The sequence below is a fragment of the Vulpes lagopus genome, chromosome X, assembly GCF_018345385.1.
Source record: "Vulpes lagopus strain Blue_001 chromosome X, ASM1834538v1, whole genome shotgun sequence".
In the NCBI taxonomy this organism is placed as follows: domain Eukaryota; kingdom Metazoa; phylum Chordata; class Mammalia; order Carnivora; family Canidae; genus Vulpes; species Vulpes lagopus.
The window spans coordinates 38,255,724-38,540,288 of record NC_054848.1 but is presented as its reverse complement, the minus strand read 5'-3'; the positions used below and the strand labels follow the sequence as shown (position 1 = coordinate 38,540,288).

General features: G+C 40.9%; 3 protein-coding genes and 1 pseudogene across 3 annotated transcripts; 2 read left to right on the top strand and 2 right to left on the bottom strand.

Annotated features, from left to right (window-relative positions):
• Positions 1-23,499: 23,499 nt before the first annotated feature.
• LOC121482487 (ragulator complex protein LAMTOR5-like) lies at positions 23,500-39,412 on the top strand. The gene is made up of 2 exons (XM_041740395.1): positions 23,500-23,673; positions 39,131-39,412. The coding sequence occupies exons 1-2, from the start codon at positions 23,500-23,502 to the stop codon at positions 39,410-39,412; spliced, it is 456 nt and encodes a 151-aa protein (XP_041596329.1).
• A 22,095-nt stretch (positions 39,413-61,507) lies between these two features.
• On the top strand, positions 61,508-266,174 carry EFHC2 (EF-hand domain containing 2). Its single transcript, XM_041741319.1, has 15 exons — positions 61,508-61,611; positions 94,172-94,360; positions 138,083-138,233; positions 149,317-149,540; positions 153,818-154,069; positions 156,982-157,095; positions 157,464-157,602; positions 164,215-164,380; positions 172,922-173,064; positions 175,696-175,892; positions 179,023-179,153; positions 227,492-227,689; positions 229,599-229,691; positions 242,554-242,659; positions 265,148-266,174. Exons 1-15 carry the CDS (start codon positions 61,570-61,572, stop codon positions 265,247-265,249), a joined length of 2,247 nt encoding a protein of 748 aa, XP_041597253.1. The 5' UTR covers positions 61,508-61,569; the 3' UTR covers positions 265,250-266,174.
• On the bottom strand, positions 123,717-125,564 carry LOC121483020 (putative deoxyribonuclease TATDN2). Its single transcript, XM_041741238.1, has one exon. It carries the CDS (start codon positions 125,562-125,564, stop codon positions 123,717-123,719), a length of 1,848 nt encoding a protein of 615 aa, XP_041597172.1.
• LOC121483695 lies at positions 165,609-165,702 on the bottom strand (annotated as a pseudogene).
• Positions 266,175-284,565: the final 18,391 nt, after the last annotated feature.

Sequence of the window (284,565 nt, the reverse complement as noted above, 5' to 3'; positions counted from 1 at the left end):
CGCAAAAATTCTCAACAAGATACTAGCCAATAGGATCCTACAGTATATGAAGAAGATTTTTCACCGTGACCAAGTGGGATTTATCCCCTGGATGCAAGGCTGATTCAACACTCGTAAAGCAATCGACGTGATAGATCACATCGACAAGAGAAAAAACAAGAACCAATATGATGCTCTCAATAGATGCAGAGAAAGCTTTTGAAAAAATAAAAACATCCATTCCTGATCAAAACTCTTCAGAGTGTAGGGATAGAGGGAACATTCCTCACATCTTAAAAGCCATCTACGAAAAGCCCACAGCAAATATTATTCTTAATGGGGAAACACTGGGAGCCTTTACCCTAAGATCAGGAACACGACAGGGATGTCCACTCTCACCACTGCTATTCAACATAGTACTAGAAGTCCTCGCCTCAGCAATCAGGCAACAAAAAGAAATAAAAGGCGTTCAAATGGGCAAAGAAGTCAAACTCTCCCTCTTTGCAGATGACATGCTACTGTACATAGAAAACCCAAAAGACTCCACCCCAAGATTGCTAGAACTCATACAGCAATTCGGCAGTGTGGCAGGATACAAAATCAATGCCCAGAAACCAGTGGCATTTCTATACACTAACAATGAGACTGAGGAAAGAGAAATTAAGGAGTCAATCCCATTTATAATTGCACCCAAAAGCTTAAGATACCTAGGAATAAACCTAACCAAAGAGGTAAGGATCTGTACCCTAAAAACTACAGAAGACTTCTGAAAGAAATTGAGGAAGACACAGAGATGGAAAAATATTCCATGCTCATGGATGGGAAGAATTAATATTGTGGAAATGTCAATGTTACCCAGGGAAATTTACACATTTAATGCAATCCCTATCAAAATACCATGGGCTTTCTTCAGAGAGATAGAACAATCATCTTAAGATTTGTGTGGAATCAGAAAAAACCGTGAACAGCCAGGGGAATATTGAAAAAGAAAACCAGAGCCAGGGGCATCATAATGCCGGATTTCAAGTTGTACTACAAAGCTGTGATCATCAAGACAGTGTGGTACTGGCACAAAAACAGACACATAGATCAATGGAACAGAATAGAGAACCCAGAAATGGGCCCTCAACTCTATGGTCAACTAATATTCGACGAAGCAGGAAAGAATATCCACTGGAAAAAGTACAGTCTCTTCAATAAATGGTGCTGGGAAAATTGGACAGCCATGTGCAGAAGAATGAAACTAGACCATTCTCTTACACCATACATAAAGATAAACTCAAAATGGATGAAAGATCTAAATGTAAGACAACAATCTATCAAAATCCTAGAGAAGAACACAGGCAACACCCTTTTTGAACTTGGCCACAGCAACTTCTTGTAAGATACGTCTATCAAGGCAAGGGAAACAAAAGCAAAAATGAACTATTGGGACTTAATCAAGATAAAAAAGCTTCTGCACAACAAAAGAAACAGTCAACAAAACTCAAAGAGAACCTACAGAATGGAAGAAGATATTTACAAATGATATATCAGATAAAGGGCTAGTGTCCAAGATCATAAAGAACTTATTAAACTCAACAGCAAAGATACAAACAATCCAATCATGAAATGGGCAAAAGACATGAAGAGAAATCTCACAGAGGAAGACATGGACATGGCCAACATGCACATGAGAAAATGCTCCGCATCACTTGCCATCAGGGAAATACAAATCAAAACCACAATGAGATACCACCTCACACCAGTGAGAATGGGGAAAATTAACAAGACAGGAAACAATAAATGTTGGAGAGGATGTGAAGAAAAGGGAACCCTCTTGCACTGTTGGTGGGAATGTGAACTGGTGCAGCCACTCTGGAAAACTGTGTGGAGGTTCCTCAACGAGTTAAAAATAGATCTGCCCTACAACCCAGCAATTTCACTGCTGGGGATTTATCCCAAAGATACAGATGAAGTGAAACGCCAGGACACCTGTACCCTGATGTTTATGGCAGCAATGTCCACAATAGCCAAACTGTAGAAAGAGCCTCGGTGTCCATCGAAAGATGAATGAAAAGAGAAGATGTGGTCTATATATACAATGGAATATTCCTCAGCCATTAAAAACGACGAATACTCACCATTTGCTTCGACATGGATGGAACTGGAGGGTATTATGCTGAGTGAAGTAAGTCAATCGGGGAAGGACAAACATTATATGGTCTCATTCATTTGGGGAATATAAAAAATAGTGAAAGGGAATAAAGGGGAAAGGAGTGAAAATGAGTGGGAAATATCAGAGAGGGAGACAGAACATGAGAGACTCCTAACTCTAGGAGACAAACAAGGGGTAGTCGAAGGGGAGGTGGGCAGGGGGGTGGGGTGACTGGGTGATGGGCACTGAGGGGGGCACTTGACGGGATGAGCACTGGGTGTTATGCTATATGTTAGCAAATTGAACGCCAATAAAAAATATACAAAAAAATAAAATAAATAAAAAATAAAATAAATCTAACCAATGATGCCAATTATTCATTTATTTATTCACTCATTCAACAATTATCTATTGAACATATAAAATGTCATAACATTGTGTTAGCTCCTGAATGAGATGAAAAAGCCATTTAAATTCTAGCTATTTGGGATGCCTGGGTGGCTCAGTGGTTAAGTGTCTATCTTTTGCTCAGAGTGTGATCCCGGAGTCCTGGGATCAAGTTCCATATTGGGCTCCCTGCAGGGAGCCCGCTTCTCCTTATGCCTCTCTCTCTGTGTCGCTCATGAATAAATAAATAAAATCTTTAAAAAAAATTCTAGCTATTTAAGAACCTCTCAGTGAACATACACACTAATAAAAACTTTTAAGCAATGACAAAATGCCACTTGTCCATTCAAATGGGTAGTATGGACCAGACTTGTCTCAACAAGTTAGAGAACACAGGAGAGAAATTGGAAAAAGAAAAGATCCCTGAGGACTGGAGTCTTAGAGGAAGATTTGAGGGAGGAGCCTTGAACTGGAAAAAAGCAGTGGAATTTCAAGAAGCAGAAGAGATAGAAGCTTAAATCTTTCAGATAGAATATTTGGTGAGAAAGAACAATGTTAATGATGTTAATGATGCCTGGAGTGGGAGTGAAGAGGGCAGAAAAATTGAGGGGACAGTGGAAAATGAGAGGACAGCAAATGCTCAACTGAGTAGTCTGTGATCTGGGGGAGGACCCTTCAGTAGTGTGAGCTTGACTGATCTGGTTTAGTGGCATATCAAGTAGTTAGGGGCATTGGGTCTTGAGAGCAAGCAGTAAGTGGATACATTGGCAATAGAGATTTTTTTTAAGATTGTATTTATTTATTCATGAGACACAGAGAGAGAGAGAGAGAGAGAGAGAGAGAGAGAGAGAGGCAGAGACACAGGCAGAGGGAGAAGCAGGTTCCATGCAGGGAGCCCCACATGGGACTCCATCCTGGGACTCCAGGACCAGGCCCTGGACTGAAGGCGGCGCTAAACCGCTGAGCCACCCGGGCTGCCCGGCAATAGAAAATTTTAAAACAATATTAAAGCTGACAAGAATTCATTCTGCTTTTTATTTTCACCTTGCACTGACAATTCTAAACAATGTCAGTGGTAAAATACCCTCCCCACTCTCCTGAAATCTTTTCTGGGTCTGGGAGCAGTGGTGTCCAAAAGAAATATAATCCAAGCCTCATACGTTATTTTAAATTTCCCAGTAGGCACATTAAAAAAGTAAAAAGAAAAGGGCAAAATTAATTTTTTAAAAGATTTTATTTGAGAGAGAGAGACCATGAGACAGAGCAAAAGCTGTAGGGAGGGGCAGAGGGAAAGAGAGAAGCAGACTCCCCACTGAGCAGGGAGCCTGATGCAGGGCTCAACCCCAGGATCCCAGGTTCATGACCTGAGTCAAAGGCAGACGCTTAACTGAGCCATCCAGGTGCCCTGGTAAAATGAATTTTATTTTATTTTTTTTTTTAAATGAATTTTAATAATATATCTAATCCAGTATATCCAAATACTACCATTCCAACATGTAATCAATATAAAAATTGTTAAATGTTTTGTATAATTTTTTCATGAATTTGGTGTATATTTTCCACTTACAGCACATCTCCATTTGGACTAGCTACATTGCAACTGCTCATTAGTCACATATGGTTAATGGCTACTATGTTGAATAGAGCTTGCTTAAGGTCTAAACAGAAACTGTGGTTATGGTTATGTTGTAATAATAAGTCAAAAGCCTCAAATCAGCACAGTTTTATTACTTGCCATCTAATAAATATTGTCTTCTACATGGAAGTCAGTTTGGAGAACTCCCAGTTACATGGTCAGCCCCCAAAACCTATGGATTCAGGTAGTATATGCATTTGTATGGAGAGTAAGTTTTTTTTCCTCCTACTAATAATGTGTATTAGAAAAAAATAAAGTTACATGAGAAGTATAAACTTTAACAATAATTATCTGTTAACATAACAATTAAGAATAAGAGTAAGCTTATCCTGACCTATCATGCATGTATGTCATCTTTATATTCATATGAAACATTTTGTATCTTGCTGTTCCTTTTGATTTGCTATCCTTTTTCAGTAATTTCTGCTCCTCCCTTGTAAAGTTTATTTTTTTCCCTACTTGTTTTTTTCTAACTTCTTGAATTACTTTTAGCCTTTCATCTTTTCTTTTTTTTTCCAGGTTTATTGAGATATAACTTACACATAACATTGTGTAAGTTTAAGATGTACAGCATTTTGCAAATCAATCAACGTGATACACCACATTAACAAAATAAAAGGGGGCAGCCCCAGTGGCTTAGCGGTTTAGCTCTGCCTGCGGCCTGGGGGTGTGATCCTGGAGACCAGGGATTGAGTCCTACATCTGGCTCCCTGCATGGAACCTGCTTCTCCCTCTGCCTCTCTCTCTCTCTCTCCCTCTGTGTGTGTGTGTGTGTGTGTGTGTGTGTCTCATGAATAAATAAATTAAATCTTTAAAAAAAAAGAAAGAATAAGAACCATACCATCCTCTCAATATAAGCAGAAAGATCATTTGACAAAATACAGCATCCATTCTTAATAGAAACCCTCAATAAAGTAGGAATAGATGGAACGAACATACCTCAACTTCATAAAGGCCATATATGAAGAACCCACAGCTAATATCGTCCTCAATGGGGAAAAACTGAGAGCTTTTCCTCTATGATCAGGAACAAGACAGGGATGCCCATTCTCACCATTACTATTTAACGTAGTACTAGAAGTCTTAGCCTCAGCAATCAGACAACAAAAAGAAATAAAAGGCATCTAAGTTGGCAAGGAAAAAGTCAAGCTTTCAATGTTTGCAGACAACATGATACTCTATGTAGAAAACCCAACAGTCTCCACCAAAAAATTGCTAGAACTAATATATGAATTCAGCAAAGTTGCAAGATATAAAATCAATGTACAGAAATCTGTTGCATTTCTCTACACCAATAATGAAGCAATGGAAAAAGAAATCAAGGAATTGATCCCATTTACAATTGCACCCAAACCCATGAGATACCTAGAAGTAAACTTAACCAAAGAGGTAAAAGATCTGTACTCTGAAAACTAGAACACTTATGAAGAAAATTGAAGATGACACAAAGAAATGGAAAAATATTCCATGGTCATGGATTGGAAGAACAAACATTGTTAAAATGTTTGTGCTACCCAAAGTAATCTACATATTTAATGCAATCCCTATCAAAATACCACCAGAATTTTTCATAGAGCTAAAATAAACAATCCTAAAATGTGTATGGAACCACAAAAGACCCTGAATAGCCAAAGCAATCCTGAAAAAGAAAAGAAAAGCTGGAGGCATCATGATTCCGGATTACAAGCTATATTACGAAGCTATAGTGATCAAGATAGTACGTTACTGGCACAAAAACAGACACATAGATCAATGGAATAGAATAGAGAACCCAGGAATGGGGCCCTCAACTCTATGGTCAACTAATCTTCAACAAAGCAAGAAAGAATATCCAATGGAAAAAAAAGACTGTCTCTTCAATAAATGGTGTTGGGAAAACTGGACAGCAACATGCAGAAGAATGTAGCTGGACCATTTGCTTGCACCATACACAAAAATATATTCAAAATGGATAAAAGACCCAAATGTGAGACAGGAATCCATTAAAATCCTAGAGGAGAATACAGGCAGCAACCTCTTTGATCTTAGCCAGAGTAACTTCTTACTAGACACTATGCTGGAGGCAAGGGAAACAAAAGCAAAAATGAGCAACTGGTACTTCAGCAAGATAAAAAGCTTCTGCACTGCAAAGGAAAAAATCAACAAAATTAAAAGGCAGCCTATGGAATGGGAGAAGATATTTGCAAATGACATATGTGATAAAAGGTTAGTATCCAAAATTTATGAAGAACTTATCAAACTTAACACCCAAAAAACAAATAATCCAGTTAAGAAATGGGCAGAAGACATGAATAGACATTTTTCTAAAGAAGAAATCCAGCCAACAAACACATGAAAAGATGCTCAGCATCACTCATCATCAGAGAAATGCAGATCAAAACCACAATGAGATACCACCTCACACCGGTCAGAACAGCTAAGATTAACAACACAAGAAACAATAGCTATTGGTGCAAATGTGGGGAAAGGGGAACCCTCTTGCACAGTTGGTGGGAATGCAAACTGGTGCAGCCACTCTGGAAAACAGTATGGAGGTTCCTCAAAAAAGTTAAAAACAGAAGTACCCTACAACCCAGCAATTGCACTACTAGGTATTTACCCAAAGGATACAAAAATGCAGATTCAAAGGGGCACATGCACCCCAATGTTTAAAAGCAGCATTATCAACAATAGCCAAACTATGGAAAGAGCGCAAATGTCCATCGAGTAATGAATGGATAAAGAAGATGTGAAATATATATATATACAACGGAATAGTACTCAGTCATCAAAAAGAATGAAATCTTGCCATTTTCAATGACATGGATGGAACTACAGGGTATTATGCTAAGCGGAATAAGTCAGAGAAAGACAAATACAATATGATTTAGGCACAGTTTTTGTCTCTAATTACTATGATAATGCATATTCCTGAGATTAAATAGTTGATTAGCAATAAGCAATGGGGGGCACCTGGGTGGCTCAGTGGTTGAACATCCGCCTTTGGCTCAGGTCATGATCCCAGAGTCCTGGGATCGAGTTGCTCATCGGGCTTCCTGTGGGGAGCCTGCTTCTCCCTCTGCCTATGTCTCTGCCTCTCTCTCTCTGTCTCTTGTGAACAAATAAATAAAATCTTCAAAACAAAAAAGAAATAAATGATAGGCACATCAATAATAGGCACTCACAACCTGAGTGGCACAGTTGGTTAGGTGTCCAACTCTTGGTTTTGGCTCAGGTCATGATCTCAGGCTCATGAGATCAAGGTCTGTGTGGTGCTCAGTGTTCAGCATAGAGTCTTGCTTACGTTTCTCTCTCCTTCTCCCTCTGCCCCCCTCCCCACCCTCTCACTATCTCTCTCTAAGTTTTTCAAAACAGGAAAAAAAAAGAGACATAAGCAATGATAGCACAGTAATTATGAACCAGAAGATGAGATGGTTCAATTTGATCCTTCTGGGTTTATCACTTGGAGTCTGTATTTGTTTTTAAAGTTTAAAACAAAAAAATAAAATAAAATTTAAATTTTTTTTAATTTTATTTATTTATGATAGGCACACAGTGAGAGAGAGAGAGAGGCAGAGACATAGGCAGAGGGAGAAGCAGGCTCCATGCACCGGGAGCCCGACGTGGGATTCGATCCCGGGTCTCCAGGATCGCGCCCTGGGCCAAAGGCAGGCGCCAAACCGCTGCGCCACCCAGGGATCCCCCAATAAAATAAAATTTAAAACAGTGAAGCAAAGTGCAAACTGTGGTATTTAACATTTTGCTAGTAAGTGAAAATATTAATTCCTACATGAAATATTTTAGTTAATTGAATCATGCTGTTAAAGTCGAACTGTATTTTATTTATTTATTTTTAAAAGATTTTATTTATTTATTCATGAAAGACACAGAGAAAGAGAGAGAGAGAGAGAGAGAGAGAGAGGCAGGGACACAGGCAGAGGGAGAAGCAGGCTCCCTGCAAGGAGCCTGACGTGGGACTTGATTCTGGGTTTCTAGGATCATATCCTGGGCTGAAGGCGGTGCTAAACCGATGAGCCACCCAGGCTGCCCGAACTGTATTCTTTTTAATCATTAGTTAAAATGAAAGAAAGACTCAAGTAAATCATGACATATTTTCTCAGAGACAGATGGGTATGCTAAAAAATGATGTACTCTAGCTGTCAGGTTCAGCACGTAGGTGACTTCATCTGGGTTCCCCAGAGAAACAAAAATAGGATATACATTTTATTATAAGGAATTGTATTATGTGATTATGGAGCTTAAGAAGTCCCAAGACCTGCAGTTGGCCAGCTGGAGACCCAGAAGTACCAGTGGTATAGTTCCAGGCTGTCTTGAGGCCTAAGAACCAGGAGAGCTGATGGTGTGTTCCAGTCTGAGTCTGAGTTTGAAGATGGGAGAAGACTGACATCCCAGCTTAAAAATAGGCAGAGAAAAAATTCTCCTTACTCAGCCTTTTGTTCTATTCACACCTTCAATGGATTAGATATGGCCCACCCACATTAGGAAGAGCAGTCTGCTTTACTCAGTCTACCAACTGAAATGCTAATCTCATCCAGAAATACCGTCACAGATACCCAAAAGAATATTTAACCGGGTATCTGGGCACCCAGTCAAATTAATACATAAAATTAGCCACCAGAAGTGTAGGTTACTGGTTTGACCAGAGAACATTTCTTTATGCATCCCTTCTCTCTGCTCCATACATATTCCTTTTTTATGATTATTATTAACAAAACTCTGGCCTCCACCCACATACTTTAAAGTAGTTCAAATCATCGGCTGTGTCCAAGTTAGCACGGAAAATTTCTCATTATTGCCTCCTAAAGCAAAACGCCCACAGCCTCTGAGAACATTACTCTTGATGAACTCATCCTTAGCCACCGCAATTGTGAAAACACTCATTCATACATAAAGAGAAGACTTAATCAGAGCAAAAGCATGTACTTCGGTGCCCTACGAAAAACGTACTGTCTCAGTGCAAATGTGTTCAAGTAAATAATTGTAGCCTAGAGAACCCTTGTATTGAAGCTAAGAAATTGAGAAATAAATCAGACCATGTGTAAATTCTGTGACTTGAAGGACAAATATCATTTTTAGAATCAGAAGTTTGACATAAGACATTCTAATTATGTGACCTTGGCTATTTTATAGGATAAATCCTTCAGCCTAAAACCAGAGTATATAAAACTGGTATAACATGATTAGTTTATAGGATGGATGTCACAGTTATCCTGTATCTATATTAATACGGAGAAGGTCCTACTGTATGCCCGGCTGAATAAGCATATTCCCTCTGGAGCATACAGAGTGAAGCCCATATGCTTCCTTGGGGAATTTCCTTTCCATTTATGAATGTTTCTTGGCTCTCAATAAACAACACAGGCTACATTTTGTGTGTGTATGTGTCTGACCTTACTAGCTTCTTTTTCTCTTTTTTTCATTTAGTTTTCTTGCTCTATCATTTATTGTAGTAGTATATGTTTACTTCAGTGGCATTTATTATATTCTCTAACTTATAGATCTTTATATAGATCTTTCTCAAAGTCGTTGAAACCATAAAAAGCATCAGACTGTAGGTACTCATATCAAACCATAAATCTTTATTTTTTATTCCTAGGCAGATAGACTTCCAAACGATTCTAGATGACAGGTTGGTCTCTGAAATGATTAATCTACCCATTCTTTCACACATAGCTATTTGTATGAAACATAGTCTTTAAATAGACATGTTATCAATAGGTGCAACCTTTAAATGCATGAAGAAGCCATTACAACGTGACTCTCTTTTTTGGATCTGTGATCTTATGATCTTTCAGACACCACTCTCCTCATCCAGAAAAGAATTGTTCACTTGCAAGAGGCCCTTGGGCATAACATGACATTTACGATACATAGCGTGTGCATTTTATGTTTATTTCTCATGTATTTCCTTTGGTTAAAAACTAATATGCAATCTACAACATCCAAATAAGTGATTTGACATATTTTATACAGCACATGTTCAAGTAATTAATTTTCTCATGGAAATGTCATACCATTTAACTCATAGTTATGAGCCAAATATTTGTGCAGTAGTTTGTAATGAATATATGCATAATCACAGATTGCCCTATTTTCTTTGTACTCAAATGTAATTTAAAGGGACAGAATCAGGGTGTAGCAGACTTCTCATTACTTAATGCTTGATGCATATTAGGTTCTCAATAATTCCTTGTTGGATGAGTAAATAAATGACTGACCATTTTGGCAGATTTTATCAAGCCCTATGAGTTTACAATCTTGGTTAGACTTATTGGAGCTTTATTACTAATGACTGACACAATTAACTGCGCGTGATGGATTTTGAAAATACTTGGTTGCCAAAGAGTGCAGCCAAGGTAATTATTGATCTATATGAGCAAAAAAAAATGCCGTAGAAACCAACATATACTCCTCAAGTAGGGAAAACCTGTATCAGATTATTTCCTGTTGCAGGTAACAGAAATAAGGCTTAAACCGGCTTAAAAATGTCAAAATGCCCAATGGTAATGCAAGCTCAAGGCACCATTTGAGCAGCATTCTGCTTTCCTTCTTTCAGTTCTCTTAGCTCTGCCTTCCTTCATGTGTTTTTTGTTTGTTTTCTTTGTTGTTCTCAGTCTGACCTCTTTCATGGTTGCAAAGTGGCTGCCAGTACCAGCATGCTCATCATGTTCAGTGGGAGATAACAAGAAAGCATCTCCCCAAACCATGGCCAAAAAGTCCTTTCCTACAGTGTGATCAGGTGGGTTAAGGTCACATGGGTGCAGTTGCTTGGGGAAGGCCATCCACTGATTGCCTTTAAACTTGGATTTCTGGACCAATCACTGGCTAATGTAGTACAATTGCCTTGAATAGCTGAGAGCAATCAAGACCTATTCCTGGAGCTAAGGAAGGGGTCTTGGGTCAGTTGGGCTCTGTGGAGGTGAGGAGGATGCTTGAACAGAATTGGGTTCTGTTCAGAAGGACAGAGGGAAACAGATACTGTGTATGTAAATAACAGTGTCTACCCCAATACAGCACTTATTTTAGAAATTACTATTACTATATTTCTTTATAGGTTTTTCTTTTATTAAAGACTTTATTTTTCTACAGCTGTTTTAGGTTCACAGCAAAATTGAGAAGAAGGTGCAGAGATTCCCCATATACCAACTGCCCCCACACCTGCCTAGTCACTTCCACTATCAACATTCCCCACCAGAGGGGTACATTTGTTACAATTGAGGAACCTACATTGACATGTCATTATCACCCAAAGTTCATAGTTTACATTAGAGTTCACTCTTGGTGCTCCACATTCTATGGATTTGGACAAATATATCATGACATGTATCCATCATGATAGTATCATACAGAAGATCTTCACTGCCCTAAAAATTCTCTGTGCTCTACTTATTCATTTCAACCCCCGGAACACCCCTTTCTCAAAGAGGAATTAAAGTAGTCAATCAAAGACAAGCATTCCTCTATCTCCACAAAAATGAGGATTGATTCTCTCCTAAAGATATACTCATCAGTGAATTAAGGAATAAGGACAGAATGAGAAAATGTAGTTTGTCCTTCTCAAGTGTTTATGCTTTTTTTAATTCATTTTCTTCTTGATTGGTATGTATCAAAGACCCCATTGTGCTTTAGTTCTTTTCACCTGTGACCTATTCTCTTTCTTTTTTTTTTTTTTTTTTTTTTTTTTAAATTTTTCATTTATTTATGATAGTCACACAGAGAGAGAGAGGCAGAGACATAGGCAGAGGGAGAAACAGGCTCCATGCACCGGGAGCCCGACGTGGGATTCGATCCCGGGTCTCCAGGATCGCGCCCTGGGCCAAAGGCAGGCGCCAAACCGCTGCGCCACCCAGGGATCCCTATTCTCTTTCTTTTTAAGAGTGATCAGCTTCTTTGTATCCTCTCTGGGGGGGAAAAAAAAAACTTCTAAGAATCACCAAAATAAACCCTTTATCACTTCCTGTAGGTTTTGCACCTTCTTCTGCTAAACTCTATCTGGGGGGGGGGGGAGAAGAAGAAGCCCCACCACCCCCATCAGTGCTTATTGAAAATACTGTGGGCTTGTCAGTTGCATTTTGCAGGAATCTTAGTTCTCCCATGGTTATTTCACTTTTTCTGAAATTACTTAGATTAGTGAAGGTTAGAAAACCCTGTGCCTGTGGCCTGGATATCATGGTTGACCACATCTGGTTTAAGAAGCAACCAGTGGTGGGGCTCCTGGGTGGCTCAGCCAGTTGAGCATTGGACTCTTGGTTTTTGGCTCAGATCATGATCTCATGGTTGCGGGATGAGCTCTTTGTCAGGCTCTATGCTCAGCAAGAATCTGCTTGGGATTTATTCCCTCTTCCTCTCCCTCCCTCTTTGCTCTCCCCCTATCCCCACTATCACGTGCTCTTGCTCTCTCTCTCTCTCTCTCTCTCTCTCTCTAAAATAAATAAATAAATCTTAAAAAAAAAAAAAGGAAGGAAGGGAGTTATGGGTCATCAGCCCACTGGAGGGCAGGCTAACAGGGTTCTGGTCACTTGGACAAAGGAATAGAAAGCAAGTGAGAGATTTGCTAAACCAAACAGAGGGACTTTGGGAAGAAAACAAAGCAGACTTCCAGGATCCATTCACTTTCCAGGCAAGGCCGTACAACCCTTTGGGTGACCATAGTAGACAAAAAGCTACAGCCTGTGGTTCTCTGGAAGAATTATTGCCTTTTCTTCATGGTCCTGCTCTGTGTAACTGTCAGAATCAAACATTTAGGAAGGCAGAACTTCTTATATGGAAAGAAGAGGAGTGCTTTCATTTTAAATCATTTTTAACTCCTCCATTTTTTCCAGGCATATGCTGTAGGAAACATTCCCTATGAAAAACTGAGCCATTCTTATGTAGGATTTTGCATCCTGCCCCTTTCACATTTAAGAACTTTCCCACAGTATTGGTCTTCAGAAAAATGATTTTTTACAAAGGTTTTATTTGGGATGCCTGGGTGGCTCAGTGGTTGAGCATCTGTCTTTGGTTTAGGCCCTGATCCCAGGGTCAAGTCCCACGTCGGGCTCCTTGTGGGGAGCCTGCTTCTCCCTCTGCCTGTGTCTCTGCCTCTCTCTCTCTCTCTCTCTCTCTCTCTCTCTCTCTCTCTGTGTGTGTGTCTCTCATGAATAAATAAATAAAATCTTTAAAAATAAATAAATTAAAATAAAAGGTTATATTTATTTATTTAACAGAGACAGAGAGAGAGCACAAGCAGGGGGAGTGGCAGGCAGAGGGAGAAGCAGGCTCCCCACCGAGCAGAGAGCCCTCTGTGCGGCTCAGTCCCAGGACCCCAGGATCATGACCTGAGCTGAAGGGAGATGCTCAGCCAACCGAGCCACCCAGGTGCCCCAGAAAAATTATTTTAAATAGTATTTTAAATAGTGATGTTATAAGCCACATAATGTAAGTGCCACAGTTAATAATTACCTCCTTTTAAAAATTCTTTAAAACATATCTCTTAAAATGGAGACATCATTTAGACTGTGAAATGCATAGATCTGAAGCATGCAGTTTGATGAGTTTTGACAAATGTAAAACACACCCTTGTCAAGGTAAGGAATACTTCCATCACCCCCAAAAGTGCCCTTAGGCCTCTTTCTGTTCAATAATCTATCTCCCCACAAGGCTATTCTGATGGCCCTCACCACAGATTCGTTTTGCCTATTCCGAACTTCATCTAAATGGAATTATACAGTACATACTCCGTTCTGTGTGGCTTCTTTTTTGTTCAATTATTTTGAGATTCACCCATGTTGTATTTATCAGTAGTTGTTTCTTCATTATTGCTAGTCATACTCCATTGTATGGATAGATAACAATTTGTTTATTCTCCGTTCATGGATATTTGCCTTGTTTCCTATTTGGGTCTACTATGAATCCTACCACTCTAAACACTTTTTTTTCAAGTCAATTTTAGAGGGGGTGAGAAATGGTAAGAAATGACAAATCAGTCAGTGATTCTTTTTCTTAGAATAGAAAGAGAAGCAAGGAATGCAGTTAAAAGATTGGGAAGGGTAATAAAAACTGGAACAAAAGAATCTTTTGAGAAAGATAGTGTGTGGGAGGATTATTTTAAAAAGAAAAAAGAGAAGAATTAAAGTGGACAAGGATAGGAAAAAGCAATACATAAACAAACAAATGAAGGAGGGAATGATTTTTTTTTTTTTGTAAGAAATGCCTGTAAGAATTAGAATAAGTAAAAAGAGTTAGAACCACGGACCTTCTGTTTTTAATCATGGCCTTCGAGAACTCCCAAAACCAAGACAAACTTATGAGCTTCTTCCACACGGACTTTGGCCCCTCCCATGTTTCTGATGCTCTAATGTTTTACATGAACAGTTTCTACAGGCAACCTCCTTTCCCTTGCCTGCCAGACAGAGGAGTGTTCAAAGCGGCTTTGATCAGGGCAGCACACTCAGGGCAGTCTGTAAGGGAGGAAGCCGGGAGGTTTTTTAATTTAAAAATAAGTGCTGCTTTGTCTCCCATGTTTCCTTAATTGAGGCAGAAGCTGAATCTAGGACACAGCCTGGTGGGAGATTGGCTATGGCACGGTCACGTGGAGACCAGACTCGCAGTGAGAATGGGATGGTGAGGTGCAGAGAGGCAGAACGACACGTATGTGCGTGAGTATGTGTGTGTGTGTGTGTGTGTGTGTACAGTTACAGGGAAGTCTGCTCAGCCGTCAGGCCTGTCAGATTAAGATGTCTGAATGGACTACAAGGAATAGAAATGCTAAATCCACATTAGCTGTGTTCTTTGATTTTTGTGGACATGTTGCAAAGGATTGCAATGCCTTCAACCAGGAATGGAGGAGAGAGACAGTCCAGGACGGCTGGAGTTCTTTCTTAGATTTTACAGGCCCGAGAGTTGAAAATTTCTTTTGTACTGTTGTGTTGCTGACATTTTGACCTAGAATATTTGTTTTCTCTTGAAACCAGAGAAGGGGCACAAAAATGTTGATAAGAAATCGGAGGAAAGACGGATGAGGAAATGTAGAAATCTATATGAAGACACTGCCGATGGAGTTTTATGGTGCTTTATGGCGCTTTTACCGAGTTCCCCAACCCTGATTTTCAAATCAGTTTGAGGTGAATTTGATGGATAAAAGAACAAAAGGAGGGAAGGGAACAGGCCATGGCTGTGGTCTGCAGATATTGAAAGGTGTTAATATGGGGGAGGGATTTATTTGGTTTATAAATCCCAGAGGGACATAACCAGGAGAAGTGTGGATCAGCTTACAAAAATTCTGATTGAGAAAGAGGACCAATTTCTGCATGTGAGAACTTTTGGAATACAAAATAAAATAAGATACCATGTATTGACACACTTGGAGGAATACAAGTACAGTGCAAATTCAAAGCATCCTTATGATTCAGCCCTTAAGGGAGATGAGGATATCCTCACCATTAAAACACACCAAAGCAGTAATAAACATAATTGATTTCACAATGGGTGTGAATCTCAAAATACAAGCCCCAAGTACCCCCCAGGGATTGGATGAGATCACAGTGGACACTGGGGTCCCTTGGGGATGAGAGATATTCTTCACACTTCCCCCACATTCCCCAAAGCTTACCACTTCTATGTGATGGGCTTATTGTTCCCCCCATGTACATTTACATGTGGAAAAAAAAATCCTACATGATCTGTGTGACTGAGGATTATCGGCTTGATTTCAGGTGATGAGTTAGAGCAGACATTAACCTCTCAAGAAACTTGGTGAATTTTCATCTCTTAGATGTTAAAGGATATTGTTTGCAGGAATCAGGCCGGAGTAGGGGGTGTTTCCACGTTGAGTGTTTGGGAGAAATTGGAACAATGCCCTTAAGTGTGAAAAAATATTCTCTTTGGGAAGCTATTTACTATGTAAAGTATAGCTTTATGTTTCATCCCATAGCCTGGGGCGCAGGCCTTGGGGGGGTTTCAGTCATTATAATCTCATCCACTTCCAAATTCATCCCATATTCCGAGCCCTTTACACCTGTTATCTTGTCAAATACAACAGCCCAAGGGGGAGAACATTACCAGTGAGTAAACTGAGACTCTGAGATAATATATAAACCTGGGCAGAGTCACAGAATTCAGATATAGACAGCTCAGGATTGGAATCCGGCCATGTCAGACTCCAAAGGCCATGCTTGTCTTCCCCCCTCTTTATGACCCAAGACCCAAGGGGATATTGGTTGCTTTCCTTCCTGCACTTGATCACTGTGTTTTCATTTGGGATCTCCCAGAAGTGATCCTGAAATAAGGATTTGGAAGCAGGTAGTTTATTCAGGAGGTGATCCCAGGGAAGTGGGAAAGGAGGACAGAGAACAGAAAGCAGCAGAAAGCATGGTCCATCATTTGGGCGAGTTGTTACTATGGGTCATTGTCCTAGCCCTGTGGGGGAACTTTGGAAAATGAATTATTCTGCCTGGGGGGGAGGGGACGGACAAAAAAGTTGATATATTTTTTTTAACTGACGTATCACTGACATATAAACTGATATTAGTTTTAGGCGCATAACATAATGATTCGATATTTGTATACGTTGCAAAACGATCACCACAATAAGTCTAATTAACATCTGTTACCTCACATAGTTACATTTTTTTTCCTGTGATGAGAACTTTTAAGATCTACTCTCTTAAAAAAAAAAAAAAGATCTACTCTCTTAAAGTTGTATTTATATGTGGTCAACTCCTGTCCATCATTTTTTGAGGTTGCTAGGAGGGGATGCATTAATTCCTGGCAGGCAAAGCTGGCTCTGGTGGTCAGAGCATGCCTTCAGCCTAAGAAATGAAGGTGCTGGAAGTAGAGGTCAGGCTGGTGTGCACTGAAGTGCCAAGGGTGAGGGCAAATGAAGTATAGATGCTTGGGGACCATGGACCTCTCCAGTGCCCAAGGCGCCAGCTAACTTGGTGTTTAGCACTAAGCTTTAAATGGGGCCAGTGTGGCTCTGCAGGGCTCGAGTACCTACCCCTGCACCCCTATATGAGAGCTGCAGGCAACCCAGACACCATTTTGCCAGAGGGTAAAGCTACTGTGTCATGCACAGAAGGAACAATGGCATTATTATTTTTTAACCAGAGGAGCTTCTCTTAGACTCAAGACTGCCCAATAACGCAGCAATGTGCTCACCATTTATAGGGAGATACAGAAGCAAAATATATGAAAGTTACTGGAAAGGATGGGGGTACGAGAGGATGCTTTGATTCTCTTAGTGGCTGTGTTCTAGCCATTTATTCTGGATGCTGCATAATACTCTACGGGGCCCTCCCAGGTCTCTTAGCAATTAACATGTGCCATTAAAATCTTATCTACAATTATATTCTCCAGTCTAAATTCTAGCTTCGAGTTTTGCCTGATATTTTCTTCCCCGAACACATGAGTTCAGAGGCCTGTGAAACAGACAAACCCCATAGGGGATTTGATATCCCAAAGCACAGTGAATATTTTACCAAGAGGTGAAACTTTAAAATGAATTCCTGAAACATAGCGCTCCTTTTATATTGAAGCTCAAACTTAGAGGCTGGTACACCGTTGCTCTTAAATAGTTTGGCCAACACTTCTATTTTCGTAACAAAGAAGTTGCCCTGAAAGAACCCAAGGAAGTAACAGGGCTCAGTGACACGATGAAAGGGTCTGCCTGAAGCCATGGGAGCCACCGTTGAGACATAGAACATAAGGACACTTTCAGAGAAAATGAACCGTCCCTATTTTTCTTGGACTATTTAAAAAAAAAAAATCTGGAGGTTCTAGTATTTGAATATGTGAATCCAAATGTAGCATTGTCTTCAGATAGCATTGTATGACTTGTCCAAAATGAGAAATTAAGGTGTGCCACTTAAAGAACTGATTTTCGGGCACCTGGGTCGCTCAGTGATTGAGCACCTGCCTTTGGCTTAGGTCATGATCCCGTGGTCCTGGGATTGAGTCCCACATGGGGCTCCCTGCATGGAGCCTGCATCTCCCTCTGCCTGTGTCTCTTGACTCTGTCTCTCATGAATAAATAAAATCTTTTAAAAAAAAGAACTGATTTTCTTCCTAATAAAACTTCAAATTCATCATATAGGGCATACTCATATAGGCAAACACTCTCTGGGACTAAAGCATACAATTGTAAACGAAGCATTTTGATGATTTTTTAAATTTTTCCAGGACATTTAGGAAAAGTATTGAGTCCTTTCCTCAGGGAACAAAGTCAACTTTTGGTCTCCCAATGCTGCAAGTTTTATATAAACAGGAAGTCGAGGCCTTAGGAGATCTCTGATATGTGAAAATGATGTTTCCTCTTATACATTTTCACCCCTATGTGTATAATTTTATATAACAGGGATCATATGTTATGTGTTGTCCTATTGACTTGTTATATTTGATGAACAATGTGGTAGATTTTTTATTGCCAATCACGACCAGTTGTCATCTTAATGGCTACATACCATTCCAGTTGGATGGATGGAATGCTATAGACTAACTGTTTATGTCTGTTGAAACCTAATCCTAATATGATGGTATTTGGATGTGGGGGTCTTTGGGAGGTGATATTAGATCACAAAAGTGGAACCCTCACGATTGAGATTAATAAAGAGATCCCAGAGAGCTCCCTGTTCCCTTCTGCCATGTGAGGACTGTTGTGCCCAAGACTGCGAATCCGAGAAACCTCCAAGGAGCCGACACCGATGCAAACACACGAGGGTTTATTTATTTACAAGCTTGAGCTTGGATCCAAGTGTACCCCACACAGCCGAGCAGGTACTTGGACCCCGAGCTGGGTTTCAGCTTAGTTTCTAGGGGATCTTCAGAAGGAGGGGGCAGGAATTTCTCAAGTTCTGTTTACATTCTGACGGGGCTTTCAAGGGCATTGAGCTCTGTTCTCATTCTAATAGGGGCTTCCTGCCCTTGGCTTGGGCTCTGTTTTTATTCTAATAGGGGCTGTAATTTAAGCTGTAAGCTGTTTTCTTCCTGTAACTGAAGCAAGGTAAAGTTCAGCTCTTATTCACAGGGGCCTGGGATGGCTGTACTTGTGCGAACGCTGAACTTAAAGTGGAAAGGCCTTAATTTTCTCGGCCTCCACATTTCCCCCTCTCAGAGGAACCTAAGGAAGGACCCAATCATGGGTCCAGGTTGCTCTCAGAGTGAGCCAGGGGGAATGATTAAACCAGGATTCTAACCAACCTTGTTGCTATTCTTGTCCCCATTTACATTCCAGGGAAGAAGCAACATCTTACGTTTAAGGCAGCACATAACCATCCCCACCCCACCCTTTGTTGTAAGAAGACTAAGTCTAATAATCCCCTTCTATTTTGAAAGACAACCTCAGACTAGGGAGTCTTGGAGGTGGGAAATAAGTGAGAACGGCGCAGTCTTAGCTTTAGGGGATTGTCCTTGTCCGGTTGGCTTTTCCATTCTGGAACAAAGTCCTTGAGAACGGCGTGTGGGTCAGCTGGCCGGACGTGGGTGTAGTGGACCCAGGGAGTAATCCCATCCACCTTGAGAGCGGTGGGAGTGGTCAGGATCACGATGTAGGTTCCCTTCCAACGAGGTTGAAGGGTCTGGTGTTGGTATCTCCGCACGTACACCCAGTCACCTGGCAGATATCGATGGGGGTCCGGGGGTGGCCCAGTCTCGTAGAGGGCCCTCAGCTTAGGCCACACCTGCACATGGGTTCGTTGTAACATTTGGAGGGAGAAAAGAAGTTGGTGATCATCAAATTCAGCAAGCACCTCAGGTTTTAAATTGGGGATAACAGATGGAGGAAGACCGAACATGATCTCGTAGGGAGTCAGTCCCATCTTATATGGGAGTTCCTCACCCTATATAGGGTGAAGGGGAGGAGTCACCCAGTCCCCGCCAGTCTCCAGGGCTAATTTAGTTAAGGTCTCCTTTAATGTTCTGTTCATCCTCTCTACCTGTCCTGGGCTCTGGGGCCTATATGCACAATGTAATTTCCAATCTGCCCCAAGTACTAGTGCCTCTCCCCGTGTTACCTTAGAGACGAATCCTGGGCCGTTGTCTGACCCAATCCTAACAGGAAAACCATACCTCAGTACGATGTCTTCCAGCAGTTTCTTGGTCACGGTCTGTGCCGTTTCATGTTTGGTGGGAAATGCCTCTGTCCATCCTGAAAAAGTATCTATAAACACTAGGAAATACCTGTATCCGTATTTTCCAGGTTTTACCTCAGTGAAGTCCACTTCCCAGTAGGCTCCTGGGCGGCCCCCCCTGGAGCCGGGTGCCCGGGTTAGATCCATGGGCGGTGGCATTAGTTAACTGGCATGTGCGGCAGCTCGCCACAATCTGCTCCATCTTTGCTCCAGAGTCTTTAATAGTGATCTTTGCATGTCGCGTGAGGTCTTCCATCTTCCTTGTCCCCATGGGAGTATCCGATGCATTCTGGATAGGACTCGCCGTCCTAGTTCCTCTGACAGGATGATGCTGGAGTCTGCGGCCCTCCACCAGCCAAGCAAGCACTGGGTCATGGGCAAGCGTTTGATCCAGTGTAAATCAGCATCAGTATAGTTGGGGGTGTCCGGCAGGGTCCGTGCCCCCGGATCAGGTCGCGTGGTTGCTAAGACCTGGGTCACCAAAAGGGCCGCCTCCTTTGCTTTTAAATCAGCTCGCCGGTTTCCCCTGGCTACTGGCGTGTCTGCCTTTCGGTGCCCCGGTCAATGGATGATGGCTAGGGCCTTGGGCAGCCAGAGGGCCTTTAGGAGTTCAAGAATCTCCGTTTTGCTTTTAACAGTCTTTCCCTCTGCTGTCAGAGCCCTCTCCCTGTAAAGGGCTCCGTGCATGTGAGCGGTGGCGAAGGCGGACCTGCTGTGGTGTAGATGTTTCTTCGTTTACCTTCCCCCATGGTTAGCACCTTGGCCAGTGCGGTCAGTTCTGCCCGTTGAGCAGTTGTTCCGGCTGCCAGTGGCTCTGCCCAGTCTCCGTCTCCGTGGTTACGACTGCCCCAGCATATCTGACTCCTTCTCGGACAAAACTGCTGCCGTCCGTGTACCAGGTGACGTCCGCATTCGGCAGTGGCTGGTCCTGGAGATCAGCTGATTCCGTGCACCTGTGCCAAAATTTCTTGACAGTCATGCAGAGGAGGGGTCCCAGTCTGGGTTAGGGAGTAGTGTTGCTGGATTCAGGGTTGTCGGTGGCTTAAATGAAATTCTGGTGGGGTTTAGCCGCAGGCTCTGATAATGGGTCAGACGGGCATTGCTGATCCAGGGGTCTGGGGGCTGTTTGAGTACCCCTTCAATAGCATGTGGGGTGGTAACATGCAGTTCTTGCCCCATGGCCAGTTTGTCTGCATCCTTGACCATAGTGGCCACCGCAGCAATAATTTTTAAGCATGGGGGTCATCCAGCAGCCACTGTGTCCAGCTTTTTGGAGAGATAGGCTATGGGTCTCTTCCAGGGACCTAAGTACTGGACAAGGACCCCTTTTGCCACCCCATCTTTCTCATCCACATACAGGTAGAAGGGCTTGGCTAGATCGAGCAACCCAAGAGCCAGGGCAGACGGTAAGGCCTGTTTAAGGTCATTAAAGGCTCTGTTCATGGCCTCTGTCCATTCAAAATTTTGCTGGTGCCTGGTGGCCCCTTGCACCCATGAAGTTTTGTTTGCCAATTTCCCTTGGGGTTGTAATAAAACCGAATGTTGTGCCCCAGTGTCCACTAGGAATTCAACAGGTTGCCCCTCCACTTTAAGAGTTACCCTGGGCTCAGGGAGGGGTGCCGAACCCCGACTCCCCTAATTGTCCAGGTCCTCTATTTCCAAGATCTTGGCAGGGGCCTTAGACCTTTTGTTAGGGCAGCTTTTTACCCAATGGCCCTCCTCTTTGCAATAGGCGCTTTGGTTTTTGTTCATCTTACAGTGCTCCCGAGGGGGACCAGGGCCATCCTCCTTACCTGTCCCTGAAGCCAGCTTCTTGAGGTGCCTCCGTCTTTCCTGTGGGTCGTCCATGGTTGTGGCCAGCAGGATCTTGGCCAGGTTTCGGGTCTGCCAGTCACTTAGTTTGGTTTGTTGTTCTTCCGGACTTTCTCTATTATTATAGACTCGTTCTGCCACTATCACTAAGTCCTGCAAGCTCTTCTCTCCCAGTCTCTCTACTCTTTGCAATTTCTTTTTAATGTCTGGGGCGGCCTGGTTAACAAAAGCCATGATAATTGCGGCCTTTGTTTCCGGGGCTTCTGGGTTCATAGGGGTGTACTGCCTAAAAGCCTCTATGACTCTCTCTAAGAAGGCTGCTGGACTCTCATCCTTACCCTGTCTCACATCCTAGACCTTGGCCAGATTGGTAGGCTTGCGAGTGGCCGCCTGGAGACCTGCCCCTAGAGTCTGGCGGTGGACCCGGGGTCTCTCCTTACCTTCAGCTGAGTTATAGTCCCAGGTAGGGCGGGATAAAGGGAAGGCAGCATTTATGAGGTCTGGGGTTTGAGTCGGTTGTCTGGACAGACTTCCGGGCTCCCACCTGAATTCATTCTCTCTCCTCGGTGGTGAAGAGAACCTGCAAGAGCTGTCGGCAGTCATCCCAAGTAGGCTGGTGGCTAAAGAGAACAGTATCTAAAAGCCCGATTAGATCTCTCGGATTATCAGAGAACCTTGCACTTTGGGTTTTCCAGTTATATAAATCACTGGTGGAGAACGGCCAATATAACATTAGCTGTTCGCCCGTCTCATTGGGGGCCCCATGGCGCGGAGAGGAAGGGCGGTGGAGTCGGCCGGCCCCTCATTCAGAGGTGGGGCCATCCGGTGGGTCCGACCGCGTGTCCCCGCTGCTCGCCCTCGTACAGGGACTCCCTTGTCAGGGAGGGGTGGCGCCCCTTCTGCAGCCCCCGGTGTCTCCAATAGAGGGGCGGAAGGGGGAGGGGGTGCCCGGTAGGGCGGCGGGAGAATCAGGTCCTTCGGGGAGGAATCCTGGAAGACCGGATAAAGGGGCGCTTGGGGCGTAGAGTCGGTCTCCTTCTCGGCTTTCCGCAGGGCTAGAATATCGGTGGGTCCTGCTTTGGGGGGTAAAAATGGTCTTAGCCTAGGAGGGGGATTTTCGGTCATGTCCTTCCAGGCCAGGAGGTTGGGCACCTGGTCAGGGTGGCCGTCAGGTTTGTCCCTGAAGATCACGGCCTTAACCTGTAAGATAATAGGTGGAAAGTTCCTTCTCGGGGCCATCCCACGCCAAAGGTTGGCCATTCTGATATGCGATAGATTTGAAGTCTCCGTCTCCTTGTGTAAACAGTTATGACACTTAACAAGGACACAGTAACACAGACAAATGCACAGTTAACAAGGACACAGTAACACAGACAAACGTTCCAGTGCCGGCCGCAGAGACAAAACAGAAAGCCACCCGAAGGGCTAGCAGCCGGCCCTAACAGATGAGGACCTCCGTCCTCCTTACAGTGGGGACCCCGTCCTCCCGGTGGGGGCAAGGGACGTCTCCTCAAGACCCCCGGTCGCCGGCCCGCCAGCGCGTCCGCCTAAGCCAATGCCGACCCAATACAGATTGGAATTCCTTCAGGTTAGGGCTCTCAGAAATATGCGCGCAAAAGGTGGAAAAAGTTGAGTGCACTCACCACGCGTGAACCCCTCCGGATGGGGTCCTAGAGGTTTCTTGGATCCCGGACGAGGCCCCAAATGTTGTGCCCAAGATTGCAAATCCGAGAAACCACCAAGGAGCCGACACCGATGCAAACACACGAGGGTTTATTTACAAGCTCGAGCTTGGGTGCAAGTGTACCCGACACAGCGGAGCAGGGACTTGGACCCCGAGGTGGGTTTCAGCTTAGTTTTTATAGGCTGGTCTAGGGGACCTCCAGAAGGGGTGGAGCAATTCCTCAAGTTCTGTTTACATTTTGATATGGGGCCTTCAAGGGCATTGAGCTCTGTTCTCATTCTAATAGGGGCTTCCTGCCCTTGGCTTGGGCTCTGTTCTTATTCTAATATGGGGCTTTCTAGGATGTTAAGCTGTAAACTCTTTTCATCCTGTAACTGAAGTAAGGTAAAGTTCAGCTCTTATTCACAGGGGCCTGGGATGGCTGTACTTGTGCTAACGCTGAACTTAAAGTGGAATGGCCTTAATTTTCTCGGCCTCCACAAGGACAAAGGAAGAAGATAGCTGTCAGTGAACCAGAAAGCAGGCTCTCTGGACACCAGATCTGCACACCAGATCTGCTGGTGCCTTGATCTTGGACTTCCCAGCCTCCAGCACTGTGAGAAATAAATTTCTGCTGTTTATAAGCCACCTGATCTATGGCATTCTGTTATAGTGGACTAAGACAGATTTATTTAGCCAACAGATACAGGAGGAGATGCTCAACAGCACTAATCGGGGAAGTGCAAATCAAAACCACAATGAGATATGGCCTTACACCTAATCTGAATGGCTAAAATCAAAAAGACAAGAAATGGCAAGTGCTGGTGAGAATGTGGAGAAAAATGAACCCTCCTGCACACAAAGGAAAATCTCTGAAAACTGAGTAGAAGTTAACCTTCCGAAAAAGACTTTTACATATATAAGGGAAATCTCCATTTGCAAGGGTGTCTCCCTCTCTTTAATAGGAAGAGGAGAATGACTAAACCTCTAGAAACTCTTAACAATGAAGAAAGCAATGACCTAAATCTGCATAACAACCTTACCTTTATTTACTATGTTTTTCCTAATAACTTCACATAAAGTGTTCCTTCTATTTAAGAGGGACCACAGTGGTGGTGGTGGGGGTGGTGTGGATAACAGAAAAAAGAGATTAGGCTCAACTCTGAATACAAAGGACAAGTGGAGATGATGGCCAAGGAGCAGGGTAGGGGTAAGTGGACAGAAAATTACTAGAAGGAGTAACATCAGGGGTAAGGAACATTCTGGCTAAACTGATTGGACAGGATTCCTGCCTTCAGGCAGGCCAGAATAATAAGATATGGAGGGTGAGGGATAAGGAATTTGACCTGATATTGAGAGTGGGGATTTTTGCTAAATTGACCTAGCAGGGTTCTTATTAAAACAAATCTCAGTGGACCAAGGGAAAAAAAAAACAAAAACAAATTTCGGGCCTAGTTGAGAAGAGTGCCCAGAGGAGCCTGACTCACGTTTGGTCAAGGAGCGAGCCTTTGTCAGAAGTAGGGGGATCCCTGGGTGGCTCAGTGGTTTAGTGCCTGCCTTTGGCCTGGGGTGTGATCCTGGAGTCCCAGGATGGAGTCCCACGTCAGGCTCCCTGCATGGAGCCTGCTTCTCCCTCTGCCTGTGTCTCTGCCTCTCTCTCTCTCTCTCTCTCTCTCTCTCTCCTTGTGTGTCTCTCATGAATAAATAATAAAATCTTAAAAAAAAAAAAAAAAGAAATGCAGTAAATCTGCCTTCATGTGTCATTCAAATCTATGTCTAAGGGACTCATTCATGGTGAAAACAGAGCAGCTATTGATCATCCTCTATACTGTTGTATTTCCTGTGCTTGAAAACTTTTTTTTTTAATATCCCCACCTTCCATTTTTCTTTCTTCTTAACTAATCATGTTATTGATCTATCACAGCCACTAACTCAGGAAACGAACAGTGCCACTAACTCAGTGGCACTGCCATTGCCACCTGCTTCATTCTGGGGATCCCCAGGGGGCTGGACACATCAAAAGCCCAGCTCCTGGCTGATTTGCCAACACTGTTGCCGGAACAAACTCAGATAAATTCATTGCAAGAGAAGCCAATAATTCAAGAAACTCGGGTTTGGAAAAGAGAACAGGAGAAATTTATTTTGGGTTCCAACAGCCGGGGGAGGTGGCAGGCTCAAATCTTAACAACCGCCTCTCTACCAGCAAGATGGACATCTAGAGTTTTATAGAGAGAGGCTCAGGGGGCATGTGCAAGAGAGTGTGCAGAGAACACATGACCATGGGTCAGGGTGTTATATATTCAGCCCATGATCATGGACAGAGAAGGGGACATGTGAAGTGTGGTTTCTAGGCATTCTGTTGCTATCAGGGTTTTTCTGTTCTGGTGGTTGGAATGTTCCAGTCATTGCAAAATTGTCAATGCCTCAAGAAAGTGTGATAATAAATAAGCACAAAGGGTTTCAGTAAGACCACGAGGTAAGCAGTCTTGTCTATTTCTGTTTTGCTTTTTTTAAAGATTTTATTTGTTTATTTATTTTAGAGAGAGGGCGGGAGAGTGAGTGGGGAAGAGAGTCAGAGGGAGAGGGAGAGAGAGAATCCCAAGCAGACTCTGTGCTGAGCAGGGAGCCCCGTGAGGGGCTTCATCGCAACACCCTGAGATCATGACCTGAGCCAAAATCAAGAGTCAGAGGCTTAATGTACTGAGTCACCCGGGCCCCTTTTTCTGGTTTTAATTGTTGGGGTCTATGACAGAGCAAGAGGGCTCACCAATAACTAAGCAGTTCTTAAAGCTTAGTCCTTTCTTTTAAATCTTGGGCCTTTGAATTTTAGTAAAGTGTGTTGCCCCTTTAGGTTAAAGTTTCTTTTTCAGAGAAGTTACAGAAAGATGAAATTGTCCATCTGCAAGTCGTTGAGAGAGCTAACAATCTTTTTGCCTTTTATGTTCAATTCTCGGTTTCTATATTGCTGAGAGCAATCATTACTGTTTTCTCTATTTACTTTTTTTGTTTTCCCAAAAAAATCAACATCCTTACTGATGAGTGTTCCAGAAAGTTGCCCAGAGTATGTGGTCAGGACAAAAGTGAGGCAAGTGAGGCCTTTTGGCTGTAAGTACTTAAATATGGTTTTGACCGGAGGCCTGCTCTGGGGACCATCACTGACCTATTCTTTTGAACAGGGAGATGTTCACAGTAAATGATGTTGACTCCAGGGAAAAAAGAGTTGCTTCTGGAAGCATACAGGGTTCACAAATATTAAAGGAACACTTTCTCTTGCAGGGATTGTGGCCAACAATTCTCTCCGGTGGGAAGGGAATTAACTCACAGCATCAATCCCCTAATTAGAGCAGCCATAGCAATGGTCCTCAAGAGAGGAAGGCATGGCGGAAAATCACCTAGGGAACTATACACATCATTTCTCCCCCTTTCCCTACTTACCAGTCTGCTGGGCGTGAGCGTGTCTGGATGGCCCAGGGGAAGTGGGCACAGGTGGTTTTGACAAATTTCCCAGGCAACACAGAGAGGCAGGTCTCTCTCACTCCACTGGGAAACACTAGGCTAAAGAAAGACCCAAGGTTATTTATGAAAGTTTGAAATATATACTGTTGACTCTACTTCTAGGAATCTATAATGCAGAAATACTTGTACACTCATTCAAAGATAAATGCACAAAGATGGCAATTATAGTACTTTGTAATAATAATAAAAATAATAATAGTAATGACAATCTTAAAGTCCATCAGTAGGAGATTGTTTAAATGTACAGTTTAGCCATACTATGGAATTCTATACCTTGGTTAAAAGAACAAATTAATTTAAAAAAAATTAAAAAAAAAAAAAGAACAAATTAACTCGTCATGTACTAACAAGAACGATCTCCAAGGGATATATTTGGGTGGAAAAAGTGTATTGCACAACAGTATGTATAATGTGATATTTTTGTAAAACCAAACAACCAAATTGTGCGTATATGTGTTTTGGTATATAAAAGAATTCTGGAAAGAGATACACAAATTCTTAGCACTGGTTATTCATGAAGATGGGAGTAGAATAGGGTGGAATTTTCAATTTTTTAAATGGACTTTGGCATTGGTCCTTTTTTACAACTCACATTTTTTTTTTTCAAATGCAAAAATTAGTTGGAAAAAAATGCCCCATAAAGAGGTTTTTGTTTGGTTGGTTGGTTGCTTTGGTTTTTGCCTCATATGGTCTTCAGTCTCCTTTCCATCAAAGCTTCTTTAGTTGTCCTCATCATCACTAGCTCCTCACATTCACACCCACACCCACACTGCCATCATGAGCAGCCTGCGGCACATGAGTAAGGGGAAGGAAACAAAAGTTCAAGGTATTCTTTTTAATATTTTATTTATTTATGGGCCAGCCCCGGTGGCTCAGCGGTTTAGCGCTGCCTTCAGTTAGTCCAGGGCCTGATCCTAGGGACCCGGGATCGAGTCCCACGTTGTGCTCCCTGCATGGAGCCTGCTTCTCCCTCTGCCTGTGTCTCTGCCTCTCTCTCTCTCTCTCTCTCTCTCTCTCTCTGTGTGTGCGTGTGTCTCTCTCTCATGAATAAATAAATAAAAATCTTAAAAAAAAAAGATTTTATTTGTTTATTCATGGGAGACACAGAGAGGGTCAGAGACATAGGCAGAGGGAGAAGCAGGGTCCCTGCAGGGAGCCCGATGTGGGACTCGATCCCAGGACTCTGGGATCACACCCTGAGCCAAAGGCAGATGCTCAACCACTGAGCCACCCAGGTGCCCCGAGTTCAAGGTGTGTTCTATAGGGGATGGTGAAAGGGAAGTGACACAAAGCATATATTGTGTGACTGGCCACTCTTTGCTAGACACTATGTATGTTACTCAAGATGATCCCAAGAGATAGCATTTTATATATGTTGTCCAAACCAATCATAGTCTCTATGTTTTGAATACAGCTTAAAATGTGGACTTGAATTAGGAGTAATTCTATCCTTTGGTGAGGCCCTCCTAATCCCCCATTGGGATTAGCTAACATTGTCCTAATCAAGACCCAAAGGACTCAGGAAGAGTTTTTTAGCTCCCTCCTAACTGCCTCTAACAATTTAGAGAGAGGGCTTGGTCCAGGAAGAGAGCTATTGCCAGAGATAGCTACAAAGAGTCTGGGCTAGGTGTGGTAAGCTGGGGGGGCGGGGGGGGGGGGTGCTCACCAGGGTCTGTTTGTTCAAAGTCCTCTCTGTGTCCTATTGCATCTACCTGGCATGACAAATATTTGTTTACCAAACATTTGCTCATCTCATCTTCCTATGAATTTACTTCCTCTGCTTTGAAGCCCCAGACCCTGCTCCCTTCTCCTTAGCTCAGGATGACATATAAATCTCAATTGCCTGACTATCTTTGGGCCTCTCATGTACTTGTGGGGATCCCATAAGTACAAAATTAAGTTTGCTTTTCTTCTGTTCATCTCTCTATGTCAATTTAATTAATAGACCAGCCAAAAGAACCTAGAATGGTAGAATAAAAATTTTTCCTCTTCTACACTTGTATACCAGATGTTTTCTAGATATTTGTAAGGTTTAAAATTTGTTTGACTTTCCTATTAGACTTTCAATTCCTTGAAGGTTGTGACCTTGTTTTCTTTATTATTTGTGTACTTGACACCTAGAAGGCATATGATGTACATTAAATAAATGTTTATTCCAAGAATAAATAAAAAATAAATACATAATCAATCAAAATAAGTTTTGGGGGAAACAAGATCTGAAGAAGAGCATATATAGGAAGTTTCATTATTTGAAATAATCTCCCAGGAGTAAAAGTTGAAGGTAATTGATTTGTAAGGTTTGGGCATCAGATAATATAGAAGAATTATCAGGAAGTGAAACTTTCATTTGAATAAAATGTGATTATCACTGATTTCAAATACTTACCTGCCTGAGAAGCTTTGATTTTGCTTTTATATAGGATTATGTGTTACATACACAAAAAGCACACAGCAAACCAAGAAAGAAAAGTAAAAATCAGAGCCACAAGCAAACTAAAAATGTAGTTACTGTTCCACATGTGACAGATGAGATGTTGACTTTAAAGAAACAAATGTGACTGGAGTAAAGAAGAAATGTTGTTCCGCGGTGTGTTTTACTGTTCTCGCCCTAAGTACTCGCATATAGAAAACCAATGTTAGGAGCCAGCGAAGAAAATTTAATGGCTGAGGAATGATTTTAAAATAGAACATTGACACTAGGCCATAATACTTTCTTGTAATTACTCATCTGGTTAAGGACTTCAAAAGTATTAGCCATGGAAAGCCCCCAGACAAATATTTGCAACTAAAATGTCCTAAAATGTTTAGGCCATGTTCGGTACTATGTTTAAAACACACACACACACACACACACACACACACACACACACCCTCAAGCCCAAATATGTAAAGAGTATGCATACTCATAGGCCATTGCTTCAGATCTTAAAAGACTGGACTAATGAATGACACAACCTGTGGGGAGGAAAAATACGAGAAAAATATTGCCCCTACTACAGAAAAGAATTAACACAGATGTGATGCCTAACTGCTTATCCTTAGAAAGGTCTGCTTTTAAGGTTGGCCCATGGTTGGAGTCTGGGAACTTGAATTTCGGGAGAGTTCCCACCATTTCCAGAACTGATAAGAGTGGCTCGCTGGGCCTAAACAGTTTGTGCAAACATTAAGGTTTATGCTTGAACACCTGCTTTCCTTCTGAGAGGCTGGAATTTGGGTACGTGCCAGGCCAGGGGTGCCTACGTGACCACCCTCAAATAAAAACCCTGGGGGCTCAGTCTCTAATGAGCTTTCAGGGTTGGGAACATTTCACACGTGTTGTTGTAACTTGTTTGTGACTCCACTGGGAAAGGACTTTTGGAAAATTGCACCTGGTCTCCCTGTGTGTTTTTTCTCTTTGCTGACTGTGCTTCATGTCCTTTCATTATGATAAATCTTAGCCCAGACTACATGCTGAGTCCTACGAGTCCTCTCAGTGAATTATCAAACATATTGGTGGTCTTGGGGATCCCTGACACACCCTCAGACACCAGATGCAGACGCTTTTATGATCTCATATGAAAATATTCTCAGACCCTGTTGTAGCCTATCTTCCTTCCTCTTTTGGTGCACTGCAAAGATCCAGTTAAAATAGAACCCGCTTTTTTCTTTTTAATATTTCATTGTTAGGCACATAGTGCTACAAAACAAAATATAGTTAAAAGTTGAAATTTCCTTCCAGGGCAGCCCAGGTGGCTCAGCGGCTTAGCCTCTGCCTTGGGCCTAGGGCATGATCCTGGAGACTGGGGATAGGGTTCCACATCGGACTCCCTGCATGGAGCCGGCTTCTCCCTCTGCCTGTGTCTCTGCCTCTCTCTGTGTCTCTCATGAATCAATCAATAAAAAAATTTTTAAAAATTTCCTTCCAAGGAGGTGGGCAGGGGTTGGGGGTGACTGGGTGACGGGCACTGAGGGGGGCACTTGATGGGATGAGCACTGGGTGTTATTCTATATGTTGGCAAATTGAACACCAATAAAAAATAAATTTAAAAAAATTTCCTTCCAAATAAGCCAGCTGGTTCTTTTTTTTTTTTTTTTTTTTTTAAGATTTTATTTATTTATTCATGAGAGACAGAGAGGCAGAGACACAGGCAGAGGGAGAAGCAGGCTCCATGCAGGAAGCCTGATGTGGGACTTGATCCGGACACTCCAGGATCACACCCTAGATTGAAGGTCGCGCTAAACCGCTGAGCCACTTGGCTGCCCAGGCCATCTGGTTCTGTGGAAACTTAAAGTATCTGAATATTGTAATTGTCTTAGCAAGAAAGTCTGTAGGTTTGCACAACCCTTTAGGGATATTTTGTTTTGATGTCAAAATACCTGACTACTTTCTAAAAAGCAAGGTTTCCTTTTCTCTCTTTTTCACCCAGCAAATCTCTACTCAGCCTCCAAGATTCAGTTCAAATGTTACCTCTTCAGTTCAACCTTCTAAACTCCCCCAGGCTAAGTGGGTCCTTTATCTATCAGTTTCCACATTGTATTTTATGTCTTGCTCTTCCACAGAGTGATCACATTACATTAAGGTTGGTTATCTCTTTTTCTTCTGAACTTTGAGGTCAGGACTAGGTCTTTCCATCCATCAGTTCCCAGATTATTACCTTAGCATGTGGCAAAAAGCGTGTACCCAGAAAGTTTGTCACATAATATTAAATGAATTACTAGGCATCTTTTTGGTTCATTGCTTAATTGAAATATGTTTGTGGAACCTTATATTCATTGTGGTACTCTGAGATGTAATTCAATGGGATCATGGTTTTGCAAATTTCTTGAAAAACTATGCGGTGCTAAATTGCTCTTGATTATTATTAGTCATCATCATGGTAGAGAGTTTGTATTATTATTATAAAAACTATATGTCTTGGCATCTTGAAAATGCGAACTTGAGAATCATTGCTCTAGCTCTTGCTATAGAGCCAGACAGTATGTGGTTACACAATATTTTACCTTTTTAGAAAGCGACCAAATATGATCATGGAGGAAGCAGATAAAGGGGAGCAGAACATGCCACCCCAAAATATGCCTTTATGGCATAAAGATTATTTTAGGCTGGTTATTTTTAAGAAACTGTAGATACAGAAGAAGCTCTGAAATGGGAGCAAAAGCTTCCCTTTTGTGAGAGATGTTTACATGTATAAGGGAAATCTCCATTTGTAAGGGTGTCTCCCTCTCAGTACCAGGAAGAGGAAGAGGACTCTAAATCTCTAGAAACTGATTCAGTGGGGAAGGCAGGGACTTAAATCTGCACAAGAACCCTACCCTTGTTTACTGTCACCTACTATAACTGGCTCCCCCACCCCAAAACATTTCTTTTATCTTAGCTGAAGGTGATATTTTAAGATGGTGGCTTGGACTATTTTAGGGAGTTACTCGGTTTGCCTGGGTTTCTACCATGTGTACAGGTGGTATATAGTTATTAAATGTATCTTTGTTTTCTCCTGTTAATTTGTCTTTTTATCATGAGCAGGAGGAGGTCTCAACTAAGAACCTAGAAGGGTAGAGGAAAAACTCCCTACCCTCCCCCCCCCCCCCCCCCCGCCCCCGCTCCAGCAAAGGGCTAACAGTTATACTATTTCAAAAGCAAACCACATAACAAGAAAGGAATATTGACTAGTGGTGCTGACCTGTTAATGTTCAGCAAGAACCTCCTACATACAGTGGTCTTTTCCTTCTTAAACTGTCTACAGTGTCTGAAGCTGTTGCCTTCCTGTTTCCTGAGATTTCCTCTTTCCCTACTTTCTAGGACACCACCCTGTTACCCATCTTCCAGTTTCACTGCCCCTTCTCTACTTTCTTCTCTGGCTTGCCTTCTTGCCTCCCCCTCTCCCATCATTCCCCCCACACACACACACACACTCCCACCTCTTTTTTTTTTTTTATGATAGTCACACACAGAGAGAGAGAGAGAGAGGCAGAGAGACACAGGCAGAGGGAGAAGCAGGCTCCATGCACCGGGAGCCTGACGTGGGATTCGATCCGGGGTCTCCAGGATCGCACCGTGGGCCAAAGGCAGGCGCCAAACCGCTGCGCCACCCAGGGATCCCCACACTCCCACCTCTTAAGTGTGTTCATTTAACTCCTATTCTATCCATGGCCCTTTTCTCTCTCCATTCCCTCCCTTGGAAAATAAGATAGTTAAAAATTACCAAGCATTTACTATTGATTTTAACCTTCGGACAATTATATACTATTGGGGAGTAAAAATTTTCTTCTACTCATCAAAGATTCTTTCAGCTGGTCTAAGAATCAAACTGACTCGAGACAGATTAACAGGAGAAAATCAAACACAAGTTTAACAACATGTATGCCTCCTGTGTTTATGGGAGAGACCCAGGAAAACTGAGTAACTCCCACAAATGACTGAAGCCATCACCTTAAAAACCATCTTGAGCTAAAAACAAAAGAGATGGGAGTCAGTTATAAGGGTACGAGGAAAAACTCAGTAATGAAGGGTAAGGTTGTTATGCAGATTTAACTCCCTCCCTTCTCCACAGAGTTTCTAGAGATTTGTAGATATCCTCCTCTTCCTGCTACAGAGAGGGAGACACCATTACAAATGGAGATTTCCCTTATACACGTAAATGTCTCTTACAAAAGGGTGTCCATGGTCTCTTAAAAATAACCAGCTTGAAATAAGCAATAGAGCTTGGGATACCAAAGTTTGCTCCCTTACAATAGATAGTAGTATTTTCCCCATTATAAAGATGAGAAAATGGAAGCAGAAAGATGTGGAGTAGTCCAAAATCACAGAGCTCTTAAGGGGGAGAGGCTGAGATTGAAACTCTGATAGCTTGGCTCCAGAGTCCAGACTCTTAACTGTTTGATTACTCTGTAGAAAGCACCTACAAAGCAGAACCCTTTGGTTCGGAGTCGAGAAACCAATTGCCATAGGGTGCTGGATTTGGAAGGATGGAGGACTAGCTATTTTCTTGTGAATTCCTCAAAGGGATTCCCGATCAATTTACTTAAAACAGAAACTGCCATTTGCTTGAAGTTGTGAGACCAGGCAACTGAAAAAAGTCTTGGCAATACTGACTCAACCTAGTTCCTCTTATGATTTTCCTGTCTCTGGTACTGATGCTGCCATAAAGGTGAAAATGAGATATTTGAGCTATGTAACTATATAGTAGTGACCCGTTGAGTCTCTATTTACTGTTGGTGCTACAGAAACATCACAACTACTGTGTACTGCCCAGTGCCAGACTCATTATCACCTTTTGTGAAAAATATTTACAGAACAAAAGAACATGTTTGTCCCAGAATGTAAGCTCCTGAGAAGCAGGGAAGGTGGTTCTCCTACATTATATTCTGTAATGTTCCCCCTAAGTAATCCTTCAGTTAGGAGCATCTCTTAAATTCTATTGATTGCAATCAAACTTTTTGGATGGGCACATCTGAATGCAGTAGAAAGCTTATTTCAGGATTTAGGAAATATTTGCATCGCTTTTAAGGAGCTTATTAAATTCTAAAAAGAGCCAATTTAAAAGCCTTTTTATTGAACCAAGAGTGAAAGTAATGAAAACCAATTTTGCACAGTTAAAAAAAAAACAGTGAAGCTCTTAATAATAATTGTTTTTGAACTCCCCATTGCTTAACTCAACACATTTTGTTTCTGAGTAAAACTTTCCTTTCCTCCTGGGAACACCTTAACCAATCCCAAAGTTACACAGTAATTGAAGTTGTTAACTACTCTACCAAATGCAGATCATTTGCTTGGGAGTTTGAATCACTTTTAAAAGCTCACTAATGTTGCTCATGGTGTGGAAACATCCATGGATGGTTCAGAATATTCCTGCAGATTCACTCCAGTTTTGTTTATTTTCCTCAAGTTGCAGTACAGTGTCATTTCAGTTCACATACCCTATTAGATCTAACATATCTAATCCAACTGTATTCTTAGGAAATTATTTCAGGGTGCCTGGATTGTTATATTCTCTGTTTCCGTCATTGGATCTGTTGCTGCTGGCTCTTTCCAAATGTTGGGACTCTGGGGAATTTACCACTTTCTTCTTCATACTTTGATGTATTCCTTGAAAAAGGTTTTTTTTTTTTTTTCTTAAAGAGCATTTCTCATTTTTATAAGATCAATATGTCATTACCTGATTTACGTATATTTACTTTCTGTGTTTCAGTTCCAGTTCAGACAGTAAACATGTATTGAGTGTCTATTATATGCTAAGATGCCACATTAAGCAAGATGGGGGTCTCCTCCCTTAAGGAGCTTTCAGCTCAGTTGGAGAGAAAAACATACAGGGACAAAAATGTTTATGCTGGTGGTATGCATAGGGGACCATGGTAACAGGACGTGTTCTCTTGGAAGAGAGGGCCTGGGCGTGACGAGGAGGACAAATAACAACTGACCAGGAGGCTGGAGGCAGGAAAGGCAGAGGGGACAGCATGAACAAAGGCCTAGAGATAATAAACAGCACGCTGTGCGTGGCTTGCTGCAAGCCGCACTGGAACTGCTGGTGAAGAACGTGCTGGGCACAGTTGGTATGGAAAGATACTAGACAGCTGTCCAAAGACCAGCTCACGAAGGGCTTTTTTGCTATTCCAAGCCAGCTATGCCATGCTCTACAGCTTGGCAGGAAATGAGGCAGTGTGCAAGGGTTTTAAAAAAGAAAGTGACAGTGGGAATATAAATTGATTCAGCCACTACAGAAAACAGTATGGAGGTTCCTGAAAAAATTAAAAATATAATTACCGTGTGATCCAGCAATCCCACTTCTGGGTATATATCCAAAAGATAGGAAAACAGATGGAGAATATATCTGGGCTCCCAGGTTTATTGCAGCATTATTCATGATAGCCAAGACACAGACAGAACCTAAGTGTCCATCAGTGAATGAATGCATACGAAAGGTGTGGTATATATACACCATTGTATATATACACTATTTTCCAAGATTGAAAAGTGTGGCATGTATATACAATCTTTTTCGGCCACAAGAAAGAAGGAAATTTTACCATTTGCAACAACAGGGATGGACATCAAGGGCATTACGCTTATTGAGATAAGCCAGACAGAGAAAGACAGTATTTCGAGGTATTAACTATACATGGAATCTAAAAAAGCTGAATTTACAGAAACAGAGAGTAAAGTAGTAGTTACTGGGGCTGGCGGATGGAGCAATTGGAGACATAGTGATCAAAGGGTACAAACTTGTAACTAGGGGCTGAATAAGTTCTGGAGATCTAATGCATATAATAGTGATTATAGTCAACAATATTATATGCTTCAGACACTAGCGAAGAGACTAGTTTTTGTTTTTGTTTTTGTTTTCCAAAGAGGCTGGATATTAAATGCACTCACTACAAAAAAGAAATGATAATTATGTCATATGATAGAGGTATTAGCTAAAGCCATGGTGGTAGCCATATTGTGATACTTAAATGTATCAAAGCAACACACAATGTTATAGGTCACTTATGTCTCAAAAACTATTTTAAAAATTAAAATTAAATAAATAAATAAATAAAATTAAAATAAAAAATAAAAATACTTTTCAAAAATAGAAAACAGGAGTGCCTGGGTGGCTCAGCAGTCAGCTCAGGGAGTGATCCCTGGGTCCCAGGATCGAATCCCACATCGGGGCCCCCCACAGGGAGCCTGGTTCTCCCTCTGCCTATGTCTCTGCCTCTCTCTGTCTCTCATGAATAAATAAATAAAATCTTAAAAATGAATAAAAATAGAAAACAAATTTAACAATGTCAGATTTACCATTTAGGTAAGTCATTCAGGTGGCACTGGGTATGGATGTGAAGTCGGCATGAGTAGAAGCTAAAACCCAGTTGGGAGATTTTTGCAACGATCCATAGAAAAAGATGGCTTGAATTGAAGCAGTGGTAGCAGGGCTGGGGAAATGGGTGATGGGTTTGAGGTATATTTAGTAAGTGGAACTACCAGGGCTCAGTGTTTGGATGGCGAGAGGAGAATTCTAGTATAATCCTTAGGGTTCTAGCTCTGTGTCCTTTGGCAGATGAAAGATAGAGAACATTTTAGGGGAAAGACTGATGAGCTTTGTTTTGGACTTTTGGGGTTATATGTATCTGGGGAACATCCAAGAGAGCTTGCACAGCAGGAATTTGGATAAAGTACTCTAAAGTTCTGGGCAAGGATGCAGATTAGAAAGGGGTGTGATTAAATCTATGAGATCATGTAAGATCAATCAGAAAGCAATATGCAGTGGGGCACCTGGCTTGCTCAGTTGGTAGAGCATGAGACTCTTGATTTGGGGATTGTGAGTTCGAGCCTTACATAGGGTGTAGAGGTTACTTTACAATTTTTTTTTAATTTTTATTTATTTATGATAATCACAGAGAGAAAGAGAGGCAGAGACATAGGCAGAGGGAGAAGCAGGCTCCATGCACCGGGAGCCTGATGTGGGATTCGATCCTGGGTCTCTAGGATCGCGCCCTGGGCCAAAGGCAGGCGCCAAACCGCTGCGCCACCCAGGGATCCCATACAATTTTTTTTAATATTAAAAATTAGGGCAGCCCTGGTGGCTCAGTGGCTTAGCGCCGCCTTCAGCCCAGGGTGTGATCCTGGAGACCTGGGATCGAGTCCCACGTCAGGCTCCCTGCATGGAGCCTGCTTCTCCCTCTGCCTGTGTCTCTGCCTCTAACTCTCTCTCTGTGTCTCTTGTGAATACATAAATAAAAACCTAAAAATAAATAAATAAATATTATAAATTAAAAAAGGAAAGCCATATGTGATAAGTTATGGGCTGAGGGTGGCACCCTAGAAAGAATCCAGTAGATCAGGGGAGGAACATTAAGGTGACAGAGGAACATTATCCCCGGGGAGTGAAAAGAGGACCGAGAGAGGGCAATGCTATTGAAGTGAGGACACCAGAGACTTTCTAGAAAGAACTGATGGACAACAGTGTCAAATGCCTCAGGACAATCCACAAGGGGAAGGAGGGAAAAATGTCCATTATGTCTGGCAGTTGGAGAGTCACTTGTAGCTTCTGTCAGTGCAGGGGGAAAGCAGATATTCCAGCCCTGGTCTGTGAGAGGGAGCGCCTGTAACTAAGGGGAGATTTTTTTCTCACTCTAAGTGAGTCCAAGTCTATCAAACTGTTTAGTATTTCCATTGCTGGTAGGAGGATTGTTTCCTGCCATTTCACTGAGTGGGTAGCCCCGGAAGGATTCCAGACTTGTTTGGGCCTCAGGCCTCTTTCTTGGTCCTGCTGGTGATAGACTTCCATAGACTCCTGGTTCATCACATATCACTTTCCCTTTTTTAAAAAAACACTTTTAATTTTTTTAAGATTTATTTTTATTTATTTTAGGGAGTCGGTGGTGGGGGGCGGAGGGAGAGAGAGAATCTGAAGCAGACTCCCTGCTAAGTGTGGAGCCAGACTCGGGGCTCAATCTCATGACCCTGAGATCACAACCTGAGCCCAAACCAAGAATTGGATGCTTAACAGACTGCACCACCCAGGATCCCCAGTTTTTAATGTTGTTTTGGTTTGGTTTGGTTTGTGTTTTGTTTTGTTTTTTAGTAAACTCTGCCCAGTAGTCTCCTGGTTACCAAGGTCCAAAAATGATTCAATCTGGGCAGGGCAGCCAGCCCCATCATCATCTGCTCATCACTCTGGTTCACAGCATCCTCTCCACCTTTGGACCCCTGGAATTCTTTACTGCCTTCAAATCCAGCTGTATATTTTAAAGGAGTTTGTTTCAGTAAATAGACAGATGGACAGACAGAAGGAATTTGTTGTATTTTCATCCAGGCTTTATGTATGTCCCCTAGTTGGGGGTTTTGAAGAATATCTACCATTTAGTATTGCCAGAAATGGAAACACAGATCTGTTTCTGAACATTGAAATACATGGCATGGGGGATCCCGAGCCAGGTAGTCGACAGGCGGGGTGGAGGCCCCCTTGGAGCAGCACCTGAAGGATACACTGAAGAATCCATTGTTGAGTCTTGTGTACAGATTCACAAGGATTAATCTGGGCAGCTGGGGGACCCTGTCAGATGAGCATGCTGGGGTGATATCTGTTCTAGCCCAGCAAACAACTAAGCTGACCTCAGCCCCCACTGATATTCCTGTGGTGTGTCTAGAATCAGATAATGGGAACAATATGATCCAGGAACATGAAGGCATTGCAGTGGCAGTGCACGAAATGGCTTCTTGATGTCTGATATCAGTTCTCCAGCAGCGTGTCATAGGGGCTTGATCCTACCAATATCAATTATCTTGTACAACTACCAAAGTAGTCAGGCCATTTATTTAGTGCATTGGGCACTTTTCTATTAATTTTAGAGTAAGCTGATTTTTGACAGTCAATGGACTGACTTATCAAAATATTAGTAAGAAGGGATCATGGTTTGGGGCAACTGGGTGGTTCAGATGGTTAAACATCTGCCTTTGGCTCAGGTCATGATCCCAGGGTCCTGGTCCTGGGAATGAGCCCCATGTCCTGGTCTCTGCTTAGGGGGGAGCCTCCTTCTCCCTCTCACTCTGCCTGCTGCTACCCCTGTTTGTGCTCTCTCCCTGTCAAATAAACAAAATCTTAAAAAAAAAAAAAAAAGATCATGTTTTGAAGCAGCAGGTCCAGGTCACTTTGTACATAGAATTTTCTTATGTTCAATAAATCTGGTCAGAGGAAAAAAATACACTGCATGTAACAGACTATTTCCTTAGCTCCAAAGCTTTCTTATTTTGTTATTGTATTGCCTTATCTTTTTTTTTTTAAATATTTATTTATTTATTTATTTATTTATTCAGAGAGAGCGAGAGAGAGGCAGAGACACAGGCAGAGGGAGAAGCAGGCCCCATGCAGGAAGCCCGATGGGGGACTCGATCCCGGGTCTCCAGGATCACACCACGGGCCGCAGGCGGCACTAAACTGCTGCGCCACCGGGGCTGCCCCTGCCTTATCTTTTTTAAAAATAAATTTTAATTTTAACTCCAGTTACTTAACATACGGTGTTATATTAGTTTCAGGTTTATCACCTTATCTCGAGCTTTTTGTTTTATAAAGCTCTTCTAAAACACTCTTTGGGGGAGTGTGTGTTTCTCATGAATAAATAAATAAAATCTTTAAAAAACAAAAATAAAAAAATAAAGCAGTCTTTGGGACTTCTCTCCTATTCCTTGTCATGTATCATTTATTCACTGTGATGCTAAGTTCGATTTTCTAATATTTCATTTAAGATTTTAGCATCTATGTTCATATGTAAGATTGACCTGTAATTGATTCTTATTCTCTTTTCCTTTCTCTTTCTCACTCCCTGCTTCCCTTCTTTGTTTCATAGCGCTCATTTGGTCTGGTCTTGTCAGTTTTAGGTTATACTAGTTAGCATTACAGAAAGAAAACTGGCAATTTTTTTTTTTAAGATTTTAAGGATTTATTCATTTGCAGAGAGAGGGAGAGAATCCTCAAGCAGACATCCTGTTGATCTCGGAGCCTGATGTGGGGCTCAGTTTCAGGACCCCGAGATCATGACCTGAGCTGAAATCAAGAGTCAGACACTCAACTGACCGAACTTCCCAGGCACCCCAAGAGTTGGCAACTTATTAAGTTCATTAACAGTATAACAAGGAGGGGCACCTGCGTGGCTCAGGGGTTGAGCGTCTGCCTTCGGCTGCAAGCTTGATCCCAGGGTCCTGGGAACATCTGTTCTTTGAAAGTTTATCTCTTTGGGCAGCCCTGGTGGCACAGCGGTTTAGTGCCGCCTGCAGCCTGGGGTGTGATCCTGGGGACCCTGGATCAAGTTCCACATCGGGCTCCCTGCATGGAGCCTGCTTCTCCCTCTGCCTGTTCCTCTGCCCCTCTCTCTCTGTGTCTCTATGAATAAATAAATAAATAAATTTTTTTAAAAAAGAAAGTTTATCTCCTTGAAGAGATATCTTTTTTTTTAAGAGATATCTTTTATTAAACTCTTGGGACTTGGTGACTTTTGAGCAGTAGATCTTGATTATTTTTTACATTTCTTCAGTGGTAGTTCGTTTATTCAGGTTTTCCACTTTTTAATTTTATAATTATCATCAAGCAAAATTGACTGTTTTTCTTTTGATGTATGGTTCTAGGAATTTTAATACGTGTAGATTTGTGTTAGTCTTACCATAATCAGCATACAAAACACTTGTAACACCCTCAACCTTTCTTATACTCGCTTTTACAGTCACACACTGCCCCCACCTCTAACACACACACACACACACACACACACACACACACACACACACCCGGCAGAACATAACTACTGTTCTGTCTTTTCAAAAATGTCATAAAAGGACACCTGGGTGGCTCAGCAGTTGAGCGTCTGCCTTTGGCTGAGGGCGTGATCCTGGGATCTGGGGATGAAGTCCTGTATCGGGCTCCCTGTGGGGAGCCTGCTTCTCCCTCTGCCTATGTCTCTGCCTCTCTCTCTCTGCGTCTCTCATGAATAAATAAAATCTTTTTTTAAAATGTCATATAAATGTCATCATACAGTATAGAACCTTAAATCAGGCTTTCTCCACTTAGCACAATGCTTTTAAGGAACACCCAAGGTGTTGCATGGGTTGGTAGTTCATTTTTATAGGTGAGAAGTATTCAATTTTATGAATATAACACCATTAATTTATCCATTCACTCGTTGCAGAACATTTCTGTTGATTTCAGATTTTAGCTATCCTGGCTAAAGCTGTTACGGATATTTGTACACAGGTTTTTAGCCATGTAAGTGTTCATTTCTTTAAGGTAAATGCCCAGGAATGGAGTTTCAGGGTCATATTATATGTTTAATTTTACAAGTAACTTTATAAGACATTTTCCAGAACAGCTATACCATTTTGCAGAGAGGGAGGACAAATGAAAGGGCACCTCTCTTTAGGAAGAAAATCAAAGTAAAGAGCAAAGTGATCCATAATTTGGTAGCTGGGAGCCAAGGGAGGGATTAGCTTGCCAGTCTGCTCCTTACCATTTTCTCTCCTGGAGCTTGCCAGTAATCATAGGTGAAATTGTTTTCTAATTGCATGTACCAAACCTTGGCTCTCTTTTTCCTTTTTCTTTTCTTTTTTTCTCAGATGATGCCAAAGTTGGTAGAGCATTGGAAATGGAGAACTTTTAGAAAAATATTAGGACAAAGAACATTTCTTTATTGTTTTAAAACATATGGTTATGTATCCAAATATTACTCTCTCAGCCTCTGATCTTTCTGTTTGTAATACAAAAATTTAAGAATAAAGTGTCATTTTCCAGCAACAGTTATGTGCCTGCTACAATACTAAGCACTTTATGTATATATCTCCTGTACTGCTCATGGCGATCTTGTTTACAGGTGAAAAACTAGAGCACAGAGAGGTTAGGTGGTTTCCCCAAGATCACCCAGCTAGTAATACTAGTAGCGGAGCTGGGGTTTGAACATATGTCGTTCTCTAAATCTTGCCATTTATATCAAGTCATTTGTCTTTATAAGATAGTAGCACTAGTAAAAGGGGCTGTTTTACAAGATTTATTCCTCACTTCTCTGCTTTGCATCATTATTTCCCATCAGAGAATTCGTTTTCCATTTTAATAGTCATCTCCATGTAGCTTACTCCTAAACATTCTGTCTTCAATCCTAACATCTGCTTTAAATTTCTTTAAAAGTTAATATCAAAGATCTGGAACCGGATGTTGCTAATAGATATCATCAGGCAGGGTTGCATAGTAGCCAAATGTAAAGGCCTTGGATGTGGACTGCCAGGATTTAAATGCTGTTTCTACCACTTGCCAGCTGAGTAACTGAGGTAAGCTACTCAAACTCTCTGTGCCTGTATTCTCCTATATAAAAAGAGAGTAAGATAAGTTTGCTTTTATGTCTCAAGTACTTCATTTCTAAAACTTTTCTTTTAAGCCCATCTTCCCTCTTTTTAACCCCCCCCCCCATAAAAATTAGATCTGGGCTCTTTCTTGTTTCATCAGCCTCTAGAGCTCTTCCATGATGTGTTTTGAATCTATCCCTTTGTTTCCAATTTCTCTGCCACCACACTTTACCCTGTGTCTGAATGACTTCAAGAACCTTTGTTTTTTTCTCTTCTTTCAGATTTTTCTCTTTTAATCCAGCCAGTCTTTTATTAATTAGCACACTTTGACTATTTCCCGCTTATCTGTGATTTTTTATTAAACGTTTTTTCTGATGATAAATTATCAAAAATCCGACTTCTATACAACAGAAAAAATTAAAGACTCCCAAACTTCCTCTAGGACATGTTCATGATTTGATGCACATGTTATTTATTTATTTATCTATTTATTTATTTTTGAATGCAAATTTTAAATGCAATTTTTAAAAAAGATTTTATTTATTCATTCATGACACAGAGAGAGAGAGACAGGCAGAAGGAGAAGCAGGCTTTGTGCAGGGAGCCTGACGTGGGACTCGATCCCGGGTCTCCAGGATCACACCCTGGGCTGAAGGCGGCTGAAGGCGGCGCTAAACCGCTGGACCACCGGGGCTGCCCAAATTTTTTTTTTTTAACTCATGAAAGACACAGAGAAAGAGAGAGAGACAGAGAGAGAGGCAGAGACATAGGCAGAGGGAGAAGCAGGCTCCATGCAGGGAGCGTGATGTGGGGACTCCATCCAGGGTCTTCAGGATCATGACCTGGGCCGAAGGCGGCGCTAAACTGCTGAGCCACCCGGGCTGCCCAATGCACATGTTACTTAATACTGTACAGAACCATTATTAAAATTAGGGGCATATTTTCTTTACTATTATACATAACCACCGGTAACATTTTGGTGCATATTTCCACTGTTAACAATTTGTGCATATTGCATGTAGTATTTTCCATAATCGGTATTACTGTTTTGGTGCATATCCTATTTAATATGACACAGAAAGCTTTTCTTTTTTTTTTTTTTTTTTTTAGACTTAAGTCTAGCTGGTCCTTTTTTTTTTTAATAAATTAATTTTTATTGGTGTTCAATTTACCAACATACAAAAAAACACCCAGTGCTCATCCCGTCAAGTGTCCCCCTCAGTGCCCGTCACCCATTCCCCCCCCACCCCCGGCCCTCCTCCCCTTCCACCACCCCTAGTTCGTTTCCCAGAGTTAGGAGTCTTTATGTTCTGTCTCCCTTCCTGATATTTCCCACATATTTCTTCTCCCTTCCGTTATATTCCCTTTCACTATTATTTATATTCCCCAAATGAATGAGAACATATAATGTTTGTCCTTCTCCAATTGACTTACTTCACTCAGCATAATACCCTCCAGTTCCATCCACGTTGAAGCAAATGGTGGGTATTTGTCATTTCTAATGGCTGAGTAATATTCCATTGTATACATAAACCACAGCTTCTTTATCCATTCATCTTTCCATGGACACCGAGGCTCCTTCCACAGTTTGGCTATTGTGGCCATTGCTGCTAGAAACATCGGGGTGCAGGTGTCCCGGCGTTTCACTGCATCTGTATCTTTGGGGTAAATCCCCAGCAGTGCAATTGCTGGGTCGTAGGGCAGCTCTATTTTTCACTCTTTGAGGAACCTCCACACAGTTTTCCAGAGTGGCTGCACCAGTTCACATTCCCACCAACAGTGTAAGAGGGTTCCCTTTTCTCCGCATCCTCTCCAACATTTGTTGTTTCCTGCCTTGTTAATTTTCCCCATTCTCACTGGTGTGAGGTGGGATCTCATTGTGGTTTTGATTTGTATTTCCCTGATGGCAAGTGATGCAGAGCATTTTCTCATGTGCATGTTGGCCATGTCCATGTCTTCCTCTGTGAGATTTCTCTTCATGTCTTTTGCCCATTTCATGATTGGATTGTTTGTTTCATTGCTGTTGAGTTTAATAAGTTCTTTATAGATCTTGGAAACTAGCCCTTTATCTGATACGTCATTTGCAAATATCTTCTCCCATTCTGTAGGTTGTCTTTTAGTTTTGTTGACTGTATCCTTTGCTGTGCAAAAGCTTCTTATCTTGATGAAGTCCCAATAGTTCATTTTTGCTTTTGTTTCTTTTGCCTTCGTGGATGTATCTTGCGAGAAGTTACTGTGGCCAAGTTCAAAAAGGGTGTTGCCTGTGTTCTCCTCTAGGATTTTGATGGACTCTTGTCTCACATTTAGATCTCTCATCCATTTTGAGTTTATCTTTGTGTCTGGTGAAAGAGAGTGGTCCAGTTTCATTCTTCTGCATGTGGCTGTCCAATTTTCCCAACGCCATTTATTGAAGAGACTGTCTTTCTTCCAAAGGATAGTCTTTCCTCCTTTGTCGAATATTAGTTGACCATACATTTCAGGGTCCACTTCTGGGTTCTCTATTCTGTTCCATTGATCTATGTGTCTGTTTTTGTGCCAGTACCACACTGTCTTGATGACCACAGCTTTGTAGTACAGCCTGAAATCTGGCATTGTGATGCCCCCAGATATGGTTTTCTTTTTTAAAATTCCCCTGGCTATTCCGGGTCTTTTCTGATTCCACACAGATCTTAAAATAATTTGTTCTAACTCTCGATACAGAAAGCTTTTCGACATTATCTCTTAACCAAATGCATTGTTGATATATTTCCATGGTAGCGATATAGATGAGTATCATTGTTTTTAAAAAACAGATTTTAGGGGATACATGGGTGGCGCAGCGGTTTGGCGCCTGCCTTTGGCCCAGGGCACGATCCTGGAGACCCGGGATCGAATCCCACGTCGGGCTCCCGGTGCATGGAGCCTGATTCTCCCTCTGCCTGTATCTCTGCCTTTCTCTCTCTCTCACTGTGTGTCTATCATAAATAAAAATTAAAAATTTTAAAAAACGGATTTTAGGGCAGCCCCGGTGGCGCAGTGGTTTGGCGCCGCCTGCAGCCTGGGGGTGATCCTGGAGACCCTGGATCGAGTCCCATGTCAGGCTCTCTGCATGGAGCCTGCTTCTCCCTCTGCCTGCGTCTCTGCCTCTCGTTCTCTCTCTGTGTGTCTATAAATAAATAAATAAAATATTTTTAAAAAATGGATTTTATTAAATATTGTTTGAACACAAAATATTTATGAAGCACGTGTAAGGTGTAAAGAATTTTCATACAGTGAATACTCATATTTATACCACCCTGTTTATGAAATATTCTCATTACCTTTGAATTCCTGTTGCCTTCCTTCTCAAATGTAAACCTTATTATATATTTCCATTTATCATATTCTTGCTTTTCATTTTATAGTGCATATATGTTTGTGTAGCTAAACAATATGTTTGCTTTTGTATGGTTTTGAAATTTATATAAACCACTCAGCATACTGTCTTCTGCAACTTGATTACCCCTCCCCCACCTACCTTCACTCTATGTCTCTTTTGGGATCCTGTGAATGACAGTAAGGAGAATTGATATCTTCATGATATTGAGTCTTCCAGCCTATGAATGTAATGTATATCCCCATTTATTTGGGTCTTAAGGAATGCCTTCCAGTGTCATTTATCATTTTCTCCTTAAATGTCTTGCTCATCTTTTGTTAGATTTATTCCTAGATATAGATTATTTTTTGGTGTTATTCTAAATGGCTTTAAAAGTTAGTTTTCTAACTGTTTGCTATTGGTAGATAGAATAGCAATTAATTTTTTAAAAATGAAACTGCTTATTTAAAATCTGGAAATAAAAAAACTTGGAAACAGGAAAGCAATACATTTATTGTTTATGTGACATAACTGTAGTGAAATTCCATAAATTTGGTTGGGAATGATGGACACAAACTTCAGGATAGTATTATTTGGGGAAGCAGAAAGAATAGGATCAGGAGAGGCATAAAGAGGACATTAGTGGTATTTATAACATTTTATTTTTTTGGAGCAAATATGGCTAAATATTAAGATTCGTTTAGGCTGCATAGCAAGTATATGAGTGATTGTTTTATTTTCCTCTGTGCCTTTTTGAAATATGTTATAATTTTAAAAATAAAATGTACAATGTTGACTATATGCTTGAGATAAATCACTTTTATGACAGATGACCTCAGAATATATTACTTCCATTGATTATTCTAAATAGGACGTTGTAAAGTGGAGGCTGTGTGCTGAGTCCAACCTCCAGATGTGATTGTTTTTTGTGCTGAATGATCAAACTAATGAACCAGCCATGAAACACCAAAGATTTTACATTAGAATCTGGACTTCAGAATTCCCATAAAAAGTTAGAAAATCTGACAATGCTATATTTCCATGTGGCAAGAGTCAATTAGATATGAATAAGTAGTGGTTGTCTGTTTATTGACTGTTATGAAAAATTTCAAACATTCTCAAAGAGAGAGGAGCATAATGTGCTCCCAGACACCCATTGTTGAAATTTAATCATTATTGACTCATGGCCAATTTTGTTATATCTGTTTTCCTTGATCTTCTGACCCCTGGATTATATTGAAACCAATCCCAGACACTTTATTATTTCATGTATTTCATGTGTAAGAATTTTAGTATTTATTTCTAAACCGGAAATAATTTTAAAAAACATAACCACACTGTTATTGTCATACTTGTAAATATGTAACAGTAATTCCTTAATATAATCAAATATCCAGTTAACTTTCAAATTTTCCCCATTTTGTCAACTTTATTTCACAGTTTGTTCACCTGAGAACTCAATTCTTATAAATACATTGCATGTGCTTGAAATTTTGTTTTTTTAGAGAGAGAGAAAGAGAGAGCAGCAGCAGAGGGAGAAAGAGAGAGAATCTTAAGCAGACTCCATGCCCAGTGTGGAGCCAGATGTGGAGCTCAACCTCACAACCTTGAGATCATGACCTGCACTGAAATCAAGAGTCAGATGCTTACCGAATGACCCACCCGAGTGCCCCATGCTTAACATATTTCTTAGATCTCTGTGATCTGGTAGTGAGATCTAGACCAGCATTGTCCAATAAAATCTTCTGCGATGACCAAATGTTCTACATCTGTGCTATCCAATGTGATAGTTACTAGTGATATTATGGCTATTGAGCACTTGAAATGTGACTAGTGCAACTAAGGAAACACATTTTTAATTTTATTTAATTTTAATAGTTAAAAATGTTTGCTAACAGCTTCATTGAGAAAAAATTTACGTACCTTAAAGTTCACCTTTTTTAAAAAAAAAAAAAAAAGATTTTTTTTATTTATTCATGAGAGACACACACAGAGAGAGGCAGAGACATGAACAGAGGGAGAGGCAGGCTCCCTGCACGGAGCCTGATGTGGGACTCAATCCCAGGACCTCAGAGATCAAGACCTGACCCAAAGGCAGACAGTCAACCACTGAGCCACCCAGATGCCCCAAAGTTCACCTTTTAAAGTGTATAATTCAGTGACTTTTAATATATTCATAAGTTGTACATTGATCACCATTTATTCCAAAGCATTTACATGACCACTCAAAGAAACTCATTAGCATTCACTTCCCATTCTTCTTGCCTCCAACTCTCGGCACCCACTAATCTACTATTTTTTTCTGTGGATTTGTATATTTTAGATATTTCACATGAGGAAATCATACAATACATAGCCTTTTGTGTCTCATATTTTTCACTTCACATAATGTTTTCAAGGTTCATCAACTGATACATTAATAATATGTATCAGTTGATTCATTCAATTTTATGGCTGAATAACGCTTCATTGTATGCATATGCCATAGTTTGGTTATCCACTCATCCATTAATAGACATTTGGGTTCTTGCTACTTTTTTTTTCTTTTTAAAAAATATTTTATTTATTTATTTGAGACAGAGAAAGTAGAGGGAGGAGGAGAAGGAGAGAGGGAGAGAGAAAATCAAGTGACTTCATGCTGAGCACAGAGCCCACACTGGGCTCAGTCTCACGATCTTGAGATAATGACCTGGGCCAAAACCAGTTACTATGAACATCCATGTTTAAGTTTCTTTGTGGACATATGTTTTCTGTTCTCTTGAGTTTATATCCAGGGATAGAATTTCTGGGTTATATGGTAACTCTGTGTTTAGCTTCTTGAGAAACTGCCAAATGGCTTTCCAGAGCAGATGTAATATTTTACATTCCCCTTAGCAGCATATGCAGGTTCCAGATTTTCCACATCCTCACCGACACTTCTTATCATCCATCTTTTTAGTGTAACTCATCTAGTGGGCATGAAGTGCTATCCCCTTATGGTTTTCATGTGCATTTCCTTTTTTTTTTTTTTAAAGATTTTATTTATTCATTCATGACAGACAGACAGAGAGAGAGAGAGGCAGAGACACAGGCAGAGGGAGAAGCAGGCTCCACGCAGGGAGCCTGACATGGGACTCGATCCCTGGTCTCCAGGATCACACCCCGGGCTGAAGGCGTTGCTAAACCGCTGAGCCACTGGGGTTGCCCTCATGTGCATTTCCTTAATGACTAATAATACTGAACATCCTTTCATATGTTTACTGGCCAGCTTCTTTGGATAAATATCTATTCAAATCCTTTGCCCATGTAAAAATTAGGTTATTCTTTTTTGTTGAATTGTAAGCATTCTTTATGTGTTCTCGATGCAAGTCTCCTATCAGATATATGGTTTGCAAATATCTTCTCCATTCCTTTGAGTTGCCTTTTCACTTTCTTGATGATGTCCTCTGAAGCACAAAAGTGTTTAATTGTCCAATTTATCTATTTTTCTTTCTTTTGTTGGTCATGCTTTAGATCTCATAGCAAAAAACAAAAACAAAGACAGAAAGGAAGAAAAGGAAAAAAAACCCGAAAGCTGAAAAATATTGCTTAAACTAAGTTGAAGATTTGCTTCTATATTTCCTTCCAAAAGTTTCATAGTTTTAGCTCTTACATGCAGGTCTCTGGTCCATTTCAAATTAATTTTTGTATATAATACAATGTCCATATATTGTACAGAGTATGATGTGTGGCATGTGTACAAATTCATTCTTGTGCACATGGATATCCAGTTATTTCAGCATGATTTGGTGAAAAGATTATTCTTTCCCCCATTTAATTATCCTGACCCCCTTGTCAAAAATCAGTTGGTCATAAGTGTAAGAATTTACTTCTGGACTCTCAGTTTTACTTTGTTGATCTGTTGTATAACTTTATACCAGTACCACACTGTCTTGATCATTGTAGCTTTGCAGTAAGTTTTGAAATTGGGAAGTCTGAGTTCTCCAACTTTGTTCTTCTTTTCTTTTTTTTTTTAAGATTTTATTGAAAAAAATAAAGATTTTATTGATTTATTCATGAGAGACAGAGAGAGAGAGAGAGAGGCAGAGACACAGGCAGAGGGAGAAGCAGGCTCCATGCAGGGAGCCCGATATGGGACTTGATCCAGGATCCCCAGGATCACACTCTGAGCCAAAGACAGACACTCAACTGCTGAGCCACCGAGGCATCCCTGTTCTTCTTTTTCAAGATGGTTTTGGCTATTCTACGTCCCTAGCATTTCCATATGAATTTTCAAATCAGCTTGCCCATTTCCACAAACACAAAAATGGAATTATGATAGCAATTGCATTGAATTTTTTGATGAATTTGGAGACTATTGCAATCTTTACAATATTAAGCCTTGCAGTCCTTGAAGTATGTAACTTTCCATTTATTCAGGTTCTCTTTACTTTGTTTCAGTGATGTTTTATAGTTTCCAGTGTACAAATCTTGCATTCATTTTGTTAAATTTATTCCTAAATATTTTAGTCTTTTGGATGCTATTACATATGGAATTGTTTTCTTAACTTCATTTTGAAATTAGTCATTATTAATGTATGAAAATATAATTGATTTCTTTTTTTTTAAGATTTTAAAAAAATTTATTCATTCATGAGAGATACAGACAGAGAGGCAGAAACATAGGCAGAAGGAGAAGTAAGCTCCCTGCAGGGAACCTGATATGGGACTCAATCAAGAGACCCGGGATCATGACCTGAGCTGCAGGTAGACGTTCAACCACTGAGCTACCCAGGCGCCTCATTATTTCTATAATGTTGATCATATATTCTGTAACCTGACTAAACATGTTTGTTATTTCTAATAGTTGTGTATTCCTCTAATGTGTTTTCTAATGTGTTGTGTATTCCTTGTGATTTTTCTGTACACAAGATCACATCTATGAGTAAGGATAATTTAATTTTTCATTTCCAATCTGGATGACGTTTATTTTATTTTATTTTATTTATTTTATTTTATTTTTACCTAAATGCCTTGGTTAAAAACTCCAGAACAATGTTGAATAAAAGTGGAAAGAGTGAACATCCTTTTCTTATTTCTGATCTTAAGGAGAGAGCATCTAATATTTCACTATCAGTTGTGATGTTAACTGTGGTTTTTAATATATGACTTTTGTTAGGTTGAGGAAGTTCCCTTCTTTTCCTAGTTTGTTGAATGCTTTTTATCAAAAAAGGGTGCTGGATTTTGTCAAATGTTTTTTCTGCGTCTATTGAGATGATCATATGGTTTTTGTCCTTCATTCTATTAATATGGTATATTACATTGATTGGTTTTCAGATGCTAAGCCAACATTGCATTCGTGGAATAAATCCCATTTGGTCATGTGTATAATCCTTTTTATAGATTGCTGGATTTGGTTTTGTTAAGGATTTCTGTGTGTCTATTTGTAAGATATTCCTAAGTTTCTTTTCTTATGATGCCTTTGTCTGATTTTGGTATTAGGGTAATACTGACCTAATAGAATGGGTTAGGAAGTGTCTCCTTTCCCCCTATTTTTTGGAAGAGTTTGTGGATTGGTGCTAATTCTCCTTTAAATGCTCAGGACGAGGACCTGAAATGTGGAAGTAACCCAAGTAAGCACAAAATAATAAAGAGTGTCAGCTTTCAGGAGCTCAGAAGAATGGGGCAGTGCTATTTATGAGGACATCAGGACAAGGGACACCTGAGAGGCAAGGCTTCAATGAGGAGAAAAGGAAGTTCCCGCAGAAATACTGTAAAAGGCACTCCCTCCTGCTGCCAAGGGCTCTTGCATCTTGTAGAAAGGCTCTAGATTGCAGGGTGACCTCATTCCTCAAAAGAACTTCTCCAACTGGGCAACTATTTCCTTGTTCATAGACCAGTTTGAGCTTGCTCAGAAATGTTAGCTCTGCTGGCCTCCCCTGTGCTTTCTTCATCCACGGGTGTGTGTAACACAGATTCTTTGAACATCAGTAACAGTTGCTGCCCAGCGCTGGTCCTGACATGCCCCAAAGTGTCTTAGGTTATTTCGGGGGGTATCTTGCAATTCTAGGAACTAATTTACTTTCAATTTATTTTAAAAAGTGATATCTGCCATTTCAGATGTTACTTTGTGGTAGATGTGTCAGGGGAGGCAGAATGGGAAGATAAATGTCATGGAAAGAAAACAAAGCAAAAAGAAAAAAAAGTTGCAAGACATAAAAGATCGAGGCTATCAGGACTGGGGTGTTTAGAAGTGTTCACTTTGTCCTAACCACTGAGTTATACCAGTGTTTGGGAGAAGTTTTGCTACCTTGGAATAGATGCTCAACAAATATTTTTATTTTTTTAAGGGTTTTATTTATTTATTCATGAGAGACGCAGAGAGACAGGAAGGCAGAAACATAGGCAGAGGGAGAAGCAGGCTCCCCCTGGGGAGCCCAATACAGAACTCAATCCCAGGACCCCGGGATCACGACCTGAGCTGAAGGCAGATGCTCAACCATCCAGGTGGCCCTCAATAAATATTTTTTAATGAAAAACTATTGAATCAATGAATGTAAGACTCAATGGGTATATGGGAGTGAAGGCAGTATTTGTGGAGTATCTAGAGAAATACAAAGGTGCAGGTATCAGTATGTCCCAAAGAAGAGGCATGTGTGAATGGCAGGGCAACAGATGGATGTGTGTGACAGACTCAGGAGTTAGATTTTTCAGACAGCTTTAATTTAACATATTTTGTTCTGTTACTCCCTTGAGAAGTCATTCATATTGGAGCTACTTTTCTGTTTGGAAAATATCCTCCTTGTCGAAGGCAGACACCTCTAGTGTGTGGAATGTGCTGTGACCCGGCAGTGGTCAGTGTGTGAGCTGTGCCATAATATAAGGGACACAACTTGGAATCAGAAGGTAGGAGTATCAGTTCTACAACTTGCCACATAGCTGGGATCACCAGAAACATTTATAAACACGTGAGGGAACTCTTTGCTGTGAAGGAAACTCAGCCAACACAAGAAAGAGAAGTAGCACCCCATGAACGTATAAGAGCAGAACTGTTGGTCAAGGACTCTAAACTAAGCATGTTTAAACTGATCAAAGGGATAAAGTTAAGCAAAATAAGTCAAAAGTACAAAACAGAATTCCATTTAAAAGAAAGAACATGGGGGATTCCTGGGTGGCTCAGCGGTTTAGTGCCTGCCTTCAGCCCAGGGCGTGATCCTGGAGTCCTGGGATCGAGTCCCACATCAGGCTCCCTGCTACATGGAGCCTGCTTCTCCCTCTGCCTGTGTCTCTGCCTCTCTCTCTCTCTCTCTCTCTGTGTCTCTCATTAATAAATAAATAAAATCGTAAAAAAAAAAATAAAAGAACATATAGATTTAGAAAGAACAAATGAAACTTCCAGAAATAAAAAGTATACTTACTGAAGTTAAAATTTCAATGTATTCATCATAATCACTTTAACCGGCACCTGGGTGGCTCAGTTGGTTATGATCTCAGGGTTGTGAGATTGAGCCCCACTTGGGCTCCTCACCCAGCATGGAGTGTCCTTGAGATTGTCTTTCCCTCTCCTTTTGCCCCTTCCACTGCTTGCATACCCTCTCTCACACACTCTCTCTTTCAAATAAATAAATAAATCTTTTAAAAATTTAATATTAGTTGGTAAAATGGAAGATGTTCAATTCTCTTAAAGAAATTGTAAGTATAAAAATAAATACTAGAAGATACAAGCCTTCCTAGATATCAAAAGTAATTTATTGATTACAATAGCAAAGAAAACATATCAGAAGTTACAAGAAACAGTAAATATATATAATACACATGAAAACATGTGGTGATTACCATGTGTATAAATATACAATAATATAAAATATAAAATAATGTATCAGAATTGAGATAAAAATGTCTTATTAGTAAATGTGACTGGGTTTAACCACATACTAAAGGGAAAATATTCTTTTTTAAAGATTTTATTTATTCATGAGAGAGAGAGAGAGAGAGAGAGGAGAGAGAAAAAGAGGCAGAGAGGCAGAGACACAAGCAGAGGGAGAAGCAGGCTCCCTGCAGGAGCCTGATGTGGGACTTTTTTTTTTTTAAAGATTTTATTTATTTATTCATGAGACAGAGAGAGAGAGAGAGAGAGAGGCAGAGACACAGGCAGAGGGAGAAGCAGGCTCCATGCAGGGAGCCCAACGTGGGACTCGATCTCAGGTCTTCAGAATCAGGCCCTGGGCTGAAGGTGGCGCTAAACCGCTGAGCCACCCCGGCTGCCGGGAAAATATTTTTATTGTGGTTCACAAAGTAACACTCACTTATATGTGGTGTATAGAAGATACATCAAAATCAAAATGATTCGGACAGGCTAAAAATAAAGGCATGGGCAAATGGAAATAACAAGTACTCACTTGGAGCCTGTGCTCCTTGATACCAGACAAAGTAGAAGTCAGGCCAAAAAAAAAATAAATAAATAAACATTATAAAAAAGGATACTTCATAATGCTAAAAGCCAATTTCACATTGTAGGTATTATAGCTATGAGAATCTATGCACTAAATAACCATGTTTGAAAAGCTGCAAGTACAGATGCAAGGAGATATGGATAGAGACACATTAGTAAGAGGAGACTAACATGCCACTCCTAGTGCAGAATAGATCAAGTGACAGAAATATAAATAAGGATATAGCAATAAACAATATAATCAGTATAATAGATCTTATTCATCTACACTGAACTTTAGGACCTAATAATAGAGAGTATTACTTTTCTTCTTGATTGTTTCTGGAATAGTCTCAAAAATTGATCAAATTTTAGGTTACAAAGAAAGCATCAATATGTTCTATACTATGAAAATATTATCATCAACATGTTCTTATCGCAGCGCAGTAAAACTAGAATTTTATTTCTAGCCACAAGTACAAAAAGCTGTAGTTATAAGTACAAAAATCAAAAAGCTCATCCAACTAGAAATTTAAAAATCTTGTATCAAACAACTGTTGGGTGAAAGGAAAAATAAGCTCAAATTACAAATATAGAAAGAAAACCCAAAACTCTCAAACAAACAAGTAATGACGACACTACATATCAGAGTCTAATGGATACATTTAGAGATCAGAGCTCTAAACAGTAACATCAATAAAAATAAAAGAATAAAAATGAGTGAATCATATCAATCTAAAACACCTGAGAAAGAACAACAAATGAACCAAAAGAAAACACAAGGAAGAAAACAATAAAGGTAAGAGCTGAAAAATAAGGAAGATTAGGAAGAGAAAGCAGTAGGGTCACATCTATCTATCTATCTATCTATCTATCTATTTATCAGAGGCTCCACATCCAATCTGGGGCTTGAACACACAACCCTGAGATCAGGAGCTGCATGTTTTCCCAACTGAGCCAGCGAGGTACTCTAAAAGCAGTAGATCAAAGTAATAAATAAAATTTTTGGTTCTTTGGAAAAAGTAACAAAACATGTAACCGCTAGTGAAATTAATCAAGAGAAAAAGTGGCAAAAACAACTTCAAAAGAAGAAAGAGAAAGAAGAAATAGACTAGAATGGCTGCCTTTGGCCCATGGCGTGATCATGGAGTCTCAGGATCCAGTCCCACGTTGGGCTCCCGGCATGGAGCCTGCTTCTCCCTCCTCCTGTGTCTCTGCCTCTCTCTCTCTCTTTCTGTCTATCATAAATAAATAAATAAATAAATAAATAAATAAATAAATAAATAAATCTTAAAAAAAAAAAAAGAAATAGACAAGAATGGAGCAAGCAACTTAATGAGGAATAGGAATGGAACTGGAAACAGAATGAACCAAACTGTCTTTCAAGTAAGTAACATAAGTAACATCAGCATTCTAAATAAACAGCAGGGGGAGGAGATGAAGGATTATCAAGCCTAAATCTTATTGGAACAGAATTTTGGCTAAATCCAGGAAAGTTAAAGAAAAAAAAATCCTAAAAACAGATGTTGAACTTTAGCTAATAGGTTTGTTTTTTTCACAATGACATCAGTTAGATATTCCGAAACTCCTTTTGAGGTCTTTTAGTATGAGCAAATAAGTAAACATTTTGAGGGTAATTGGAATCAGGTTTCTGACTGTGTGAGATAATCCTTACAGATGTGGAAAGGGGAACTCTAGCATAAACTCTATTGCATTGATTGGAATTGGATGTATCAGTATAAATTCATGGGTTTTATTTTTTAATTTGTATTTATTAGTGAGAGACACCCAGAGGGAGGCAGAGACGTAGGCAGAGGGGGAAGCAGCCTCCCTGCAAGGAGCCTGATTCGGGACTTGATCCCAGGACCCCGAGAGATCACAACCTGAGTTGAAGGCAGACACTCAACCACTGAGCCACCCAGGTGCCCCATTCATGGGTTTTAATACATCTTTTTATCGGAAACATCTCATGGAACATCCTTCTTTGCCAGTGTCAAGATAACTTAAAATTTGCAATTTTGGGTAATAATTTGGAGGTTCTTTATTTGCATGTCAAAATGTTAATGCAGGATTGCTAAAATTGGAACTGATAGTTCATGTGTATATGAGAGATTAATTTTCTTTGACTATATAATTTCTGTCTGTGATTTATCTTAGTTTATTGGGAGATACTCTGCTTTTAAAACACTTCAACTTTTTCATATTCTTATTTTAATTTCTGTATCAACTATGACTCTTCCAAACACTGCCAAAGATACTCCATGGCTATTGTTTATTAAATTAAATGTTATTTGTCTTAAATATATATATACATACATATTTTTTATCTATCAACAGAAATGGAAAGAAGTATAGCTAAATGTGCATATCTATATCTACCTATATTTATAGATATCTCGAATATCTTGTAGTGACAGAGCACAAAGAAGTACTTGAAAAATGATGGTGATGTAGGAACAAGTTAGGGGCAGATGGGGCTAGGCAGGGAAAGATAAGGGAAAGGCCGAGAGTCAGGCCCCCAGAAATCTGTGGCCTCCCCTAAACCCCAAGGACACCAAAAGGCTCAGAGTCAGACTCCTACCCATCCCAAGAAAACAGAGATAAGACAGTAAAAACAGAGAAAAATAATAAATCTGGCTCCTTAGCTCCAAAATGTTAGGGAGTATCTCGCTTTAATGGCCACTAAGTAATAAAAGAAACTCATCAGACCACAAGGAAATACATCATTAAGGTGTTATCAATAGTCCCTGCTCAAACCAAGGCTGCACAGGAACCTCAAGGCCAGGGGATCCCTGGGTGGCTCAGTGGTTTGGCGCCTGCCTTCTGCCCAGGGTGTGATCCTGGAGACCCGGGATCGTGTCCACGTCAGCCTCCCTGCATGGAGCCTGCTTCTCCCTCTGCCTGTGTCTCTGTCTCTCTTTGTCTCTCATGAATTAATGAATAAATAAAATCTTAAAAAAAAAAAAATCTCAAGGCTATGGACTCCCTGGTTAGGTTCTCAATAAAAGACTGCCACTGAAAGCCCTCAGTGGCATCTCTCACTTCTTTTTTTTTTTTAAAGATTTATTTTTATTTATGATAGACCGGGGCTGCCCTGATGCTGGTAGTTTAATGAAGAACTTGGTATTTACATAGTTGAAAGTATCTCACAAAATTATCATTTGGGAAGGAAGAATAGTAACTACAGGGGAGAGACTTGGCATATACCACCGTAACCAAGTGATCACAATTAACCTCACCATTGATGGTTAAAATACTCATTATGTACCTGCTCTTTTGATGAATGAGAAGAACACAGCGTTTCTCTCTCTTTTAAGATTTTATTTGACAGAAAGTGAGAGAGAGAGAGAGAGAAGGAGCCAGGAGATAGCACAAGCAGAGGGGAGGGGCAGAGGCAGAACTTTCTTAACTGGTTCAACAATTCTGGAAATTGTTTAGCAAGATCTAGTGAAGTTGGAGGTGTGAACAATTCCACATTTAAACATGTTTGATAATCTCCAAACGGGCAGCCTGGGTGGCTCAGCGGTTTAGTGCTGCCTTCAGCCAGGGCGTGATTGTGGGGTCCTGGAATCGAGTCCCGCATCAGGCTCCCTGCATGGAGCCTGCTTCTCCTTCTGCCTGTGTCTCTGCGCCCCCCGCCCTCTGTATCTCTCATGAATAAATAAATAAAATCTTAAAAAAAAAAAAGATAATCTCCAAAAGAACAGGAGAGGGTTGTTCATTGCAGCTAGTTCGTTTTACTAGGTCATTGATAATGGGTGAAAAATTGGAAGCAACTTAATTATATTAACAGATGACAACAGATGACAACAGATGGATCAATAGTTTGTGGTATAATCATACAATGCATTTAAAATGAATAAAATATATCCACACGTGTTAACATGTAGAAATCTCAAAAAAATCTTAGGTGCTGGTCAAGGCCGGTAGCAGAAATTTATAGTGTAAAATTTATAAACAGAACAATAATGTCTGTTGTAACAAAGAAAACAATGACATATGTTGTGAAAATTAGTAAAGGGAAACCTCACTAAAGTGGCATTGGGAGGCTGGAAGAGAGAGGTGGTACCACTGGATGTCAATTACAGGAAGAATTGTCAATTACAGACCCTGCCAGAAGAAGTCTCAGCAGAAAGAATGATCAATTACAGGCTCCAACAGGGAAAAGAGACACATTGCATCTCCTGCAAGAAATCAACTACCTCTGCAACTCAGCCACTGAGAAACCCTAAGCGCCCTGAGCTCTTGTTTTTCTGCAATGGCCTTTTTGTTCAGAACAACCCCTCCCAACTGCTTCCTTCTTCCCCATAAAGTTAACATTTCTCTCCTTTGTTAGACTCGCGGTTTTGCCATAGCCAGAATGTTCCAAAGTGCAATTTTCTGTGGATCCCGAGTAAACCCGCTCTCGGTGATAAAGTAACTGCTTTATTTTTAAGTTTAACATTGTCTGTGAGTAAAAAAGGAGATGGAGTTCCTGCCCTGGAATAATGTGGTACTTGAAGAAAGTCAAGTGGGCATGATTACAATGATTACAGTGCAGTACCACTGAAAGCCATAATGAGACAGCCCTTAATACACTGGAGAAGGTGAAGGAACATTTTTCAGAAATGGCAAAGCCTTTTATGCCTCTTTCCCACACGGAACCAAGTCCTTAAAAATAAGAAGGGGTTACCCAGGTGAAAGGGAGGAAGAGTGTTTCTAGCAGATAGTGACATTTGCAAAATCCACGGGGAGAAACCGCAGAGCCCAGTTTGGAAACTACCAGTAGTTTCTCAGAACTGGAGGTGGGTAAAGAAAGCGATACCAGGAATTGGTAGGCAACCCCGGACATAGGTTCTGATGGCACTAAGGAGTCTGGCTGCCTTTTAAAGGCTGTGGGAAGGGGCAGCCCGGGTGGCTCAGCGGTTTAGCGCTGCCTTCAGCTCACAGCGGTGATCCTGGAGACCCGGGTTCGAGTCCCACGTCGGGCTCCCTGCATGGAGCCTGCCTCTCCCTGTGTCTCCGCCTCTCTCTGTGTCTCTCATGAATAAAATCATCAAAAAAAAAAAAAAAAAGGCTGTGGGAAGGGTAGGAGACTGTTGAAGCAGGAGAGTAACAGGTGCATCACCGATTATAAATAAGAAGATGGCTCGGGAGGGAAGATCAGTTAGTTGAGTGGTTTGTTATCTTTCTTTCTCTTTCTTCTTTCTGTTGTGTGTGGTTTTTTAAAGATTTATTTATTTTATGATAGACATAGAGAGAAAGAGAGAGAGAGAGGCAGGCTCCATGCCGGGAGCCCGACGCGGGTCTCGATCCCAGGACTCCAGGATTGCGCCCTGGGCCAAAGGCAGGCGCCAAATCGCTGAGTCACCCAGGGAACCCCTCTGTGGTGGTTTTAAAGAAAACCAGGCAGGAAATAATGGGGCCTCAACTGAGCCAGAGGAGGTGGTGGCTGAGAGATACCAATGTGTCCACCTAGGACTCAGGGAGGGATTGGCTGTAGGTGCAGGGAGAGGATTCCAGGAAGCCCCTGGCCTGGGCATTTTGGATGCATGATGGAATGAAAGGGGTTGCATTTTATGCCACTGACTCCTGCCCATGGCCTCCCTGATTAGACCAGGAACGAGCCCCTCACAAATGTTTATAAAGTTGAAGTATAAAAATGTACAGAGGAAGGGCTGGGGACGCTGGTTAGACCGAATGGGTTTTCACAGGGTGGGGGTGGGGACGTGTGGTTTTGGATTCATCTCCAACGTTTTTTTTTTTTTTTAATGGGATACTTTATAATTTTATTTAAATAATCATAACCATACTGTTCAGTATGGGAGAATGTTACTTTACACAGTGGAAAACCAGGCCAGAGTGTTTTTTTTTTAATTAATTTTTATTGGTGTTCAATTTACCAACATACAGAAAAACACCCAGTGCTCATCCCGTCAAGTGCCCCCCTCAGTGCCCGTCACCCATTCCCCTCCAACACCCGCCCTCCTCCCCTTCCACCACCCCTAGTTCGTTTCCCCGAGTTAGGAGTCTTTATGTTCTGTCTCCCTTCCTGATATTTCCCAACATTTCTTCTCCCTTCCTTTATATTCCCTTTCACTATTATTCATATTCCCCAAATGAATGAGAACATACACTGTTTGTCCTTCTCCGATTGACTTATTTCACTCAGCATAATACCCTCCAGTTCCATCCACGTTGAAGCAAATGGTGGGTATTTGTCGTTTCTAATTGCTGAGTAATATTCCATTGTATACATAAACCACAGCTTCTTTATCCATTCATCTTTCGATGGACACCGAGGCTCCTTCCACAGTTTGGCTATTGTGGCCCATCTCCAACGTTTTAACTACAAAATAAAAGCTGAGGTAAAGGTAGCAGTAGGCGAGGTTTCATTTCTGAGAGCACACGAATGTCACATTGTTTTCTGCACTTGCAGTTTTGGAACTAAATGTAAAAGGCAAATGGCCAAAGAATATGGTTAGAAGCAGAGGAGCTTGAGCTCTATAAAGGGGTTAAACCAGAAAGCGGCGGGGGCGGGGAGCCGTGCGGTTGTCAGTCTTTGTGTGCACGGCGGGTGTGCAGAGCGGAGCCTCCGGAGACCAGCACCCGGCTGGGTGGGTGAGGCTGGGCGGGAGGAGGGGCGCGCGGGGAGCTTCCAGCCTGGCCCCGCCCCCGGCCCCGGGCCCCGGCCCTCCGGCCCCGCCCCCTCCGGCCCCCCCGCAGCTCCTCCTACTTCCGTGACGCCGCCTCCCGTTTCTAGGTAACCTGGGGGGGGGGTTAAACAACGCGGCCGCAAGGCGGGCGCTGCTTGTGGGTCTTCTTCTCCGCCCTTGACCCTCGGACGCTGAGAGCCATGGCCCTGCCGCTGCTGCCTGGCAACAGCTTCAACCGCAACGTGAGTAGCGAGGGCGCCCGAGGTCAGAGGTGCTGGCCAGAATCTGGGGTCCGGCCGTGGCCACGTCCCCCGACCATACTCGGGCATCCTGTTGCTTCACCTCCTGTGCATTGGGAACAACTTGGACCAAACTTTGTGGGCCAGTGAAACCCTTACTCTCTGTTTCCCCTTTCCGTGTTTCTCCAACTGCACCTCCTGCCTTAGCTACATTAGATAATGTAAGTAGCCTTTAGTAGGTGGCAGGACCTGGAAAGGCAGCCAGCGGTAGTGACGCTGTTAGCAATCATTGTTGAGCGTGTAAGGTGTGCCAGGTGCTGTGTTGTAGTCGCCTTACCCTGCATTTGCTGCTTAGGTACTATTTTTATTCCCATTTTAGAGTTGAGGAAACTGAGGCACGGAGCGATGAGTCACTCCCTCACTGGTCAGAGCTACACAGCTTCTGTGTGAAATGGGGTTTCTTCCAGGCAACCTGTCTCCACAGCCCAGGTGCCCAGTCATTGTCCTTCATACATAGTATGAAAGAGAAATGTAGTTACTGTTACCAAAGCGAAGAAACCTGGCGCTCTCGAAGCTGCAGGAGGCAGATAGGGAAGGGTTCCACCAGCCCCGAAAGTTTGATCCTAAACTTCCTAGGGCGAAGTGTCCGAACTTGGGAGTTTTTTTTCTTCGTTGAGGCTTGGAGGCTTTCGTTTCAAAACAAGATGAAAGCACAAAACACACCACCCGACGACGCCAAAAACCCAGAGCACGAGAGAATTTTGCCAATAACAAGTAGCCCCTTATTTAAACACCAGCCGAAAAGCGATTTGTGCTTTCCTTTACAGTGGTCTTCACTCTACTTGGGTTTGCCAGTTTCGGCTCCGGGAAGAAGGCCGGTGATACACTGGTGGGATTTAACTAGAGGGAAGCCCTCGACGTGTTTGTGCGATCGTCGGGTACATTTAGAAAGCAGGAAGCGGATTGAATGAAGCATTTGACTTTGTGGATTCAAAAGTGTTCCCAAGTTGTTGGCCCAAAAGTCCCGATTTCCTCTGTAGCTTTAGGCCTCTGGATTCCGACCTCCACGGAGCAGCTGGCCGGACCGAGTTGCTTTGCTGAACACTGGTTTGTGCATTTTTCAGCTCATGGGTTAGAGGCGGGCCTTCCAGCCTAGCATTGCCCCTTGCTAAGATTAAGGCAGCCACACAAATAAGAAAGACCCCAGAGAGGCATAGGACGTGAACAAAGATTCCAGAAGTATGCTACATAAGAGTAATTTTGAGAAAAACCGAAAGTATAGCCCGCAGCTTTCGGCCCAAACACTTCAGATTTACTGATGTCTGCCTCCTGCAGAAGTACCACAGCTCCCACATGCAGTGATTAAGAGCAGGAAGGAAAAGCAGTGCTTTGATGAGATCTTTACAATTTGCAAAGCTGTACATAGTATACCTTTTTTTTTATTGTGAAGTACACATGTGCAGAAAAATGCATAATGGATGATCACAAAATGAACATCAAGAAACACACTCCAAAAACATCTCCCTTGTCTGGGGTTGCCAGGTTTAGCAAATAAAAATATATGTCCCAGGGATCCCTGGGTGGCGCAGCGGTTTGGCGCCTGCCTTTGGCCCAGGGCGCGATCCTGGAGACCCGGGATCGAATCCCACATCAGGCTCCCAGTGCATGGAGCCTGCTTCTCCCTCTGCCTGTGTCTCTGCCTCTCTCTCTCTCTCTGTGACTATCATAAGTAAATAAAAATTAAAAAAAAAATATATATATGTCCCAAATACTGCATGGGGACCTACTTACACTAAAAGATTATTTGTTGTTGTTCTCAAATTCAAATTTAACTGAACATCTTGGTATATTATGTGGCAACCCTGCCTATCACTCTTCCCCCCTCTGCTCCTGTCCAGAGTTAACTACACTGTTGAGGTTTTGCTTGCTTTTGAACTTTGTGCCCATGTAAATGTCTGGTGTTCTTTTGTGACTGGCTTCTGTTTAGCTCAGTATTATATTTGTGAGATTTGTCCTTGTGGCTGTCTGCAGAGGTAGTTTGTGCATTTTCCTTGCTCTGTAGTATTCCATTGCATGAGTCTGACATTTATATATGCTTGTTTGGGGTTATTAAGAATAGTTTGCTGTGACTATGCTTGTTTATGTCTGCTGGTGGAATTGCTCGATCATAGCATTTTTATACATTCAGCTTTAGTAGACACTATCAAAGTGCTTATACCAGTTTAAATCCCCAGCAGCATGTTATAGGTTCCTGTCGCTGTGCATCCTAAGAGTTGATAAGGTTGGTCTTTTAAATTGTAGTTCTTTTGATCAGCGAGTATAGTGAAACTCTAGTTTCAATCTGTGCTTACCTGATCTTGAGCATGATTTACACATTCATTGATCACTTGGATATTCTCTTTTGTGTAGTAATTGTTGGTCTCTTGTCTACTCTTTTCTACTGGGTTATCTGCCTTTTTTTACTTAGTGATATGTGGGAATTCTATATAGATTTTGGATATAACTCTTCTGTCTGGCATCTGTGTTGGTAAATATCTTCTAGTCTATGACTGGCCTTTTTACTTTCTTAATGGTGTTTTTGATGAGTAATTGTTCTTTTAGATTAGTGGATTTTTTATTCCTTTTTAAGAAATTGGTCCTTAACACCAAGTTCATGATGATATTTTTCTGTTATCTTCTGGAAATTTTGTTATTTTTATCTCTCACATTTAGGTTTCTAATCTAGTATAAATTTGTGTGTGTGTATGAAAAGAAGTAGGGGTCAGGTTATATTTTTTCCCCATATGGATATTCAGTTGACCCAGAAGCATTTTTTAAAGAACACAATTTAGCTGAGTAAATTTTAAAGATCCCACTGGCTTTATGCCACAGTTCATGAATTGACAGCATCTAGTTTAGCGGAAAAGAGCTCTGGACAGTTCTTACAGCAAGACATTTTATAGGCATGGGGGGCATTATACTAGGCAAAAAGAAAAATCAAATTGGATTGATCACTATAAGGTTACTTTCCTTATGGGATATGGCAGGGGCTTTTTAGGCAGTTTACCTAACTAATGCTGATCAGGCAATTCATGATTGGCGATTCATGATTGGGACAGCCAAAACTCTTAAGTTTCAGTTTGTGATACGGGGCTTAGCATGATCAACTGCATTTAGAGCCTGTTTTCTCTCTAACACATTTTTAGAAAAGACCGCCCTTTCTCTACCACTCTGCAGAGCTGCTACCTTTGTCGTAAGTCGAGTATCCAAATAGACGTGGGTCTGCTTCTAGATTTGTGTATTTATTTATTTATTTATTTATTTATTTATTTATTTATTTATTTATATTTTATTTATTCCTGAGAGACAGAGGTGGAAACCTTGGCAGAGAGAGAAGCAGGCTCCCTGCAGGGAGCCTGATGTGGGACTTGATCCTAGGACCCGGGGATCATGACCTGAGCCAAAGGGTAGATGCTTAACCACTGAGCCACCCAGGTGCACCTTGTGACTGTATTTAAAAATATTTATTTACTTTATGCCTCAGACCAGTAGGAGTGTGTGTGTGCATGCGTGAGTGTGTGTATGAATTAGGGAATGACAGTATACTTGTTAGATACCTCGGGCTGTCATTTAACTAGTATTTATATATTGAGTGTCCTTGTATGTGTCTAAATCAGCTGCATTTAGAAAATTTTGTGGCACTAACTTTGGTACTGTGTTGCCAAAAAATTAATATTCTTTTAAAACCTTGTACTTAGTTAAAAGTGTGTTCTCTGGTGCACAGAGTAGTCAAAGTCAGTAGAGCCAAATCTGGCTTTTTTTTTTTTAATTACCCTCCCCCCACTACCTCCCGCTATTAGAGAACCTTGCTTGCTGAATTAAATTATCAAGTGAAAAACCTTGGCCTCCTGGAGATAGCATAATTAGTGGCTGTTTGGGTTTAAAATTATAACACAAACTAACTTTTACTGCTTTTCTTAGAAATTAAAAAGGAACTGGTTTCTCCCTTAATTAGCTGCTGGTAGTCCATCATGAGCAATAGATTGATTTCTGCCCACAGCTAGGTGATGTGCAGCCTATACTTCTAGCTCTGAAATACAAGAAGTATTGTGCTTTCTAAAATATTAGCATTTGTACCAATGATGACATTAAATTATGTTGATGTGAATTAATTGAAAACCTTAGGGAAAAAGGTCACAGCTAAATTCCATACACATGGTATCTTTTTCCAACAATTTACATGCTGGATTTATTTTGAGCTTAAAGAATCTGAGGCATATTGTCAAATATAATAGGATATTAAAGTTAAAAGGGACATTTCTAGCCAAAGCTGAAAATCTTTTCTACAGCATTTTGGACAGATGGTTGTGTAGCTGGTCCTGAATGCCCCTGATGAATAATGAGTACACTTTGTTATTTATGCCTTGCCACCATCTTATGAGGGCTTGTTGTAAATAGTCCATCTTTAATTTATAGTGAAGCAACTGTTTCCTTAAGAAAAAACATTATTTGAATTCACAGCAGTAGGATAAAACAAATTCAGAACCTCTCTGCCTCTCTTACAAAAGAGTGTGGGCAATACCTTGACATTTATTTTATCTAGACCAGTATAAGCCTCCTTACTAATATATAAAGAAATAACAGGGATCCCTGGGTGGCGCAGCGGTTTGGCGCCTGCCTTTGGCCCAGGGCGCGATCCTGGACACCCGGGATCGAGTCCCACGTCGGGCTCCCGGTGCATGGAGCCTGCTTCTCCCTCTGCCTGTGTCTCTGTCCCTCTCTCTCTCTCTCTCTCTCTCTCTCTATGTGACTATCATAAATAAATAAAAATTAAAAAAAAAATAAAAATGGTGGTGCTGAGTTATAAAAAAAAAAAAAGAAATAACATTCTTTGGGAAATTTACCAGCAATTTAAATGATAAACAGCTGAAGGACATACTATGAGTAATACATAGGTGACATATTGACTTCATCAGGCAATGGTGGATAAATCAATTTAAATTTAGTTCAGTGACAAAGATAATGGTAAAACAATCACTTTATTCACAGGTTAGAGGTTTTTCCCAATCTTAAAATTCTGCTTACAGATTCTTGGTTATGTCCGTAGTGGTTAATTCCATTGCCTTAAAATAACCTGGATTAGGTGCAAACCCCTCAACCCGACACCCGAGTCCATTAGAGTTTGCGAGTCACTGTAGGAGATCAATTTAATGAATCATGGCCAGCATTAAAAAAAAAAAAAAGTAAGAAACAAGATGGACTAGAAAAGAATAAAAAAATCAGAGTAATGTATGATGGCATGGGAACGGTAAGTGTTCTTCCACGAACTTTTGTTTCTGTCACCTGTGCATGTGAACTGGGTTGCGGTAAAACCTGTTTGTTATCGTGGTTGCAGAGTGTGAAACACGTTCTCATTAGAGTTGTCTCCACCAGTTCGTGCCTCCGTTTTAAATTCAGAACTTTAGTTTCCTCCCAGGCCAGATCTCCTCTCTTACCCTTCCAGCAGTCTCAACCGATCCTAGTAAGGTGTGTGTTTTTTTTTTTTTTTTTTGGTTGCTGTAAAATTCACAACATAAAATATACCACTAGCCGTTTCAAAGTGTACCATTTGGTGGCATTTGGTACCTCCACAGTGTTTTGCAACCATCATGTCTCGAAGTAGTTTGGAGACCTTGGATTGTCTTCATCCCAAGTCTCAATCTTTTTATCCCAGAGGGACCTTTGAAATGCTTTTCAGCTCTTGGGGACCTCCTGTGTACAAGTGATTTCTACAGCCCATGGTACATTAGCATGATCCATGAGCTGTAGATGTAATGATCCAGTAAGAATTGTCTCTTCTGAGTAAAGACTAATAGGTTTCTGTGGATTTGTTAATTTTGCTTACCTGTTCTGTGTGGTTTTCCTTTCCTGTAAAGGATATCAACTTGGGAGGAGGGATTGGGGGGGGGGCGCAGCGAGTTGTGCATAGTTTTTTTCCCCTTACTATAAAATTTCCTACTTGATTTTGCCCCCCCTTTTCTTCTTATCCAAGTAGGCCTAAAAATCCTCTCATAGTTTCTACTATTGAGGGCCCTAGTAAGGTATGAAACATGGTATGTGGTATGAGCAAAAGGAGTTTTCACCCCTATTTAAAACTAAAAATGATTTTTAGCTAGTTTTTCTTGAAAAACAAAGAGGCAATCAAGCTTAGCTTACCTTTCTTTCCTTTTTATACATTTAAAAAATTCATTAGGCAGCAGAATGCAATTCTGTTCAATAAATGTTTTAATCTAAGATGGGATTTACTTTTATAAAGTAGGCTCAGGTGATTTCATTTAAATAAAAGGTAAATTCATTTTAATTGATGCTGTTTACAACATGAAAATACATTGACAATGTTAAATAAGTTACTAAAACCATGTGGCAAAGCAATATGAATAAAAATATAGCCTAAGACTTAATTTTTCTTTTTTTATGTATATTTTTTATTGGAGTTCAATTTACCAACATATAGCATAACACCCAGTGCTCATCACCCAGTCACCCCAACCCCCCTCCCCCACCTCCCTTTCCACTAGCCCTTGTTCGTTTCCCAGAGTTAGGTGTCTCTCATGTTTTGTCACCCTCTGATTTTTCCCACTCATTTTCTCTCCTTTCCCCTATAATCCCTTTCACTATTTTTTATATTCCCCGTATGAGTGAAACCATATAATGATTGTCCTTCTCCAATTGACTTACTTCACTCAACATAATATCCTCCAGTTCCATCCACGTCAAAGCAAATGGTGGGTATTCTTAGTTTCTAATGGCTGAGGAATATTCCATTGTATACATAGACCACAGCTTCTTTATCCATTCATCTTTCGATGGACACCGAGGCTCCTTCCACAGTTTGGCTATTGTGGACATTGCTGTTCTAAACATTGGGGTGCAGGTGTTCTGGTGTTTCACTGCATAAGACTTAATTTCATATGAGACTTAAAAGTTAAGCTTTATGGGGTGTCAGGGTGGCTTAGTAGGTTCAGCATCTGACTCTTGGTTTCCGCTCAGGCCATGACCTCATGGGTGGTGAGATGGAGCCCTGTGTGGGGCTCTGTGCTCAGTGAGGAGTCTCAATACCCAGTTAAATTCATTCATTTCATTTTGCTTTTGCTTTTTTCTCTTCTTTAAAAAAATTTTTAACTTAAAAGTTAAGATTTTTATTTTATTTGAGATAGAGAACTCTAGAGAGGGAAGTGCAGGGAGGAGGATGCAGGCGGAAGAAACAGACTCCTTGCTGAGCAGGGACCCCATGTAGGACTTGATCCCAGGACCCCGAGATCAGATGATTAACGTTTGGGATTAGCAATGGAATATTATGTCATTTCCAAAGTATGAATGGCAGCTTCAAGAAGTGGCTCAGTCTAAAATAACGGGATTTCAAGGACATTTCAATAGTTACTGGAAACAAATAACAAAATACTTTATTATTATTATTATTTTTAAAGATTTTATTTATTCGAGAGGGGGGGGGGAGAGAGAGGGAGAGGGAGGCAGAGACACAGGCAGAGGGAGCAGCAGGCTCCATGCAGGGAGCCTGACGTAGGACTCGATCCTGGGTCTCCAGGGTCACGCCCTGGGCTGAAGGCGGCGCTAAACCGCTGAGCCACCCGGGCTGCCCAGCAAAATACTTTAAGTCAAAATCATCCCATGATGTGGCACCAATAGACACTTATTTCTGTCCTGTGATTCCTCACCACCAACTCCTTTCCTTGGCTGTTTATTTTCTAACAGTTTTATTGAGGTATAACTTATACATCATAAAGTTCACCCATTTACAGTACACAATTCAGGGGAGTTTACTATAGTTACAAAGATGTGCAACTACGATCTAACTTTAGAACACTTTCATCATCCCAAAAAGAAGCCTCATACCCCATTAGCAATCACTCCTCATTTCATTGCCTCCCCAATATGGGTCTAGGCAACCATCATCTACTTTACATGTCTCTAGATTTGCCTGTTCTGCACGTTTCACAAAAATGGGCTCATACACTGTGCAGTCTTTTATATATTGTTTTTAGTACCTTCTTGAAGTTTGCCCATGTAGCATGAGCTGAAGGCAGATGTTTAATGGACTGAGCTACACAGGTCCCCTAATTTAAAATTTAGGTAGTTAACATGCAGGGCAATATTGGTTTCTTGAGTGGAATTCAGTGATTCATCACATATATCTTTTAGAACTTCTATTATAGTATAAAAATAAAACACGTATGTGGTTTCTTTTTTTTTTTTTTTTTTTTTTACGTATGTGGTTTCAAAGTCAAATTTACAAAGTGAGGTGCATTCAGATAAGTATAGCTTTTATCCCTATCCTTCAACCTTGTTATCTCTCCCCCTTTCTTCTATAAGTAGCTTAACCCCAAACTTTTTTTTATCTTTTCTTTTTCTGGTTCTGAAACAGCTAATTTTAAAATGTTTTCACATGATCTCTTATTAAACAAATGGCAGCATACTCCAGACATTCTCTTATATCTTCCATTTTTTCTTGTAACAGCGTATCTTGGAGATCTCTTCATTGTAGTGTACAGTTTTCCTCATGCCTTTGAATGTGTGATCCATTCACAGCTCTATAGTACTCCATTGTGTGGATATACCATAGTTTGTTCAACCCATCCCCCTTTGATATATAGTTGTGTTATTTCCTTTTTTTTTTTAAAGATTTTATTTATTTATTAGACACACACATACACACACACACACACACACACAGAGACAGAGGCAGAGACACAGGCAGAGACACAGGCAGAGGGAGAAGCAGGCTCCATCCAGGGAGCCCGATGTGGGATTCGATCCCGGGTCTCCAGGATCACGCCCTGGGCCGAAGACGGCACTAAACCGCTGAGCCACCAGGGCTGCCCTACTTGTGTTACTTCCATTCTTTTGTTCTTACAGATATTGCTGCAACAGATAGCCAAAGTTGTGCTTCAGAAGAAACCATTGAAAAAGTAAAAAGGCAGCCTATGGTATGGGAGACGATATCTGCAAAGCATATTATCTGATGAGGGAGTTATATCCAGTATATATAAAAGTGAGCAAAGGATCTGAATAGACATTGCTCTAGAAAACCTTTACAGATAGCCACAAACACATGAAAAGATGCTCATGTCATTATTTGGTAGGAAAGTGCAAATCAAAACTCTATAGTCCATAGGATGGCTGTAATAAAAACTAAACAAAACAAAAAAACCAGTAACAGGGGCACCTGGGTGCCATGTGTGTTCATTCCTTTATTGATTCAACAACTATTTCCTGAGCACCTCCCGGTGCCTGTGCCTGTTCCAGCTTTGGGGCGGAGCAGTGAGCCACAGCAGACACGAGTCTCTGCTCTCCTGGGAGCTTACATTCTCATAGGCGAAAATAGGGTAAACTCACAAACCAGACGCTAAGCAAAATAAATAAAATCACATGGAACGTCTGGGTGGCTCAGTGGTTGAGTGTCTGCCTTTGGCTCAGGGTGTGATCTCGGAGTCCTAGGATTCAGTCCCACATAGGGCTCCCTTTTGGGAGCCTGATTCTCCCCTCTGCCTTTATCTCTGCCTCTCTCTCTGGATCTCTCATGAATAAATAAATGAAATCTTAAAATAACAGGTGTTGGCAAGGATATGGAGAAATTGGATCCCTCATGCATCACTGGTAGGGATATTAAACAGTGCTGCTATGGAAAGTTTGCAGGTTCACAAAAGTTTAAATGTAGAGTTACTATATGATGCAGCACCCCCAGGTATATACCCAAGGCAAAACATACATCCACAAAAAAACACAAATGTGAATGTTTTTAACAACATTATTCATATTAGCTGAAAAATAGAAAAAAACCAAAATGTCCATCAACTGATGAATGGATAAATAAAATGTAGTATATCCATACAATGGAATATTATTTGGCCATAAAAATACTGATACATGGGGCACCTAGGTGGCTCAGTTGGTTAGGCTTCTGCCCTCAGCTCAGGTCATGATCTCAGGGTCCTGGGTTCAAGTCCTTCATCAGGCTTCCTGCTCAGCAGGGGAGTCTGCTTCTCCCTCTCCCTCTATCCCTGCTTGTTCTTGGTCACTTGCTTGCTCACTTGCTTGTGGGCTCTCTCTCTGAAATCTTAAAGTGATACATGCTACAAAATGGACGGACTTCAAAAAGATACTAAAAACAATATATAAAAGACTGCAGGGATCCCTGGGTGGTGCAGTGGTTTGGCGCTTGCCTTTGGCCCAGGGCGCGATCCTGGAGACCCGGGATCGAATCCCACATCGGACTCCCGGTGCATGGAGCCTGTTTCTCCCTTTGCTTATGTCTCTGCCTCTCTCTCGGTCTCCCTGTGACTATCATAAATAAATAAAAAATAAAAAAAAATAAAGAAAAAATAAAAGACTGCACAGTGTATGAGCCCATTTGTGTGAAACGTGCAGAACAGGCAAATCTAGAGACATGGAAAGTAGATGATGGTTGCCTAGACCCATATTGGGGAGGCAATGAAATGAGGAGTGATTGCTAATGGGGTATGAGGCTTCTTTTTGGGATGATGAAAGTGTTCTAAAGTTAGATCGTAGTTGCACATCTTTGTAACTATAGTAAACTCTGCTGAATTGTGTATTGTAAATGGGTGAACTTTATGATGTATAAGTTATACCTCAATAAAACTGTTAGAAAATAGCCAAAGAAAGGAGTTGGTGGGGGATCCCTGGGTGGCTCAGAGGTTTAGTGCCTGCCTTGGCCCAGGGCGTGGTCCTGGAGTCCCAGGGTTGAGTCCCGCGTTGGGCTCCTGACATGGAGCCTGCTTCTCCCTCCTCCTGTGTCTCTGCCTCTCTCTCTCTATGTCTATCATCAATCAATCAATCAATCTTTAAAAAAAAAGAAAGGAGTTGGTGGTGAGGAATCACAGGACAGAAATAAGTGTCTATTGGTGCCACATCATGGGATGATTTTGATTTAAAGTATTTTGTTATTTGTTTCCAGTAACTATTGAAATGTCCTTGAAATCCCATTATTTCAGACTGGGCCACTTATTAAAGCTGCCATTCATACTTTGGAAATATTCTATTGCTATCCCAGATGTTAATTTGGGGTTCAGAAATTAGAGTCCCTTGCCTATTTGGGGATCAAACACCTAACTTTGGTTGCTTTTGTAGTCTGTCCTTTTTATTTATAGTTATGTCATGTAGGATAGACTTTTGGCTTTAAGTAACAGAATACCTGACTAATGGTGGCTTAAGCCAAATTAATTTTCTCATCAGAAGAACTGTAGAGGTGTGGCAGTTTCAGGTTTAGGCAGTGGCTGATGAATGTCATAAAGGACTCAAACTCTTTTGATATCTCCATTCTGCCATCATTAGAATGTTGGCTTTTCATCCTTAGGTCTGTGGCCTCATGGTTGCAAGGTGGTTGCCTCAGTTCCAGACATCACAACGTCTCATAACCATGTTCAAGACGAGTAGAAAGGAGGGGGGGGGAAGGCTTTTGTATGAGAAGGTGAAGTGTTTTTCGGCACCGCCAGATTTCCCTCTTACATCTTATTGGTTAAAGTTGGGTCATATGGCTCTCCTTTGCTAGAGGGATATTGGGAACTTGATTTTTCACCATCTATTTTTGGAGCTGGGAAAGAGATAAGGCAGTAAATAATGGCTTTTGGGAGTTAAAGACTTTGCCACACCAGCCACAGACTTGATACCTGTGAGTCTAGATGCCTCCTCAGCCTTAGCATTTCTTTTGTTCCTTCTTCCTCTTTTTTTGTGTGTGGGGGAGGGGAAATAAATGGGGGAGGGGCAGAGAGAGAGGAAGAGAGAATCCTAAGCAGGCTGCACTTGGCATGGGGCCTGACTGGGGGCTCAATGAGATCATGACCTGAGCTGAAAGCAGGAGTCCCATGCTTAGCCTACTGAGCCACCAGGTGCCCCAGCATCCCTTCCTTTAAAACATTTTTGTTTCTGTTTTTTTTTTAAAGATTTTATTTATTCATGAGAGACACACAGAGAGAGGCAGAGACAGGCAGAGGGAGAAGCAGGCTCCCTGTCCCATGGGGGACTCAGGGGCACAGGATCATGCCCTGAACCAAAGGCAGACGCTCAACCACTGAGCCACCCAGGCGTCCCTGTTTCTGTTTTTTAATATACAGACAACACATGAATATACTACCATAGTAAAAAAAAAAAAAAAAAAAAGAAAGAAAAAGAAAAGAAAGAAAGAAACCCAAATGACACTATTCTTTTTTTTACCAGTTTTCTTTTCCATAATGATAAACAAGGTTAATACTCCAGTTAAACTGGCATACTCACTGCTGTCCTTTGAATATATTGTGGACTCTATTATTAAACCACTCAATTATTGATTTACTTGCCTTCTTCCTGACAGCATTCTCCTGCTTCTCCCTGTTCCCAGCTAGATCTTAGCCTTCCTTTGCAGGGTGCCTCTACTCCCTCCTTCTCATTAAAGCCTTCCCCAATCATTTCAGCAGGAGCCTCTCTCTGTCTGCACATAACCTTGAACACACCTACATTGTCCACACCACCCATTGATCGGCTTTTATTGCCTGTGCTGTGTTTTTGCGTTCTTTATGTGTGATTTTCTTTTTTAAAGATTTTGTTTATTCATGAGAGAGAGAGAGAGAGAGAGAGAAAGGTAGAGACACAGGCAGAGGGAGAAGCAGGCTCCATGCAGGGAGACTCGATCCGGGGTCTCCAGGATCAGGCCCTGGGCTGAAGGCGGAGCTAAACCGCCAAGGCACCGGGGCTGCCCTTTATGTGTGATTGTGACATTCCTCTGCCGACTGAGACACTGTGATTGATTGCTCTTTGGGTTGCTTTCCCTCACCCCTGACAGGCCCTTAATAGGTGCCACTTGGGTGTCGCTGTCCACCTGTGGCAGCTATCCCTAAAAACTAGGGGGGGAAATAAACATAGTTCAGGAGAATCATCTCTGGAATTAATTTCTCGCTTGTATCTTCCACTGCCATGGTGGAGCAGAGTATTTCTTATTTTAGCAACAGTGAACATAAGAGAGGAAAAAAGTCATTTGCTTTTGTGGCTTAAATAGGTTATAAGCCTCTCCGGATGCATGGCTTACGTAAAGCATCTAGGATAGCATGAAGATGTCACATACAAGTTGTGACTCAAAGCCTCTTCTGTGGCCTTTTGTGCCATGTGGAGGGACATTTCTCTTTTCCTTGTTGGCATCCAGTTTGGCTCTTTCTGGAAGCAGCACATTTTTCTCTGAGCATTCATTAGGCAGGAGCCCCTTAAGAGACCAGTCTCCTGAGAACAGGATTCCAGATATGCACCAGTGCAAACGTAAGGGGATTTCTTGGGCCATTTCCTGAGAAGGAAGAGGATAAACTCTTACTATAGTTGTAGAAAGGGCAGAGCCAACTCAGAGGGGGAGGGGTCACCAAAGCAAAAAGAAAGGGGGAAATAGGCATTTTCACTCTCTCATTAGCCAGGCCCCAGGATGCCTGAATTCGATCTGTGACAAAGTGACCAGCCTGGCCAGCTGAAGGCCAGACAAACTTTTTGCTTTCCTAACTATGCACTTGGCATCTGCAAAGAGGGAATGGTCACAATTGCTGGAGTTTGGAGGGGGGGCGTAGGGGGAACAGGTCCATGCACTTGGCTTACAATAAATTTAGACTACTTTTTCTTCACCACATGGATTTGGCAATTGAAACAGAGATGTTTGTTTTATCATTTATGCGACTGTTTCCATCTCATTTTTGTGACTCATTTATTGCTCATCTGTGTTCACATTTGTACTTCAGACTTTATAAAAAGCACCTGTGTGGAATGTCTCCTAGTTACCAAGGAAAGTAGACCCTCTCTTTCATTTTATCGTTAATTGAAATTTTTATTGAGAAAATGATAGATTCACATGGAGTTCTAAGAAATAATATAGAAATGCATGCCCTTTACTCCATTTCTCATTGGTACCGTTTTGCAAAACTGTAGTATAATAGCACAACCAGGATATTAACATCAATATTATCCACTGATTCTATTAAGATTTCCCCAGCTTTACTTATACTCATTTGTGTGTGTGCATTTAGTCTATATGGTTCAAGTGTGTAGGTTGCTGTTGCTGTTATCCACCCTGATAGCATCACAAGGATCCGTCCTGTTGCTCTTTTATAACCCCACCCACCTCCTTCCTAACAACTGCCCCCCTAAACATCTCTGACCTCTGGCAACCACTAATCTGTACTCCACTTATAAGTGTTTTATTTTTTTTTTAATTTTTCTTTATTTATGATAGTCAAAGAGAGAGAGAGAGAGGCAGAGACACAGGCAGAGGGAGAAGCAGGCTCCATGCACCGAGAGCCCGATGTGGGATTCGATCCCGGGTCTCCAGGATCGCGCCCTGAGCCAAAGGCAGGCGCCAAACCACTGTGCCACCCAGGGATCCCACCACTTATAAGTGTTTTAAAACCAATTTTACTTGTTTGCTTGCTTGCAAGAGTGAGAACATGCACAGGGAGCAGCACAGGGAGAGGGACAAGCAGACTCCCCACTGAGCAGGAAGCCCATCTTGGGGCTCCATCCTAGGATCCTGAGATCATGACCTGAGCTGAAATCAGGAGTCAGACACTTAACCAACTGAGCCACCCAGGTGCCCCCTAAAATTTCATTACTTTGGAAAAGTTACACAAATGGAACTACGTATAGTATGTACCTCTTGGGATTATTATTATTTTTCACTGGGCTTAATTTCTTGATGACTTGTCTAGCTAGTTGCATATATTAGTTCATTTTTATTGCTGAGTAGTATTCCATGTATGTACCAGTTTCTTTCACTGTTTACTTGCTGGAGAACATCTGAGTGATGGCTAGTTTTTGGCTGTTAGGGATACAGCTGCTTGGGCATTTCTATGTGGACATGTGTTTTCATTTTCTGAGATAATTATCCAAGATGGCAATTTTTGGATCATATGGGAATTGCATGTTTAGATTTTTTTAAGATTTTATTTATTTATTTGAAAGAGAGCAAAAGGGGAAGAAAGCATGAGAGGGGAGGGGCGGGGCAAAGAGAGAATCTCAAGCAGACTCCATGCTGAGTGCAGGGGCTCAACGAGGAGTTCAGTCCCACGACCCATAAGATCATGACCTGAGCCAAAACCAAGAGTTGGATGCTCAACTGACTGAGGCACCCTTGCATGTTTAGTTTTACAAAAAACCTGCCAAACTATTTTTGAGAGCGAATGTACCATTTTACATTCCCCAGAGCCGTGTATGAGTGATCTAGTTTGTCCACCCTAGTCAGCATTTAGTGTTGCCACCATTTTTTATTTTAGCCGATAGGTGTATAGTGATATCACATTGTGGGTTTACTTGGCATTTCTCTGATGTCTTATGTATGAGTTGAATATCTTTTCATGTGCTTATTTGTCATCAGTATTTTCACCTTGGTGAAATGTCTGGCTATATCTTTTGCCTGTTTCTAGTTGGATTGTGGTGTTACCATTGAGCTTTGAGAATTCTTCATTTTTCTAGATACTAGCGCCCTTTGGCTAAGATGTTGTTTGCACATATTTTCTCCCAGTCTGTAGCTTGTCTTTTCATCCTATTAACTGTTTTTTGCATAGCAAAAAAGTTTCTAATTTTGATGAGGTCCAGCTTATCAATTTTTCCTTTTATGGATTGTGCTTTTGATGTTAAATCTAAGAACTCTTCTGCCCAGGTCTAGATACTGAAGATTTTTTTCCTCTGTTTTTTCCTAAAATTTTCATAGTTTCACATTTTATGTTCAAGCCTGCAATTCATTTTGAGTTGATTGTTATATAAGGTATGAGATTTAGGTCAGGATCCATTTTATTTTGTCTATCGATATCCAATTACTCCAGCACCATTTGTTGAAACGGCTATCCTTCCTCTATTGAATTGCTTTTGCACCTTTTTAAAAACTTATTTGAGCATTTGGATGGTCTTTTTTGTTGTCTTCTGTTCTGTTGGTCTACATGTCTGTCCTTCTGCCAGTGCCACACTTTTTATTACTATAGTAATACTGTAAACCTTAATATCTGGTATAGTGGTTTCTTCCACTTTACTTTTTGTTCTCAAGATTCTTCTCTGTCTAGAGCCTGTGCCTTCCATGTGAATTTTATTTTATTTTATTTTATTTATTTTATTATTTATTTATTCATTTATTTATTTTTCCATGTGAATTTTATTTTATTTTATTTATTTTATTTTATTATTTATTTATTCATTTATTTATTTTTCCATGTGAATTTTAGAATCTGCTTGTCTCTGTCTACAAATAACTTTGCTGGGGTATTGATGGGGTCACACTAAACCTCTAGATCATTTGGGGGGAGAATTGGCATCTTTATTATGTAGATAGAGTCTTCCAACCCATGAGCATGATCTGTCTCTCCATTTCTTTAGGCCTTTTTTGATTTTTTTTTTCATCAGCATTGTGTAATTTTTAGCTCACAGATCCTGTACCTTTGCAGTGATTGTAAATGGTACCGTGCTTTAAATTTCAGTCTCACATGTTCATTGTTAGCATATAGAAGTGTGATTTGACTTTTCTTTGTTGATCTTGCATCCTGTGACACTGTTGAACTCAATTATTAGTTGTAGGAATTTTTTTTTGTGAATGATTTTACATAAACAACCCTGTCACCTACAAATAGAGGTAGTTCTTTTTCTTCCCTTCCAATTTGTATCCCTTTTATTTATTTTTCTTGCCTTACTGTAGTTAGTAGGACTTCTAACAATGTGTTGAATAAGAGTAGAACAGACATTCTTGCTTTGTTCCTGATTTTGGGAGAGCATTTAGTTTTCACTATTTTTTTTTAAATATTTTTATTTATTTATGACAGTCACAGAGAGAGAGAGAGAGAGAGGCAGAGACACAGGCAGAGGGAGAAGCAGGCTCCATGCACCGGGAGCCCGATGTGGGACTCGATCCCTGGTCTCCAGGATCGTGCCCTGGGCCAAAGGCAGGCGCTAAACCACTGCGCCACCCAGGGATCCCCTAGTTTTCACTATTAAGTGTGATGTTAGCTATAGATTTTTTGTAGATGTTCTTTACCAAGTAACTCTCCTATATTCTTGTTGTGGGTCTTTATCATGAATGGGTGTTGTATTTAACAAATATGTTTAACCCGTATTAACTGATAGAATGATTTGAATTTTCTCCATCTGTTGATAGGGTAGATTACATCGATTTTGAAATGTTGACCCAGCCTTGCATAATAAATCCCATGTGGTCATAGTGTATAATTCTTTATATATAGTGCCAGACTCAACTTCTTCATTTTTTTTTTTTTTTGTGGAGGATTTTTGCATCTGTGGTCATGAGAAATTTTGGTCTGTAGTTCTCTGTTTCTGTTTTTAAAGATTTCATTTATTTATTCATGAGAGAGAGAGAGAGAGAGAGAGGCAGAGAGTCAGAGATACAGGCAGAGGGAGAAGCAGGCTCCATGTAGGAGCCCGATGCGGAACTTAATCCCGGATTCCAGGATCACGCCCTGAGCCGAAGGCAGACTCTCAACTGCTGAGCCACCCAGGCGTACCTTTAGTTTTCTGTTTTTGAATTGTCCTCTCTGATTTTGGTATCAAGATAATACTGACAATAAAATGAGTTGGGAAGGGGAGCCCGGGTGGCTCAGCGGGTTAGCACCTACCTTCGGCCCAGGGCAGGATCCTGGAGACCCTGGGATTGAGTCCCACGTCGGGCTCCCTGCATGGAACCTGCTTCTCCCTCTGCCTATGTCTCTACCTCTCTCTGTGTCTCTCATGAATAAATAAATAAAATCATGAGTAAATAAATAAAACCTTAAAAAAATGAGTTGGGAAGAGTTCCCTCTGTTTTATTTTCAGGAAGAGATTGCATAAAATTGGTGTTAATTCTTGTTTAAATATTTGGTAAAATTCTCCAGTAAAGCCAGCTGGGCATACTGATTTCTTTTTGGTTTTTAGTTATAAATTGAGGTTCTTTAAAGGTTACTATTCAGATTATTTCATCTTGGCTGAGTTTGGGTAGTTTGTGGTTTTGAGAAATTGGTTCACTTTTTTTAAGTTGTTGAATTTGTGTGTTGTCAAGTTGGTCAAAGTGTTCCCTTATTATCCTTCTAATGGCTATGGCATCTATAAAGATACTCCCTGTTTCGTTTCTGATATTGATGGTTTGTATCTTAACTCTTTTTAGAAGTTTTTCCAGGGACGCTTGGGTGGCTCAGTGGTTGAGCATCTGCCTTCAGCTCAGGTCGTGATCCCACAGTCCCGGGATGAGTTCTGCATCAGGCTCCTCCGCAGGGAACCAGCTTCTCCCTCTGCCTGTGTCTCTGCCCCTCTTTTTGTCTCTCTCATGAATAAATAAATAAATAAAATCTTAAAGAAAAATAAAAGCTTTTTCAGTCTTACTAGAGATTAATTTTATTAGTATATTTTTTGAAGAACAAGCTTTGTATTTGATATTTCTCTATTTTCCTGTTTTTATCAATTTTGCTGATCTCTTCTCTAAATTTTATTATTTCCTGCCTTGTGCTTATTTCTAGTTTATTTTACTCTTTTTCTAATTTCTTGAAGTAGAAACTTAGGATATTGATTTGAGACCTTTGCTCCTTTTTTAAAAAGATTTGTTTATTTGAAAGAGAGAGAAAATGAGTGAGAGCAGGTAGTGGGGAGGGCAAAGGGTGAGGGCGAGAGAACCTTACTTAAGCAGATTCTGCTCAACATGGAGTCTGATGCAGGGCTGGATCCCACAACGCTGAGATCAGGACTTGAGCTGAAACCAAGAGTTGGTCGCTTAACTGTGCCACCCAGGTGCCCCCTTTCCTCATTTCTCGTGTTAAGTATTTAGTGCTAAATTTACCTCTCAACACTGCTTTAGCTCACACGTATTTTTTTTAATTAATTAATTTATTTATGATAGACATAGAAAGAGAGGCAGAGACACAGGAGGAGGGAGAAGCAGGCTCCATGCCAGGAGCCCGATGTGGGACTCGATCCTGGGACTCCAGGATCGCTCCCTGGGCCAAAGGCAGGCGCTAAACCGCTGAGCCACCCAGGGATCCCCTGCATCCCACATATTTTGATACATTGTATTTTCATTTTCTTTCAGTTCCACCTATTTTTTAAAATTTCTGAGATTTCCTCTTTGACCCGTATATAATTTAAGTGTGTTGTTTCATTTCCAAGCATTTGGAGATTTTTTTCCTGTTGTCTTTCTGTTACTGATTTCTAGTTTGATTCCATTATCTTTTTTAAAAAAGAATTTTTTTATTTATTCATGAGAAACACATAGAGAGAGGCAGAGACATAGGCAGAGGGAGAAGCAGGCTCCTGTGGGGAGCTGCATGTGGGACTTGATTTCAGGACCCTGGGATCATGACCTGAGCTGAAGGCAGATGCTCAACCACTGAACCACCCAGGTGCCCCTTGATTCCATTAACAGAGAATACAATCTGTATGATTTTAATTCTTTTAAATTTGCCAAAGCTGCTTTTATGGTGTACAGTATGGTGTAGTCTGGTGAATGTTCAATGCACACTTGAAGAGAATATGTATTCTGATGCTGTTGGGTGGAGGGTTGTATATAGGTCAATTCAGTTCTTTTGGTTACATGTGTTCATTGTGGAGAGGATTGTTGAAGTCCCCAACTATAATTGTGGATCTATTTCTTCTTTAACTTTATTTTCTTTGCTTCATATATTTTGAGTTTTTTTTTGTTTGGTAATACACATTTAAGTTTGTTGTGTCTTTCTGGTGTATTGATTCTTTTATCATTATATAATGTCTCTATATGCTCTAGTAATTTCCTTTGCCTTGAGTCTAGTGTATTAGATACTCACGGAGCCACTTTTGCTTTTTTAAAATTAGTATTTGCCTGGTATATGTTTTTCCATATCTTTACTTTCAGTGGACTTCTGTCCTTAAATTCGAAGTGAATTTCCTGTGAATAGCATGTAGTTCCTGTGAATCACCAATAAGGTGATTTTTGGTGTGTTAATGCTTGCATCTGATATAGTACTTATGTTTTCTGTTTCTTTCCTCTGTTTCTCTTTTCTTCTTTTCCCATGGATGCTCAACATTTTTTTTAAGAGTCCATCTTGATTTACTTATAGTGTTTTTGAGTTTATATGGCTTTTTTAAAAAATATTTTATTATTTATTTGAGAGAGAGTAAGAGCACAAGTGGAGGGGAGGGGCAGAGGGATAGGAACAAGCAGACTCCCCTGATGAGCAGGGAGCCTGACACCAGGCTCCATCCCAGGACCCTGGGATCATGACCTGAGCCAAAGGCAGATGCTTAACTGACTGAGCCACCCAGGTGCCCCAAGTATATATACTTAAAAAAATTTTTTTATTGTGGAAGTATAGTTGATCCATAATGTTATATTAGTTTCTGGTGTACAATATAGTGACTAAGAGGTATAAACTTCCAGTTGCAAAATAAGGCACAGGGATGAAAAAGTATAGCATAGGGAATAGAATAAATAATATTGTGATAACCTTGTATGGTGACCACACTTCTTGTGGTGACAGTTACATAACGTATAGGATTGTCAAGTCACTATGTTGTTTGCCTTAGTATAGCTTTCATAGTGGTTCTGGATATTACAGTGTGTGTGTGTGTGTGTGTGTGTGTGTGTGTGTATGACTTATATAGACTGGGCTGTAGCTTTCAGTGTTTTACTATAAATGAAGCCTGGAAACCTCTTTTCCATTTAGGTCCCTATAACTTTCCCACTATTAAATATTATTGTCACAAGTATCAGATCTTGTTATAATTTTTGTTTCAGTGCACATTTTCAGATTCAAGTCCTATGACACACTTAGCACAATTGCACAATCATCATCCCCTCCCACCTTTGGGCTTCTGTCACCCACTGTCCTCACAGCTATGAGACAAAGCTGCCTCTGTCCCTGTAAGTCTTTAGCAATTCACCAAGTATAACTGGATGCTATGCTGCCCTTGTATCTCACCCCTCTACTCTGACCTAAGATTTTTGAACCCACGGGTATTCCCGTGGCCCATATTCCTAAAGCCCACAGATTGCTGAGGGGAGATGGCAGTCAGATGTGACTCTTGTGCTGTGCTTTATTTTTTGTTGCCATCTTCTTTGACCCTTTGCTTGCATTGAATACTATTCTAGCTGGTGTGTTATTATAGGAGTGCTGAACTTGGGGGGTTAGGAGCTCATGTTCGCTACCATGCAGGCGCAGGCACACAGCCACACACACACACTCATGAACCCCCATTCCGTAAACAACTCCCTGGTTTTAGCTTGAGGTAGACTTTCCTCCATAATATCCTTAAAGAAGGTACTGGTCCAGGCCATGGACTCCTGGTTTCCATCTCCAGAGACATTGACCATATGTATACCACTCACAGTTGCCTTTAGCTTTTCTATTCTGGTCTTATCTGTAGAACCAGTTGCTGCTCTTCATAAATTCTAGAATTAATCTCAGATAGGTTTCTTAAGTCAGTGGAGGTGATAAATTTTACTAGTATTTGTTGTGCTCAGAGTTTGAGAGAAAATTTATTTTTGTAAGTGTATAAAGAAAATTACCCATTAGATCACTTAATCATCTTATTCTGTTTTTTTTTTAAAAAGCATTCAAGCACAGTTTTTAGAAACTAAATGCATTAGTAGAAAACTGTGAATAATGGAATACGTGACCAGTAGAGGCTTAAATAAGCAGGGATTTATTATTATCACCAAACAGGAAATCTGGAACTGGGTGGCTACTGGCATACATTTAAAGGCTCAACTTTGAGCCAGCATCTATGGGATCCTCCCCACCTTTCTGCTCATGATCTCAAGGTGGCTGCTGCAGCTCTAGGCATCACATATGCATCTCAGGGCAAGAAGAGGTGAGCTACGGGCAGCGTCACTTGCACTTGTCCCTTGGCTGAAGTGGACAAAAGCCTTTTCCAGAATCCCAGAACAGACTTCTGAAAGGAGACAGGGAAACAAGTGGAGTGTTTGCCGTTTTTGGCTTCTAAATGGAGACCGGCAAGGGAGAAGCAATTTGGAAATGGATGTACTGATCAACCACAATGAGCCAGTCATTTTAACTGACTTTGGGGGAGGAAGTCTTTAGACTTGTTTTCATTGATGGGTGCTTTGAACTGAATTATTTAGAGAAAAAAATTCAGTTTTTTGAGGAAGGGGCTGTGCATCTCTTTAGATCTTATTGACTTAAATTATATTTTCCACTCTACTGATTTAAATGCATTACTAAATATATAAAACCAATCTTATTGTTACATTGAGCTGATGGCTGAGAATCATGAGCACAATTTTCCAAGTTATGTTTGGAAAGAGAATTAGCTGAAAAAAATGTTTGAAGGTTTCTTTGACTTGGCTTTTTTATTTTTACATCTGGGCTTTCTTTTTGAGTGGTTTAGTTTTATTAATAAGTAATGATAGCTTTCATACTCTTACAGTCCTGCACTTTAAGATCTCACTATATCTGAGGCAATTTTGTTGTTATTTTCTCTGGGAGGTTCATAGCATCTACTGAGTGACTTCTTTTTACTCCATAAAAGTACAGAAAAGAAGAAAAGAGAAAGTGATTCCTAAAATAAATATGATATGAAGGGAGAAAAGAAAAACTATTCAGGGAACAGAAGCCGGCTAGTCCCAAACTTGGTCAAGCAGGAATATCTGCAAATGATAGTTTTAGGTAATTCTATAATCATTATTTTCCATTAACCTCATAATGTAGTTAGAAAAGTCAGTTGTCATGAATGTCCATGGAAATATTAAATACAAACTGACTCTCTTTCATCCTCAGGTTTCCAGTAATTGCTGTTAACTGGGAAGAGCTTTCTACAGCACTCTCTAATAGCTGTCCTGCTTTTAAGGAAGGGGTGGTGGTATCAGCTATTAATTTTTAGGCCCCTTTATCTAATCTGTTCATGGTCATGGTGATCATTTGCATTAGTATATTTGTCCAAAGTAAAAGTATTAATTCAACCTTGGTGATGTAAACAGGGGGGAGGGGAATCTAGCACTTTTCTCTAAGAGATGCAAACAACACAAGGCCCCATGTTTAAAGACACACATTTGAGTGTGCATCCTGGATTAAGCAGTTAACACTAGCTGAGTGACCTTGGGCAAATGACTTAAACCACCTGTCTGGGTATCCTCATCTACAATATGGGAATGATGATAAAGCATACTCTGAGATTTGCCTCGAAATGAAAAGGATTGTAGCCAGAACAGCTAACATGCCCAGCACCATCTTACATACTTTGAAAGCATCTGGGCTTTACCTGGCAGACTAGAAAGAAATGATGAGGGCACCTGGGTGGCTCAGTTGGTTGGGCGTCTGCCTTCAGCTCAGGTCATGGTCTCAGAGTCCTGGGATGGAGCCCTGTGTTGGATTCCGTGCTTGGTGGCGAGTCTGCTTCTCCCTCTTTCTCTCCCTCTGTGATCTCTCTGGCTCTTGCTCTCTGTCAAATAAATAAAATCTTTAAAAAAAGAAAGAAAGAAAGAAACGATGAGATTGATGTACTGGAGCTCTGAAGGAGATTAGAATAAACAACTCTCGATGCTGAAGAGTAGAGCCTGCTTCTCAGTTCGGCTTAGCTTTACTTGTGGCTTCTGTAGTGGCCCTGACAATTGACTGATTATTCAGTAATCAATCTGAGCATGTGACAAAATTACTCTTCCAATTTTTAGCAACAAGGAGAGGGTGGTGGTATCAGTGATTAATTTGATGTAAAACATCAAGTCGAGTCTGGAACTGGCTGCCACCTTTCCACCTGGTCTTATAAGGGTGATGGGACCCAGGGAGTTGAGACACCGAGGAGCACTGGTTCTGGGGATAGTATATCCTCACTGTGTCATTCACTGAGATGTTTGCCTAATTTGGAACTGTGATGGAGCGCCATGTCACAATCACTAGGGAAAGGGACAGGTGGTCATGTGGTCCTAAGGGATTACAAAGGCAAATCTCAACTGTGTCTATATGTGTGTCAGGAGGGGTGAACACTGGAGACAAGTGCCCTGTGGACTTTTTACCTCATATGGAACAAATCCTCAAGCAGTTAGTTTCTAAGGTATACAAGTTTGAATTGATATTTCAAACTAACACTCATAGTGCAGAAATGGAATTTCATGTGCTATGCTGATGAGAATAATAATAGAAAGCAGCATTACTAGGGGTGCCTGGGTGGCTCAGTGGTTGAGCAGCTTCCTTCGGCTCAGGTCGTGATCCCAGGGTCCTGGGATCAAGTCCTGCATCAGGTTTCCCACAGGGAGCCTGGTTCTCCCTCTGCTTATGTCTCTGCCTCTCTTTGTGTGTCTCTCACGAATAAATAAATAAATAGAATCTTTAAAGCAACAACAACAAAAAGAAATTGGCATTACTGAACTTTAAGGAGGTGTGTGTTTCATTCTTTTGGATTTGAATGTATGAATTCACAACCCACAAGCCAAGACTTCTGGAAAAATTTTAGTAATAGTTCTTTTCATACTAGAAGTATTCTTTTTAGGAATTACATCTGGCTGATTTAATTGTATTTAGCAAAAGAATTGGAAGTATTTAACAGGTATCTAGCTGCTACTCTTTGGAAAGAGATATAGCTTGTCAATTTATCAGGAACTTGATTGACTGAATTTATGTATTGTAGTTCCTCAGTTTTCACAGCATTGGTAGATCTTATGTATAAGTAAAAGGCTTTTGGGGCACCTGGGTGGTGCAGTCAGTAAGGCGTCAGACTCTTGGTTTCAGCTCAAGTTGTGATCTCAGGGTCGTGAGATCAAGCCCTGCCTCAGGCTCTCCACTCAGCATGGAGTCCCGCATAAGTTTCTCTCTGCCTCTCCCTCTGCTCCTAGCCCCCAAGAGCATTCACTCTCTCAAATACAAAAATATACCTATAAAATAAAAGGCTCTGTTTTTTGGTATTTTTAGTTATTGTCACTAGCTGGACAGGAACACACTAGCAAGAGTTCATAGCAGTTGTGTATGTGTATGTGTCTGGGGGTAGGTAGCAGGTGCACCTCCTCTGCCCTTCCTCCTTCCAGCTCATTTCTTCCCCTTGCTGTTGTGGTGGTGACCGGGAAAGGAAGGACTAGACTCATTGAAAGTGCTTCAAGTTTAATCCACTGGTTTAGTTTCCTCCAGAAATGTCAGAAATGAGAAAACCAGCCTATGCAGCTATAACCATGCTTGAGAGTGGCAGCAGTGAGTAAGCTAAGAGGTCAGCTAATGGAAGCACTTCATTCTCTTTAGTGCTTTTCCTCTCCCATCTTCTGCTTCCCACCCCTTCTAAAGTGGAAGTGAGGCTGGCATGAAATTCTCAAGTCACCTCCCCTCACTCTTCCTTCCTTAATACATCCAATCACAGATGCTGGTTTCTTTACCCGATGCCTGCTGTCGCAGTGCTCCTTAAAGTATGGTGCCCATTTGTTGCACCGGGAATCTTCAGAAGTTTATATAACAATTTGACATTGCTATGACATCCAAGGCTGTGATCAGTGGGCTTGTAAGGTCTTATGTCTTTGTATTTATTTTAATTTCTTAGAATTAATTTTATTGTATATTGCAAAAGTATCAGTCTGAAATGATTTTGGGAAAACAAACTTGCCCTTCCTCAGAGATAGTTTGAGGGTCCTTGTCCTATCTAAATATAGGATGTCCCTTCATTCCTATTCCCCTTGTCCTTACCCTTGTGAGGTCCTTTCTCACTTTTGTGGCTGCTCTGTGCTTGAGCAGCTTACTGTGTCTGCCTGCCTCTCACACCTCATTCCAATCCATTTTTGTTTTCTTGTTTGTTTTTTAACATGACCTAAGCCAAAAGCAGATGCTCAACTGACTGAGCCACCCAGGTGCCCCTGTTTGTTTTTAATGTCCAGTGCAAAGAAGTGAATTCATTATATTCCTCCAATTTTTAGTATATGTTCTGCCAAAGTGAGTACTCATTATATTTCTCCATTTCTGGCACAATATCATCATTGACTTGTGCAAGGTGTCTCTCTGGTGTTATGTATTTTTATTTCTCATTGTTCTTGATCCTTAATCTCATTCCTTCTCCACTTTATATAGGCTTCCCTATAAATATCTCTGATGTACATTCTGGAATCTAGATGTGTCCTTGCAAAATATGTAACACTATTTGTATGTGTATTTTAAAAAATACAAATATAATTGTGTATTATAGGTAATAATTTTTAAAGATTTTATTTGAAAGAGACAAAGGGAGAGCATGAGCATGATGTGAGGAGCAGAGGGAGAAGAGGCTCCTGTGCTGAGCAGGGAGCCCCACGTGGGGCTCCATCCCAGGACTCTAGGATCATAACCTGAGCAAAAGGCAGAGGTTTAACCAACTGAGCCAGCCAGGTGACCCTAGATAATAACTTTTTCAATCAACAGTGCTTTAAGGATCTGCATTGCTGTATGTACATTTGGTGTTATGGACTGAAATATGCCCCAACACTTAGTGTGATGGCATTTGGAGATGGGGCCTTGGAAGGTAATTAGGTTTACAGATTTAGTTTAATTTATTTGAGAGAGAGAGAAAGAGAGCGCGAACAGGGGGAGAGGCAGAGAGAGAGAGGGAGAAGCAAACTCCCTGCTGAGCGAGGAGGGCCCCAGTTGCAGGGCTCCATCCCAGGCTCCTGGGATCATGACCTGAGCGGAAGGCAGCTGCTTAACCAGCTGAGCCACCCAGGCGGCCAGGTAATTAGGTTTAGAGGTGGTCATGAGGGTGGAGCCCTCATGATAAGATTAGTGTCCTTTTAAGTAAGAGACACCAGAGAGCTATCAGTCTCTTTCACTGCTGTGCGAGAACACAGTGAGAAGTCAGCAATCTGTAAGCCAAGAAGAGAACCTTCTATGGGTAACCAAATTGGCTTAGCAGGTTTATCTTGGACTTCCGAGCCTCTAGAACTGAGAAATAAATTTCTGTTTAAACCATGCAGTCTCTGGTATTTTGTTATGGAAGCCTGAGCTAATGCATCTGGTTTATTGCTTGGTTTATTGCTTTAAGCACCGAGGTGAAATTAACATCCACCAAAGTATTAAACCATATTTTGTTGCTGAGTCCATACATATAGATATCTAGGTTGCCTGCCAACTTTCCCAAAATACCATGACACCTTCTTAACACTTACTGACTGCTGTGAGAATTTTTCTGAGATACGTATCCAGGGGTGAGATTCTTGATTCTTTTTTTTTTAAAGTTTTAATTTAAATTCCAGTTAGTTAGCATGCAGTGTTATGTTAGTTTCAGGTATACAATATAGTGATTCAGCACTTCCATACAACACCCAGTGCTCATCACAAGTGCCCTCCTTAATCCCCCTCACCTATTCCCCAGGCGCCCCCCTCCCCTCTGGTGGTAACCACCTGTTCTTTATAGTTAGGAGTTGGTTTCTTGATTCATGTCTCTCATTTTTCTCCTTTGCTGCTTTGTTTCTTAAATTCCACATGTGACTGAAATCATATGGTATTTGTCTTTCTCTAACTTACTTTGCTTAGCATAATACTCTCTAGTTCTGTCCATGTTATTGCAAATGGGAGATTCTTGATTCTTGAATCAAATCCCATTGCTTCCCAGAATGACCGTTTACTCTCTCATCTGAACAATATTAAGGTTTCTTTTTTCCCACCTCCTCTACAAACTTTGATATTATTCGACTTTGTTTTTTTAAATTTTTATTTAAATTCAATTTGCTGGCATATAGTATAGCACCCAGTGCTCATTCCATCACGTGCCCTCCTTAATGCCCGTCACCCAGTTACCCATTCCCCCCCCACCTCCCCTTCTGTAATCCTTTGTTTCCCAGAGTTAGGAGTCTCTCATGGTTTATCTTCCTCTCTCATTTCCCCCCACTCAGTTTCCGCCCTTCCCTTATGGTCCCTTTCACTATTTCTTATATTCCACATATGAGTGAAACCATATGATTATCCAGCTTTCTAATTCTTGCCATTCTGATGGCTATAAAATGGTTTTCAGTCCATCTGGACCATCGCCACCCCAGTCTTTGATTATATTTCATCTTTGCTCAAGGACAGTTTCAGACGTATACAGTAGTTAAACGTGAGGCTTTCCATAATATAGATCTCCTTACATACTCTGCTTACTGTCCTTCCAAACTTGAACTTCTCTCTCTTTTTTTTATTAGACTAACCACTTTCTTGCCCCTCCCACTAGGCACTGTCAGCTCAGCTGCAGTGCATTACTTACTACCCTTGCCTGTCTGCTGCTGTCTGTCCTGAGCCTCTCTGCCAGGACAGGATATCTGTTTACCTGCAGGACTTCAACGCTACTCCTCCAGCCTGGCTGACAGAGCTTGAGGTCACGTGAACTTAAGTTCAGATGTAGGTTGCACTAGCTCCAGCATAACTATGAGTGTGCTAGTCTTCCTCTCTCTACTTTGGTTTCCTCCTATGTTTTATCACCTCCATTTTTATCAATCAGATAGTTTGGTGGTGGTAATGTATATAAAGCCCTTCGTAGTCTATCTCATAGTAAGTGGTTAGAAATGGTATCTGCACTGCTTTCTAGTTCTCTATTTGTTTTACGGATCTAAATCTTAATCTCATCAGCAAGATTGTGGATTTCTTCTTCAGGGCAGGGGCTGAATCTCTCTCTCTCTCTCTCTCTCTCTCTTCTTTTTTTTTTTTTTTTTTTTCTTTCTTTCTTTTTTTTTAAAAAGATTTTATTTATTCATGAGAGACAGAGAGAGGCAGAGACACAGGCAGAGGGAGAAGCAGGCTCCGTGTGTGGAGCCTGATGTGGGACTCGATCCCAGGACCCAGGGATCACATCCTGAGCCAAAGGCAGATGCTCAACCACTGAGCGACCCAGGTGCCCCTTGGAGTGGCTGAATGTTATGCTGATTTTTAACTAGTACATTTGGCACACAGCTAGGAATATAGTAGATGCTTAAGAAACATTTGTTGGTTTGACCTGAGGTGAGTTTGTGATTGCCTGAGATTACTTGCTTAATTTTATTTATTGTTGTCTTTTTCTTTTTTTCAAAGAGCAAAGGCACAACCAGTTGTAATACACAATTCAAGGCAGAATGGTGTAAGAGCTGAAAGGGGGTTGGGTATGTACATGGAGTGGCCACAGGAACTCAGAGCCAGCTGAGATTTCTTTTCTTTTCTTTTCTTTTCTTTTCTTTTCTTTTCTTTTCTTTTCTTTTCTTTTCTTTTCTTTTCTTTTTTTTTCTTTTCCTTTTCTTTCTTTCGAGACACACACACACAGAGGCAGAGATACAGGCAGAGGGAAAAGCTGGCTCCTCACAGGGAGCCTGATGTGGGACTTGATCCTGGGATCAGTCCCTGAGCCGAAGGCAGACGCTCAACCACTGAGCCACCCAGGCATCCTGATTATTTGGTTTCAGTGAGAGAACAGTGTTAGACAATTCTGTTACTCCACCATTCATTTTAGCCAATCCAACTTTTGCTTTGCTTTGGTGATTTGGGATTGATTTGTGGTAACCTGAATGTGTATAAGTGTCAGGGGGGAGCGGGAGCTTGGTAGCGGTGGTGACATTGGATTCCCTAAGGGACAGAGCCAGGCTGTGGCCCACCATCTTAACCACTGCCTCTGGCCTTCTTCTCGTAGCCTTTGTTTCCCAGAGTTAGGAGTCTCTCATGGTTTATCTTCCTCTCTCATTTCCCCCCACTCAGTTTCCGCCCTTCCCTTATGGTCCCTTTCACTATTTCTTATATTCCACATATGAGTGAAACCATATGATTATCCAGCTTTCTAATTCTTGCCATTCTGATGGCTATAAAATGGTTTTCAGTCCATCTGGACCATCGCCACCCCAGTCTTTGATTATATTTCATCTTTGCTCAAGGAGAGTTTCAGACGTATACAGTAGTTAAACGTGAGGCTGCTCATCTGCCCAGGACAGCTGTTGGGACCTTGGCTCTCCTGGGTAGGGCTGCTCAGGCCCTTCTGGATTCTTCTAGGCTGCCTTCATTATAAGAGGAAACGAGATATTTTCTTTTCCTTTTAATACTGAGCCTTTTATATTTTTATTGAGGTATAATTGACATACTACTTTTGGGTGTACAAATGATTCTGTATTCGTATATATTGTAAAATGATTACCACAATAAGTCTAGTTAGCATCTGTCACCACACATAGATAAAGATTTTTTTTCTTGTGATGAGAACTTTTAAGATTTACTCTCTTAGCCACTTTTGAATGAACAGTACAATATAGTCACCATGTTGTACATTGTATCCTAGGACTTAATTATAACTAGATATTTACATGTTTTGACCCTCTTCACTCATTCCCCCTCCCACTTGCACCCCCACCCCACCTCTGGCAACCACCAATCTGTTCTCTGTATCTATGAGCCTGTGGTTTTTTTTTATGTTCTTAAGATTCTGCATGTAAGTGAGATCAGATGATATTCGTCTTTCTCTGGCTTGTTTCTCTTAGCATAATGCCCTCAGGATCCATCTATATTGTCACAAATGGCAAGATTTCATTCTTTTTTTACAGCCGAATAATACTCCACATGTGTATGTGTGCGTATCCTGATTTCTCTATCCATTGATTCATTGGTGGACACATAGGTTTTTATGTCTTAGAGGCTATTTTAAATAATGCAGTGAACATAGAGGTGCATATATTGTTTTGAGTTGTATCTTCTTAGGATAAATACCCAGAGGAATTGCTAGATTGTGTGGTAGTTCTATTTTTAATGTTTTCAAGAATCTCTATACTGTTTTCCACAGTGGCTGCACCAATTTACATTACCACCAACAGTGCACGAGGCTTCCCTTTTCTCCACATCCTTGCCAGCATTTTGCTATTTCTTGTCCTTTTGAACAGTAGCTGTTCTAGCAGGTGTGAAGTAATACCTCATTGTGCTTTTGATTTGCATTTCCCCGATGATGAGCCATTTGTGGGTCTTCTTTAGAAAAATACCTGTTTAGATCCTCTGCCCATTTTTTCATTGTATTGTTGGTTTTTGTATTCTTGAGGTATAGTTCTTCATATATTTTGGATATTAATCCCTTATCAGATATAAGATTGGCAAATATTTTCTCCTGTTCAGTAGGTTGCCTTGAAATTGAGGTCTTTTCAAACCTCTTCTCAGACTTCCTGACCAAGGCATTATGCTTTTGCAAAAGGCTACTGCCCTGGCTATATAGAATCCTGGCAAAATGTTAGAGCTCAAGCAACAAATTCAGGGTAATGGTTACCTTTGGAGAGGCAGGGAGGGCACAAGAGAGGTCTCATTGTCATCTTGAGTTGTTTTATCTTTTATTCAGGGCTGTGGATGGATATTCATTCTGTGATATGATATACACAAATATTTGGATTTATTATATATTTATTTATTATTTATATTTAGCTCCTGGTGCACAGGGGCAAAGGATATTTGGAAATGGACTTGCTAGGCCATAGGGCATACACACTTCTCACTTTCCTAGGTATTGCTAGATTTCTCTTTTTTTAAAATTTAAATTCAATTAACCAACATATAGTACATCATTAGTTTCTGATGTAGTGTTCAGTAATTTCTCAGTTGTGTATAACTTCTCCCTCCTCGCAGATGACCTGGTACTTTATGTGGAAGAACCCAAAAGACTCCACCCCTAAATTGCTAGAACTCATACAGCAATTCAGCAATGAGGCAGGATATACAATCAATGCATAGAAATCCGTTGCATTTCTGTACACTAACAATGAGACAGTAGAAAGAGAAATTAAGGATTCAACCCCATTTACAATTGCACCCAAAAGCGTAAGATACCTAGGAATAAACCTAACCAAAGAGTCAAAGGATCTTTCTCCAAAAACTACAGAAATTGAGGGAGATGCAAAGAGATGGAGAAACATTCCATGTTCATGGATTACAGGAACAAACATTGTGAAAATGTCTATGCAACCCAGAACAATCTACACATTCAGTGCAATCCCTGTCAAAATATCATCGACACTTTTCACAGAGCTGGAACAAATGATTCTAAAATTTGTATGGATGTCTCTTCAGAGACATCATCTCCTTTACTTTTCTGTAGCATTGCACACGAGCAGCCACATCTTTGCCAACCCTTGGTAGTATCATCCAGGCTTTTCTCTCTCTGCCCAGATCCCAGAAAAGATGGGAGAGGAGTGAGGGAAAGGAATGGCAAGGTTTTAAAATTAGGATGAGAATGTCAGCTCTGAGGAATTTTCTGTTACATTGATTTTTAACGAGGAAAAGATTTTATTTTCTGTGTTGGTGCAAATAACATTTAGGCTTATGTGGGAAAACTGTTAAATTTTTACTCCGAAGGAGAGGACTCTCCCTCCCCCCACCTCCCATTTGTGTTCTTGGCAAATAAGTAGAATAGGCTAATTAGCAAGCTAATGTTCTAAACGTTCACTTGCAGTAATAGTTATTTTTAACCGTTTTCAATAGCATGGAGCTTTGGGTTTCTTCTTGCTTTTCAAAGTTGTGAATTTGCTAAAATGAATGGAATTTAAAATGTGACACCACTTTATGGATAAAGGTTGATCGTAATTGTTTGCCACTCAAATGTGCATTTTGTAATGGGAAAAATAAACGATGGGGATGTGTTGCCCTTTTTTAAAAAAACCAGTAAGACACAAAGAGCAACTTCAGCCATCTTATGTGGTCTCCTGTGTTTGTAGGTGGGAAAAGAGAAGTTCCACAAATCTCAACATTGGGGCTTTTGCAACAATGTTGGCATGCTGGTGAGTGAGGACAAACCTGGAATTGGTGGAGAGCTGCTTCTCGGGCAAAAGACAAAGCCTAAATACAGTGCATTTCCTAAAGAAATGGGAAGCGATGCACCATCCTGGGTAGCTTTTGATAAGCAGGTAAGTTGCATGTTGTTGGGGAAAAAATGCAATCTTCAAATGTTACCTGTATGATATAGTAAGCATTTGAGAAAATTAAGAGTCCTTAGTGTAAATGTTAAGGCAGGTTCTTTTGAAAAGACACATTCAAGGGCACCTGTGTGGCTCAGTGGTTGGGCGTCTGCCTTTGGCTTGGGTCATGGTCCTGGGGTCTGGGGATTAAGTCTCACATCAGGCTCCCTGCGAAGAGCCTGCTTCTCCCTCTGCCTATGTCTCTGCCTCTCTCTCTGTGTTTCTCATGAATAAATGAAGTCTAAAGAAAAAAAACAAATTCAAGAAGAAAAGTATCCTGACACTCCTGTTTTTTTTTTTAATTTTTATTTATTTATGATAGTCATCAGAGAGAGAGAGAGAGAGAGAGGCAGAGACAGAGGGAGAAGCAGGCTCCATGCACCGGGAGCCTGACGTGGGATTCGATCCCGGGTCTCCAGGATCACGCCCTGGGCCAAAGGCAGGCGCTAAACCGCTGCGCCACCCAGGGATCCCGACACTCCTGTTTTTGATCAGGCCCATTGGTTGCAGGACACCACATGTTTATCTTTCTTGGCTAATGCTTATCAACCGTTCTCTCCTCTCCTCCCCTGGACAGGATAATCTGTCCTCCTCTAGACACGTAGAGTCTGGGCAGTGTCATTTTTTTGCTTAGAGAGTTGCCATTAATGAGATCATTTTGTTTGATTTGGAATGTGCCATTAAATAGCAACAGAAAGACATCTTCTCTTTTCTGTGTACTGATTATGGTTCCCTATCCCTGAGAACCAAAGGGTGACATGGCATGAATAGAAGTAAAGGAAAGAGGCACCATTATTAGACAAGAGCCTGAACTTGACATATATATTTGTATACCTAACACACACATATAATGACATATTGATAATTGAAAAAAGTAATCCATTTTAATCTTTTTTAAAAAATATTTTATTTATCCATTCATGAGACACACACACACACACACACAGGCACAGAGACACAGGCAGAGGCAGAAGCAGGCTCCATGCAGGGAGCCCGACATGGGACTCTATCCTAGGTCTCCAGGATTTTTTTTTTTTTACAATTTTTTTTTTAAATTTTTTATTTATTTATGATAGTCACAGAGAGAGAGAGAGGCAGAGACACAGGCAGAGGGAGAAGGCAGGCTCCATGCACCGGGAACCTGATGTGGGATTCGATCCAGGGTCTCCAGGATCGCGCCCTGGGCCAAAGGCCAGCGCCAAACCGCTGCGCCACCCAGGGATCCCGGTCTCCAGGATTATGCCCTGGGCCGAAGGCCGCGCCAAACTGCTGAGCCACTGGTGCTGCCCCATTTTAATATCTTAAAAAGGGACAAAGATCAAAGTGAAAAAACCCAGCAAGGTGACCAGTTATTTCCTGTAACACAGCAGAAGGGATATGTTGTGTTTATGAGACAACCCTGTGTCATGGCCTCATGTTCTGTTCTCCGAAAAGGAACCTATTAATAAATTACTTAGATTCTGTAATTAAAACATAATTCAGGACTACGGGGTACCTGGGTGTCTTAGTTGAGCATCCAACTCTTGGTTTTGGCTCAATTCGTGATCTCAGGGTCATAGGATCAAGCCCTGCGTTGGGCTTTGTGCTGAGCGAGGAGTCTGCTTGGGATTCTCTCTTTCTGTGCACCTCCCCCACCTTCCAACTCGAGCGCATGCATGCTCTCTCTCAAATAAGTAAGTAAATCTTAAAAAATAATCCAGGACTAGATAAAGCATTCAAACCTTAATACCCTTAAGTTTACCAGGTGGTTTCTAGCAGCCTTAGCATGGATTAGTTGGCAATGCTTTGATTCCAATTAAAATATCTTCAAATTTGGTAGAAGTGACATATTCTGTGTCATCTGTGTTAGGGTTGATCAATTAGAGCACATTTTTTTTTTTTGAAGCCCAGTTCCGACGCTTATGGAGATCTAACAGACTGCAGGGAAGCTTCTTTCCAGGGAAACCATAACTACTTTGAACATGGACCATTATTTCTCTTTCTTCAAAAAATTTTTTTAAAAAATTATTTTCAGTACATGGCCCAATGCTGGACCCAGAGTTCAGAAGCAATTTCTGGGCTAGCTTACTTGGATGGATCATGCATGGTTTCCTGTTAATATCAATCTTATAGGTGTCTGCACATCATCATTCTAGAATATTTAATTTGCAAGGGACAAAGAAAATATTCTATTTTTACTTCTTGTGTCAAAAAGAGGGTATTGACAATAGTTTAAACTAATCCACTACTGAATAAGTAATGTTGGAGGTGACAATATATTAAACTATTCTCTTACACTGAAAGTTGAAAATTCATTTTATTTCATGTTTTTCTCAATATTTAATATGTGCCTTTCAAACCCATTTTGCAGCCCTTTAATTACTTATAATATTATGTAGAATATTTCATGAAGTTGGAATAATTTTAGCTTCCAACTACTTGAGAAAATGAAGAGCTTGCTCATTTTAGGCCTAACTAAATGCAACATAATTCTTTCAGTTATTTTGTTGGTCAACTTCAATTAAATATTCATTGAGCTTTAAATGAGACACTAAGACTATGAAATATTTACATGCTCTGATGAGATTGTGAACTACAGACTGGGTCCTGGTTAATACCCAGAGCCAATTATAAAACGCTTTCTCCATTCGTGGTGCAAACAAAACAAGTCAACACCTGTTAATCATTTTTCCTAAAAATGAAACATCTTTAAACTCATTGCCAGTTCTCTAATAGCTTTTAAATCATAGCAGTATATCGGATTATGGTCTCAAACGGTACAAAATAGAAATAAAGGCAGTTCTCTGGAAAGTGTATCAAAATCTGATGTTTATAATAGATGCCCCTGTTGCCCACCCAGATCCACATTTAGGGGTGGGGCACCCCCTCCCGGCCCCCACACTGGAGCATGTGCTTTGGCAAACCACTCACAACTGTGACCCTCTATGACATGTTGCTCTCGGCTGATGGACATTGCACTACCTAGAGAACCCTGGGCTGTTGCACTGGTCTCATCAGCACGAAAGGAGGCAGCAAATGGCCAACTGATTTGTCAAGGGTAAAGAGCTGCTTCAAGGCTGGACAATTCTGTATTGTGGATTTAGGCTAATAGCCGCTTGAGTGTCTGGCCCAGACAAAAACTTTACGGGAGATTGTGTCCTTGCGTGTCTCATTCTTCTTACCTTGGGTGCTCCCCTCAGTCCTTGCAGGCTTCTCCTAGGAGTGTGCCCTTAATAAATCATACGCACCTAAGTCTCTGTTTCAGGCCCTGCTTCTATGGAGCCCAACCTAGGACCACATTCTGGATTTTATCCGTAATTTTAAAAGTGACCATAAAAATGCTCTGCCCAGGCAGACCATCAGATTACAAGCAGAGAAGATGCTATTTGCAATCAGCAAAGAAGAGCCAGCATTTGTGATCCTGCATGGCCCCCACGGCAGCCATTTCTAGCTGCTTGTCTTTTATTCACTCTCCCCCTCCATTCTAACTGTGGGGTGGAACATCAGTTTTATTTTGGCAGGAGATGTGCCCACTGAAAAGGTGTTCAGCTGCCTGGGCTCCTTGCAGCTAGGGTGGCCAGGTGATTTGCTTCTGGCCTGTGGTATATGGTGAAGGTTTATTGTATGAGGCTCCCGGGGGAAAGGTTCTGTTTTTTTTTTTTTTTTCCTCTTCAGTTGATAATGTGGGTTTGTTTGTTTGTTTTGTTTTTGCCCTTTGCCCTACTTTTGTTTTTCTTTCTGGAACTAGGACCTAATTCTGCAGCAGTCTTGTGAGCACAGCAGGGCTCAAAGGAACCTGGGGCCCTGCTGGCATCTTAGAGTCACTTGTTTTAGGCTGGGCTGCCTCTCTCTGGACTTCTTGTTAAAGGAGAAAAATCAGGCCCCATTTCAGAGAGTGTCTGAACCCAGAGAGGCCTTTGGAAATGTGTGCAGGTGTTTTGGGTTGTCACAGTGACTGGGAGCAGCACCTGCTTAGGTTGAAGGGAGTGAGGGCCTTAAACTTCTGTGGTGCAGAATTTACAGGGCACCCCAAAACTTCCGTAATCAAGCAAGATTGTTTTAATGAACTCTCTTAAAAGAATGAAAATTAGGGATGCCTGGGTGGCTCAGTGGTTGAGTGTCTGCCTTTGGCTCCGGTTGTGAACCCCCGGGGGTCCCAGGATGGAGTCCTGCATCGGGCTTCTGACAGGGAAGCCTGTTTCTTCTCTCTGTGGCTCTCATGAATAAATAAATAAAATATTAAAAAAAAATCAAGATTAATGCCAACATTGATGATGAACAAAATATCAACATTTTAAATAAGGACAGAATCATTGAACTGCCATGCTGGGCCATATTGAAGGCTGAGGCAAAAGGAAAAAAATCAGTGATACTGATTCCATCTTTATTTAACATCTTGGAATTTTGATGTTTTGTTTCTCATAGGTTTGTGTTTTTTTTGTTTTGTTTTGTTTTGTTTTGTTTTGCATTCATTTGGATGCTTCCAATTGCTCTGCCCTTGGGCAGTCCCCAGTCTGGAGGAGGTGCTGCTCCTCCTGAGTAAATGGGGGCCAGCTGTGTATTTTTACATCCTGCAGTGCGGGGAGGCCCCCCCCCCCAGATTGGGGAGAACATCCTCCCTAAAATGCCAGCCCTGCTGCTCTGGAGAAACACAGCCCTTCTGGCACACACTGGGAGGATTTATGCAAACGGCCATTTCGTGTGGTACTGCATCCACCTCTCCCCCCAAAGACTAGTTATTTCATCAAACTCATTTGAATACAAGCAAGCACATATTCATTCAACACCAGGTAGTTCCAGTGACCATCCCAGCACCTCCACGAGGAAGAAGCAAGCGTGCGTGATTTTTCTTACTCTAGAAATGAGGAGTCATTGGTAAGAAGTGCGGCTGGGACCAGGGTTCAGAGGCTGTGTGCTGGGAGGCTCTGGAACTAACTTGCTGTGTGGCTGTGGCTTTAGTCACTTTCCCTCTCGGAGTCTGTTACCTGGACCTCAGCTGGCTGATCAAAGGATATGCTTTGACCTTTTACCTCTAGCAGTTTATGATTCAGACTGTAGTCTTAGCATATGATCTTTAGTCTGTGACTAAAGGCAAATTCCGCTTGTTCATCCTAGAACTGAGACCAGACCCTGGATCTCCTGGACTGGGATTCTTTCTAATTGTGCCAGGTACCTACAGTACTAATTGATACTTGGCATTTAGTAGTTTATGATATGCTGCTGTTATTATATATAATCTATCATTAGCCGCTTTTATAAAAAGACTAGTTAGAAATACCCAAATAACTGAATGTTTTTATATGACTTTTATCTGGATGTTAAGTACCATTTGCATTGACTCTATAATTATGCTCTCATTTCTTTTCATTTGGCAGTGGCTCCTAGTTAGCCTAATTTGTTTCCTATTTTGCAAATGACTCTGTTACAGTAAATGGCAGGATAAAGGTTGATCCTATGGGGTATATGCATGCATTTAAAACTATTATTTCATTTTTTCCCATCTTTTGTAAACATAATTACAATCAGAGCTACTGGCCACAGAATTAGAATTTTTTTTTCAGAATTAGAATTTTAATAACTTTGTATTCATTTACATTGGGTTTGTGGTAAGCTGATTATGTAGTACTCTGTGAATCTTTATGCTTTGGACAATATAAACATACATTTTTAAAACATAATTTGATCTCTTGGGTCACCTTGATTTTTTTAAGAGTTTAAAGATTTTTATTTATATTTTATTGATGTGTAGTTGACATACTAAGTTTTGTTAGTTTCAGGTTGACAGCATAGTGATTCAACAGTTACATATATTAGGCAGTGATCACCATAATAAATGTAGCTACCATCTGTCACCATACAGAATGTTATAATATTATTAATGATGTTGTACATTGCATCCCTGTGTCTTATTTATTTTATAATTGGGAGTTCATACCTTTTAACCCATATTCTTTATTTTGCCCATCCCTCTACCCCACCCCTCCTCTCTGGCAACCCACCAGAATGTTCTTTGTATCTATGAGTGTATTTCTGTTTTGTATTGTTTGTTCATGTGTTTTGTTTTTTATTTTTTGTTTTGTTTTTGATTCCACATATAAATGAAGTCATGTAATAATTGTCTTTCTCTGACTTATTTCACTTGGCATAATGCCCTCTAGGTTCATCCATGTTGTTGCAGATAGCAAGATCTCCTCCTTTTGTATGGCTGCGTAGTATTTCAGTGTATATATACACAGCATCTTCTTTATCCATTCATCCATTGCTAGATACTCAAGTTGCTTCCATATCTTGACTATTCTGAATAATGCTGCATTGAACATAGGGGCGCATATATCTTTTTAAATTAGCGTTTTCATTTTCTTCAGATTAATATGTCGGAGTGGAATTGCTGGAGCATATGGTAGTTCTATTTTTAATTTTATGAGACTCCTCCGTGTTTTTTTCATAGTGGCTGTACCATTTTGCACACCCACCAATGGTGTACAAGGATTCCCTTTTCTCCACTTGCTCACTGGCACTCCTAATGTGGGACTTGATCATAGGACCCTGGAATCACGACCTGAGCCAAAGGCAGACACTCAACCACTGACCACCCAGGCGCCCCTGAAGTGATTATCTCATTGTGGTTTTGATTGGTGTCTCCCTTGATGATTAGTTAAATTGAGGATTTTTTTCATTTGTCTGTTGGCCATCTCTATGTCTTCTTTGGAGAAGTCTATTCAGGTCCTCTACCCATTTTTACATTGGATTATTTTTTATGTTAAGTTATCTGATTTTTTTTTTTTTTGTACTTTGGATGTTAACCCCTTATCAATTACATTATTTGCAAATATCTTCTCTCATTCGGTAGTTTGCCTTTTTGTTTTGTCAGTGGTTTCCTTCACTATGCAAAAGCTTTTTAGTTTTATGTGATTCTATTTATTTTTGCTTTTGTTGCCTTTGCCTGAGGAAACTCATTCAAAAAAATGTTGCCCAGGCTGATGCCTAAGATTACTGCCTATGTTTTTTTCTAGGAGTTTTACGGTTTCTTGTCTCACATTTAAGTCTTTTGTTTACTTTGTTTTGTTATTCTTTCTCAAGATTGCTTTGGCTATTCAGGGTCTTTTGTGGTTCCAAACATATTTTAGGATTATTCTATTTTTGTGAAAAATGTATGATTGGTATTTTAATAGGGATTGCATTGAATCTCTAGATTGCTTTGGGTAGTATGGACATTTAACAATATTTATTCTTCTAATCCATGCCATAGTATGTCTTTCCATTTATTTGTGTCATCTTAATTTTCTTTCATCAGTCTCTTACAGTTTTTAGGCTATAGGTCTTTTACCTCCTAGGTCAAATTTATTCCTAAGTATTTTTCTTTTTTAAAAATTAAGCTTTTGGGATCCTTGGGTGGCGCAGCGGTTTGGCGCCTGCCTTTGGCCCAGGGCGTGATCCAGGAGACCCGAGATCGAATCCCACGTCAGGCTCCCGGTGCATGGAGCCTGCTTCTCCCTCTGCCTGTGTCTCTGCCTCTCTCTCTCTCTCTCTCTCTCTCTGTGACTATCATAAATAAATAAAAAAAAATAAAGAAAAAAGCATTTAAAAAAAAAATTAAGCTTTTAATTTTAATTCCAGTATAGTTTTGACATACAGTGGTATATTCATTTCAGGTGTACAATGTAGTGATTCAACAATTCTATATATTACTCAGGGCTCATCATGAGGAGTGTGCTTTTTTTTTTTTAAAGTAGGCTCCATGCCCACTTTGGAGTGGCATTTTGCCCAGTGTGGGGCTTGAACTCATGACTCTGAGATCAAGACCTGAGCTGAGATCAAGAGTCAGAAACTTAACCGACCAAGCCACCCAGGCGCCCCATAATGAGTGTACTCTTTAATCTCCATCACCTAGTTCATCTATTCCCCCACCCCCCCTTCCCTCTGGTAATAATCTGTTCTCTGTAATTAAGAGTTTGCTTCTTGTTTTTTTTTTTTTCTCTTTCTCTTTTCCTTTGCTCATTTGTTTTATTTCTTGAATTCCACATATGAGTGAAATCATAGGGTATTTGTCTTTCTCTGACTTATTTCACTTAACATTATATTGTCTAGCTCCATCCATGTCATTGCAGGTATTTTTTTCTTTTTGATGCAATTATAACTGGGACTGTTTTCTAAATTTCTCTTTCTGGTAGTTCATTATTAGGGTACAGAATGTAACAGATTTCTATGTATTTTATATCCTGCAACTTTACTGAATTATTAGTTGTAATAGTTTTTTTGGTGGAATATTTAGGGTTTTCTATGTAAAGTAATATGTCATCTGTAAATAGTAGCAGTTTTAATTCTTCCTTTCCAATTTGTTTGCCTTTTCTTTCTTTTTCTTGCCCAATTGCTCCAGCTAGGATTTCCAATACTCTGCTGAATAGAAGATGTGAGAGTGAGCATCCTTGTGTTGCTACTTATCTTAGAGGAAAAGCTTTCAGCTTGTCACCATTGAGTGTGATATTAGCTGTGGGTTTGTCATATGCCGCCTTTTATGTGGTATATCGCATTGATTGATTTGTGGATATTGAAGTATCCTTGCATCCCTGGACTAAATCCTACTTGATCACAGTGTGTGATCCTTTTTTTTTTTTCCCAAGATTTTATTTATTCATTCATGAGCGAGACAGAAACATAAGCAGAGAGAAAAGCAGGCTCCTTCCTTGCAGGGAGCCCGATTCGGGATTTGATCCTAGGACCCTGGGATTACGACCTGAGCCAAAGGCAGATGCTTAACCACCGAGCCACCCAGGTGCCCCAGTGTATGATCCTTTTAATGTATTGTTGAATTCAGTTTGCGGATATTTTGTTGAAAAATTTTGCATTTATGGTTATCAGGGATATTGACTTGCAATTTTCTTTTCTTTTTGTTTTTAAAGATTTTATTTATTCATGAGAGAGAGAGAGAGAGAGAGAGAGAGAGAGAGAGGGCAGAGACACAGGCAGAGGGAGAAGCAGGCTCTGTGCCAGGAGCCCGACATGGGACTCGATCCCAGGTCTCTAGGATAACGCCCTGGGCTGAAGGCGGCGCTAAACCACTGAGCTACCCGGGCTGCCCCAATTTTCTTTTTTTGTGGTGTTTTTTGTTTTGGTATTAGGGTAATGCTGGCCTAATGGAATGAGTTTAGAAGTGTTTCTTCTGGGGATCCCTGGGTGGCTCAGCGGTTTGGCGCTTGCCTTCGGCCCAGGGCGCGATCCTGGAGTCACGGGATTGAGTCCTGCGTCGGGCTCCTCGCACGGAGCCTGCTTCTCCCTCTGCCTGTGTCTCTGCCTCTCTCTCTCTGTTTCATCATGAATAAATAAATAAAATCTTAAAAGAAAATCATTGTAGAAGTGTTTCTTCTTCAAATTTTTTGAATAGATTGAGAAGGGTAGGTATAAACTCTTCTTTTAAATGTTTGGTAGAATTAACCTGGGAAGCCATGTGGTCCTGGACTTGTGTTTGTGGGGCGTTTTTTTTTTTTTTTTTAATTATGATTCAGTTTTATTACTAGTAATTGGTCTGTTCACATATTCTAGTTCTTGATTCAGTGTTAGAAGACTGTACATTTTAGGAATTTATCTGTTTCTTGTAGGTTGTCCCATTTGCTGCCATAAAATTGTTTGTAGTAGTCTCTTATCCTTTGTATTTCTATGTTATACTTCTCTTTTGTTTTATTTATTTGTGTCCTCTTTCTTTTTTTTCTTGAGTCTGGTTAAAGATGATCAATTTTGGTTCTCATTTCAATGAACCAGCTTGTAGTTTCACTGATCTTTTCTATTCTTTTTAGTGTCTATTTCATTTATTGCAGCTCTGACCTTTATTCTTTGTTTTTACTTTCTTTCCTGCCTACTTTGTCTCCTGTTAGTCTTTGTTTTAAAGTCTATTTTGTATGATAAGTATTGTTACCCCAGCTTTCTTTATGTTTCCACTTGCATGGAATATCTTTTTCTATCCCTTTACTTTTAGTGTCTTTAGATCTGAAGCCTGTCTCTTGTAGGCAGCATATATATGGGTCTTTTTAAATTCATTTAGCCACCTTGGAACATTTAGTCCATTTACATTTAAAGTAATTACTGATAGGTATGTACTTACTGCTATTTTGTTGATTATTTTTCTTGTGTTTATAGTTCTTTTCTATCCTTTCTTTTAGTCTCTTTCCTTGTGGTTTGGTGACTTTCCTTACTGTTACGTTTGAATTCCTTTCTTTTTATTTCTTGTGTATCTATGGTAGGTATTTGGTTCGTGGTTGCCATGAAGTTCATAGCTAACCATTCTATGTATATAGCCATCTGCTTTAAGTTGAGGCGAATAAGTTTAAGCATGTTCTAAAAGCACTATATTTTGATGACTCTTGTGTTCTATTTTTTTTTAAAGATTTTATTTATTCATGAGAGACACAGAGAGAGAGGGGGAGAGGCAGAGACACAGGCAGAGGGAGAAGCAGGCTCCATGCAGGGAACCTGATGCGGGACTTGATCCTCGGTCCTCAGGATCACGCCCTGGGCTGAAGGCAGTCGCTAAACCGCTGAGCCACCCAGGGATCCCCCCTGTGTTATATTTCTGATGTCAAATGTGTCCCTTGACTAATTATTGTAGGTTTAAATGATTTTACTATTTTTGTCTTTTAACCTTCATACTAGGTATATAGTTGGTAAATCTACTACTTTTACTATATGTTTACCATAATCAGATTTTTTTCTTTCATAATTTTCTTATTTCTAGTTATGACCTTTTCTATTTAAAGACATTCCTTGGGACACTTGGGTGGCTCAGTGGTTGAGCGTCTGCCCTCAGCTTAGGGCGTGAATCCCAGGGTCCTGGGATCAAGTCCCACATTGGGCTCCCTGCAGTGAGCCTGCTTATGTCTGCCTTTGTCTTTGCCTCTCTCTCCGTGTCTCTCATGAATAAATAAATAAAATTTTTACAAAAGAAAAAAGTTCCTTTAACATTTCTTGTAAGACTGGTTTGATGTTGATGCACTCATTTAGCTTTTGCTTGTCCAAGAAACTCCTTATCACCTTTAATTCTGAGTGGTAACCTTGCTGGGTATAGAGTATTCTTAACTGTAAATTTTTTCCTTTCTCCAGTTTGAGTATATCATGCCACTATTGTCTTCCGTGTAAAGTTTCTGCTAAAAAAAATCAGTTGATGGTCTTCTGGAGGTTTCTTTATGTGTAATTTGTTTTCTTTGTTTTTTTTTTTAATTTTTATTTATTTATGATAGTCACAGAGAGAGAGAGAGAGAGAGAGGCGCAGAGACACAGGCGGAGGGAGAAGCAGGCTCCATGCACCGGGAGCCCGATGTGGGATTCGATCCCGGGTCTCCAGGATCGCGCCCTGGGCCAAAGGCAGGCGCTAAACCGCTGCGCCACCCAGGGATCCCTGTAATTTGTTTTCTCTTGCTGCTTTTAAGATTCTCACTTTAACTGCTCACATTTTGATTATAATGTGTCTTGGTTTGGATCTCTTTGAGTTCATTTTGTCTGGGACTGTGCTTTCTGGACTTGGATATTTATTTCCGGCACCAGGTTCGGGAAATTTGCAGCCATTATTTCTTCAAATAGTATTTTTGTCCCATTCTTTCTCTTTTCTCCTTCTGGGACTCCTAGCATGTGAATGTTAGTACACTTGATGTCATCCCAGAGGTCTGTTTAAACTATCCTCATTTAAATTAATTAATGGGCTGTTCTGCTTGGGAGTTTTCTACTACTCTGTCTTCCAGATTGCTAATCCATTCTGCATCCTCTAATCTGTTGATTGTGTTGAGTGTTTTTGTGTGCTTTGTGCACCCTCTTGGTGCTGGGTCGTGATTATTTGAGGCTTGCTGGTGTGGGGCTGGCTATGAGGCCCATCTGGGATAGCTGTGGGAACACTGCTGTAAGGGGCAGGCTCCCTGAGGTGGAGGCACTTGGGAATGGCTCCATAGCCTGCCAACTGTGCCTGCTGAGTGTGATGGGTTGAGGAACCTGTTGGGAGGAGCTTTGGTATTGGCAGAGTGCATCCATAGAGAGTGACAGGGAGGGGAGCCGCTTGGGATGGACTCCTAGCCAGGGCAGGCCTGTCGGATGGGGTGAGTCTGCAGTGGAATGTGGTGGAGGGAGTGGTGCTAGCACAGTAGATGGAGAGGTAAAGGAAAAAAAAAATAGCACCTGCCAGTGCCTGGCCTGCTAGATTGAAGGGGATTAAAAAAATATATATGGTGCTTGCCAGTGCTTGTGTTCCCAGGGAACATTCCAACAGGTCCCTGCCCCTTCAGGACACACCCTACGATTAGTCAGTGACTCTTCATGGGTCACCCTGGTGCTTTTTTTTTTTTTTTTTAAAGATTTTATTTATTTGTTTATTTATTAGAGCAGAGACAGAGCAAGAGAGAGGGAACAGGAGCAGTGGGGAGAGGCAGGAGGAGAGGGAAAAGCGGACTCCCTGCTGAGCAGAGTGTGCCATGCGGGGCTCGATCCCAGGACCCTGAAATCATGACCTGAACCGAAGGGAGACACTTAACCGACTGAGCCTCCCAGGTGCGACTACCCTGGTGCTTTTCAAACTACCACCTCTGTACTGGGACATGGAGTCAGTGAGATTGTACATTCCCCTTTAAGAGGAGAGTCTCAATTTACTTCTACCCTCCAGGCTCTCCTGGACATAAGCCCCACTGGTTTTCAAAGCCAAATATAATGGGGGCTCATCTTCCAGGCCAGGTCCCCAGGACTGTGGAGCTTAATGAGAGGCTTGGACTCTTGGTTCCTGGGGGCAGGCCTCTATGGTTGTGAAAATGCTCCTGCTCATGGGCCACTGCACTGGCGGTGTGGGTTCTGACTGACCTGCATCTCTGCCCACTCACCTTTTTTGATGTGGCTTTTTCTTTATATCTTTTGTTGTGTATGATCTGTTCCACTTGTCATCAGTTGGTTCACAGAGACAGCTGTACTGTGTGTAGTTGTAGATTTTGGTGTGTCTGTGGGAGGAGGTGAGCTCAGAATCTTCCTACTTTGCCATCTTGATACGGTCTCTTGATTTTGCTTTTAATTGAACAAGTTCCTTTATTACTCATGGCAGTGAAGGAAAACACATACCCCGAGTCACCGTGGGATGTCTAAGTAAGCAGGTGTTAGAAAAGATTTACTATAGGATTTGGGTTTGTGTTAGTTACTTTTGGGGAGGGCTTAAGGAAATGGGGTCTTGTTCTGGATTGGGTGCTATCAGGAAGCCAGGGTACTTTTATGAGTGTGTAGCTTAATAAATGTGATTTATAATGACAGCGGGCTATACTGAGGCTACAGATGTAATTGGGAGAGAAGCCGCCATCACTCCTATGATCGAGAGGAGGATGGTTGGCATTTTGTAGTTTAGATGATGTTCACGTTCTGGCCGTGTTCGGATGTAATTATAGAGTGGGCTTGCTTTTGTCTTGATCCATCACAGACACAGAGTGGCCTTGTCTGAGGTTGGTGTTCTCTGAAAATTGTTCTCTGGAAGTGTTCGTGTTCAACAGGATGACACAAGGCCTAGCTGTGGCTGCCAGCCCAGCTTGTAGCAGCACCAAAGCCAGCCGACAGTGCCAAGCTCGCTCCTGGATGTCAGGGGCTGCTTTTTCCTTCTCACCCAGTGCCAGCCAAAATTTTTAGTTTTCCTGCAGGGTGATCAAGGAGCGATCAAGCCCATTAGAATTTCATATGATTAGCAAAGAACAACACATGAATACAAATTCTCGAAGTTTTGCCTAAAGTCAATTAGGAACGTTAAAACCTAGAATTAGAGTCTATAAAAATAAACCACCGTTTTAAAAAATAACTGGAAAATGTGTCAGATATTATACATTTTAACCATGCCCTAAATTTCAAAGGAAATTTTTCAATAGGTGTATGTAATTTTCAGAGTATCTGAATCCTGTTAGAATCATTGCAAAAAAGACATCTATATGTATAATTATAGCACAATGTAATTATAATACATTGCAACTTAAATCCCATGCTTTACATCACGATTACATTAATCTTCAGCCATTCTTCGGAAAGAAATTAAAAGGCTCACCTGACATCAAACATGTCCTACCCCAAATTCCCAAGTATGTATTCTGCATTTATCATTAAGTGTAAAACAAAAAATTACATTCTTTAAATTTATGTTAAAGTGATAGTTACTAATTTCATCATACAATATGGGTTTCTCTAATCTTTTGAAATCCAAAAGACATTTAATAGCCCCCCACCAAGTTTAGAATAAATGGTTTGGGAATAAAAACAATGAGATTCACAAATGTTTCTCTTACTAAAGAAGAGAGTTCTTTTTCCCGTCTTTTCTAAAACCTAGAGTAATAATTATTATTTATAACAACAATTTATTATTTATAATAATTTAGTTATTAGATAAAATTTTAAGACCATCCCTCAGGTCTAAACTTTTTATCAGTAATGAGGCCTATGGCTTATTCTAATTAGCCCAAAGTTAAAATTGTCTTTTTGAGCTTAAACTTGGAGTAACTACCCACACATTATTTAGGCTATAGTCTAGAAGGACCAACAGTACCAACTGTTGGCAAGAATGTGGAGAAATTGGCACTTTCATATATTCCTGGGAGGAACGTAAAATGATACTGCCATTTTGAAACACAGCTTGGCAGTTTCTTAAATTGTTAAACATACACTTACCATGGTACTCCATAATTCTCCTACGTATCTATCTTTCTAAGAGATATTAAAACATAATTAAACAGTATGTGAATGATTATAGCATTATTTTTTAAAGATTTTATTTATTTATTCATGAGAGAGACAGAGAGAGAGAGACAGGCAGAGGGAGAAGCAGGCTCCACATGGGGAGCCCGATGCGGAACTCGATCCCAAGACCCCAGGATCACAACCTGAGCCAAGGGCAGACACCCAACCACTGAGCCACCCAGGTGCCCCTGATTATAGCATTATTATTAATAATAGCTCCAAACAGGGAATAACCCAAACGTTTGTTAACTGGTGAATGGATAAACAAAATATGGCATAGCCATTTGGTGGAAACTGTTCAGTAATAAGGAGAAACCACTGATACGTATTACAACATAGATGAACCCCAAGAACATACTAAGTGAAAGAAAGTAGATACAAGACTTTATATTGCATGGTTCCATCTATCCGAAATCCTCGAAAAGGCAAATATCTCAGAGAAAGCAGATGAGAGGTTGCTGTGACTGACGGTAGGGGAGGGAGCTTTTGGTGACAGATACGTCCTGAACTAGGTGGTGATGATGATGAATTATACGACTCTCAATTTACAAAAAATATACAACTGTATACTTACAAGAAGTAAATTTTATGGTATATAAATTATAGTTTAATATATTAGTTTGCTAGGATAGGACTGCCATGACAAAATACTATAGACTTGGTGCTTTAAACCACAGAAGTTTATGGTCTCTCAGTTCTGGAGGTTAGAAATCCAAAATCAAGGTGCCATCAGTGTTGGTTCCTCTTAAGGCTTTCTCTTTACCTTCAGATGACTGCACTCCCTTGCTGCCTCTTCAGTGTGATTGTCTTTTGTGCATGCCAATTTTTTTTAAACATACAATCTTAGTTATATGTAATATTTTACTTCACAAATTAGGAACTGATAATTTCCTATTTGGTTTGTTGATTTATATTTTTTGCTGATTTTTATTTTGCTCTGATTTTTCAATTTGTTGAAAAATCTTCATTTATGTACTTTCTCCCTCTGAATACAGACTAGCTGCAGGTATATTGGAAACATTCATGAAATTACTTACCTCCTGCATTTTTGTATTTGCAAGATTATGCCTTATAGTAAGATCACTCTTTTGGAACACCGATGGTGGGTTATAGTCGAAAATACAACTATATAATTTGTGTTCTTTTTTAAGAAAATTTTTTTTTTAAGAAAATTTTTTTGAAATAATTTTTGACTTAGAAGATATTACAGAAATGAAGATAATTCTTCTGTTCTCTTTTCCCAATGATAATATTTTATATAGCCATAGTACATTATCAAAACCAAGAAATCGACATTGGTATAATACTAAACTTACGGACCTTATTTGAATTTCATCAGTTTTTACATGCACTCATATTTTCTTCTTTTTTTTTTTTTAAAGATTTTATTTATTTATTCATGAGAGACGGAGAGAGAAGAGAGAGAGAGAGAGAGAGAGAGAGAGGCAGAGACATAGGCAGAGGGAGAAGCAGGCTCCATGCAGGGTGCCTGATGTGGGACTTGATCCCAGAATTCCAGGATCACACCCTGAGCTAAAAGGCAGACGCTTAACTGCTGAGCCATCCAGGCGTCCCTCATATTTTCTTCCTAGTTTTTAATTCTCTGAAGTTTTATCACATGTATAGATTCGTGTAACAGCCACCATAGTCAGGATACAGAATAACTGTATTTCTTTAAGATTTGTTGTTTGAGTCTTCATTTTAATCAACTTTATTGAGGTAAACTTTAATTTTTAAAAATCAACTTATTAAGGGAAGTATAATTTATATGTGATATAATGTGCCCATTTTTAAGCATAAAGTTCCAGGAATTCTGACAAATGTATGCAGCTGTGTAACTAGTACCCCAGATACCTTATAGAATATCTCTATAACTTCTGAGTGTTTCCTCATGCTTCCTTCCCTTGAGCCCTCATCTATTGCTCTGACTTCCATGAGCATAGATTAGTTTTGTCTGTTCTTAAACTTCATATAAATGGAGTCTTACTGTATTTCCTCTTTGGAGTTTGACTCACTGTTTGGGATTTAAGATTTGAGGGACAGCTTTGAAAATATAATGTATGTAAACAAAGTGTTGCCAATTCATGTCCTCATCCACCTTGATGATCCCTGGATGTTTGTATAATCATTTCTCATCGTCTAGATTGATGGGCCTTTATTTTTAACCATGCTGGTTTTATATTTTCAAATAAATTACTCTTCCTAACCCCCTTCAGAGGTTTTTAAACATTTTGAGGATTTAGGATTGTCCATATCCTTCTATTTATTTTAATTACACTCCTCCATTTAAATTCTTGTTCTGTCTATGAAATTCACTATGCTGTTTAGTGTGGTAATAGTTCTTTTAATAAAGAGTATTCTCCAGGGACACATGTCATTATCATAAACCTTTTATCAGAGGGTTAAGTAACTGGGGAAGCATGGTGGTTTCCAGGACATCAGAAATGGGGAGGTGGCAGGGAGGGCCTGAATGCCACATTATGCAAAAGGAGGTGGGGATGCTTATCTCCATTCTTTTTTCAGTGTTTTCTGATTTGCTTTTCTTTTGTCTCCTCTCTCAACGTTTTCATTCCTTTCTCTTCCATTCTTTTGACCTTTTTCTTTTATAGGAGTTTATCTCTTCCTTCTCATTCTCTTTACTTTGATTTATTTTGATTTCTCTTACATTGTGAGGGCTCCACGTAACCTTCTTCCCTATCCCTACCTCTGTTTCAGCCTTGGAATTGCTGACTTCTTCCCTTAGGAGAGTATAACCAATCACTGTTGTCATTGTCGTCATCATCCTTGTTATGCCAGGTCTCTTCCCCTCCCTTTACCCCTTGGGTTGGCCCCAGGGTGTGTATGTCACCCCAAATGGAGTGTTTGAAATGAACTCTGTGTATGGGTAATGTACCCCTTGGGAACATGGTGTTCCTGCAACCCTTCTCCCCCACCCCAGCCCCGTTTTTTAAGATTTTATTTATTGATTCATAAGAGACAGAGGCAGAGGCATATGCAGAGGGAGAAGCAGGCACTCTGTGGGGAGCCCAATGCGAGACTTGATCCCAGGACCCTGGGATCACGACCTGAGCCAAAGGCAGATGCTCAGCCACCGAGCCACCCAGGTGCCCCCTGCAACACCCCCGTAATGAGAGGCTCTTTGGTGTAGTGGAGAGAGCAAGGCTTTTCAGTCAGACAGATGAGTTTGGAACCTGGATTTATCATTTATTACCTATTTCTTCTTGGCTATGTTTTTAACCCCTCTCGGTTGCAGTTCCCTTATCTGTTAAGGAAGACTTAACAGTCTCACCTTAGAGTTGCTGTGAGCATCAGATGGACAATGCATGTCAAGTGCCCAGCTCATAGTAGACAGTCCAGAAAATTTAAGTCCCCTCCTTTGCCAAGATTTGGCTTCTTTTCTTTCCTTTCCTTAAAAAAAAAAAAAAGAATTATTTACTTAATTATTTTAGAGAGAGCATGTGCACAGAGGTGGAGAGTGAAAGGGGAGAGGGAGAGAGAATCTCAAGCAGACTCTCTGCTGAGCACAGAGCCCTTCTCTGTGCTTCTCTGCTGAGCACAGAGTTTGATGGGGGCTTCATCTCATGAGCCTGAGATAATGACCTGAGCTGAAATCAAGAGCCAGATGTTTAACCAACTGAGCCACCCAGGCACCACTGGCTTATTTTCTTAACATGGGATAGAGGAGATGATGTTCCTAGGGGAATGGAAGCATAAACTGGAACTATGCCAGTCATCACCTGTGGTGTAGGATTCTTGCATTTTTATTTGGCATAAATTCTGGTGTATTCCAGAAGAATGAGTTTGGAGTTGCTGCCAGTGAGACCAGGGAGTTCTAAAAAGTGACAGTTAAGCTATTGGTACATTGCTCTTCTCATTTGTATCCTAGTATTCATTTATGTTCTGGGTATTAGGATAGTTTTATTGAAATATAGAAGACTTTTTAAGAGATTTTGTCATGTCTGTTCTATTTTATCAAATTTACTTCATGGTCTTTTAGGAGAAAGGTGATAAATAACTACCTTTATTATTTATTTTTTCATTATTCAGAACTAAAGCAGTCAGTAATAGACCACTACAACTGTGTTACATTATGACTATTCTGAATTTATACTCAGAGATCTTAAAACCATCATCATCTAGGTTGTAGAAACTTCATACAGTCCCTTTATTTCTCTTGCAGTCTACCCTGTTCTTTTCTAGCTTAAAATATGAAAACTGTTTTGAGTGTATGTTAATTTTTCCTCTCTCTTTCCCTCTCTCTCTCTAGTTCTACATGTTGATTTTTTTTTCATCTAGTATTTCTGGGAATTTACTTTTGCATTTGTGTTTGAGTATCAAAAAATAAAACTGTATTTTCAGTTCTGATCTAGTTGACTTTTACAGTCAGATTTATTTTTTTATTTTTAATTTTTTTAAACATATTTTTATTTATTTATTCATGAGAGACACAGAGAGAGAGAGAGAGGCAGAGACACAGGCAGAGGGAGAAGCAGGCCCCACGCAGGGAGCCCGACATGGGACTCGATCCCAGGTCTCCAGGATCACTCCCTGGGCCAAAGGCAGTGCTAAACCACTGAGCCACCCGGGCTGCCCTCCAGTCAGATTTATTAATTGAAGCTTTGTTTCTCACCAATATGTAATGAGGATAATACTCTTTTTTTTAAAAAAAGGTTTTATTTATTTATTTATTTGAGAGAGAGAGAGAGAGAGCATGTGAGTGTGAGTGGGAGGAGGGGGTAGAGGGAGAGAATCTCAAGGCGACTCTGCCCCAATGCAGGCCTGATTCCATGACCCCAAGATCATGACCTGAGTTGAAACCTAGAGTAGTCGGACGTTTAACTGACTGAGCCACCCAGGTTCCCTGGGATAATATTCTTTTTTTTTTTTTATCTTTTTTTTTTTAACTTTTATTTATTTATGATAGTCACAGAGAGAGAGAGAGAGGCAGAGACACAGGCAGAGGGAGAAGCAGGCTCCATGCACCGGGAGCCCGATGTGGGATTCGATCCCGGGTCTCCAGGATCGCGCCCTGGGCCAAAGGCAGGCGCTAAACCGCTGCGCCACCCAGGGATCCCCCTGGGATAATATTCTTAATGTGTGCTCCCAAGTTTCTCTTTTTTCCCTCACACTTTGCATGCTGAACAAAACTTTGTCTTTGCTCATTCTTATTTCCCCCTTCCTCCATCCTCTGAGGAGTCTTCTGAGTTTTTCAGTTAGATTCTCAGGCTTTGGGGGATGTAAGAAAGGAAGAAGCCTGGAGTTGAAGGTGGAGGGAGAGAAATCATAGAGCTACTGGTGAGGAAGTGGGAGACTATTGATAATTACAAAAGAAGAGAAAAAAAATTACAAAAGAAGAGGAAAGGCATTTTTAGGGAAATCTTAGAGGTAGAGCATAAATTGGATCACCTGTAGAATTTCTTTAGAGTTTCTTTAGAGTTCTAAGATGAGACGGACTTTCCAATAGCTAGTGTTTGCCCAGTCTTTGAATATACTACCGTGCTAAGAGTGGTGCACATTTGGCTTCTTATTTGAGTTCCATCTAAATGTTAACTCACTATGTTATGTATTTTTGTTTATGTTTAAACAAATAAGTGAATCACCATTATGCTCCCTTTGTCACTGTTGACCTAATTCCCTTCTCGTCTCCCTCTGAAATCCTGATTCCATCAGCCTCTTTTCCAAGGCCACTGCTACTGTCTTAGTTCATGTCTCTCACCTTAGAGCATAGCCTCTCCAGTGGCATCCCTGCCTTCCAGTCTGATCCTCTTTATCCACTGCCCATGCTGCTGCAGAGTTAACTTGCCAAAATGTTTACAGTCCTTTGACCTAACTTTGTGTGACCCAGGGACCACCTGTTTTTGGCTCTTGTGCTTTGCCGATCTCCTCTCCAGTGCTCTTCCTTTCCCATTCAGCTTCTGGCCACACAGAATAACTTGTAGGACCCCATGTATGGAGCACTACCATGCTCCCATAACTTTGCACATGCTTTTCCCTCTGCAGAGAATGCCCTTACCCACTTGTTCATATATATGGGCAGTTTTCCCATCTTTCAAACTTGAAGACCCATTTCAGATGCCACCTGTACTGTGATGCCTTCCTCTTGATGCTCTCAGGTGTTTTGGCACCTCCTTCTCCTAGTGGAGCATTTTTTAAAAAAGATTTTATTTATTTATTCATGAGAGACACAGGGGTGGGGGGCAGAGAGACAGGTAGAGGGACAGGCAGGCTCCATGCAGGGAGCCCGATGTGGGACTTGATCCCAGGTCTCCAGGATCACGCCCTGGGCTGAAGGCGGCGTTAAACCGCTGAGCCACCTGGGCTGCCCAAGTGGAGCATTTTGAAACTCCTGTTAGAATAGCCCTGTTATGCTTCTCTGGGTCCTCTGCCAAGCTGGAGTGTGGTGGGGATTTTATGGCAGCTTGGGAGATAATGGTTAGTTGGTGGCCTCTGAAGCTAGGCAGTTTGAGCTCTGATCCCGGCTGTCCGTTTCTCTTACCTTGAGACCTTTGGTAAATTACTTAACATTCTGACCCTTGATTTCTGCAAAACAATAATCATGATATCACCTATTTTGTAGCTGTGTTGTGAGGGGTAAATGAGGTAGAGTGTAAAAGCATATAACACATTGTCTGACTCATTTCAACTATTTGGCCAATGTTGGCTATTTTCATGTATCTTTGACTCTCCGAGTCTAGCACAGTGCCTGACACATAGCAGTGTACACCAATTGGGATTTTAAAAATATTGTTGAATCTTTCCTAATGGCTTTTAGCTTTATATCCAGTGTATTATAATTATTTGGAGATACCATACCCCATTTTGGAGTTGTTTGCATATAGTCTAATTGTCCTTACTTGACTATACAACCCTTGCAGCTGGAGAGATTATCTTTGAGTGTTGTATGCTTCACACCCAGCTTTGAATTTGGGAGGTGCTTTGTAACTGGGTTGGTCTGTACTACTTCACCGTTGATAAAGGAAACTTTCTGTACTGAATGTCCATTTTGTGGTCTCAGCTGTTGATGTATTTGTGGCAGTAAATGACCAACCTTGAAACCAGGAGGGCAAAACAGTATATTGGGGAGTCCAGTTTACTGGGCAAATCCTAGAATCAGAGAATGGATTGTTGTGATTGGAAGAAAATCTACAAGTCATCTTATCTAAGCATCTTCTGACTCTCAGGTAGAATCCGGCCCTTAAAATAGTATCTCAAAATGGTGGCATGAGGGAGTGTGTTTGCCTTGGTTCTCATATTATTCTCTCTGGAAAAAAATACATATCTGATGATACATATATTTGGTAAATTACATATATGTTTTTTTAACCAAATATATTTTTTCTTTATCGCTTATATTATAGGTGTTTTTCTTTTGTATCTTTCATACTGAATATTTCAATATTCAGTTTTTTTCTGTTCAGTTTATGAAACTCCATGATTCACAAAATGATTTCTGTTGGATGAGGTGTGATCCCTTCTAGTTCTAATTATTTTTTCAGGAAGTCTGATTTTAAGCAGTGGGTATGAACCTATTCTCTTAGTAATGTCAAGTGTTTTTTTTTAATTGCCTTGCTCAATAGATTCCATAAGGATGTGAAAAGACTATTTTAGATGTGGTTTTGACAGTATTTTTAAGCTTCCAGCTTTGCATCCTACACTGATTTATATGTTATTCAGTATTTTTATACATTCATTTTTTCTCCAGAGCTCTGTTATATATACATAATTTTCTTAGTCCTTTAAATAGTGCTGTACTGTCCTGTAGTTAGCAAGTATTGATTTTCTAATTTTTTTTGCTGAAAGGTTAACTAGCAAGCAAAAGCGTTTCAGTGGTGTGCACCAGTTATATGGTTAATTAGTGATAAAGCTACCAGAAGAATGTTCTAACATTTTAGCCACATCTTTTTTCCCTTTTATATATCATAAAATCAGGTCTTAAGAAGCGGCAGACAAGTAAAAATAAATTAGATGAATGCTTACGCTGTCCATATAGGTGTGTTTTGTCTTAAACCCTAGATTTTGTAATGAAACATGTGAGCACCAATTATAAATAGATTTATGATGATACTTTTGTAATAAATTCTTTGGAAGTCATCCCCATTTTGTATTTTTTTTGTCATCCATTTATTCAACTTACCTTTATTGACCCTCTCCTATGTTCAGCAAGCTAAATGAGATTCAGATTTGTAGAAGTTGAATTTTCTTAAAATAAGATAGGCCTATTTAAACACAGTATCCATAGGAACATAAATTTATCAAAAAAAAGTGAGAGGAAAAGGGAATTTGGAGTGAGAGTTTAACTTGAGCATTGATAATTTAGATGGACCTCTTCACCTTCACAATCCCAATTAAAATGACTGCAAAATTTTCAAATACGGAGAAACCATCTATTGGTGCTAGAGGCCAGGGTGAGGTCCATTTTTATGCTGAGAACTTGGGTGAATCTCCACTAGGTGTAGTGCAGATGGGATCATATTGAAGGAATGTACTAAAGCCAACAACTTGAAATTTCACTTCCTAAAAAAGTGACAAGAAATGAATTGGGGGAGTGCTGTTAGGACAACCTGTAAGGGCTTCCACGTGGCTTACTTTCCCAGCTCTTGATGGCTTCCGAGCATCACGAGGAGGCCCAGGAATCGTTGCACCAAAAGAAATGGAGCAGGCCCTGCGTTGGGGCATTGCTCTGCCACCGCAGGCAGTGTATAGGAAAGACTGGCTGCATAAGCCCTGTTCCTGGAGAGTAGACGTTGGGTCAATTTAAAAATTGTTTATATGGAAAAGGGTGAAGTTCTTCCTGCAGGGAACTCTCCATGGCCCTACCCCCCTCCTCACTTCTCTTAACATGATCTATAGGACTTTCTCTCAACCAGCCTCCCAGTGAGAAGAGGAATCAACACATCAGAATGGCTGGGGAAGGAAGGGAAAGGGAACCTCCCAACCCTATTTTGGGGAACACAGCAGCCCGGATAGACGGCTTTTTGTTCAAGGATGAACAAAGAAAGCCAACACAGGGTTTCTGAAAAGACTGCAACATAAATGGAGAGCAGAGCATTTAAGAGGCAGAGGAAGATAAATATTTTCTGTAGGAAAATGAATGCTTTTGATAACAATTTGTTCTGTGCTTTCTATTGAGTGCAAGGAAGTAACAAAATGAAGTAAGCAGTGAAAGCCAAACTCTGTGAAGTGAAAGCTGGAGGGAGAAAATAGAGCAAGAGAATAAATTTAAAATATTGAACGAGACTCTAGGCAGAAAGGCAAAGGGAGCTCGCTGGAGAAGGAAGAAATGTGAGGGAACTCACAAATGCATTACATTAGTAAAGGAAACAGTGGAAGTTGGATAAAATGAGATGAATGTTGGGAAAGGCAAACCTGAGAAATTCTCTCAAAATGTGGAGCAGAAGGTCAGCTATCAGACCACCGAGATTGATAATGAAAGGCTGGACAAAGGGTGGAGCTCTCATATACAGAGTTGTTCCTCAAGAATTAGAAGCTAGATTAAAAGCAGCCAGATCACTTAAGCATATCCCAAGAAGATAATAAAAACAAAAGCAACCTTCTCGACTTCAAAAAGACACAGATCTGAAGATTGAATGCTTACCCACAGATCTGAAGATTAAATGCTTACCCGTGTACCAGAGAACATAACAAAGAAGAAACCAATAATTTGATATATTGTAGCAATTTTTTCTGTTAATTTCTAGGATAAAGCAAAGGAATTACCAAACATCCTGACCAGAAAAAGTAGTTTAACTCCCAAAGAAGAAATTGGCATCAGAATTCTCTGCATTTGATGCCAGAAGACAATAAAGCAGTATCTGTAACTTTTAGGGGAAAAATGTTTGTGACCGAGAAATACTAGACTCAGCCGAGGTGTTATTCATTAGTGCAAGCAGGGGAAAGATGTTCTCAGATAGGTAATTTCTCATAAACATGCCATCTACATACTTTTCCTGAGGGAGTTGCTTGAAGATGCACTCCAGTCAACTATAAAGCAAATTAAACAGTTCAACCACAGGGAAGTCATGAAATAAAAGGATTAGTGGTGAGCAATGGAAACAACCTTATGATTATAAAATATAAAGTTCAAAACATAATGAAAACATTTTAAAGTTTATTGGAAGATAAAATAATAACAATAATGAAATGAGCTCCAAATACATTTTTGGGACATCAAAAGGAAAAACATATTACTTTTCTCTATTTAGGTAAGTTTCAGTAGATACTAATTTTTGGCATTAATACTTCAACTGAAAATTCTTGAAAAATAGGGAATACAGTGAAAATTTTCTCCCTTAATCAAGAAAAAAAGCTTATCTTTATATATCATCTTTCCTTAGGACCTGGACATGTTTTTTCTTTCGCTTTGCTTTAAAAAAGTACGTACTTTGTGTTTCTAGCTATGTTATGTATATCTATAAAAAATCACAAATAAAAATACACCAGAATATAAATAAACACTGTATATTGATTGGTGGTGGGATTTTATGGTACATATATCTTTAGTAAGTATGGGCATGAAACCATATGGATTTTTTACAAATATGTATAATTTGACATATTCAGGAAAACATGACTTTTTCAAAAGTATATATGTAATTTGATATAGCTATATAATCACAGTTACTTTAAGGGAAATACATTAACAAAACAGTAGGCTCTATGTAGGTAGTAGAAAAATCCTGCACTTGTTTCTGTTTCTGTTTATATATTTGTAATAGGTATTTCTACAGCAGAAAAGTAAAATTCATGAAAATAAAATTCTTTAGCTAGAACAGAGTTAATAATCTGTTTTTATAAAAATAAATTTGTGGTATCAGATACCTTGTTCTTTCTCCTTGAAAATAAAAAATAAACTAAGCATTTACCTTAAGGCATTAGGAAAAGTACAACAAAACAGACCATCCCCAAGGAATGAAGGGGAAGAAAAAAAAAGCAGTATTTTATAAATTAGTAAACAAGTAATTTGAATAAAAAGCCTAAGAGTTACATCTTTTTTTTTAGTTACATCTTTAAAACAGGTAACAGAATTGGTAAACTTCTATCTTGTTTGCTCAGGACAGCAAACCAAGGTACATAAAATGTTAAATTGCAAATTCAGAGAAAGTAAAATTTCTATTATGCTAATTGTGAAGTGACTATCCTAGTAAATACTAACTAGCAAAACAAACTCAGGGACTACAGTACTGGACTTGGCCAAAAACTATGGGAATCAAAAAAAAAAAAAAACAAAAAACAACTATGGGAATATATCAAGAAGACTGCCAAGGAGCCACTCCATTTGTTAAAGTGATGTCTCTAGGTATTATGGACTATTTTTTATCCCACTTTATGCTCAAAGTCCAGAATAAGCAGGTACTATTTTGAAGTTATATATGAATAAAGACTACCTGAAACAACCACATCTTCCTCTCTCTCTCTCAAGACAGAGTAGGCAGTTTGTTGTTTTCGAGCTTTCAAGGTAGAAAGAGCTGCCCTTCTAAAATTTAAGAGAAGCAAAATATTGGCATGCAGTAAGAGGAGTGGAGTGCCAAGGTTCAGGGAGCTTGTTAATGGGCCCGAGAGGCCTTTGTGACTCTGGGATGACCAATGGCCCAGGGACCACTAACTGGCAAATTGAATTTCTAGATCACCGGTTGCTTTCATGGCTCTCTGAAGCCTCTAGAATGTGAGAGTAGATGCACCAGTTTTGAAGTGCCATGCAAACAGATGAATTCTAATCATTCTTTGAGGTTCAGTCGAATATCTATCACTAGAAAGCTATATACAGAGTGCTCCAAATTTTGCACATCTCCATCGCAAGGTTTTATTCGTTCGTTTTGTTTTTATGAGTAACTTGAAGAGATGAAGTGTTCTTTACTACATTTATGAAACTAGTAGAGGAAGAGGACAATTTTTGATTTAGGCCACTCTGTATATACTACATTGCTCACTCTCATTCCTGATGAAATAAAGCTGAATTATGGCAAGGAGCTCTCTTTTGTTTCAAGAAACACTACAGAATATAGTCCATGCGTTTGCCATAAAAATGTAGCAAGAGGAACAGTATGAAAACTATTTTCTCTGTATACAAAGGAGATTATTTCTTTTTTGGAGAGCAAAATTAATTACTATATATATATACATACTCTCTTTACCTTGTGTAATGTGTACTTACAGATGCAATTGTTTGTTCACACCCGTTTTTAAAATGCCCACTTGGTAACGTTCCTTTGTTAGGACCAGATAAAGGACATTTTGTTCTCCTTGGATCTTATGTAGTGGGAAAGGTAAATGAAAGAGGGTGTGGGAATGTGAGGAGTAGAGGTGGTACACAGTGTGACTAGGGGACAACAGTGGAAGTGTGACTTGAGGTCATGTTTTCCAAGCTCGAGTTTCTCCAGTTGTTGAATTGTACCTCAAATTAATCAAATGAAGTAACTTTGAGAAACACCCTTTTGGGGATCTGCGGCTCACATTAGCATATCAAAGGGCATGTGAGATCCCCCAAAATAAAAAACAATCTGTGGAACATTGTAGAACTCAGTTTTTCCCAAAACGTGTCCTCAGAACTTTCTTTTTCTGCAGTCCTTTATAAAAAGGTCAGGGCTCCTGGGGTTGAGGGACACACTCTGAACATTTTTGTACAGTGTACATTAAATGGGAAACAGAAAAACCTTCTTAAAACATTGGCTTCACTTTTGAAGGTTTTCTGTCCTGAAAATTTAATCAACTTGCATCTTTCCTATTGCACCAGTGTGTCAGTTGCATCAATTGCAACAGTGCATCAAGTGCATCAATCACATTGCACTTTTGGTCCTACTAAAGCAAAGTGAAACACTTAAAGCTTTCTTAAGGCTTCCTTCTCCAAAATGGATCCCTAGCAGAGGGAAAAAAAAAATCTATGACTTACTCAGTATTATTTACAAGAAATCTAAACTGTCAAGTTCCTGGGAGGACTTGACCTTATTTCTTTATTTCTCTTACTATGGAGAACATCTAAACAGCAGAATATAGCTACCTTTTAATCCTTGCTTTTCAAGTTAAGGGGCACTAGAAATCTGATGGTTTCTCTCTTCTCTCCCTAAAATCTGTCCCCTTGCCCAAATATTGTCACTAACTCCCAAGTGTCAGTGAAGTACGTTGTTCACTCGTATGATATATAACTCAAGAAATCTTTGCAAAGTGCCTGTGCTGTTCCAGGCACTATTCTAACACTGGGTCTATGTACAGGGTGTATGTTCATAGGGGATGAACAGAACTGACAAGCTTATAAACCTAGTGGGGAAAATAACCAACGGACACATAGTAAAAACACAATTGTAGAATTGTAGTCAGGGCTGAACACTATGACTAAATCAAAACAATAAGCTCTAAGGAGTTTTTTCTTCTCAGGTGAAATGAGCACTGTGCATGTGGTAGTCAGGGAGGCTTCCTTGTGGAGGAGACTTTTGAGCTGAGAACCACATGGTGAGGAGCCAGCTGCTTTTTCTGAATCTAGATAAACAGGCACCTAGGAAACGAGAAGTCTGGACTATGCCGGGCCTATTTTCATCAATTTAGTTTTCAAGAATAAAAGAGATTTTTCCATTTTTAAAAATGGCACTTTTTATCCAATAATGAAACTCCTGGATTTATGTGTGGGCTTTGGCTGGCAAAGTTAAATTTCGGAACTCAAATATTTTCTTTAAAATGTGAGTTCCTTTTAATCTTGCAGGGAGGGTGGCTGTTTGCCAGGTAGGCACCTGAAGCTTTTCTCTGTTTCTGCCCTTTAGGGGAGCAGTATTTCTAAGTGGTATACAGTTGGGCCTTGTTAAGAGTCAGAGCAATCTGAATAACAGCTGCTGTTAATATACTGGTTATGTGAGAGGCTTGGAATTATATAAGCTTGGGGAGTTCAGTTCAGATTTGAAACTCATCTCAGCACTGTTCTCAAGATCCAATTGATCTGGCTCCCATCACTTTAAGCTCCTCTATGGAAATGTCCCCACCCTCCAGCCCATTCTGAATATTAACAGACCAACTTTTACCTAAATCGATTTCCTTTGAGATGAAATGCTAGTGTTGCTTTATCTTTAGCAATTAGAAATCACAAGTTGCACAGTCACTGAATTATGAATTTAACAATAAACCGTATGGATTATAGAATTCCTATAATATCAAATACATTTTGGGAATCAACAGAACAAATTACCTAACTCACTTTGAAAATTCAACATTCCTCTTCATTTGTTTTTTTAAAGATAAGTAGGAGGGTGACTTTATGCACCAACTGCTCAAAAACTCAGGCTGCAGAGAACAGGGGTGTGGAATAGCCAGCTCATTGACCCTATGGAACTCTTTCTTCTTTACTGATTACCCTGGCACAATTTGGTTGGGAGGAAAAACCCTGATAATGTTGGGGGCAGTTTCCCCCATCCTCCTCCCATTCTTTTGCACCGCACCCTACCAGCCAGAAGCAGAAGTCATAGGAAGAGGTTTTGGGGAAGACATCTTGTGGTGGTCTCTTTGTGTTCTGGTGGACTGGCTAAACACTGCCTTGACCTTGGGACACAGGGAGAGTTCAAACCAAGTCTGCTGTCAGGCCGCTGGTCTCCCTTTTCTGGAAGACTCCTGATGATGCCCTCTTTGCTTAAAGATTGTAGAGGTGTTTAGTGTTCTCACGCAGGATGGCCAAGGTGTGAGAGAGCGGCTGACCTTTGATCCTGGCGATCTCTCGAACTGTATGCAGGGCCAGGCCTGGGTGGGCAAACTGGCAAAGGCTTTTCGGAACTCCACGAGGCAGGAAGTAGGGAGCATCCGTTTCCACGACGATTCTCTCCAACGGGATCATTCTCAGAGTTTTGCGGGTCTCCCAGGCGGAAGGATACGTCAGGACTGCTGTGAACCCCACGGACATGTTGGGGAAGTACTCCAGGAGGGGCCTGATGACTGGGTAAGTGCCCATGAAGCAATGCCTGTGGATCTTGTAGTCAGGGGGCACCCTTCTTTTCATGATGTCCAGCAGATCTTCGTCAGCTTCTCGGCAGTGGATCACCAGGGGCTTCTTTAGAGACACGGCCAACTGCAGCTGTCTCTCGAATACCTTGTGCTGCTGTGGCACAGGTGTGGTGCACTTGTAGGAGTAATCCAGGCCCATTTCTCCAAACGCTATGGCCTTGGGGTGCCGCAGGGCTTGCAAGAGCTTGCTTTCTTGACTGTCATTGTAGTAGCGTGCAAAATGGGGGTGACAGCCAAACGCCCCCCAAACCAGATCATCTTTCAGCAGCTCCTCCCATAGGCCATCCCTTAGTGTATGAGGATTGCAGAAATCAGAGATGCAGCCCTGAAATTCCTTAGGGAAGGAACAGTTATACATTTCTGTGAACTTGCTAAAGGTCCCTTTGAAGGACAGCTTGGAGTAGAGAATGTCCAAGTGACAATGGGTATCAATGAAACCCTGCTCTTGGCGCTCCCAGTGGTCCCGTGGCAGGAAACTAGGTGCATGCTCTCCAAAAGGATATGATGGTATCTCCTCCTGGACTGCTCTCTCCTCCATTTCTAGATTTCTGGAGAAATGAAATGGATGGTAATTCTGGGATTGATCTTCCTCTGATGCCTTCCAGTCTCTGGACCAGTTTTGGAAGTGCACTTCTGGGTTGGAGGAAGAATCACTGAAGAAGCTCCAGCTGTTCCTTGTGGCCTGGGATGCGCTGCCGCAGCAGCTGCCCGTGGACAGATAGTGAGAAGGCTGGGGATTGCTTGCCCAGTGGCTGCTATAGACTTGCTGGGGACCCCAGTACAGAGGAGGCTGGTCTATGGCACAGTCAGCACTGAAGAGTAAAGGTTTTGAACCTCTTGAGAGACCCGGTGGCATTGGTCTGTCCTGAGGGAATCTGAGCGCAGAGAACTCTTCCACTGTAGACCAGTGACTTCCTGGAAAGGGGTGCTCGGCCATGGCTTCCCTTTCTTGATACTTTGGTAGGATTTCTACATGAGGGTCACGATTGTCTAGAAATTTCAGGACCGGAGAGTCTTTTTCAAAAATGATGACACTTTCATCATCCAGTGGCTTCATAAAGGCTTTCTCATGAGGCTCAATAATCACTCTCCTTTCACCAAAAGTGTTGACCTCTATTGCCATCTTTTCCTTCTCCACCCTAGGCTCTGGGGCTGAGGGTTGATTTAGGTGTGGTGCAGAGAAGGTGACAAACCTGGCAGGTCTTGGTCCAGAGATGGGATGCTCTCTCACGATGGGTTTTACACTAGTGGCCACCTCCCCTTTTGGCATCAGTTTCCCGAGGATGCTCTGGATACCCTTCACGTAGATGGTCGAGGAGCTCTGGTCGTGCAGTGTAGCACTGTTTCTGTTGACCATATGTGGTTCCCCAGCCTTATCATCCTGACCCTCAGCTGGGTCGGGTAATTCAGAGTGTGTGGGGTTACGGGAACCAGGCTTGGGATTGATCCTAAAGCGGTAGGCATCCTCTAAAGAAGCCATTTTCTTTTAGAGAGGGGTTGGCTGAGCACAGAGGAATTGGTGCTAAAGGGATTCCACCGATGAGAGAAGCCCTGAGCGCTCCACCCCGAATCAGGTAGTCTTTAGAGGCTCCACCCACACCTAGGTCCTTAAAAATGGGGTGGTGGGGGCCGGGGGAGGAATTTCCCTGGTAGGCTGCACCCCTGTAGCGTCGTGTGAAGGCCGCAGATCCTTTTTGTGTGTTCGCAGGCGGCTGGGGATGGTGGCCTCTCTTGCACGTGATACAGAGTTATAAGGTGGCCAGTTGGAGGGGGCACGTCAGTGGGCTCCCAGAGGCATCCACTTTGACCGGGGGACCCTACCTGAGTGCTCCTCTTAGCAATACTTAGTCTTGGGCCGCTCTGGCATTTTATAGGCCTTGTTGCAGCCTTTCAACTGCCCATAACCGTTCTCAGTGTTCCAGAGATGTCAAAGTTCTGCTACCAAGTGTGAGAGTCCAAAGAGCTTTGGAAAAATCGCAAGGATCCCAGATTCCCGAAAGGCTCGGTCGGGTCTCCACAACCACACCACACGTTGTGGTTCCGCGATTGCTAAGCACTTTCTTACTTGGGGAGAGCTACTTCCGGGGGACATCAAAGCACTTCCGGGGCCACAGGGCTCTTCCATTTGGTTTGGAATACAAGGCCCTTCAGAGACGTCATAGGTTTGAAAAGACTTGAAGGTGCTTCAGGGACCGCACATAGGGTTTTGTGAGCTGGGCTCTGAGCCTAGAAAGGTACAGCTAGAGTCCAACACACACTGGCAAGGAAGGGGAGGCTCACCCCACCCACTGCTCTTGCCCACCGGAATTCCTCACACCCCCCTTCAACTGGGGCAGTCTTCGCTCCCCCATCTTGGGTAAGTTAGCCCCCGCCCCCACTTGCCACGTCCGCCTTGCTTCCACGTGGCTCAGAGGCGCAAGAGCGCCCCACATATGTGGCCCAGCCAGGCCTCTGTAGGAGTGGCTATCCTTGGTTGCTGTTTGTCCCCTCCCCCATTCTTTTAAAAAACATGGTTTTAAAAACATCTTTTAAATATAAATGCTTTTAAAAAACATAGTTATAATTATAGTATATTACCATTTTCAGTTCTGTGTTTTTTCCCTGCTCAACATTTCTGCGTATCCTAAGTATTTTTCTTACTGCTATATAGTTTTCGAAAACATCATACTAGTGCCTTCATAATATTCCACAGAGTACATAGATGTGCCATAATTCACCAAACCCTTCCCTTTCTGTTAACTTTTTAGATTCCCTCTAGTTTTTTTCTACTAAAAAAGAAAAAAAGAAAAAAAAACGCTGCAAAGAACATCTCTGCACATATGTTTCTCCATATTTTGGTTTGTTTCTTTGGGCTACATGCCCAGAAATGGAGTTCCTGAGAAGTATCGGAATTTAAAAATGGCTCCTCATAGCACCAGATTGCCCTAGAAGAACTGTAGTAGTTTAAAATCCCATGCATGATGAATAATCCCACCAGGCCCATTTTATAGGAGAAACAAAACCGCTGCCTCTTACTTTAATTCGCTCTTATCTGATACATTCTTAGAACAAACATTTTTCTTTTATTTATTGACCCTCTGGTGAATTTTAAGCCCTTTTTTCATCTATTTTTTTAGGGTCTTTTAAAAGTTAATTAAATATGTTTTTATAAAATAGACTCACATTAAAGTTTTTTGTTAGTACATTTATTTTTATTTAGATTTTACTCTTTTGAAGTTATAACTTGTTTTAATACTCAAACCTTATTTTTTTTTTCACAATTTTCTTTTACTCCTAAGCTTGGAATGGTCATCCTCCCTTTCAGGGCTTTGAGAGATACACACACACACACACACACACACACACACACACACACACTTGGGGAGTGGGCAAAGGGCTTGGTTTGTTACATTTAAACTGATAATCCATCTGGCATATATTTTGGGTTATAATTTATTTTACATTGGGATGTACTTGATGCTATTCCAAGTTAGTACTTTTTTCATTTATTGATAGGTGGTTCCTTTTTCATGTGTTAAAGTCCTATATGTAATAGTCTATTTCCAGACCATTTTTCTTTTTCACAGACTAGTATGTTTTTTGTTACTGAGGTGGTATACTATTTTAATAATTGAAGCATTAAATTATACTAAGATATAAAATCTGGGAGAATTAGGTCCCTTCCATTACCATTAATTTTTACAATTTTCTTTAATAGGCAGATTTGTTTATAGCGTCAGGTGGACCTAGAATTATTTTTTTCAAATTCCTCCAGAACACCAGTGAACTTGAAATATGTTATTTTAGTCTGCTTATCTGGAATATATTCCACCTATTCATCAAGTTCGGCTGTATTTTCGAGTGTTTTTAGACTATTATCTGGGTCACAGAGTTTTCATTAAAACTATTTTTGGGTGTTTTGTAAGTTTTTGTTTCATTGTGAACATTCTTTTTCTCCTACCATATTTTCAGCTGGTTATTGCTAGTACATGATAATATTTTTTATTACTTTTTTCTTTTTTAAATTTAAGTGAAGCAGGGCTTGAACTCACTGCCCTAAGATCAAGACCTGAGCTGAGATCAAGAGTCAGTCACTTAACTAACTGTTAAGTGACAGACTTAAGATATTTTTGATTCGATTTGTGGTTATACTGAAATCTTTTTTTTTAAATATTTATTTATTTATTTATTCATGAGAGACAGAGAGAGAGGCAGGCAGAGACACAGGCAGAGGGAGAAGCAGGCTCCATTCAGGGAGCCCAATGTTGGGACTCAATCCGAGGACCGTGGGATCACGCCCTGAGCCGAAGGCAGACGCTCAACCACTGAGCCACCCAGGCATCCCATTTGTGGTTATGCTGAAATCTTTTATTTATTCTTAGTTATTCAGCCTTTGCTTATGCCAATATTTTATCAGCTTATAATACTTTTGTCTTTTTCTTGCTGATGTTTTTATTTCATACCTTTTTTAAAAAAGTATTTTTTATTCATGTGAGACAGAGAGGCAGAGACATAGGCAGAGGGAGAAGCAGGATGCACGCAGAGACCAGTGTGGGCCTCAATCCAGGGACCCCAGGATCACCCCCTGGGCCAAAGGCAGGCACCAGACCACTGAGCCACTCAGGTGTCCCTATTTCATACCTTTTTACATTGTCCAGAACTCCTCAAAACAATCCTAAATAATGTTGCCAGTAGGGGCGTTTTTGTTACATTCCTGTTTGTAGTAGATGCATAGTTTAGCTAACTATAATGCTGCATATTTAGGCTATTGTTTTTGTTTTTAGTAAAGATTTTATTTATGTGTGTGTGTGTGTGTGTGAGTGGGAGAGAGAGAGAGAGAGAGAGAGAGGGAGCACAAGCAGGGGGAGCAGCAGGCAGAGGCAAAGGGAGAGGGGAGAGCAGAGAATGGATCCCAGGACCCTGGGATCATGACTTGAGCCAAAGGCAGATGCTTAACCCACTGAGCCACCCAGGCACCCCTAGGTTTTAAAGCAGATGCTTTTCGGGATCCCTGGGTGGCACAGCGGTTTGGCGCCTGCCTTTGGCCCAGGGCGAGATCCTGGAGACCTGGGATCGAATCCAACATCGGGCTCCCGGTGCATGGAGCCTGCTTCTTCCTCCGCCTGTGTCTCGGCCTCTCTCTCTCTCTCTCTCTGTGACTATCATAAATAAATAAATAATTAATTAATTAAAATGATACTATTAAAAAAAAATAAAGCAGATGCTTTTCAATCTTGTTTAAGGACTTACTCTTGTCTTTTAAAATGTATGTGGTAGGAAACAGTCTGAGATCATTACAGTTTTGCTCTTATTTCCTAATCTGGAAACATCTTTGCATCTGTGAAGAAAATGCTGTGCTTTATGCAGATGGCTGCTGAATTCTGTTTGCTTGTATTTTAAATCATAAGTAGTGAAATTGTCAGGAGCAGTTCTCAACCTTGGCTTGCACACTCCTGTCACCTGGAGAGCTTAAAAAATCAGTAATGCGCAGTCCTACTCTGAAAGATTTTGATTTCCTTGTGTGTGGTATATGTACCTGGGTGTGGATGTGGCCCAAGCAACAGGAGTTTAAAAAGCTCTACAGGTGATTCTCATGTGCAGCTGGGGTTTGGACTGCTCCATCGTTGACTTTTTAATGGTATGTTAATCAGGCATTGGAATTCACTTCGTGGCTTTCCATCTGTTTTGGTATCCAGGGGAGTTATGTAATGGGGCAGTTTTCTTTTCCTTGAAAGTTTGAAAGAATCCGTTAGTAAATCATCCTGGTTGGAGCTTTTTGTTGAGACAATTCTTTGGTAATTTTTTCTGCTTCTTACTTGGTTATAGTTCATTTGTTGCGTTTTGAGAATTCACAGTTCTTACAAAAATCACTTACTAATTGTTTAAAATTTTCATAAAAGATTGTATGCTATATTAAGATGATTTATATCTTATAATTTATTACATTTTTATGTCCCGCAGTATCTCATTTCTGACTTTATACTTTTTTGACTATCTTTGCTAGAATTTTATGTTTTACTTATTAAACTCTTGGACCTATTTATTGCAGTTGATTCTTTTTCCTTTCAAATTCTTCTATTTAGGCTCTTATCATTATTGCTTCCTTCGTGTTTTCCTAATAACAGATTTTTACACTTCCAAAAATTTTTGCTCAATTTATTGCTCACTGAGTCAAAACTTTTGACTACAGACTTTCAGAATTACCTGGGGAGCTTTTAAAAAATACTAATGGCCCTCTTACCTGATGTGATGTGGTGCAAAAAAGATACATTTTTTAAATATTTTATTTTATTATTTATTCATGAGAGAGAGGCAGAGACATAGGCAGAGGGAGAAGCAGGCTCCATGCAGGAAACCCAACGTGGGACTTGATCCTGATCCTGATCCTGATCCCAATCCCGATCCCGGGACTCCAGGATCACACCCTGAGCCTAAGGCAGATGCCCAACCGCTGAGCCACCCAGGCGTCCCCCAAAAAAGAATTTTATTAAAGCACCAGGACAGGACCCATGGGTTGGAAGAACTGCACTGGGATGGTGAGGAGGAATCAATTATATGCTTTGAAGTTGGGAGGGGCAGAAGCAAAGGATGTTTCTGAGAGGATTTTTTTTTTTTTGAGATTTTATGTATTCATGAGAGACACACAGAGAGAGGCAGAGACACAGGCAGAGGGAGACGCAGGCTCCTCCATGCGGGGAGCCGATGCAGGCCCAGGACCCCGGGATCACACCCTGAGCCAAAGGAAGCCCCTCAACCACTGAGCCACCCCAGGCGTCCTTGAGAGGATTTTCACGTGTTAGAGAAGACTTCTAGGATCCTGGAGGTCTGGCTCTTGTCAGGCTAAGGTTGCTTTTTGCCTGTAGCAAAGCATTACCATTAAGGCAGTGAGTTCCTGGAGGAATGTCACACACTCTGCCTGTCTCAGATATTTTTCAATAGGCTGCAAATTGTAAGGAACCTTACTTTTATCTACGTTTCTTTTGCCTGTGTTCTCATCATTACCTGCCCCCAAGATTCTGATTTAAGTTATTTAGGCTTGGGTCTGCTTTATTGATGTTTTTTTGAGAGAGAGAGAGCGAAAGAGCCTGAGCTTGAGCACAAAAGAGCAAGTGGCAGGGGGAGAGGGAGGAGCAGACTCCCCCCTCACCAGGGAGCTGCATGTGGGATCCTGGGATCATGACCTGAACCGAAGGCAGATGCTTAACTGGCTGAGCCACCCAGGCACCCTGGTCTTTTCTTTCTTTTCTTTTTTTTAAATTTCATAATGTAGAGCTGAGGCTGAGAATAGCTGAGTTAGAACATTGAACTGAGTAAACTCTCTTTAAATTCTTTTTTTTTATAAATTTATTTATTTATTTATTTTAATTTTTATTTATTTATGATAGTCACAGAGAGAGAGAGAGAGGCAGAGACACAGGCAGAGGGAGAAACAGGCTCCATGCACCGGGAGCCCGACGTGGGATTCGATCCCGGGTCTCCAGGATCGCGCCCTGGGTCAAAGGCAGGCGCCAAACCGCTGCGCCACCCAGGGATCTCTAAATTCTTTTTTTTAAATTTTTTTTTAATTTTTATTTATTTATGATAGTCACACACACACACAGAGAGAGAGGCAGAGACACAGGCAGAGGGAGAAGCAGGCTCCATGCACTGGGAGCCCGACGTGGGACTCGATCCCGGGTCTCCAGGATCGCGCCCTGGGCCAAAGGCAGGCGCCAAACCGCTGCGCCACCCAGGGATCCCTAACTCTAAATTCTTGTATGTAATAATCTAAACCCAGTAATTCACCCAAGATTACAGATTTGCCTAAATTTTATAGGCTTGCACATTTTTTAGATTTTATTAGATTCTATAGTTATTTTTTTGCATTTTAAAATTTACTTTTAGCAAATGCCTAAAATGCCTAATTATGCCAATAATTATTACGAGTGAGGATTTTTGTTTTGAGTTACATAATACATTTCTCGTATTGGTGATTAATGACTAGAATTTACGTAATTTCTATATTTTCAACTTATTAAAATTTTTCATAAATTAGCCTATGTCAGGGAGGAAAAAATCACTTTCCCTTTGCCCTTCTAGGTGCTTGGCTAAGATGCCCCTATAATACAACACAGAATAACAAAAAACCAAACAAGTTTATTTTTTTTATTTTTTATTTTTTAATTTTTATTTATTTATGATAGGCACACAGTGAGAGAGAGAGGCAGAGACACAGGCAGAGGGAGAAGCAGGCTCCATGCACTGGGAGCCCGACGTGGGATTCGATCCCGGATCTCCAGGATCACGCCCTGGGCCAAAGGCAGGCGCCAAACCACTGCGCCACCCAGGGATCCCACCAAACAAGTTTAGTAGCATGTATACCTCCTGTGTATGTGGGGGAGACCCAGGAAAACTGACTAACTCCCACAAATGGCCCACGCCAGCCCCTTAAATACCATCTCCAGCTAAAGACAAAAGACCGGGATCCCTGGGTGGCGCAGGGGTTTAGCTCCTGCCTTTGGCCCAGGGCGCGATCCTGGAGACCCTGGATCAAATCCCACATCGGGCTCCCGGTGCATGGAGCCTGCTTCTCCCTCTGCCTGCGTCTCTGCCTCTCTCTCTCTCTCTCTGTGACTATAATACATAAATAAATAAAAATTAAAAAAAAATAAAGACAAAAGACCATGTTGAAGGTGGGGAACCTGTTCTGGGGAGTTATGGGGCAAATGCACAGTAAACAAGGGTAGGGTTGTTATGCAGATTTAAGTCCCTGCCTTCTCCACTGATCAGTTTCTAGAGATGTTTGCTCCTCTTCTTCCTGCTACAGGGAAGGAGACACCCTTATACATATAAATGTCTCTTACAAAAGGGTCACTTTACTTGAATTTCAGAGCTTCTCTCCGGTCTGCTGTTTCTTAAAAAGAACCAGTTAAAGAGAATTCTTAGCCAAAGAATCCCATTTTGGGGTGTCCTACTCTGCTCCGTTGTATGTGTGATAAATGTCTCTAAAATATCCCATTGTCATGTCTAAGTGAGCCATCCTTAATATGCAATACCAATCTTTTATGGTTTATTTTCTAAGAATTCTAAGACTCTGTAATCATAAAAGAAATCACTGGCTTAATCACAGCTTTTTCAGGAAGAATAAACAACGCCACATTAAATGCACAAAATTTGTGTTGTCTACTAACCTATAACAGCTTGCGTTTATCCTTACTGTTGTACACCTTCTCCTTTAGGACTCCATGATTTGTCTGAGCCGTTTTCATCAAATAGAACCTAAGCATTTTCAACTTAGACTAGTGATGCTGGTCTCTTTATAGACTGTTGAGCCTTATCGAACATTACTGGTGTTTCATCTCTTTGCTGACAGCTTCTCTAGAAAGTCAGCTGTAAATTTTTGACACTTAGATGCTGAGTTTCTGAGTAATATAGACTTTATGACTCAAGCATTGGTCACACCTACCTCACCATTTTTAAAAATTCTCTGATTTATTCAGAGACTCGGCGCTGGCTTTTGCCTCAGGATTGCAATGCCTAGCCTGCGACGGACAATCTTCCATGCACAATTATTTTTGTGTCAGTGCTGCATCAGACAATAATCATTTTGAAAACAATTTAAGTGGAAATTAGGAACCCAAATCAATGTTCAAACCCAGCTATTTGGGATATGCAATGCAAAGTGAATAGCTCAATTGACACGAAAATAGGATTAACTCCTTCTGCACCAGGCAGAATTCACACTATACAAACTTAAAACTAGGTGCCCACCCCTCTGAAACACACTCCTGACTGCTTTGAGTTTCTTTTGCCTTTAATTGTAAGAAGATCCTGATTTCAGAAACCTTAACGTTTAAGATTTTCCCTTTATAATGAAGAAATACCCTGTATCTATTATTTAAGACTAATTGATTTCAGATTTTATATCCTCTAGGCTGGCATCAAAAATTCAAATTGCCTTGGGGGATCAGGCGGGTAACCTTGTATCATGCAGTGGGGCTTGCAGAAGCCCGTGGGGAACTGAAGATCACATGCCCTGCCAAATGATATTTACATTCCATTTTCAAGAAAATTACAGCCAATTACATCCTCTAGGACCTTATTTATCTAATCTCTGCTTGACATCATAAATTATGATGAAGCCCTGTATCATAATTATGTTTCTATAAATTGTTATTTCTAGCAGTTTTTATTTTAGCTCCTTCCCTCTGGAGTCTCTGGTACCTCAAGTTCCTCTGTGATTAGGTGTTTTATCTTTGTGAGATCACTTTTAAGCTGTTTGGTGTCTCTTCACTGGTATTCCACTTTGCTGCATTTTACAGTTTTTTCCTCTCTTCCTTTTCTGTCTTTCAGTATCACTCTGACATGCTCTCCACCTTTTGTAGGGGAGGAAAAATCATATTCCCGCTACCTTTCAGGTTCTCAGCTGAGACACCCTTGTAATAAAGAGACAGATTAAAGGAGAAAAACAAACAAAAGCTTAATTAAACGTGCACATGGGGGAGAACCAGGAAGACTGAGTAACTCCCCAGATGGCCCAAGCCACCACCCTAAATCCAAAAATAAAGAGAAAAGGTGTTGGGGGTTGGGGGAATCGGTTGCAGGAGGTTACTGGGAAAGGTATAGTAAAGAAGAGTAAAGTGGTTGGTTATGCAGATTTTTAAAAAAGATTTATTTTATTTTAAATTTATTTTTATTTTTTAAAAAGATTTTATTTATTCATGAGAGAGAGAGAGGCAGATACCTAGGCAGAGGGAGAAGCAGGCTCCGTGGAGGGAGCCCCACGTGGGATTTGATCCCGGGTCTCCAGGCTCACACCCCGGGCTGAAGGCAGCACCGAACCGCTGGGCCACCGGGGCTGCCTTGTTTTTTTTTTTTTTTTTTTTTAAAGATTTTATTTATTTATTCATGAGAGAGAGATACACACAGGCAGAGGGAGAAGCAGGCTCCATGCAGGGAGCCTGAGGGACTCGATCCTGGGACTCCAGGATCATGCCCTGGGCTGAAGGCAGGCACTAAATCACTGAGCCACCCAGGGATTCCCCCATTAGCTATTTGAAAGTGTGCAATTTAGTGCCATCTAGTATGGCCACAGTGTTGTGTAACCATCACTTCTAACCAGTTGCAAGACATTTTCATCACCCTAGAAGGAAACCCTATACCCATCCAACAGCATCTTACTGGAAATGTTCACTCAACACAAATAAGACAGCAATTCTAGAAGTGGTTTACCCTATAACTGGAGGCAGGCTAGATGAATTTTCCAAGAAAGCACCTGAAAATAGGACCATTTTGGAATGAAGCCAAAGATGCTGTTTTGAAAAGGAAGAGATTTTTAGGTTCACTAGATTCCTAGAAAACCTGTTCCAGTAAGGACTATGCCTTGTCAGTATTTGTAACTGATCCATTCATTTTGAATACAGTCATTTAACTACAGCTCATTTTTAACATCCTTTATGGTAATTACCAAAGTTTCTTGTGTTGATCAAGGATAAACTCCTGATGCATTTTGTCAACCACTTCTGAAGTGTGAGCTTCTGATAGAAATTTGCTGCTCCTGGAGCATTTATTCCCAGTTAGGGTAACTGACCACCCTTAGAGGGTGGATTATACCTAACAGACTCCCTCCTATATATAGCATATTGCCCATGTTGAATTACTGTAGTCTTACATCATATACATTATTAACTTTTGCAACTCTAATTATAAAAAATTGATTAGAAAAATGAGAACAGAAGGAATATTAAAATGGAATGCTCCAGGAGCACGCATCCCAGGGCAGGCTTGAAAGTGTGATAAGGTTGCCATGTTGAGAGTGATTCCAATGGTTAAAGGTACGCATTATTCCTACAACATGGCACCTAAGCCAAAGGAAGCTATTTCAACTGGCCTTCAACTGAAGAGGCAGTCGTCCTCTGCTTTAACATGGAAGAAAAAGAGGCTGTGTTATAGTTACTGAGAAGTCCTGTTTTCCAAAATGGTTAAGGATTTTCCATGGGCGTTTTTGACCATCTCTGATTTTTACTGTAACAACTTTATTTTATTTTTTTAAAGATTTATTTATTTGTAGGGGGGCATGAGTGGGGCAAGAGGGGAGAGAAGCAGACTCCCTGTGTTGAGCACGGAGCCTGATGTGGGGCTCAACATGGGTTCCCTTAAAAAACAAAACAAAACAAAACAAAACCCATGGGTTCCCTTTCACAACCCTAGAATCATTACCTGAGCTACAATCAAGAATCAGACAAGGGCAGCCTGGGTGGCTCAGCGGTTTAGCATCGCCTTTGGCCCAAGGCATGATCCTGGAGACCCGGGATCGAGTCCCATGTCAGGCTCCCTCCGTGGAGCCTGCTTCTCCCTTTGCCTGTGTCTCTGCCTCTCTCTCTCTCTCTCTCTCTCATTAATAAATAAATAAAATCTTAAAAAAAAAAAAAGAGTCAGACACTTGGGGCACCTGGGTGGCTCAGTTGGTTAAGCATCTGCCTTCAGCTCAGGTTGTGATCCTAGAGTCCTAGGATTGAGCTCCATATCAGGCTTCCTGCTTGGCGGAGAGTTTGATTCTCCTCCTTCTGCCTCCTCTCCACTGACTCTGCTCCTGCTTTCTCTCTCCCTCTTTCTCTCAAAGAAATAAAATCTTAAAAAAAAAAAAAAGACATTCAACCAAGTGCCTTTTACCGAAATTACTTTAGAATCCACCTCTGCAGCCTGAGGCCCTCTCTAACACTCCCCTCCCCCCAACACATACACAATGTAAGATGAGACTGGTTGGCATCAAGCTAGGCTTTTTGAACTTCCTGGACAAGTTTAAGGTGGACTCCCCGATGCACTGGAAGAATTTCAGATCTGCCTATTGAAAGGATATTCAGAAAGAATATTATTTTGTCTATATAGTAGTTTCCCCTTCCCTCCCCATCCATGGGGTCTATGTTCCAAACTCCCCCATGGATACCTGAAACCATAGGTAATACTTAACACTATATATTAGTGGTTTTTTTTCCTGTATATACATACCTATGGTTTAATTTGTAAAGTCAGCACAGTAAGAGATAAACAACAATAAGTAATAGAACAGTATACTATAGTAAGTTATGTGAATGTGATCTCTCCCTGAAAATATCTTCTACTGTACTTACTCTTCATGTGATGATGTGAGATAAAATGCCTACGCAATGATTTCAAGTGAGGTGGATGACGTAAGCATTGTGATGTAGTGGTAGGCTCATTTTGACCTGGACATATGGCAGAAGGAGGATCATCTGCTTCTGGACCCAAGTGAGTGCAGATGACTGAAACTGTTGGAAGCAAAACCAGAAAGCTAAGGGGGGGGGTCCCTACTGTAGCCCACATCTAGAATCCCATTGTGAAATTCCAAAGACAGAAGCTAGTTCACTTTATAGAACTGATTGATGGATTTGTGGCTTGAATATTATTTCCTTCTTTTTATTTTTATTTTTTTTTATTTTTATTTATTTATGATAGTCACAGAGAGAGAGAGAGAGAGGCAGAGACACAGGCAGAGGGAGAAGCAGGCTCCATGCACCGGGAGCCCGACGTGGGATTCGATCCCAGGTCTCCAGGATCGCGCCCTGGGCCAAAGGCAGGCGCTAAACCGCTGCGCCACCCAGGGATCCCTTCTTTTTATTTTTTTTAAAAGATTTTATTTGTTTATTTGACAGAGTGAGAGCGAGCACAAGCAGGGGGAGCAGCAGACAGAGGAGAAGCAGGTTCCCCACTCAGCAGGGAGCCCGACATGGGGCTTGATCCCAGGACCTCGGGATCATGACCTGAGCTGAAGGCAGATGCTTAACTGACTGAGCCACCCGGGGGCCCCTTATTTCCTTATTCTAGCCAGATACTGATGAAAATGTAATCTTTATATGATAACCTAGATTGTATATCTGTTCTCAGAACAGATGTGTAGAATGTCTTTGTAAAAATCTGAACTTTTTGCTTTACATTAATAAGCATGCAGGCAGTAGTTGCATTGATTCTAAGTTTGCTGAAATGTTTTCATTTCTTAGTTTCTAATTATGATTCCAACAGGTATTATCTTTTGATGCCTATTTAGAAGATGAAGTACCTGATAAAAGTCAAGGAAACTATAGAATAAGACGCTATAAAATCTACTTCTACCTTGAAGATGACACAATTCAAGTAAATGAGCCAGAGTTGAAAAATAGTGGAATGCCTCAAGGTATCTATTTAATGCAGAGTTATGCTTCTCTTACTTGTGATTCCTGCCTGTCTTTCTCTAGCTTTTTAAAAGATGCCATGTACTACTTAGGTGTCTAACTTGTTGGTGACAGCGAACATAAACATGCTGTTAGCTGCTGTTTGCTTCAGCCACCCTCTCCTCATCCTCATACCTGTTAACTAGAGACTTTGACGGTTCCTCTGCAGAGAGTCATTGCTCCTCACCCCCCGTATGCCAGTCATCTTTATCCAGAGTCCATTTCAGCCAGACAAGAGTTAACCCTGTGATGTGGCTACCAGAGGAGCTAATCCTAAATTGCATTATTAGAAGTAGGGCGGAGATTGAGGGAGAGGACTGATTTCTTCTGTTTGTGCTGTGAGTCCTTCACTTGGGACAATGTTGAGATCTGGATACCTTCAGGAGATAGCAGCCATGATGGTAAAAGGACTGAAAATTGTCCTGTGTGAGGCAGAATAATGAAAAGGGATATTTGTCCATAAAGGGAAGACCCAGGTGTGCCTGGTAAATGTCTTCAGGAATCTGAAGGGCTGCCATGGGTTGGAAGGATGACCTAATTTTCTGTATCTTCAAGGATAGGACCTAGGGGGTCAGAATTCAGGTCAGTAAGAAGAAAAATTTTCTGGCAGAGAGCTGCCAGAGGTGGTAGTAGATGGGTCTGGACGAACATGGGGGTCAGGGTCGGGTGTAGGGGAGGAGAGGAGTGTCTCGTATTTGCTTGGTCCTTGGTATAGACTGATGGCCCTGCTCAGTAGCAGTAGGGGCGAGGTGGGGAAGTCATGTGTTTGCTTGGTGGGTGGTATAGATGACCTTCTAAGACCACTTTGGGCCCTTCGGAGCTATGATTCTTAGGAATGTTTATTGTCTCTGTCTGTCTTTTCTGGAGTTTGCCATCTCCAATATCTTAGGCTCTGAGGTTGTCTTCTCAACTATAGTCTCTATTCCTTTGACATTCCCTAATTGTTCACACCCACCATCCTTGTTCTCCATTCTGCTGGCAAAACGTAGCCTGAATCTATGTCTGTCTATGTCCTTTGCTACCATCCTAACCCACGCTACCTTCATTTCTTTTTTTTTCCTAAAGATTTTATTTATTTATTTGAGAAAGGGCCCATATGAGAGAGAATGGAAGAGCAAGAGAGCACGGGTGAGGGGAGGGGCAGGGAGAGAGGGAGAAGCAGACTCCCCACTGAGCAGGAAGCCTGACATAGGGCTCAATCTCAGGACCCTGGGATCATGACCTGAGCCAAAGGAAGACTTAACTGACTGAGCAACCCAGGCATCCCTAAGCTACCTTCATTTCTTGACTAGAGGAATGGAATAACTGCCTGATAGGTCTCTTACTATCCATTTCTGCTCCTCCTACAACCTCTTCTCTACACAGCAGCCAGAGTATTGTGTGGGGTATTAGCTCGGATGCAGTGGTGGCCTCCAAGAAGCATGCTTGCAGGCTTTCCCAGGGGCCACAGAACAAAGCCTCATGGACCAAATTAAAATGCATCAATCATATGATGCGTTAAAACAATTGAAACTACACAATGAGAAGCAAGGGGAAAGACATGGGTAAGTTCACAGACATAGGACAATGTACAAGTGGATAGAAGGATGACTCTGCCTAAATCCTAGGGTAGGCAATGGTCCTGTCTGTCTTTGCTGTGTCAGCCTTTCTGGCTGATAGTGTGATTTGGAGACCAGAGTTGAAGTTAAAGCGAGGGGGACCACAGACAGAGGGGACCTTGGGCTAATTGTCACATGCTCTGTTGGAGAGACAAGGGGATAAGTGGGCCTGGCCACAGCTGTAGTTCACCAATAAGCCTGCTTGAATAGTCCTGGGTTTTGTTTCTTGGGGAAAGGACACATGGGGCTGGAATTGATGTCACCAATGAATGAGTGGCCGAATTAAGGCCTCATGAATATTGAGTACTCATGAATATTTACTGCCTCTTGTATATTTAGTGCGTCATGAATATTTAGAGCCCAGGTGCCTCGTATATATTTACTACATATGGAAATTTAATTATCTCCTGGTCTTTCTGTCCCCTTCTTTCTATGTTTGACATACACATGCTCTATTTACTATCTACTTATTGTTGTTTAACACATCTTATGATTTTCTGCCTGTGTTAAATAAACTGTTTTCTTATTAACTCCTTATCTGGGCCCAATGCCTCCATGTCGTTATACAATAGTGGGTTCTATGGGGAGAAGCAGGAATTTCAGGAGACCATGGGCCTCTGAGTATAAGGTTATGATGAGGCAGTATGCAGAAGACTTCCTTCAATGCTCATGAGATTGAGGTTATTTCAGCACATAGCTCCATTGTGTTTGGATGATGAATTTAGGGCTGGTCAACATTGCCAAGAATTGTCTGTTGAATATCTAGTCTGTGCCAGGCACTGTGCTGGGTTTTGGGAGAATAGACAAAAGTAAGAAGACCTCCATCTCACAGAGCTTATAGCAAGCAGGTTGGAGATGAAAGGGAGGGAACAAGGTGACAAGTTCAAGAATTTTGCAGTTGAAACAAACCAGTTAGAACAAACCCGGGATAATGAGGGTAGGAATAGAAAACAGAGGAAAGACTACAGAGACATTTTATTGGCAGACTTGATAGGCCTTGACCAACAATTAAATATAGAGAGTGAGGAACGGAAATATCTGGTGATAAAGTATCTACTCTATCATTATCTCATTTACTCCCCCCACCCCCAACAACCATCTAAAGTAGGTCATTGTCACCTTTTACATAAAACAAACAAAGAGGCTTCAAGAGGTAATTTTCTTCATCTAAATCTTAACTAATTGCCTTGGAGCTCACTCTGGTTGAAAAGACGGTGATCCATCAGTAAAACCCAGAAGCCTGGAGCAAGGAGCAACACTGGGGTTGAAGTTGGGGTATGTTTGTTTTGACACATGAGGCCTTTGAAAGTGGGTTTCGGGCGTCTGTATGGTGATGCCCACCAGGCAGGTAGACTCTTGGGGTGTGTTTTCAGGAAGAAAGTCAGGACTGGAGATGTGGACTGGAAATCAAAGGTACTTAGATCATGAACTGAATCAGGCTTATTCTCCCAGGTTGGAAAAGAGGCACTGCTGAGGTGGTGGAAAAAGGAAGAAGATTGGATTTAATGTCTGTACTTGTTTTTTTCTAGTGGAGGGGAGAAAGTGAGAATTGGTGTGGGGGAGATGATACGAGCTGTCCTCATTATTCTTTGTGCTCTGACATACTCTCCGCTCCTGGGCCTTTTTATTTGGATGGAAGTATGACACTTTGTAAAAGGTCAAGAAGTCTTCAGACTCTTTAGGGTCATTTTTTTAAAATAAGATTTATTTATTTGAGAGAGTGCGAGTGAGTGTGTAGGGGGCGGGGCAAAGGGAGAGGGAGAGAGAATGTCTCAAGGGGATTCGGTGCTGAGCTCAGAGCCCAACAAGGGGCCTCAGTCTCCCGTCTTTAGGATCATTTTAAAGATCTATAAGGCAGTTTTTAAAGATTGAGAGTAATGTATTGGGAAATGTTTGAAGAATTACTTCTGAACAGAAAGAAAATTCACAACTTTTGAATTCTATGAACATCTGTTTTACCTAAGTGTGTTTAATTATGTAAGCAACAGTATTGCCTTAGCAAAACATATTTTCTCATAAATACTTTTATATTAATAAATATCATAGTTATATTTACTTAAATGCTTTACTCTCATATTCCCTAACTAAGCTTTTTGCTTATTTTTTGATTACCTTCCTCACATGACACCCAATTTACACAAATGAGAGACTGGGGGGTCATGGGACATCCTGAACATTTAACAGTGACTTGAATTGTTTTTCTTATTTTTAATTGAAAGCTTATATTGCTGCAGCTTACTGCCCCCCATCTAGTGAGTCTTTAGTTCTGTTAAACCATCTAAGAAGAAAAAGGAAATGCAACCTCTATGAAGCTCTTGGAAAGACTTTTATAAGACTTTTCAATTCTCTCAGCCTCTTGATTTCAAACCTCACATCGTCAGATTCCAAAGGCAAACTGAAGTTAGTCATAATAATTTATTTGAAAATAATTTTTAGGTGAATAGGGGAAAATGTTAATTCATAAAGACTCAGCATGGGGTAGGGAAACCCAACTCTGAGTAAAAGACAACTTTAAAGTCTCTTCAAAGTTTCAGAATTTCTGATTGGCTCTCTCTGATCAGTTCAAGGGATATATACAGAATACACAGTCATCTCCCTGTGAAACAAGACCGAATTTGTCAGCAGAGCTACCTGGCAGGCCATAGCAAGGAGTGTGGAAAGCAAACCCAAATAACCACTCTATCATCAATCTTTGTTTATTTAGCAAGAAACTGGTCTTTCTTGAAATATTTAATATGATAATTCTTAAGGAAGGTCTGTTTGGATAGAGGATACTTTAGAAAATCCCTTAAACGCCTTCTTCAGGCTTTCCTAAATGAAATGATTGGGGAAAAAGAACAAACAAGCTTAATGAGCCAGTGGCTCAGACTTCAGTGGTGGTGTTTATTTCAGTTGTGTCTTGAGTGGCCTGGGACTGCTGCTTATGCACCTGTGGGCCTTGGGAAGGGGTTAGGTTATATTTAGGTGATGCACACGGATAATGTTCTTGTCACTTCCATAGGGTTTCTCTATTTTCCAAGTGAAATGGGAAGTCAGATACATTTGTTCTTTTGTGGAGCTGACTATTCAGAAATTAGCGCATCTGGAGGAAGGAGCCTCCTTTTTAGTTGCCTCTCCTGTCATGTGATTTCTTTTTTTTTAGGGGTACGGGGAGGGGTTTGGAATAAGCCAGAAACAAAAGAGGCATGATGCCAAAATAGGCATTCAGTTACATGCAGCTTCTAATCAGAACAACGTATTTTTAATGTTGACGAGTCCTTGCTGGCAGAGAGATCTATGTACATTATAAGTCAAGTCACTGTCGCACAAGCCTTGCTTTTCTTTCTTGCCATAACATTACTCTCTTTTTGGTTAGATGTGTCATATATATAGAATTTGTTGTTCTGTTGGAATGTAGTTAAAACAGCATTACACCAAGCCAAGAATGTCAGAGGTTAATCCCAGTAGTTTTACTTCCAATTGTCTAACAGAATCATTATTAAATACTACCAAGTTCACACCAATCTATGCTAAAGAAAGATTAATGGTTAGAAGCCTGTCATAAATTTCTGGTGAGGTGTCTATACCAGTTGTTCTCAGTTGAGAGCAGTCATCAGAACCTCCTGGCCGACTGCAAGGATTTCTGGTTCTAGAGGCCTGGAGTTCAAAACTGGCTTCCACTTAGTTCTTGGTTCAGAACACTTATTTCCACTAGTGATTTGTTGGGGCTTTCAACATCATACTTTTTAAAATATGTTTTCAATACTCTAAGATAATCAATTCAAGCAAAGGTAATTACCACATGTGACATTCATATGTCATTCATTCAAATTGGACATATACTACATCTAAGTACTGCATCCTGTAAAGTGGAGGCATGGTGGTAAGGTTGCCAGATAAATACAAGATGCTTAGCTAGATTTGATTTTCAGATAAGCAGTGAAGTTTTTAGTATGTCCCCAAATATTTCATGGGCCATACTTATACTAAAGTTATTCACTGTTAATCTAGAATGCAGACTCAGCTAGGCATCCTGTATTTCAATGTACTAAACCTGGTAGCCCCAGAGGGTGGACCCTGGCAAAGGGATTGTCATTGAATGGAGCAGAGTAGAATATAAGAGTGGAGGTAAGTCAGTGGCCTGTGAAGACAGGTGTTTTGGTGCATGGTAGCTACTCAATAAATATTTGCTGAAGAAAGAAAGGAGAGAAGGGAGGAAAGAAAAAAAGGAAAGGAAAAGTGGTAGACGGTGTCTGTAACATAAGGTAGGCATCAAGGTACTTTGACGGATGAGAAGGAGAAATGCCAGTATCTAGACAAGAGAAGAAGTCATTGGAGTGGTACCTCAGAATTTCCTCCAGATAAAGATGGAAGAGGAAGGCATATTAGCCAAAAGGAACAGCATGAGAGAAAAGGGTGGGAAAGTGGGGGGAGAGGGTGTGCAGAGTTGGGAGATATTTGGGAGCAGATCCTAGGGTGTATAAGGAAAATAAGGCAAGAAGGCAATAATGCAAGAGGATGTTAGAGTGCCTAACATGCTATCATTTGAGGCTCATCCAGTGGCTAGGGGGAGGACACACACACAGGATTAGTCTTTCTTTTCCTTTCAAAGATTTTATTTATTTATTCATGAGAGATACAGAAAGAGAGGCAGAGACACAGGCAGAAGGAGAAGCAGGCTCCCCACAGGGAGCCTGATGTGGGACTTGATCCCAGGACCCCAGGATCACACCCTGAGCTGAAGGCCGATGCTCAACCCTTGAGCCACCCAGGCATCCCAGGATTATTCTTTCTTAGAGATCAGAGGTGTAAGATTTTAAATTTTGTATTCTTTTTTTTAAAGATTTTATTTATTTATTCATGAGAGACACACAGAGAGAGAGAGAGAGGCAGAAACACAGGCAGAAGGAGAAGCAGGCTCCGTGCAGGGAGCGCCATGTGGGACTCGATCCCGGGTCTCCAGGATCATACCCTGGGCTGAAGGCAGCCCTAAACCACTGATCCACCGGGGCTGCCCTTGTATTCTTTTGTTACAAAATAGATGTCAGGCTATCTGTATGAAAAGTTATTCTGGGCAGCCCAGGTGGCTCAGCGGTTTAGCGCTGCCTTCAGCCCAGGGCCTGATCCCAGAGACCTGGGATTGAGTCCCACGTCGGGTTCCCTGTATGGAGCCGGCTTCTCCCTCTGCCTGTGTCTGTGCCTCTCTCTCTCTCTCTCTCCCTCTCTCTCTCACTGTCTCTCATGAATAAATAAATAAAATCTTAAAAGTTATTCTTATGAAGCCAAACCTCCAAAGAGGACCTTTTATAAAAATAAAGATGGAAGTCATTTTATTTTTATTTTATTATTTTTTAAGATTTTGTTTATTCATGAGAGACACAGAGGCAGAGACACAGGCAGGTGGAGAAGCGGCCGCCAAGCGGGGAGCCCAATGTGGGACTCGATCCCGGGACTCCAGGATCATGCCCTGAGCCGAAGGCAGGCGCTAAACAGCTGGGCCATCCAGGCATCCCTGGAATAGTCAGTTCAGTGAAGGAATAGTTGTAAACACGAGAAAAAAGGGACACCTTGGTGGCTCAGCGGTTTAGCACCTGCCTTCTCAGGGTTTGAGACAGGGATACGGGATCGAGTCCCGCTCAGGCTCCCTGCAGAGCCTGCTTCTTCTGCCTATATCTCTGCCTCTCTCTCTCTCTGTGTCTCTCATGAATAAATAAATAAATCTTTAAAAAAAAACAGGAGAAAAAAATATCATGTCTGATCACAGTGAAAGATCTTAATTTTTGGGGGTTCTAACTTAGTAGTCACTGTAACAAGTGGCAATTCCAATTGAATGTTTATTCACCTAACAAATACCTGTCTCTAGACTCGATGTATCCTAGGTCTGCAGTGTTACTAAAATGAATGAAACATACTGCAAACTAAGATAGAGGTAAGAGGTTGGAGTCTTACTTCTGGAAGGTGAATTTCTAAAAACCAAATTGAGTGGTATGAGCAAAGATCTAAGGTAAGTCCCAAATGAATGAACTGCAAATGCATTAAACATAAATGGATATATCATCATTTTGATTTAAACCACAGGGACATGCTAGAAAGTTAAAGCTTGCAGAGTATAGAGTATAATCAGATAGCAGGGCCTTTAAAAAAAGAGAGCTATAAAATATGAAGATCATGAGGAGCTGAAAAGCAGGCACCCGATGCCTGGACATCTGCCCAAATTGTCTTTATGGGGCAGTCAAGAAGGCAGACGTTTAAAAATTTAAAGGGCAGATACGGTACTTTGATTCTTGTTTTTCCATTTTATAGCATTATTTTTATTTATATACTTTGATGATCTCAGGTGCTCCACAGTGTGTGACAAAGACATGACATCCTGCCCCTTTCTTTGATACTCCAGAACAAATTCTTGCAGGTGGAGTTTCTGCCATTTATCATGGAGGACTTAAGACTACGAAAATATCAATAAATAGAACTTTTCAGCCCCCCAAAGGACACAGTTGAGAGATGCCACGAATACATTATTGAAAGCTCTTGGACAACTGTCCATTCCCAAAGGCCCATGTTAGTTTTCTGGTTAATGTGGAGTTGTGACCTTGGATTTCTTGTTATTAAAAATGTTCATGTTTAGCATTAGGCCTGTCTTCTCTTTTCAACCCATGAAAGGTGATGGCGCTTCTTTATTACCACAAATTGCTTCTCTGGGCTCTTTGAAGAACCACCTACAAGAGAAGTGTGGGATCACAGATAAGGAAGTGTGAGAGTCTGGGATATGCAGGCCCCTGAGGGGAAGGGTGCAGGGAATGCAGTGACCTTGGCCCTGGAGGGGGCATTGCTGCAGCAGGCAAGTGGGTTATCTCCAGAAAATTGCCTTTAGAGGACAGAGAGGCTGTTCTTTTGGAAGAGCAGCTCCATCTTCTCTCTCTCTTCTCCCTGTTTCTATCCGGTTTGGTCTGTAATGCTCCCTCCGCTCCTTCACTTAAGTAAGTAAGTAATTTATGGCTGGAGTTCAGTGAGATATAGTTCTGTGCAAACTGCAGAAAGTGCTGGTATTTATTTGTTTATTAAGAGTTTACTTTTAAGTAATCTTTACACCCAACATGGGGCTCAAACTCATGACCCTGAGATCAAGAGTCACATGCTCTTCTGACTGAGCCAGCCAGGTGCCCCAGAAAGTGCTGATATTTACTTAGAGCTTCAAAATTCAGATCCAAGATCTGCCATTTGTCAGAGCGTGACCTTGGGCACATCACTTGACCACACTGAACCTTGCTTTTCTCATCCATAAACAGAATATTTATATTTCGTGCATTATCTACCTCACGGGATTAGTGAAGATTAAATGAGAAAATGTATATGAAAGTGTATCCTAGTGTTCTGATGATGATTCTGATTATTATTATTTGAAAGCTCTGTAGGTGGGCCAATTCTTTCCACCTAGAAAAATAGAAGAGTCCTATTCAAAGTCTTACTAAACAGAAATCAGCACTAACTTGCTTATTTGAATTTTCATAATGAAGTACAAATGCAAGATAGATGGAATTTCTGAACAAGCTCCTGGCTGTTGAATAAATTTTATATATCTTAAAAACTGTCACAATATAAGTATTTTTAAAGAGATATATAATGGTTTCTGAAAATACCTGAAATGCCCATGCTTTTATAGATGTTTAAGTATGCAATTTGTTCTAAATGTCTAATCTTGAATGATTAAATAATTTGCATACTGTTTTCAGTGGCATGAATTAAAGGCTAATTGAAGTATAATTTTTTGCAGTAAAATTATATCATCTTTTATGTAGTACATTTAAAAATATTCTAGGCCAGTTCTAATTTTATAGTTTTATTATTTTAATTTAATGTACCAAGTAATTAAAAATTGCTACGAAGAAAAGAAGATGAAAATGATTTTAGTTCATTTCCCCTTAACAGAGTGAAAAGATGATTAGGAGAAAAATGGAACAGAGCTCAACATAGTTCCTGGCACATGAAGATATTCATTAAATGCTTCATAATGAATAGGAATGGAGAATTTCTCAGTGTTTCTAGAGTTCAGAAAAAGGTGCCATTCTCAGTGTTATATAAAATATGAAGAAGATTGCTTGACATCTTTATACTAAAATACTTCCATACAGAGGTCACACAAGCCACTTTGACTTGAACCATTACCTCAGTTTGCCCTGCTCACCTTTTCTCTTTTCCCTTTACTCTCAGAGTAGATTCTCAGCCCAAAGTCAGTCACAGATGTTGAGAGACCCTTCTCTATGGGTACCTTGCATTGAGAGATCTTGTAAGCAGAGGCACCCACTGCTCTTTGTTCTTGGCTGTCTCTTCAAGGAAGACAAAGATGGTCTCTCCCTCTGGAGCAAAGTGCAGGTTTGCTCATATCCTTGGAAGTTAGAGTTGGTGTCTCCTTCCAGAACAAAGGAAAGACATGCTTACGATCTAGTCTAAGAAAGCTAATGCCTCCCTGTGAGACAAAAAAAGCAGGCATGCTTATTGTCCATTATAAAAGATTTGGGTTCCCTAAACTGCGGGTTCATCTTCTGTAATATAATCCACTGCATGGGCAGGATTTACGTGGACCTTGTTAGCTTGCAAGTAGGATAAAATCTCAAACCCTAAACAATTCTTGACAACAGGTTTCAGCAGTATTTGGGTAAGTTGACAGGTATGGTGTGGTGTAGTTGGTATACTCATCTAGGAAGTGAACACTCTTACTGCCAGTGGCCGACCCCATTTTGGGTATACTCAGGGGACCTGGGGTCTGCATTCTCAAGAGGAGATGTGAATGGGCATCATAGGCTCAGAAGTAAAAGATGGAATGAGATCCAGAACTTTTGGCCCAGAACACTGTCTAAGATGATGAAGCCTCTGATAAGCATTGCTCTGTAGAGGTGATTGGGTGGAGGGAGAAATGTTTGGTAGAGGAAAGAAGATTCCATGAAGTTTCAGAGTAGCATGAAGTCATTCATGCTTATGGAAGCTGTAAATCGTGGTGTTGACACCTGCCATATTGAAGCTTATTAGTTAATTTTTTTGAACCAAGAATATGCATTTTTGTGAGAACTTTGCTTTGACATCTTACTGCCTTGTTAGTTGTGCTCACTTTGAGTGCTAGTGGGTGACAGTGAGCATGCTTGTTCTGGGAACAGACATGATGGTAGTGTCTGGCACATTAGGTCACTGTGTGTTTGTGCCCCTCTTTGCTCCCTAATCTTTATAGTTTATTAAAATATTTCCCTAGTACCACTTAGGCAACATTAATAACATACAAGGCTGGTCAATAACTGTGGATCTCAGAAGTCTCCGCTCCCTCAGGTACCCTCAGAATTGGAACACATGAATGCTGCCTCCGAGAACCTGTCCTTTGCCCACTTCCCTGTTGTGGGAAAGCATTTAGGGTTGTTATAGAGATGTGCTCTGACGTTGTTAGCCACCCGGTGAAACAGCTATATTTTGTTCCATACCATAGGGACTTCTATCCGGCGTCAGCGGATTTCTCTCCCACCTCCTGATGAAGATCAGTTTTATACTGTGCATCATTTTAATATCAACATAGACGTTATCTTTTATGGCCGGACATTCAAGATTTATGACTGTGATACATTCACAAAAAACTTTTTGAAGAAAATTGGAGTCAAATTAAACCCCCCAGGACAGTGTCCAGAAGATCCTTACATGAAGATACGAAGAGAGGTAAGAAGTTATCCATGAGTTCTTGTGTTCAGAATGAGAATCCATAAAGGAGGGTCAATAAAGGGTATCTATACTCCTGATGCAGATATGAAAGACCTTTTGGGGTCTTAGTCACTGGAGTGGTCCTGTTCTCCTTTGGGCTAGAGGGAACTCTGGGTGTTGACATCAGGGCAGGAAAGTCTCACTCGCTGCCCCCGCCCCCACTTCTTCCCTTGGAGAGTGTCCCTTCCAGATGGTAGGGAGTCTGCAGTGAGCTGCTTACATGGGACAGGTTCTAAGAGTCACAATTGGCTTTGTGGTCTCTGAAGTATGAGTTAGGTCCACTCTTACTTGGTCTCTTTTCTCATTTTGGTTGTCTAACTCTGGGACAATTTTTGCTTTTGTACTACTGATTATTGTACCATGCCTTGGGGGATATACCTTTTTCCTTCTTCCCCAGAACTCCCAGCTGTAGCTTTGATGGCATCAGATGTAGAGATGTTCTAGGGGAGTGGAAAAGGACCATGAGTCTGATGTACCCTATTATAAAACGGTGTTTGTCTTCTAAGTCTGACCCTAGTTAGTATAGGGAAGCAAGAACTGGTGTTAGTAGTAGTATTGTTGTCTTTATAAAGATGTCTTTTTTTTTTAAGGATCTGTTGGTCCCAATTTTATACTTTTTATGGAAGAATCTGAACCCACAGAAGGGCAAGTGTCCTGTGGAAGGTCACATACCCAGCCAGTCTTCTTACTGGGATTTCAACTTAAATCTTGTACTTCTTACCCAGAATTTCATTATTGTTGTTGTTTTTTATTGAAGTATGTGATTAGACAGTTAAAATACACAGAAATTAAGTGTTCAATTGGGTGAATTCTTTTTTTTTTTAAAGATCTTATTTATTTATTCATGAGAGACACAGAGAGAGAGGAAGAGACACAGGCAGAGGAAGAAGCAGGCTGCATGCAAGGAGCCCAATGTGGGACTCGATCCTGGGTCTCCAGGATCAGGCCCTGGGCTGAAGGTGGTGCTAAACCGCTGAGCCACCCAGTCTGTCCAGATGGGTGAATTCTAACAAATGCATACACTCATGTAATCCACACCCAAATCAAGATACATAATGTGTCTATCCCGCCAGAAACTTCCTCTTGGTTTTTTCCCTTTTTTTTTTTTTAAAGATTTATTTACTTATGAGAGAGAGAGAGAGAGAGAGAGAGAGAGAGAGAGAGAGGGCAGAGACACAGGAGGAGGGAGAAGCAGGCTCCATTCCGGGAGCCTGATGCGGGACTTGATCCTGGGACTCCAGGATCGCGCCCTGGGCCAAAGGCAGGTGCTAAACTGCTAAGCCACCCAGGGATCCCCCCTCTTGGTTTTTTCCAATCACTCTTCCCACCCTGGGATAGATAACCACTGTTCTCATTTCTATTCCTGTACATCAGTTTAGTCTCATTCCTATTGTCTCTAAAAGTTGTAAGTAATTTCCTTGCAGAAAGATAACATGATATTTAGAATAAAGTTCTCCTTTGATTCTGTTTTTTTTTCCTTTTTCACATTTTCACCTAAAGTCTAGTTAGCTAATATACAGTGGAATATTGGTTGCAGGAGTAGAATTTAGTGACTCATCACTTACACATAACACCCAGCACTCATCGCAAGTGCCGTCCTTAATGCCCAACACCCATTTAGCTCATCCCCCACCCACCACCCCTCCAGGAATCCTCAGTGTGTCCTCTATCATTAAGAGTCTCTTATGGTGGGTAGCCCGGGTGGCTCAGTGGTTTAGTGCTACCTTTGGCCAAGGGCCTGATCCTGGAGACCTGGGATCGAGTTCCCCATCGGGCTCCCTGCATGGAGCCTTTTCCCTGTGCCTGTGTTGCTCATGAATAAATAAATAAAATCTTAAAAAAGAAAAAGAGTCTCTTATGGTTTGCTTCCCTCTTTCCCTTTTCCCTCTTTCTCAGACCTATGTTCATCTGTTATTTGTCTTTCTCTGACTGACCTATTTTGCTCAGCATAGTACACTCTAGCTTAATCCATATTGTTGCAAATGGCAAGATTTGATTATTTTTCATGACTGAGTAGTATCCCATTTACTTCTTTATCCATTTATCAGTCAATGGAAATTTGGGGACCTGGACCCTCTTTTTTTCCATAGATATATTTTATGATTTTATTTATTTATTCATGAGAGACACAGAGAGAGAGAGAGGCAGGCAGAGACAGGCAGAGGGAGAAGCAGGCTCCATGCAGGGAGCCCGATGTGGGACTCGATCCTGGGACTCCAGGATCAGGCCCTGGACTGAAGGCAGCACTAAACTGCTGAGCCGCCTGGGCTGCCCCATATATATATTTTTTAATTGAAGTTCAATTTGCCAACATATAGCACCCAGATTCTGTTTGATCTCTTTTTCAAAGCTAAGTGTAGGGTCATTCATCTGTTCCACCTCCTGACCCCAGTAGAGTTATTCTTTAATGTTGTAAGCATGCAGCCCTCCTGAAAAATATATATTGTTGATCCTGGAATATTTAAGGTGAAGTCCCTGTGGAATTATACCTGTGTATATTGTCATATGAACAGATTTATAGTTTGGGTTTATTTTTATTTTTTCCAAACGCCCTAGATGAAAGAGCCTAGATAAACATAGAGTCTTTACAAGGAGAAGAGAGAACCTAAAAGAATAGATCCATATGAATTACCACCTCTTGCATATGGCTGCACTCATTCACTCACAGTTGGTATTATATGATAGCGATTACGGATGATGATGCATTTTATTAAATACAGAGAGCACTGTGCCATTTCATAGGTTTATGAAGAAAAAAATTTTTGTGCCAGGAATAGAGAATAAATACCAGGAACAGCCAAGAAATGTTTTAACTAATTTCCTTTCAGGTTGGGAAAATCATTTTTGTATTTAATCCCTCGGGGAGAAAGCTCTTCAATAAATATAGCAATCTGTGGAAAATTAGGAGTTTAATAAGAGGCTTTTATATTGACTTTAATGCATTTACTTCTCCAATGTTTGCTGCCTTCAACTATAAAGTTAAAATTAAACAATTTAACTTAAACTGAAAAGAGTCCCAATGGTATATAATCAATAATGCATTCCTTAAAGGCCTTAGAATGCCAAAGAAATATTTTTCAGTTGATGAAAGTAGAGGTGCCGTAATTTCATTTAAATATCCAGGATAAAGAAGAAGGTAAGAGCCCCTGGAAGGCCACGATGTCTCCCCAAATCTTGCAGTTAGTCTGTACCCAGACTGCCCTGGACAGATAGAGAATTCTGAGAATTGACAGATACGATTACGTATGCTGACAGGGGACTCCTTCCTTGCCAATGAGCACTTCCTTATATAACGATCCCGTTTGGCTACATCAGATAGAATGAGGGCAGTTTTGCTCCCAAGACAGGGCCAAGAACATGCAAATAGAGTCACACCAAGAAGATCATAGAAGTAGTGGTACCTGGGCTGGGCAACAGAACCCATGCAGCGGTTCTGGGCGGCTTGGGAAATTCTCCATTTGCTCTGCTCCTGTCCTTCCTGATCCTTGATCTATAAAGCTTTGGAGTAAAATAAAACTGTGATTGTGTTTCTTCCCTTTTACTTTTACAAAAATCTTTGGATGAATAAGAAGGATATACAGATAGGAATTCTCAGCGAAAAGATGAGCAGGTTTTTTAGGGGGGGAGGGGGTTGAGATATAATTAACATAGACTCAGATGGATAAGTCTTAAGCATATAGATCAACAAGTTTTGGAAAATGTACGCAATTTAGTAAGTGACAAAGAAATCAAGATACGGAATATTTCCATCACCCCAGAAAGTTCCCTTCTCCCCCTTTCCGGTCAATCCCAGAGGCAATTTCCATTCTAATTTCTGTCACCACACATGAGTTTTGTATGTTCCTAAGAATTTTAAGTCTTGGAGAAAAACCAGTTTTCAAAGGCGTCATAGAAGTGTATTTTAGTGTATTAAAACACTGCTTAATATATTTTTTATATAAATTTATTTTTTATTGGTGTTCAATTTGCCAACATATAGAATAACACCCAGTGCTCATCCCATCAAGTGTCCCCCTCAACACTGCTTAATATTAAAAGCTTCCTACTACTTGACTGTAATTTTAAGGTGACAGCTGGCTGTAGATGTATATATATCTATGTCATTAGTCAGTTGACTTTTAAAAAAATATTACAGAATAGTCAGTGGGAAAGGTATCTTTACGTTCTTTGATTGCTTGCATCCCAGAAGTGATCATGCACAACTGTTGTTCTTGACTTTTTTTTTCCCTTTTCAGACTCTAGATTGCATGAAGCCTTTACGCCCCTATGAGTCCTTTGACACCCTGAAACAGTTCCTTGAGTATGATAGGAAGGTTTTACGTTTCTTCTGCCTATGGGACGACTCAGCTACCCTGTTTGGGGACCGAAGGGAGCTCATTCTGCATTACTTTCTGTCTGATGATACCATTGAAGTCAAAGAAGTGATGCCACATAACTCAGGCCGGGATGCTATGTCATTGTTCCTCCAGAGGAGAAAGCTACCCAAGGTGAGCGGCAGACCCAGAACCCCTTCCCGAGTTTGCCTGTGGGCTGAGAGACTCTCGCCACTCGCTGTCCAGAATGTTATGGGTTATGACTATGTCATGACCGTGTGTCACTTATCATATATGAGTACAGGTGTTTAAGAAACCTTCATTTTGTGCTATTAATACACATCTGTGAAAGTACCATAGAGGATATGACAAATCAGGGTTGGAATATTCTGGGTTTAATCAAGGCAAGTAAAGGAAAAAAGTGAAATGCAATAGAAAGTGCATATTCATCGAGTTCATAATCAGTCTTCTGAAAGTAAAAGATTCTTTAGTTAAAAGAATTGTTTGTGGGGTACCTGAGGTGGTGCAGTCAGTTGAGTGTCTGACTCTTGGTTTCAGCTCAGGTCATGATCTTGGGGTCCTGAGATCAAACCCCATGTCAGGATCTGTGCTCAGCGCAGTTTGCTTGAGATCCCACTGCCCCTGCCTCCATAAATACATAAGTAAATCTTAAAAAAAAAACAAAACTGCTCATGCTCTTGAGTAGTGCCTTGGCCTCTGGCCTCTAAAGCCTACTGAGGAGATAGCAGTGGTTTTGGTCTCGGTTGTGAATGTACAAACACACATAGGCACACATGCACACACGCACCCCTGTAAGTGTATGCACAGGAATGACTCTTAGGAGAGTAGCCACCAGTCATCAACTAGCCACTGGCTTGCATCAATGACAGCTTTTACATTTTTCTTACTATTAAAAGACAGTTGTGAGACTGATTTCTACATGTTTATGGCCATTTGAGAGCTAAGTAACTTGAGTGCAGCAGAAACAGCACAGAGACTAGAGGACCTGGGTTGGAATTATGGGTCTGCCACTTAAAAGCTGTGTGACCTTCAGCAAATCACATAACTTCTCTGAGTGTATTTCCCTATCTCTAAAATGCTGTTAACAGAGTATCTCTCTGGAAGTAACTGCAAAAGCTAAATGGGATAATATAGTAAAAAACAAAAAAACCCCACTAAGAACCTATGAACACTTAAAGGACACATACAAACAAAGGTCTTTTCACAGCTCTGTGTTACATTTCATTTGTTATTTGGATAACATTTTTTAACATTCTTCTTTCTGCTACTGAGGAGGTTACCATAACACTCATTTGTGATTCAAACCACTGATGGTTACTTGGTCCTCACAGAAGCTCTCCCAGATTCTCTGAGCCCACCACCAGAAATCCTACTGTGCTGCCTGGGCTGAGGGGAGGAGGCAGGATTTGTCCCAGAGGGGGTTCTGAAGTATGCACAGCAGGTGGCCAGGAGGGGAAGCCTGTTTTTAGAATGGCTTTGACCGATACGCTAATTATAAAATAATAATGATGCACCTGACATTTGCAGTGTGTCTTGGTATCAGTTGCTTCATTTATTCATTCTTTCAGCAAATATTTATCAAGTGTCAACTGTGTGCCAGCTCTGGAGTTAGAGTAAAAAAGAAAATGGATTAAGTCTGCTTCATGGAACTTACATTCTCACGGGGGAGAGGAAAAATAGCAGTAGGTATTCCCTTGACACTCAAACATACTTTGAGAAAACAAGGAATCAGGACTATTATTGCAGCTAGCTGACAAAAGTGAAGTTCTCAGAAGGTAAATATCAGGCCCCAAGTCCTGTAGCCAGTAAGTGGCAAAGACAGAATTTGCTCCAAGCGTACTGTTTTTCCGTTACATGGCTTACTTATACCCCACACTTCATGAATTCACACATTTGAACTGGCATTTTATGTCACACGTATCAGGGATGATTCAGATTTCTCATCTGTATGTGATAAACTGATCACTATTGACTCACACAAGTCAGTTAGGATATTTCCTGCAGCTCATGCAACTGCTAGGACCACCTCTAGTGCCCGGAACTGAGGAGTATCATGGATTGCTCTGGGCCACGGTTTCTGGTAGAGGCTGCCTGCACTTTTTTTCCCCCCCTGCCCCACTGAGTAACTTCTGTTAGCCCACTAGTGCTTCCTTGAGCTCAGGATTGGGCAAGATGCTAAACTGAGTAAAGAAGGCAAGGCATGGTTTCCTCCTTGGGTCATTTTGTAGTTCAGTGAAGAGAAAAGATGTCTGCTTATATGAAGCATTTAGAGAACCACCAGGAGTGGTTTAACCGTGTGGTAGGTGCTGTGCAGGTGTGGACTGGGGACAGGCCAGGAGGATAGGAAGGGTCACAGGAACGATGGGCCTTTATCACAGCCTCGAAGGATGATTGTGGAAGTATAGGGAGAGGGAAATGGAGTATGATGGCAGAGAAGAACCCTATTAGGGGCAGGGTAACCAAATTCCCCTCTACCCTTCTGGGCTTTTGGCTGAGACCACCCCCCCCACCCCCATAATAAAAAATTAAGTGAAAAACCAACAAATGTTGAATTACATGCATATCTCCTGTATACATGAGAGAGACTCAGGAAAATGGAGTAACTCCCTGAAATGGCCCAAGCTACCTCCTTAAATACCATCGCCAGCTAAAGATGAAACAAGCTGCCAGGGGAGGTGGGAAGAAGGGTAGTTATAGGGGGTCACCAAGAAAAGCACAATAAACAAAAGTAAGGCTGTGATGCAGATTTAGGTTGTCATCTTTTCCACTAATCAGAGGTCTTAGAGATCTCAAGTCTTCTTTCTTTTCGTGGTACACAGAGGGAGACACTCTTATAAATTTAGATTTCCTTTATCCATGTAAATGTCTTTTACAGAAGAGTATTTCAGCTTCTTCCATGTCTCTTGTTTCTTAAAAAAACTCAGCACACCCAAGAGGCCTATTTTGGGGTGGTGTGTTTGCTCCCCTTCACATACAATGCCTATTTCCCACTTGAGCCCCTCACCATGATGGTTTTTGTGATTAGTAGGCCGTCTACCACACCTTGTATGGATTTTGTCTTCCAGTATGGCCCACCTGGAGTCTGTCAGCCAGGCCAGGTAACAGATCGAACAGTTCTTAATATTTATGGTGGCTTGAAAGAGAATCGAGTGGATGGCTACCTGTTGGATAAATACAAGGTAAGGAACCTTAACATTTCGTTGCTGCTTCCAGTGTGACTTTCCTGGAACGTGAAATGTGCAGTGTGAGTCACAGATTGTCTTGTGAGATTAACTGTGAATGAAGTTAACGAATACATAAATGCACACATTGTACTGCTGGCTGTCAACACTAAACATGCTTAAGTGCTTGCTGGTTGCAAGCGCTATATGACTAAAAGATTTTCCAAATGTTGACATCACTAGTTGTCTTGGTTTGATTTAAAAAGTTCTGTTATAAATGATATAATTGAGCGGGGTTTTTTTAAACAATTTTTTTGGGGGGAAGGTAATGCCTGGGTCTTTGGAGGGTCTATGATGCCAATACTTTGTTCCTTTGTTTTTATTAGCTAGGAAAATTAGATCAAGAGTTTTACAAAGATAGTGACCTATTCATAGGAGCCACCATCAATGTGTGGGGAAGGAAAGTACTTCTTTGTGACTGTGATGAATTTACGAAGACTTATTATAAGACGAAATATGGAATTGGTGAGTTATACATATGTACATTAGAAAATAATATTTAAAATTTAGAATCTTTGTTCCCTACTTAAAATTTTGCTTTTGAGTTTTAAATGCTCCTAAGAGCTACCATTTATTGAGCATTTGCTCTCTGTTGGGCATTTGTTGTCTTACTCGTTACTAACAACGACCCGAGGATTATTCATTATTCCCATTTTTGAGATGAAGAAACTGAGCCTTAAGAGGGCTAACTTGTCAAAGATTATGCAGTGAGTAAAGGGTGAGCTGAGATTTGAACTTGTCCGCCTGATGCCAGAGGCTTCTGTTTTCCTTTATAAAAGCGAGCCTCCTGCCTTACTGCAATATAGGGTCAGTGTTTTCTGGTTGAGCGACTGAAATGGGAATCTGAATGCTTTTCTTTTCACTGAATTCTTGCTAACTACAATGGATATACTGTGTCTTTGAGTTCTCTGGGGGAATTCTCTTGTGCCAGTTTGCTCTACCTTTTTCTGATGAAGCCCTGCTATGTTTCCAGCTTTTCTCTCTTCTTAGGTATTCTATTCAGATGAGTCCAGTTCAGAATGAAAACAGGTGATTTATTAAAAACCTACCAGGCACAGATTATTGTGGTAGGACTTAGGAGCTACAGAGTCAAAGAGTTTCTTAGGTGGGAAGGAGAACAGAAACCTACAGCACGTTGGATGGTGTTATGGGAATCATAGAAGCAGGGGAGGATCTGATACGAAACCTGAAAAACAAATCCTTCATTTGTGAAACCTGCCAGCCGGCTCTGCCCTCATCCTGGGCCCTGCTCCAGGCACCTGCTGGTGCTAGGCTAAGTACAGGCTGGTGGGACTTGCCAACCTCCCAGGTTGGGGTTTGGCTGGGGTGGGAGTGCTGCTTACTCCTGCATTCCTCTCTGAACCTTGGAGCGTTCATATGAGCACACTTCCCTGAGGGATGAGATAGAAGCCAGAAGCAACCACAGCTTCCTAAAAGATAAGGTGCTTTTTCTCTAGAATGAGATGAGCACCTCTTGTGTTTTGGTGTCCCATTAGTATTCCTGGCTTCCTGGGAATCTCTCTCTCTCTCTCTTTTTAATATTTTATTTGTTCATTGATTAAGTGAGTGATTGCACAGGGGGAGTGGCAGAGAGAGAGAGGGAGAGAATCTCAAATAGGCTCCATGTCAGTCGGAGCCCAATGCAAGGCTAGATCCTAAGACCCTGAGATCATGACCTGAGCTGAAACCAAGAGTCAGGTACTTAACCACCTGAGCCACCCAGGCACCCTCCCTCCTGGGAATCTTTACATCACGGAAGAAGGCAGAGCAACACAAAGGATTGGAATAAAGAAGACTTTCAATTTCACCCTCCTTTTTTTAAAGATTGTATTTATTCATGAGAGACCCAGAGAGAGGCAGAGACCTAGGCAGAGGGAGAAGCAGGCTTGCCACGGGGAGCCCGAAGTGGGACTCGATCCTAGGACCCCGGGATCATGACCTGAGCCAAAGGCAGATGATCAGCCACTGAGCCACCTAGGTGACCCTCACTCTTTGGTTCATTAAGGGAATTTGTTCCATTGCATCTGTATGCCAGATGCGTTAAAATACATGGGCCTTGTAGGTCCACATTGGTGGTCTCTTATTTTCTAACATTTATCCTCTTTCGTGGACACAGTTGGGCATACTAGTTTTGGTGACTGTGAACAAGAAGCAGCCAGGAATGTGCATGTGGTAGCTATTATAGAGAAGTTGCTAGTGGGCTATAGGTCTTTGGGAGGGAGAATTTGGTTTTTAACAAATGTTGATACCTGTTCAGAGACAATAAGTTGTCAGTACAGACTTAAAATTTGAAAAAAAAGAAAAGATAAGGGAACTGAAAGTATGGACTCAAGTCATACTGAAAGATGATCATAACATAAAGGATGGGGCAAAGTTTCCAAAACATCATGTGATCCCTTCAATGGAGAGCCCAACATTTGGTCCATGATTGTCCATCACCTTGATTTTGAGAATATAAAGGTGGCATTTGGGAAAATGAATATGATGATGGTGAGACATGGTACATTGTTAGTCTCTTAACAGGTTTTCAGGGAAGTTGCAGAGGCAGAGTGAATTCAGTGGCATACTCTAAATCTAGCCATCCTCAGCAAATGAATCCACTTCACATGCCCAAGGGTCCATTTGTGTTGAGCCTTAGTGTTTAACTCCTTTCTGCTCCCTTCTTTTGTTCACTCTATAGGATTATGTATTATGTAAAAAAAAGTGGTTTGTGCCTTTAAAGCTAATATAACACGAGCATTATGCATTTAAACAGAAAATTATGCAAATGCAAAATTATGATGCATTTTATAGTCACGCTGACTTTTTAGATTTCTCATAACATATGTTAAAATATTCCATTTAACAGACACTATTATTACACAACATTTCTTAAGTAACAACAGTGTACTTAATGTAAGTAATGACTAGAAATTACATCCGTGATGCAGCGGAGGCGGGGGGTGGGTGGGTTGTGAATCCGTGTTCCCTGATAATCTTTACGTTGCCATTTCTGACTTTTTGGTAAGGTTAAATTAATGTACTTAATGTTACTTAGATACAGTTGCTTCTGACATTTTAATTTTTATTGAGACTTCATCTGCTTCTATAAATTCATCAGACCAAATTTTATACATCATACTTGGGTACATTGGAGCTCAAACCAGAACAAATTCCTGCTAATAACTGCAGTCCCATTTCCTTCCGTGTCAGTAATTGTGGTCAGTAGAATACCTGGTGTCTCCACTCCGCAGCACCACAGGAAGGAGATGACAGGTGCTAACCACACAACTAGGGACCTCCTAAGGGGAAGCCAGTGGGGAAGATTCATAAAGGCAGCCTTGGTGCTTTTTCCAGTCCTGTTTAGAGTTATTGGTACCCTGGTGTAAAACCCAGTTTGTCTCCTAAAAAAGATAAGATTTTTTTTTTTTGTATTTAAGGATTCCAAGGAGAAAGCAATTCCATAGACTTCTTGCACAGAGCATTCCAATGTGACTCTCCCCCCCTAGGTCGCTTGGCCTTCCTGCTGGCCCTGGCTCACCTGCTGGGCTGTAGCATGTCACTCCCTCATTATTTCATGTGGATGAACACGGACTGGCAGATGGAGGCCTGTTGGACTTTCCTGTAGCATAAAGGTTAGAAAAGGCTCCAGGGGCTCCAGCATGTGTTTCTTTCACTGAAGGAATGGGGACGTGAATGTAAAATGTTCTTACCTTAGAGCGCCTGCCTTGGATTATTATTTCTTTACTATAGGAGAACTTGCTATCATCTATTCTTAGTGGCTGGGAACCAAACTAGTAAAAGACCAGCCATTCTCCCTGCTCTTGAATACTTATTAGGCTGTACTGACATTAAGGATGAGCAAATTCTTTTTAAAAAAATTATTTTATTTATTTATTCATGAGAGACAATAGAGAAGCAGAGACATAGGTAGAGGGAGAAGCAGGCTCCCTGCAGGGGAACCTGATATGGGACTCGATCCCAGGACCCCAGGATCAGGACCTGAGCCCAAAGCAGATGGAAGAGCAAAATTCTTAAATCATCTTTAATTTTGTGGTGTTATTTCTGGCCTCTTGATGAACTCTGAACTCTTGGTGCTGGAAGCAGTGGGACATCCAAGATAAGAGTTTTAATGATCATTTGAGCAAATTAGCTATCTTAGGCTTCAATAATGGAGTAGACTTTGCCTCTTGTTGCACCACATGACCCCAATGGATCTAACATTTTTTCCTCTTTTTCTTCCCTTATGAAGTACAGAGGATTGAGGAATGGATGATCCCTAAGGATGTTCTAGCTAGAGCTCAAAAAGTGTGTGATTCACTAATTATTTGACCCAGAAATGAACATCTGACTCAAATCATTTGACCTGGGTATATTGGGTACAAGCAGAAGGAACATTACAAGAAGAAGAACATTACTTTGATGTTAATGAAGTTAATGAAGCTTGAGCTTTAGGGTTCTTCCTTTGTAGGAGCCCCAGTCAGAGGCCCTGGATCTGATTTTGTCATAATAATTTGGCATTCTTTGTGTTGAAGATTTCCTCCCAAATTATGTTACAGGCTCTAGGCCTCCCCAAGTCCGGGTCCATATCTGGGTTACTAGAATATACAAGATGAACGTTGAGGTGATTGAAGGCTTTCTCCAGCACTATTTCCAACTGAGATGGCAAATATTAGAAGGGGCATTAAGATTCCTTTTAAAAAACTAGCACCTTTCTGTAAATTTGTTGGAATCTAGTTAATCGTGGATAGACAATGGTATATATGTTTTTGCAAGTCACTGGGAATTAGAGGAATCAAACCATTGGAAAGACAGATGTGTCTCAGGGTTCAGCAGAACACTGCTGGAGAAGATGTTTGGGAAGATGCTGTGTATAAACACACATAATTTTTCACATAGCCAACAAATGGTTTTTAATACCTGAAGCATGCAGGATGCTGGGATGATGGAAAATCAAAGGCAGGAAACATTCTGGTGCAAGCCTGAAGCCTTGCGAATGTACACAGTTATCCAGATTTCTCTGGATCTTGGGCCAGAGGATCCAAAAAGATGTATGAGGTACAAAAAAGTCAAGCATGATGGAGTGGGACAGTTCTCAGCTTTTATACACTAGATGGCACTGTGGGTGCAGAGGAAAACTCTAAATTGGTTCTTTTGTTACTTAAATCTGTTGCAAAAATTATGTAGTTAAGAAAACAACACTGTTATAAAACCTGTAATTTGACGGGGAGGTATAGAATGCATTCTTAATTACTTCGTGATTCAGTATGTGTCTTCTTTTGGTTACACTGTTCAGACTAGTACAGAGAGAGTTGTGTGTGTGTATATGTCCCCTGTCATAAGAAACGGATCGTGGCCCAAATAATTTCCTAATAATCACGTGGAGCTTTCCCTGCCATCCTATGGTCCTTTACCTGAAATGAAGGTTCCAGTCAGTGGCATGTTTAATTTAATGGTCAGCAATGATAGGGTCTGCTGTAGTTCAGCCTAATTCCAAGATCTGAACTTTCCTCTTCATTACCAAGGTTTTAATTGCCACAAAAATAGCAAGAGGGGAGGCTCTCAAGTCACTTCTGTATTGGCTGCCTGGCTGCTCCCTTTCACTGAGCCAGTGAGAAATCTTTGATGGCATTCTCTCTGCCAATATGTCTTCTGTGAGCGGTTTCTGTTAGGGTAGAACAATACTCTTTTGGGGATTATGCTTGAGGGGATTTCGTGCAAAGGCTAAGAAATAAGGAAGTCTAAGGAAATGCAAAAGTTGAAAATGTCTTCCAATCAGAGTTAGAAATAGCCTCAAACCCTTTGCCTTTCTTCGATCCAGCAGTAAAACAAAACAAAACAAAAACAACAAACATGCACAAAAAAACCCTCAATTTTAAGAATTAGGTTGCCTTGGATGACAAATTGATGCACGTTTCCAGTTACAGAGGTGTGCTCTAAATCTGTACTCTTGATTCGGTTAGAACTTTGACAAAAGAAAAGGAAATCTTTGTTTATATGGAACTACTCTTGAGTCACGAATGGCAGCACCTAGGGGACACTCAGGGTTGGAGAAGTAGAAGTTCGGTTCCATGAATTGTCTTGTGTTTTGCTTTCGGGAAGATCCTGCCATTTTCTTTGCCCTTTGGATAAACATAAGTAAGTGACTTGGAGCCATTGGTTCAACATGCTAGTCGCTCTGGAGAGCATACACGCTTCTCAAAGATTATACAGCCTCACAAATGAGGGCCTGAAAGCTCCCAGGCTGTTACATATATGTCCTCAGCTCCCTGTCCATCTCTCCCTCCTCGCAAATGAGAAGTACGTGAGGAAAATCAATAGTATTTCCAAGTAACACTCCTTTGAGTGAGTCGGCAGAGGTGATTTTTAAAGTTTCGTGCATTTGTTATCGGTTTAATTTTTGTTTTTTGGGCGGGGTTTGGGCATTTTTGCTTTGTCACGTTTTAGTACAATTTCCGTCTTTTCTTGGACAGTCACAAGAGCAACCTGGAGCGGTGGCTGGTGAGAGGAAGTTTTAGTTTTGTTTTGTCACTAGATGGGGAAGTGCCGTGGCCTGGTGTTGAGGTAGAGGAAGGAGAGAGGCCTGAAAAAGTGGACACAGGAGGGAGGGGACAGTGGATGGGGAAGGTAAAGGCAAAACAGTCAGGAATCAGTCCTGTTTAGAAAGGAATTTGATTAGTGGGTGTTGGCTGAAGTTAGGAGAGGGCTGAGTCGCAGGTTAAAACAGGCTATGGGTGGCAAAAGGTTCCAAGTTTGAATTTTCGTTATCATTGGGAAAATCAGAAAAGAACGAAAAATAGTCAGACATGGGGATGTGATGACAAAAGAGAAATGTTTACTTATTTGACACAGGCAGTTTCTTTTTTTTCCTTTCTTTCTTTCAAACCAATGGCGATTATTGAGTGAGTTCTGTGGTTTTTATAAACATGATTGAAACCTACCCTCACAGGGTTTTGCTGTGTTTTGTTTGAAAGAGTTTAAAATAGTCCACACAAAGCTCTCCATGTCCATCTTGAAAACATAACAAACCTTTCAAAACAGCCACAATCAGGGCAAAAAAAAAATATTGACGTTTCATTTGCCTTTGTTTTGTTATAGAGAACTTTACCTCGATTCCATGCAAGGCTCCACCTCTTCCAAAAATAGAAAGGAAATTTCCACCTTACACCGGCTTTGGTTCTGAAGAGGATTCTCTCCGTTCCTGTATAGGCCTCGTGCCCACACCTCATCAGAGGGACTTCAAGAAGTTCATGGAAAAAGACAGGTGCTTGAGGGAACCGTGATACCAGTCTGATCTTTCCCAAATGCGTTCAGGGTTTATAGTGTAGCCCTCATGGCCGAAGACATGACACTCAGCTCGTATAATTAAAAGTCCAGGCACAGGGATCCCTGGGTGGCGCAGGGGTTTAGCGCCTGCCTTTGGCCCAGGGTGCGATCCTGGAGACCCGGGATCGAATCCCACGTCGGGCTCCTGGTGCATGGAGCCTGCTTCTCCCTCTGCCTATGTCTCTACCTCTCTCTCTCTCTCTCTCTGTGTGACTATCATAAATAAATAAAAATTAAAAAAAAAAGTCCAGGCACATACCATTATAGCTTTTTAATGAAATTGATTAACATACAAGTATTAAGAGGTCCTCAATTGAGTGGTTATTTTATTTATTTTTTGTCCCAGTTTTATTGAGGTGTAATTGACCTATAACATTATGTTACCTTAAGGTGCGCAACCTGACTGGATATGTATACATTTTGAAAAAACGATCACCACTGGAAGATTAGTTCACATCAGTCACTTCACTTAGTTAGGGTTTTTTTTCCTTTTGTGATGAGAACTTTTAAGATCTACTCTCTCAGCAACTTTTAAATATACAAGAGAGTATTGTTAACCACAGTCACCATGTTGTACGTTAAACCCCTAGGACTTCTGATCTTATAACTAGCAGTTTATACCTTTTGATCCCCTCTACCCATTTTGCCCACCCCCTACCCCCACCTCTGGCAGCCACCCATCTGATCTGTTTCTGTGAGTTTGGTTTTTTGAGATCCCACATGTAAGAGAGATCATACAGTATTTGTCTTTCTCTGACTTATTTCACTTAGCATAATGCCCTCGAGGTCCATTTATGTTGTCACAAATGGTAGGATTTCCTCCTTTTTTATGTTTGGATAATATTCCTTTGCGTATGCGCATGTGGCATCTTCCATATCCATTTATCTGTTGCTAGACGCTTAGGTTGCTTCTTTGTCTTGGCTATTGTGCATAATGCTGCAGTGAACACAGGGGTGTGGGTATGTCTTCGGGACAGTGATTTCATTTCCTCTGGATATATACCCAGAAGTGGAATGGCTGGATCATATAGTGGTTTTAATTTTTTCAGGAACCTCCATACTGTTTTCCAAAGTGGCTGCCCCATGCATTCCCACCAACAGGGAATGAGGGTTCTCTTTTCTCCACTTTCTTACCATCGATTGGTTATTTTATTATTTTTATTTTTTAAAACATGAATTTGCTCGCCATCCCAATGACACAGGAGCCATGCTAATCTTCTCTGTATTATTCCAGTTTTATTTTATTTATTTATTTATTTATTTTTAAAGATTTATTTGTTTGTTTATTTATTTATTTATTTATGAATGATAGAGAGAGGCAGAGACACAGGAGGAGGGAGAAGCAGGCTCCATGCTGGGAGCCCGACGTGGGACTCGATCCTGGGACTCCAGGACTGCACCCTGGGCCAAAGGCAGGCGCCAGACTGCTGAGCCACACAGGGATCCCCTTGTTCTAGTTTTAGTATATGTGCTGCTGAAGTGAGCACTTGAGTGATTATTTTAATGTGTAATCTGGAAGCCCTGAAAGTTTTATTATCCCCAAATTATGTTGTCTTTCTATACACATATCTCCTTAAGATGGTCCCTAGGAAGTGGTATAGAGTAGGGGTCAGTAAAATTTTTTGTTAGGAATCAGATCATAAATATTTTTGGCTTTGTAGGCATTGAGCCTCTGTTACAACCACCTAGCTCTGTCATCATAGTGTGAAAGCAGCCAAAGAGTCCATAAACAAATGTGTGACTGTGTTCCAATAAAACTTTGTTTATGGACATTGACATTTGAGTTCCATACAATTTTTTACACATCACAAAATAATATTCTCTTGATGTTTCCAACCATTCAAAAACATGAAAGCCATTCTTAGCTCATAGCCCAGACAAAACCAGGTGGCTGGCCATATTTGATCCACATGTTATAGTTTCCTACCCTTGTTATAGAGGCTTTAGTGACTCTTAAGTATTTTTCAGAATAATACTTGACAATTAATTGTTTTCACTTGAGAGGTTTGAGTTTAGTAACCATAGATTATTCCTATGGCTGAATATAATTTCAAAAGATGGACTTTCAAAGGTATTCCTCATATATACAAGGAAAAATCTGCTGCTCCATCATGTGTATAGAATGTGGGCACTACCCATGGCTCCTTTTTATTTCTGCAGGGAGAGCAGGCCCTGGAGAAGTTAAGTTGGGGAAAAAGTGGTGGGAGAATGTTGCAAACGTTTGAATAAGATGTGGGCTAAACATCGAAGTCCTAGCGAGGGGAAATACTGAGTCAGGAGAACTGGTGGTGAAAAATGATAAAGGAAACATGTAGTAAGACCAGAAGAAGGAGATGAAAAAGCCTCCAGAATTTGATAAAGTTAAATGGGATCAGATACAATTGTAGAACATTTTGACATAGACAGAAGAATAGTTTTGCTCTATTTGTAAAAGTGGCGAAAACATATTAAGAATTGTATAGAATACCTAGAAGGTTGTCTTGGCCATGACATGAAGGATTTTGCCTTTTTTTTTTTTTTAAGATTTTATTTATTTGACACAGAGAGCACAAGCAGGCAGAGTGGCAGGCAGTGGCAGAGGGAGAAGCAGGCTCCCCACTGAGCAGACAGCCTGCTGTGGGGCTCAGTCCCAGGACCCTGAGATCATGACCTGAGCCAAAGGCAGATGCTTAACCCACTGAGCCACCGAGGTGCCCCTGGCTTTTGCCATTTTAAGAAATAATCCTTGGGGCGCCTGGCTGGCTCAGTTGGAGGAGCATGTGACTCTTGATCTCGGGAATTGTAGGTTTGAGTCCCATGCTGGGTGTAGAGATTACTTAAAAGGAAAATATTTTTTTAAAAAATCCCTTATTTTTAAGGATTTTAGAGTTCTGTTTTTTAAGTTGTAGAACTGATGGTTCTGCAACTGGTTAGAAATACTGCTACTTGTGCCTCATCCTAGACCTGTTAAGGCAGAAACTCTGGGGGTGGTAGGATCTGTACTGTGTTTTAATCAGCCTTCCAGGTGGTTTTGATGCACACCGGGCTTTGAGAACCACTTATTCCAATCACAGAAGAGGGACACCAACTCATACTCAATCCTCCTTACAGATAAGAGTTTACAGGGCAGGACTTCTGATGGATACTTTTCACTAACCGCTGCTTTTTAGCGCAGCCACCCGAAGGAGGCAGGCAAGAAGAATGTCCCTATTGTAAAAGGAGAGGGAATTTTTCTTATAAGTAAACAAGATGAAATATGATCTAGGGTGTTGCTCCTGGAACCCCGGGGAGGGGGGAACAGCTCCTTGTGGGTCGTTGCCTTTAGTCTCTCTTTCTGTCTACACCACATCAACTTGCCCACAGGACACTGACTGTAGACAGCATTCCACGTTCTTGTCCTGCTGCCCTGGCTGGGCCATTGGTGGTACAGGCACAAATGTGTCTAATTTTGTTTTTTTCTGTCCACTGCTTGTTCCATGCTAGGAATACACTTCCCTCAAGCTCCTCCTACACAGTGACCTTGTTTCCATAGTAACTGGCACATTCAGCTGGAGATTTACACATGAGTGTGAATAACTCAAGGTTTTAAAACTGTGAGAACCTAAGGAAGATGATCTCAGAGAGCATGCAGAAATGGGTTCTTAATGCAAATACACTGTGGATTGAGATGTACAGTTGTGTGTGACATATGTTGGTTATATGTACGTTGCTGTTAAAAACTTCCTGGGTACTAACTGTTGTATGAGGTTAATGGTGATCAACTTTGAATCGTTGGAGGAGGAAATAGTTCCAGATTAGAGCACATCAGGTTTTTGATGGAACAAAGGCCTTCATCTTCTGGGTAAAAATTCACTGTGGTGGCCTGCTGAGCAGATTGTGTAGTCTGACTTGGGAGAACCAGAATATCTTTTCTGGCTGCACTGGTGGAATTACTTTGTTCTGTGTGTACCCATAGTACTCTACTGGTCATACCTCTAGGAGGAGGAGGAGGAGTAGTAGTAGTAGTAGTAGTAGTAGTAGTAGTAGTAATAGTAATAATATTACCACTACTAACAAGCAGTTTGTGGTTATGGTGTGCTAACTACTTTATGATACTTGATCTCATCTATTCCTCAAAAGAATCTCATAAAGTAAATAATACTGTGATACCCATTCCTCACATGAGGGAACTGGGGGGTCAGAGATGATATGCAATTTGCCTGAGCTCACACAGCTAATTTTTAGTTGAACTAGAATTTGAACCCAGAGAGGCCTGTCTCTTGGAGCTTACTTTCTTGCCACAGAGCCTGAACTTCCCACAGTGTGTGGCAGTTACTTGTTTATGTAATCGTGGTGTCCCCCTGGTTCAAGAGCACCATGAGGGCAGGGACTGGCTCTGCTGTGTCCCTCAGAGTTAGAACAGTGCTGGCTACCTTCTTGGGGCTCATTAAATATTTTGTCCAAGAAGAGAAGCAATGGATAAATAAGTAAGCATATAGAATAAGCTTCACCCTTCTCGTTCTTATGGATAGAAGAGACAGATGACTTCCCACCAGGAAGGCTGTTATCCCAGAGTTGTGCTATTCATAGCTATAGCGCATCCAAAAATTCATGGTTTAATCTTAATCTCTGCCTTGCTTCAGATGTTGTCTACCTGCTGTCACCATCAGTCATGCTGTTTTCTCTTAAAAAGTTTTCTTTTTCTCATCAATAAAAATAAGCCTTCATCTCTCTTCCAACCACAAGAATACAGCTCTTGCTGTTTTTGTGGTCCTCGGGGGTTACATAGCCCTGAGCGAGCCATTCATTTTCTTAGTCAACAAATATTCACAGAGTACCTGCCTGTGTGCCGAACACTGATCTAGGGGCTTGAGATCCATCAGTGAATGAAACAGACGCATAACCCTACTCTCATAGAACATACAGTCTGGCTGGGGGAGGCAGACAGTGCATGCTACAGATAACACCTAGGGCATTCCAGAAGTATGGAGAAGTGTGAGAAGAATAAGGAGGATCTGGCAGGGCAGGGCTGAGGAGCACCCCCAGTTTCATTTTTAAAAATAGTGTGGTCTGGATGGACCTTACCAAGGAAAGGAAACCTGTTGTAGGCAGAAGGAGCAGTTGGTGTAATAGTCCGGAGCATGAAGCAGGCCAACATGGATAGAAGACGTGAGTAAAGGGCAACATAAACAGATTAGGAGAGGTAGTGGGGGATCAGATGCCACAGAGGCCTTGAAGACCATTTTAAGGATTCTTTTGACTTTGAGTGATAAGTGGAGCCATTGAGAAAGGCAATGGTGGGAGTTAGAACTAGTTCAGAGACTACTACAGTGGTCCAAGAGAAAAGTTAGGATGACTTGGATCAGGGTGGGTGCTGTGAAAGCGATGACACATAGCAGATTCTGGAACTATTTTGAAGGTCGAGCTAATGGGATTCCCTGACAGCTTTGGACATGAAATCTGAAAGAGAGGCATTAAGGATGACTCTCAAGGTTTTGGCCTGAACAACTGGAAGGATAGGGTTGCCATCTATGGAAAAGACTGTAGATAGGGCAGGTTTAGGGGCACCTGGGTGGCTCAGTGGAGCATCTGCCTTTGGCTCAGGTCATGATCCTGGGGTCCTAGGATCAAGCCCTGCATAGGGCTCCCTTCTCAGAGGGGTGCCTGCTTCTCCCTGGGCCCCTCCCCCTCACTCATGTGCGCGCTCTCTCTCTCTCTCTCTCTCTCTCTCAAATCTTAAAAAAAAAAGAGCAGGTTAGGGGCAAGAACAGAAGTTTAATTTGGGCACAAGTGAAGTGTGAGATGTCTATTAAGTATCAGATGGAAATACTGAGTAGAGTTTGGGAGAAAGATCTGAGTAAGAAATAGAAGTTTGGAAGTCCTCGGCATGTAGGTGGTATTTAAAGACTTTTTTTTTTTTTGTATTTAAAGACTTGATCCTAGAAGAGATCATCAAGGGAGTGAATATACACTGAGAAGTGGATCACCAAGTGATTCTTTTGGAGTACTATGTTTATAAAACAACAACAACAACTCATGTATAAGTGGACCCAGGCAGTTCCTTGTGTTGTTCAAGGGTCAACTCTATGTCATAGTCAGTTATGACACGAAGCTGTAGGTGTATGTGTTTGAACCTGTCACTGTCCCAGAAAGCCATATGGAGCGATAGAGGTGGTATAATAGGAAGCAGAGAAAATGCTAGTTTTTTGAGTGTGAGGAGTATTGTGATAAAAAGAGAGTTTAGAGAATTTTGATATTAGCTTACTAGTCAAGGAAATAGCTGAAGATACTTGCAGTGTTTTTCAAAGTATGCTCCAGGGACCACTTCATCAGAATCTCCTGGGAGAGCTTATTAAAAATGCAGGTTTCTGGAGATGCAAGCTAACTACTGAATCCCTATCTCTAGGGGTAGGACTGGATTCTGTATATTTAACAAGTTCCCCAGGTGACTTTTAAACACAACAAACTTTGTGAACTGCTGCTCTAAAGATTTTGTTTGAGTAAATTATTCCTGACTGACAAGCTCTCCAGAACACAAGACTTAGGTGAAAAAATGGCATTTTAAATGTGAAAAACCCATGCTTAACATACACACTTCCAAATGTATGTTAAGTTTTAAGAAGCTACATTTACAGTAGTAAATGTTCACGTATTTACATGTTCATGTAAATGTACAAGTAGTGTTCATGTGGCCTGATGTTAAATCTTCCTCAGTTGTTTCAGTGATATTTCTGGCGCCTGTGAAAGTTAATGGGTCCTTCTTGAGACAGGGGTTACCAAATCTGTTTGTTGCTTATAAATCCAGTTAAGTACCAGACAAGATGGCTGACAAGGTATAGCTGCCCCCATGCTTTCTGAGGTCTGTCTGAAGCCAGAGAAAGTAGGAACTAAGAAGACAGAACTTGTGGAGCCCTGGCTGTTTTGCCCTTGGTTTTCTCTGAGGCTAGCCCCCCAAGCTGCTACTTTAAATCTCCCATGAGGCCTTACACCCATGTAGCTGGGAATCTTGGCACCATGCTTTTTTAGCCCTGCTTCCTTGGACAGTTGGAGAGAGGGACAGAGAAAAGCAAGTCAGAAATACAGGTTCTGTTCTGTTTTGTTTTGTTCTTATTGTTGTCGTTCTGTTGTATTTTCATCACTGTGACCACAAAGAAAGAATTCTCCTTGCATAGGAGAATCTGAAAGTGAGGGCCTCCCTGCTTTGAGTCGTGACAAGGAAGTGATGAAGTCCATGGTTGATTTTACTCTGTGCCTCCTTGGGGTAATGATTTTCATTACCAAAGCCCTCCCCACGGGTTTAGTATTTTACAAAGGCCAACATTTACTAGCTGATTTCCAAAAGACATGCTTCTGCTGATGGACCATAAATTAATTTCTTCAGTGACCAGGCAGTCAACTTTGGGAACTTTGCATTCTAGAATTTGATCCCTTCTTCAGTCTTTCGGGCTATTCTATTCATGTGTAGAATTCTGAGTGCAAATTTGAATCTATATGGATCTTCTAACGACTTTCTGCAAACATTTAGCGAGTATTTATAATGTAAAAAGTACTTTGTATCAGACAGTGATTAATAAGGCACCATCCTTGCCCTGGGAAAACAGACCAGTAATAGCCACTCACAATATGGGTTGGGTTATAAGTGCTATGAAGGAGTAGGTCTGTAATATTTAATACAACATTTGAAAAGGAAGAGGTAATTTTTCTCTTAAAGAGAGTTGAAGGGATGCTGGAGAACGGGGGCGGGGTTGCTCAGGGAGGAGAGGATGTGGGGCTGGAAGGGAGCAAGGAAATGGGCCTGAGAATGTGGGAGGTGAACATGGGGGAGGTGGCTCCAGGCACCGGTGGGGCACATCTTCTTGCTGCTGGACCAGTAAGGGCCAGATGCCTGTCCTTCCTGCTGATGTGATTGTTGTGGTCACTGACCAGCCTCGTGAGTAGGAAACAGCTGTTCGATGTAGCTGGTTTGAGGAGTGTGTTTATGACATTTGTTTTGGGTACATTTTCCCAGTGGGTTACCCTGGACATCTAAAGAATAAGAGATATTTTAATAAACTGAGAATAACTCCTCTTCATGTAGATTTAGAACCTTAAGAGGGTGGTTGAACTTTTTCAACTTTAGGGAGTGCACGTAGCATACCTGGTGGGTAGGGGAGGTAGGGGAAATGGGTGAAGGTGTCAAAAGGTACAAACCTGCAGTTATAAAATAAATCCTGGGGATGTAATACACAGTATGGCGTTTATAGTTAGTAATACTGTATTGTGTATTTGAACGTTGCGAAGAGAGTAGATCTTAAAAGTTCTCATCACAAGAAGCAAAATGTATAACTCTATGTGGTGATGATGGATGTTAAATAGATTTATTTCAGTGATCCTATCGAATCATGTTGTACACCTGAAACTAGCATAATGTTGTAAGTCCGTTATACCTTAATAAAAAAAAAAAAACATAGCATACCTTTTGCAGGTTTTTTTTTTTTAAGCATTTGTAATAAGGCTGTAACCCTCATTTCTCTTCATTTAGCTATGGCAACATAAGCAATACACTCCGGTTTTTTGCAAAACTCATCACACACAAATGTGCGGATGTGGACAGGATGTTTGTTATTTCATACTTTCTCAGTGATGACACGATCTCAGTGTTTGAACCTATAGAGAGGAATTCAGGTAAGAGACATAGCTCTTACAGCAATTTTCTCAGAACAAGTAACTGTCTTTCTTTTGAAAGTTAGTGTGGTCTGATTTTATGGCCTAGATGACTAAGATGGTGGCTTTCTTTTCTTTTTCTTTCTTTCTTTCTTTTTCTTTTTTTCTTTTTTTGTAACCACTGGAGTTCATTTTATAAAGATCTCTTAAATGGGAACCCAGACTTGTAAAATGATGAAAGAGGAACAGTTTGGTTGGCTCAGGGCTAGGGGACTCTGGATGCCTCCTCTTGGCTGTGGCCTCTGAGGTTCCTCTGTGGAATCCAGGGGTTTCAGAATCATGGTCTGTCTACCCTGCAAAGAGAGCAAGACAAAAGGAAATCTCTATTTTGGATAGTACCACTTACAAAATGTTTCCTTAACTATAAGACAATCCCAGATTAACAAATTTTAATTTTCAGAGTCTGTCTTCCTCTGGTTTGTCTGTCGAGGCTCATGCCAAGGTTCCAGCACTCAGGCCCACAGAATGCCTTGCTGTGGCGTGCCGATAACAGTGGACATTGCTGAGGAGAGCCATTGATTTTGACTTCCTGAATTATGGAACTCTAGGGCTCTGCTCTTTGTCCTGACATATTTAAAACTGTTGTCTGTGCTAAAGACACTTTTGGGAAGAATGGTCAGTGGTGTGCTGGTGAATTGGTTCTCTGAAAAAAGTTTTAAAAGCCCTGATCTGTAACACTTGGCAGTTGTCACAGTGTAGATGCCTCACCATAGTCCATTTCAAGCAAGTAACACTAATGACTGGCTTGCAAAATCCCTAAAAATTTAGGTCAGCTCTTACGAGCTGATGGGAGCCACTCTGTGTACCTAAGTCAGGCTGCATAGTGATTTCAGTAATGAATCAGATCATAAAATATGAAATCAAATAGGAGTAAATAGAAAGTCATGCTCTTAAAGATCAAAAAATCAACTCTGGGAGTGCCTGGCTGGCTCAGTCAATAGAGCGTGTGACTCTTGATCTTAGGGTCGTGTGTTCAGGTCCCATGTTGGGTGTGGAGCCTACAGGGAAAAAAAAATCAACTCTGTACATCTAAGAATAGGGAAAATTATGGCCGGATGACAGCCTTTATAAAACAAGGTGATAGAAGTCAATTACAAGCTTACTAGTAATAATAGCAGCCACAATTACCTATTGTTACCTTAGAAAAGCTTCATGACATTAAATTTTGTGTTAGTCTAGATCCTCCGAGGGGTGAGCTCCAAGATGGGACTGAATATACAAAAGATGCATTAGGGAAAATGTTGGCAAGGGAAATTGTGGAAGGAGCCAGAAGAGGCCAGGAGAGCTGTTGGACTGCTGTGTGTATCTGACTCCTGTGAAGGATAGCAGGAAGGAAGGAAGAAAGTCTTAGATTGCAGGGAGAGTCTAATCACATTTAAGCAAGGCTGATCAGGAACCCAAGAGCTGAAATCACTAGTTCAGGAGTCTCCATCTTGTAGGAATGGGCCTGCCTTTGTATTCTTGCCTTATCCAGGCATTTGTTGGCAGTAGCCTGTGGGAAAGCATGACCTCAGTCCAAACCCAGGGATAGGTGTCAGAGCATAACCACTAGGACCTTTGTCACCTGTGTTCCCCACAATAGGTGATCTGAAAGGCACATTTCGTCACTCCTTACAAATTTTATTCCCATTTTACCAGTGAGAATTCAGAGGGGTTCCGAGAGATTTAAACTCCTAAAGATCATCCAACAAGCAACAGAGCCAGGATTGGCCTCCAGCTCTGTTTGGCTCCAGAGCCTCTGTCTTTCCACCACCTCTAGTTTTTTAATGTGGCAGGGGTGTGATGAAGCTGACCCCCAGAGCTCATCTGGCTTCAGGTTATATTCAGATGGCTGAAGGTTTCAGTTCAGTATCAATGAGAAGATACTGGAGATCCATCTTCAGTTCTGCTTGCTGCTTTCCAAGAGGCAAAAACAAAACCAAAACCAAATAAACAAAAACCACCCACCCAGATAACCCACGAAAGAGAGCAGATGGAATGGTCAGAATTCTGGAAAGCAATAGATATGTGGCCTTGCTAAAAGAAGCAAAGAGATACTTAGCCTATAGAGGAGAAAAAGTTGTGGCAACTTTTGTTGTGGACAAAAGTTGTGGACTCGCAGATTTATCTTCAACCCGTTAAGTAAGCTCCTTTCTAGAAGCAAGGCATCTTAATCTTACACTTAATCTGAGTGTTGGAATAAATTTAAGACAAGAAGGTGGAAATAAGCTCAAGTGGGCAATTTTCCACGTGGTACTGTTCAGACGTGCTCTGAAGCAGAGTATCTTCCTAACGTCCTGGTTCTCTGTATGCTGCTGGGCATATAGCAGGCGCTTACTGTTTATTTAAGTGTTTGGATTGGGAAGGGAGTAGAGAGAGGAAAGAAAAGGCTGGAATGCCATACTTTTTTTTTTTTTTTCTTTACACATTCACCTAGGGAGCCTATTGTTTCCCCACTGCCTCATTCTTCCCTCAGGTCTGAGAAGAATAGGCAGTGTGAGTTCACAAGCTCACTTGCCTGGCCTGTGTTTGAGCATGAAGGAACTCTAAAGGCAAGTTGTATGGTTCTTTGAAGAAGAAAGGCTACTCATTAACTTTTCTCTTTTTCTATAGGGATTACTGGTGGGAAGTTCTTGAAAAGAATTCGTGTTAAGAAGCCTGGACAAGAGGTCTTTAAAAGTGAACTATCCGAATATATCAAGGCCGAGGAGTTGTATATTGGGGCCACAGTGAACCTGAATGGCTACCTGTTTCTTTTGCTCAACGCCGACGAGTATACCTTAAACTATATGGAGATGAATTCTGACATGGTGAGCTGTGTAATTCTCGACTTGCCCCTTAGCGCCCTGCAGTCTGTGTTTTTCTTTCTCCAGGCCTTTTTGTCTTCATCCTGCCACCAGTTTTACATTGTGCACTCACACATGTGGCCATGAATAATGGATCTGCGCGAACAATGGATCTGGCCCCAGGTCCCGGTCTACTGTTTACCCGCAGGGTCCTCGGGGCACTGCCCAGCAGCACAGGGGTGCCAGGCACAGGCAGGAGGCAGAGCCCAGGGTTGAATCAAGTTTCCTGGTTTTTTTGCTGACGCTGACAGTGCTTTCATAAAGAAATTCAGCAGCTATAGGAAAGGAAGAAAATCTGGTGCCACACACTGTGCTGTCCCTGTTAATTGGCACAGGCCTACACGGAAGGCCAAGCGCTGAACAAACAGAAACCCCAAGGGAACCTGAGAGTTGCTGGGCTTGCAGCTTTCCATAACAGGAGCTACCTGAGGCCCGAATAAGAGTTCAAGGACAAATTGGCAGCAGTGAGCTCAGAAAATTTTATTTGTTTGAAACAAGATGGCAGATGGGTACTGTTCCTAAAAGCACTAGTATGGTGGTGCTGTTCTGTCAAACTAATGTTTCGATAAAATCTTGAGTTTTTTAAGTGTGGACTGGTTTGGTGTGCAAACATGTACATTTGAGAGACATTACCTAATAGTGAAAAATCCACCTAGAAACAATTATTTTTTTAAAGATTTTATTTATTCATGAGAGAGAGAGCGAGGCAGAGACATAGGCAGAGGGAGAAGCAGGCTCCCTATCAACCGCTGAGCCACCCGGGCATCCCTAGAAATGATTTATTTTAAAAGTCTGCCTCTAAGTAATAATATTTATGTGCCAATTATATCTATACTTCTATATCTATATATCTATATCTATACACAGTACCAGTTCTGTTTCATTTATATATAAAATGCTCAAGGCTAAGTTGCTAAGACCAGTCTCTCTGTGTTTATCATATCATCCTGTCTGTTTGTTTGGGTCCTCTGAGCAGCAGGTACCAAGGCTGAGTTAGATAAGCAAGGGATGTCCTGGGAGAAATGCATATGAAGGATCAAAGAGGAGGGAGCAAGAGTAGGTGGGGAGCCTGAGATGTAGGTCTGACTCCTGAGAAAAGAGAGGGAAGGAAGGAGAGGTGGGTGCAGGAAAGGCCTCAGGACAAGGAAGGAGAGGTGGGTGCAGGAAAGGCCTCAGGACACGGTGCAGCTCTGAGAAAGTGTCAGCCAGGCCGATGGGGAGGAGGAGCCTGGGAGCAAAGGCTGCTCACGGAAGTGCCGGAAGTGCCATGTCTGGCTGGAATGGCCCAGATCTGGTGCCCCTGTTGCACTGTCGTTGGGAGGAGAACAGCCTGGGCAGAGTATGGCCGAAGGTATGGCAGGTGGGGGGCCGTCAGCTCTTCTCTGCAGCCTCTCTGGATAGTAGGCCCAGACAGCATCTTCCAGCGCCGCCACACCGATTCTCCTTTCGCAGGGTTAGGACTTGGGCTTGTCGTAAAACCGTGAACTGGTAGCCCTTCAGAAGCACTGAATTCAGTCAAGAGGCTCAATAATAGGGCAGTTAGATTGCTGGAGACCAGCAGGCTCGGCTGGGAAATGTGGCTCCATGCTTCCTGGCTGAGAGGCTTGAGACCCGTATTTTCCCTGAGCTCCACTTTGCTCATCTCTACACAGCTGACCCATTTCAGAGAATTAACTATGAAGAGGAGATGCAGTCGTGTGTGAAGTGCTTAGCTCTGGGTGGCCCATAGCAAGCTTAGGGTACAATTTGCAATAGCTATTGTGAATTAGGACTCGATTTTCAAACACAGGGTGAACCTATGTGTTAACATTCTTGTGTGTGTATATATGCATATATGTACTATATATGTATATCTGTATTGTAGGTATGTATTATATATGTATATATGTATTATGTATATACATGCATATGTTAACATACTATATATGTTATCATATAGTTTATATAAATAGTGTGTGTATGTGTGTATATATATATGTGTCTATTTGATATAAAGGGCTTTTCTCCTTTCAGAAAGATAAAAGCAGGGTAGGACATTATCTGGTATTAGCATCTCAAGTGAAAACGGCATTATTTTAAAACTACTCTTAACAAGGGCTTTCTCAGCAGAAAAAGATTAATATACTCTTTTTTTTTTTTAAGGGATGGAGGCACAGAGGGAGAGGGAGATAGAGAATATTAAGCAGGCTCCAAGCGATGCACTGAGCACGGAGCCTGATGTTGGGCTCGATCTCACAACCCTGAGATCATGACCTGAGCTGAAATCAAGAGTCAGCCTCTCAACCAATTGAGACCCCCCAGGGACCCCAAGATTAATATACTCTTTAATATCTTTGCAAAAGAGCTAATAGATCCAATCACGGAAATAGATGAAAGGCAATGCAGAACGGTGGGGCGGATGGAGGTCTGTGATAGGTCTCAAACCCCCTGGTGGAAGAGAGACCTTTATACTAAATTAACATCAGTGTTTTTAATCTTTCATGTGTAATCCTCTCTCTCTCTTTTTAAGCTCTTAGCTGTAATTATTTACAAGCTTATACTTTACTGGATTGAGTAAGAAGTATTTTTACAGAGTCTAAAACCTAATCACATGGTAGGAGACAGGAACTGGGGGCTGCCAGAGAGCGAAGGTCGGGGATTCCAGTGCATATGGATCTCTTGACACCCAGCTGTGCTCTGTTCAGTGCATGATCTGATGGCCAATAGTCCCCAGAGGGGCCCACTCTTGAGATCGGGAGAAAATGAGGGTCTGCTTATCCAATTGTGAATCCCCATCCTCTCCATTAGGGTCTCCCAACATAGTCCAAGGGTTCAGGTGAGAAGGCTGAGGGATTGTTTTCTGATTCCTGCAGTTTACTGTCCCTTAAGCTCGTTTTCTCAGATCTGGGCCTATGCTGATGTTGCTCATTGTCCTAAAACTGCAACTAAGAGATTTAATTCTAGTGATGTTTCCTCTGCGTTGGTCTCTATGGACAGCCATGCCCAGCTGTGCTCAGGTTCAGAGTGTGAAGTCTCTTTGCTGGCCATCAGAAAGATTGGGCTCCCTATGTCTCAGGTATGTTTTAATATCCTTCCTTTCCTTTCCCCCTTCTAGTTTCCCATGAGCAGCATTGAACTTATCTTACAAAAGCTGAAAGAAGAAGAATCAAAATCCAGAGAGATCAAGCAGGTATTTACAGCCGCTGACTGCAGGCATACAAAGATGGTGGATTATAATACATTCAGGTAAGCCAGATGCTGCCAGCAATAATCTGTTTTCCCTTCAAGATTGTCTAAAGAGCAAAGAACAATTTCTTTCATAGTGCTGCCTAACTAATTTACTACATGCTTTTTATTAGGACTTGACATTTCTTTGTGTTTGTACTACGTTGTGATCAAGTTCGGCCCATTTCTGGTAAAGTTTTTTCATTTGCATATAAAAGAAGCTTATAGGCAAGAACAGAGAGACAAAAGCATAGAAAGTCAGTTCTTGTCTCGTGAATCATGGTATTGAAGGCTCCAGGAATGCTGGGAGGAGTGCATCTGGGTGAGAAAGGCAGGAAAAAAATGCAGCTAAGGGCACCCTTCTGAAATCTGGGGAACAAAGGGAGAACAGCTCCCTAGGAATGTGACCCATTGGAGAAGACTGTGGAAACTTCCCTGATTTTTCAGAGAATAGGTGATATGTATGCATCTGGGTGTAGGTGTGCTTACACACATCTGTGTGTTTTGAAAAACAAAAATACAGAAATCAAAAGAAAATAGATGACAGTAGTTAGAACTCTAATAAGAAATCATGAGCTTTGGTGTTTTTTCTCTAAGGTAGAGTTGAATTCTGGGACTGTCCAGTGGCTGACCTGGGCAAATTGCCAAACAGTGGAAACACAGGGAAATTCAAATTCAGGATCTAGTACAATTGTGAGACTTCTTAGCCTGAAAACAAAGTGAATGGAGTGTTCAGGAGAATGTAAATTAAATCATGGATGTGAGGACAAAGGAGACTTTCTCTTTAGGCTGAGAATTCTAACTCCTGAAAACAGTAGTGGCCAAGAGCTATATAGGAAACTTGCTGGAGTCAAGATGTGGGCTGACCAATGAGGAATTGACCCCAGGAGAGGGGGGCGAGGTGGGGCTGTGTTTGAGGGGGTGTCTTTCCAACTTTGTGTCTGGAGTTGCCTGTTCCATCAATACCTGGTGACTTGAGGCCACCATCAGGCCCGAAGTGTACCCCAAACTCATTTGTTTTAACAAAGCTCTTTTGTGTCTCCAGAATGTTCTTTTGAGAGAAACAGTCAGGACATATTTTTATTGTTTCAAATTGCCAACCTTCTGGGATCAATAAGAATTTATAGCTCTTTGTTATTGTTCATGGTTGTACACATGTTCATGGCCTTTTGGAAAATGCGTGGAGACAGAGGAAAGAGCAAAGACAATTGCTCAGGCTGGGGTCTAATGGCAAGCAGTGGAGGAGGAAACAAATTTCCATCAGAAATGAGGGAGTGGTTTCATTTTGTTATTTTGCGTCCTTTTGCAAAAGCATCCATTGGCCAACACATCAGTGCAGTCTGTTGGAAACACTTTAGGGAGTTTATGGGACTTTCTGAGAGGCACGTAGGCCCGGGCAGGAGATCCAAGGAGGAAAAGTTCTCTGCAGATGGAGGCCTGACCCTGACTGTGGGTGGAATAAAGGGCCACCAGGCTGTGTGATTGAGGACTGCCTTAAGGCAGTGCCTGCTCAGAAAAAACCAGCCCCTCACCCCCATCTTTAGGCCCTTTGCTGGCCAGGAATTCCTTAAGATGGAAACCAGATCGGGTCATGCCCGGCCTGCAGAACCCTTCAGTGGCTTTGGTGCAGCCGGCTGAGCCCCAGTGATGTGACTCTGTTTGTGTTGCCAGTGTTAATCACTTCTTGTTCCCCAGCCTTGGCCTCTGGCCCTGCTGGCTGCCACTCAGTTTCCCAAATGTGTCAAGCTCTTTCCTGCCACTGAGCCGATGCACACACCCTTCCTTTGCTTAAAATGCCCACACCCCAGTTGTTTCTAGGGCAAATTCGAAGGCTCACCTTCAATGGCACTCCTCCCAGCCCACTCCCCAACAGAGGCTTGCTTTCTGCTTCTCCTGCCTAAAGTGGATCACTCCCTGTTATCTTTAGCCTTTTGTTGCTCTTTTTCACAGCATTTAGTACATCTTGCAATTGCTTTATTGAGACATTGGTGCCAGGGGCATTTGCACCTGTGTGTCTCCTGTTCGAACAGGAATGGCCTGAGGGCCAGGGTCCTCCTTGGAACTGTTTGAGGGCCCATCCCTGGCACCTAGCCCTGGGCTCAGTGACTGTCTCAGTTTCCAAATGGAATGAGGAACTGCTAGAATTATTCTTGGGCAGGGGTAGGGGGGTGGGGGGGTTGAGTTTGGAGGTGGTGGTATTGCCTCCAGATGAGAGTGTGGGTCAGAAGTCAGGACATCCTGGTCTACGTGACATGTTGGGGTCAGACACTGTGCTTTCTGTCCTTGGCCCTGGCTAGTGGGGTCCCTAGCTTGGAGTCTTCACCTTTCTCTCATGCTCCTTACACCCTTTCCCCGGGGAAAGGCAAAGGAGCCATACCGCTGGACACCGTCACACCGCACCAGGTTTAGCACTGGGTGCTCTCCCTAGCTCCTGGTTTCCTTTTCTTTTAATTTTCGTGTGCGTGTTGGGTGTACTCTGGCTCTTCTCACCTGATCGTAATCTCTTTGAGAGTAGGGACCCTTGCCGCCTTCTTTTCTGCTTTACCCTTCCCACTTCTTACAGAGCCTGACAAACAGTAGGATCTTAATGAAAATTCATTGAGTGGCTACATCTTACCAGCCCTTGCTGCTTTTGACTATTACCTGGGGGCTGACTTCTGCATATTCGATGCTCAAGCTCAGACCTTCTTCCTGAGGTATAGATCTGGAAAGACTAATGCCATCGGGATGCCCCCTCTGCCCCACCCCCGGAACCCTTGGATGTCCCTTAGGCATCTCAAAATAACTTTATCTACATTAACCTCATTTTTTTCCTCCAATAAAGTTGTAGCCCGGGAACCTATCTTGGTAAAGGCCACCATACATATCCTACCATTCACGTGGGACTCTCTTGTGAACCACGCAGCTAACTCTCCTTTTCTTTACCCCCATCCACCCACTCTACCCCCCAGTTTTGCCAGAGCGACCTTCCTACAATCTGATGATTTCTTTCCTCTACCCTCAACCCTGCATCCTCATCGTGTCCAGAGCTAATCCCATTCTCTCAGTATCTGTGTGAATTTGGTCACAGTCTGACCCTTGTCCACCCCTCCCCCTTTTATTTCTATCTTACTAGAAGAAGGCTTTTGTAGAAGCCCCCAGTGATCAAGTCCTTACTGTGGGCCAGACATGGTGTTAAATGCATTTCATCTCCTAGCCATGGGTTCCCCTCCACCCCATTGAGTTGTAGACTCCCTGGCCTCCACTGTTAGCTCCCTCCAAGTTCTGTGGATGTTTGTTGAATCATCTAATGAGTGGTCCTGTTCTCAGGAATGTTCCATCTGTTGCAAGTCTGCAGTGAGCAAGCAAATAATTGACTGCCTTGCACTGGGGAAGGGCGGGCCATCTCTGACTGGAGGGGAGTCGGGAGCTAGGCCTGACCCTCACTAGCCAAGCAACCTGGGCACCTTGCTTTGCCTACCTGCACCTCCCTCTTGCCCATATCATGGTCTCTATGGCTCTTTCCAGCACTGACATTCTGAAGCGCTCAAAATGTCAGTTTATAAATGCACTGGTAAGGTGTTTCCCTTTGGCGAATATGTGCATTGCAGGAGTAGGCAGGCAGAGACAGGACTCTGCCACCAGGCCTCCAGGCTTCACCTCTGGGCCCCAGGTCTCTCTCCCCCGCGTTGGCACCTGGCACCCTTCTCGCACACCTGGGGACTTAGAGCCTCGACCTGTTCTGGGGGCAGCGGTCCAAGCCTTTCCCTGTCTCCTTGGAGCTTTGTGCCTCTCTCAGGGGAAGCCAGGGCATGGGGGCTAACCAGCCACTTCAGCAGGGGATGCCTCGACTGATAACAGATGAACAGAATCACGTGGAGGCCTTCTGGAATGACCTGAAGGGATGCGGAGACAGGTGGGAACAGGAGAAGGTTGGGGAGGAAGTGTTCCTCTTCTGCCTTGCAGGGGTCGCCAGTTCTGCCTTTCCCGAGCCCGTCATCCCAGGACCTATCTTGGTCCCGCCTTTACCAAGATAGGTTCCTTGGCTACAAGATAGGAGAGTGCGGAGAGCCTTCTTCAGAGCCTCAGATACCTCAGGAGCAGATCTCATGGGCAGATCTTAGCAGGGAGTGGGCAGGGACTAGGCTTGGCAGGCCCAGTGCTTTGTGCAACTGAGAACATGGTTGGGTGAGGCTTCCCCATGTGGGCCCTGGATTCTGAACTGTAGGCTGCAGCAATAGCAGCAAGGACCCCATGCCAGGGAAGATGTCTTGGCCAACCCCTCTCCCTGGCCACCTCCCCAAGCCTCGAGCTTCAGCTTAGAGATGACCCCTACCCCAGGTAGCCTGCATATGTTTCGGTTTTCTGCACGCTTACCTTTTCTCCCCACTTGGGCAGAGCTCCCAGAGGGCAAGGCCCACACCTGGCTCACCCTGGTGTCTTTCCCAGCTCCCTCCTGGACTCAGGGTCTCAGGCCTCAGAGCACATAGGAAATTACCACATAGTTCTTAGATGCCCATCATCAGTGGTAGGGTCTGGAGATTTCTTACAAATGTCCATGTAATAAATGTCTTCTAAGATTTAGAGTCTCGAGAAATTTTTTTCTCTTATAAAAGTAAAATTCTTCCTGGGAGAGGTAGTGCACTATAAATGCATCTGATTTTGGACATGCTGTCCCAAAGCCAAATCTCAGCTCTACTATTTGTCACCTTGGCGGCCATAAGTTGCTGAACAATGTTTTCACCTGTAAAATGGGGGTAATGATATCCACTCTGTAGAGCAGTTGTGATGAGTAAATCTGATAATGTATAGAAAGTTCTTACTGTAGCATGCTGTGGTATATAGTGGATGCTAGAAAATGAAAACCCTTTGTCCCAATAGTTGCCACTTCGTGTTACCAAAAATAGCGATAGAAATCTATGTCTTATTTTTGATATTTCAATTAAGTTATAGGTTTATCTATGATGAGGTCATTGAAAACATTCTTTAGGGGCACCTGGGTGCCACAGTCCATTGAGCATCTGACTTTTGGTTTTTGTTAAGGTCCTGAACTCAGGGTTGTGAGATCGAGCCCTGTATCAGGCTCTGTGCTCAGCACGGGGTCTGCTTGAGATTCTCTTTCCCTCTGCCCTGCTCCTCCTGCTCATGCTCTCTCTTTCCCTCTCAAATAAATAAGTAAATATTTAAAAAAAACATTCTTTAATATATGAGATTGGAAGAAACTCTCAAAATCTTGGAGGCCATAAAGGTGGAAAATAAACATCATTGTTGGTGGACTGAGATTGGGAAACATTGTTATAATCCACCCCATTACTGTCCTTTACTTCAAGGAAGAAGAATATAAATTTAGTGCTTAGAACATTGTAATGATCTCATCCTGATTTATCTCAGACAATTATCTCTCCCTTTATGTGGTTTTACTCTATCTTTATTTGAACAACTTTGTGTGTGTTGTTAGGGGCATTTTTGTTGGAAGTCTAACATCTCGTAAGGAAGCCACTAGGCTGCGAATCTATATGAACAAAGCAAAAACTCTGACAAATTCCAAAAGTACTTAAACATCTATTCTCATCACAAACCAAATAGACACAGTATTCATAGCATATCTTTGAGATGGGAGCCTCGGCAAATGTTTTTGGAAAACAGCGTCTTGAACCTTCCTAAAAGCATTAAATATAAACAATGTGATGTCATAGAAAAAAACACTGGCCTGGGAATCAAAAAGACCAAGATCTTTGATTTGATTCTGTCACTGCCTGATGGTGTTCTTTGTATTGGTGAAGCCTTAGTTTTAAAAAGCAGAATCCTCTCTGGCTAGCTAAGCAGAAAAGGAGTTTATTAAAAGGATCCTGGGTGGTTCACAGTATCATTGGAAGGGCTGGAGAAATAATCCTGAAACTAAATTCTAGGACCAGTGCCCAGAATTGGGTTGCAGAACTTGTTTGAAGGGAAAATGGCTTCTGTTACCACTGCACCAAACACGACTCAATGCTACATTTCCACTGCTGCTACGAACTCCCCATTTAACCACAGCCATCACTGCCACCCCTTCTGGCAAGCTCACATCCTGTGCCACCGCTGAAAACTGGATCCCTCTGGCACCAAACATGGTCTACACCTAGCTGGTTTCCCCTGTTAATCCCTTCCAAGTCAAAGTCTTAATACAAGCTTCCCTGATTGGCAGAGCCTGGGTCATGTGCATGTTTCTAACTGTAAGGAAGGCTGGGAAATTAAGCTCTGACTTCCATGTTGAGTGATAGGGGGTATAATGTGAGAATTTCCTCCCAAATAGAAGGACAATTTATTTTTTTAAAAAGATTTTACTTATTTATTCATGAGACAGACAGACACACACACACACACACACACACACACACACACACACACACACACACACACACAGGCAGAGACATAGGCAGAGGGAGAAGCAGGCTCCATGCAGGGAGCCCGACGTGGGACTCCATCCTGGGTCTCCAGGATCACACCCTGGGCTGAAGACAGTGCTAAACCGCTGAGCCACCTAGGGATCCCCTAGAAGGACGATTTAAAAGGTACTCTTTTCAGGGCACCTGGATGGTTCAGTCAGTTAAGTGTCTGCCTTTGGCTCAGCTCATGATTTTGGGGTCCTGGGATTGAGCCCTGCATTGGGCTCCCTGCTCATTGGGGAGCCTGCTTCTCCCTTTGCCTCTGTCCCTGATTGTGTACTTTCTGTAGAATAAATGAATCATTTAAAAAATAAATAAAGGGCAGCCCGGGAGGCTCAGCAGTTTAGTGCCACCTTCAGCCCAGGGCCTGATCCTGGAGGCCTGGGATCGAGTCCCACGTCCGGCTCCCTGCATGGAGCCTGCTTCTCCCTCTGCCTGTGTCTCTGCCTCTCTCTCTCTCCTCTCTGTGTATTCTCATGAATAAATAAATAGAATCTTTAAAATAAATAAATAAATAAACAAATAAATAAATAGTACCTTTTCATTTGCTATAATAGCAAATCCAAGCCAAGATGAGCCAAACAGAGAACATAAAATATGGATAGATAGGGATTAAACTCCTTGTCTGTTACCAAGGAGTTTGGTACATGCAAAACACTCGCCTAATCTTATCACTTTCTAAATACTGTTCTGACCCACCAAACAGCTAAACAAAACACAAAGCCCTCACCTGCAGTCCACTACTTTCGCAATCTCTGACATACCTTTCTGAGTTTAAATTGCCTTAAATGAAGGTATTGGTTTAGCTTCAGTGAAGTTTCTAGATTGGAAGCTAGCAGTTGTATTTAGTTTGGTTTTTGTTTAATGTTTTTTAAAGTTAGGAGTTTAAACAAAAATCTATATTATTTAGCGCCTCTTGAAATATAGGAACTAAACCTACATTCCTCGTGGCAACAGTCAATTGGGGGAGACTGGCAACTGTCCTCTTTAGATACAGCCTGTTCTCTGCATTTCTTCTCAGTCTCTACAATCCCTTATTGTCTTATACCTTCTCCCATTTATCTTGTCTGTGTGTCCCAGTGGGTGCTTGGCTATATAACCTTTGGATTAGGTCACTATAATGTCCCTTCCAACCATAAAATTCCATTATTTTATTGCCCTAGATATAGTGGAAATAGGCATTTAGGAATCATTGTATTAAGAGCCCAAAGTAGAACTGAAGACTGATTTTTTAAAGTTTCTCATTATTTTAACTTTTTTTTTAAAGTGAGCATGTGAGCTGGGGTGTGGGGAGGTGGGCAGAAGGAGAAGGAGGAAGACAATATTTTTTTAATGTATATATGTATGTATGTATGTATTTATTTATTTATTTTTATTGGAGTTCAATTTGCCAACATATAGCATAACACCCAGTGCTCATCCTGCCAAGTGCCCCCCTCATTGCCCATCACCCAGTCACCCCCCCCGCCCACTTCCCCTTCCACTACCCCTTGTTCATTTCCCAGAGTTAGGTGTCTCATGTTTTGTCACCCTCACTGATATTTTCACTCATTTTCTCTCCTTTCCCTTTATTCCCTTTCACTAATTTTTATATTTCCCAAATGAATGAGACCATATAATGTTTGTCCTTTTCCGATTGACTTACTTCACTCAGCACAATACCCTCCAGGTCCCTCCACATCAAAGCAAATAGTGGGTATTTGGAGGAAGAGAATCTTAAGCAGGCTTCATGCTCAGCACAGAGCCCAACATGGGGCTCTCATGACCCCTAGATCATGACCTGAGCCAAAACGAAGAGTCGGACACTTAATTGACTAAGCCACCCAGGTGCCCCATAGCACTGAGGATGGGTTTTTAAATTAGAATCTGTATATGATTGTGCATCTAAAAATCCAAAAGGCTAAGTTTAAAAATGGTTAGAACGATGAAGAGTATTTAGGAAAGTAACTAAATGCAGGAAAATGATGCTAAAAGCAGTAGTTTGACTTTGTACCAGTAATAACCAGTTAGGAAGTGTTCTGCATGGGAGAATACTATTCACTGTGGCAACAAAAATTATTAAGTATTTGGGAATGAACTGGAAAAGAATGTGTAAGACAAAAATGAATACAATTTCAAAGCTTTATTGTATCTCTGAATGGGAAGACATCATTGTAAAAATTCTAATGTGTGCAAATTAATCTGCAGATTTGAAGTAGTTCTAATCAGAATTACAATGTGAGTTTTTGTTGTTGTTAGATTTGGTATTGTTTTGCAGGGTTAGGGGAGAGAAATTAGGTCATTGATTATGAAGTCCCTCAAGAAAATTAAAGGATTGAGAACATGTTGGAAAAGGTAGAATATTTAAAGTCTAGGTACTAGACTATATAATTTGTAGATATTTGAAAACGTTGTAACATACCCTGGTAGAGGCATAAACCCAAATCAGTAAAATACAGTACAGAGTTCATAAAAGATCCATTTGTTTTGAAGATTTCACCTTTTTTTTTTTTATTAGAGAGCACAAGCAAGGCGAGGGGGAATGGGAGAAGCAGGCTGCCTGCTATGCAAGGATCCCAATAGGGGACTTCATCCCAGGACCCGGAGATCACGACCCAAGCCAAAGGCAGACACTTAACCAACTGAACCACCAGGCACTCCTAACTAAAAGACCCAATTTTATGGGTTTTGTTGTAAGATATGGAGAACTTTTCAAATCAGTAGTGATAGAATGGATTATTAATAAGGATGTTAGTGACAATTGATTGGGAAACATTTAATACATTTTTATTTTGTGGTAGGGCATGGTTTCCAAAAACCGTAAAGGAGAAGTTGACTGTATTGACTACAGGAAAATTTTAGGTTTCTCTATAGCAAAAGATGCAATAAGCAAACTTAAAAGGTGAGGGACAGACTGAGAGAAAATATTTGCAACTAGTATAAGAACCAAGGAATTAACATTAAGGATTTATGAAAATCTCCCGTAAAAAAAAAATCAGACAAAAATGGGTTAAGGACAGGAATAGACCATTCACAGAATGGATACAAATAGCCTTTATACCTATGAAAAGATGACCACTTACGGTGCAAGATGAAGCAACAATGAGATCTAATTGCCACCTATTATATCAGCATTGTTTTTAAAGAATTATGTAACTGACTCCTGATGAGCACGTAGGATAATTGATGCTGTCATTTTCTGTTGATCTAGGAGTTTAAATTGGCTCAGCATTTTGGAGGACAGTTAGCTGTATCTGGCTAATGTTTAGAACCTTTTACCTAGTGATTACATTCTCAGAAACTTTATATTCAGAAAATATTTCACAAGTGGATTGTAATCTTTGTGTATGTGTGTGCTTGCACAGGTGCACATGCATGCAGTATTTATTGTAGCAAACTTTGTAATAGCAAAGATTTGGAAAAATCAAATGTCTAACAATAAGATAATAGTTGGATACATCCTACCACGTTAATTTAAGGCAGTACTATTTGACTATCGGAAAGAATGAGGTAAACGAAATATGCACACCCGAAGAAATATTCAGTGTATTAGGGAGGAATAGCTAAATAATGCTGCAGGTTTATTTGAAGGTTTACTTCTTGCTCACTCTGTGTATCCACTGTGGTTGTTGGGGGAACTGTGTTCATAGTAGTCACTCCGGGACTGAGGCTAACAAAACACCCACTACCTTAAACGTTGGCTGATCACTGTGCCAGAGAGAGAATGTTGGAGGGTCCTGCCCAACAGATTCTCAGCTGGGCACAAATACATATTCTTTACATTCTCAGTGCAGTGACCAGTACTTGCCAAATGGCTCTACCAATGTTTTCAGAAGAAAGAGAAACTAGGGCGGCTCCAGTGGCCCAGCGGTTTAACGCCATCTTGAGCCCAGGATCCTGGAGATCCGGGATCGAGTCCCATGTCAGGCTCCTTGCATGGAGCCTGCTTCTCCCTCTGCTTCTGTCTCTGCCTCTCTCTCTCTCTGTGTCTGTCATGAATAAATAAATAAAATACTTTTTTTTAAAAAAAGAAAGAGAAACTCCGTATACAATGGAATATTCCTCAGCCATTAGAAATGACAAATACCTACTATTTGCTTCGACGTGGATGGAACTGGAGGGTATTATGCTGAGTGAAATAAGTCAATCGGAAAAGGACAAACATTATATGGTCTCATTCATTTGGGGAATATAAAAATTAGTGAAAGGGAATAAAGGGAAAGGTGAGAAAATGAGTAAAAATATCAGTGAGGGTGACAAAACATGAGAGACTCCTAACTCTGGGAAATGAACAAGGGGTAGTGGAAGGGGAAGTGGGCGGGGGGTTGGGGTGACTGGGTGATGGGCAATGAGGGGGCGCACTTGGCAGGATGAGCACTGGGTGTTATGCTATATGTTGGCTAAGTGAACTCCAATGAAATGAATGAATGAATGAATGAATGAAAGGAAGGAAGAAAGAAAGAAAGAAAGAAAGAAAGAAAGAAAGAAAGAAAGAAACTTGATATTGGTGAACACTACTGGCTACCATATATATATGTTGTGCTGTTTTGTAGAGAAAGCCAAATTCAGAAGTTTGTTTCATATGATCGTATTTAAGAAAATATTGAAAGGTTATGTGTCCTTGTATATTTATGTAAATATTTCAAGGAATGTATATCCTTTGAAGAAATTCTAGCAGGATACACACCAAGCACTTTAAAATTGAGCATGCCTCATTCTTTGATACTTTTTTTTTTTAACAATAAGCAATTTAAAAAATTAAAAAGAAAACAACAAATAAAACCCCAACGAATAAACCAAAAATCCTGGGCAAAAAACACTGAACAGTTTTCTAGATATGTTTCCTGAGGCAAGAGAGATAAAAGCAAAAAATAATCCATTGGGACTACATCAAAATAAAAAGCTTCTGCACAGCGAAGGAAACAGTCAACAAAACTAGAGGGCAGCCTGTGGAATGGGAGAAGATATTTGCAAATGACCTATCCGATGAAAAGTCAGTATCCAAAATATATAAAGAACTTCTATAAATTAACACCTAAAAACCAAATAATCCAGTGTTTAAAATGGGCAGAAGCAATGAACAGACATTTACTCAGATGACCAACAAACACGTGAAAGGATGCTCAACATCGCTCATGGTCAGGGAAATGCAAATTTCAGAGGCTCAGAATCACAGAGCAGGGTGTGAGCTATTCACTTGATCCTCTACTCTGATTATTTTTTTTTTTAAATTTTTTTTTAATTTTTTATTTATTTATGATAGTCACAGAGAGAGAGAGAGGCAGAGATACAGGTGGAGGGAGAAGCAGGCTCCATGCACCGGGAGCCTGATGTGGGATTCGATCCCGGGTCTCCAGGATCGCGCCCTGGGCCAAAGGCAGGCGCCAAACCGCTGCGCCACCCAGGGATCCCTCTACTCTGATTATTGATTAGAGTTGAATAATTTTCATGTGCTCACTTAAAATTCTTATATCGCAGGTCAGAATCTTATATTGCATACCAGAATATTTATATTCTATTGTAGAAACTCTAGTGTTTTAAGATTAAATTTTGAGATAGAGTGATTTTTTATAATTTTTAAATCCTTAACAAATTAGCAATGAAGTCTTACCCATTTATTTCCCCCCAACGTTTTTGAAAAATGTTAAAACACTCAGAAAATTAGAAGTGATTGAAGAATGAATATTCATAGACTCACTGTTTAGGTATATTGCTAACATTTTACTAAATTTGCTTAATCACACAGCTCCATTCATACATCCCTCTGTCCATCCATTAATGCATCTTCATTTGGTGCATTTTGAAGAAAGTCATGGGCATCAGTTAACTTCTCTCCAAACATTGTAGCATGCTTAAAATTTATTTATGTTTTTTTTCTTTTCATATAAATTTTTTGTTCAATAAAATGCACAAATCTTAAGTGTACATTTAGTGAGGGTTTTTAAAACTTTAAAAATTAAGCTTTAATTATAATTCCAGTATAGTTAATATACAGTGTTATATTAGTTTTAGGTATACAATAAAGCAATTCAGCACTTCCACACATCACTCAGAGCTCATCACAAGTGGACTCCATAACCCCCATCACCTATATCACCCATCCCCCCATTTCCCTCCCCCTGGTAACCATCTGTTTTGTTTTGTTTTTTTTTTAAGATTTTATTCACTCACTCATGAGAGACACACAGAGAGAGAGAGGCACAGACACTGGCAGAGAAGCAGGCTCCATGCAGGGAGCCCCATGTGGGACTCGATCCCGGGTCTCCAGGACCACACTCTGGGCTGAAGGCGGCGCTAAAGCGCTGAGCCACCCGGGCTGCCCATCTGTTTATTCTCTATAGTTAAGAGTCTCTTTCTTGGTTTGCCTCTCTCTCTCTCTCTTTCTCTCGTTTCACTATGCTCATTTGTTTTGTTTCTTAAATTCCACATATGAGTGAAATCATTGAATATTTGTCTTTTTCTGACTGACTTCACTTAGCATTATACTCTTTAGCTCCATCCATGTTTTTGCAAATGGCAAAAGTTTCTTCTTTTTTTTAATGGATGAATAATATTCCATTGTAGTTATCCATCGAATCTTCTTTATCAGTGCATCTAACAGTGGGCACCTGAGCTGCTATGTAACTTGGCTGTTGTAAACATAGAGTTGCATATATTCCTTTGAACTAGTGTTTTTGTATTTTAGTGGTAAATACCCAGTGGTGCTATTACAGATCCTTAGGGTAGTTGTGTTTCTTTTTGAGGAATTTCCATTCTTTTTTCCACAGTGGCTACACCAGTTCACCTTCATACCAGTAGTGCAAGAGAATTCTCCATTCTCCGCATCTTTGCCATTTTAGCCAATCTGATGAGTGTGAAGTGATCTCTCACTGCATTTCCTGACGATGAGTGATGTTGAACATCCTTTCATGTGTCTGTTGGCCATCTGAGTAAATATCTGTTCTTTTGCCCATTTTGAAAATTGGATTGTTTTTTAGGTGTTAGTTTCTATAAATTCTTTATACATTTTGGATACTGACTCTTCATCAGACATGTCATTTGCAGATATCTTCTCCCATTCCATAGGTTGCCCTTTAGTTTTGTTGATTGTTTCCTTTGCGGTGCAGAAGCTTTTTATTTTGATGTAGTCCCAATGGTTCATTTTTGCTTTAATCTCCCTTGCCTCAGGAGACATATCTAGAGAAATGTTGCTATGGCTGATGTCAGAGAGATTACTGCCTGTGCTCTTCTATAGGATTTGTATGGTTTCAGGTCTCACATTTAGGTCTTTAATCCATTTTGGTTTTATTTTTTGTGTATGGTGTAACAAAGTGGCCCAGTTTCATTTTTTTGCTTGTAGCTGACCAGTTTTCCCAACATCATTTGTTGAGGAGTCTTTTTCCCACTTCATATTCTTTCCTCTTTTCTCATAGATGAATTGATCATATATAATTGTGGGTTTATTTCTGGGTTTTTTGTTTTGTTCCATTGATCTGTATGTCGGTTTGTTTATTTGTTTTTGCCAGCACCATACTGTTTTGACTATTACGGCTTTGTAGTGTAACATGAAGTCTGGAACTGTGATACCTCCAGTTTTGTTATTCTTTTTCAAGATTGCTTTGGCTATTTGGGGTCTTTTGTGGTTCCATACGAATTTTAAGATAGTTTCTTCTGGTTCTGTGGAAAATGCTGTTGTTATTTTAATAAGGATTGCATTAAATGTGTAGATTGTTTTGGGTAACTTAGACACTTTAACAATATTTGTTCTACCAAACCATGAGCATGGAATGTATTTCCATTTCTTTGTGTCATCTTCAGTTTCCTTCATCAGTGTTTCTTAGTTTTCAGAATATAGGTCTTTCACCTCTTGGTTAAATTTATTCCTAGGTACTTTATTATTTTTGGTCCATTTGTCAATGGGATTATTATTTTTGGTCCATTTGTCAATGGAATTGTTTTCTTAATTTCTCTTTCTGCTGCTTCACTTTTAGTATATATAAATTCAACAGATTTCTGTACATTGATTTTGTATCCTGCAAATTTACTGATTTTATGTATTGGTTCTAGTAGTTTTTTTGTGAAGTCTTTAGGGTTTTCTATATATAGTATCATATCATCTGCAAATAAAAATTTTACTTCCTTACCAATTTAGATGCCTTTGATTTTTGTTGCTGTCTGATTGCTTAGGCTAGGACTTCCAGTACTATGTTGAATTAATGTGGTGAGGGTAGACATCCTTGTTTTGTTCCTGACCTTAGGGGAAAAGCTATCAGATTTTCCCCCATTGATGTTTGCTGTGGGTTTTTCATATAAGCCCTTTATAATATTGAGATATTTTCCCTCGAAATCTACTTTGTTGAGGGATTTTATCACAAATGGATGTTGTACTTTGTCAAATGCCCTTTCTACGTCTATTGAAATGATCAGAAAGGTTTTTATCCTTTCTCTTATTGATGTGGTATCACATTGATTGATTTGTGAATAGTGAACCACCCTTGCATCCTGAGAATAAATCCCACTTGATAGTGGTGAATGTTTTTTTTTAATGTATTGTTGGGTTTAGTATGTTAGTATTTTGTTGAGGATTTTTTCATCTATGTTCATCAGAAGTATTGGCCTGTAGTTCTCCTTTTTTGTGATGTATTTATCTGGTTTGGGTAACAAGGTAATGTTGGCCTCATAGAACGAATTTGGAAGTTTTTCTTTTCTATTTTTGGAATAGTTTGAAAAAAATAGGTATTAACTCTTCTTTAAAGAAGAGTTTGTTTGGTAGAATTCGTCTTTGAAGCTATTTAGCTCTGGACTTTGTTAAGAGTTTTCTGATTACTGATTCAATTTCCTTGCTAGTAATCAGTCGGCTCAAATTTTCTATTTCTTCCTGTTTCAGTGTTTTAATCCAGGAATTGATTAATTGATTTAATTCCTGTTTCAGTGTTTTAATCCAGGAATTGATCCATTTCTTTTAGCTTATCCAGTTTGTTGCCATATAATTTTTCATAATATTCTCTTATAATTATATTTCTGTGATGTTGGTTGTTACATCTCTCATTTGTGATTTTGTTTGCATCCTTTCTTTCTCTTTCTTTTTGATAAGTCTGGCTAGAGGTTTATCAATTTTACTGATTTTTTTTTCCCAAAGAACTCCTGGTTTCATTGATCTATTTTTTTTTTAAGTTTCTGTATCATTATTTCTACCTAATCTTTATTATTTCCTTCTTTCTGTTGGTTTTGGGTTTGGTTTACTCTTCTTTTTCTTTCTCTTTTACATGTAAGGTTAGGTTTTTTATTTGAGATCTTTTTTGTTGTTTCTTGAGGTAAGCCTGGATTACTACGAATTTCTCTCTAAGAACCACTTTTGCTACATCCTGAAAATTTTGGACCATTATATATTTTCATTTGTTTCCATATAATTTTTTTTCTTCTTTGATTTCTTGGTTGACCCATTCATTGCTTACTAACATGTTATATAACCTCTATGTATTTCTGGTCTTTGCAGATTCTTTTTCTTCTAGTTGATTTCTAGTTTCATGACATTGAGATCAGAAAAGGTACATGGTATGACTTTGATCTTTTTGCATTTGTTGAGACTTGTTTTGTGGCCTAAAATGTGATCTGTTCTGGAGAATGTTCCATGGACACTTGAATATGTATTCTGCTGTTTTAGGATAGAATGTTCTGGATGTTATCTGTGAAATCCATCTGGTCCAGTGTATCATTGAAAGCCACTGTTTTCTTATTGATTTTCTGTTTGGATGATCTGTTCATTGATGTAAGTGGGGTGTTAAAGTTCCCGACGTATTGTTACTAAGTTTTTTATGTATTTGGGTACTCCCATGTTGGGTACATAAATATTTATAATTATTATATCTTCTTGTTGGGATTGTCTCCTTTATTATTATATAGTATCCTTCTTTTGCTCTTGTTACAGTCTTTGTTTTAAAGTCTGTTTTGTCCAATTATAGTATTGCTAATCCTGGCTTTCTTTTGACATCCATTTGCATGATAAATGTTTCTCCATCCCCTTACTTTCAATATGCAGGTGTCTTTAGGTCTGAAATGAGTCTCTTGTCAGCAGCATATAGATGGGTCTTGTTTTTTTTTTAATGCGTCCTGACACCCTATATCTTTTGATTGGAGCATTTAGTCCATTTACATAAAATTAATTATTGATAGACCTGTATTTGCTGTCATTTTGTTTTACCTTGTTTTATGGTTGTTTTTGTAGTTTTTCTCTGATCCTTTCTTGTCTTTCTGTCTTTCATGGTTTGTTGGCTTTCTTTAGTGAAATACTTGGATTCTTTTCTCTTTATTCTTTCCATATCTATTACTGTTTTTTTTATCGTGTCACTTTCCCAGTGGTGTCCTTTGATACTTTTTCAGGAAGTCCCAGAAACTGGGAGAAAAGTATTTGTGAAACACATATATGACAAATGACTAGTAGCCAGAAAATACAAGAAACTCCTACACCTCAATAATACACCACCATATAGCTGGTAAAAACTGACAAAAAATTAGAAAAGACACTTCACAAAAAAAGGCACACATACTAGTCAAAAAGCACTTGAAAACGCTCAACATCCTGGGTCCTCTGAAAGACACATACTTAAACATAAATTACAGTGAGACACTACTACATATTTACCAGACAGTTTAAATTAAAAAGCCTCACAATACCAACTATTCGCAAAGTTGTGAAGCAATAGGCTCCTCGTACGTTGTTAGGGGGAATGTAAACTGGTACAAATACTTTGGTAAAAGGTGTGGCAGTTTCTTTTCCTTTTTTTTTTAAGATTTTATTTATTTATTCATGAGAGACCTAGAGAGAGAGGCAGATATGCACAGGCAGAGGGAGAAGCAGACTTCCCGTGGGGAGCCCGACGTGGGACTCGATCCCCAGTCTCCAGGATCGGGCCTTGGGCTGAAGGCGGTGCTAAACCACTGAGCCACCCAGGCTGCCCACCTGGCAGTTCCTTAACCTACTTCTGAGGCCAGGTCAGAAAAGATGCAGCTTCTGTGTTGTCTGCTGTGACCCTTGCTTTTGGATCCCTGACCTACTATATAAGAAATTCTGCCATCTTGAGGCTGCCATGATGTGAAGCCCAGGCTACATGGAGAGACCGTGTATTGGTGGTAATTTAATTGACAGCCCAAACTGAGATCTCAGGTCATGGCTTTTGTCATGCATTGGACTTGTGAGCAAAGACCTTCTCATAAGTCAAGCCACCAGTTCCAGAATCTTCCAGGTTGAAATCCCATATATTCTTCATGCCTTGTCTAAATTTCTGACCCCCAAAATCCATGAACATAACAAAATGGTTGTCTTTTATTTTTAAGATTTTATTTATTTATTCATGAGAGGCACATAGAGGCAGAGGGAGAAGCAGGCTTCCCGTGGGGAGCTTAACGTGGGACTCGATGCCAGGACCCCAGGATCATGCCCCAAGCCAAAGGCAAACACTCAACCACTGAGCCATCCAGATGTACCACAAATGGTTGTCTTAAGCTGTTACTTTTTAGGGTCATTTGTTAAGCAGCAATGTTAACAGGAGCCCCATGCACCAACACATCCCAGAGAATTAAAATGCTAAAAATATGTAGTCCTCAAACTAATTAATTTTTAATTGTTTGAGAGATACTTTGATAGCCTATAGTGCCTCAGAGTTGTGGCTTTCCAGTTCTTTAATTGCAGAGACTGAGAAATCTTATGCCACATCTTAGAGGTTACTCTTTTGAAAATATCTCCACATTTAAATAGAATGCAAAATATGCCCCCCCAAAATGGCTCTTTGTACTTGTATTCTCCACCTGGAAGAATGGTGAACTCTCTTCCTTTCACCTGAACTGACCCAGGTGAGGTAGGGGCTTTTGTGAATTTAGATGTGTTTTCCATCTGAAGAAGAAAACTGTGATCTCATTTTCCAAGACTGCGTTTGATTTTTTGAATTCTAATTTATTTAAAAATGTACATACAATAAGATTTATGCATGTTGGTATACAGTCCTAATGATAGTAACAAATCCCCAGAGTTGTGTGACTACCACTATAATAAAGATACAGAATAGTTCCATCACTTCTGCTTCCCCACAAAGAAAAAAAAAGGAAGAAGAAAGAAAGATGCTTTCTCCTGAGTAATATGTAGGAAAAGAATGGGATCATATGCTAGGCATATTTAATTTTGTGTGAAACTATTAAACTGGTTTTGTTGTTTTTTTTTTCTTAGAGGTTTTCTACATCTTTTGTTAGATTTTCCCCCTAGATACTGGATGTTTTTTGGTCCTATTATAAATGTTACCTTTTTTTAGTGGTTGCCCCAGAGTTTGCAATATATATTTATAATTAATCCAAATCCACTTTTAAATAACTTTATACTACTTTATGGGTAGTGCAGGAACATTATATAATAAGATACTCCTAATTCTTCCCTGCCATCCTTTATATCATCATTGTCATTTATTTCACTTATACAGAAGCACATGCATATTACATATATATATATAAGTGAATATATCATTGCTGTTATTATTTTGAACAACCTGCTGTTGGATCATTTAAGAATAAGAAAAATCAAAACTTTTATTTTCCTTCACTTATTCCTTCTCTAATGCTTTTTCTTTATGTAGATCCAAGTTGCTGACGTATATGAATTTCCTTCTTTCTGACGAACTTCTTTTAACATTTCTTGGAGACAGGTCTGCTGGCAACAAGTTCTCTCAGTGTTTGTTTGTCTGAGAAAAAGCCTTAATTTTCACTTTCACTTTTGAAGAATAGTTTTGCAGGATACAGATTTTTGGGTTGGTGGTTTTTTTTTTTCTCTGTGTTTTAAATATTTCACATCCCTCTGTTTTTGCTTACATGGTTTCTGAATAGGATATAGTTCTCTTTGTTTCCCTAAGGGTAAGGTGACCCCCCCCCTCCAGCATCTTCAATGATGGGAAGATCCATCATTTTTTTTCTTTATCTTTCGATTTTCTACGGTTTGAATATGACATGCCTTTGTGTAGTTTTGGGGTGGTGGTGGTGGTATTTACCCTGCCGAGTGTTCTTTGAGCTTTCTGGACCTGCAGATTGGTGTCCGACATGATTTTGGGGAAATTCTCAGTTATTACTGCTTTACATATTTCTGCTGTTCCTTTCTTTCCTTTGCTTTTAATTTTTTTTTTTCCTTTGCTTTTAATATTCTCAATAAACCTTTTGTAGATGTTACCAAGTTCTCAGATATTCTGTTTTTTGTCTTTAGGGCTTTTTTAGTCTTTTTTTCTCTTTGCTTTTCAGTTTGGGATGTTTTCTGTTGACACATCCTCAAAAGCAGAGATTCTTTCCTCAGCTGCGTACTAATGAGGCATTCTTCATTTCTGTTACAGTGTTATTTCTAACATTTCTTGATTCTTAGAATTTCCATCTCTGCTTGCATTCATCAGTTCTTGCATGTTGTCTTCTTTCTCCAATAGATTTTAAAATTTCGTTTTAAATTTATAGTCTGGTAATTATAACATTCCTGTCATATCTGAGTGTTCTCATTCTTGCTCTGTCTCTTCAAACTGTATTTTTTGCCTTTTAGTATGCTTTGTAATTTTTTGGTTGAAAGCTGAACATGATGTACTGTGTAAAAAGAACTCTGGCATAAATAAGCCTTTAGTGATAGTAAGGTATGGGCAAGGGGAAGTGTTCTCTATTGCTATGATTAGGTATCAGTCTTTCAGTATGCCTATGTCTCTTGTGAACTTCACAGACACTGTCCTTTTTTTCTTTTTTTTAAGTTTTATTTATTCATAAGAGACGCACAGAGAGGCAGAGACATAGGGAGAGGGAGAAAAGCAGCTCCCTGTGGGAGCCCAATGTGGGAGTCAGTCCCAGGACTCTGGGATCATGACTTGAGCCAAAGGCAGATGCTCAACCACTTAGCCACCCAGACACCCCCACAGACACCTTTCATTTTCTTCTCTCCTCTCCTTAGGCAGAAGGCTCCAGGGGGCTGGAGTTGAGTAATTCCCTTGCCTCAGGTCATTTAGGCTCTGATAAAACCCCAATAGGTTAGGTTCTGGTAATAATAGTTTCTCTTGAGGGCAGACCTTGTTATGAAGCACAGAATGTTCTGGCATATTTTAAAATGGTTTACTTTTCCACCTTCCTGCCATAAGCCAGAGGGGATTTTTCTTTGATCTTCACCATGAGAACCTAGTTGAGCTCCTGGAGATAAAACTCAGAAAAGTATGTGACTTGATGACTGGCTTCCCCTGGAGTTTTTATCTCAGATTTGTCCACCCTGAGCCTCCAGAGATTATCAATTACAGTTCAGATTTTCTTACCCTGCTGCTGGTTCCCATGGATATTTCTGCTCTGGTAAGTCGTGATTCTCTATATCTACCTGTATGTCTGTCTTTTCCAATTTGGAGGGAAGAGGTTTGTGCTGCCACCTCCCTCCTCTGTCAGATCTAAGAAGGGTTGTGGATTTTTCAGTTTGTTCGGCTTTTTTACTTCCTGTATTGTTTATTATTATTATTTTTATTTTTAAAAAGATTTTACTTATTTGCGAGAGTGAGTGCAAAAGCAGGGTGAATGGCAGGCTGAGGGAGAAGGAGAAGCAGGTTCTCCACTGAGCAGGGAGCCCAATGTGAGGCTCCATCCCAAGACCCTGGGATCATGATGACCTGAGCTGAAGGCAGATGCTTAACCCGCTGAGCCACCCAGGTGCCCCCCTATATTGTTTTTTAAAGTGACTGTATCATTTTCTGTTTTTACCAAGAGTCTTTGAGAGTTCTGGTGCCTCCACATTCTTGCCACATGTTATATGGCTTGCCTGTTTAGTGTTAGCCATTCTAACACATGTGCATTAGTATCTTATTATAGTTTTGATTTGGATTTCCTAGTGATTAATGATGTTAAACTTATTTTCAAGAGCATCTTTGCCATCCATATATCTTCTTTGATAGGCTATCCCCAAGTTTTTTTTCCCCCAGTTTTTGGGTTATTTTTTTCTGAGTTATGAGAGCTCTTTATACAACTCTTTTATCAGATATATAACTGCCACATGTTTTTTCCTTGTGGCTTGTGTTTTTATTCCTTTAAAAGTATCTTTTAAAGAGCAAAAGTTTTAAATTCTGATTGAGTCAAATTTATCAGTTGTTGCTTTTATGGATCATGCTTTTGGTGTTGTATCTAAAGAAATCTTTATTAATCCAAGGTCACAAAGATTTTCTATTTTCTTTTGGAAGCCTTATAGTTTTAGGTTTTACATTCAGGTCTGTGATCCACTTTGAGTCAGTTTTTTTGTTTGTGATGTGAGGAATGGATTGAAGTTGTATTTGTTTGCATGTAGATATGTTCTTCCAGCGCCGCTTGTCGAAAAAAATGATCATTTCTCCACTGAATTACTGTTTTCAATTACTTTGAACTGTTGTTGAAAATCAGTTGCCCATATACGAATGGGCCCATCTCTAGACCTTTATTTCTGGTTCTTTTTTTTAAAAGATTTTATTTATTCATGAGAGACACACAGAGAGGAGAGAGGCAGAGACACAGGCAGAGGGAGAGGCAGGCTCTATGCAGGGAGCCCGATGTGGGACTCGATCCCGGGACCCCAGGATCAGGCCCTGGGCTGAAGGCAAACACTCTACCACTGAGCCACCTGGGCTGCCCCCTTTTTCTGATTCTTAATCATCTGTCTTGTCACCAATACCACACTTTCTTGACAGTGTCTTCATAAGAAGTCTTGAAATAAGGTAGTGTTAGTCCTCCAACTTTGTTCTTCTTTTTCAAAGCTATTTTGGCTATACTCGGTCTTTGTATTTCCTTTGGAATGTTGGAATATGCCTGTCAGTTTTCCACAAAAACCCTATTGGGATTTTGATTCCTATTGCATTGAATCTATAGATAAAATTGTGGACAATATTGAGTCTTCTGACTCATGAATATGGTATCTCTCTCTGGGATTTCATTTGTCTTAGAAAAATGCTTTACAGTTTTCAGGGAACAGGCCTTGCATATCTCTTGTCAGATTTATTCCCAATCATTTCATTCATTTTGGATGCTTTTGTAAATTTTAATTTCAAATTCCACATTACTAGTATATAGAAATAGGATTGATATTTGTATAATGATCTTATATCCTGCTACATACATACATTGCTAATAAACTTGCTTTTAGTCCTAGTACCTTTCTAATTCCATCGGGTTTTCTACATTGATAGTCATACCATCTATGAATAAAAGCAGTTTTACTTCTTTATTTTTAAACTGGATTTCTTTGATTTCTTTTTCTTTCTTTATTGCACTAACTAGAAGTACCAGTACAATGTTGAGTAGAAGGCGTGAGAGAGAACACTGTTCTCTTGTTCCTAAAATAGAGGGAAAGCATTTGGTTTTGCACATTGAGTACAATGTTAACTAAGAGTTTTTGGTAAATATCTTTCATCAGGTTGACGAAGTTCCTTTCTATTCCTATTTTGTTGAGTGTAAAATTTTGTCAAATCCTGAGATGCCGAGGTGGTTTAGCAGTTGAGCATTTGCTTTCAGCTCAGGGCATGATCCTGGGATCTTGGATGGAGTCCCCCATTGGGTCCCTCGCAGGGAGCCTGCATCTTTCTCTGCCTATGTCTCTGCCTCTCTGTGTCTCATGAATAAATAAATAAAATCTTTAAAAAATTTTTGTCAAATCCTTTTCCTATATCTATTGAGATGAATGTATTGGTTTTCTGTTTTAGTTTGTTAATATGGTGACTTACATTGATTTTCAAATGTTAAACCTTGTATTTCTGAGATAAACCTCACTTGGTTATGATGTTAATTTTGTCTTTTAAATAATGTTGTATTTAATCTTCTATAGTTTTGTTTGGAATTTTTACATCTCTTTTCATTAAGCCTCATAGAATGAGTTGCCTGCCTGTCATTGGCAGATCACTTTACCTGTTGAGATTTTATTTTCTTATTTGTAAAAGAAAGAGCCTGGATAAATGATTTATCCATTATTTTCTATTATAATGGAAAATAGTCTTTTCTATTATTCATATTTTTTCATGGTTTGCATTTATCTTAATCTTTTAAAATAATTTTACATTAATTTTATGATACATAAAAGAATTGTAGCATAAGTATATTAAGTGATAAATATACATATATTGAGACTGACTGCTCAAAACATTTTAAACGAAAGGGTATTTAAGCAAAAACTTCTGGGAAACACTGCTGTATATAATTCTCCTGACTAGCAGGGCTAGGCTTTCTCAAAAGCCTCAGTCTTTCCCACCTGGGACACTTTACTATGAGGTTGAGGCTGCATTGGATACTTAGATAAAACCTCATTTCATCCTTAAAATAACCCTGCAAGCAGACTCATTAGTTAACTCAAGGTCACAGAGCTAATTAAGGGGAGAGCTAGAATTCAGACCTAAGTTTGATTCCAAATCTGATACTCTGTTTTTTAAAACTTAAATGAGGGGTACCTGGTCATTCAGTCAGTTAAGCATCCAAATCTTGATTTCAGCTCAGGTCATGGTCTCAGGGTCCTGGGATCAAGCCCCCTGTTGGGCTCCACAGTCAGTGAGGAGTCTGCTTGAGGATTCTTTCCCTCTTCCTCTTACCCTCCCCCTCAATATAAATGAATAGATCTTTTTAAAAAAATAAATGAAATCATAATTATGAAAATCTTACATATACCAAAATGTATGGAAATTAGAAGACACTATATACCCACTACCCAGAAGTAACAAATGTTAACATTTCTCTACATTCTATTTTTATCTTTTTTAAAAAAATAAATACAAAGTAGAAATGTAGCTAAAGCCCTCTCCTTCAGCATCTCTTTCCCTTACCAGTATCAATATGTATATATGATCCCCATGCTTAATTTTTTCCACATATGTATGTATCCAAAATAACTTAGGATATTGTATTGGCCACTTAACAGCATACATAGTGATACAGCACAATATGTGTGTGTGTGTGTGTGTGTGTGTGTGTGTGTGTATCTCTTTGCATCTTGCTATTTCCAATCACCATGATTTTGAGATATTTCCATGTCAATATGTATAGGTCTAATTTGTTTATTCTAGTTGTTTTATGGTATTCCATTTTATGAATAAACTATAGTCTATCAATGTATTTTTATTTATTATAATTTTTTATCATTTTATTATTTTTTTCATATGATTAAGTATACTCTTTAATCTCCATCCCATATTTCACCCATCCTCCTACCCACCTCCCCTCTGGTAACCATCAGTTCTTTATAATTAAGAGTTATCTGTCTTGGTTTCTCTCTCATTTTTTTTCCCTATGCTTCTTTGTTTTGTTTCTTAAATTCCACATATGAGTGAAATCATATGGTATTTGTCTTTCTCTGACTGGCTTATTTCACTTAGCATTATACTCTCTAGGTCCATCCTTTGTGTTGTTGCAAATGGCAAGATCTCATTCTTTTATATTGCTCAATAATGTTCCATTATATCCATTCATCTATTTTTTAAATAAATTTTTCAACATTCATTTATTTGAGAGAGAGCAGGCGAGTGAGTGGGGGAAGGAGCAGAGGGAGAGGGATAAGAGACACCACCCTGAGTGCAAAACCCCATGCAGGGTCCAATCTCACCATCTGAGCTGAAACCAAGAGTTGGATGCTCAACCGGCTGAACGACCCTAGTCATTCATTTATTAATGGACATTTGGGTTGCTTCCATAGTTTTGTTATTGTAAATTATGCTATCATTTTCTTATTGTATTAGTTTCTTTGGCAATGTGAGTTGGCTATATGCATCACAGACACATTCTCTATCTGGATTTCTTTTTGCACTTTCTGTATGGAGTCTTTGCCATGTGGAAGTTTAAATTTTTTATTGTAAATCATTGTATCCACTCTTTTTTTCCTTTATGGCTTATGAATTTTGCATCCTCTTTAAGAAAAAACTATGAATCAGGAACCTGGGTGGCTCAGTGGTTGAGCATCTACCTTTGGCTCAGGGCATGATCCCAGGGTCCTGGGATCGAGTTCCACATTGGGCATCCACAGGGAGCCTGCTTCTCCCTCTGCCTGTGTCTCTGCCTCTCTCTGTGTGTCTCTCATGAATAAATAAATAAAATATTTTTAAAAAAAAGAATTAAAATTCTCCACACACACACAAAAGAAACTGTGAATACTGTATGACTTGCCAATTGTCCCAGCACCATGCAGTGAGGGGTATAGGGGCTGTCCTTTTTATCCATCCCCCCCGCCCCAGTGTTTGTATTGACACACACATCTGGAAGTTCTGTGTGAGAACATGATCCTTGCTTCTTCCAGTGGCTGATGGCATTTCTTAGCTTGTGGCCACATTACTTCAACCTCTGCCTGTGCCTTCATGTTACCTCCTACTACTGTGTGTGTGTGTGTGTGTGTGTGTGTGTGTGTGTGTGTGTTCTCTCTCTCTCTCTTGCTCTTTCTTTTAAAGATATATGTGGTGGATAATCCAGGATGATCTAGGATTTAAGATCCATAGTTCAAGATCCATAAATTAATCACAACTGCAGAGACTTTTTTTTTTCAAATAAAGTAGTGTTTACAAATTCCAGAGATTAGGACCTGATATGTTTGGGGGTCATTCTTCAGTGCTCTCCTACTTATGAACAGTTATATTGCTATTACAAATAGCCTTGTACATGTCTCTGTAACTATGTGCTAGTTTCTCCAGAATAGGAACCTAGAAGTAGAATTGCTGGCTTCATAGACTGTATCTTCAACTTTACTAAAGAATGTTAAATTACTCCTCAGAGTGGTAGCACCAATATGTATTTTTATACTTTGCATTTTACTCATTTTTCTGTTGGGATTTAAGTCTTATTACTTTGTTCTTGATACATTTTGGATGTGAGTTGGCTATATGCATCACAGACACATTCTCTATCTGGATTTCTTTTTGCACTTTCTGTATGGAGTCTTTTGCCATGTGGAAGTTTAAATTTTTTATTGTAAATCATTGTATCCACTCTTTTTTTCCTTTATGGCTTATGAATTTTGCATCCTCTTTAAGAAACTATGAATACCAGGACACCTGGGTGGCTCAGTGGTTGAGCATCTACCTTTGGCTCAGGGCATGATCCCAGGGTCCTGGGATCGAGTTCCACATTGGGCATCCCACAGGGAGCCTGCTTCTCCCTCTGCCTGTGTCTCTGCCTCTCTCTGTGTGTCTCTCATGAATAAATAAATAAAATATTTTTAAAAAAAAGAATTAAAATTCTCCACACACACACAAAAGAAACTGTGAATACTGTATGACTTGCCAATTGTCCCAGCACCATGCAGTGAGTAAATCTGTCCTTTTCCCAGTGGTTTGTATTGACACATCTGACATGTTTCATGGGCCAGTATCCATATGAATCAATTTCCAAGCTTTAATTTTGCTAAATTCCCCTACCTGTCTAGCCCGAGGCCAATACCACTGGTTTTAATTTGTTACTGTAGCATCATGACAAGTTATGATATATAGCAGTGTTCTAATTTTTCTGCTGACTATTCCTAGGCCTTGAATTTTCCATATCAATTTTATGACCACTTTTTCTGTTTCTTTTAAAAAGCCAGATTGGATTTTGACTGGAGTTGTGTTGAACTTATAAATTTACTGGGAGGCATAATTGCTGTCACTCTGAAACAGAGACTTCCTACTTGTGAATGTGGTACACTTTGTTTTATAATACAGTTTTGTTGTTATTGCGAATGTTGTCTTTTTACTTTAAAATTACATTTCTAGGGCACCTGGGTGGCTCAGCGGTTGAGCGTCTACCTTTGGCTCGGGGTGTGATCCTGGGGTCCTGGGATCGAGTCCTGCATTGGGCTCCCCACAGGGAGCCTGCTTCTCCCTCTGTCTAGATCTTTGCCTCTTTCTCTGTGCCTCTCATGAATAAATAAATAAAATCCTTAAAATTAAATTAAATTACATTTCTAATTGGTTGATGTTGGTATATATGAGTAGTACTGATTTTTGTATTTGATCTCATTTTCTCTTTAGAGTTCTGTAGATTCTTTTGGATTATATTTTGGGCCATATCATATAAACTGCAAATAATGACAGATTTGCCTTTTCTTTTAATCTTTATGGTATATATATAACATATATATCACCATATGATATATATGTGATATATTTATATATCACCTAGGAGCTGCAGTGTAGTATATGAGAGACGTAGTAATAGCATATATCCTTATCTTTTTTCCTAACTTTATTCTAATACTTCACCATTAAGTATTCCACTTATTATAGGTTTCTAGTAGATGCAGACTTTTTTTTTAAATTTTTATTTATTTATGATAGTCACAGAGAGAGAGAGAGAGAGAGAGAAGAGGCAGAGACACAGGCAGAGGGAGAAGCAGGCTCCATGCACCGGGAGCCCGACGTGGGATTCGATCCCAGGTCTCCAGATCGTGCCCTGGGCCAAAGGCAGGTGCCAAACTGCTGCGCCACCCAGGGATCCCAGATGCAGACCTTTTATTTCAGTTTTTCACATCTTTGTTCACAAAGGAAATAGCCCTAATACTTTTTCTTTCTCATACTGGCTTTGTCCATTTTATATATCTGTGTTTCATAACATTCTCATAAGATGAGTTTCAGAACATTCACTCGTTTTTAGAGCAGTTTGCAAAATGTAGGTATCATTGGTTCTATGAAGGTTTTGTAGAAGTTGCCTGTAAAACCATATATCCTTTCCTTTTTTCTGTGGGTAGATTTTTAATTAGTGCTTCACTTTGTCTAAGGATAATACATCTTATTCCAGATTTCTATTTCTCCTTGGGTTGGAAAATTATATATTTTCTAGAAACTTCTTTCATTCTGACTAGATTAAAAATTTTATCACCTTTTTTGCTCTTGTGCTGTTGATCTGTGCCTTTTCCCTTCATTTAAAATCAATTTTACTGGAGTTTTTTATTTGACTAGTTTTATTTTTTTATTTTTAATTTTTTTATTTGACTAGTTTTAAAAGCATCAGATTTCAGTTGTTAACCCTCTTTGTTTTTGCCTTGTTTTGTATTTCATTATTTCCTCCTCTTGTTTTTTATTATGTCCTTCTTTGTATTTTCTGTTGTATTTCTTTTCTAACTTCTTGCATTGGACATTTGTTTCATTGATCATCAGTCTTTATTCTCTGAGAAATACAGTTAAGGCTTAGTGTTTATTGGTCTTCATATGTAAATATTGCCTAATTTGGGCCAATTAATTATTTTTTAAAAATTTTCAAATGTGTATAAGGTTAGCTTTTAGTTCTTGATTTCTCTTTTTATTGCATTTACTTAGAAAATATGGTTTGCATGACACTGATTCTTTGATATTTATTGAGACTTCCTTTGTAACTCTGGGGCTAAATGTTATTTTCTGAAATTTATTTTTTTGTTTTGAAGTTTAACTGGATTAATACTTCTAGATTTATAATTAGCTTCCCTTGACCTTTTGAAGATTTTCCATCATCTTCTGCCTTCCATTGTGGTTATTGGTTAAGTCTCTTGTTAAAATAATTGCTCCTCTGTAGTGGTGTGCCTTTTTTATTCTCATGTTGCCTTTCTCTTTGTTTTCGGTGTTCTGTAGTTTCGTTGCTATGTATCTTGGGACTATTTGTAACTGTTCAGTTTGAGAATTATTGTGAGCCATTGTCTCTTCAAGTATCTTCCTTTTGTCCATTCTGTTTTCCTCTTCAAACTCTCAATCTGTTCTCTTTGTCTCTTAACTTCTTGTCACACTTCTCTCTTCTCCATGTCTTTTAACCTCTCATTTATTCTTTTCACTTATTTTTCATTCTGTGCTACATTGTTATAAATTTTTTTAAAGATTTTATTTATTTACTCATGAGAGACACAGAAGGAGAGAGAGGCAGAGACACAGGCAGAGGGAGAAGCAGGCTCCACGCAGGGAGCCCGACGCAGGACTCGATCCTGGGTCTCCAGGATCACGCTCCGGGCTGAAGGCAGCGCTAAACCGCTAAGCTACTGGGGCTGCCCTGTTATAATTTTCTTTAAATCCATCATCCAGTTCATTGATTCAGTGACTCTACCTTATAGTTCCTTTAAGTGCTTATTTAGTTGTGTGTGTGTATTGAATATACTTCTGTTATTTTCCATGGCATTTCGTTCTTTATGGTCTCTCTGTGTTTTATCTCTTTAGTAATTCTTTTCTTTTTGGGGTGCCAGGGTGCCTCAGTGGTTGAGCATCTGCCTTTGGCTCAGGTTGTGATTCCAGTGTTCTGGGATTGAGTCCTCCATTGGGCTCCTCACAGGGAGCCTGCTTCTCCCTCTGCCTGTGTCTCTCTATCTCTGTGTATCTCATGAATAAATTAATAAAATATTAAAATATTATTTTCTTCTTAAAGATTTTTATTCATTTATTTGAGAGAGACCAAGCATGCATGCATGCACAGGAGCAGGGGAAGGGACAGAGAGCCCATCGTGGGAGCTTAATCCCAGTATTCTGGGATCATGACTTGAGCCGAAGTCAGATGCTTAACCGACTGAGCCACCCAGGCACCTCTCTTTAATAACTCTAAACATCATAATTTCATAGTCCATTACCAATTTTTATTCTATTGTCCCACATTCATGGGGTGTTTATCTTTCCGTTTATCTGCTGACTCTCACTCATGGTTGATTATTTCCTTTTATGTTTTCTAAGCTTGTCTTAAACTGACTTCCTTCCCACACTACAGTGTTCCTTTGCTATTTGAGTGGGTCCTTCAGAGTAGTTTTGTTTCATTTTGTTTTGTTTTAAACCCTCTTATTTTGAACTAACTCTAGACTTATAGAAATGTTTCCAAAATATTACAGAGAATTCCCATATACTCCTTGCCCAGCTTCTCCTGATGTTAGCATCTAACCATAGTGCAGTTATCAAAATCAGGAAATTGACACTGGGACAATACTCTAAAACTAAATATCTTATTTGAATTTCACCAATTTTTTTCACTAATGCCCTTCTTCTGTCCCAGGATTCTATCTGGAATCCCATGCTGCACTAGTTTTTTCTTAGTTTTCTGTAATGTATAATGTTTCTTCAGTCTTCGCCTTTTTTAAAAAAGATTTTTATTTGAGCAAGCGAGAGAGAGAGAGAGAGAGAGAGAGAGAGAGAGAGAGAGAGAGAGAGCATACAGAGGGAGAGGGAGAAGCTGACTCTCTGCTGAGCAGGGAGTCCAACGTGGGACCTTATCCCAGGACCCCGAGATCATGACATGAGCCGAAGGCACATGCTTAACCAACTGACCCATCCAGGCACCCTAGTCTTTCTTTGTCTTTTATGAGCTTGATATTTTTGAAGAGTATTGATCAATTATTTTGCAGAATATCCCTGAGTTTGGGGTTATCTAATGTTTTCCTGTGGTTGGACTAAAATTATACATTTTTGGCGAGAATACTACAGAAATGATGTGCCCTTCTTAGGGTATCATATCAGGGGGCTCATGATGGCAAAATGTCTTACTACTGGTAATATTGGCCTTGATCACTTAAAAGGCAGTGTTTGCCAGATTTCTCCATTGTAAAATTACTTATCTTTCCTTTTGTAGTGAATGAATACCTTGAGAGAAATGATTTGCGACTATGCAGATCCTGCCTTTCCTCAAACTTTCACCTACTAATTTTAGTATCCAGTGGTAGAACTTTCAGGGTAGTTTCAGTTTTACCTCTCTGGATTGGCTTATAAACTGGACTTAATTTCATCTTAATTTTGATATTAATTTATTGCTTTGGCACTTTCTACTGTAAATGGATAAAATAAATTTATAACTCCAAATTTTTATTTGGCAGAATATTGGCTTTGAGTTCTGCAAGATAACGTTTTTTTTTTTTAATTAATTTATTTATTTTGGGTGCTCAGAGACTCAGCAGAGAAAAGATCCATTGTCATCTTTCTTGGCCAACAGGCAGAGTTTATGAAGCCGTTTACAGTTTTAGCCTTGTGCACAGGTTTTGTGTGTAGGAGTTCCAGATTGTTATCCTCCTTGGCCAGGGGCCTTGTCTCTTGTGCCTGAATGAGCATTGAAATCTAGGCTCTTACCTGTTAATAATGTTTGATTCTCATCTCCCTCATGCAGCACCCTATTAGCTTGTACTATACCTTCCCCTCTGGCCATCAGCTACCTCTTTGCCTTGGTACCTGCTACATTTTCTCTCCTTTTTCACAAGCTCAGCCAGGAGTTTGAGTTTTAATTGCTGCCTTTTCTACCATTTTGCCACACACAAACTCTCTGCCATGCCATATGGACTCTCTAAAATTACACTAGAGAAAATACTGACTAGACACATTATTATTAATACCTGTGCTGAAGTGGATTTGGCTTTGCTCATACAGGCCTAGTTAAAATCAACTCCACTATTTAAAAATCTTAATAACTCTCAGGCTTTTCTCTTTCTATTTTAGAAGCATATCCATTCTTATAGCCTTGAGTTTTATGGGATGCTAGAAAAAATTCTTGGCATTTTAGAATAAATAAACCATATAATGTTGTGCCAAAACAGATAGACTATTTCTTATGTTTCTAAAGAGTGGAAAAAGGACCAACTCTTTTTCTGAGGTTTTATATATACATATATATTTATACTATGTTTCTTTTATTTCTTTTTCCATGATTATATTCTTGTGGGAGTGGGTAAATCATTAACAGTGAAACGACTGTTTCATCCAAAATTCAGTGTTCTAATGGTCTGTTTTCTAAATGAAGTTTCTATGAATAAAAGCATGGCAGCTATGTGGTCATCTAGTTGGTAACAAATGACCAGGTTAGTGCCACCCAAGCTTTCTTCTGTAATTGGAGTCCAAATTTTGTTTTAAAAAAGGAGAATAGTAACAAAATGATAATTTTTTTGTTCCACAGAGGACAATTAGGATGTAAAAATTATGATAAACTGAGAGAATACTGCAGAGTAGGGAGGGAATGACACTTGGGCCCCCATAGGGCATGCCTGCCTGGCCATTTTTCATCCATGTAAATTTTGCAACTCAATATCTTGAGTGTGGAAGGCACGCCTCAGTGTAGTGTTTAACCATGTATGTTTATCATTCATTCCACGAGCATACTTTAAGCACTTACTCTAGTAGTGCTAAGGCCTCATGGTGTGTGATGGGGCTCAGAGGTCAGTGAGCTGCACCTGGAGAATGCCAGCCTCATCTCTGAACCTCTGTCACCTACCATGGAACCTAGCACTGTTGTTTCTGGGCTGCCCATTCTGGGTCATTCTTTTCCCATACCATTTTGGAGAGGAGGGGGGCTCTCCTCTGCTGTCCAGCTTTCTCCCGCCCCTGAAGACATGGTTCAGATTACTGTTCTTCCCTTAAGGTATTCCCAACTCACAGCCATCCCTGCCTCTTTGGTCTCGATGCATTTATGTCGAGTGTCACTCAGCACATCATTTTCTTTCCTCATGCATGTTAGTTGAATAAATGAATGGATGAATATATGAACAAGAGCAGTGCCCTTCATTTGGATTCAGTTTTCACTCACTTAGTAGTTACAATCCCCTTGAAAGGGTGTTCTTAGACTGATTTCGGCCTTTCTCGATGGACAATTCATTCAACCACCTACTAATAATTATATGATACCAAATACTTTCATGCTGCTGCCCATACAACAAGTGCTGTACTAATTGCTTTCTGTGTAACTCATCCAATCCTCCCAGCAGCCCTAAAAAGTAGATACTGATATTAGTTTCATTTTACAGATGAGGCCACTGACACACAGAGCGCTTAAGGCACCCACCGAACATGGCTTATTAACTTGCAGAGCTGGAATCAGCACCAGGCAGTCTAGCAGTTTCATCATGAATTAAGATTTAGAGTAAAACTGGTGACATGTGACTCCTTGTTCTGCCCCTCTAATGCCTTATGGTCTTCACCTGTGAATTGAGAATAATTCAAGAGATTACTGAGGTGGAGAGGTTGAATGAGTTAAAGATATGCTGCTCAACACCAAGCCAGTAAATATCCAGTGATGGTAGTTCCATGGACTTCTCCTCACTGCTGGCCATGTGGAACTTAGATGCTGGGCCTGGAAACCATGGGTGTGCCCTCAAATGGCCCAAAAGCTGTCTTTCACCAACCTTGAGATCTTTGCTCTCACTCATTGAAATCTTTTGCCTTGCCTACACCCTTTCTGGAAGGCTCTCCTCCAGAATGGGGCATTGGTGTTAGGATTTTAAAAACTTCCTGGGTATGTACCCCTTCAGCTTTTTTCTTCTATGAGATGTGTGTGTGTGTGTGTGTTTTTTTGTTTTTGTTTTTTTTTACGGATTTATATTGTCTTGTTTCAAAAATGGATTTAAGGTGAGTTACTAAGCTGCAAACAATTCTATGACATAATGTGGATATACATAGGATAAAAGTGAGAGAAAACAGTAAAAGAAGGAGAGAACTATGGATCCCCAGGATAGGATTGACACACAGAGCATATTTTTTTAAAGATTATTTATTTATTCATGAGAGACACAGAAAGAGAGAGGCAGAGATACAGGCAGAGGGAGAAGCAGGCTCCATGCAGGGAGCCCAATGTGGGACTCGATCCCGGAACTCTGGGCTCACACCCTGAGCCGAAGGTAGATGCTCAACCACTGAACCACCCAGGCATCCCCCATAGAGTATATTTACAGACTCTGAAGTCCTGGACATTTACTAGATGTCTGCCAAAGGCTGGCTGTGACGTTCTTAGAGGTTGTCACTGAATGGGAGGCTATGAGCCTGAAGCAACAGTAAGCCAGTTGCTGAGGAGAAGGAATCCTAATGGAGGGCCCAAGAAAGATTCTCCACTGGCAATTCACATGGGGGGCCCTCTGGTGAGTGTGTATGAAGTAAGCATGAAGTGGCTATGGTTGGCCACTGGTACTGTACATCAGCCCCGGGCAGACTGGAGTCTGGGAGTGACCACCGTGTGGCCTGGGAGGGACTGTGCTCCTGTGCCTGCCTGAGCAGCTCCCTCCTGCCTAGAACAGGAACCATGGCCCCTGAGGCAGCCAGGAAGTTAGGTTTGTGACTAACAACCAGCTTCCCTGTGTGGTTTTGACTGATTTCCTGCTCATTTTTCCTTTATTTCTTAGAAGTCGAAATGTCAGACTTTTTTTTTTTTTAAAGATTTTATTTATTTATTTGAGAGAGACCAGAGAGCACAAGCAAGGAGGGGGGAAGGAACAAAGTAGGAGGGAGAAGCAGCCCCCACGCTGAGCAGGGAGCCCAACTTGAGATTCAATCCCAGGACCCTGGGATCACGACCTGAATTGAGGGCAGATACTTAACTGACTGAGCCACCCAGACGCCCTGAAATGTCAAACTTTTAATAGATTAACATATTTGTTTGATTTTTTGATTTAGAGCCATGTATGCTTTATCAGCATATGGATTTCTTGTATTACTTTTAAAACTGCTATATTTAGGCCTGATGTTCTGTGGTTACGTGCTAGGATCCGTTACATAATTTAAGCACGGGGTGTTTAAAACAAGAAGCCAGGAACAAGTTCTCATTATATTATCTGGATTAGAAATGATTTTCTCACTGACATTGGAAAGTTTAAAAGTTCTAGCCGCTGTCAAAGTGTAGGTGGTAAATCGCCTCAGTTGGATCCATGACTTATGATTAAGATAAGTGATTTAATTGTCATCCCAGTGCTGCTGCTCCCAAGCTCAGAATTCTTCATAGAAGACCAAAACAAATCCAAAAATAGGCCTCTGCAATATGTAAAAAATTTTCCTACTTCATATTTGGATAAGGAAGTAAATCATTGTGTTCATTAATATACTTCTTTCTTTTTTGATTTATTTCCTGGCATGAGAGATCCAGTTGCCTTAATGATAATCTGTCCATTGAGCATAAGCCAGAGAGTCTCCCCCAAGGCTTCTATGTGACTAAGTGGTCCTAGGGAAGGGCCACTGTAAGAATAGTATGGATTGGGACTTGCACAGCTCTCAGGGGCACCAAGCATGGAGATCCTCTTCTGGAGTCCCTCTGTCAGTGGTTGGGGTATAGGGACAAGGCTCACAGCTTTTCCTCTGCCACTTAGCCTCTTCTTTCCCTATCAGCTCCCCGCCCCCAATTTGGTTTCTTGGTCTCCAGTCAAAAGCTTGTCTTCCTCCCCTTCTTCCTTCTCTCATCTTCCCTCCCTCTTTTCACGTTGACTTGGCAACATTTGTTGAGGGTGGATATGACTGGATCTGTCCTTTCCTTCATGGCTCCCTTCTGCCCTCCCCACAGATACATACATGCCTTGTGTGTGACAGAGCCTACAGAATTTGGAGAAGCACAACCACACACCAAATGCCCAGACTGTTCTAGAGGCCTCTCTGATTGCATAAATGGAGGGAAACTAAGCTCTACAGTATAGGAGAAGCCATGCAGATTCCCAAAGTGCTTTATTTTATCAAACTGGTTTTAATTATTTTTAGAAGATCTTTATGGTCACAACCAGATGTACAGTGGTCTCAGCAAGAGCAGACCATTTTGAGAAGCAAAATTTTCCCCCAAATAGGGAAAGAGTTGTATTAAATCGTACAAAACACATTTTTCTTTCTGAACTAAAAACTAATCAGGAGACAGTCATAGGAGACTGACATTGCAGAAAACTCCCTAGTAAAATCAGAGAACTATCTTTAGAAATACTCCCAAACAGTTGGAAAGTAAGAGAGGGATTAAGAAGATAAAAAAGAAAAGCAGGTTTGAAGGGAGAAGGGGAACTAAATGGAATTAAAGCAATAACCAGAGATAATTCTTTAAGAAAAACCTTTTCTAAGCTAAAAAAAAAAAAAAAAAAAAAAAAAAAAAGTCTGGAAATTAAGAGAATTCACTCTGTTTAAAACAAAATGCATGAGAAGAGATTACTAGATACCCCTTGGTAAAAATGTAAAGGTCATATATAAGGAAAGAATCTCATAAAGAACATCGAAGCAAAACATAAAGCTTAAAACACCACCAGCAGCAGCAGAACCAGTGACTTAAAAACCAAAAAGATACGGCCTCAGGTAACAGAATGAATACGCAATGGAATAAATCTTCAGTGCTTTGAGAATAAACAAATTGGGCACAATTGAATTGTATGTGGGGACAATAGAAATGTTTTTAAACCTTCAAGAAAACTAAACAGAGTTTCTTCAGTAAATTATTCAAAGTAATACTTTAAGACATTACTGGGGAACATGACAAAATCAAAATTCACAACTCAAAAAGTTTCACGTACACACACACACGATTATACATCTCAACTCCAAGGTAAAACTTTATTTCAAGAGGTGAATGATATTGTTACAAAAATCTAAAAGGATGATGGCATGATTTATGCCACAGACAAAATAGCCAAGTCTCAGCAAGAGAGAGTGGGGAAAAGAAGGGCTGAATTCTTCACATTCCATCTTGAGAGTAAAATCTTATATTTCATCCTTATCTTTGAAAATTAGGTAGATCTAAGTTTAAAATATTTTTGGGCAATTTCAACTTCACCAAGATAGAATGGGGGGAATCTAATCATCATTTCACAATGTGTGTGTATTAAATCATCATGTTGTATGCCTTAAATATATATAATTTGTCGATGAGCTCTCAGTAAAGCTGGGGGAGGGGGAAGGAATTCTGGGGAGTGGGACCAGAGATTGGGGTAGTGAGGAGATTCATTATAAAACTTGTTATACTTTTTTCATTTGTACCATGATGCATTCATTTTATATTAAAATCTATTATTAAGAAAAAGATACAGACAAGCATTTTTTAAGAAAAAAATTTGCAGAACTGAAGAGCAGAGTTAGTATGGTCTTTATTGCAAAAGATAAGTAGCAGGCCCTTGGGTGGCTCAATTGGTTTAGCATCTGCCGTTGGCTTAAATCAGGATCCCAGGGTCCTGGGGTCGAGCCCCACATTTGGCTCCCTGCTCAGCGGGGAGTCAGCTTCTCCATCTCCCTCTGCCTGCTGCTCTCCCTGCTTGTGCTCTCCCCCTCTCTCTGTCAAATAAATAAATCAAATCTTAAAAAAAAAAAGACAAGTAGCAACAGAAGTTAATATTAATGATACATGGCAAACTGAAGCTAAAAAGCAAGCTGATAGGACAAGTAAGTCCTAGGAGATGCCTTGACCATCAGTGTACACTCACTGATCACCCTTGGAACTACTGTAACCTGTTCTACCTGCTCAAGGTTGGCATATGATCACACTTATCTTTTACTTTCCCCTTCAATTTCTTGAGGTCTCATGAGCCATATTACCAGGAATTCCTCTTGAGGAATGAGCAGTGTATTCCCCCAGAGACCGCTTCTCTCCCCCTTCCCCCTTAGTTGTCCAGGAACTCCAGGAGGGTTACTTTGTCCAAGGAGAATCAGACCACTGTCAAACACCAGTGCTGTGGCTGCTTGCTGTAACAGGGCTGGTGTGGGGTGTTCTGCTAGGCTAATGGACTCATTTATCTAGGTAGAAAGTCAAAGGTTCAATTTTTAAGTTCAGAGAGACCTGATCATATCTGTAAAGCTTCAGGGAAACAACCCGTAGGGACCACGAAAGCGAAGACACAGATGATAAACTGGACAATTGATGGGTCAGTGAGCAGTTAAAGATGAAGAAGCAGTGAAGGTTGGGTCAAGATTTAGGTATGCCTTTTGTCATTCCCTCCAACAGATGTTTTAGACTCACTCACTCTTAAGCCCTTAACATCACCGTTAGCCTCCCTCTCATAGTACAAAACATGTCCAGGTTAACAGAGGATGTAGAGGTCCCTCCTGAGATACAAACCTCCCCCATATCCCTGGATCCACAACTTGACACTCTTCCTTTTTCATCTCAGTAGAAAAGGTATCCCCTCCTGCCCCCCCCCCCCCGCCCCGCTGTCCAGAGCTAGCTTCCATGATGGTCTTTTCTCAACAAGAGCCCTGGAGCCCATCCTTGGCTCCATCCCCTTGCCCCATTCCCTCCGCTTCAGCAGCCCTCCCTGGTATGCCTGCCTTCATATTGCTGAGTGCTCTGACATCCAACTCTGTTCATGCTGCTCTCTTGCTCAGCGCTTAGGAGATTCCTTTCACCTGCAGAAGAAAACCCAGATGCCATAACATGGCCACTCATGTGCCTTGATTGCCCTCCCCCCCCCCCCGTTAGCTGTTAGTTCTTCTTTCACTTCCCTATGTTTTAGTTATCCTAAGAATCCTGACCATCTGGGTTCAGATCTTGGCTTTACCACTTACCAGCTGTGTACCCTTAGGCAATTTGCTGAAGCTCTCTGGGCCTTAGGTCCTCATCTGTAAAATGGGGATAATCAGGGGTGCCTGGGTGGCTCGGTCAGTTAAACATCTGCCTTTGGCTCAGGTCGTGATCTTAGAGTCCTGGGATCGAGCACCATGTCGGACTCCCTGCTCAGCAGGGAGTCGGCTTCTCCCTGTGCCCCCACCCCTTATGCTCCTGTGCACGCTTGCTCTCTTTCTCAAATAAATAATTTTCAAAAAAAATGGGGATAATCAATGTTCCTGCTTAAAGGGCTGCTGTGGGAGAGATGAGTTCCTGCTTATGAAGCACCTGGATTAATGAACACCTTTATGTATAAACAGGAATGTATAGTTAACCACCTTACCCAGTCTGACAGCCCAATTCAGTAGAACCGTCTGAACACTAGCCCTTGGTAAATGTGAGCTCCTGTCATTGATACTTCGTATAGCTCCTCAGATGTACCATCCTCTTGTTCTCCTTGAATCTTTTAAGGATATGGTTCTTTCTCCTATTCCTCCACCCTCTCTCCCCTCCTTGCCCTATTTCTGACTGGCAGATTGTCTTTCATCTTCAGGGTCTGCTCTATTACCACCTCTGTTAGGAAGCCTTCCTGGATTTCCCCCTACATGTATATCCATGCCAAACTTGATGAGGGGTACTTTCTCTAAGCTTCTAGACCTATCTTTATTGCACCCCCCCCCTTTTTTTTACTTTGTTGACTTGATATTTTTTTCTGGTCTGTGACAAACTCTAGGGTGCAGTCATTGAGTGCTAGAGATCAAATCTAGTCCATTCCTCTCTTATTCTCTTATCAGTTGCCAATGCCCGACATGGAGTAAGTACTCAATTAGCGTTTGTCAAGTGAATGAATGAGTGCATAGGTAAGGACATATTCAGACAGAACACAGTAGAAGATGCACAATTTCTTAGCCAATAAGAGATGGTCAAGCTTATTAGTAGTCAAATCTTTATTGATTAAAATGAGACATCATTTTTACCTTTGGAGTTAGGGGATGCTTTTAAAAATGGTATCTGTTCCTGTGGACACTCAACTCTCATTGCTGGTGGGAGGGTCAAAGCAACTTAACACCGTGTATCAAGATTTTTTTGGCCACCTGATTATACTTCTGGGACACTATCCAAAGGAAATTTATTGTACTCCAATGTTTCTATATATATTTTAAAGATTTTATTTATTCATGAGAGACACAGAGAGGCGGAGACATAGGCAGAGGGAGAAGCAGGCTCCTCACTGAGCAGGGAGCCTGATGTGAGACTCGATCCCAGGACACTGGGATCACGACCTGAGCCTAAGGCAGATGCTCAACCACTGAGCCACCCAGGCATTCCAAATATTTACATTTTTAAACAGGAAAAAAAAATTTAGATGTTACCTCAAAAGCCTGTGAGGAGGGTACATAGTTTTTCAAAATTATTTTGTGAATAAACAAGCCAAAAAAAAAAAAAAGATGACTGCTTCTTTCTTTCCCTTTCCTATTCCCCACCCTATACCACAAGTTAGCCAGTCTGTTCCTTCCTCTGTGACCAAAGGAAATAATTTCAAATACAGACAAATGTTTGCACATGAAGATGTTCATCATGACATTACTTATGTAAAATTTGAGAAAAGCCCACAAAGTATCTAATAGGATGGTTTAGCATTTTCCTTTCAGAAGAGTATGTGATAATATGAAATGTATTAGTTAAATGAAAAAAGCAGGCCATAATATATGTTCACAGCTATTAAGAAGAACAGGCAATTAAATATCCGTGGATAGAAAAGAGACTTCAAAGAAGTATATACCAAAATGTTTAATTACTTGGTTATATTTGGGCAGTGGAAATGTATATGGCTTTTTTCCTCACTTTTATTATTAACCAGATTCTCTCTGTTTAGACATGTGTTCCTTTTATAATGGAGTAAAGCCAATAAATTCTGTATTTTAGAGTGTGTGTTCAGGAAGAATTAGGACTGATTATGTTTTATTTGATATGTTTTGATATTAGTAAGCCTTGAATTACTAAATTGATTGTAAACACCTGGAAGGCACAGACCTAGTCTCGTTGAGGCCATTGTTTGATCAATAAAGACCTGTGGACCTATATGGGGTGGCCTTCCATGTAAGGTTCATCCCCCACCCCCATTGTCAAAGGGGCCAAGATGGCCTCTAAAACATCCGGCAACCAGTGAGAAAGAGTTAAGAAAAAAAGCCAAACAAATGAGGTTGGCTTGGAGACAAATAATCCTTGAACACAGGATGGTTGTTAGCCAAAAGGAAGGTGCTAGAAAATGAATAGCTCTGCTTATAAATGAAATGAATATTCATTCCTTTCTGCCCACATTGCAAGTTAAGCGCCATCATCCACACTTTTCATTTGCTGCTACCAAAAAAATCTTGACATAATTTAAAAACCAAAAAACCAAAAAACACTGTTGTCCAAGCCTCTTTAAATGTCAATTAAATGGTACTGTACCAAACTGTAGAAGAATTACAGAAGAGTGGCTTTAAAGGGTTTCTAAAATTGCACTTCTCTGAGGAATATTGTTCATAATACACAGGAATTGCTCTTAACTACATGAGAATCTCTCATTTTTTGTTTGGCTACACTTACACAGCCCCAGAGTCGAGTGCACCAAGATATACTGGATTTCAAACTAAATAAATCAAAATTACCATGTGCATTCCACTTCATGTCAAAACAGGAAAAGCCATAGCATTTGATGTGAAATGAAGATTAGAACAGCCATAGAGAGAAAACTAGAAGTCTGCTTACGTTTGGAATAAGAGAACAGGGTCAGTGATTTTCAATGCAGACTTACTTCTCCTGGAGAAAACATATCACAAAATCAATTTACAATGCAGATGAATTTGGCAGTAATTATGATACTGTCAAAAGATTCTTTAGTTTCCAGAGGACTTATTTCAGAGTCCAGTATGCTTGCCTGTCATTAAGAACTTGACAGGCATCAGAGGAATTTAAAGCTAAGGTGTTAGGTGCCATTGCCCTTTAAAAATGACCAAAAAGGGGCACCTTGGTGGCTCAGTCGGTTAAGCATCTGCCTTCAGCTCAGGTCAGGTCATGATCCCAGGGTCCTGGGATTGAGTCCCGAATTGGGCTCCCTGCTCAGCAGAGAGCCTGATTCTCCCTCTTCCTTTCCCACTTGTACACACGCTCATTCATTCTCTCTCTCTCTGTCCAATAAATAAATGAAATCTTTAAAAAAAAAATGACCGTAAGGAGGATAGAGCATCTCTATATGTAACAGAGAATGAAAGGGGGCACCTAATTTGATTTCTAAGAGTTAAGCATTTGTGCAGCTTCTCAAATGCATTGCATACATTATATAAAGAAAGGCACACCTGGAGCTTATTTACTTTATCACTTCAGACTTAATCCTCTTAATCCTGAATATGACTTAATTAAAACAAGTGTACCATGCTCCTTTTACATTCTGGGGATAAATTCTCTGATTTTAGTCATCAGAAACATTTCACATTTTTCCAAGATGAACTTGCTTAAGAGAAGTAACTCTTTCAGCTTAATACAACTTGAAACTATCTCCATTGTGGGATGAGGAGAGTAATACAAATCATTATTATTCATTGGGCATTCATTGTGCCAGGCACTAAGCTAAATATTTTTTACACCTTGCTAACTTAACCCTTAGTTTTCATTTATTCAGCCAACTATTTATTTATAGAGCACTTACTGTGTTCCAGGGGCTATTCAAAGTGTTGGGGATTCAGCAGTGAACAAAATAGCCCTGTCCTCTGTGAAGCTTACATTCTAATTGAGGGATAAAGATGATAGAATAAGAAAGTAAATGATGCACCAGATTAGCGTGTGATGAATGCCACTGAGGAAAAGAAAGCAGAGAAGTGGTTAGGGAGTGCCAGACTCGTGGAGGGAGGGGGTCACATTTTTAAAAAGAATGGTCAGAGAAGGCCTCACGGAGAAGATGACACCCAAAGAGATGCGAAGATGTCCTATAGGAGGTGAAGGACGAAACTGTGTAACTATCTTTGGGGAAGAGCATTCTAGGTAGAGGGAGCAGCAACTGTGCAGAGATCCTAGAGCTGGAATGCATCGGGCTTGTTGGAGGAAAAGCAAGGAGTGCAATATGGCAGGTACAGAGGGAAAGAGGGGATGAGGCCCAAGAGGTAGAAAAGGGGACATCCCATTAGACACCACATCATGAGACTTTTGGGTTCTACTTCGGGAAAGATGGTAAGCCCTCAGAGGGTTTTGAACAGAGGCCTGGCATGACCAGCAAAGCAAATGGTCTTGTCCATTTTCACAGGTGAGGAACAGAGCTTTGGAGAAGTAATTTACCAAAGTTCCTATTTGTTAGTGAATTAGTGGGGCTGGAGTTTTAATCTAGGTCTGTGTAATTCAAAAGCTCATACTTTGCCCACTAAACCACACACGCCACCTCCCGATTGCAAAGAGGTTTCTGACCCAGGCCAGAGTAGATGATTCTCTTAGTCTGAGATTTTTTTTTTAAATTTATTTATTTTATGATAGTCACACACAGAGAGAGAGAGATAGAGACAGAGACATAGGCAGAGGGAGAAGCAGGCTCCATGCACCGGGAGCGCGACGTGGGATTCGATCCCAGGTCTCCAGGATCACGCCCTGGGCCAAAGGCAGGCGCTAAACCGCTGCGCCACCCAGGGATCCCCTCTTAGTCTGAGATTGACCTCGTGTTTCTCTTTTCTCTGGAGTCCTTTGGCTTCTCTGGCAAGGCCATCATGTCACACAACTCCAGGAGACACCATTTACACCATAAGTCTATAAATGTCCTCCCCAGAGTACTGCGTGTCTGGGCAGTGTCCAGACGAAGTGGCCATATATGACTTTGTTCACCACTGAGAACGTTCATGTTTTTGAACTATGGTTTAGGCAGGTAGCAAAATCCATTTGGTCAGACGTTTGTCCTGATCCTATTTTGATGTGTCTTTCTGTCTCTCCTTCCTCTGACACATACTCTACCAGCTGTTTCTATCCTGCCCACTGGAAGCACGCTGGTCCAGTAGTATGGCAGGCTGGGACGTCAGTGCTGGTGAGGGAGGATTTCCTGCCCTCCGTGGGCAGCTTAGGCCCACAAGAGAAGACCTGAGGGAGTGTAGGATGTGAGCAGATAGACCTGGCTTCTGATTAGTAAATTGTCATCAGAATTTCTGCTTGGCTTAATTTAAACGCAGCCAGATTTTCTTGTAAGCCTCAGAGCCCAAAGCTTGGATTTTTTTTTAAAGATTTTATTTATTTATTCATGAGAGACACACAGAGAGGCAGAGACACAGGCAGAGGGAGAAGCAGGCTGCCTGCAGGGAGCCCGATGCGGACCCAATCCCGGGACTTGGGGATCACGACCTGAGCCGAAGGCAGACGCTCAACCGCTGAGCCACCCAGGTGACCCTAAAGCTTGGATTCTTGAGCCCTTGTTTATGTTGAAGCTAATTTTTGTAGTTGGTAGGAAAGTTATTGCTTAGACTATACCAATTCAGTGTGTAAGACAATACACTGAGATTCCAAGCTTTAAAGTGAAGTTTTTATTCATTATTACTTGAGTGGGTGACTTTAATGGAATTATGTCTTGTAAAACAGCTTAGCATTTCATGTTTCAAAATTCTGCATGGTTACTTCAGTGCCCTAGAGCAGTTTGGCATTAGTTTTTGACTCTTATGACTTTAATTACAAAAACGGAGAGAAAATCATGGCAGCATCCTTTATAAGATTAGCTAAATAATACCGCGATGATCCGTGTAAAATATTATTGCCAGGAACAGAGTACAATGTTGAGTAAAGGCGAAGATGATTGCCATTTTGAGTGTTAGCTATTAGCACTAGTAATCACAGAACACCAGATCAATGCAATCAAAGCCCCTTTTTAAAATGAATTTTCATTTCCCTTAAATGAAGGTGCAGGAAGCCCCAAGATCAGACTTTGCTCTCAGGTGGTATTTCAGGTTCACTCTGAAGGTTTAAGTGAGGAAGGGCTATATGTGGTAAAAGCTGGATCATTGTTTTCGTGGCTGCTGCTAGCAAAAACAATATGCCAATAATAGTTGGATGGGTCCTCAGTAGATTAAATATAGAATTCCTGAGTGACTCAGCAGTTTTACTCCTGGGTAGATAAACCCCCAAAATTGAAAACAGGCATTCCAACTAAAACTTGTACATGAATGTTCACAGTGGCACACAATTTACAAGAGCCCAAAGGTAGAAACAACCCAAACGTCCATCATTACATGAATGGTTAAACAAAATGTGGTACATTCATCCAGTGGAATATTATTCAGCCCCCCAAAAGGAATGAAGTATTAATACATGTTACAGCATGGATGTGAACATGAAAACGTTATGCCAAGTGGAAAAGCCAGACACAGAAATGGAATGCTATATAATTCCATTTATATGAAATGTCCAGAACTGGCAAATCTGCAGAGATGGAAAACAGATTAGTGGTTGCCATGTGGAGAGAGGGCAAGGAGGAAGGGAGAAAGCAGAGTGACTGGCTTCTTCGAGGTGACGAAAATGTTTTGGAGTAGATAGATGCCTAATGTTGTGAATGTGCTAAATGCCACCGATGGTACACTGTGTGTTCTGGGTGTTTTATTACCACAGTACAGAAAAGGCGGGGTGAAAAGATCCTCATTCTTTGTGAAGCCCATTCAAGTTTGGGTGGGGTGAATTACATAGAAGGGATACATGGCAGACGGAGGGCAAAGTAGTGGCAGCCACTTGAGGTCTGCTTGACAAGTCTGGCACTTCCTGGTTGGGATCCCCAGTCTTGGGACCTGCCTTGTGTGGGTGCAGTGGGCACACTGGCCACACCAGCCACACCAACCTCTGCTCCGGGAGCGCCTGGTGTCTCATGTGACTGGAGACAGTTTTAAGTCTGGGGCAGCTTGTTTGAAAGCCTCACTGAAAGACGTTGGAAGCGGTGGGATACTGAGCCGTTTAAAACCCAAGCATGCAGAAATCCAGCAGATAGAAATTCTAACTGCAGTGAGGCCAGGACAATTTCAGTTTACCCAATGAAAAGGAAAATAAACTTTTATGACCTGGTGGTGCTAGAATAAGTTTAGTTAAAAGTGCGTGGAGCGTTTCTAGTTACTGCCACACACGTTCTTTTCCCTTGTCCTTGGGAGAGTGCCACTGTTCTTCACACTGTTTCTACCCTCAAAAGAAAAAAAGTTTTCAAATGGTTTTTCTTTATGATGATGAAAGTAGTAATTGTTTATTACAGAAGTTGAGAAAAAGCAGAAATTCTCTATATATGTGTCTGTGTATATAAATCTCAGAGATCGGGGATAAGATTGTAGATGTTTTGGCACGTATCCGTTGTCCTTTTTTTTTTAATTTTTTATGTAAATTCCAGTTACTTAGCAGAGTGTTATATTAGTTTAGTACTTAGCAGAGTGTTATATTAGTTTCAGGTGTATAGTAGAACGATTAGCCACTTCCATACCACCTGGTACTCATCAGGACAAAAGCACTCCTTAATCCTCATCACCTGTTTAGTCCATGAATCTGTAGGTACCAGTATCTTCAGTTTCACTAGGATCATACACTTATCGATATAGCATGGGCATCTTTGGGAATTACTGATTTACACACTTTTTGTGGTTGTGTAGTATTCCATTTTACACACATTGTCATGACTGGTGTCCTAAATGAGCAGGGGGCTTCCTTAGAGTGGTTCCTCTGTGGTCACTTATCCCTCTGTCAGAGATGGTTGGTGACTCAGGTTTCTGAAATTATTTTCTATTATTTATGCTGATCAATGGTAGCCTTCAAAGCAGAGGTCATGGATGGTAATGGGAGTAGAGATCTATAAACAATCAACTCCAAAACCCATAGCTTTTAGGAAACTTTCCCTCACTGACCTCCATTCCATTCAGTAATTCTGTCTTCTGTGTCCCAACAGAAGAGGGACAGAAGACTATGCAAGGGCATGGGGCTTTGGGGCCAGACTGCAGGGGTTCTCATTCTGGCTTTCACGATGTTGGGCAGATTCAGTGTCTCAGTGTTGTCATCTGTAAAATGGGGATAATAGTCCCTATCAGAGTTCCTGAGTGGCTCAGTCGGTGAAGCATCTGCCTTTGGTTCAGGTCATGTTCCCAGGGTTCTGGGATCGAGTCCCACATCAGAGGCTTCTGCCTCTATCTCTGCCACTCTCTTACTCTCTGCCAAATAAATAAATAAAATCTTAAAATAAGGTCCCTGTCCTGTAGGCCAGTTGAGATGATCCATGCCAGAAGTCCCTGGTGCACAGGACCTGGCACCTCGCTAGGACTCGGTGAATGGCAAGGGTTATTATCAGTATTTGATTCGTTCAAGTGCCCCTCCCAGTCTGTGGCATCAAGAGCTCATTGTGTGTGCTGGGATGGCTGTAATAGGTTATAGACTCTGAAAAGCTCAAATGCCAAAGTGATGATACAGCGTTTTCCACACAGTGAGCCCTCAGCTAATTGTCTGACCCAAACCGACCTGCTGCAATTGTGGAGTCCTCTTGGTTGAAGTTGGTCTTCATTTCCCATTAAAAAAATAAATAGGGCAGCCCGGGTGGCTCAGTGGTTTAGTGCCACCTTCGGCCCGGGGCCTGATCCTGGAGACCTGGGGTCGAGTCCCATGTTGGGCTCCCTGCATGGAGCTTGCTTCTCCCTCTGCCTGTGTCTCTGTCTCTGTCTCTGTGTGTGTGTGTGTGTTTCATGAATAAATAAATAAAATCTTAAAAATAAATAAATAGATAGATAGCAAAACCAAACAGAAAACCCAGAAACTCTGAGAAGTGGATAGAGGTGAAACGCAGTTTCCTTTGATAGGTCAACATCATGGCTGTGGGCTTTCCAACACTCCTATCTAAGGAAATTCTTGACTAGGAGAGCCCAGAGATCTTCAATGATTGTGATAACAACTAGAAATATATCAAAGAACAAAAAGCCATTATTCTAAAAAAACGGTCTATAGCTGAAGAGCAAATAAAGTCTTGTCTTCCATCACTTATTTGGGATTCTTGGGAACTGAATTATTATCAGTAAGTAGATTTTCTAGATGGCAAAAGCTCATTCATGTAACCACTGTAACATTTGGCATTTTAACTATTTTGATGTACTACTTTCTTTACGCGTGCTGCATGGTTTATAGCTTTGATACAGAGAATATATTGAAAACAATCCTGCCAGTTTGTTAGGCTTTGAGTTTCATTGTTAATATGTCGTTGCTGTCCTTTGTTTTTTAGCTCTTCCCTGTAATTTTAATGCCATTTGCCTTTGAGAGACTCAGACAACTGTAACTCTGCCCTGCTCTTCACTTTTTACTCTTCTCTCTCCCTTCTTTCTCACGGGCAGGGTGTGTTGGTCTTAGTTTCTACTGCAGAAATGTTTCTAATTGCTTTCTCCAACTCAAGAAGACCTTTCTAATGTGCTGATTTATAAAATTGTATGCCCTGGAAAACCAGAACCCCAAGTCTGTTACTATTTTGTGTAAAGTAAGATTAATAGGCATTGAATAAAATCATGTATTCTGTGACAGGTTCTTTGACCATTCAGGGACTTTGAAAGATTTGCTTTCTGGTCACAGGCTATTATCTGGTAGAGATTTGATTCTGGGCAAGATGCCACTTTATTTAGAAACTGTAGTGCTTATGGTTTTCCATTCTAGCCCTGGTGCTTTCCTGCTGCTCATAAGTGAAGTCGCTGATGAAGGAAAAATAGTCCCCTGTCCCCTGCGCAGTTGATAAAAAGTTTTATAATATGGAATTTGGATATTTTTAATAGAGAGTACAATATCCTTAGATGGAATTTCATGTGTGTTTTCTCATTTTCTTTACAGAGACATAATTATGAGTCTAACTGTTGGGAAACTCATAGACCATGAACTTGTAACTCTTGCACGTCACTACGGGGTACCCAAGGACCCATGTCCCGATATGAGTGTCCTAATTGCACAGGCCCATGAACAACTCAAGAAAAACACTTTTGAGAATTTTGAAAGTCTCATTTCTACTTGTGTATACCAAGATCGAGAAAAGTAAGTTTTATAGACGTTAGTAGATCATCTAAGTTTCTGTGGACCCAAGTAACAAAGGAATTTATATCTTATCCAAAACGGGCAAAAGAACACTGAGATGTTCCATCATACTCCATTACATAGCAAAAGAACTTTAAATCATTTTTGGAAAGTATCTGGGTACCAATATTTCGTAGCGATGATGAGCTTTGTTTTTTGATGGAATGGGAAAGTCCCTTGTGTCTTCAAAAAATGATAAGATACCCCTTTGCATTTCCTTTTTTTTTTTGGTTTCTAGAGGCTTTCAATGGAAACATAGTAAGTCCAGATGTTAAAAGGTTTAATTCTGAGATGTCTTCTTCTTACATTATTCTAGTGATAGCTGGGATTTATAAATGTGTCTTTTTTTAAAAGATTTTATTTATTCATGAGAGAGAGAGAGAGAGAGGCAGAGACACAGGCAGAGGGAGATGCAGGCTCCATGCAGGGAGCAGGGAGCCTAACACGGGACTCGATCCTGGGTCTCCAGGATCACGCCCTGGGCCAAAGGCAGGCACTAAACCGCTGAGCCACCCAGGGATCCCCAAATGTGTCTTTTCTAATACAGAGAAGAGAGAATTTACGAGTAAACTTCCTATAAAATTTCTTTGAAATTATTTCTTCTTGAAAATAACAAAGTTCAGCATAATCAATTTCTAGTACATTTGCCATGTTTCTATTGATCTTTACTAAGTCATTTTTATAAACTGGAGCCCCATCTTAGTGTTTTGGTGTTCATCTTACCCATAGACCTGATATTGTCGGGGAAAATACTTACCGGGAATTAGAAAATCTTAGTCCTAACTCTAGCCTCTGATTTTGTTACCAGGTACCACTGCCATTTCTTTGCCCCATGATTTATCCCATCATTCCCAGACCTGAAGTTCATACCCAAGTGGCTGGCTGCATAAACTAAGTATCTTTGGAGGTCCCAGAGTTTATCTTAATGATGAGCATGATTTATTTTCATAATCCATAATACACTGTTGTTGAGTTCTTGTAGAGATGGTATTTTCCCTTAAGCTTTCTTGAGCCTCTGGAGGTTGTATGGCCTGAGCTTTGTGTGACTCTGGCCCTGTCTTCCACCCTGGTGGTATCCCTTGCTCAGGGTTAGAAGTATGATGCTCCTGCACTAAAGGACCACCTCCTGGGAATGATGGAGCTGCTTGATCAGATGGCTCTGAGGTTTTTCCAGATCTGACCAGCTTCAATTCTAGACGTTCACATTCTCTCATCGTCTTATAAACTCACTGTGAATACAGCAGCTTCCTTTCCTTCCTATTGGTTCTGATTTTGCCTGGTGCCTAGAAGAGCATTGGCTGAATGAGAACATTGGACAAGCATTTCTGTGCCCCTGGTGGCAGCCTGGGGAAAATCACTGTTGAGCTGCTCTGGAGAAGTCATCTGACAAAATTGAGGTGGATGTGAAAGCACCAGCTGAGGCTTCCAGGTTACAGATTTGGGTCCAAGGAAAAGACTAGAAACACACCCTCAGGTCATACAGTACTTGCGTTGGGGGGTCTAGATGCCTGTCAAATGAAGAGGTGTTTTCAAATATCAGAAAGTTTGACTAGTGGTCAAGAATGCAGATCAATTACTTAGAGCAACACTCATGGCTTCAGACTTAATATGCTGTACTATCACCAACCAAGAGTCTGAATCTTGATGGAAAGGCCTTTGGAAGGACAGAATCTGATGACTTCTGAAACGGAAAAAGTTGGTGAAATGCAATATGACTGTTTTTCCTTATTGTGAATTCCAATACCAATTTTTATACTCGTTTCCATGTGCAGATTTTGAGGATGCATCTGTATTTTCTTTCCTATAGCATGTAATTGTTACTGGAGAAACATAAAGTACATAAAGACCTGTTTACTCTGTTTTAATGCAGAAAAAAAGTATTACCCAGCAAAGACATCAGAAGGCTGTGCAAGTCCTTCAGGTTACCTTTGTCTGATGATCTTCTGGGATCCATACTGTCCGGGTAAGTGAGAGCTCCACCCTTCATGGAGTTTGTCCTGCATATTTTTGTTTGGGGGCCTATTCCTGGTTATACATTCACCTCTAATTACCCTTGATTTACCCTTGACTGTTTCCACTATATTATTGATGACACACGTCCATCTGAGTGTCACAAAAAGAAAAGTTAGTTATGATTTTGAATACTGGCCTATTACGAACTGAAATTTTATCTTTTTAACATTAAGATACACATACACACAGATTCCTGAGACAAAATGAAAACATCTGATTTCATTGGTTATGAGGGTATTAGATCTAAAATTCAGGGCAGGTTTTTCAAAGCTGTCATTCCTGCTGGTTAAAAACATGCAGGAAGAGGGCCTAGTGTTATTAGCACAGGACTCTATCCTACTAGAGCACCAGATGTAAAGTGTGAAGATTATGAATTTGCAAAAAGGAAAGCACAGAGAACCACTTTCTAAAATACCTGGCTCTCCTGTTAATCGTTTACTTTTGACTTCTGGTACCACCCTCCTAGCTGTGCAGATTCTGGTCATCTTTTATGTTTCCTGTGGCATTATCCCAGTCCTGACTCTGACTCACTTATCTTCGTAACTCTGACATTTTGAACTGTGTTCTAGGCATTGTCATCATTGCTCTGAAGACATTACCTCACTGTTTTGTGAGAACAACTTTGGGAGTCACAACTATGATCCTCTTTACGTGATGATGCTGAGGTTTAGAGAGATGAGATATTTTTGCCCAAAGTCACATAGTCTAAAGGAAGAGCTGTAACTTAATCTCTGAACCTTTCAAATGCACATCCCCTGCTTCTAACCATTTTGAATTACTGCCTACAAATATCCAGTAGATAAGAATGTCCTGACAGTTCTACCTCCTTCCTACTCCTTGCATCCACTCTTCCCTCTCCATTCCCACTATCTTCACTCTTGTTTTGACCCATATTTCTTCTTGACTATTACGGACCTTCTATGTTGGTCTTTCTCCTACCAGTCTCTAAATGTTTAAATCCATCTTTATATACAGCAGCTTAATACCTTCTAAGAACAAAAATGTCATAGTGCTGCTCTTCTGCTCACAAACTTTCTGTAATGCTTAAGGGGAAGACCACAGTCATTAGCTTTGAACTCCTTCTCCCCCTTCTCCATCAGGAGGCTTTGGGCTGATAGAGCATTGGTCTTAAGCAGGGGCTAGAGTGGAGAGTCCTCATTTGAGACAAAAGGAACGGATAAAAGTAAATCCCATGCAGGACAACTGGGGTCTGAAGTATCAGAAGGGAACTGAGGAGAGCCAATCCAATTGGATGTGTGCATTGGATTGACCTGGGATATTTTCTGGACTATCAGCTCAATTTGCTTTTATTTGCTAGCATCGATGTGAGGGATAAGTAAGTAGGTCAGACTTGAGATGGAATAGGCAGGCCTAAGAGTCCACTTTCTTTAGTTAGCACATTCCCAAAGCCACATGGGCTAGCTAGCTATTTATTTACTTATTATTTATTTATTTAGCAAACATGAGCAGGGGGAATGGCAGAGGGAGAGAGAGAATCTTCAGCTCTATGCCCAGCACAGAGCCCAGCACAGGGCTCGATCTCATGACCCTGGGATCATAACCTGAGCGGAACTCAAGAGTGGATACTTAACCAACTGAGCCATCCAGTCGCCCCTCCACATGAGCTCTTTAACATTTCACATGTATACTTCCTGCTTCCCACTTTTTTTTTTTTTTTTTTGCCTTTTCTCTTGCTATTTCTCCAGTAGAAAATAGCCTCCAGTTTTCTTCACCTACTGAAAGCTTGCTCTTCCTCCAGGACCCGTTTCAGTTAGTACCCCATCCATGAAACCCTCTTAGATTCCCTTGGCTGGCAGTGATTATCTCCTCTAAATGATTCTCACAACTCTGTGTTTCTCTTTTTGTCTCTTACCTTGTAATGAAGATATGTGACTTGATATTTGATCTATTCAGATGCAGAGACCTGCTTTCAACCTATTTGATTTATCATCTGTAAACAACCAGTCAGTTGTCAAATCTTGATAGTTTCACCCCTGCCTTGTCTCTCGTATTCTGTGAATCCACCTGCTAGCTGTGTGATCTTGTGCAAGACTTTTTTGAAAAGCTTTATTTATTTATTTGAGAGAGAGAGAGAGAGAGAGAGAGAGAGCGCGCGCACAAGCAGGAGGGGCAGAGGGAAAGGGAGAAAAAAAATCTCAGGCAGACTCCCTGCTGAGCACAGAGCCCAATGCAGGCCTTAATCCCACGACACTGAGATCATGACCTGAGGTGAAACCAAGAGTCGATGCTCAACTGACTGAGCCACCCAGGTGGCGCTTGTGCAGAATTTTTGAGCTGCCTAAACCTCAGATTCCTTACTTCTGAAATGACATAATACCCACTTCCTGGCAGTTCTGAGGGTGACTCGAAATAACATATATAGAGTACTCAGAGCAGCACCTGGTGCTAGGTGGTGAGTGGGATTGAGGAGAGAAGTTAAAGTCAGGGACCACAGACCACACACTCTGACTTAGAAATGAACTGGAAGAAACTTGTGTCCTTCTACATAGAGGAAGCCTTGTTTTCAGACAGTTGGATCTGAAGGCATTTCGCACATTAAGCTGTCTTCCAGTCAGGAAGCTGTGGATATTTATTAGATTATCTCTTATGGCCCCGGGGATGAATTGTCCTGGAGAGTCCAGTGATGTGGGAGCCTGGCCTCTGGAGGACCTCGATGTTTCTTCTCTAGCACTGAGGCCATCAAGTCATCATCCTCTCCTTTTCTCAGCGGACTGTTTTGTCTTTGCCTTTATGATTTGACATGAAAGGCAGAGGATGACTGTTGCGCAGCTCGCTTCGAAGACGTCTCAGGCTCAGCACACATCCGCCTCCAAGCTCAGCTCAGCTTTGTGGAGGTCATCCCTCTGAATTGCGAAGCAGACTACGTTCAGTCTAACTCTGCCTCTAATTGTGCAGTGACCCTGCCCCTCACTCAGGGGAAACTTTAGACTAGTCAGTAGAAAGTCTCACATTCCCAGTCCCCTCTCCCTCCAATATGCCCTGCCACGATTTGGGTCACATGCTTGGTGTTTTGCATCATCTCCGCAGATTCCTTTCAAAGACGGCCCTAATTCCTAATGGACCCATCAGCCTGCAGCTTACATTTATATTCTGCATTCTTATTGTTCCCCAAAGACTCCACAGGGCTTTCCAGAGCCTTGACCAGACTCTCTTTCTGCACAGCCCTCCTGTGGCACGCTAAGCCAGAGCCTCTCTGACGTCTACCATCTCCTGTGGGAGGCAGGCCTGGAGTTTGCTGTTTTGGTTCAGTGCACGCTCTGCCCAAGGGCAGTTTTACCTGCCGCGGGATGCAGCTGGGCAGCTGTTGAGCAACTGTATAGCCCTGCTGGGTGAATTCAGATCTGGAGATGGAAAACAACATGGCTAAAGATTGGGCCGATTTCTTTCATGCAGTGATTGTTACCCATGTGTTTTTCTTAGCCTCGTGTTTTGGTATGAAGAGTTCCCTGTACTGCATTTCCATTTGTCTCTTGTGATTTCAGTTAGGTCTTTTCCTTATTAGCCCCTCGAGCTGGGACCAGACTTCAAAATCATTTCACATCCGGTTACCTGAGCCCCCACCAGTTGGTGCTGTGGTAGCTGGTATGAACTCACCTTACTTAGCAATCAAATTCATTTCACTAATACATAGAGCAGCAGACTTAAATGTCCTAAGTAGTAGTAGTAATGGGTAATACATTAATAATGGGACTGACACTCTGTATTGACATAGTGCCAGGGGCCCGAGAATATTTTGTAAATCCTTGAGCACTTTAAAAGGTACATTCTAGTTGAGGGTAGGCATGATTCCTCATTTTCTGAGCACAGACACTGAGGTATAAAGAGGCTTTGTCACTGTGAAAGAGCATGCTGCAGACCAAGATGAGTCTCTAACAGAATTAGAACAACAGTTCCCTAAGATACCCTAAACCTTTGTTTCTATCTGAGCTCCTAAGCATCAGGGCTATGTCTCATTCATCTTTGCAGCCCCAGAGACTTGTCCTGTGCTAATACACTGTGTGTGGGGAGGGATGGTGGACACGTGCTTGACATCCACCAGACCTGCCTCCGAGCTCTGCCAACTGCACTGCTTCCCACCCATGTGATCCTTGTAAATGGACTCAACTCCTCTGAGCCCTCATTTGGATTTTTTAATGTTTCCTCAGTATTAATAAGCAAGAAAGGCTGGTTCTCAAACCATCAGGAAGTGGAGAGTATTCTGTGGTCATTCCATTCTGTGTTCTGTGTGGGGCTGGGGAGTAGGGGTAGCCTCCTTCCCTAATTGTGGCCTTATGAATTGACACATGGAATAACTGGAAATTCAGGCACAGCTCTTTCCCCAGCAGCTCTGCCCCAAGCTGGCCTTTTACAGCTGGCTTTGGGCTCCATGGAATGCCTTAGAACTGGCCTCCCAAGAGAGCGGGTGCCTCATCCAGAAATATCAGTTAAAATGGAAAAAGTTAACAGGGCTTTAAAATCATCTCATTATACTCTCCCCAGCCTCGCCCCCTGCCCCCTTCCCAGAGGCATGGTTTGGACTCCCGTGATTTCACCCAACAATACCTGGCAATGAGGCAGAAGGACAAGGGTCAGGCCATGTGGCTGCTACTGTTGCAGGGTTTGGTGCACTGGAAGTTTTGGAGAGAGCCCCACCTCCTACATGCTTCCTGTGTTTTCAAATCTAAGGTGATTTGTAGTTTTTAAGAACTCTAGAAAAAGATTCCAAACCCCTATGGACCAACAGCATTGACTTTTGTATATGATCCTTACTTGGTTGCTGTGACCTGCCTCAACTAGGAAGGTGTGTGCTGGAATGAAATTGGAATTTCAAGGCCTGGCTGTCTAGAGATAACCAGAGCTACTCACTGATAACTTGTACCATGCCACCTTGCCTGCTCTGAGGTTTTATGACCAACTGATGCAGTGGTCCAGAGCTCTCCTTTTTTCTCAACTGTCTGGTCTTTAAGAATCTCACCAGGTGTTCAGGTGTGCACCCCTGGATTTGTTGGGTAATGAACTGAAACCAGACATGACCGAGTGAGTCCAAAATGTGTCTTCACAGGGGCGCCTGGGTGGCTCAGTTGGTTAAGTGCCCAGTTCTTGATTTCAGCTCAGCTTGTGATCTTAGGATCTTAAGATTGAGCCCCAAGTTGGGCTCTGTGCTGGGCATAGAGCCTGCTTAAGATTCTCTCTCTCCCTCCCTGCCCCTCCACTCCCCCCTCTTTCTCTCTCTCTCTCTACCCCCCCACCCCCCCAAAAAAAGTGTCTTTACTGCCTTTCCTCCTTTCACGCCCCAGACATGCAGCCCGCCCATTCCTGTATGTGACAAGATGGCCCTCACAGCACAGGGGAAGCCATGTTACTTTTCAACAAAATACAGCTGCCTCTGCACCTTTTACCTCCACAGATGGTGGAAATAAAGCAGATCAGCTTTATTCCCTGTGGCAAGGAGATAGATGGCTTCTGCAGTTGTAGAGCCATTTATCATTTTTGGGAGGGGGAGCAAAAGCACCCGTCAAATGACACATTAGACTCATTTCGAAGAACTCCCACCTAGCAAGGCATTGAAAAGCTCAGGGGTCATGATTATCTAAAGAGGAACCAGAGAAATTGCCTTTCCTCCCAGTTCCTCTACAAACATGTCCCTTAGTTTGCAAAGGGTAGGAAATGGTGGCTTGCCCAAGTATCAAAGGGAAACAGGAATTTATGGAGGTTTTAGGGAAACACTTTAGCACTATGAGCTGGGACTTGAAAGTAAGGAGGCTGACTTTTTAACAAGCAGAGAAACATTTTAAAAGCCAGAATTAGTGTTGCCCTTTAGGACAGTCACCTTGGAAGACTGGGCACTTTTTTCTACGATGTTGCCATAGAAAGTTCTTCTTTGGAATTGTCTTCACGGCTGTTTTGAGAGAATTTCCTTCAGGGCGGCAAAGCTTCATCCTTTGACCACGGATCAGAGTCTTAGCAAGAGCCAAATGTCATTTGGAGAAGAGCAAAGCAGAGAATCAGGAGGCTAACATTTTTTATTAGGAGTACAGCATGACCCCTAAGTCAGGATATACACTTTCTATACGATTCATAGGCTTTTCCAAAATATTTTGAAAGGATGGGTAGGATTTGATGGATGATGACCCATAGTCATGATCACGAGGCAAGGAGGATGCCATGATGGGTGACTGGGGAGACAGTATCCAGGGGTATATGCAGGTATTGACCTACACATTCCCAGTCCCCTAAGAGTCAAGCCCTTCTGCATCTCTGAACAGCCTCCCTTTGTTCCTCTGCCTCCAACTTGGACTATTTTTAGAACTAGAGTTCTCCTTTGTATCCTCTCTCTTTCTCTCTCTCACAACCTTGTCTAACAATAATTTATAGTAGATTTGGTGTGTGTTATATAGCAGAGGAGGGCATCAGTGGTCTGGGAGAGGAAGCTGTGTACAGAACTTTGGAGCAGGGAGGAAGACTGGAGACTAACTCCTCACCAGTGTGCTCCCAACTAGTGGCACATCTTCCTTTCCAAGTCTGACTTGAAGGAATGCACCACCTTAGAAAGCATGTTTCAGAGTCTCTCATCTGCTATTTATGCTCTGTAAATTTGTGTTTATATCAAACTGATACCTACTTATAGTAAAAAATACTCAATCCTAAAAAGCTTATTCCAACAATAACAGTTTCCAGCTGCACCCTTCTGCACCTCCCAGACCCATTCATGAGAAGCAGCCTCTCTCAGCCCTTCTAGATGTCTCCATAGACATGTAAATAGCACACATATACTACGGTTTCTGTTTCTCATTTTTAGGTACCTAACTTCCTGTTTTGTTCCAGTTCCTTTAGGTAACTAACTTCCTGTTATGATGCTTGAGAGTTTAACATAATATCAATTCCCATTATTGTTCTTTCTGGATGCTCTGAGGATCTTTGCTTTATTCCTAGTGTTCTGGAAGTTCATGATGGGGCCTCGTGTGGGTCGCTGTATATGGTTTCATTGTGTTTAACACTTTATAGGCCCTTTTAATCTGGATACTCTGTCCAGTGGTTCCAGGAAACTTTCCATTAATTTGTAATAATTTCCTCCTTTCCATTTGCATTTTTCTCTCGTGAGAACTCCTGTCATTAAGATTTTGGATGTCCCAGATTTGGATCTCTTCTTTCCCCAATTTTCTCTTTGTCATTATGATAGACATACTAAGGAATTTTTTCAACATGATAATCGGCTTCTTCCACTGCATCTACTTACTACTATCAGATGCTTTTCTTTATTCCAAGAGTACATTTTAGTTTGAATGTTCCTTTTTCTGCAGTTTTCTGTTCTTTTTTCATGGATATGCTATATCCTCTTATCTCTCCTCTTTGCCTCTGCAAACTGAGTTGTCTTTGTCTTTCTGATTCCCTTTTTTTTTTCTGTTGCTGTTTTGGCTTCTGTCTTTAATGTTGAGAGCTCTTGGGGAGGTTGATCTTGTTGATTGGTGGGTTTCACTGCCCAAGTCTATGTCCTAGCACCTCATTTTCATTAGGTGATCTCCAGAAGCTGGAAGCTGGAGATCTTTCTGGGACCACTGAGAGGATCAAGAGAAGAATCTTATCTTTTCCTGCTAGAATAGGAGGGAGGGTGGAATGGGGGAAAAGAGGGTCACTGAAGCGTGGCTGTTGGTGTTCTAGAAATGGGAGAGGGGAAGTAAGGAGGCTGATGGGCTCAAGTTGAGTGTGTAATGCTCTCCTCTGCCCTTCATTATGCTTCAGCTCCCCCAGACTGAAGCTCTTTTAGTTGAATTTCTTTGGAAGAGGACCATGTAGTGGAAGATACTTGGGCCTCCAGCTGCCCTTGCCTTATTCAGGCTTTGAAACAGCCCTTGCTTTCATTGCCACACCATGTCCTTGCCTCTGTTGGCACCTAGAGTCTGCATTTGCTGAGCATCTTGGGAGTTTTGCCATCTACATTGGCTAATCTCTTAAGGTGGCCTCTGTCTTCAGACATTTAGAGTTCAGCTCCCCTTCCTCAGTTCTGCCAAGTCCGTTACCAGTCTTCGGTCTGCTTTCCATTGTGCAAAAGATTGTGAGATTCTTGTCCACTGTTGTCTTTTGTCCAGCTGTTATTGTCATTGTGGGTTATTACCTATTTTTATCCTTTATTTTTGTTTTGGTGAGCTTTTGGTGGGACAGGGAGAGAAATATATTTGTGATCAATCCATCACAAGTAACTGCAACTCTGTCCCCTTCCTAAGAGCAGAGAATTCTTCCAAGAAGCACTGGCTAGTTTTATCCCTTTTTAATTGAAAGATTCTTTGTTCTTTTCTCCCTTGCTCCTTTTGTTGGGATTTCCATATCCATTGAGATCCTCCAAGACAGAACTGAAAAGAAAAACTTGGAGTATTATATACCACATTAGCTCAGCTCTTCCTGCAGCCTGATTCTGGGTCTTTGCAAAGATCAAATCTTTCAAACATTTTTCCTCAGGAAAAAAATGTTTTTAAAGATTTTATTTATTTGAGAGAGGAGGGGGGAAAGAGAGAGAGCATGTGTGAGCACAAGCTGAAGGGGGCATAGAGGGAGAGGGAGGAGAGAATTTGAAGCAGATGCCACACTGAGTGCAGAGCCTGGCAAGAGGCTCAATCTCATGACCACAAGATAATGACCTGAGCTGAAACCAAGAGTCAGACCCTTAATTGACTGAGCCACCCAGGTGCCCCTTTCCTCAGAAAAATTTTATACATTTCTAAGCTCTGTACTCTTCCATCTACAGCTTTTGATCTTTCCTGAATATCATTTGATTCAGGAATATCCTTTCCAGATAGCCTGTGAAATGGGTAAATGTTTAGGTGTGTCGAGTCTGACATAATCATTAGTTGGGCAGGGAAAGTGGCTAGGGCCCTAGGGTAACAGGTGGGCATGATACAAGACATATTGGTAGCAAGGTGTAATTTTATATAAATTTTTCTATAAATTTCAATTGCCATCATCCAGGGCAAATGCAGATTTAGGCAGGGGGACTCGGTTAGCCAAGAGGAACTTCAGAACGCCTTTCTGAAGAAGCAGCACTTGCATTGAGGCTTTCCAGACAAAGGGACTAGAGGGTGCAAATGCTTTGCATTTCTGGGAACAATCTTGGCATGCTCAGAGAACAGGAAGAAGGCAAGTACACCTAGAATGTCACGAACAGAGAGTTTTCAGATGAGATCAGAGAAGTCCGCAGTGGCCAGATTGCATTAGGGTTCACCTTGTGTTCTAAGTGGATTGGGAAGCCATTGGAGAGTTCTAAGAAAAGAAGTTATTGATCTGGTCTATGGTTTAGAAAGCTCATTTTGGTGGAGAGATGTGTCTGTAGCCAGGTCCAAGTAGAAGCAGCCAGACCAAGCTACCAAGCTGTTGTTATAACCCTGGTGGGAGCTGATGGTGGCTTGGAATTAGTGAGGGGTAAAGGGGGTAGAGAAAGAGATTTGTTGTTGTTTTTAAAGGTTTTATTTATTGAGAGAGAGAGAGAGAAAGAGAGCAAGTACAGTAGGGAGAGCTGCAAGAGGAGAGCGAGAAGCAGGCTCCCCAGGCAGGGAGCTTGATGTAGACTTGTCAGTCTACAGGACCCTGGGATCATGACCCAAGCCAAAGGCTGACACTGAGCAACCCAGGTGCCCCGAAAAAGAAATTTGTGATCTGCTATGGTGGTAGAACCCACAGGACTGGATAGTAAATTGTATGTGGGGGGTGAAGTCTGACGGAATCCCAGATCTGTTTGGTAATCTTTTGACTGGGTCCCAAATTACTGGGATATTAAACTTCTGAAACCTCTAGGATTAAATAAATGTCTCCTGTAATTGATGTAATGGGAGTTTACCAACCATTAAATTCTGTACTGTAGGAACAGATAGAGAAAATTAGTTCATTGGTGATCTCATCCAGTCTCCTGGTCTGGTGGCTTTCAATACCATCTATATGCTAATGGCTTCCATATTTCTATGTTCAACTCAAACTTCTTCCCTGAATTTCAGACTCCTATGTCCAGCTGCCCCCTTCCTATCAAAATGTAACATACCCAACAAAACTCTTGATTTCCCATGCTACCTCCCAGCCTGTGGCCCCTGCAGTCCTTCCTCTCTCTGTTAGGACAGCTGTATTTTTCCAGTTGGTCAAGCAAAACCCTTGGGGTTGTCCCAAGTCCATGCATTCTCTCTGTCTCTCTCTCTGCTTCTCTGTCTCTCTCACTTTTTATAATCCTTTAGGAATCCTCCACTTGGGGATCCCTGGGTGGCTCAGTGGTTTAGTGCCTGCCTTTGGCCCAGGGCATGATCCTGGACTCCGGGGATCAATATATATATTTGATATATATATCAAAATATATTCAGAATCAGGGCATCTGGGTGGCTTAGTCAGTTGAGCATCGGACTCTTTGTTTTGGCTCAGGTCATGATATCTAGGTTGTGAGATCAAGCCCTCACGTTGGGCTTTGCACTCATCAGGGAGTCTGCTTGATTCTCTCTCTCTTTCTCTGTTCCTCCCCCACCCTCACTCAATCTCTCTAAAATAAATAAATCATATATATATATATATATATATATACACATATATCAGAACTGACCACTCCTCAGTGCCCTCCACTGTCCCCACCACCATCTAAGCCACCCTTATGCCTTCTCTGGATCACTGCAAAAGACTGCTAGCTGCCCCCCCCCCCCCTTTGGCTCTGCCCCAGCATTCTCTTCCCAATATATCAGTGAGAGTGATCTTTAGAAAAGATAACTTCAACCCCGTTAACTGCTCTGTGCACAGTAGGCTCCAGTGGCTCTTAGTTTTCCCCAGTATGAAAGTCAAAGGCCCTCCATGATCTCATTCTCTGACCTCAGCTCCTACTCAGAGTATTAGGGAATACTTGTCTTCAAGGCTCCACGCTAGAGGAAAGTTTCTTACAAAACATCTTTAATTGATTGAGTTTTAGTTCTTCTCCCAAAACACACACAAATAAAAGCCATAATGGTCCAGCATTTTGGCTACAAAGATTTCCATAAACAGAGCACGTCCTTTCAAGGAGTTCAGATGGTGAAGAAGCCAAGATCTCGAGGATAAACAGCAGTAGGGGGCAGCACATTGGAGTTGTATCCCAGAATCCTTGGCCAAAGAAAATGTACACAAAAGAATGACTGAATTCCCTTTCTCCTTTTCTGATCACTCTGTTTATTCTCCTTTGTGTAGATTGATGAGACTATGTGACTTTGTCTTGTAACATTTAACTTAAAACTGCTAATTTGTATTAGTTTATAAATAGGAGCTGTTATTTTCTGTAATCCCAAGGACCAAAAAAAAAAAAATAGTCTTTTGACTGGTTCTGAGTATATGTTATTTTCCTGTGTTATCACCAGGTTTTCTTTTAATTTATTATCCCCTGTTCATCCTTGCAGCAGTATCTTGTGCACTTCACTTGCTGACCGGAGGGGCATGTTGAGTTGAAGGTCCCGAGAAGAGCAGGAACCCTCACAGGGTGCTTGGGAACCATACCTTTGTCTTTTCTTTCACAAAATGATCTGATATGACCAGTGTATGTTTAACCTTAAAAACTGGCAGAGTGTGGTCAGATTAAGAATAGGTGGCATTGAGGTATTCTACTAAGAAGTAGTTTGCTTGTGTTTCAGTCATGCCAGCAATTGTGTTGAAATTACTTGTCTTAATGGCCAAAACTCTATTACAGTTAAGGTTAAATTTATGCCAGTGTTTTCTCTTAAGTGAAAATGGGCTTAATATTTTTTCTTATAAATCTAAAACAATTATGATGATGATGATACAGAGAAGCCTAAAGCAAAAAGCAAAAAATGCGTTTCTCTTCCCAGAGATAGCTGTTTTCAATACTTCCGTGTATTGTTGCTAGAATTTTTCTTTGCTCTTTTTTTTTAAGTAGGCTCCACATCCAGCATGGACCCTGACATGGAGCTTGAACTCATGACCCTGAGATTGAGACCTGAGCTCAGATCAAGAGTCAGATGTTTAACTGATTGAGCCACCCAGGCGCCCCCAGCCTTTTTATATAAATACATACCTCAAGTGAGATTATAATTCTACAGACTATTTTGTAACCTCCTTTCTGCTCAACAATATATCATGAACATATTTCCATGACAGCGTATGTGGATCTGAATAACCCTTTTTTATTCTCTTGCGGGGGAGGGGCAGAGGGGGAAGGAAAGAAAGAATCTTAAGCCAACTCCCTGGTGAGTGCAGAGCCCAATGCGGAGCTTGATCTCACAACCCAGATATCATGACCTGAGCCAGAACCAAGAGTCAGATGCTTAACCAACTGAGCTACCAAGGTGCCCCCCCTCAATAACTCCTTTTAATGGCTAGATAATAAATGATAAAAATACTTTTTTTATTCTTCCTAAAAGTATCTTAGGCAAAATGAATCTAGGCTCCCCTTAAAAATTTAAAAGGCATGCAATTTAAGAAGCAAGATTTTATTTTACTGACCTAAAGTAGCAACCATATTAAATTAAGAGGGCCCGCAGATACTCTGAACAAAATGGTCTCAGTTACTGAATAAGCTCATTTGTTTCTGTGGCAACTGCAGCACATCTTTTATTGAGCAACCTACTAGGTGCCAGCATGAATCTAGGTGCTGGGGACACTGTGGTGAATTAGCTGCATGTGGGTTCTCTGCTTGCAAAGAGTTCACACTCTTGAGGGTTAGAATCTGATAATAAACTAATAGGAAATAAGAAAAATATCAGGTATTGAAATATGCCTGACATTATGTTTTCATGGTGGCATTTAAGCTGACATTTTGGTCCTGAATTCTGTAGATTGAGCCAAATTATATATTATAATTATATTTTCAGGTTTGAAGACAGCGAAAAACAAATAAATTATGAGTCATTTTTCTGTGCCCTGAACTGGAGGATAAATCCGATGCCTGAATTGGAAGCAACGTTGTACACTAAAGAGGTAAAATGAACACCTGTTTTAAAAACCAGCTGTGACTACCTCCCTTACATTTTTAATGTCCTTTATCTTAAAAATTATTTTTCAGCATAAGACATTAACGTCAGTGCTTTTGGAAAACGCGGATGTATTTCTGGGTATTTGTGTTAAAGGCTAATTCACTTTCCATGCTGAGTGAACATCTGCTCTATAAGAGCATGACTTTTCTTATGCAGCTGAATTTTTTTAAACCTCAGTCGCATCCAATTATATGGAAAATAGGATAATAAGTTACAGTTATAAATAGATATAAACACTGTTATCAAGGGATTCTGCTAACATCATCATGAGCAAATCTCAAATGGTGCATATGTCAAGAATCCCCAGTATGTCTGTGGCTGTGCAAACAGGTTTGCCTTGGGTGAAACAGTATAGTAGGGGGATGCACATTTCACAGTGGAGCCAAATTTAAAATAAAAATGCAGTAGAAAAATGCTTGGTTAGGGAAAACAAAGTTCATGTGATCGGGTGGTGCTCTCAACATTGTGGAATTGTCTGAATTCTCAAAGATCTCTTTGGACCAATTGTCTTTAAGGAGTGGGTGGGTGGATGGTGGTTTGTTTATATTTTAACATGCTCCAGAAATTGATTTTCTTGGGAAAGTCCCTTGATAAAGCAAATGTCATGTGGTGACTCCTAGAAAGGAGGCATTTATTCCTCCCAGTCTCTGCTGACCAACTCATTCTGGCCTGAACTGGTCTGGTGCCTCTGGGGAGTTCCCTCAGGCATGCAACTATTCTGGAGTGTCAGGCAGCCTTAGAACTTCCAGATGGTTGAGAGACAGTGGTGGCCTTCAGAGTCAAACATAACTAGGGTTGAATTCTGGCTCTGCCACTTACATAGTTGAGTGACTTTGGGTTATTTAACTCGTTCATTTATAAATTTAATTCTCAGACAAATCATGAATAAGTATCCACTCTCAGCAGGTCCTGTGCTCCTTGCTGGGGTCCAGAGACGAAGGTCATTGTTGCTACCTTTGCCCCCCCGCCCCCACTAATGGCAGAACCAATACATTCATGATTTGGAGTGTGGCATGATACAGCCTGCATGGGATGGAATAGGATGAGGAAGGAGCTGTTGGGGTTGGGTTTGGGGGAGACAGGAGGTCTTCTCAGGGGAGATGATGCTTGAGATTTCAGTGATGAATAGGAAGAGTCAGCAAGGGATAAAAGTGGCATGGTATGGAAAAGGCATTCCCTAGCAGAGGCTCTGGGACAGAGGACAACATGGCACTTGTATAGAACCAGAAGGAATTCGTGTGGCTGGAATGAAGGCACAAAGGGAGGAATAGAGAGGGATGAGGCTGGAGATACCTTCAGGGGTGAGGTTTGAATATTGTCCTGCAAGGTCTGGAAACCCATGGGATGGATTTCAAGGAAGACAGTGACATGATCAGGTGTACCCTGGTCCTAGAGTTTGTCCTGGCTGGATGGTAGGCACTTTGGAGAGGTGCCATAGAGACAGGTCTGTGCCCATTGGGAAGCTCTTGGTGAACCATTGTCACCATGACAACTGCAAACACTTAAAGCATGTGTGAAACGCTACCCTACGACCTGAAAATCTATTAGCTGGCTTAATCCTTGTAGCAACCCTGTGAGATAGGTACTCTCATGATCCCTATTTTAGAGACGAGGAAGTTAGAGAAACAGAAGATGTGTGATAAAGAATTATAACTCAGGTCTGTTTTACTACAAAGAATAAGAAGAAAAGAAAAAAATTCTTTTTTGGTGTGATTATGGTTAAAGATTCTAGATTTCATTAACTAAAATCCAAGATACCATCACAAAAGCAAATCAGTACTGTCCTTTGGTAACCTTTTAATTCTCATCTATGCAAATATTTAATGTTGTATATAAAAAAGAAAAAGGATAGATGGAGTTTCTGTTCTCCCTTCTCACTCAATGTCATAGTATTCTGTGCCAGATATCATCCATTTGTCCCATTAGGACTTTTCTCCAGCTCCTCCTCCCCTGTTCTGAGTCCTGGGCAGCTGACCTTTATGGGCTGAATCAGTGGTCCCCTAACCCCCTGGCCTCCAGTTGGGTTGGCCAATGGGATGCATCAGCAAGAGAGTAGAGGGGGATGGGAGGGGAGAGAAATCCTTTCCTCTCTGCTTGTCCCAGGAATTGACTGCCTCCTCCATAGAGCTGCCCACCATTCTAGGTTCCAGTAACCACCCTCTCTTGCCCCTTTAGCCCCGGGTGGTGGCACTGGCTCACTGTTGCTCTTGTCCTTGAGGGACCAGAGGATCCCCTGTTGGTTTTCCTAAACGCTTCCCACAACTTTGCAAATCGTCACTGTATTAAATTCTTCTCAACTTACACAGTTTGCTCATGTCCTCTATTTCCTATGGCACCCCAAATGATGCGCGGGCTGCCACTTGCAAGATGGCAACTGCCTCTGTTGTATTTTTCCTTAGTTCCTACTTCCCTGCCTTTCTGTTCCACCCAGCCCACCACCCCTATGTTCACCCATATGTTGGGGGCTTCATTACTGGTTGTACAAAAATATAATTCTACCACATGCATTTATTTATCAACGGTGTGTTTTTCTTACTTACCACTCCATCATGGGCAATCTCTCTAGTTTAATATGTATAGACCCGAGCCATTCTTTAATAGCTGCAATATGGATATAGAATGATCTATTCATCCAGTTTTCCGTTGATAAGCATTCAAGTCATTTTTACATTTTTGCCATTTTACATTTTTACACGTGGGAGTTATTACTTTAATTTTTATTTTCCTGCTGACTGAATTTGAATGAAATTTAATGACCTTTGGATACGACAACCCGCAGTAAGATACTTTTTTCATAGCAACCCACCATGCACAGATACAGTGGAACCAGAGTTTTGTGAAACAGTACTATTCTGACTGCATGTGGCATAATGTGTAATCTTGTCTTTCTCTTTTCCTTCCTTTCTTTCTTCCCTCTTTTCTTTTTTTTTCTCTCTTCCCCCACACCCCTTCTTTCTGTCTTTCGAATGTCATTTGTGAACCATTAAGTTGACTTAAGGGCCCACAGAAAAATCACCACCCACACTGGAAGAGGGGTCACTCCATGGGAAGGTCTAAGATCCACTTTCCCCTTAGCCGCCCCTCCCCCATTTCATCCCTTGCATGCTCTGTGACTGGGACAATAATCGGAGTTCAAATCCTTAGCTCTATGATTGACTAATTGGCTGACTTTGTGCAAGTCACTCAACCTTTCAGGTTTCCTTCCCTCAACAATGGAGATAAAAATAGTACTTCCAGGGCACCTGGGCAGCACAGACGATTAAGCTTCTGACTCTTGATTTTAGCTCAGGTCGTGATAGTGGAGTTACGAGATCAAGCCCTGGTCAGGCTCTGTGCTCAGTGCAGAGTCTACTTAGGACTCTTTCTTCCTCTGCCCCTCCCCCCTGCATGTTCCCCTGTATGTGTGTGTATGTGTGCGCATGCACACGCACACTCTGTCTCGTGCGTGTGCACGTTCTCTGTCTCTCTGAAAGAAAAGAAAGAATGAATAGTACTTCCATCGGGGTAGTTGTGAGGATTGAGTTGATTCACGTGAGACACCTATCACCACATCTGTCCCTTAATAAGGGTTTAAATATTAGCTATTATTATTGTTTGTACAATAGAGAGGTCTTACTTCCTCAGCTGAGGCAGCCAGGCCTTGAGCAGACACCTTCCAGGGCTAAGATCAACAGGAGTATAGCACCAGAAAAAGGGTCCATGCTTCAGCAGTGGGTTCTTCCAGTTGTTACTCATATTCAGTGAGAACTTTGCACTTCGGGTCTCTTATCAGCTCTGCTCACCAAGCCTCGAAGCAGTTCAGTCTGTGAGAGACGTTTAGAATGGGCCATTTCTTTTTTGCCAGTTTAAGAAAGAAAGGAACATAGGTATAAAATGGTACCGATTTAACTTAATAATGAGAACGTAACTAGATCCCAGAGTCTCCAGCACTCTGGTATTCCTCAGCTTGTTATTGTTTCATAAAGAGGATATAAGATAGCTTGGGAATGTTACCAGTGAGTCTATAATCTCATGTGAAAATATTTAGTGGGAATGGGTTGAGCGTAATATTGCAGAGTTGATACAGTACAATCAGTAGTGGAAAAGCATAGTATCTCCTGAACCATGCAAGTTAATGTCTGATGATGCCCTGAGACACTCAAGTCAGAGCCTCTCAAATTGATTGGGTTCTCCAGGAAGCAGGTAGAGTTTTACATGCAGGAGGTTTATTTGGGAGCATTCTTGGGATCAATATCTGTGCAAGGGAGAGGAAGGACACGGGAATGGACAGAGGGAGCAGCTGAGGCAGCCCCACAGAGAGCTCTGGAGCTTGATGACCTTTCAGAGCTGTCCTGAGATGGACCAAAATGGCTAAGCCTTTATTTCCATGGGTTGCTTTAGGAAAGGGTATGACCTTGGATAATGTGACTCTTTGCAGCCAAGGCAGCTCTGTAGCCGAGGCGATCCCTGAAGGGGACTCTCAGCAGCCAGACAGCCACGTCCTTCCTCAAAGGGATCCAGGATGGTGCATCATAGCTTGGCAACCAGCTGTTCTTGACGCTCTTGGTTTTTGTTTTTATTAAGGATAATGAATATACAATATTGTATTAGTTTCAGGTGTATAACATGGTATTTTATACACGTTGCAAAATAGTCACCCATGTACCTGTCACCATGCAATGTTACTGACTGTATTCCCTCGTCTGTACATTACATCCCTGTCTTAGTTACAACTGGAAGATTGTACGTCTTAATTCCCTTCACTGTTTCATCCATCCCCCCCCTTACCTCTCTCCCCTTTGGTGACCATCTGTTCTCTGTAGCTGTGTGTCTGTTTCTGTTTTGTTTGGTTGTTTTTTTAGATTCTGCATATAAGTGAAGTTGTGACAGTACTCGTCTTGTTCTGTCTGGTGTATTTCACGCAGCCTAATGCCCTCAGGGTCCATCTATGATGATGCAAATGGCAAGATCTCCTTCCTTTATTATGGCCAAATAATATTGTATTGTATCTATATGCCACAGTTTATCTGTTCATCCATTGATAGACACTTAGACTGTTTCCCTATCTTGGTTATTTTAAATAATGCTGCAGTGAACATAGGGATGCATATGTGTTTTTGAATTTGTGTTTTCATTTTCTTCTAATACCTTGAAGCAAAATTGCTGGGCTGTAGGACCTGTCTGTTTTTAATTTTTTGAGGAACCTCCATACTGTTTTCTACAGTGACTGCACCAGTTTTCATTCCCACCAACAGTGCATTTTCTCCGTGTTCTTGCCAACACCATTATTCCTTGTCTTTTTTTTATAAAAGCCATCCTGACAGGTGCAGGTGAGGTCGCATTGTGATTTGCATTTGCATTTCCCTGATGGCTAGTGATGTTGAGGATCTTTCTGTGTACCTGTTGGCCATCTGGATGTCTTCTTTGGAAAAATGTTTGTTCAGGTCCTCTGCCCATTTTTTAATCCAACTGTTTGGTTTTTTGATATTGTGTTTTAGGAGTTCTTTATATATTTAGGATGTAAGTCCCTTACCAGATACATCATTGGCAAACGTCTTCTCCCATTCAGTAGGTTGCCTTTTCATTTTGCTGCTCATTTCTGTTGCTGTGGAGAAGTGTCTTAGTTTGATGTAGCTTGTTTATTTTTGCTTTTACTGTCCTCGAAGCCTTGTTGATCGTTCTTGGTATCAACTGGGGGGGGCCTGACAACGGGGCAGAGCCGCCTCCCCACCCCTGCTCCTCTGTCATCACCTGAGCTTTTGCCTGTGGTGGGGAGTTGACAACAGAGTGGGTATGCTGCAGGAGGCCACAGGAGGAGCCAGACCAGATGTATAGGTCTGTGGGGGCCCAGTTGGGCAAAGAAAATGTCTCACTTAGAGTTTTGGGGATTGCCAACATTTGGGGAAATTCGCCATAGCCAAGAAGTCACACGTGAGACTTCAGGACAAGATCCACCAGGTTGTAAGAGTGACCTAGCCCTGAATGTGACACAACAGATTAAAGTCTCCTGTTAAGAACAAGGAATAGCAGGTTGAAGTCCAGTGTGGAAGCATGGCCCAGGTGGAGGCCAGGGGTTAGGCAGCCACATGCTTCCTCTAATGTATGAGCTGGACAGGCTGTCTCTGGCTGAAGTTCCAGAGATGCTGCAAATAGCTCTCTAGAAGTTACTAGTACTGGCCACCACTTAGAAGCTGGACATCTTTACTACTGTCCTGAACGTCGTCCTCAACACAATCTCTTCCCTTAACTGGGGATATTACTGAGAAATTAAAAGGGACCCCCTGGCTGATGAAAGGTGAGTGGACCTCAGTATTAGATTCAACACCAGTTATGTTGGTTTCAGTATTAACGGACAGGATGGATGGTCGGGGTAGGGGTTTGGGACACCTTCCCAGTCTAATCTCATTAACTGTAGTGTATGGGGTGATCATGGAGGGGCCAGACCGAGGAACAGGACTAGTGGCTTCAACTACCTAGTGGCTGAGTAGGAGGTAGGTCTGGTACACCGGACATGGGATTGGAAAGGCAGGACATCTCTCCAAAACAGGTGGCACGATGATGGGGAATCAGTCCTTTAGTTAGCACTATTCAGCAGTCAGAGAAAGCCAGTTAGCAGGCTTGAAGTAAGCCTTTAGCCCCACTCTCGGGGACAGAGCTGGCTAAGTCCCCATACCAGTGAGGTTCTAGTAGGAAACATATACACACAGAACAGTCAAAGGAGTCAGGGATACAGATTTAATGGGACTGTTGACAGGGGAGTGGGTAGGATGAATGCAGTGAAGCACTCAGGCACCAGCAAGAGCAGGAAACCATTACTCTCCATAGGTCTCAAGAAGCAGAGAGGGGCCAATAGTAGTGGAGCCCAGTGGAAGAGCTGGAGCAGTGGCAGCAGGTAGAGGAGGGTAGCCACTGCCAAACCCTGGCCAGGCAGCGAAGGGACAGCGGGGAGAGGAGGTGGAAGCAATACCCTGATCTCTTGCTGCTTCTCATTGACTGGATCCACCCAGCAGCCAGAGAACAAGGAAGCTCGGTGAATAACAGAGTTCACAGAACTTGGCTTACTCGGGCGGTGAGGCAGGGGAGGAGGGCAGAGAATGACTCTTCTAGGGGCAGAGAATGACCCAGCATGGTCTGTTGCAGAATAAAAAGCTGGGCTCAAGTACACAAACCTCACAGCCAGGGTGTCACACCAGGTCCAGGTGACAGCTCCTGGTGCTCGGTCTGCTGGATGATAGTCCCCCAGTCTCAGATGGGGCTCCACTACATGTAACGGTTAGGTGGTCTCAGCTAATAGAGTGGGGGTCCAATGACAAACAAGATTTACAAAGGGGACCGTGGTTTGTAGCCAGTCTAGCTTTTGATTAGTCCTGCTCCCCTTTGGTGAGAGATTCCCTATGTGGCTGGGCGTAAGCTGACTGTCACCTACCATATGACTCTTGACTGTGGCCTGTAGCCTGAATTCTCAGGAGCTCCCTTGGCTGGGCCTCCACCTGGCTCCTGCTGCAGCCCATGGTGAGCCACTGGGGTTATGATTTACCCCCACTCTACTATGGGACTATCTACGGTCCCAGCGTGTTGCCCTGGCGCTGTCAAGGCCTGGAGACCCCATTTCCATTCTATTGTGCTTGCTCGCAGATGGTAGCTGTAAAACTGGCAAAATAGGTCCCGCTGCTTAGAGCCTGTCTGGTTAATCTCAGAAGTCACATTTTAAAAAATAACACTAAATCGGTTCTCGTATAAACTTTATAACTGGCACTGTGTGACTGGCGTCTTATCTTTTGACATTTCTGAGAAAAATTGGATGTGGCTTCATTTTATGAGCACTGAAACTGCTGGACCATTAGCAATTGGCTCTAAAGCCCTTTCCTGCCACAACAGGATGATATATGGCCTCAACAGTGGGGAGGTGGGGGCAGGTGGGGTGCATCTTGGGATACATCTTAGGACACCCTCCTTGTTGAGGATCTCCTTTTGGTATTTAGAGGGTGGAATATCTTATGACATGTTATTGTCCCGATCCTGAGAGAATTAAAGATCATTCCCAATTTATAGACAGGAAGCTGAGACTCAAAGGCATGCCTAAAGGTAAAGATTATATAGTCAGGGGCTAGTGCCAGCTCTTTAAATAAGCAGTTATTTCTAGGATTCGAGGTTGAATTTAACAGTTGAAATAAAAGACTATTAGTCATTCTCATTAGATTTTAAAAGTAGCTGATAAACACATACGGATTACCTAACACCAAACAGTGACCTAGTAGGGAATGATTCTGCGGGAATCCATTAAGATTCAAAGCACTGGGTGATGTCTGCTTTAATTGTATGCAGAAGCCTACCACTAAAGCTCAGCAAAAATCCTTGTTTTCTGGAAAACTTTATTTACCCTGGAAGGCAGCTTCAAGGAAAGTTCCCTGTGTTCTAGCTACACTCACTCAGAAGACAATTCTGTTGAAACTTTCTATAGGGGAGTGGGAAGCAATTGGGACATATTGGCATTACAGTAAAGATAGAAATAGATAGGAATATAAGCAAATCTCCAGGGTTTATCGATGAGCTTTTCCTTATGGCATCAGTATGATCTTGATTATCTCAACAAGTATTTGCAAAATTTCTTCCCCAAGTTAATGGCAATTTGATTCACGGAAATTTAATTGCTTTTGCAATTTTGTCAACTTAATTTAATTATTTCTGAGGTCACATCAACCTATTAGAAAGCAGTAAATCCAAGGAAACCACAGTTGCAGTTCTATATACCCTATTGGACTTGTCTACAAATTCGTAGATATTTCCTGTAGAAATATCTTTTTTTTTTCTTTCTTTTTTTTTTTTTTTTGCGTAAGTAGAGGGAATAACAGAGTGAAATCACTAACATGACTCCATCAGCCTTACATTTGGGAGGAATAAAAATAACCTTGTTTCAGTGAAGCGTGGAATTTAATTGGCTCCCGATCTTTTCCCCTCATGCATCTGGTGGCCAGTACTACAGTAGAAAATTTTAAACTAGAAGGAGACATAATCCAATTAAATTTCCTTTTAAAAATGTCAAAGCAAATAAATCCAGAGCCCATGAGCTCACACACAGCTTTTCTATTCTCACTGGGCAGCTGCTGTTTACTGGGTTCCCAGCCAGTACCATCTTTGCTTCAAGGGTCTATGATTTTACAGATCAGCAGCTACATTTTTTCACCGTTGATGAACAAGTAATTTATTGCCAACTTGTTTGACATCGTCAGTAGCGTTAGTCAAAGCCAGCTTGGAAGATGCCATGGGGCTCTCTTGCAGACAATGATTCCCAGCCATTTTAGAGTTGTGATTGTGCATCATTGTTGAATTTCACTCTGCATGTTGTAGCCCTTCCTTCTTCCAGAAAATATTGCATATGCTCCAGATGAAATTGAATTTGGTTTGGAGATTTGGGCACCGTCTCTTGAATTATCTGGAAGCCACATTCGGAGACTCTGGATCCATCCGCCAGTTTGTCAGGAAGTTGCTTCTTGTTTCAAGCTGTGCTGTGACTTCCATAGATATTTTATTAATTCTGGTAAATCCAGAATCGCATAGTATCTTTGTTTGACTTCCTCTAGAAGGCAACTTGGAGACAAGAATTTGAGTATAGATGGATTGTGCAGGGAGGTTGAAAAGAACACTATTCTGGGAGTGGGGGGTGAAGAGTGGAAGGGAAAGGGCTACCACAGGGCATCTTCTCAAATCATTTGGTGATGGGAGCTTAATGCCTCTGGGAAAGTCAAGGATCCAGTGACCTAGATGTACCTTAGTGTTTTCCCACCCAGAGTGCAAGGGGGTTGCGGTATTCATCCATCAGCTCCCTTCAGTCATGGATGAGGGTGCTCCTGACGTGGGGGGAAAGAATGAATTCCCAGGCATTTGTGGCGTGTCACAGGGACAGCCAAAGTGGGTCTCAGGCCAAAGAAAAGCTTTCAGGAAAAGCAGATGCTGGCAGTTGGAAGCCAGGCCGATGAGCGCCAAAATGGAAAGGGTGAGGGGACTGGGAGGGGTGCAGGCAAAGCCTGCCACACACAGACATTTAAGATGCCATGTATGTGTGGTCGGGGGGCTGTTTTACAGAACCACTAGCAGGTTCATCCCCATCTGGAATGGTAAGGATTGGCCATGGATGAGCTCTCCTGATGTAAAATTACCATGCAGTTATCTCCATTTAAAATGTACGTGCAGGAACGCCTGGGTGGCTCAGCGGTTGAGTGTCTGCCTTCGGCTCAGGGTGTGATCCTGGAGTTCCGGGATGGAGTCCCACATCGAGCTCCCTGTGTGGAGCCTGCTTCTCCCTCTGCCTTTGTCTCTGCCTCTGTGTCTCTCACGAATAAATAAATAAAATCTTAAAAAAAAATAAAATAAAACATACATGCACTGCTAGGAATACAATCTGACCTGGACTTTTCTCATTTTTGTAGTGTAGCACGAATAAAAAGGTCCGTGAACACAAAGAGTATTCTTATTCACTGCCCAGATTATCATAAATATTATATAACGTAGAACATTTGTGGATTTATTAGAACAATTAGGCAGTGGGAGTGTGGGATTTCTCATGTCCCCAAAGACTTCTTTATTTTGCAGAGACATTGCCCATGTGACTCAATTTACATGGACCCAATTACAGCCCAAGCTGTGAAGAAGATACCTTTCTCCTATACTTTATTGATGCCTCCCCTCCCCTGATTTTCTTCGATCTTACCTCCTGCTTCCCACCCTCCTTTGGATCTCAATTTAATTTCTGTTAGTCCGTTTAAACTAGGACCTAGAAACCTCTCCCTAAAATTAGGGGTCAGTTGGACCCCTAAAATCTCTCCCTAAAATTAGGGGTTGGCTATAATCCTGGTACCAATGCCAATGTGTGGGGTGTGCCCCCCAACCCTGCACACCAAACAACTCTGGACATGTGCTTGAGCTACAGTTCGACCCAGTTCTGACATGATTTGCTCAAAGGCAGCATCTCATCCCACAGGGTATAAGGGCTCAGGCCCCAAGACTGCCCTCCTCACCCCCCTTTCAGACACCAGTTTATCACCTGTGCTTCTGTTCAACCGGTTACAGATGAAAGGTTCCCATGACTCCCTTCCTTGGGTTTGATTAATTTGCTACAGCAGCTTATAGACTCAGAGAAACATTTTACTTACTCGATCACTGGTTTGCTATAAAAATGTAGGACTCAGAATGGCCAGGTAGGGGGAGGGGCAGGAAGCTTCCACCCCCTTTGCACACACCACACTCCTCAAATGTCCATGAGTTCCTACCAACCCCAAAGCTCTCCAATCCCTGTCCTTTTGGGTTTTTAAGGAGGCTTATTACAAAGACATGATTGATTAAATCATTGAGCATTGGCGTTTGAACTCAGACCTCCAGCTCTGTCCCAGGAGGTCTAGGGGGAAGGGAACTGAAAGTTCCAGCCCTCTAATTACAAGGTCAGTTACCTTAGCAACCAGCCCCCCATCCCTAGGTGCTTTCCAAAGATGTCTCATTAACAACCTAAGATACCTTATCTCTCTCATCATTTAGGACATTTCAAGGATTTCAGGAGCTCTGGGCCAGAAATAGGGACAAAGACCAGATATACTTATCTTTATTATGAATCACAATAGCGTATTGACAATATGTGGATCCCAGGTTCCTCAACTACTGCAAATATGCCTGTGGCATTTATCAGGAATAGGGCAGAAAAAGTCACTCCCACCTGAATCCTGGAAAATAGTGAAAGAGGGAAATCAAATCCAGGGAAGTAGTATTGATTCTAGAAAGAATATAGTGGGACTGGAGCAGTCCAGAAAGCATTACATGAGCCATGGGGTTTAAAGTGATTAAGCTGTAAAGAAATGGACTCTCGTCTTTTCATCTTAAATTATCCTTCATCTCAAACCTCAAGGTATTGCATTTCATTTTGTCTGAGTCTGGCTTATTGCTAATAAATTTAATTCTCATCTCCAAATTCTTGAGTCATCATTATTCCGACACGAATCCCTCTGTTTCTTTTTCTTTTATTGCTAGAAGTTAAATCATGGCCCTTTGCTCCAAAACAGCAAGAACTTTTGCTGTCTAATATAGCTGTGAGGGAAGGACCTTCTAGAACTGGCCTGTTTCATAAGAGAATCCATTCCCCAGATAATTTCTTTGTAATGATATGAATTGTATAATGTATTTTATTATTTTTGTATTGGAAATTCTTATTTTAAAAAACTATCAAGAAAGAGTGATTTTGAGTATATATATTTGTATTATATTCCTCTATAACATGATCAAATTTTAAAATACCTCTTAAGAGCAAAAATAGTAATGAAATTTCTGAGGACGTGTTGAATGACTATTGATTAAAGTGTATAATTTTGTGCATGTACATATATGTTTGTATATATGTATACACACACAATTATCTATTGCTTCTTGGCGTAGGAAGGACATTTCACTAAGTTCCATGTGATACGAATACGCCCTAGGACTTGGTTTAGGCTTCATCCATCTGAATGGCATTTCCTTCTTTACACAGCTGGTTGGTGGTTTGAGCTCAACCTCCAATGTCTGGCGGGAGGCATTCCTTTTTGAGAGAGAGAGAGAGAGAGAGAGAGTAAGTGCATGAGTGGAGTGAAGGTGGAGCAGAGGGAGAGGGAGAAGGAATCCTAAGTAGGCCCCATGCCCAGCGCAGAGTCCCACTCGGGTCTCAATCTCACAACGCTGAGATCATGACTTAAGCAGAAACTGAGAGTCAGATGCTTAACTGACTGAGTCACCCAGGTGCCCCAGGAGGCATTCTTGAAAAAGAAAAGGTGTGTCACATCTGGAACCACATTGTTTTCTACTCAACTTTTCCTGTTGACAATGATAGGAACAGATGTAGCTATGTAGGATGAGAGCCGGCTGCTTCTAGATTGGCCCAGTCCTCTGCTGGGCTTTGGAGGGTAGCTCGACAAATGAGCAGAGCTCTGGAGCCTCACTGCTGGGTTTATAGTCTAGGCTTCTCCACTTAACTGGCAGTTTTCTGGGCAAGCAACTTAACCCTTCTATGCCTCAGTTTCCTTTTCTGTAAAGAGGTATCATAATAATAGCTACCTCTTAGAGTTTTCTGTGATGATTAAATAACTAAGTACATGTAAAACATATAAAAGCATACATAGTAAATATCTAATAAATTGATTAGTAGGAGTAGTATAACCATCACTATTCAGCAGTATAAATCCCATAATACAACCAATTCGTTATCATAAATCATCTGTTTAATGCCTTACATAGAGATGCCAATACTTGGTGTTCTTCTGATTCTGTATCAGTGTTCTTAATTATCAGAGTTTTACATGTCACCCATGTTTCAGTGACTTCCACATCTTTGCAGTTCTGGACTCTAGCTCTGTGCTACACAGAACCCTACTCCTATGTGTTTACCAGAATCTTCACCTTGATGTCCTGTGGGCACCTCAAATTAAATAAGTCCCCCATTGAACTTAGTTTTCCAATCCCTCTGATCCTTACTGCCACACTAAAAAAAAAAAAAAAAAAAAAAAAGTTAAAACTTCTCTTCTTCCTGATTTCCTTATTTTGCTTATAGTGCCCTGGGTTGAGTATTATGCACCTAACCCCTCCCCATTCGTGTCTATCTGGAATCTCAGAATGTGAGCTCATTTGGAAGTGGGTCTTTGCGGATGTAATTAAAAGTTAAAATGAGAAATGAGAATATACTGGATTAGGGTGAACTCTAAAGCCAGTAATTGGTGTCCTCATAATAAGCCACGTAAAGACAGAGGCAAATGCACTGTAACCATTGCTGTCAAATACCAGAAGCTAGGAGAGGGAGCACAGAACAGATTCTCCCTTAGAGCTTCCAGAAAGAACCAACTCTGCCAGTACCTGGCCTTCAGAACCCCCATATAGTGACAGAATGAAGTTTTGTTGGTTTAAGCCTTTTGGTTTGTGGTAATTTGTTACGGCGACCCTAGGGAACTACTGCAAATATCATTGATATTATTATACCTAGAAGTCTTAGAACTATCCTTACCTGTATTAGTTTATAAGGATGCCAGGCCTACTGGAGGAAGGACCCACCCTACTCTATCATGACCTTGTCTTAACACATTACCTCTGCAGCAGCCCAATTTCCAAATAAGGCCGTATACTGAAATACCAGAGGTTAGGACTTCAACATATCCTTTTTGAGAGGACGCAGTACAACCCATAGCACTACCCCTTTTTTCTATCACCACTCTAAATCGATCACCTTCCAGGAATATGTTCTACTGCAGCAAAATCTTTGAGATGTAGCTCACACTGACCCCAACTTCAGCTCCCCGGGTTATGGCACAGTCCTCTCTCTCTCTGTAGAATTCTTATTGCAGTAACCTCCAAAGTGATTTTCCTCCTCTGTTTCATTCTTCATATATCCAGTGAGTGAATCTAGTTAATTTCTAATCAAATTTCTCTGATGGTGACCCACCAGTGGCTTTCCCCAACTAAAACATTGAAGTCTACACTAGCACGGGGAGCTCCAAGTTTGGCCCCCATCCTTTCTTTCCAACCACCTCTCTTGCCACTTCGGACTATGTGTTCCAAACCATAACTGGGCTAGCTGTTCACTCTTTCTGGAAAATAGATTTTTAGGTCTGTGGGCCTTTGCTTATGCTGTTCCCTATGCCCAGAACATCCTTTACCACTTCGGGCCCCTGCTGAACTGTTCCTCATCCCATAAAGCTCAGCTGAAACAGTACTTAAACAGGTTGCTTCCACAATTGTATCACAGAATTATTGAACCCTTACCTGTGTTTCTGACATCTTGTTTCTGGATACTAACGTAACACCAGGAAAGATATTGCACCTCTTATATAATAACAATTAACCTTGACAATAGAAACAGCCCCCATTGCAACATAAATAAAAAAATGTTTGTGTATGCGTCTCTGTGTGTGTCTAGATTTCTTTTTTTTAATTTTTTTATTTTTTTTAAATTAATTTTTATTGGTGTTCAATTTAACAACATACAGAAAAACACCCAGTGCTCATCCCCTCAAGTGTCCACCTCAGTGCCCGTCACCCATTCCCCTCCAACACCCGCCCTCCTCCCCTTCCACCACCCCTAGTTCGTTTCCCCGAGTTAGGAGTCTTTATGTTCTGTCTCCCTTCCTGATATTTCCCAACATTTCTTTTCCCTTCCTTTATATTCCCTTTCACTATTATTCATATTCCCCAAATGAATGAGAACATACACTGTTTGTCCTTCTCCGATTGACTTATTTCACTCAGCATAATACCCTCCAGTTCCATCCACGTTGAAGCAAATGGTGGGTATTTGTCGTTTCTAATTGCTGAGTAATATTCCATTGTATACATAAACCACATCTTCTTTATCCATTCATCTTTCGATGGACACCGAGGCTCCTTCCACAGTTTGGCTATTGTGGACATTGCTGCTAGAAACATCGGGGTGCAGGTGTCCCGGCGTTTCATTGCATCTGAATCTTTGGGGTAAATCCCCAGCAGTGCAATTGCTGGGTCGTAGGGCAGGTCTATTTTTAACTCTTTGAGGAACCTCCACACAGTTTTCCAGAGTGGCTACACCAGTTCACATTCCCACCAACAGTGTAAGAGGGTTCCCCTTCTCCACATCCTCTCCAACATTTGTTGTTCCTGCCTTGTTAATTTTCCCCATTCTCACTGGTGTGAGGTGGTATCTCATTGTGGTTTTGATTTGTATTTTCCTGATGGCAAGTGATGCAGAGCATTTTCTCATGTGCATGTTGGCCATGTCCATGTCTTCCTCTGTGAGATTTCTCTTCATGTCTTTTGCCCATTTCATGATTGGATTGTTTGTTTCTTTGGTGTTGAGTTTAATAAGTTCTTTATAGATTTTGGAAACTAGCCCTTTATCTGATATGTCATTTGCAAATATCTTCTCCCATTCTGTAGGTTGTCTTTTAGTTTTGTTGACTGTATCCTTTGCTGTGCAAAAGCTTCTTATCTTGATGAAGTCCCAATAGTTCATTTTTGCTTTTGTTTCTTTTGCCTTTGTGGATGTATCTTGCGAGAAGTTACTGTGGCCAAGTTCAAAAAGGGTGTTGCCTGTGTTCTCTTCTATGATTTTGATGGACTCTTGTCTCACATTTAGATCTCTCATCCATTTTGAGTTTATCTTTGTGTATGATGAAAGAGAGTGGTCCAGTTTCATTCTTCTGCATGTGGATGTCCAATTTTCCCAACACCATTTATTGAAGAGACTGTCTTTCTTCCAGTGGATAGTCTTTCCTCCTTTATCGAATATTAGTTGACCATACATTTCAGGGTCCACTTCTGGGTTCTCTATTCTGTTCCATTGACCTACGTGTCTGTTTTTGTGCCAGTACCACACTGTCTTGATGACCACATCTTTGTAGTACAACCTGAAATCTGGCATTGTGATGCCCCCAGCTATGGTTTTCTTTTTTAAAATTCCCCTGGCTATTCGGGGTCTTTTCTGATTCCACACAAATCTTAAAATAATTTGTTCTAACTCTCTGAAGAAAATCCATGGTATTTTGATAGGGATTGCATTAAACGTGTAATTTGCCCTGGGTAACATTGACATTTTTACAATATTAATTCTGCCAATGCATGAGCATGGAATATTTTTCCATCTCTTTGTGTCTTCCTCAATTTCTTTCAGAAGTGTTCTATAGTTTCTAGGGTATAGATCTTTTACCTCTTTGGTTAGGTTTATTCCTAGGTATCTTATGCTTTTGGGTGCAATTGTAAATGGGATTGACTCCTTAATTTCTCTTTCTTCAGTCTCATTGTTAGTGTATAGAAATGCCATTGATTTCTGGGCATTGATTTTGTATCCTGCCACGCTACCAAATTGCTGTATGAGTTCTAGCAATCTTGGGGTGGAGTCTTTTGGGTTTTCTATGTAGAGTATCATGTCATCGGCGAAGAGGGAGAGTTTGACTTCTTCTTTGCCAATTTGAATGCCTTTAATGTCTTTTTGTTGTCTGATTGCTGAGGCGAGGACTTCCAGAACTATGTTGAACAGCAGTGGTGAGAGTGGACATCCCTGTCTTGTTCCTGATCTTAGGGGAAAGGCTCCCAGTGCTTCCCCATTGAGAATCATATTTGCTGTGGGCTTTTCGTAAATGGCTTTTAAGATGTTGAGGAAAGTTCCCTCTATCCCAACACTCTGAAGGGTTTTGATCAGGAATGGATGCTGTATTTTGTCAAATGCTTTCTCTGCATGTAATGAGAGTATCATATGGTTCTTGGTTTTTCTCTTGCTGATATGATGAATCACATTGATGGTTTTACGAGTGTTGAACCAGCCTTGTGTCCCGGGGATAAATCCTACTTGGTCATGGTGAATAATTTTCTTAATGTGTTGTTGGATCCTATTGGCTAGTATCTTGTTGAGAATTTTTGCATCCATGTTCATCAGGGATATTGGTCTGTAATTCTCCTTTTTGGTGGGGTCTTTGGTTTCGGAATTAAGGTGATGCTGGCCTCATAGAAGGAATTTGGAAGTATTCCATCTCTTTCTATCTTTCCAAACAGCTTTAGTAGAATAGGTATGATTTCTTCTTTAAACGTTTGATAGAATTCCCCTGGGAAGCCATCTGGCCCTGGACTCTTGTGTCTTGCGAGGTTTTTGATGACTGCTTCAATTTCCTCCCTGGTTATTGGCCTGATCAGGTTTTCTATTTCTTCCTGCTCCAGTTTTGGTAGTTTGTGGCTTTCCAGGAATGCGTCCATTTCTTCTAGATTGCCTAATTTATTGGCATATAGCTGTTCATAATATGTTTTTAAAATCGTTTGTATTTCCTTGGTGTTGGTAGTGATCTCTCCTTTCTCATTGATGATTTTATTAATTTGAGTCTTCTCTCTCTTCTTTTTAATAAGGTTGGCTAATGGTTTATCTATCTTATTAATTCTTTCAAAGAACCAACTCCTGGTTCTGTTGATTTGTTCCACAGTTCTTTTGGTCTCGATATCATTTAGTTCTGCTCGAATTTTAATTAACTGTCTTCTTCTGCTGGGGGTGGGGTCCATTTGTTGCTTTTTCTCTAGTTCCTTTATGTGTAAGGTGAGCTTTTGAATTTGAGTTCTTTCCAGTTTTTGAATGGATGCTTGTATTGCGATGTATTTCCCCCTCAGGACTGCTTTTGCTGCATCCCAAAGATTTTGAACGGTTGTATCTTCATTCTCATTAGTTTCCATGAATCTTTTTAATTCTTCCTTAATTTCCTGGTTGACCTTTTCATCTTTTAGCAGGATGGTCCTTAACCTCCACGTGTTTGTGGTCCTTCCAAACTTCTTGTTGTGATTAAGTTCTAATTTCAAGGCATTATGGTCTGAGAATATACAGGGGACTATCCCGAGCTTTTGGTATCGGTTCAGACCCGATTTGTGACCCAGTATGTGGTCTATTCTGGAGAAAGTTCCATGTGCACTTGAGAAGAATGTGTATTCAGTTGAGTTTGGATGTAAAGTTCTGTAGATATCTGTGAAATCCATCTGGTCCAGTGTATCATTTAAAGCTCTCGTTTCTTTGGATATGTTGTGCTTAGAAGACCTATCTAGTATAGAGAGAGCTAGATTGAAGTCACCAAGTATAAGTGTATTATTATCAAAGTATTTCTTCAGTTTGGTTATTAATTGGTTTAAATATTTGGCAGCTCCCACATTCGGGGCATATATATTGAGGATTGTTAAGTCCTCTTGTTGGATAGATCCTTTGAGTATGAGATAGTATCCCTCTTCATCTCTCACTACAGTCTTCGGGTTAAATTTTATCTGATATAAGGATGGCAACCCCTGCTTTCTTTTGAGGACCATTTGAATGGTAAATGGTTCTCCAACCTTTTATTTTCAGGTTGTAGGTGTCCTTCTGTCTAAAATGAGTCTCTTGTAGACAGCAAATAGATGGGTCCTGCTTTTTTATCCAGTCTGAAACCCTGCGCCTTTTGATGGGGTCATTAAGCCCGTTCACGTTCAGAGTTACTATTGAGAGATATGAGTTTAGTGTCATCATGATATCTATTCAGTCCTTGTTTTTGTGGATTGTTCCACTGAACTTCTTCTTAAAGGGGAATTTTAAGAGTCCCCCTTAAAATTTCTTGCAGAGCTGGTTTGGAGGTTACATATTCTTTCAGTTCCTGCCTGTCTTGGAAGCTCTTTATCTCTCCTTCCATTCTGAATGAAAGCCTTGCTGGATAAAGTATTCTTGGTTGCATGTTCTTTTCATTTAGGACCCTGAATATATCCTGCCAGCCCTTTCTGGCCTGCCAGGTCTCTGTGTAGAGGTCTGCTGTTACCCTAATATTCCTCCCCATAAAAGTCAGGGACTTTTTTTCTCTTGCTGCTTTAAGGATCTTCTCCTTATCTTTGGAATTTGCAAGCTTCACTATTAAATGTCGAGGTGTTGAACGGTTTTTGTTGATTTTAGGGGGGGATCTCTCTATTTCCTGGATCTGAATGCCTGTTTCCCTTCCCAGATTCAGAAAGTTTTCAGCTAGGATTTGTTCAAATACATATTCTGGCCCTCTGTCCCTTTCGGCGCCCTCGGGAACCCCAATTAAACGTAGGTTTTTCTTCCTCAGGCTGTCATTTATTTCCCTTAATCTATCCTCATGGTCTTTTAATTGCCTGTCTCTTTTTTCCTCAGTTTCCCTCTTTGCCATCAACTTGTCTTCTATGTCACTCACTCGTTCTTCCACCTCGTTAACCCTCGTCGTTAGGACTTCTAGCTTGGATTGCATCTCATTTAATTGATTTTTAATTTCTGCCTGATTGGATCTAAATTCTGCAGTCATGAAGTCTCTTGAGTCCTTTATGGTTTTTTCTAGAGCCACCAGTAGCTGTATAATAGTGCTTCTGAATTGGCTTTCTGACATTGAATTGTATTCCATATTTTGTAACTCTGTGGGAGAGAGGGCTGTTTCTGATTCTTTTTTTTTGAGGTGAGGTTTTCCTTCTAGTCATTTTGCTCAGTGCAGAGTGGCCAAAAACAAGTTGTATTGGGAAAAGGAGAAAAAGAGAGAGAAGGAAAGAAAAGAGAAAAAGAAAAAAGAGAAAGAAGAAAAAAGGGAAAAAGAGAAGAAAAAGAGAAAGAAAAAGAAAGGAGAAAAAAGAGAAAAAAAGGGGGGGTGGGGTGGGTGAAGCAATCAGAAATCAAGAAGAAAGAAAGAAAAAAAAGCACAAAACAAAACAAAAACAAAAACAAAACAAAAACAAAAAAAAACACAAAAAAACACGGGGGAGTATCTTCCGATTCTGTATACTTTAAGTCCCTTGACTTCCCCTGGAACTGGTCCGTGTCGCTGGTCTTCTGGGGGAGGGGCCTGCTGTGCTGATTATCAGGTGTTAGCACTTGGGGGAGCTGCTCTGCCCCTGCCTGGTGCAGGGCTCGGTGAGGGTTGTTCACCCCGTGAGGCCCCGGGAGGAAGCCACAGTGGCGGGGGCAGCTCTGGGACCCTGGAGTCAGCTCCCGCAGTAGCTCCGGGGCTCTCCGTCTGCAGGGCCTGGGGGCTCCGGGGTGGGGCCGCTGATCTGCTCAGCTCCAGGCAGGAGAGTCCTCGCTGTCCTGGGCCCTCCCGGCCTCTGCCTGTCCCGGGGGGAGGCCGGATCCTGGGCTGTGTCCCGGCGCCCTGTGCTCCGGGGCCTGCGCTGTTGGATTCGCGCTCCCGCCCCGCAGCCCCCTCCACGGAGTCGCCGCCCGAGCCCCTCCGAGCTGCTCCAGGTCCCGCCGAGCGCTGCAGCCCTTAGGGAGCTCGGCGCACTCTCCCGGGACGCAGTTCCTCTGTTACTGTCCCAGGGAGCCCGAGGGCCTCCCCGCCTTCCTGGGGATCCTGCTCCAATTCCCCGGGAGCCCCTTTCCGCGGGGAAGGTTGGTGCAGCTCCTGCTCCTCCGGGCCGGGGCTCTCCTGTCCTGGGGACACTCGCCCCGGCCTCAGCCCGGCTCCTCGAGGGGCCCCTCCCCCTTGGACGCCTTTTGTGTCTTTATTTCTTTTTCCCCGTCTTCCTACCTTGATAGAAGCGGGAACTCCTCTCACTGTAGCGTTCCAGCTGGTCTCTCTTTAAATCTCAGGCCGAATTCATAGATTTTCAGGATGATTGGATGGTTTTCTAGGTAATTTGTTGAGGACAGGTGACTTGGAGACCCTACTCTCCCGCCATCTTGCCCCTCCCCCGTCTAGATTTCTATCTACAAGATTTTTTAAAAATCTGACATGTGTTTACTGCTTATGTGTTTTGTTGCAACCCACCTCAACAAAATACTCTTTTTTTAAAGAGGTATTTATTTTAGAGTAGGAGGAGGGACAGAGGGAGATGGAGAGAGAAGATCTCAAACAGACACCTTGCTGAGTGTGGAGCCTGGTGCAGGGCTCGATCTCATGACCCTGAGATCACAACCTGAGCCAAAATTAAGAGTCAGATGTTTACCCGGTTGAGCCAGCCAGGCACCCCCCAAATATTTGTAAACCTCTCTAGAAGAGTAAAGATATTTATTTTCTGCAATTAGAAAATATATAAGGGTGCCTGGGTGGCTCAGTGGTTGAGCATCTGCCTTTGGCTCAGGTCGTGATCCCTGGGTCCTGGGATTGAGTCCCACATCGGGCTCCCTGTGGCGGAGGCCTACTTCTCCCTGTGCCTATGTCTCTGCCTCTCTGTGTCTCTCATGAATAAATAAAATCATTAAAAAAGAAAATATATATACACAAATATACATACCATATATATTATATATGCAGTATATGTGTGTATATATCGATACATATATATACACATATGTGTAAAGTACATATATAAAGTAGTTTACCTCAGGAGCATCCTGTGAATGATTCATTGCTCTTTTCATTGTTAGGTTAAAGAAACAGCAACCAAGCAATCAGTGTGACTAGCAGTTCAGATTTTAATAACTGAGTTCTTAAGAAAGCGTAGGGGGAGTTATCACTGTAATAATGCATAACAAACACGCCTTCGACCCCAAATTTCACTGGTTCTCAACAATAGACATTTATTTTTCTTATCTGTGGGCTTACTCCACCTGTGCTATTTTGGGACCAGCAACACCTTGGGAGCCATATTCTTCTCATGGCAATGACAGAGGCACAGCAGCCTAGGCCAGGTCATGCCTGGACATTAGAGCCTCTGTTCGTGGTACATCTGCTAGCATTACATAGGCCAAAGCTAGACATATGTTCCCATATCAAGGGAACAGGAAAGTAGACTCCGTGGGAGGGTCTGCAAAGTCAAATGGCAAAAGCCATAGGTGTATAATTCTAATAGAGGGATAAAGAAGTGAGCATAAGAACTCAGTCTACCACAAAGTCCCTATGATTCAAAGGTGGACAGTAGAAATGCCTGCCTTGAGAATAAGCTATTTATCATGAGCTTATATAACAATAACTATTCGATGTTGCATTTACAGAACTGCACTTTGAAATGTGGTTATAATTTATATCCATCTTTGGTTTTTTTGTAGAGATGTGAAGATGAGTGGCTCGGGATGCCATCACCTATTCCTGTGAAATACATTAACTACATGAGACTTTTAAAGGATGTGTTCGGCTTAGAGGAAGAGTAACCATATGCCAATTTTGGTCAACTTTCTTTGATTTCCTGCTCTAATTTTACTAGGTTTATTTCAGTAGATATAACTTCATTAAAAAAAACACAGGGTTCATATTGAATTGAAATCCATAGACCAAGTTAATTCCCTTTTGTCGTTTTAGTTTCTCTGAACATCGTATTACAGGGCTGATGTGCCAGCATTATTAAAAATGCCATTTAAAGAAACGTCAAACATTTTTATTACATGTATGATTTATTAACACCAAAGAATCTTAGGTAATTTTCTATCCAACATAATTTGATTCATTACAACACAAAAGGAAAATTACTTTTGACAGCTATACATGACAATATAAAATCAAATTATATCTGAGCAATAAGTTGTGATTCTATTAAACATTTTTTGAAATCTTTTTGACACATGTTTATTACTTATATAATTAAATTTTGTAGCAACCCACCTTATCAAAATAATTCTTAAACCTCTCTAGAGTGAATGTATTTGTTTTCTGAAATTAGCAAAGCTATGAGAAGGACTCCTCCCTTGCCCCACAACACACACACATACACACACACACACACACACACACACACTTTGGGAGAGAAATTGAAACATATGCAGTGTTTATATTTTAATGTCCTTTTTCTACCTAAAGTTAGGTGTTAACTTAGGGATATATATGCATGTATATATAATTATAGTATGACCAAAAATGTGTGATGTCTAAAATATTTAGGGATGGGAACGCTGAAGATTTTGAGAGCTCTTTTTTTTGGTTCATTCTCCACATACACATACCACCCACCCCAGAGTTTTAAATATTCTAGGACTATAACATGTTTCCCTCCTGCTTTTCTCTGGTTCTATTTTGATTTTTCTTGTAGGCCTATATGTTATGAATCTCAGCAGAACCTTTGTCATGTAGTGTATATTTGATTAAAACTCATAACCATGGACCTCTGGGAATTCATTGTGAGAAGTTTGTCCCAATCTACCTCAGTCTCCAGTGTTAGATGCTATGTATCATAAATCCATTTGCCTGGTGTTCTTAGTGACGATGGAAGCCTATGGAAAAGGGGGTTCAACATCCACCTTTTGGGGACTGCTTTGAGGAGGGAAAAAGGAATTGATGACATGTCAAGGCCCCTTCCACCTCATTATTCCTTCACTGCACATTTGTGGCATCTTGCCTAGAAATGAACAGGCCTCTTGGCACTCAGAGGTACCAATATGGTTGACAACAATGGCTCTTTCTTTTAAAGAAATTTTTTTAATTGAAGCTAATCAATAAACTATTTCTATTTCTATTATTTCTAATTATAAACCTCGGGTAATTCTACATGTGCCATTGTTAGAATAGAGCCCATAGGACTTTCCAATAAACTCGAATACTCAACTTACATACTAGGACCATTTACCCATAAAATCTAATTTTGACTACTTGATTTTTATTCCAGGTTTTTTTTTTTTTTTAAGACAACTGACAGTGCCAAGCCATTTTGTCACTTTAAGATTTTTCGTTCCCCAGAGAGCAAGCTTTTAAGGATGACACTTTCCTGGAACTTTTCAGGCTGACACATTTGTCACTTACCTATTCAACTCTTCAGTCAGTTGTCTTTCCCTCAAGATTTTAAATACGTGGATAATTTAGCCCGTTTACAGGCTTGTGATGCAGTTCACTTTGAGAAATGGGAAGAGAAGAGGAAAAGCAGCAAACCAATGACATGTTCCTGAGTTTGTAGGATGACAACCGCTTGTTCTATGACATAGATGTGTGTTGCTGCCCTGGTTATTTGCAGTTCAAGCCCGTAATTAGCAATTAAATGGCCATTATAGGAATCATGCCGATAAACATGATACATTGCAGCCATACAGACACTTTAAATAATTATTTTTTTATAACTAAACCATATACTGAAGGAGATTTATAATTTAGAGATAATATCCCCATTAGTAAAGTTTATGACCCAATAAACAGCTCCCACTAGTTAATAAATGCCAAAGCCATAAAAACAAAGACTATTAATGTAATAGAATTTCTGTACCTCCCTCTTTTGCTGGTGGTCCCAAGTCACTGAAGGGAAATGCTATCTTAGGGAAAACATTTATTCTCGTTATGTAAATATCAATGAATTGTCTTAGAATCCATCTGGAAATCTCCCAGGCCACCCCACTCCTAGGCCCCAGGTGGTTCCCAAATGCTGATGTGTTCTGCTTAGGTTTTGGGCAGTAGATAACTCTGGTTTTCAGCACAAATGAACCCTTTGACTCAACTCTTTGGGGGAGGTAGTGAAGACCAGCTGGAATTTCTGCCTCTTCATTTTCCCTCTGAAAAGGAGAAATCCCAACTATTACCATTATTCTGGAGGGAGAACTTTGAAAAGTTTCCCACTTTTGGCATACACTTATATTTTTAGCTGCCTCTTCTTTTCCCTGTGAAAAAGTGAAATCCCAACTATTGTCATTGTTCTAGGGTAATCATTTTTTTAAAAGTTTCACAACCTTTGCATCTACTTATATTTTTAGCTGCTCACATTTTCTCACTCTGATGGAAAAGCGAGTGCTGCCTGTGGATGTCTGGGTAAGTTGAAGATTAATACAGGCAACCCTTTTGTATTAAGAACGAACTGTTTTTTCATATTCCTGCAACCGTGGGAATGATTGATCAAGTCATTTGAGAGCCCAGATCACATCGTGTCTTTTCAGAAGAAACTGATTAAAAGTGGTTGAGGTTGGCATGAGATGGTTTGCTGAGTCATTGTTACAAAGCATGGGTGTTGTCAGCAGGTGACTACTACATTTCAGTGTTTATTTGCCTCTTTCTCCCTTTTGGGGGAAAGATTTTATATATTTATTTGAGAGAGAGCATGAGCAGGGGGAGAGGAAGAAGCAGGCTCCCTGCTGAGTGCAGAGCCCTGACAGGGGGGCTCAATCCCAAGAAGATGAGATCATGACCTGAGCTTGACCAACTGAGCCACCCACGTGCCCCTCTTTCTCCCCTTTTTTTTTTTTTTAAGATAGTCACACAGAGAGAGGGAGAAGCAGGCTCCATGCACCGGGAGCCCGACATGGGATTCCATCCCGGGTCTCCAGGATCGTGCCTTAGGCCAAAGGCAGGCGCCAAACCGCTGCGCCACCCAGGGATCCCTCCTTCTCCCTTTTTAACCTGTTTACCATTTGAACCCAACCCCTTGAAAAGTAATGTGGGTACATCTATTGGTTGACTTCAGTGCTTACTAAAATTGTAGACAGCAGAGAGGAGATGAAGAGCACTGTAAATTTCAAGCATTTGGGATAGTTTTAACATTTTGCCTACTTTGTGTATTGCCTCTGATTCAATTAATGACAAACATACCATTCTTGGTCTTTGCTTTTTTTATGCTATGTTATTTGGAGTTTGTTTTGCAGGAGTGGGGTGGGGGGTGGTGGGGGTGGGGGGTGTTGTAGAGCTGCGAGGCTTTGTGGACACCACCACGGTGAGTTTGGGATATTTAAATTGTCCTTCCTTTCTTTTTTTTTTTTTTTTTAATTTTTTTTTTTAATTTATTTATGATAGTCACAGAGAGAGAGAGAGGCAGAGACACAGGCAGAGGGAGAAGCAGGCTCCATGCACCAGGAGCCCGACGTGGGATTCGATCCCGGGTCTCCAGGATCGCGCCCTGGGCCAAAGGCAGGCGCCAAACCCCTGCGCCACCCAGGGATCCCTGTCCTTCCTTTCAAATAGCAGGGAATTATTGATGAAAAGGATGAAATTTCTCCCCTCCCCCTACAAAAACAACTCTTGCCTTTCCAACGTGGATTTATTTATCTTGAGTGGGGACTGCTTTAGTCTTTGCCACTCGTTCCTCATTTCCCTGTCCTCTTCTCCCATGTGTTACGATTTTGCTCTTAAGTTCGGCAGTGGGAGTCTTCGGTGATGGCTTGATGAAATGGTAGGGTTGTCCACAAAATATTTATGATGCTTAATAATGCAGACTCTGTTGAATAATGAACTGTCACGTTCCCAATTACATGTACATTCTTTTTAGTTAGGAATATAGTTTCCTGAGTTTTGACTATTCTTCAGAATTGGTCTGGAACTGACCTTCCAGACAAACAGTTTCCAAATGATGGTAAACGTTACCCAAGTGCTGAGTCTCCGTCCTGATCCACGTTTGGGCCAAGTTTGAACTGCTTCTGAGTTGAAGGCAGGTTAAGACCTTTTCAGAAATGAGGCTTTTCAAGTTGACTGAGCATCTGCAGCGACACGGTATTTCTCAGTTCCCAAGAGAACGTAATGTGTCAGAATGGAAAATCCACCAAGGCGAGATCAATGAGGCTATTTCACAAAACAAAACCTGCCCCGATCATGAAGCAAAACATCACGATTACAAAAGGTAGTGCTGACTGGATAAAGAGCTAGAGAGAAATCGGTGGTCGCCTCCACTCACCTTCTCTACCAGGTTTTATAAAATTAGACGTTTCACTCAAGTCAACTAAGTTCCTGATAACCACGGGTTCTGAGGTTAGGATGTGCATCTTCTTTGCATTTGGTACCCAGCAAAATTCCTTCCAAGAGGGACTTGTGAGCCCATTATGTGCCTAGTGTGGGAGCATAGGCACTAAGGGTCAGCACCGCTGCTCAGAAGTAACTGGTGATGGCTGAAAAATGCAGCCAATGCAAAACTCCACGGTGGCTCAGCAAGTAGAGAATTAATGACTGGCTGGAATCAGTAGGAGCCTTTACTTCTAAATACTCATTAGTTTAAGCAGTGAGGCCTGATGTTCTGCAAGTTAGACAGGAAACAGGGGGCCCGCTCCTCCCCATTGTCTCTTCTGAACAGAATATGCACATTTAACTCAAAGTAGTGAATGGTTCAAATACATCAAACCAACTATTCATCAATCTCCCAGCTTCCTGGGCACCGCTTTGCATCTGTGTAAAGCCAACAATGGAGGAAATGCTTGTTATGACCCCACTATAATATTAAAATCCAGAGGGGCGGGGAGCATGGTGAAAAACACAAAATGTGGCCTCCTTTAGAATAGTTCCACCGAAATCATCTTTGTTTCCTTTTTATACTTTGCCTATAAGAGAATATCTGAATGAAATAGGAACTTGGTAAATTTACTTTTGCCTGCTTCCCCCCCTCACTTGCTACCACTGCTCTTCATTGTTGCTGTGAGGCTGCTCACTGAATACGGAACAGGAGCTGAAAAGCCATTTCAGGCTGCTGCAGATTGTCCACCCTCCCTCCCCACTACCCCCCCACCCCCCACCCCCACCCCATTTTAACCATGACCGGAGCATGGATAGTGACAAGGGAAATGGCAAGAGGTGTGACAATTGCAGAGGGGACTCTGGACAAGAATAGACACTCCTTTTGTGTGTGTAATACACGTTATAAAACAGTTTGAACTTGATCCTAAAGGCATGAGAAGTTACTGGAAGATTTTAATCAGGAGGATGAAAAGATGATGTCTGTATTTAAAAAGCTCTGGTGGCTCTGTGTGTGTGTGTGTGTGTGTGTGTGTGTGTGAGAGAGAGAGAGAGAGAGAGAAAGAGAGAGAGAGAAAGAGAGAGAGAGAGAGAACTACAAGAGCGAGTTTGGCAGCCAGAAGGCTGACTGGGGAAGCTGTTGCCAGAGAAGTGATGGATGGTTTGGATTAGTGTCAGTGAGGTGGTGAGGTTGGTGAGAAGTGGATAGACTCATGACACATTAAGGATGTTGGAGATGAAAGAGAAGAAATCCAAATTACATGGGGTCATTTTGACAGCTGGGGAAGTGGTGGTGTCATCTGTTGTGCCAGGATACACCAGGGAAAAATCCAGTTTGCAGAGGAGGTATCAACAGTTCAGCCTCGGGCATGCCAGTTTAGGTGGAAATGTGGATCAGGCAATCGGATTGACCGGTCCAAATCGTAGCAAAATGGTCTGGGCTGGAGAGGCCTGTTTTAAACCCATCAGAGTATGGATGGTAAATGTAAACTTAGAGAAGATTGCCCAGAGGGAGCAAGTTGTCTGAAAACCATAATGCTTGGCATACGACTAATTTTTAGAATACAGCTTTCATTGACACACAGTGAACTGCATGTATTAAAAGGGTACAGTTTGATAAGTGGACATATGTGTACACCTGTGAAATAGCATCCCAATCAAGATAATTCATATATTCTCCCAAAATTTCTTTGAGGTCCTTGGAAAGCCCTCCCTTCCACACATCCCCATTGTAGGACAGGAAAAATACTTTTTTTCTGTATCCTGAGTTCTTGGCTGAAACCCCCATATTAAAAGATTAACAAGAGAAGAACAAAAGTTGAGCCACATGAGTACCTCATACATACATGAGAGAGATACCAAGGAAAACTGTGATTTTCCAAGGTGACCTAAGTCACCACTTTAAGTGTGTGTGTGGGACGGAGGGGAGTCATTCTGGGGGATGCAGGAAAAGCAACCAAAAACAAGGGTAAGTTTGTTAATGCGGATTTAAATCAGTACCTTCCCCATCAATACATTTCTTTTTCTAAAAAATATTTATTTATTCTTGAGAGACGCAGAGGCAGAGGCACAGGCAGAGGGAGAAGCAGGCTTCCTGCAGGGAACCCCATGTGGGACTTGATCCCAGGACCCTGGGATCACAACCTGAGCCAAAGGCAGATGCCCAACCACTGAGCCATCCAGGTGGCCCCCCATCACTAAGTTTCTAGATTTTGGGTTGTCCTCTTTCTGGTACAGAGTGGGAGACCTACTTAACCAATGGAGATTTCCCTTATAAATGGTCCTTACAAAAGGGTGACTTCTACAGAGCTTCTCCTATGACTGCTGTTTATCTAATTTATCAGCCCAAAATAATCCTTATGTCAAAGAGGCATATTTTGGAATGGCATATTTGCTCCCCTTCACCTTTCCCCATACACAGGCAACCACTGAGCTGCTTTCTATCACTATAGAAGTTAGCATTTTCTGGGAATCATATCATTGGAATGATACAGCATGAACTTTTTTTGGTCTGGTTTCTTTCATGCAGCATAAGTCTGTTTTATCAATCTATGTTTATATGGATTTTTCTGTTGGTGTTATATCTAATAAATGTTTGCCTAAACCAAGGTCATAAAGGTTTTCTCCTAGAAGTTTTATAGTTTTAGGTGTTTAATTTAGATCTAGAATTCATTTCTAGTTAATTTCTGTTATGGTACAAGTTACGGTTCCGTGTTTATTTTTTCGCATATGGATATCTGGTAGTTACAGTACCATTTATTGAAAAGACTATCCTTTTTCACTGAATTGTCTCTGTACCACTGCTGAAATATACGAATATATACGTAGGTCTATTTCTGGACTTTCTGTTCTATTCTACTGATTGATGTGTATCTTTACACTGATACCACACTGTCTTGGTCACTGTAGCTTTCTAGAAATCAGTAGTGTTAATTCTACAATTTCACTTCTTTTTTTGCCTAGTAGTTTTGGGTGTCTTACATCTTTGCACTTCCATGATGAATTTTAGAATAAGCTTGCAATTCTAAAATCCTGGTAAGTTTTTTTATTGGGATTGTGCTGAATCTACAGATCAATTTGGCATCATAATAATACTGAGTCTTCTAACCCATGAACACAGTATATATCATCCCATTTATGTAAGGTTTAAATTTATCTCAGCAATGTTTTGTAGTTTTTATTGTATAAGCATTGCACATATTTGACAGATTTCTCCCTATATTCATGTTTCTTAATGATAATGCAAATGGCAATTTTTTATATTTCATTTTCTGATCATTGGTTACTAGAGGCTAAAAATACAATTGTTTTTTGTACATTGATCATTGTATCTTTCAAACTTAAACACATTTATTAGTTTATGGCTTTTTAAAGATTTTATTTGAGAGAGAGCACGAGTAGTGGGAGGGGCAGTAGGAGAGGGAGAAGCAGGCTCCCCGCTGAGCAGGGAGCCTTACTCTGGGCTCCATCCAAGGGCTCAGGATCATGACCTGAGCCAAAGGCAGATTCTTAACTGACTCAGCCACCCAGATGCCCTAGTCTTGTGGCTTTTTTATAGATATTGTCAGATTTTTTTTACATAGATATCCACATAGATGATTAGAATTTTCATACAGATAGTATTAGTCTATGAATAAAGTTTTACTTCTTCATTTCAAATCTGGATTCTTTTATTTCCTTTATTGCACTTAGTACAGTGTTGAATAGAAGTGATGAGGATGGACAGCCCTTTCTTGTTACTGAATTTAGGGAGAAAGCATACCATCTTTCACCATTAGGTATGATGTTAGCTATAGGGTTTTGGTAGACACTCTTCATCAGGTTTATGAAGCTCCCTTCTATTTCTATTTTTCTGAGACATTTTATGAAGAATGGATATTAGATTTTGTCACATGCTTTCACTGGATCTAATGAGATGATTATATGATTTTTCTTTTAAAACTTTGGTAATATAGGGGCGCATGGTGGCTTAGATGGTTAAGCGTCTGCCTTTGGCTCAGGTCATGATCTTGGGGTCCTGGGATGGAGCCCCACGCCTGGCTCCCTGCTTAGCAGGGAGCCCGCTTTTCCCTCTCCCTTTGCCCCTCCACCTCCCCCTACTCATGCTCTGGCTCCCCCTATCAAATAAATAAATAAAATATTTTTTAAAAAGTTTGTTAATATAGTAAATGACATTAATGTTTTTTAAGATTAAATTCTTATAAAATTAACCATCTTTTTTTTTAAAGATTTTATTTATTTATTAATGAGAGACAGAGCAGCAGAGGGAGAAACAGGCTCCATGCAAGGAGCCCGACGTGGGACTCGATCCTGGGTCTCCAGGATCAGGCCCTGGGCTGAAGGCGGCGCTAAACTGCTGAGCCACCCGGGCTGCCCCAAAATTAACCATCTTAAGGAAATAAATCAGTGATACTTAGCACATTCACAATACTGTACACCCACCACATCTTTTTAGTTCCAAAACATTTCATTACCCCCAAAGGAAACCCTATACTCATTAAACCATCACTTCTGGTTCCAGCCCCTGGGAACCACCAGTCTGTTTTCTGTCTCTGTGAATTTACCTATTCCAAATATTTCATAGAAGTGGAATCATACAGTATGTGACCTATTGTGTCTAACTTCTTTCACTTAGTCCAATGTTTTTGAGGTTCACCCATGTTGCAGCACATATTAGAACTTTGTTCCTTTTCATGGCTGAGTAATAGCCCATTGTGTAGATACACCACAATGTGTTTATCCAGTCACCTTTTGTTGGATGCTTGTGTTGTTTCCACCTTTTGGCTATTGTGGATAGAGCTGCCATGAACATACACAGACATGTATTTGTTTGAGTACTAGGATTTAGTTCTTTTTTTTTTTTTTTTTTAAAGAGAACACAAAAGTGAGAGGGGCAGAAGGTGAGGGAGAGAATCTCAAGCAGGCTCCACGCCTGGTGTGGAGCCCAGTGCAGGGCTCAGTCCTGCAACCTTGAGATTATGACCTGAAGCAAAATCAAGATTCAGGCACAACCCACTGAGCCATCTAGGTGCCCCCCATTTTTGGTTCTTTTGTTTATATACCTAGGAGTAGAATTGCTAGGCCATATGGTAATTCTATGTTTAATTTTTTGGAGAACTGACAAACTTTTCCATAGCAGCTGAACCATTTTACATGCCTACCAGCAATGTATTAGGGTTACAATTTTTCTGCATCCCTGGTAACACTTGTTATTTTCCTTTTTTAAAATTATAGCCATCCTAACTGGTGTGAACTGGTACCTCATTGTGGATTTTATTTGTATTTCCCTAACAACTAAGACATCTTTTCATGAGCTTTTTGCCATTTTTATGTCTTCTTTAGAGAAATTTCTGATCAAATCCTTTGCCCATTTTAAAATTGGAAATGACATTGATTTTTGAACGTTAAACTTTGCATTCTGGGAATAAACCTTATTAGGTCATGATGCATTATCTTTCTTATATATTGCTGTATTCACTTTGCTAAAGTTTCATTTGAATTTTTCTTCTGTGTTCATGAGGATGTAGATCTGTAGTTTTCTCATATTTTAGTCTGATTTTGACTTCATGGTAATGCTGGCTCAGAATGAGTTGGGAATATTCCTTTTTCAATTTTGTAGATGAGGTTTTGTAGAACTGCTATTATTCCTCCTTCAAATGTTTGATAGATTTAACCAGTGCTGCTTTCAGTTTGCTTTATGGGAAGGTATTCTTTTTTTTTAAAGGTTTATTTATTTATTTTAGAGAGAGAGAGAGAGCACGCCAGTGTGGGGAGGTGCAGAGGGAGAGAATCTTCAAGTGGACTCCCCACTGAGTGTGAAGTCTGACTCAGAGCTCAATCCCACAATCCTGACATCATGACCTGAGCTGAAATCAAGAGTCAGATGCTTAACTGACTGAGCCACCTGGGTGCTCCTATGGGCAGGTATTCTTAAACTACAGTCTCAATTTCTTTAGTAGATATAGGGCTATTCAGGTTATATATTTCTTTTGTCATGAGCTTTGATAGTTTGTCTTTAAAAGAATTTTCCCATTTCATCTTGTTGAATTTATTGGCTTAAAGTTGCTCTTGATATTCAGTTCTTATCCTTTAGCATCTGAAGAAGCTTTAGTGATGTCACCTCTCTCATTCCTGATACTGGTAATTATTCTTTTTTTTTTTTTTTCCTGATCAGTCTGGCTAGAGATTCATCAATTTTATTGATCTTCTTAAAGAAGCAGTTTGTCATTTCATTAATTTTCTCTCATGTTCCTCTTTATTTTATTGTTTTCTGCTCTGATTATTATTATTTTTCTTCTACTTTGGGTTTAATGTGCTCTTTTTCTAATTTTTTAGTGTGGAGGCTGAAGTCATTGATTTAAGCCTCTTTTTCTTTTCTAATGTAGGCTTTTAGTGCTATAAAATCCTTCTAAATACTGTTTTAATGGCATCACATAAATTTTGATACATTGTTCCATTTTCATTCCATTACTTTCTTATTTCTCTTTGATTTCTTCTTTGATCTACAGGTTATTTGAAAGTGTCTTATTTAGTTTCAAATATTTGGGGATTTTCCAAAGATCTTTCTAACAACCTAATTTAATTCCCCGTGGAGGATATACATGTATGACTTGTATTCTTTTAAATTAATTGAGACTAGTTTTATAGCTCAGAATATGGTCTACCTTGGTAAATGTATCATGTGCACTTGGAAATAATGTGTGTTCTACACTTCTTTGGTGGAATATTCTATAAATGCAATTAGGTCAAGTTGTTAAAATCTATATCCTTACTGATTTTCTATCTACTGGTTATGAAAACTATTAAGAGAAAGATACTGAAATTTCTGCCTATAATTGTGAATTTGTTTATTTTTCCTTACAGTTCTATCAGTTCTTGCTTCATGTATTCCAAAATTATAGCTATATAAGCATTTAGGACTGTTAAGTCCCCTTGATGAATTGACTCCTTTATCATTATGAAGTGGATTTCCTTATCCCTGGTAATATTCTTTGCTCTGAAATCTACATTGTCTGATAATAAAACCATTCCAACTTTCTTTTCATTTGGTGTTATTTACCATGGTATATTTTATTCTTTTATAATTTTTACCCTATATGTGTTTTAATACTCAAAGTATCTTTCTTACAGGCAGCATTTAGTTAGGTCTTTTTTAAATCCAACTTCACAGTTACTTCCTTTTAATTGATGTATTTAGATTACTTATATTTAATGTAGTTATTGATAAGATCAAATTTAAATCAGTTGTCTTTCCATTTGTTTTCTATTTGTCTATTTTTTCTGTTTCCATTTTCTTTCTTATTTTGGATTAATAAAAAAAGTTTGATTCCATTTTATCTCATTTGTTGGGTTAGTAGCCATTGTCAGGGAGGAAAAATGTTTCTTTTATCCTCTTCTGTTTAAGACTTGGAGGCCTACAAATTAAAATGAAAATTTAAAAAAGATTAGTGAGAGAAAAAAACAGATTTAATTATACCCTCACACAAAGAAATGTGACTCAAGTTGTTGGTTAGAATTTTGGGCTCATTTACCATCTTAATTGTGGATGGGGAGGGGCACAGGGGCACTTTTGGGACAACAAATGACTTCTTAGAAGTAGGGGTGAGGAGAAAGAGAACGTGAAGAAAAACAAATGACTTTTTGGAAAGATAAATAGGCCCTTAGGAGAATAGATAGGAGATATGATAGTTTTGTTATAATCTCTGCGTGGGTGTGGTACTGACTTCACTCCAAAAAGAAAAGATTAGAGTTGTTCCTGGGAGGGGATTTATAACAATTGAGTTCTTTTGGAAGGTTTTGTTTTTAGGCAAATAAGGGATTTCAGGAACTCAAATGCCCTCAACTCAAAGGAATTTTTTATGCTACAATGGCTTATTCTGGACTACTTTACTATAACTCAAATTTATTTTATTGGTTGGTTTAGGGTTTACAGTATACACTTACAACTTGGTACAGTCTACCTACCAGTGATGGTATAGTACATATCATACTGTATTGGATGGTATAAAAATCTTAAAATAGTATACTTACATTTCTCCCCAACTAAGCTTTGAGCTATCATAATATACTTTACTTTTTACATATGTTATAAACTCTGTACCCTATTGCTATTTTTAACAATTATCTTTTAAAGAGATTTAAATAACAAGAAAAAACCCGTATATTTATACATACAGTTACCCCATGCTTTTCATTCTTTTGTGCAGATTCTTATTTCCATCTGGTATCATTTTTCTTCTGCCTGAAAGACTTCCTTTCACAGTTCTAGTGTGTGGGTCAGCTAGTGATGAATTATTTTGCTTTTGAAAAAAAATGTCTCAGAATGACTTTTTTTGGCCTTCATTTTTGAAAGATATTTTCACAGGGTATAAATGCCTAAGTTGAAAGTTTTTTCTTGCTGTATTTTAAATGCATTACTTCCCTCACTTCTGTATTACTTTGTTCCACATGAGAAATATGTCAACTTAATTTTTTCCCCTTTTCATGTAATATATCTTTTTTTTTTTTTTTTTTTACTAATTTTAACATTTTTTATTTACCACTGGTTTTAAGAAATTTGTTTATGATGAGACTTGGGTTAGTTCTATTTTGCTTATAAGTTCATTGAACTTCTTGGATCTGTAGACTTACATAGTTTCCATACAGTTTCAAAAATATTTTACCATGTTTTCTTCAAATGTTATTTTGGTTCCCATCTCTTTCGCTTCTCCATTGGCAGCTCTCATTACGTGTGTATTAAGCTTTATAAGTTGTCCCACAGCTCACTGATGGCTCTGTTCATCTTTCATCTTTTTAATGTGTTCTTCCCCTGTATGGTTCATTTTGGATACTCTCTTTCCAAAAATATTTTTTTTGTGATATCTAATCTGCCATTAATCATATCCATTATATCTTTTATCTCATGTATTGTAGATGATGTTGGATTTGGGTCTTTTTAGATCTTCCATGTCTCTCCTTAACATGTTAAATTTTTTCCTCTAGCTTCCTATACTTAAGGAATATAGTTATAATAATAACTATATAAATAATATATATAATATATAATATAATATATATAATAACTATAAAATGGTTTTAATGTACTTGTCTACTAATTCAATCATCTATGCTGCGCCACCCAGGGATCCCAACACTGAGTATTTTTAACGTAGGTAATGTGATGTTTATGTACGTTTTAATTGCACGTTTTAAGAATAACGTAAGTTCGTACTTTGGTAACTCCAGTAATGTATTTATAAAATGAAAATCTTTCTATCAAAGTAGACTTTCCACTGGGAAAAATAAATAAAACAGGCAAATGGATCTACACAAAGTAAAAATTAACTTTGGTAGATTTCAGTGCAGGACAGTCCATAACAAGCCCATTTGCCCTTATTCCCCCAGAGCCGCTATATCTCCTGAGTTAAGATTTTAAAAATATTTTTCATTGAGATTATGTTGACATTTGTTTCTCATTCCACATCATCTTCAGCCAAGCTCTGAGCACTTACGATTTCCCTGACTAATTGTTGGAAGCTTGGTCAGAAGCATCTGGAACATTGGTGGTGGAAGTTTGCTGTAACATGTGCAATAAGTGATGTGGCTGTCCACACACAGCAACTGCATTTGTCAGATGATCTACACCCTTTTCATATTCACCTTGAGCTAGCAACTTTTCAAGGAAGAATTTCTGAACAGCTTTGGCATCTTTAAGGTCAGGTAACTTGGAAAGTCCAGCTCTCTCCTTAGTAAGCTTTTGTTTCTTTCTTTGTTCTCAAAGCCTGTTCTTAAGCTGGGGCCACTCCATCTCTGGTGGTGGAAGTAAATACAGTACCCGTTGGAAAGAGCCCTGCAGGGATGCCTGGGTGGCTCAGTCGTTGAGCGCCACCCTTCAGCCCAGGGCATGATCCTGGAGTCCTGGGATCCAGTCCCACATTGGGCTCCCTGCATGGAGCCTGCTTCTCCCTCTGCCTGTGTTTCTGCCTCTCTCTGTGTCTCTCATGAATAAATAAATATTTTTTAAAAAGAGCTTAAAAAAAAAAAGAAAACCTGTAGACATGTGCAGCAATGGTGCTGTTCTGGCCCAGCACCTTGTCTTGACTGAGAAGCAGGAGTGAGCTCAGTGGCATCAGGATCCACGTGAAGGATCAGTAGGCTGCAAACCCTCAGAACAGGCCCCACTGTTCCCACCTGATGCTTGCCATGAGAGATGCAGAAAGATCTATATTTGTGATCTTATAAACAGTCTTGAGCTTTGTTCTGAGGTTGATTAAGTTATTGAGAAATGTTCTTATCTTTTCAAGTCATTCCTTTAAGCTTTGTTAGGACAAAAGCAACCTTTGGTTTAGGGCTAACTTTTTCACAGTACTGAGGCAAAAACACTTCTGAGTACTCTACCCAATTCCCCATCATTAATGAAGTTTTCTACCCTGACTGGTGGGAATAAGAATGTGGTAGGTGGAATTCTAAGATGCCTCCTAATAACCCACACTTTTATATGATCCTCTCCTCCATGAGTGTAGTCCCTCCCAGAATTAAGTTATATTATACTGCATAATTGATGTCAAGAAAGGCTGATTACTCTGGGTGAGTCTCCCCTAATCAGATGAGCCCTTAAAAAGGACTGAGTTTTTCCTCCTGACAAAAGAAATTTGATGCACAGGAGGGACTGAATATGAAGGAAATTCTCCCTTGCTGGTTTTGAAAATGGACAGGGCCACATGGTAATGACCTGAAATTAACCTCTAGGATGAGAGCAGTCCCTACTGACAGTGAAAAAAGGATATCTCAGTCCTAACAACTGCAAGGATCTAAATTCTGGCAACAACAAATGAATTTGGAAGTGGATTGCAGCCCCAGAGCCTCCGGAAAGAAAGCCAGCCCATTCCAATGTTCTAGCATCAGCTTGTGAGACCTTGAGCAGAGGACCCAGGTAGCCTACATTCAAACTTCAGAGTTCAAGAACTGTGAACTTGTAAATGGGTATCCTTTTAAGCCTCTAAGTACATGGAAATCTGTTACGCAGCAGTTGAAAGAATATAAGGAACTATTCTTGGCCTGTGTGACCTCTGAGAATGTGTTTCATGTTACTCTTTTGGTTTATTCCTTTCCTGGCCTCAAATGTTTCTCCATGTGCATATGCTGGTCAATACTTGGTGGAAGACTGAAGTGGGATCTTCTACATATCTTTGGAGTTCTATTTTGTGTTTTCTCCTTTCTAATACTCTGTCTTGAGGACTCTAGTCTCCTTGACCTCTCTGAACTCCAAGCTTAGTCTACTTAATTCAGGCAGGCTGCTAGGTTCTACCTGAGATCCTTCTTCTTGCACTTTTGAAATTTTCTCCAGGCTTAAACTGGGAAATAATAGAATTTGTCTCATTTGTTGTTGTTCAGTTTTAGCTAGGTTCCAGGCTTAACGTGGGGCTTGAACTCGTGACCCTGAGATCAAGAGTCTCATGCTCTGCTAACAGAGCCAGCCAGGTGCTCGGTCTCATTTGTTTTCTGTCTCTCAGAGGTCACTGCCTTTGTTGGTTGATGTCTAGTGTCTTAAAAACTATTGTTTCATATATTTCATCTGTTTTATTTTGTTGTTTCAAGACAAAAGTAGAAAATGTCACTTTTTTAGTAATGTTGCATATATATATATTTATATACATATATTTTTTTAGTAGTGTTCTAATTTTTATTTTTATTTTTATTTTATTTTTAATTTTTATTTATTTATGATAGTTACAGAGAGAGAGAGAGGCAGAGACATAGGCAGAGGGAGAAGCAGGCTTCATGCACCGAATACCGTGGGATTCGATCCCGGGTCTCCAGGATCGCGCCCTGGGCCAAAGGCAGGCGCTAAACCACTGCGCCACCCAGGGATCCCTAATTTGTATTTTTAAAATAAGCATCCCGGGAGGCCTGGGTGGCTCAGTGGTTGAGCATCTGCCTTCGGCTCAGGGCATGATCCCAGGGTCCTGGGATCCAGTCCCACATCGGGCTCCCTGCAGGGGAGTATCTCATGAATAAATAGATAAATTCTTTAAAAAATAAAAATAAAAGAAGCATCCTGCTTAATATTTTTCTCTTTGGTTCCACATACATTGTACTTCTTGCTATTTTTCAGTGTTTGCCATGATGCCTTACATATGTTAAGCACTCAATAAATGCTTGACTTGGTTTTTAAATTTGACTTTTAAAAACTTAACCACTGATTTGCAGTAACCTTTCAGAGGTTTGTGGATAATATTACTTGATTTCACATTGGTTATCACAAGTATTATTGCATAACTACACCCAAACTGGTTATTATAATATATTGATATATACATGTAAATATATGCTCTACTGTCTTAGTCTGGCTTCCCCTAAGAGCAGATTCTAAGATTAAGGCTTGTGGGTAAGTAATTTATTTAGAAATACGATTTCAGAAAGCAGATGTGCATAAGAAGGAAATAGAAAAAGAAGAAAAGAACCAATCTAAGTACAAGTAAAGTTGACCACCATTGTAGAAAATTAGTGTCTAATGCAACTGGCATCTTTTGAAAAATGTGAAAAAAATGAACTGTTCAGGGATCAAAGGGGAAATCATTTATCTATTGTCGCCTGTTCTCCAGTGGTCAAGAGTGGGCCTATGTGTATTAAACTCTCATATTTTCTGGTTGTCCATGTGTGAGTGCAGAGGGAGTTCCTACTGATAGAGTCAGGAAAGCATCAGGGAAGGAAATAGAACATGTATGACACTAGCCATGGAGAGACAGTCTCCAGTTGCATCTGTGCAAAGCCAGCCCAAGTCTGAACACAACTGGTCATTGCAGCAGTGGCAGGAGTAAGCCGAGAAGCCAAGAGGTTTTTGGAATGGTATGGAGGGCTTGTCTAATACACATAAAATTCTGCAAGTTACTTAATGATATAATTTATTACTGGTTTCTAACAGTCTGAAATTGATATCCACACAATTTTGAGTAGCCTCAAGCCATAAAAACATTAAGAACCCCCAAGAGGTAATAAGGAGCCACTGAAAATAATGCACCCGAATCAGCAATAATATTCTTGGAATAATATTTTTTCGAGCTCTATTGAATATATAATTGACATATAACATTGTGGAAGTTGAAAGTGTTAATTTGATACATTTCTATATTGTACCACTATAGCATTAGCTAACACCTCCATCATATCACATAATTACCATTTCTTTTTTATAGTTAGAACTTTTAAGATCTACTCTCCTGGCAACTTTCATGTATATAATATGCTATTGTTAACTATAATCACCATGCTGTACTTCAGATCCTTAGAACTTATTCATCTTATAACTGTAAGTTTGTGTCCTTTGACCAACATCTCCCCATTTCTCCCACCCCCTCTCCCCTCATAACCACTACTCTCTGCTTCTACGAGTTCATCTTTTAAAAATTCCACATATAAATGAGATCATATAGTATTTGTCTTTCTCTGTTTGACTCATTTCACCTAGGATAATGCCCTCAAGGTTTATCCGTATTGTCACAAATGGCAGGATTCTTTCTCATAGCAAGTGATATTACATATATATATATGTACATATATATATTTGTGTGTGTGTGTGTGTGTGTGTATATATATATATATATCTCCATCCATTGATGGACACAGAGGTTATTTCTACATCTTGGCTATTGTGAATAATGCCGTATGTTGTGAATGATACTGTGAATGATGCTGTAATGAACATGAACATGCAGATATCTTTGAGATCTTGCTTTCGTTTTAGAGTAATAATTTTTAAAATCATTACTGTTAGAGTTCTGTTTCTGGCCAAAATAAGTAACAGGGTCCAGATTTAACTTCCTGCCTAAAACAACTAAAAAAGGCAAAATACACAAAACAATGTTTTTCGAGACACTGGATTTTAGGCAATGAAAGAGTGATACATGAAAGACAGGAAACAAATGCAGTGACCCCCACCATTGTCTCACATTATTACCTTGAGAGAGTTTCAGGCCTATGGCCCAGGAAGAGGGAAACCAAGTAGAATATGGGAGACTTCCAGACTAGAGGAGATGGGGATGGGAGTCCAGAAATACCAACGGAGCTGGAGTTTACATGACAGAATATTTGAGAGAAGAGAACTCTGCAGGTTTGGAACTTCAAAGATCTTCAAATTGCCCCTTGAGTATTCAACTGAGAACTGAGCAGTGCATATGTACAAGGAAGCTATCCAAAGTTGGGGAAAGAACCATTTGAAAGGATTAGAGGAAACCGCACCTAGGGTTCACACAGAGCTGGTAACAGTACCTGTGCTCGATAACCTGACTGCAGCGTCTCACAATTCATGGAGTGTTGTTTTCAGAAGGTCTTGCCTCAGTAATGAGGAATAATTAACTCTAGATTAAACATGCTTCTGATTTCCCCTAACAAATTTTATAAGCAAGACCTAAAAGAATCAAACTTTTTCCAAATAATTTAGCTATGTCCCAGAAAAAAAGTTTAAGAGTATTTATAAGAGTACATAAATATCCAGCACCCATAAAGCTAATGTTTACCAGGTCTTGCATCCAATACTTTAAAGATATTGGTTCTTTATGATCTTGCTTGCATTATTTCTGATGAAAAATCTGCTGAAATACTTCTTGTTCCTCTGTGACATTTTTCTGTGGCTTCTTTTAATATTTTCACTCTATGGTTTTGAGACATTTATGGTGTTTGGTATAGTTTTCTTCATATTGTGTACAGGGTTGGTTTTTTTTTTTTTTTAGAGTCTTCCATCCATATGTTGTTTACATAAAACTTGCAATTCTTTAGGCCATTATTTCCTTATCTTCTGCCTTTGCTTCTTTTTTTATAAAATTTTTATTTATTTATGATAGTCACACAGAGGAGAGAGAGAGAGAGAGAGAGA

Coding starts and splice junctions, on each gene's coding strand:
- EFHC2 (XM_041741319.1), top strand. CDS start 61,570: ATGGCCCTGCCGCTGCTGCCTGGCAACAGCTTCAACCGCAAC. Junction 157,096..157,463: donor ACCTGTTGGATAAATACAAG/GTAAGGAACCTT, acceptor TGTTTTTATTAG/CTAGGAAAATTAGATCAAGA. Junction 164,381..172,921: donor AAGTTCATGGAAAAAGACAG/GTGCTTGAGGGA, acceptor CTCTTCATTTAG/CTATGGCAACATAAGCAATA.
- LOC121482487 (XM_041740395.1), top strand. CDS start 23,500: ATGAGGACCTCCGTCCTCCTTACAGTGGGGACCCCGTCCTCCCGGTGG. Junction 23,674..39,130: donor CAGAAATATGCGCGCAAAAG/GTGGAAAAAGTT, acceptor CGAGCCAGGTAG/TCGACAGGCGGGGTGGAGGC.
- LOC121483020 (XM_041741238.1), bottom strand. CDS start 125,564: ATGGCTTCTTTAGAGGATGCCTACCGCTTTAGGATCAATCCCAAGCCT.